Source organism: Notamacropus eugenii, chromosome 5 (assembly GCF_028372415.1).
Source record: "Notamacropus eugenii isolate mMacEug1 chromosome 5, mMacEug1.pri_v2, whole genome shotgun sequence".
In the NCBI taxonomy this organism is placed as follows: Eukaryota; Metazoa; Chordata; class Mammalia; order Diprotodontia; family Macropodidae; genus Notamacropus; species Notamacropus eugenii.
The window spans coordinates 420,305,043-420,553,590 of record NC_092876.1 but is presented as its reverse complement, the minus strand read 5'-3'; the positions used below and the strand labels follow the sequence as shown (position 1 = coordinate 420,553,590).

At 36.6% G+C, this 248,548-nt stretch overlaps 3 protein-coding genes and 1 pseudogene across 18 annotated transcripts; 2 read left to right on the top strand and 2 right to left on the bottom strand.

Annotated features, from left to right (window-relative positions):
* Positions 1–30,336: 30,336 nt before the first annotated feature.
* On the bottom strand, positions 30,337–180,274 carry TTC3 (tetratricopeptide repeat domain 3). 11 transcript variants are annotated; one of them, XM_072614952.1, is made up of 46 exons: positions 180,169–180,274; positions 178,661–178,746; positions 174,391–174,436; positions 173,940–174,090; positions 172,716–172,800; positions 166,065–166,118; positions 162,750–162,870; positions 150,091–150,176; positions 131,543–131,637; positions 128,186–128,248; positions 124,608–124,662; positions 120,093–120,255; positions 119,397–119,445; positions 118,667–118,799; positions 115,183–115,240; positions 111,973–112,033; positions 111,073–111,151; positions 107,474–107,608; positions 106,352–106,432; positions 105,625–105,737; positions 104,662–104,782; positions 101,819–101,941; positions 100,594–100,695; positions 97,531–97,623; positions 95,184–95,248; positions 94,837–94,973; positions 92,019–92,336; positions 89,627–89,893; positions 87,695–87,741; positions 82,975–83,031; positions 78,829–78,902; positions 78,002–78,160; positions 72,231–73,122; positions 70,247–70,312; positions 68,622–68,771; positions 66,544–66,683; positions 60,101–60,169; positions 59,490–59,586; positions 55,230–55,330; positions 49,652–49,742; positions 49,091–49,192; positions 46,695–47,095; positions 42,512–42,638; positions 42,151–42,342; positions 41,762–41,854; positions 30,337–30,526 (listed from the first exon to the last, which is right to left on the bottom strand). In XM_072614952.1, exons 2-46 carry the CDS (start codon positions 178,733–178,735, stop codon positions 30,434–30,436), a joined length of 5,880 nt encoding a protein of 1,959 aa, XP_072471053.1. In that variant the 5' UTR covers positions 178,736–178,746; positions 180,169–180,274; the 3' UTR covers positions 30,337–30,433. The 11 variants fall into 11 exon arrangements, with proteins under 11 accessions (XP_072471053.1, XP_072471057.1, XP_072471055.1 ...); XM_072614954.1 differs by having other exon boundaries at positions 30,394–30,522; XM_072614953.1 differs by lacking the exon at positions 30,337–30,526 and adding an exon at positions 38,164–38,291.
* On the top strand, positions 60,266–60,939 carry LOC140504061 (U2 small nuclear ribonucleoprotein B'' pseudogene; annotated as a pseudogene).
* On the top strand, positions 180,220–193,473 carry PIGP (phosphatidylinositol glycan anchor biosynthesis class P). 3 transcript variants are annotated; one of them, XM_072614966.1, is made up of 5 exons: positions 180,220–180,308; positions 180,882–180,985; positions 190,019–190,091; positions 190,328–190,446; positions 192,880–193,473. In XM_072614966.1, the coding sequence occupies exons 2-5, from the start codon at positions 180,904–180,906 to the stop codon at positions 193,008–193,010; spliced, it is 405 nt and encodes a 134-aa protein (XP_072471067.1). In that variant the 5' UTR covers positions 180,220–180,308; positions 180,882–180,903; the 3' UTR covers positions 193,011–193,473. The 3 variants fall into 3 exon arrangements, with proteins under 3 accessions (XP_072471067.1, XP_072471069.1, XP_072471068.1); XM_072614968.1 differs by lacking the exon at positions 180,220–180,308 and adding an exon at positions 180,355–180,522; XM_072614967.1 differs by lacking the exon at positions 180,220–180,308 and having other exon boundaries at positions 180,671–180,985.
* A 16,360-nt stretch (positions 193,474–209,833) lies between these two features.
* On the bottom strand, positions 209,834–238,434 carry C5H21orf91 (chromosome 5 C21orf91 homolog). 4 transcript variants are annotated; one of them, XM_072614965.1, is made up of 6 exons: positions 238,113–238,152; positions 236,245–236,349; positions 236,002–236,133; positions 215,349–215,882; positions 214,298–214,360; positions 209,834–210,863 (listed from the first exon to the last, which is right to left on the bottom strand). In XM_072614965.1, exons 3-6 carry the CDS (start codon positions 236,123–236,125, stop codon positions 210,697–210,699), a joined length of 888 nt encoding a protein of 295 aa, XP_072471066.1. In that variant the 5' UTR covers positions 236,126–236,133; positions 236,245–236,349; positions 238,113–238,152; the 3' UTR covers positions 209,834–210,696. The 4 variants fall into 4 exon arrangements, with proteins under 4 accessions (XP_072471066.1, XP_072471065.1, XP_072471064.1 ...); XM_072614964.1 differs by lacking the exons at positions 236,245–236,349; positions 238,113–238,152 and adding an exon at positions 238,239–238,434; XM_072614963.1 differs by lacking the exon at positions 236,245–236,349 and having other exon boundaries at positions 238,113–238,177.
* Positions 238,435–248,548: the final 10,114 nt, after the last annotated feature.

The following is a 248,548-nucleotide window of genomic DNA, read 5'->3' as shown; positions in this document are numbered from 1 at the left end:
AGTATGAGAATAACCAACTATCCTTAATGAGCTCCAGTAACCAGATCTTTGTGTGATCTTTAAAAAATCCTGGAGAATTAGGGAAGTTCCTCAGTGTGAAGATAATTTTGATACCCCCTACTCAATTTAATCAGTATTAACTCAGTTTATTGTGTTTTACTAAGTATCAGTGATTGCTTCAGTGAGTCAGGGAGGATAGAATCAAGTTTGAGTTAGATAATAATATCAGAATGGGAGTCCTTTGGTTTGAATTAATTAACCCATTATGTATTGATGATTATATTACTTATATTTGGATTAAGGAATAGATTTATACAGTTATCCCTTCCACATTGTGGGGGGCTAGGGGCATAGTGCCCATACAATCTGGAAAATCTGCATAAAATTTTTGTCCCTCCCTTTGTATCAGAGAAGTCTGATTTTTTTCTTTTTCTTTTATGGGGTGCTTATAGTACCTTATTATAAAATGTGGGTATATTCATGGTATTAAAAGATAAAATATGTTGATATTGTAGGATACTATACATATATTTTATGCATTTCTGAGTTTTTAAGCTTTGTGTTGTCTCTTGGCCTTGGTATGTCATCTGTGGGTCCTGCAAAATTCCCATTTAATTTCTTACTCTGACCCACCTATCAAAACTGCAATGAAGAAAGTTGCCATGTAGAAGGGATACATGTACTTTATAGATTTATACTTTGCTAGTTAGGCCTATATTAACTTGTATGAGAAATAGAGGCAGAGATCTGTTGCAGAGATCTATACCTTCATTTCTATGAATGTACTATGGGAACGGTGCTCAAAAGTTTCTCTGTGTTTCTCTATTCTAATGTTCATAACTGCTTGTGGAAAGTCCCAGAGTTCTGTCAACTAAACACTTGTGATTGATGGCAGGTGGAAAGCCTGATGATCAAACCGATAATTATACACATTTCCCTGAGCCAACCATAACATTTCTCCACTTCTGGGAACTGACCAATCAAGAACTTGTAATCCTATTAGTATCCTTTGAAAATCAATAAAACTCCACAGAGAATGAGCAGAGTCTTGAATTCAATTAATTGGGGACCACTCTTCTCTTTTACCAATTAATATGTGCTTGGAGCTCTGCCTCAGCTGCATTTCTTTTTATTCATTTATTCACTCATTTATTTATTTGTTCATTTATTTATTTTCAGTGTTCCACAATCACTACCATGCAACCTGAGGCCTTTATCACAGACAGTAGTTGCAAAAGTCTCAGTTGCATTTCTTGCACATTGGATTTTTTGGTTCCGCATTGTTTGTGACCACCCAGGTGGGGACTCAGGGTGTAGATCTCAGCCTTCTTTTCCTGCCCTCCCTTGAGGGGTCCCAAAACGAATGCTCTGGGGAAGAATCTTTTCACTGCTGGCTCTTCTGAGGAAGACAGCCCTGGGAGGCTGGACTCTTACTCAATCTTCATACCCAAATTCTCTGAGCTACTGGTCTTTCCAAAATGCATTTGGTGAGTCTGCCTTCATTTATAAATTCATGGGTTTTTTTTACCTTCATTTTGAAATGTGTCCCTAATTGGGCTTGAAAAAGGGACTGGCAGACATTTAAAAATCAAATTCAGTGTTTCTATGCTAGATACTTCTAGTTAGATAGACTTCAGAGCAGTCAAATTAATTTTAAAATCAGGGAAAATTAAAACTGATAAAGGTGGTGTAGTGGATGGAGTGATGGTCCTGCAGTCAGAAGACTTGTTTTTATGAGTTCAAATCTGGTCTCAGATACTAGCTTTGTGCTGAGCAAGTCACTTAACACTGTTTGCCTCAGTTTGCTCATCTGTAAAATGAGCTGGAGAGGGAAATGACAAACTACTCCATTAACTTTTCTAGGAAAAACCCAAATGGGGAAACAAAGAGTCAGACATGATTGACTTAACCACAACTGATAAAACTGGCAGTAAATTTTAAAATGTGCACAAACTGCATTTTTTTCTCTTCTCTATTTGAAGAGAGTGTCAAATCCTGAGATAAATCAAACAGGGCAAAGATATTCTTAGGATTCTCTAAAAGAAGGATTTTCTTTTACTGTCAGGATAGCCTTTTGATAGAGAAGGGAAAATTACATTTGATATTAACAATATTAAAATTAGTTTTCCTGTCACTAGTTTAAAAAAAAACGGCTGGTTTTGCAGCTTTCCCTTTCTGTCAGCTAAACTGAGTATTCCCTAAGGCCAGTCTGGTCTGGGAAGACTGCCAACTAAGACTCTCCACAGAACTTCATGTTTTTCTTTAGTCTTAGTGTTTTTAAGCGTAAAGTAAGGTTCCTGAATGTAAAACTGATTTTCAATGGACCTAATTTTTAGATTTAGATTTTTCCAAATCTAAACTGTTTCTCAGTTAGGAATCTCTCAATTTGGGTCTCTTTCTATGTACATAAAAGTGGAGGAGAGTTCCCAGAAACCATCAAATAAAACTCCAAGCAGTTCTAGTGTCTTTTGAAAGGGAGAACCTCAATAAGCCAGAGGAAACATTTTTGTTTTATGTACTGTTAACAGTTCGTTAGACAAATGGGAGAAGTGCTAGCGTAAATTAGATTACTCTTTTAGATAAAGGGTAAAGGGCTTTCTTTTCAGCTATTGAGAGCCTTTCTCTCTCTTAAAAGTAGAGTAACATCTCTTCTACCTAGAAAATACCTTGAGGACTGGAGAAAAATACTATACTAATAAGGATGAATGAACATTAGACTTATTGACTGAGAAAAAACTGAGAAAATTACATTAAGAACAAATCCCTAAATAACTGAGCTGTAGAAAAGTACTGATAGTGAAGGATGGATAGTTGGATGTTTCCAGACATCTTTAGTGGAAGTTCTCAGATGATATTTGGCATTCAGGAATTTATAGTGGCAGGGTGTTCTTGGAGAAATTTTTTTCAAGAGTTACTGGACCAAAATTCTTTGCTGGGGATGTCTGGGAAGAGAATGGGGCTGAGATAGAGCAATCCTACAGGATCCCCTTTCGGCAAATTTCTAACATCATGGGAAAAGGGTAAGCTCGCTACCCAGTCAGTGATGACAAAAGAAGAGTCGTGAGGCTATATAGGGTACGGTATGAAAATATCAGGGATTTAAGTGATTTGCTTTGGCAAATATTTGGAACTTGTGATCATTCTACCCTCAGAAAATTAAAACTTTTTCTTGAACTCTACATAGACCAAACAGATTTTTAATATTGCTGGGAAACTGTCTGAGTTAGGCCTCCCTTCCTCACTGGCCCACTTCTGATTATTTTTATCTTGATTATACCCTCCCCTCTTACTGCTCCACCCTATTCCTCCTTCACTAAAAGTGGTTTTCCCATGCATATCCTTTGACCTAGCAATACCACTACTAGGTCTGTATCTCAAAGGAGATAAAAAACAAAAGGAAAAGGATCTAGCAACTCTTTTCTAGTGGCAAAGAATGGCTGAACAAATTGTGGATGTGACTGTGATGGAACAGCACTGTGCTATAAGAAATGATGAGCAGGATGTTCTCAGAAAAACCTGGAAAAACTTACATGAACTGATGCAAAGTGAAACGTACTATGTATAAAGTAACAGCGATATTGTAGGATGATCAGCTGTGAATAACTTGGCTGTTTTCAGCAATAAAACAGTCCAGAGAACTCTGAAGGACTTATGATGAAAAATGCTATCCATCCCCAGAAAGAGAACAAATGATGTCTGAATACAAATTTAAGCATTTTTTTTATTTTGTTTTTTTCTGGAGTTTTTTCCCCCTGTTTTCTTTCACAACATCACTATTATGGCAATGTTTTGTATGACTACATGTGTATAATCTGTATTGAGACAATGGGGGGTGGGGAGGGAGGAAGAGAATTTGGAACCCAAAGTTTTAAAAATGAATGTTAAAAATTGTTTTTGCATGTAACTGGGGAAAAACAAAATACTAAATAAGAAAGGAAAAAGAAAAAAAAGGCAGTGACACGCTATGTGAGGAAATGTAAAATAAATGTTTAACTGAAGCATTAAAAAGACCTCATTAATAATGGTTCTCCCACTAATAGTGGGAGAGTTGGAAGTGTATGTCTTATCTATGCTGTTTTATCTGTGTCTCATGCTAATCCATGCTGTCAAAAGTTTCTGTTTTGTTTCATGTCCTGATAATTCAACCTAGCTTCTTCAGTTGGAAGAAGGTTGTAAAAGCATGAGAAACTTTAAGAAATCATCAGATAAAGGCAAGTTTCACTTCTCTCTTTATATTTTAAAACACTGGACATGTTAGAGACTGCTGAAGTGAATGAGAGATATAAAAACCAATGAGACTAAATTTGTGAAAATGAAAAGTAATTTCTCTGCTGAAGGTTTCTAAAATTATGGTTTGAATGTGTTTATGAATGCTTTGATGAGTTTTTAGGGTACCAGCCTGTAGAAACTGTTTAGATAAGAAAACTTTGAAAATCTTGGTGAAAACAAAATTGGCAAAGCTATGTCTTATCAAGTTACTTTATAAAAGAGGAATATTAAAATAACTTTAAAAGTTGCAGTTTGAATTTTAAGAATTGTCTTATTAATCATGAAATTCATTAAAATGCAGAAAAGTATCATGTTAAGATAAGAATAATTTAGGAAAATAGTACAGGAGAAATTACAATAAAACTCTTGTGAGTTTCAATAATTCTACAATACAGAATTTAAACTTTAACTCTCCAACACATCACTTTTAAAATTCTCTGAAGCAGTATTTTATTTTTTCCAATCACATGTAAAGACAATTTTTAACATTCACTTAAAAAAATTTGAGTTCCAAATTTTTCTCCCTCACTCCCTTTGCCCCTCCACAAAATGCTAAGCAATTGTAGTTTATATATGTACAATCATATAAAATATAATTCTGTATTAGTCATATTGTGAAAGAAGAAACAGATCAAAAGGCAAAACCACAATCTGTCAGTTTTTTCTCTAGAGGTGAAAAGCATTTTCCATCATGAGTCCTTTGAAATTGTCTTGGATCAATTTATTGTTGGGAAGAGTGAAGTCATTCATAACTGATTGCTGTGTAACGTTGCTGTTACTGTGCATAATGTTCTCTTCTGCTTATTTCCCTTTGCATCAGTTCATGCAAGTCTTTTCAGATTTTTCTGAAACCAGCCTGCCTCTCATTTCTTATAGTACAATAGCATTCCATTACATTCATATGTCACAACTTCCAACATATTACTTTTAATGTTAAGTAGCAGGGGTGATGGGCTGGGGAATTAGAGGTCGAGATTGATTTCTTTTTAAATACTTTTTCTAATTTATAGAATAAAACAGTATTCCATTACATAGGACAATAAAAAAAAGATGACTGTACATAAAACTGCAAATCTACTATGCATAACTTGCTATTCCCTTCAAATATACAACAAAATTATCATGTACATTTATTTTTTATTTTTTCTCCCTCCCCTACCCTAAAGAGATGGCTACCATATGTGTGTATATATATATATATGTATATATATACACACACACACCTATTTATATAAATTATGTATGTAAAATTATTATATACATACTTCTATTTATCAGTTCTTTCTCTGGATGCACATAGCATCTTTCTTCACATGTCCTTTACAATTAATTTGGGTTTTTATAATAGACAACATAACTTATTTGCTTCAAGTTGTTCTTAAAATAATATTGCTGTTACTGTATTCTCTTGTTCTGCTCATTTTGTTCTTTATTACTTCATGCAAGTCTTCCCATGTTTTCCTAAAATCATTAAGCTCATCATTTCTTATAGCAGAGTAATATTCCATCACAATCATATACCACAACTTGTTTATCATTCCCCAATTGATGGGAATCCCTGCAATTTCCAGGGTTTTTTTTTTTGCCACCACAAAGAGAGCTGCTATAAACATCTCATATAGGCTCTTTTTTCCTTTTCCCTAATCATTTTTGTAAACAGACCAAATAGTGGTACCGCTGGGTCAAAGGGTATAGGTAGTTTAATAACATTTTGGGCATAATTCCAGATTCCTCTCCAAAATGGTGGAATCATTTCACAATTCTACCAACAATGAATGTGTCCCAATTTTTCCATATCTTCTCCAACATTTGTCACCTCCGCCTTCTGTCATTTTAGCCAAACTGGTAGGTGTAAAATGATACCTCAAGGTTGTTTTAATCTGCATTTCACTAATCAATAATGATTTAGAGCATTTTTTCATATGACTATAAATTATTTTGATTTCTTTATTGGAAAATTGCCTGTTCATATTCTTTAGCCATTTATCAGTTGTGGGGAATGAGTCATATTCTTATAGATTTGACAAAATTCTTTATATATTTTAGATGAGACCTTTATCTGATAAACTATCCATAAATTTTTTCTTTCCTTCTGATCTTGGCTATATTGATTTTATTTGTACAAAACCTTTTTAATGTAATTGAAATTATCCATTTTACACCTAATTTTGCTATCTCATGTTTATTTATAAATTGTTCACCTTTCCATAAATCTGCATTTTCTGGTAAAATCTCTCTTTATATCTTGGTCATGTATCCATTTTGACCTTATCTTGGTAAAAGTATATTGGTCCATACCCAGTGTCTGCCATACTGTTTTCTAGTTTTCCCAAAAATTTTTACCCAATAAGGAATGCTTATCCCCAAATCTTAAGTCTTCACACTTGCCAAATTTGTTTCTATAAATTGTTTCTATAAATTGCATATCTACTCGATTCCATTGATCCATCTATTTCTTAGCCGGTATCAGATAGTTTTGATAATTACTCCCTTATAATACAATTATCTGGTGCTACTTAACCTCCTTCCTTTATCCTTTTTTCATTATTTCCTTTGATATTCTTGACTTTTTGTTTTTCCAAATGAATTTTGTTTTTATTTTTTCTAATTCAGTAAAAATGTTTTTGGTAATTCAATTGGGACTGTGTTGAATTTATAAATTAGTTTGGAGAAAATTGTCATTTTTATTACATTGGCTCTGCTTACCAATGAACAAGTAATATCTCTAAAATTATTTAAATCTGATTTTATTTGTATAAAGAGTTTTTTATAATTTTGTTTATATAGTTCCTGGGTTTGTTTTGGCAGTTATATTCCCAAGTATTTCATACTGTCTAGAGTTATTTTCAGTGGTGTATTTTTCCTTATCTCTTCTTGCAGTTTTGTTTGTGATATATAGGAATGCTGATGATTTATGTGAATTTACTTTACATCCTGGTACTTTGCTAAAATTATTGTTTCTCCTAACTTTTTAGTTGTCTTTGAGATTTTCCTAGAATATCATCATCTTGTCTGCAAAAAGAGATAGTTTTATCACCTCATTCCATATTTAGATTCCTTTAATTTTTTCTTCTTATCACTGTTACGAGGATTTCCAATACACTATTACATAACATTGGGGACAATGAACATCCTTGTTTTACACATGATCTTATCCCCATTACAAATAATGCTTGCAGATGGTTTCAGATAGATATTTTATCAATTTAATAAATAAATATTTTATCAATTTAAGGAAAAAAAAATTTATACCAATACTTGCAAGTGTTTTTTTTTTTTTATTTAACTTTTAACATTTATTTTCACAACATTTTGGGTTACAAATTTTCTCCCCTTTTGTCCCCTCCCCCCCCCAAACCCAAGCATTCTAGTTGCCCCTGTGACCAATCTGCTCTCTCCTCTATCCTCCCTCCCTGCCCTTGTCTCCGTCTTCTCTTTTGTCCTGTAGGGCCAGATAGCTTTCTTAACCCCTTAACCTGTATTTCTTATTTCCCAGTGGTAAGAACATTACATTTGATCCTAACACTTTGAGTTCCAACTTCTTTAGCTCCCTCCCTCTCCACCCCTTCCCCTTGGAAGACAAGCAATTCAATATAGGCCAAATTTGTGTAGTTTTGCAAATGATTTCCCTACTAGTTGTGTTGTATAGGACTAACTATATTTTCCTCCCTCCTATCCTGTCCCCCATTACTTCTATTCTCTTATGATCCTTTCCCTCCCCATGAGTGTTGACCTCGGATTGCATTCTCCTCCCCATGCCCTCCCCTCCATCCTCCCCCCCACCCTGCTTGTGCCCCTGTCCCCCACTCTCCTGTATTGTAAGATAGGTTTTCCTATCAAAATGAGTGTGCATTTTATTCTTTCCTTTCATGGAATGTGATGAGAGTAGACCTCATGTTTTTCTCTTGCCTCCCCTCTTTATCCCTCCACTAATAAGTCTTTTTCTTGCCTCTTTTATGAGAGATAATTTGCCCCATTCAACTTCTCCCTTTCTCCTCCCAATATTTCTCTCTCACTGCTTGATTTCATTTGTTTTTTTAAGATATGATCCCATCCTCTTCAATTCACTCTGTGCACTCTGTCTCTATGTATGTGTGTGTGTGTGCATGTGTGTGTATGTACTCCCACCCAGTACCCAGATACTGAAATGTTTCAAGAGTTACAAATATTGTCTTTCCATGTAGGAATGTAAACAGATCAACTTTAGTAAGTCCCTTATGACTTCTCTTTGTTGTTCACCTTTTCACGGTTCTCTTCATTCTTGTGTTTGAAAGTCAAATTTTCTTTTCAGCTCTGGTCTTTTCATCAAGAATACTTGAAAATCCTCTATTTCATTGAAAGACCAATTTTTCCCCTGAAGTATTATACTCAGTTTTGCTGGGTAGGTGATTCTTGGTTTTAGTCCTAGTTCCTTTGACTTCTGGAATATCCTATTCCATGCCCTTTGATCCCTTAATGTAGAGGGTGCTAGATCTTGTGTTATCCTGATTGTATTTCCACAATACTTGAATTGTTTCTTTCTAGCTGCTTGCAATATTTTCTCTTTCACCTGGGAATTCTGGAATTTGGCCACAATGTTCCTGGGAGTTTCTCTTTTTGGATCTCTTTCAGGCGGTGTTCTGCGGATTCCTTGAATATTTATTTTGCCCTCTGGTTCTAGAATCTCAGGGCAGTTTTCCTTGACAATTTCATGGAAGATGATGTCTAGGCTCTTCTTTTGATCATGGTTTTCAGGTAGTCCCAGAATTTTTACATTGTCTCTCCTGATTCTATTTTCCAGGTCTGTTGTTTTTCCAATAAGATATTTTACATTATCTTCCATTTTTCGAATCGTCTCGCTATGTTCTGTGATATCTGTCTTTCTCATAAAGTCCTTAGCGTCCATCTGTGCCATTCCAGTTTTGAAAGATCTATTTTCTTCAGTGAGCTTTTGAATCTCCTTTTCCATTTGGCTAATTCTGCTTTTGAAAGCATTCTTCTCCTCATTGGCCTTTTGAACCTCTTTTGCCAATTGAGTTAGGCTAGTTTTCAAGGTGTTAATTTCTTCAACATTTTTTTGGGTCTCCTTTAGCAGGGAGCTGATCTGCTTTTCATGCTTCTCTTTCATCCCTCTCATTTCTCTTCGCAGTTTTTCCTCCACCTCTCTAACTTGATTTTCAAAAATCTTTTTGAGCTCTTCCATGGCCTGAGCCCATTGGGTGGGCTGGGGCACAGAATCCTTGATTTCTGTGTCTTTGCCTGATGGTAAGCATTGTTCTTCCTCATCAGAAAGGAAGGGAGGAAGTGTCTTTTCTCTGAGAAAGTACCCTTCAATAGTTTTATTTCTTTTCCCTTTTCTGGGCATTCTCCCCAGCCAGTGACTTGACCTCTGAATATTCTCCTCACACCCACCTCACCTCCTGATCCTCCCAGCCAGTGTTTGGGGACTGAGATTCAAATGCTGCTTCCAGCCTTAGGGCTTTTGGCAGGGGCAGGGCTGCTATTCAGTGTGAGAATTAAGTTCAGAGGGTCAGGTCAGGGCAGGGCTGCCTCTCAGGCACAGTTCCCTCAGGGGGTTTATGCACAGACCTTCCACAATGGATCCAGGTTCCAGCCCGCTTGGGGAGCCCCTGTCTGCAGCCGCCTCTCAGCTTCTATCTCCCGGGGGGGGGGGGGGCCCGAGCCATGGGGGCACCCCACTCCCCTCTCGACCCGCCAAAGAGACTCTCTCACCGACCCTTGTCACCTGTGGGTGGGGGGGCTTGTGCCGCCACTGGAGATCCCGTCCCTGAAGCCTGCTCGGATCTGTACCTCTTGGAGCCCCAGCCACCGCAGGTCTGGGCTGGGCTCCGCGTCTGCAGCGCGACAGACCTTTTGTGAGAGGTTTGCAGGTCCCTCTGTGGGTGGAGGGACCCGCGTGGCCTCAGGATATCCCATCTCCGTAACCCGCTCGGATCTTTTCCTCACGGTGTCGCAGCCGCTGCAGGGCTGCACTCAGCTCCCAGTCCCGGCGCCCAGTCCGCAGCGCGAAGGATCCCCCGCGAGAGGTTTGCAGGTCTCTCCAGACCAGAAATCTCCCTCGCTCCAATATTCCGTGGCCTCTGGGTGCAGAATTCACGGTGAGTTGGTCCCCTCTAGCCGTTCTGTGGGTTGTGGGTTTGGAGCTATGTGTATGTGCGTCTTTCTACTCAGCCATCTTGGCTCCGCCCCCCTGCAAGTGTTTTTAATAGAAATGAGTGTTGAACTTTATCAAAAGCTTTTTCTGCATATTAATATAATCATATGGGCTGTGTTTTTTTTGAACTTTTACTATTGATGTAATCAATTATGTCAATATTTTCCCTATGTTACACCATTCCTTCATTCCTGGTATAAATCCCACTTGGTCATAATGTAAAATCTTTCTAATATATTATTGGAATCTTTATTAGTATTTTATTTAGGATTTTAAAAATCTGTATTTGTTAATGAAATTGGTCTATAAATTTCTTTACTCTTCTTGGTTTAGGTATCAGTATCATAGTTGTTTTATAAAATGAGTTTGGTAGGATCTCTTCTTTGCCTATTATTTTAAATACTTTATTTAATACTGGAATTAGTTGGTCTTTGAGCCAAATCAGATGACAGTAAGGTTCAAACAATGTTCACCTTCTCCCTTCTTTCCCTCTACTGTCATAGGTCTTTTGCACTTCTTCATGTGATGTAATTTACCTTATTTGGCCTCTTCCTTTCCTCTTCTTCAAGTCAATCCTTTCTTTCACCCCTTTTTTTATATCATCACATCAAAGTCAATTTATACTCATACTCTCTATGTATATACTCCTCCTAACTGCCATAATAGAGTTATAGTTCTCAAGAGTTACAAGTATCATCTTCCCAGGTAGGGAAAACTTTAAATCTTATTGAATAACATGGTTTTTTTTTTTTCTTTCCTGTTTACTTTTTTATGCTTCTCTTTAGTCTTGTATTATTTGGTCTTTAAATGTTTGATAGAATTCACTTGTAAATTCATCTGGTCACGTTGCTTTTTTTTCTTAGGAAGCTAATTTATGGGCTGTTCAATTTCCTTTTCTGAAATAGGTCTTTTTAGATATTCTATTTCTTTTTCTGCTAATCTAGGCAGTTTATATTTTTGTAAATATTCTTCATTTCACTTAAGTGGTTAAATTTATTGGCATATAATTGGGCAAAATAACTCCCTATAACTGCTTTAATTTCGTCTTCATTGGTGAAATATTCACCCTTTTCATTTTTAATACTAGTGATTTTTCTTTTTTTAAAATCAAATTAACCAATTGCTAGTGTATTTTATTTGTTTTTTTCATAAAAACAACTCCTAGTTTTATTAATTCAATACATTTTTACTATGTTTTATTAATTTCACCTTTAGTTTTTTGAATTTCCAATTTAGCATTTAATTGAAGGTTTTTAATTTGTTCTTTCTCTATTTTATTGATGTCAACATTTAGAGACATAAATTTTCCTCTAATCAATGATTTTTCTGTGTCCCATAGGTTTTGATATGTTGTCTCAATAGTGTCATTCTCTTCAATGAAATTATTACTTGTTTCTGTGATTTGTTCTTTAACCTGATTATTCTTTAAGATTAGACAAGATGGCGGAGTAGAAAGAGACATATATGCAGGCCCTCCCCACACAGCCCGTAAAATACCTGTAGAGAGGGACTCTCAACAAATTCTGGAGCAGCAGAAGTGGAGAACAACAGAGTGGAGGAGATTTCCAGCCCAGGGTGACCTGAAAGGCCCACAGAAATGTCTGTTGCACTGAACGTGGAGTGGAGCCCAGCCTAGCCTTGGCTGAGCAGGCACAGCTGGTGAACAGCCCTTGGGTACAGAATCTCCAGTAGGGAAATCCCCAGTCCCAGTAGCAGCGGGTTCACAGATCCCTCAACCCACAGGTGCCAAAGGTCAGTGACAGGGTTTTTTCAGCTGGCCAAGAAGGCAGAAGGGCCTTCCTATAGCTCTAGCCTCAGGCAGCCACCACAGAGGCCATACTGGGCAGGCAGCAGCAGTTAACCACAGCAGCCCACATCCACTGGTGGATTGTGAAACCCCTGGGGGCACTGAGCAGCTGATTCTTACCTCAGCCCTATGTAGAGGCCCTGAGGGAGCTGATCTTTATCTCACACTGAATGGTGGCCCTGCCCCCACAGCTTATCTGAGAATCAGCCCTCAGTGCTGGCTTGGCAGAACTGGAGGCCAGGTGGCTGTGGAGAGGAAACTGCTAAGATTCTAGGCACAAAAATCTCTTTCTGTTCCCAGACCAGTGTACACACTTGACTGTAACACCTTGGAGGAACTGAGATCTTACATATTCCCAGAGTATACCCTACTCTTGACAAAGGACCCAAAAGTCAAGTAACTGGTTGGGAAAATGCCCCAAAAAGGGAAAAAAAATAAGACTATAGAAGGTTACTTTCTTGGTGAACAGATATCTTCTCCCATCCTTTTGGATGAGGAAGAACAATGCTTACCATCAGGGAAAGACATAAAAGTCCAGGCTTCTGTATCCCAAACATCCAAAATAAATATTCAATGGTCTCAGGCCATGGAAGAGCTCAAAAAGGATTTTGAAAATCAAGTAAGAGAGGTGGAGGAAAAACTGGGAAGAGAAATGAGAGAGATGCAAGAAAAGCATGAAAAGGGGGTCAACACCTTGCTAAAGGAGACCCAAAAAAATGGTGAAGAAAATAACACTTCGAAAAATAGGCTAACTCAACTGGCAAAAGAGGTTCAAAAAGCCAATGAAGAGAAGAATGCTTTAAAAAGCAGAATTAGCCAAATGGAAAAGGAGGTTCAAAAGCTCACTGAAGAAAATAGTTCTTTCACAATTAGAATGGAACAGATGGAGGCTAATGACTTTATAAGAAACCAAGAAATCACAAAACAAAACCAAAAGAATGAAAAAATGGAAGATAATGTGAAATATCTCATTGGAAAAACAACTGACCTGGAAAATAGATCCAGGAGAGACCATTTAAAAATTAGGGACTACCTGAAAGCCATGATAAAAAAAAAAGAGCCTAGACATCATCTTTCATGAAATTATCAAGGAAAAAATAAATATTGAAAGAATCCACTGATCACTTCCTGAAAGAGATCCAAAAAAAGAAACTCCTAGGAACATTGTGGCCGAATTCCAGAGTTCCCTAGTCAAGGAGAAAATATTGCAAGCAGCTAGAAAGAAACAATTCAAGTATTGTGGAAATACAATCAGGATAACACAAGATCTAGCAGCTTCTACATTAAGGGATCGAAGGGTGTGGAATATGATATTCCAGAAGTCAAAGGAACTAGGACTAAAATCAAGAATCACCTCCCCAGAAAAACTGAGTATAATACTTCAGGGGAAAAAATAGTCTTTCAATGAAATAGAGGACTTTCAAACATTCTTGATGAAAAGACCAGAGCTGAAAAGAAAATTTGACTTTCAAACACAACAATTACGAGAAGCATGAAAAGCTTGTTGAAACCATTGGACAAAGAAGCAGGATTGGTGGAGATGAGACCTGGTGATTGTCTCTACAGGAGCAGTCATTCCTGCCCAGCCACCCCTTCCACAGCCACAGCATCCCCTCAAATCCCCCCTGGACCTGGCTCTAGCCCCAAGCAGGGGGTGACCTCTGGGCTCTTCTCTCCCTTCACTCCAAAGAAAACAAGATCCTTGAACCAGGCTGATAGGTGCTATAGCAGCAACCATGAATGATCTATGGATTTAGGGACCAGGGCCTGACCCAGAATTCTCTCAGGTCTCTGCTGCTGCTCCCAAGACCCCTCCTTGCCGAACCTATCAGTCAGATTGAAAGCAAACAAAAAACATCCCTCTCTAGGATACCAGGGTCAATCTGGGTATCTTGCCAACCAACTTGCTGCTGGCTCCATCTCTTCACCTGGAACAGCCACCCTTCAGACCTGGGACCCAAGTCTAAGAACAATATCCCTCTTCCATTGGGATGGTGGACATTTACTATAGACTAATTTCTACCACCACAAGACCTTTGCATATGGTGGATGGCACTGAAATACACGTATCATGTTTCTCACCAAACACAGCCAAATGCTTCACTTTCTCCATTTGTCTTCATGAGGTGTCTTTTTCAGCTATAAAAGCCATTCAGACCAAACATCAAAATAAACTGACCTTAGTCAAGTCAGGTCAAGTCAACAAGAATTTGAGTGCCTACCATGGCAGCTGTGCTAAGCACTGGAGAATTTAGATCAAACATCTTCTCTAGAGCAAAGCAGTAAGCCAAGATTTTAAAAAATAATAATGAAGGACATCTAATCACATGGCTTTCGCTAAAAATATTGTATTTATTTTGGTGAGAGCAAAAAGGTTTTTTGTACCATTAATATACAAAACAAAGAATATTTAAAATACTGTTTTATTTCATCTTCATTGATCCTTTTTTTGTTATTTTTTTATTTTAAACTTAATACAAAATGCCAAAAGAAAAAAAATGCTATGTATGCAGCAGACTGATCTTTTTTCATTTCTATTTTTGTGTATGTTTCACAATGTATGTTAACACAATAGTTTATGCATATGATTTATTTATAATTAAATACAGACATATTGGGATAAATAAATTTAAAATAATGAATAAATATATTTAATAAATTTATAACAACATCAATAATTAATAGTAATATTTAATAAATATTTATTGTATAAATAATATTTAATAAATATTTATTGTATAAATAATATTTAATAAATAAAATGAAAATAAATTAAAAAGATTAGGTTGTCTAATCTCCAATTAGTTTTTAATATATGTTTCCTTGGTCCCTTATTAAATGTAATTTTTATTGCAGTATGATCTGAAAAGGATACTTTTAATATTTTCACTTTTCTGCCTTGGTTATAAAATTTTTATGGACTTAATATGGTCAGTCTTTGTAAAGATACCATGAACCACTGAGAAAAAAGCATATTCCTTCCTATTTCCATTAAATTCTCTCCAATAAATATAAAATAATAAACATAAGATACTAGATTTATTTTTAACTGTTCCAGTCTCAGCAGGAGCAGTTACTTTGCCTTTGGGGTTAGCAAAATATTCCAATGCGTTTCAGCTTGTTAGTCTCCAATTCTGAAATTTTCAGGTGTGTTCTGTGGGAATAGTTTTAATTTCCATGCTGATAACAAATACTTTAAAAGGGTATAAAAACTGCACTTAAAAGAAATAGCAAATTTATTGTGGGACAAAAATGTGAATTTTAAAAAATTAGACCACTTCCAGTCTCCAAAAGGATAGAAGTAAAGTTAGGATTTGTTTATCTTTGGTTGTTTACTGCTTTTAAACAGCTAACCTGAAGACACCAACCAAGTTCTGTTAACATTGGGACCTAGGTTGAAAGTGAATTCTTAAGAGCTACCAGGAAAAAACTTGTTTTAAAACTATGAAGCTACTAAAAAGTAAGTAAAACTTAATGCTTTCTGTGAGGGCTATGATTAGTTAGGGCAAGAGTTACTTAGGACAGAATTTAACCAGAACGTAGACATAGGTTAGGTTAAGAAAACAAAAGAAAAGGACTTAGCCTTTGTGTAATTTTAAAAGAAATAGGTAAAAAATTAGACTTGCAGTCTCCATCAGACACTTTTTTTTTTAGCAGTTCAAGCCCTATTAGCTCTAATTAATATTTGCTAGTGTTTTCAATAAAGGCAGATACTTTGAATCAAGAAATTATTATGCTACAAATCAAAAAATCTTTTCAATGCAAGTCATTGTTGACCATTTGAAAATCAGGCAAATTTTATGATAAATCATAAAGAATAAAAATATGCTTTAGTATCAAAGAGATCATGGAATTGATATAACAGTCCTAAGAATACTAGTTTTTGTCAGTTTAACGTACATTTTATTAGACCACTGCGGAGTTCACAATTACATCCCAACGTTTCTAGTCTCATCATCATTTCTCAATATGAGTTAATTTTGAAAAGTTAAAGTAGAAACTCATTGATAAAGTGTGCCCTGACATTGAAATCCTGGCAGCTGATGGCTCTTGTGATTATTAATATTAGTGACAATACAGCTATATTTGATTTAATAAAAAAAAATGAACTCATGTACAAAGGATTTCTGTTAATTTAAAATCATTAGAAAAATAAATTCCTCTTTGATGAGAAACAAGTTTGTCTCTCCTGACAGAGCAGATACAATAATAACCTACAGTACTGAAAAATAACAAATCTTGGAAAGGAAGGAAATAATTAGGAACAAAGCCAAAGTGAAAGGTATCTCCATACAATAGACTATAAATTGAAATTGTATAGAAGCTATATTCATTTTGGTGAAATTTGATATACTGTACTAAGAAAACCTAAGAGGAGCTTTAGCCTTTAAGAACCTAATGACATGACAATATTGCAATTAATTGGTGTTGTATTATGAAAACTTGTAGTAAAGTGTAAATGAAAATTCACTAGAATGAAGATCGTTAAGAAAAGAAGAATTAGGCAAATAGAAGGAAATAAAAGGTTTTGACTGCACTGCAATAAAAAGAGAGGGTTGAAAGAATTTTTAGAGAAGTGTCTCTTTGGTATGTCTCCCTTCCCCAACAGTATAAGGTCACAAAGGACACTTAAGACTTTGTGAAGGGTTAGATGGAAGTTTGGTGAATATATATGAACAGGCTGATTGATAGGGAAAGGATTATTTTTTTTAGACTGATTCAAATAGTTACGCTAAAGATCTTTAAGTTTAGAAAGTTAAGAAAATAAAAGGAATTGATTTGGCTCTTTGGATGATTCAAGGAAATAAACAGCTGTGGAGAACTGGGGCTGAGACCACTAATTTAAAAAAAAATAAGCCAACAAAAACAGTGACCCTTGGGGAAATCAGATCTAGATATTGCCATTAAAAATTATAAATCATGTCAAAATCTTGTCAAAATTTTATTTTGAAGCCACATTATAATTGTGGTATATTAGAGAATTTAATCAGTCTCTTTTACATGTAAAGGGGATAATAAATGAAGGAATAAACTGATTCTAAAATGCTTAGCATAGAAGTCACCACTTTGATGTTAACTACCATTGTTGGGATTTGGATTAAAATAATATATTGAAGGTAAAAATAAGGACATTTTTTCTGAGAGATAAGTTAAAGTTTTACACAAATAAAACTTGGAAACTTTAAAAACTCATGGTATGTTTAGGCTTCTATCATTATGTGAATTTTTTCCCCTAAATTTCCTAAATTATTATAAAATATTATTAGAGAGGCCACTTCCCCACTGTGTAACTAAAATAAGTGGGATAACCATTTTTGAAGAAAGAAGTTCTGGGCCATTGCCAGCTGTCTTGACTTATGTCTTGCCACTGGACTAGATGACTGGAGGAGAGAATGAGGCTGATGACTTTGCACAGCTCTGCCTCACTTAAATCCAATTCAATTGCAAGTCAAGAAATCATCCTCCTAATGTCATTTGTCCTCTTTGAGAATGAAAGCTGAATAACAAGAATGAAAATCTATTAAGTATTTGATGGGTTATCTTTTCCTTTAAACTAGCCTTCAAAGTGAAGACTGAGAGAAGCTATTAAGAAAAGTTACTCCCTCTTTTAATCTTAATGCTATCATGTTATAAACATATCTGCTATATAATATTACTATATGTTTGAAAAGTCCTAATTGTTTAATAAGTTATATTTTGTTTTTAAATTAAAATAATAATAATAATAACTCTCTGTTGGAAGAAAAGAGGTGCTATTGGTCCTTCATTTTCAAAGACCACCAATGACATCATGGAGGGATGTCTTAATTTGCACATGAATTGCAGTTAAGTGAGGCAGAGTTGGACAAAATCATCAGCCTCACTGTTTTCCAGAGTCACTGACAAGACAAAAGTCACAAGGACTGGTGATGGCCGGGGATGAAGTGGATGAACTTGGTCAAAGATAACTGACCAAGCTCTAAACTCCACAGCCTATTTCATGGTATTAGAACAAATTGTTCTCATCTACCCATTACTCTAGGGAAAGTCTTCACATGCTTGGAACAGCCATTTCCCTAACTCAGTGAATTTGAGCATTGTCGATTTTTCTCAATCTGGTTTAGTCTGTCTAGTGAGATGGTTATACAGGGGTGTGGCCAATAAACATGCTACTGCTTCTTGGAGCCACAGTTGAGAGTTGGATGAAAGATGGACAACCAAAGTGGATGAGAAGTCCTGAAAAGGGCTCAGCAAGCCTTCATACCGGAGGAGCAAAGATTCTAGCAAGCAAACAAGGGGGGCATATTCAAGTTAAACTCCCTGAGGAGTTGTTTGGGAATGGGGAGAGCACTCGCTTAGGGTGTGGAACAGACTTTGGGAGGGATGTTTTGTACCAACTGTAACATCTTAGTATAGTCTCCTTTCTAAAAGCTAATTTAGCCTAGCTGACTAAATGATATCTTGTGATAATCAAAGTAGGAAGAAGACCAGTAAGGGGCTTGTGAGCTATACTGCACTATAAATTCACTGCACTAGTGTTCTGAGTGATTGTAGCAGCTATGCCTTGGGAACCCAAGTTATCAGAGATCTTTGTGCGGTTCTTTGCCTACTCAGACTACTCCTGAGATCTCACCAGCCTGTTGACGATGTACTGTGAAACTCTGAAGCACTGCAACTTGAGCGACAAGAAACTCACCCAGCCAAAGTGGAAAAAACTTGCAGGTTAAACTTTAAATAATGGGTGAATTTCATTTAAGGCCATTGAGCCAATTATTGCTACTAAAGGAGACCTAACTCAATCACTATTCTACCCTGTGGCTTATTATTCAACTAAACTGGATAATGTACCCTCAGGTGCTCTAGCTTGTCCAAGAGCAGTAGCTGCCTACTTTTTAGTGGAGAATGCCTGTGATCTGGTCCCAGGATTTCCTTTAAAAGTAGAGTGCCCCCTGATGGAGGAGGCTTTATTGCTTTGCCACCATAACCACGCCTTTTCTGACCAAAGACTTGCAAGGTACGAGTTACTTTCCTAGGGAAAGAGACTATCACTTTGAAATGGTGTTTTGTTCTCAATCTCGCCGTACTCCTTCCTGATCAATGGTGTTTTGTTCTCAGTCTCGCAGTACTCCTTCCTGATCTACCTTTCTTTGGCAAGCCTTTACAAAATTGTAGCTCAGCTGTTAAAGATGGTGAACACTGCACTAGAACCTCCATGGTCTCTGACCATGACACCTTTTGGGCTGCTTCACTGCCCTCTCCCCCAAGTACTTGCTCAGGCTGCTGAGCTCATCACCCTCCTTCAAGCCTGTCATCTAATTACTGACAAGAGTGCTACCATTCAGCTGCACTCTCTATACCTTTTTTCTCAATGACTCTTTATCATTTAATGACCACTCTCTTTTCTCCAAAGGCTCCAATATCTGTTCCCTACAACGATGTTGAGGTTGAAAGTGGAAGCAGCAACACAAGGCTAAACAGGACTGTGGAGTCTGAGTGACTGAGGAAGTTAAGCTACATCTCCCCCAGAGTTTAACACTGCTGTTCATAAGAGGGCCAGTGTGGCACACAAGGGTTATTAGATTCAATTAGGTGAGAATGAGTCACTCCAGGCATCACCCCAGTGATAACTTGCATAAGTCACTTGTCCAATTTGCTGAGCTTGCAGTCAGCACGCATAGTCACAGCCTTTTGTGGCCATCCCTTAGCTTACACCCCTTTTGAACACTTACAAATTAATTTTGTCATTATCAATACTATCTTGTCATTGTTAACTAACTTCAGCGGTGGGTGGAGGCATTCCGTCGTTCTAAAGCCAGAGTATAATTTACCAACCATAGTTTCAAGTTCACATATTCAACTTTACCAGAACTTTGGGGATGGTATAGGTTAAGGAACTTAGGAGTGATGCCAAGATTAGAATACACTTGTGGGAAACAAAAAAAAGGATTCTGTTTCCATAGGGTTAAAACTGCCCCTAGCTTTAAGTGATAACAATTAATCAGGGTTGTGATCTAGGTAAAAGGTAAAAGGTCAGAAACCTGTGTGCAGGCTTGACAAGCTGTTTGAGAGGAAGCCTACCAGAGTGGAGAATATGAAGTGAGGTATTCAGGAGGCCTCATTTAGCCAATAGATGGTGAGGTGGGAGATTCAAATTGGGAACAGTATAACAAGGCTTGCATTGGTCTGGCACTCCTCTAGGAGCTACCTGTTCATTCAGAAAGAATGAACATAAAAGCTAATAAAAACTTTCCAGATTTCACAAGTATTGTTTTTTATTTAAGGTGAGCACATTTCTCAGAGCTGGGGGCTCATTTCTCACAGTAACTGTGAGAGATATGAAATAGTTAAGTTTCCACACTGTTAAAATCATCGAACTTCCGTCTTGGGGGGAAACAGAAGTTGCTCAGATAAGATAAAAGTCAGCAGCCAATCAGCAGCAAACTGAGAGGCTCAGAAATCAGAAAGTCAGGGGCCCTGGGCAAACTGGCAAACAAGCCCGTTGGGAGTCATGAACGGTCAGCTGTTCTCTTACTACAATGTGTGCTTAATTAACCTCTTGCACATAATGGGAAACTCCCCCCATAAAATCAGAGACTCATTAGAGGAAAATGCAACGCATGATGAGGGAGTACATGGGAAGGGGAATGCACTTCATCTCTTCCAATAAAGAAACTTTGAGACACTAGTTTTGGGAATTGAGTGTGGGGTCTTCTTTATAACATACTTGAAACAGTAAATGGTACCCTCTATCAGAGTCTATGTGGGCAGGTGGGCTATACCTGGACATAATTTCTTTTTTGATAATTTTGGTAATAAAAGCAGCTATGGCTTTAGAACTAGGAAATGCCTTCACCTACCACTAAGGGATGGCCACCAAAGGCTGTGGCTCAAAATGCATGCTGACTAAAAGCTAAGCAAGTTGGACAAGTGGCTGTTGTGCCAGTTTTCACTGGGGTAATGCCTGGAGTAACTGATCCTCACCTAGCTGAATCTAATACCTAATACCCCTTGTGTGCCACATTATACCTCATTAACCTCATTCCTTTTTTTTTTTTTAAAGGGATTACTAATCATTTCCTATCCATTAAAACACAATCAGTTTCATTTTCTTTTATGTGATGTAATTCAATACTTGCCATGTTCAGTGTCTAACTCTTCTCACAGTATCTGTGATGTATAATTATGAGGCTTACATATAGGAAGAAAAGAAGGAAACAAGCAATATTTATTAAGTGTTTACTATATGATAGGCATGCTGTGCTAATAACTGGAGATACAAATACAAGCAAAAGGAGAGTCTCTGCTTTCAAGAAGCTTACATCCAAATTGGGGACAAAAGGGAGCTGAAAAGAGGTGGGGAAGGTAGGAGGGCAAGAGATGTCAGGAAGGGAATGGAGACTGACCTGAGTCCCTACACAATATAAGAGACTCCGAGAGGAATTCACCAATGGGAAGAGACAGGTCTTAGATGCTTCACATTGACAGTCACAGGAGTGGTTGGATGTTATGGGGAGAGGAAACCCTTGGTTCTGAGGGAAGGTCAGGATGAGAAAGCATGGTTTGGAAGTTCAGGAGCCAGGACGAGGACTAGGAGGGTAATGGAGGCCAATCTAAGCCCCCCCACAAAATGAAGGCCTCAGGACAAATTCACCAATAGGAGAAGAGGCAAGTCTTACAGAGGGATGTTCCATATTAAGAAGGTTGTAGGGGTAACTGAATGATCTCCAGTGAAAAGGAAGAACTGAGGGGAGTTCAGGATAAGAAAGTATGGTTTAGAAGCCAAGAACAAGGCTGGGAGGAGAATGCAGTCCTCAAATCTTTGGCTTCTCGCCTTATCGTCCTTATTTGCTAATATTTTTCCTCTGGTTTTTGTTTGTTTGTTTTTTACCTATTCTCACTTTTGAGATTTGAGAAAGTATTCTCAGTTCTGTCACCAAGTATTGATTTAATTTGGAAGCTCTTACTGAGTTCTTCATAGAATTTTTCTACTTCTTCATTCTCTGCAACTTATATTGGTACATAATCTGCAAATTACCTTTGAGTGGAATAGGTTTAGTGAAGACTTCTTAGATTGTAATTCTTCTCCCAGGGGTGAGGTAAGACCGAGAGGCTCAAGGTTACAATGTTTTTAGAGTGGAATAATTCCATATAAGGATATAAAACTGTGTAGTACATTAGGGTCTCAATGATTGGATAAAACTTACATAATTCTTCAATGTCTTCATTTCAAAAAGGATTGGTTAGATTTCGCGTCTAGAATGTAAGATCATATTCTCAGCTAATGAGAATAATGGTCAGTGGTGGGGGGAGGGACTTGCTTTAGGGTCTATATAAATCACTGCCTTTTCTTTGTCTTCGGCTTTCCTACTCCAGGTGAACTGGTATAGGATTGTCCTGCTTCTCAAGAATCGAATAAATAAGCTTTCTGTCATCACTTTGAGAGGCCTCTGAGTAATTAATTTAAGTAGGGATCTGAGCCATCCCACACACCTTCATTATGGTTTGGGTGGAAAACCAGATGCAGAGCAGATAGGGCACCAGTACACCAGGATGCCCAGAGATTCACTCTCCAAATCTTTCAGAACTCACAAGGGCATAATATCCAATCCCTTCATCTAAAACAAAAAATAACAAATGCAGAGACAAAGGCCTTACCCCTCATAGCATTATTTCTCACCAGACACTATTAATACAGGAGTCAAACTAAAAGTGAACAGCCAAAGAGAAAAGTGACCAAGACTCTAGTCATAGTGCTTGAAAGAAAAGTTTTATTGAAGTTTCATTTTTACAGTATAAACTTTTACAGACAACGCCTACTTCACAAAAGTTCTCTTAAAACAAAGTAAAACAGTTTAGTACAACTAATAATACAGCGACTTCATCGGAAAGTGCATGCAACATTTCACATCTATAGTAACTCCATTTTTGTTTAAGAAAAAAAATTAAATCTATTTTCTCTCCCTCCCCAAATCACTCCATTGGGGGATAAAAAAGAAAAAAAATTTCTTGTAACAAATAGACAGTTAAGCAAATCCAATTCCCTCCATGGCTGTAAAGAAAAACATACACCATATTCTGTACCCTACACTCATCACATCTCATAGGTCTTCTGGAATCATGAATGGTCACAGTATTCCTCACGATTTTGTCAGTGCCATTAATGCTACTGTTGTATGTTTCATTCTTCATCAGTTTCTAAGAGTCCTCAAACTTGTTAATTTCAGTAGTACTGATGTTATATACAATGTATCTTTTTGGCACCACTCTGCATCAGTTCACATAGGTCTTCCCATTTCTTTTTGAAGTCATCGACTTCCTTATTTCCAACAGCACAATAGTATTCCTTCGCATTCCTGTGTATCATGACTTATTCAGTCATTCTTCAAGGACATCTCATTAGTTTCCAGCTTGTTTTTTTTTTTTTTTACCAAAACAAAAAGAACTGCTATAAATATTTTTGTACATAAAGGATCTTTTCCTCTTTCCTTGTCTTTTTTGGTTATTGACCTAACAGTGAGTCAAAAGGAATGCACCATTTACTAACTTCCGTGTAAACTTCCAATTGCTTTACAAAACGGTTGTAGCCGTTCACAGGCTCACCAACAGTGCATCAATTTGATTGTTTTCTCATAATTCCTCCAGCAGTGATCATATTCCTTTTTTTTTTTTTTGGCCACTTTGATGTGTACGAGATAGAATCTCAGAATTACTTTAAGTTGTATTACTCTAAGTGCTAGTGACTTAGAATATTTTTTTCATATTGCTTTAGGTAGCCTGGGTTTTCACCTTTGAGAACTGCCTTTTCATATCATTAGATCATTTATCAACTGAGGAGTGTCTCTTATTCATTTTAGTCAGTTCCATATACATCTTTACATAAAAACACACATATACATACACATCTATAGCTATCTTAGAAATGAGGCTTTTATCAGAGAAGCTTGTTGAAAATTTTCCAGTTGTTTTAGCCTTAGCTTTCTTAGATTTGTTTATGCAAAAACTTTCAAATTTTAAGTCATCAAAATGATCCATTACATCTTCTGCAATACTTTCCATTCCTGGCATGAACTTTTCTCCTAGCCATAGATGTGACAGGTATTTTTTTTCCTATGGTTCTCTAAATGTATTGATTTGGAGTTTATCTTTTATAAGGTATGAGATATTAGTCTAAGTCTAACTTTTCCCATACTAGTCCAATATTTCCAACAGTTTTTGTCAAATAAATACAAATAAAAGAACAAATAAATCTTTATACAGTACTTTGAGTCTTTGGGCTTATCAAGTACCAGGGCATTTGACACCTTAATCTATTCTATTTATTAACAATTAAAATTTTTAAACTAGCACTAAATTGTTTGAATAATTACTGCTTTGTTGTATAGTTTGAGATCTAATACTGTTGGGTCCCTTTTGCTCCCTTTTCTTATTATTTTTCTTGAAAATCTTGACTATTTTTTCTTCCATATGAATTTCCTCATTATTAAATTTTTTAGTTCTTTAAAGTAATTTTTCGTTTGGTATGGCACTGAATAAATAAATTTAGATAGTTTTGCCATTTTATTATGTTGGCTCAGTTTACACATGAACAATTAATATTTTTTCCAACTATTTGGGTCTATATTTCTTTGTAAACAGTTGTTTGTAGTTGTGTTCATATAGTTCTTGTATCTTGAAAGGTAGACTACCAAGTATTTATACATTCTGTAGTTACTTAAATTCAATTTCCATTTCCAGCTTTTCCTGCTGGGTTTTATTGGAATTATATAGAAATTTTGGTGATTTGTGCGGATTTATTTATATTATTTATTTAAAAGCAATAATTTTTTTCTTTACCAAAATAATTCTTTCCATTTCTTTGTTGTTGTTGTTTTGTTTTGTTACTACAGATACCAACTCAAGAAGTGTAGCAATGGACATCTTTGTTTCAGACTGAATTAACTGGAAAGTATTAATTTACCTCTTCTAAATAATGGTAGCTCTTGGTTATATATATGAATCATTTAAAGCAAAGGTCTTTTTATTTCTCTGTTAATTCCAATGTGATCATAGTATATAATCTTTCTGGTATATTATTTTAGCCTTTTTTGTTTTTGGCTAATTACGCCTTTAGGGATATTGGTTTACAGTTTTCTTTTTCCTGTTTTGAATGTCCTTGTGGTATGTCAAGGTCATATCTGTGTCATGAAAATAATTTGGCAGGATTCTTTTTGTGAATGATTTATATAATTTTGGAATTAATTATTTTTGAAAGTCTCATAGATTTCACTTTTGAGTCCATCTAATCCTGGCTTTTTTCTTTTGGAAGTTCACTTATGATCTGTCCAATTTCTATCAAACTGTGTTGTTTAAATTTTCTGCTTCTTGTTCTGTTAATTTGAGTATTTTATACTTTTGTAAATATTAATTTACTTTATCTAAGTTGTCAGTTTTATTATATAGTTGGGAAAAAGTTCCTAATAACATCCTTTATTTCTTCTTCATTTGTTGTGAATATTCCTTTTTTTATACTAGTAACTTGATTCTCCTCTTCTTTTTAATCAGATTAGCTAATGATTTAACTATTTTACTGCTTTTTGCTGGGGAGAAAGTAGTTTCTAGTTTTATTCATTAAATCAATTTTTTTCTATTTTGTTAATTTCTTTTTAAATGTTTGAAGTTATAACCATTACCCCTGTTTTTTTGTGTTCAGATGAGGTGTAACAGAATTTTGCTCTGACCCCTTATTTTACACAACCCCTGTGCGAGTCTTATTTTCAGGTATGTTTCTTTTAAACAATTTATTTCTGGATTTTGCTTTTTTCCATTCTACTGACCTATTCTGTTTATCACACTCATATTCATAGTTATGATATCTCTCTATTCCACTTTTACATTTTCCTTCTCTATATTCCTTACTTCCTACCTGAAGTTACTACTTTTTCTTTTTATTCCTCTTTTCTTCATTATCTCCTTTCCAAGCTTGGAGTTTGTTTTGCTTATGAATCTGTTCTTCCTCCTATATTCCTTTTTTCCCAACCCTACTTTTTCTTGTTGAGTTAGATGCGTTTCACATCTGTGGTGTGCATGCGTGTGCGTCTGTGCGCGCACGCGTGTATGTGTGTGTGTGGGGTATGGGTGTGGGTGTACACCTTCTGCCCTCTTTAGAACAGTTTAAATGAAAGTGAAGTTCAAGGGATCTGTTTCCTCATACTTCTTCTATGTTTGTATATAGTTCTACTTGGACAATCTGATTATGTATCTTAAGTTCCCCTATATTTTCTCCCATCTTTCCTTAATTTATCCTTGCCCTCTCTTTTCTTCTTACATCTTCAAAATATTAAAAAAAACTATTATAGATCTTTTATCCCAATTCATTCTCTATGATCTTTTGTAACATTAGAATTAAAAAAAAAAACTTTTTAACATTCTCCCTCTCCATTAGGTTGTAAATAAGTCCCTTCTGATTGTTCATTTCAACTTATTTTTTCTTGATTTCTGAATTTATATTTCAGAATTCCTTTTCAATTCTTTTTTAAATTCATCAGAAATATTTGCTAGTCCTCTATTTCACTGAAGACATAACTTTTTTTTTTGTAGGATTATGCTCATTTTTCTTGGATAAGGTGTTATTATTGGTTTTAGGTCTCCATCTTCTGCATAATCTTATTCCATGTTCTCTGTTCTTATAAATGACAGCTGCTAAATCTTGTACAATGCTGAGTATGGTTCCTTGATACTTGGAAGTATATCAGGAATGCTGAGTTCATTCAGTAATAGGAAACTTTCAACATAATAGGCATAATCAATAACAAGAACAACAAAAATCAAATGATTACATCAGCAGACGTAGAAAATTTTTTTGACTAGATACCCATTCTAAAACACACTTAGAAAGCAAGGATATGTATGTATGTATGCATGTATGCATGTATGTATGTATGTATGTGTGTGTGTGTATATATATATATGCCCTTGGTATGATAACTAGTATCTATCTAAAAGTAAGAGCCATCATTATATGTAATGGCAATAAATGAGAGGTGTTTCCATTAAGATCAGCAAGTAAAGTAAGGATATCCATGATTACCATTATTATTTGATATAATGCTAGAAAAGGTAGTGTTAGCAATACTGTGAGAAAAAGAAAACAGGGAATAAGCATAGACATAAAGGAAACAAAATTAATTGCTTTTTGTGGATAAAATGATGGCTTAATTAGAGCCAACTAAAAATTAATTGGAAAAAGTAATGACTTTAGCAAAGTTATAGGATATAAAACAAATCCACGTAAAACAACAGTATTCCTGTATGTTACTACAAAACCCATCAAGAAAAAGTAGAAAAAGAAATTCCATTTAAAATAACTATGGAATATATACAATACTTGGTAATCTACCTATCAAAATACATAGGAACTATATAAAAACAACTAAAAACACTCATAGAAATAAGGACAGACCTAAATAACTGGAGAAATATTGATTATTCATTGGTAGGGCTGAGACCATACAATAAAAATGACAATAAATACTATCTAAATTCACTGACTTGTTAGCAAAGGATTCCTTTATAGAAATAGAAAAAATAAAAATTCTTCTGGACAATAAAAGGTCAAGAATGTCCAATAATAGGAAAAAAAGAGTTGAAAAGAAAAGCCCTTCACAGTATCATATCTTAAACTATATTACAAAGCAGTATTCACCAAAATAATGAGACTGGTTAAGAAATAGAGAGGTCAATCAGAACAGATTAGGAACAAAAGCAAAACAGCACAGTCTAATATTTGAAAAACCCTAAATATTCCAGCTGTTGGACCAAGGACTCATTATCTGACAAAAGCTGTTGGGAACACTGGAAAGGAATCTAACAGAAAATAGGTCTAGAGTCATACTCTCTACTGTTTACCAAGATAAGTTCTCAGTGGGTACATGATTTAGACATAAAAGTTAACCTCGTAAGCAAATTGAAGGAGCAAGAAAGAAACTGTCAGATCTATAGCTAGGACAAGAGTTCATGCCAAATAAGAGATAGAAAAGATCACAGAAAGAAAACGGATAATTTTGATTACATAAAGTTAAAAAGTTTTTGTACAAATAAATACAATGCAGCTAAAATTGTAAGGGAAAAAAGTAATCTGAGGGGGGAAAATCTGATAATGGTCTTACTTCCAAGACATACAAAGGTCTATTTCAAATTTATACGACAAAACCACTAGGCAGTATAAAAATGGGAAAAGGGTATAAATAGGCAGTTTTTAGAAGAAATTTTTTAATATACATGTGAAAAATGTTCTAAATTTGCACAGAAATACAAATTAAAACAACCAAGTTTGGGTTATACCTCACACCCATCAGAATGGCAAAGACAATGGAAAATGATGTTTGAGGGATTGCAGGAAAACACGTACGTTAATATACTTTTGGTGGAGCCAATTACTGAGCTAGCTGTTCTGGAAATCCATTTGGGATTATTTGTGCCTGACCTTTGGTCCAGAAATACCACTACTAGACTTATACTCTCAAGAGATCAAAGAAAGGTGGAAAGGACCTATATGTATAATAATATTTATTATAACTTTTTGTGGTAGTAAAGAACTAGAAATGGAGAGGATGACTATTAATTGAGGAATGACTGAACAAACTGTGGTCTATGGATGGAGCAGAATACAACTGTTCCATAACATACACACACACACACACACACACACACACACACACACATATACACACATACATTATATATAAAATATAGTACCACCTATATATTTCATTCACTTGTGTGAATGAAATATATGTGAATATATATGAATGAAATATATAAATGGTGCTAGAAAAGACATACAAACAGTTGCATAGGGCAGAATCAGGAGAACAATTTATATAATAAATATATAAAGACAAAGACTTAGAAATGCAATGTAATGACCAACTCTATGGTTCCAGAGGTTTGATCATAAAGCATGCTACCAATGCAGGTGTGGTAATGCATGCCTATAATTCTTGCTACCACAGATCTTAAAAGAGTTCTGAGTCATAGTGGGTTAAAGCTGATCAGGTGTTTGCTCTGTCTGGTACCATCATAGTGATGCCCCTAGGGACAGGGGGCCACCAGGCTGACTCAGGAGGGGCAAAGTGGCCCAGGTCAGAAAAGTAGCAGGTCAAGGCTTCTGTGCTGATCAGGGCTGTGAGTGTCCACTGCACCTCCAGCATGGGGAAGATAAAGAAATCCAGTTTTAAAAAAATTAAGCATGCTTATGCACCTGTTTAGAGAGAGGTGATATGCTCAGGGTACGGAATGAAGACATTTTTCAGACATACTCAATTTGGGATTTTGCTTTGCTTGACTATGCGTATTACAAAACAAAATGTTTTTCTTTCTTCAATGGGGGAAGGAGGTGGGAGAACATAGATTTTTGTTAAAAAAAAAAACTGAAGAGTTTCAGTAGTATAGGGGATAAAAACTATATTTTATGGAGCTGAAAAATTGGTTGGTGAGAAAATGGATATCTTTCTAAGATGAGTTTGGCAGCAAAAAGGCATTGATATGTGTGATGATAACCAGGGAAGGTCAACTGTAGATTTTTTTTTTTAAGGATGAGAGAAACAGAACATGTTTGAGGGAAGGAAGATGATAATACAGAGGGGAGAGGTTGAAGAGAGAGAATAATGGATGGGTCAAATGTCACATGTAGTTTTGTATGCTAGTTGGTATCGCACAAGGGAGAATATTTATTTTTCTCCTTTACAATGAGATGTCACCATTTTAGTGTGACTGATGATTTCAAACTGGAAATGGAAAATGAGAAAAGAGGTCAGGTGGCAGATGAAGTACCAATCCAAAGCTGTAACCATACTAATGCTGGGGAAAGATCTAGTGTCTGGAATAACCATGCGGCTATTCACTTGCTCGATTTTTCCTGCTATTAGCTCTGTTAGTGTCCTGGGGCATTTCAGGAAACTGCTTGGATTTGTACACAGGTTTCTTGGAATCAGTGGCAGGAAAGTGTAAATCAAGACCGTTATATTACATCAAATAAACAGAGATTGGTCAGAGGAATGGGAGGAAGGGTGGAATAATTAATCAAAATGATGATATAAATCTTTTCAAATAGATAAAAAAATTAAAAAAAACATAATTCAGGTGTGATGGTTCATGATCACTTGGATTACTTGAGCTTGGGCGTTGATTTGGTAGGTCTTCACTAAGTCAGGCGAAACCCCTGGGATGGGGTAGCATCACGATGCCTAAGGAGGGGTAAACTGGCCCGAGTCAGAAAGAGAGTAGGTCAGATCTTCTGTGCTGATCAGCAGTGGGATGGAGTGGTGAGGAGCTGCTGCCTAAGCAGGATAGGGAGAGAGAGAGGGGAAGGAAGAAAGGAAAAAAGGAAGGGATAAAAGACAAAAGGTAAGAAAGGGGAAAAAGGAGAAAAGATAACTTCTAAATTATTTGTTATTTATTGGAAACAATTATGCTTGTTTTTCCACAAAAGTGCATGCTGAAGCAGAAATAGCTTTGTTTCTTTGTGAAGAACTCTGAAGCACAAATGCTGATCAAAACTAACCACTCATTTTGAAGGATCCATGGACGAGAACAAGAAGCTGGTCTGATTTCAATTTTATTTTTTGGCAGAGAGAGTGAGAATTAACAAACATTTAGGCTGGAGTTATCCCTGTTACTCACTCATTTCTCCTGAAATATACTTGTTTCTGAATTATGTTTCCTACTAAGGGGAGTCAGAAAAAGCATTTTCTTCTTCCTGGGGTCAGAAAAAGCATTTGCTTAAGTTCTGTGGATGCCAAAGGCAGCCCGATAATTGGGAAGGTTTATGCAGTTGCTGCTGTGGCTCAAAATATTATTTCTCAGCAATGAAATCAGTCATTTTGTTTGCTGGATTTCAAACTTTCTCCAGGAGAGTCTAGTAGGAGACATCCTGAGAGACCAATGCCCAGGAGAAAGCAAGAGATGCTGAAAGTAGAAATCACTAAAATCCATTAAGACTCACAGTCTATAAATCATTTCATAAAGGTTTCTTAAAGCCCTAGATCCACCATTAACCCCAAGTACTTTCTGTTGATTTTATGGACTTTGGTAAGAATGGATTTCATTTTTGTCTCCAGCACTTAGCACAGAAGCTGTGTTCTTAATAAATACTTGTTGATTGCCTAAGTCCTAAAGTCCTCATCCTCTGGCCATCATCTTGCACTCTATTTCTACTTCAGACCTGGCACTCCAGCTCCCATGCTGGAGACTTGGGCTCTTGAGTGATGGATAGGACAGTGTGCTGGACTTGGAATTAGGAAGATCCAAGTTCAAACCTTGTTTCACACACATACTAGCTGTGTGACCCTAGGTATAAGTCGCTTAACCTCTCACAGCTTGTTTCTTCCTTTGTAAAATGAGGATAGTAGCAACTAAAGAACTACATACATTATGGTTATTATTGTTATATCTAGTCAATGAATCAATCAGTATTTATTAAGTGCATACTATGTGTTAGGCACCAGCTAAGGGCACTGATACAAAAAAAAGTTGTAGTCCTGGACCTCAAGGAGCTTATAATCTAATAAGGGAGACAACACGCAAACAGACATACACAAAGCAAGCTATATGTAAGATAAACAGGAAATAATTAACAGAGCAAGGGCACTGGAATTAAGAGGGGTTAGGGAAGGCTTCCTATAGAAGGTGGGATTCTAACTGGGACTTAAAGGAAGCTAGGGAGGTCAGCAGTCAGAGCAGAAGAACACTCCAGGCATGGGGGATAGTCAGAGAAAATGCCTGAAGTGAAGAAATGGAGCATCATTTGTAAAATAGCCCAGAAGCAAGTACCTGGCCCCAAATTTAACATGTTGCATCCCAGCCATCTTCCTGCCATGCCACCTTGGTGTACCCATGACTGCCTACCCCTTCTCTCTTCCCACTTCCTGCACAGAGAATATTAATCAAATAATCACCCCTAGAAAGGATATGTTAATCAATTGCCCTGAACTTCTACTTCACATCACATTGACTTCTCAAAAACAAAAAAACCCACCCTGGCTACCACTTCCCTGTATATGTTGTCTTCCTCTATTAGAACATGCTTCAGAGAAGGAACTGTCTTCTTGTATTTGTTCCTCTAGAATCTAGTGTTTGGCATAATGCCTGGAACATAATAAATGCTTAATAAACATCCATTCATTTGTTCATTTTTCAAGTCTGTAAAGTCTGAAAGAAGAAAGACTATTTATAGTTGTAACCTGGAGCTTAAGTTTAGATGTCCATATAATACTCTCCTCCTGAAGTGTGGTGAAAATTTGAAGAGTTCCTCTGGCTTTGATGGAGCACACATTTGGTTCCAGGCTTTCTTCAGGAATAGGTTCTTGATGGGAGAGAAAGATTCTAGGAATCTGACATGTAGAGGAGCTAGAATACTGAACTTGTCCTTATTCCCAGTTTGCCACACTGGAAACTTCAGGAAATCTCTTTAGGGTACAGCTAAGATACAGAAGAGTTCCTTTACTCTGTGTATTGTTTGGTGTGTTCTCATCTGTATAACTTCTCTGATTTCTGTTTACTATTAGCTTGGATAAATGGATTAACTCACTCTGCTCCATTACTGTGGTCTTGGAGGAGAGACAAGCTTTGAAATTCTCCTTACCTGTTAAGGAACTTCAAAGAGGAAAGGCAGTATGAACCCCAAAACTCATTCCTCTAGACTAGCAATAGAGGAGGTAGATAGATCTAATCCTAGTCTGGCATCCACACTCTGAGGAGAGAACAGAAAGAGTACCCCTCCTAGTAGGAATCAAAGTCTCCCTTGAAGAAGGGTGGATGAGATTCTGTAAATATCAGTTCAGGACCCTCTGGGAAGAGCAACCTTTAGGTAGACACAGTGTGTACATATAACCTATATGGGACACATACACACACACCCACCCACCCCACCCCTCTTTATAGTCATCCTCAACTAGATTTTATGTTAATCTTTAGAGGTAAAATGGCCCATTCATGGATATTCACAAATGACAACTGAGAAAAGTAACATGGACTTTAGAGTTAGAAGAATTATTTTAAGTCCTTGCTTTGAGACTACAAGTGATAGGAGAGGGAAAAAAGAAGAAATTCAATCAATTATTAAGCAACTACTGTGTATTAAGCACTAGGCAGAAAGGACCACTGGTTCACTTAACAATGTATTTCCTTTAACAGAGGCTGTTTTGAAGCAATTTAACAATTTCTAAATTTCATTCCAAACTGTGAGAAAATTTTAATCACTCTTTAAAAGAAAGTTCTAGAGATGGAGATACACTGATCTTCAGTTTCAGAAAAATAACTCATTTTCTAGGTCAATTTTTTGAAATGAAAAAGTGCATATTATTTGGTAAGCACTAGATTTTTTTGAGATATCTTTTGTTTTCATATTGCCAAAATTTCTGCCTGTGTCTTTCATAGTGACATTCTTACTGATAGAAACAAGGAAAATTTAGTGTTTCATATCTGTGGATCCCCATCCTACTACACTGCAAATGCCTTTACATCTTTTTCTATGTAATTTTGCAAAAGTCACTGTGTATAGTTTTCTTGACTCTGCTTACCTCATTTTGTATCAGTTTATATAAATCTTTTCATGCTTCTCCATATTTATCATTCTTTTTTTCATAATCACAGCATTATGCTTTTACATTCATGCACCACAACTTTGTTTAGCCATTTCCCCAACACAATGAACTTTTATTTTGCAGTTTTTTCACTACCACAGAAAGTGCTGCTACAAATATATTGACATATATGGAGGCTTTCTTTTTGTCAATAATCTCCTTGAGGTGTATGTCTAACAATGGAATCCCTAAGTCAAAGGGGATGATCATTTTAGCTACTTTATTTGCATAATTCTCAATTTCTATGAAAATGGATGTCAAACTTACAACTCAATTAATAATCAATTTTGCTCTTCCTGTCTTTCTATAACCCGTCCTTTCTTTGGCCATCTTTTGTCATCTTTACCAATTTGCAGGGCGCGAGGTGAAACCTCAAGGTTGTTTATGTTTTAGAGCTCTCTCATTATCAGAGATTTAGAGCATTCTTTCATGTTAATACCTTGCAATTCTTCTTTATAGAAGTATGTGCTCATTTTCCTTAACCATACCTACCTTTACTTCTTTATCTTGTTTTACTGATAGCATTTCTGGAACCATACACAATAATAGGGAGGAGAGTAGGCATCTTTGCTTTATTCTGTTTCTATTGGGAAAGTTTCTACTCTATCACCATGGCATATGATGTGTTTTTGGGAAATATTTTTCATGATGCTAAAAAATGTCCCTGAATGGCTACACTTTGTGACAGATTTTTTTTTTTTAAAGCATGAATGATTTGTGTTTTATTAAAGGCTTTTTTTTATATCGAATGAGAACAGCATGTGGTTGTGGATGTTTTTGTTTTTAACATGATTATATTGTTTTCCTAATATTTAACTACCCCAACTCCTTGAAATAAATCCAACTTGGTCGTAACGACTTATTGGATGAACTGTGATAGTCTGAGAAGATATTTTTAAAGAATTTTTGAATCACATTCATTCAATGATGTTGGTCTATGGATTTCCTTTGCTTTAGTATTCCTGGTTTAGGCATTGAACTACATTTCTTTCATAAAAGGAGTCTGGCAGGGTGTCCTTTCTCAGTTTCTGAAAAAAAAATTGTGTAGTATTTATTATTCTTAAAAAAAAAATTGATAGAATTCTTCTGCAAATTCATCAGTACCATGAGTTTTTTCCTTTGGTAGTTCCTTTATTGGTCATTTCTATCTTCTTTTCTGAGATTGAATTATTTAATACCTTTGAAGGCACTTCTGGATTTTGTGTTCTAAGTTTTGTTGGCATATACCTGCAGTATAGGTTTTGATAATTTTTAAAAAATTTCTTCAGGTTTTGTTACCATTTCACCATGTTCATTTTGCTGATTTGATTTTCTAACCTCTTCTTTTTAATCAGGTTGGTCAGATTTATCAACTTTATTAGTCTTTTAAAATAATCAGCTTTTAGTTTATCAATTGTTCAGTAGCTGTTCCATTTTGCCAGTTTATTTCTCTTGATTTTTAAGATTTCCCATTTTTTTCCTTTTGCTTATTTTGGGTTTCTGATTTTTTGAAAAATACATTCAGTTCATTAATCCTCTTTTAAAATTGTGCATTATAATGTATGTATATCTCTATACACACATGTGCATGTTTGTATCTTAATTATCTCTATCCTCTCCAACCCCTCCTCCACACCCCAGCACTGCTTCATGTCCATCTCAGAAATGTGGTATGTTATCTTTGTCTTTCACATAATCATTAATTACTTCTTTGACTTATTCCTTGATCCTCTAGTTATAAGAGATTACATCATTGTCTCCATTTAGATTTTGTGTGTGTGTGTACTTTGTTAATATGTTTACTGTGTCATGGTATATAAAGAATAAGTTAATTAATATTCCTGCATTTTTATATTTATTTGTAATTTCTATCCCAGTATGTCAATTTTTGTAAAAGTACCATGTGGTGATAAGAAATATGTTAAAAAACTCCTTAGCTGTCTCATTCAGAAGGTATCACGGAGTCTTTTACCTCTCATGCCGTCAGCAACTCTTTCAATTCTCTAATTTCCCTTATATTTGCTTACTGTATTGGGCCAGCTCTGAGAGAGGAGCATTAGAGTCTCCTCCTTTTATTGCATTGCTGTCTTTGTGCATGTCAGTTAATTCTTCAGTTGATCTCTTTTTCTGCATTCTGAACTTTTACATGTTTATTCATGGTCTGCATACTTATTTATTCCTTCTTTAGCTTTGTGTTCCACATCAGTTTGAGTTTCTTCTTCTTAACAACTCAGTTACTGACCGTAGACCTTGTCCTTTTACCTTTTTTGTGTGCTTCTGCCTCACTTTTAGAAGTATCAATTCATGAGGTAAAGAGGGTATAAATGATGCCTAATGACATGAATTTTCCTGTGTCATATTGTGCAGGTTAATTCTGTACCCTGCCTTACCACGATCATTTTCTTTCTCATTTGCCACACCATTTCTTCTCTGGGCCCATGTGCTGCCACCCTTCTGGGTGCTGGCTGCCCCAGGGGAAGTCTGATTTCCCTCATCCTAAGAAAGATTACAGTTCAGGGAGGTACAAGACTATAAAAGGAAGCAGTCTCCAGTGCACCAAATGCTTGGAGATGAGACCATTTTCAGATCCATACCAATCCCATACAAATGACATCTCTCCTCCCATGGAAATGCTCTTCAGTAGAATCTCCTCTCACTTGGGATGGAATGAAACAAGCATCTACTAAGGGCCTACTATGCACCACGCACTGCGCTAAGTGCTTTGCAAATATTATCTCATTTGATCTTCATGGCAACATTGAGGGGCAGGTGCTGTTACTATTCTTACATCTAAGGAAACTGAGGCAGACAGAAGTTAAGTGACTTGTCCAGGGTTACAGCAAGGAAAGGTGTGAGAGCTGATCTGAACGGAGGTCTTCCTGACTCCAGTTCAGTGCTCTATCCACCGTGCCATCTTATGACTCAGGTGAACACTGTGTCAAGATCTTGTACTTTCCCAGCTTCAATCCCTTCTTTTGCCATGTGTTCTCCTGCAGCCCTTCCTGCATTAAGGATATAGGAGTTATCTTCCCTTTGTTGTTTACCCATGGACTTGACTAGGGCACATCATTCTAACAGGAGTGTGGCTGTGAGGCAGGGGTATTTTGGCTTGGGAAGTTACAGTGGAGCCATAGAGAAATACCTGAACACAAACTTTCTAGTAGCAATATCAGTATTGGTTTCATTATAGCTGCAGAATGAGGAAGCTCAGATAGGGTGGAGGGTATGGTAAGGGAAGCATGGCTGGAGCTGGTCTAGATACAATGGGCCATTGACAAATGAAGACGGGAGCCAGAGGAGCCATAACCTGTCTTCTTTTTTTACTAATATATTGCATTTAAGTAGTCTGAATGTTAAAAAAAAATCACTTTATAAACTTTTTAATGTAGAGTAGCTCACTTTGTGTTAAAAAAAAAAAGCTCAGGAATATCATAAATTAATTCCATAAAAGCTGAGAATTACATAAATGATATTACAGGGTCAGTTTAATAGGAAATGAGTGAGTGGAGGGGGACCTTCTAGCAGGGATGATATTTAAATGACAGAGAAGTTAGATGTACCAGGGAATGGAAGCTCAAGTTCAAACTGAGTTAGTCTAATCTGGAGATACTGGCCAAGAGATGCTACCAAAAAGCTTGAGATGCTGGTTACAATACCTTAATATTTTAATAAAATATCATTGCATGAATGCAACATGAGTGCAATGAATTGTTGCATGTTGCAAATATCGGTGCAGGAATTTTAAGTTACACTGTACTGATTTTTGAGCTCTTTGATGAATATGGCAACGGTAGGCATTTCTTGAGACAATTTCTACTTCGTGTCAGGTTACCTGTACTGCAGCTTAAATAATCTGATCAGAAAAATTATGACCAGTCTTTGAAGAAATTATGAATTAATAGCAGAATAAGGACACTTTCAAGATGCTGTCTATTGCAGACAGAATGCTAATCTTGGAATCAGGAAGGCCTGGGTTCAAATCCTCATATACTTATTGTGTGAATTTCAGCAAGTCACTTAACCTCACTGGGCCTTAGTCTCCTCTTTTGTAAAATGAGAATAAGAGCACTTACCACAGAGTTATCTATAAGCATAAGCTATTATTATCATGCTTATTTATATTCACCTCAGTAGACAAAAATTCAATATTTAATGAACAGAGATGCCCAAGTTGTTTTAACAATAAAAAAATGGCTGAAATTTTGCATTTTTAAAAAGTGAATACTGAATGATGCAACAAGATAGTTATTTTAACATCTTCCATTTAGCCATGAGAAATTAGCCTAGAAAAGCTATACTTTTTCCATTGTCCTTTATGTAAAAGATATATTGATCAACTGAATAAAATTATGAGGAACATTAAAAAAGTTTCAAAATCTTACAATGTAAATAAACTTGTATTTAGAAGTAAAATTTTGGTGTACTGGAGCTCTTAAATCCATGTAATCCAAGTCACTGAATCCCTCCTACATGAATCACAGATCTGAGAAGAAATAAATTTTTTTTAAAAACTTCTTTAATGTATTACCAAATCTCCTAGAATCCTAGGATTTTAAGATTGGGACCATTATTATGTGATCAAGAAGATAAGATGATTTAAAATATCGGAGTAGGAAAGTAAAACATTAACTACTAAATGCAAAAACATTAAGGTGGTATTTATTTGAAAGGTTACTGGGTCAACAATAACTACAAAGCACATTACAAGATTTCACTGAAATAAGAAGAATCTTTAAAATAGGTGCCCAATAAGTATTAGAGAAACCCACCAACTTCAAAAACAATGCAGACCACATTTAAAATGTTTCTTTTTTCCCCAACCATTCCAGTTTTAGAGAAATGGAATTTATTCAGGATTAACTGATAGAGTAGTTAAACTTTCTGTCTATATATCATTAAATTCAAGATTTATTTCTTACCAGTTTTTGAAACTTGCTTAGGAGTAAAATCTTTGAGTTGATTAATACATTAAGCTAAACATAGGCTGAACTCTTCCCTTCACCCAATACCGTGGTTGAGAGTAAAATGTGAGTGCAATCACATTTTTTCCTTTTAGAGATATCTCATTTTAAGCTGAAGTCTATATTTGGGAACAAATTTGGAAAGAGGATGATGGTGATGTTATTCAACCTTTGTTTTCTTCATAATGTGGTGAGCATGGAGAGTAAACTTAATAAATAATCGTGTGTGTGTGAACAAATTCTACTTTTACTATTAAAGAATGAATTCCAAGTTCAGGGTTTCTGGTAGCCTATATAGTAACATTTATAGTCTATACCATTTAGAGAACTAAGTAATTTTACTAATATTGAATAAAATCTACTTCCAATAAAAATACAGGGGGAAGGAACATTAGACAGATTATAAACTTATGCATAAAATCACATTAGAATAGACTCATGAAATAAAAAGCAAAGCTAAGCCTGGCATATCTGAGAGAGGGTTAGATTGGAATACTTCAATCAAAATCAAGACCAATGCTTAAATATCTGGTACAGATTATAAAACCATGGCTTCCTCAAATTTACTTTTAATGGAGATTACAGTAAAGGAACAAAGCAGATAATCATTTTCAAACAACCACATTTTCCCAAGCATTAAGGGGAAAATGAGACGGTTTAACAGGTCAAGCTAAAAGCTGTAACTCAAAATACATTTCTTAATGGAACCTCTCAATCTCTGAGTGTCTCTCTCTCCAATAAAAACTCTGACACTAAATTTAGTCACTTTGCTATACGTAAAGATGTGATCAAAGAGTCATAGATGTTGGAAGTGAAAAATCCTTAGGGATCATGGGTACATTTTACAGATGAGGAAACCTTATTTTATTTGCAGACATCTGATTTCTTGTCCAAATTAGCAGTAAAAAAAAAATCTTATTCATATGTTAAGCAATAATCACCCATTTTATGACTATGTACTATTATGTAGTAGAGTAATAGTTTTTCTTCAAATATATGTATAGGCTTCACATATTCATGTGTATTTTGTGTTTGCAATATAGTTACTTATGCTCAACATTAATATTTAAGGAACTTTTGGCTAAGTGGAATAGCAGTAAGGCAGTTGTTAAATTTTAAGTAGGCCGGCCTGATCCAGAAAGTGCAGGAAATTCTTCTGCTAACAGGACATATTCACGGCATGTTGGGCATGTACTTTGTTCTTTAAGCCACTGCTCAATACACTGAAAATAAGGGGAAAAATCCATAAATATCTGCCCATAACATTGTTCTCTCAATACTGTTGGAGTGGGCATTTCTATTCACATTTAGGGACAATGTTCTCACAGCCCAATTAGTTGATGTCACTTCTGAGCTCACACCTAATGTAGGGGGCCCAATGCTCCCTATACTCTATAAGCCATTTCTGTCCAGGCAGGAAGCACACAAGAAGTTCTGAGAAGAGTTTCTGCCTCACAATTAGGTTACTTTATCAGCTGCTGACACTCTGAGTTACTTCTTAAGGCTTCCTTGACTTCTGGCCTTACTTTGACTACACACTCTCCCTGTGTGCCTGACTGCTCTGTTTCTCCCTATCACTCGTGATTCTCTGGTCTAAACACCACTTATAAGGATGCACCTGTTTCATAATTTCCATAAGTAAACATTTTGGCCTCTGGCCCTGATTCCATAAATTCTTAATTCCTCTGCCTAAGGAATGGTTTCGTTCTTTCTACTTATACCCTAATCTTAGCACATTAATACTTGGGCACCTAAAATAATTGCTGATAAACTAATTTGTGCCGAGGCTGTCTTTACCTTGGCTCTTTTCAGACTCTGAACTGTCAGACAGTTCTAACTTATTCTCATATTTCTATTTTATTTCTATCCAGGTCTCTGTATAATAGTATTAACTAGAAGTTACTTATGTATTATTATATTATAAACTAATGAATATCAACATTTCCATGTATAAAGGAAAACAAAGACTGTATTTTCTTTTCTTTTTTAAAAGGTAAGTAAAAGAATTGATTAGGGACCCTGTTTAACCTAGTAGTACAAGAGTTAGATTAATGCTAAATAATAATCATTAACTACAACATGTGAAAAATTATGTATAAACCTCAATGGTACTATTGCTCAAAAAGCCTCTTGATCTGAGGTAGTCAGTCTGACCAAGTCTAAGAACCAAGATTCCCCAGCTTCCACAACGAGGAAGCACAAGGCAGCACAGAGCTGGAGGGAGCAGGTCCTTCATTACATACGTGGCCTTTTCAAGTCTTAGTTTTTTCATTTCTAAGATGAGGGAGCTGGACTTTTCCTTCCAAGTCTAAATCTCTTTGCCCAATATGTAATTTACTACACAAACTAAAACAAATGCATGCTTTAAAATCTATTTACAAACATTTAAATTTGTAACTGTAATTTTTAATTACAGAGTTGATAAAATTTATAATGGAAAGGTGGGCATTTGTTTTGCTTAACTATGCTATTTATAAAAAGAGTTTTATTTTTCTTGCGTTCTCATTGGTAAGGGGGAGAAGGCAGACTTTTGTTGAGCGAAAAAAATTAATTAAAAAATCTAATGGTACTTTCTGTTCTAAGCTTCCTTAACACAGCCTCATGTGAAATTTATCAGTCATAGAATTTTGGAATTAAAGAGGAACTCAGAATAGCATCTGGTCCAAGTATCTTGTTTTAGGGCTCAGGAAATAGGCTGAGCAAGCTGACATGACTTGCCTGAAGAACCACATGTTGCAGACCAGCCATTCCTGCTGTAGTTCCTAATGTCCTGAACACAGACAGAAGCATTTTGATATCTGGGAGGTTTATAAAGAAGACTGTTTTTTGAAAGACATATATGCAAATAAAATGAAAATTAGTTTTTAAAAAGTTTAGTATACTCAGATGCAAAGATGCATGCATGAATGCACACCTCCCAAAAATCGCCTCCATTAAAGGAAATGAGACCTAGAATGTTAACAGTTGCTCTTCAATGAAATAGAAATCATACCCATTTGTGAAACTGGTGCCCACAATCCATCTCACAGACATGTTCCTGGTTTAGGTCTTCGTAGCATATTATACAGGGATCATCACTGGAGGCCTGTGGAAACAAAGACACTCAAACACTGAAAAATAACTATCACACGCATTTCTTGTCAGGAACTTCTTTCAAGCTTCTAACGAAATAAAATGACGTTCATTTTTCAATAAAAGCTTAAGGGCTGAATCGACCAGGCCTAGAAGTGAAAGTATATAGTTGGGCTGAAGATGCTCTGCTTAAAAAAAAAGCCATCCAAAAAACCCCCAACAAAACCCAGCAACAACAAACAAAGGGAGCTATGTCTGCTTGTTAGAAAACCATGGAGTTGCATGGGAGGAAATGAAAGTGAAACTCACAGGGGAATCATTGGATTTTTGCCACTCTGACTTGGAGGGTCCTCCAACAGCTACCCAAGGTCTGTTGGCAGCTGTGTGGGACGCTGGGACTATGGAGGGACTAGATACTGATACATTTTCTGCTGAATTTCTAAGACCAGAAGATTCAGCAGCAGCACTTGATACAGTCTCCATGTCATTTTCTTGAACTGCCTAAAAAAATTTAGGAACAAAAACACCACCAAAGCATCAATACAACAAAAAATATTTTCCAGCCGAGTTTATGGCTTCTTATGTTGTAAATTGGAGCAGTGTTAGTTATATTACAAAAATCCATGTGAATAAAATAAGAAGCACTTACTGCATCTGTTTAAATACTAACCGTTTTTTTATTTTGCTCGTCTAGAATGAGTTCTGTTACACTTCTGACAATTTCCTCAGACTCCAAACTTGTATGTGTGGTTCTGTCTTGATTTTGCACTTTTTGGATGAAATCCAGAAGTTCACCACTGAGGGGGAAAGAAGAGGGGACGCAGGAGTGGTAGTCAGTGCTCTGAATTATTAAGGCAGTAGTCATCCAACAAACATTTAAAAAACTACCTCTTCTGTACACCCTGGCCACCTCTGCTTCACGGGGTCCCTCTCTTCCTTCAAGATGCAGCATGAGCACTCCATTTTAGCTGAAGCCTTTTCTGACTGTCCAAACAGGCGGTTTCCTCTTTACCTTATATTGACTTACTTTCTACTTCTTTGTATTTGTCCTCATTAGGTTCTGCATACACTTACATATGGCTGCCAGGTTAGAATGTAAACTTCTGGAGAGTAACAATTGTTTCCTTCTTTATATCTTTTCCCAGCACAGAGTCTTGACATATAAATACAAGATGATTTTGGAGGAAAGACACTCGTAGTCGGGGCACTAAAGAAAAGCCTCACTGAGTACTATGATACTGGTACTTTATAGTTAGTAGGTGGCAGCTGATCTGGGCCTGGGAGAATAGGTATGAGAAGGGAAGAGATTCTCCAAATGGGGCAGTCAGCTGTAGCAAAGGTGTGTAGGAAGGAAATGAAGTGCTTTGCATGAAGAATAACAAGAAGGCTAGTTGGCCTAGATCACAGGGTGTCTATTCAGTCAATAAACTACGTGCTAAGGCACTGTGCTAGGCGCTCTGGAGACAAAGAGGTGAGACAGTCTCTGCCCTTGAGGACTTGACAATCCAATGAGGGAGATACTATGCAAATTACGATGGACAAATAAGCTACAGGATAAATTAAAAAGATAATTAAAATAAAGAAGGCACTGGAATGAAGAGGATTTGGGAGAGGCTTCTTGTGGAAGCCAGGGAAGCCAAAAGCCAGAGATTAGGAGGACGGCATTCCAGGGATGGGGGACAGCCAGAGATAATGTCCAGGGTTAAGAGATGGAGTGTCTGGTTCCTGGAACAGTAAGGAGGCCAGTGCCACTCAGTCAAAGAGTAAATGTTAAAGAGTAAGGTGTAAGAAGACTAGAAAGGTGGGGGGTGCAGGGGACTAAGTTATGAAGAGCTTTGAACTCCAAACAGAGGATTCTGCATTTGATTCTAAAGGTGATAGAAAGCCACTAGAGTTTTTTGAGTAGGAGTGCGTCACATGGTTGGTCCTGTGCTTTAGGAAAGTCACTCTGATGGCTGGATGGAGGACAGGTCAGAGGGAGGGGAGACTTGGGGAAGACAGACCTATCTGCGCATCACTGCAGTCATTCAAGCTTGCAGTTGGAAGGGTCTGCACCAGCGTGGTGATTGTATCAGAATAAGAAGAAGGCATGTTTGAAAGATGATCGCAGATGAAATTGGTGAGTCTTGGCAATAACTGGATGGGGGGAGGGGATGACAGATAGTGAGAAGTTGAGGATGACACCTAGGTTGCAGGGGGGGCCTAGGGATGGTGTTGCCCTCATCAGTAATAAGGAGCACAGGGAGAGGAGAGGAGGGCTCAGGGGAAACCCATCCTTTTTGGATGAGTTGTATTCAAGATATCTATGTAACATCCAGTTCAAGGTGTCTGAAATGCAGCTGGAAATGTGACACTGAAAGGGCAAGATTTGCATATTGGAGAACCATCATTACTGTCACAGGGAAGATGATTGTATCCATGGGAAGTGATGAGACCAAGTCAGAGAATCTAGAAAAGCGGGTCCTGGACAGAACACTGTGGGATCCCTACAACTACAGGGCATGCTCTAGATCAGGGCTTCTTAAACCATGGAGGTTGTGACTGGAAAAAGTTGAAGAAGCCCTAATCTAGATGAGGATCTAGCAAAGGACACTGAAAAGGAATGGTCTGAAGGTAGAAGTTGGAATGTAAGAAGACTGAGAGGAGAGGACATGGAGTCTTCCTCTGGTAGATGACCCTTCTAAAAAGTTTAGCCACAAAGGCGGAAGAACTATAAGACAATAGTTAGTGGGGATAGAAGCATCAGAAAAGGTTTTCTGAGGATGGGGGAGACACGGGCATGTTTAGTCAGTAGAGGAGGAGGTAGAAGAGAGGGAGGGTTTGAAGAGAAGTTAAGAGCACAGATGATGTGGGATCGCAGAATGAAGCAGACCATTTTCTCCTGTGTTGTTTTATTTTTCACTTTCTCCCATTCACTTTAATTCTTCTATGCAAAATGACTAAGGTGAAAATGTATTTAATAGGAACGTATGTGTAGAACCTCTATAAGACTGTACACCATCTTGGGGAGGGAGGAGGTAAGGAGAGGAAAAAATCTAAGATATATGGAAGTGATTGTAGAAAACTGAAAACAAATGAAATAATTTAAAAAATGAGCAGAGATGATGAAGGGAGGGGAGATGTAATCATTTGGGAAGCAGAGGGGTACGCCTTAGTAATAAGTGACACAGGGATGAAGGAGGAGATAGTGGTAGAGGCACATGAATGAGATGAGATGAGGAACAGGAAACTTAAGGTGAAAGGACTCAAGTTTTTCTATTAAGTATGAAGCAAGATTCTCAGCTGATAGGGTAGGGGAGTCTGAGGAGAGACACAAAGATTTGGAAGAGCCACTGTGGAAAGTGGGAGGAAGGGAGGGCCACACTGAGGGTGAGTAACATAAATCTGTGATGGGCCCAGGCACAACTATTGTATGATTTCTTCCCTCCCCCAATTTTCAGTAATGATCTCTGTTAACAGGAAACCTAGCTTCACATAGATACTATACTGCCTAAGTCTCAGCTCCAAGTAGGATGGGTTGTGGCTAATTGTCTTATTTAGATTTTTAGGAGAATGGTGTCTATTTTGAAGGAAATTATCCTATTATAGAATTTGGAGCTAGAATAGACCTTGGAGATTCCTCTAATCCCATTCCTTCATTTTACAGTTAAAAAAAAAAACAAAATAAAACAGGGGTCCAGAGTGGTGAAGTGAATCCGACCTAGTAAACATACAACCATTGCCTATGAGGTAAAATCTCTCCCAGAAAAGATAACACAATCATTAATACAAGGAAGCCAGCCTTGAATTAATCAGAGAAAGAAAAATTATAAAGAGAGAGAGCAACGGAAATGCCCTGGCACCTAGGCAGGCACTTCAAACCTGTGCCTAGCACTAAAGTACCTGAAGTTACAAGGTGGGGCAGACACCAGCCCTGGGAGAAAATGGAGGTCACAAGACATCAAGAAGCTACTTCTGGGGAAAGAGTTCACCCACCCCCTAGAGGACTGGGGGGCGGGAGGAGGCAGTACAACAGAGCCCTGAATTTCATGGACAGACTGCTAAAAGCTAGATATGAAGAGATCCCAAAGTGGTATCAGAATGAGGACTCGAGTTAAGGCTTTGAGCCGGATTGCTGCACCCGGTTTGCCAATCTTAGGGGTGTAGGACATTACATTAACTCATTTTTAGCTACTACTCTCCATGACCCAATCTTTGAGGAAGTAAGTTTTTCTTATTTAATGAGATAAGGATGACTCTGTTTAAAAAATATGCTTTCCCCTCCACCCCCCAGATTTATTAATTGAAGTATCACGCCAGACCAGCATATTCCATATTTATTCATCTCTCTAGAAGGTAGTTTAATTAGGGATAAACTTTCCAACTATACATTTCTGCAAAAACAAGTCATGCCTCTTAAGGCAGAGCTCATAAACTGTAAGTAGCTACTGACCCTCACATTATTTGTAATATAGTATTCCTTAAATAAGAAGCAAATCAGGGGAACTTAACAGCATGTAATTCATTCACTAATTCAGATGTAAATACACAAAAACATTCTGATTCAACAACAACATTTTTTATTATACCAGCCTCCATGAGTTTTCAAAATCTCAGCAAATCAGCTAGGGCAGTGCTAACTCAATTAGGATTTAAAGTTTGTATTTTAGTAAGAATGTTTTGTTAGAATAGTATGAAATTATCTGTAAATTCATTTCATATTTCAAAAAAAAAGGGGGGATTTATTTAGTAAAACTTTTTAGCAAAGGAGTAATGGAACACCAACATTTCCCTTTAGGGAAGCAGACCCTCATTGGGAAACTAAGGCCTGCTTGGAAAATGATTCAATTAAATCCCACTTTTTATATGAATACCTGCTGTAGTTTGGGAATATGGCTGCCAGATGCTCAATCACACTGTTAAGAGGTTTCTCCTGTGGCTGGTTTGGAGTACTGGCATATGTCTGTGTAGCACCTTTGGAGCTTTGATTAAACTGAGTATCATTTTCAATCAATGACGGTTGGGTGACCTGACATGGATCAGTATAAGATGCTTGTAAAAGCAGAGAAGGTATCTCCATTGAGCAGTCACTGACAGAATGCAGACTGGTGTTCTCAAGTGCCAGAGCTTGGTTTCCAGTTAATAAGTCAGTTGGGGTAATCACTGGACTTTCATCATCAGAACATGAAAATTCAGGAAGTAATTTAGAATGAACTTGTGTAGAATATGTCATAATAGCCGGATCATTAATATGAGCAGACTTGCCTTGAATTAACTAGGAAACAAAATTATAAGGAGACAGATCAATTGACAAATTAATTTTTCCAACATATAAAAGACTGGCTACTACTAGGTATTTTAAGCAAAACGAAGAGCTACAAGGAAAGTTTACATTATCAAATTGCAATTAATGAAAAATTTCCACCTGAAACATTCAAAAATTTTATTTTCTTTTAAATAATTTTTGGCTATAATGCAGCCAACGCTAGGATTCTGATTTCAGTCAACCTTCTATGCTTTATTTATTCTATAAGTTTGTAAAATTCTTTTACCATTTTAAGGAAGATTAGATAATAGTAAAGCATTAACCTTCTTTTGGAGAACAAGCTAATTTCAAAGGCAGTCTAAACAATATCATACTGACTGAAATAATTCATGAAATCTCCTAGAATTTAGGATTACTCATTGTTTTTGAGGTCTCTAGTAATATTAAATATATAAAGTATGCTAGAAGTATAAGTCAAAAAAAGGAAATTCATATTCAAAGCTAATACTGGTTCCCTTTTCTTCTAACCCTTGTCAGGATGACTCTTCATTTATAATATACAAATATATAAACAAATAAGTATAAATAATACTCCAGTTTTTTATTCAGTTTAAGGCAATTATGAACTTTCAAATATTTTTCTAAGTGCCAGCTACTATATGGAGCTTCTTTTGCTAAATATTCTAGTGTGTTTCTTGGAAATAATATGTTATGGAACCAATTTCCTTATTTATTGAGTCTCTACTACACTCACAGCACTGCAATTACAATAGCAGTGTGTGTGAATATTTGAAGGACAATTAGTAAGTCTAAGTCTGGCTAGGTAGAATAATATTACTCCAGCAATTTCTAAATCCAATTTGAAGAATATCCTGTTCACATTTCTATGGTCTAATTATTTTATTTCTCAATTAAAACAAATATCTAGTCAGTGACATGCTTAAGTCCACATGACGTGTCTGTAACACAGAACAAAAGCTGGCATTGTATGAATATCTGACAAAATCCACTAATGGTTATTCTTCACTGTTCCACAAGTTTTAAAACAGCCAGAAGCTTTTGTTGTCTTCTCTCAACTGTTAGTGTCTAAATATACCTCTTCTCCTCTCCTATCTATCGTATATAAGACATCCCTTATAACAAAGACTAAAGAAAAAATATTTCTGATAATGTTGGCTCAGTAAAACCAACCAACACATCTCCAAGTCTGAGAGTATATGCATATTCCACACCCACCGTTCCCTGCTTCTGCAAAAAAGCGAGGGAAGTGCATTTTCTTTTGTTTTTACATCACTTACATTTCCCAATGGAACTCTCTCTCTTTCCCCACTAAAACAAAACCATTTTCATAACAACAAAAAAAAGGGGGCTGGGGTGGGGTGAGTGGGTGTAAAAGTTCAGCAAAATTAACCCACATATCAGTTCTATATTGCTCCCCCCTCTAAAAAGAGGGGAGGGGAAGTATTTTCTCAGCTCTTCTCAGGTATAACCCTTTCCAGAAATTATAAATTACAAAATCCATTTTGTCAGGCCAAATGAAATATTTCAAATTGAGGGCAAGAACATTATTCTACATTCTAGTCCAATAAAACTGCACCCTTTATGTTCATTTTTATTCAGTCAGTAAGGAAATGGGTTCTGATTTCTTGACTTTGGTCTCTGTCCCCAAATATTTAAAGCCAATAACATTACCCAAAAGGGCTAACCAACGATTGTGGTGACAGCTGCTCAAGAATCATCAGGATTTAAAAATAGTACCTTTCTATGAAAGAATATTTCAGGGTGTGGTAAAAAAAAAAATGTTGCCCTCACAAAATGTTTTCAGATATGTTACCCAAATTACAGGTAAACAGTTTTAACAGTTCAATAGGAACAGAATTAAAGTAATTTGTTAAAGAACGAAGCAAATTTTCACCTAGGAACTTTGCCAACTAGAACTGGAGATTTCATTTTCAGTGTCTCCCCCTCCTCCAACCTACCATATTATACTTTGGAAATACTTACTAAATTATTTGCAGGCAATGGAAATTCAGGAACTTTTACTTTAGAAAGTTTATCAAGTTGAGAACCAGTTTTAACTTTCTGAATTCGGTCTTCAAACTCCAACTATATTTAAAAGGCAAAATAATTAAGTCAGTTTAGACTTCAAATGTCAGTTATTCCTTTTCTGTACTGTGTACAAAAATACCTTGGAATACCAATTAAAGTGAATATAGCAAATCCTATAGCTCATACAGAAAAACAATATTTCTTATATGCTCTTCACTAAAAACCAAAGCTTAAAGTTGCTACTGAATAATAACATGAACTCAATGCCAAGAGACATTTGCCTTGCATGCACTATGTGCAGGACTCCTTTGCTAGGTACTACAAGAACACAATGAACAAATTTATGCCTTTTTTTAATACTTTCAATAAAACACAAAAACCTTTGAAGTAATGAAAATGTTTTAATAATAAATCTTAAACATGTACAATTTACCAATGTCAACTTGAGAAATTGGAGAAAGTTTTAAAAATTTAAATTTAAATTTTTAAAAATGTAAAACATTATATAAGGCTTACCTCTGCCTTCTCAATTTCATTTTTTATTTTTGAAAGAAATGACTCCCAGTGATCAATCTCAGATTCCAAATTAAGATATGATGCAGAACCACTGAAAAAGTTTCAAAATTTAGAATTAATATTCATTTTAGAAATTTGGAAACAACACAGGTATCTGAATATACATAGCATCTAATTTCAATTCATAAGCTAGATCAATCTGATCCAAAAATAACAATAATTTTAACAAAATTTAAAGACATCAATCACTTAAGAGACCTAAAAAATAATTTGTTGGTAATGCTATCTAAAAAAGGAATTAAAAATTGCTAAATATCCTTGCAACAATGCTTTACTGTATTTATTTTCCAGGAAATGCAGTATTGTGGTCAGACCTACACTTTAGGAAGATCAAGTTGATTGATGATTGGAGTATGGACTAGAGTAGGGAGAGATTGTGGCAGGGAGACCAACCAGAAGGCCACCGTAATAGCTCAAGTATGAGGTGATGCAGTGGGGTAGTGGCAATGTTGATGGAGAAAAGGAGGTGGTACCTTCAACAGTTAACAGAAAAGTTACGATGAAGGGAAGGGTGAGGGAGTTCTTGAAAATCAAAGTGGAAATCTGAGATGCTGTGACTTGTTGATGGCAACATCAAGGGTATGAGCATCTCTATGTGTAGCTGAGATGAGGAAGAGGGGTAGGGCACAAGAAGTGAGTAAATGGAGGAACTGGGAGGGTAGGGCCATTGGAGAAACATCAATATGTATGTTGAAACACTTAGTGTGAGGGCAAAAGGCAGGAAGAACAGAAATACTTTGAGCCAGCTATTGAATTCATTAAAAAAAGAAGCAGTGTCCTGGAGGCCGGGAGATGAATAAGGTGCCAGAATCTTGACTGGATGGTAAATATGGACTAAGTGAACTTCAAAGGAGGAGAGGTTGCTGAGTGATGATGATAGTGGGAGAGTGTGGAAGGTGCAGTGGAGAGAGGAGTATTCTAAGTCCTCCACCTTGGCCAGTAAGGCTGTATGAGTGAAAGTGCAATGGTACTGGAAAGGGTGGCCAGGGACACCGTGTCATCAGAAAGGAGCCAGATCTTAATGAGAGCCAGAAGATGGAATGAAAATGAAAGGAAACGATTGTAGATGAAAGCAATTTTCTTAACTATGAAGTAGGCCTTCCAGAGGTCATTCTGGAGTACAAGGTGTGGGTAGCTTTAGAGTGGGGCATTCGAGGTTTGGGTTGATGGGATAAGAATGAGTGAGCAGACAATGGGGGACGGAGAACAGGGTTTAAATAAGTAATTCTCTAGAGATGCTACCATTAAGAATGGCAAAGGACTGAGGACCTTACTTTCTGCAAACAGAAAGCGGGGATAATTTTACAGAGACTATACAATGTTTGTATTTCTGCCACAACCAAATAACTGCTATCTATATTCAAACTGCAGATTGTTCTCCCCACCTAGAAGAGAAGGTGGCAGTGAGACTTAAGGAATTCTTATCCGATCATCAGGGAGAATGATGTGATTCTTAAACATCAAGAAAACAGAAAGATTTCAGTGTGAAAATATTTTTTAAGTCTTGAAGTGGCCAAAAAGAATCTTGACATGCATCAGGCTGATACTGAAAGAATTTCACACATAGGAAGGGCAAAAAAACATGACTGCACACTTGGAATTACTATTAGCTCCTCCTGAAGGAGGGGGAACCAGATGATCTTTAGAAAAAGCAGCCCATGTTCAAAAAGGAAAGTAAATAGATATACAGATGTGGAAGATCATCTAGTAATGGTTTAAAAGGAAGAAAAGGTGAGCAGTTGTGGGTGGTGACTTTCTTCCTTGGGGTTATGGCAGGGATACTGAGGTGACTATCAACCTGTAGAGATATACCAGTATTCATGAGGAAAAATGTAAGAAAAGAAACAGCAATAAAATCAATGGCCTTGGGTATCTATACACCAATGCACAAAGTATGAAGAATAAATATCTTAAAATAACGCAAGGTAGCAATTTTTACTTCCAAGTATCAGTGAAACTTGGTGGGATGAGAGCCTTGATTAGAGTATAGAAAGCAAAGGGCAACTTTATTCAAAAGATAAGAGTAGACAAAACACATGGTAGCTATGGTTACAATACTCTCTTATCAATGTTCCTTCTACTATTAGTGTTTAAAATTTTGATTAATTAATTTAATGAAGCTATTCAGAGTTAAAAAGTTGGAAATAGAAAAATCAACGGTTGTGTGTGGAGCACGGTAGAAGGACAAGGCTGAATTATGCGGCTGAATTATTGTCTAAATAATAACAATGAGACTAATGGAAACTCACCACATTTTTAAAAATGTAGTGACCACACTCCTCCCCAGATCACATCACCTTGGAAGAACTAAAAACACACTCCCAGATCTAGATCTGAGAACAGTATCACAAAAAAGTTCAAAGCTTGGGATAATGCCTTACCACACCCAATTTTAACATAAAGTTCAAAGTCAAGATATGGGCTGGAAAAAATGAGCAAACAACAACAAAAAATAACTTAACCATAAAATGCTACTACAAAGACAGGGCAGACTAAGACAAGCGCAGAATAAGGCAACAATGTAAAACAACAATAAGCAAAACCTCAAAGAAATATGTTAATTAGACCCAAGCCCAACAAGAACTCTTAGAAGAGTTAAAGACTGTGATGCCAGATAATTATGAAAAGGTATATAACAGCTTGCTATAATAGGTACAAAAAATACTGAAGAAAATAAACACGTTAAAAAACCAGAATTGGTCTAATGGCATAAAAGAAGTACAAAAGTTCACTGATGAAAATAACTCCTCAAAAGAACTGGTCAAAAGAAAAATGAAGTTCAAAAGCTCAATGAAAAAATAATTACTTAAAAATCAGAATTGGGCAAACAGAAGATAATAACTCCACAAGACATCAGGAAATAATAAAATAGAATCAAAAGAATGAAAAAAAGTAAAAGAAAATCATCAGAAAAACCACTGGCCTGGAAAACAGATTGAGGAGAGATAATTTTTATTGAGCTGCCTGAAAGTCATGATCAAAGACAGAACCTTGACATCATTTTTCAAGAAATTATCAAGGAAAGCTACCCTGATACCTTAGTTCCACCAGGTAAAATGGAAAAGGTGAAAGTATCCACCAAGCACCTCTTAAAAAAGATCCCAACATGAAAACTCCCAGGAATATGACAGCCAAATTCCACAGTTTTTAGGTTAAAAAGAAAATACTTCAAGTAACTGGAAAGAAATAATTCAAATACTGTGGAGCCACAGTCAGAATCACACAAGATTTAGCAGCTTCAATGTTTAAGGAGCTGTGGGCTTGAAATATGATATTGTGAAAGGCAAAAGAGCTTGGATTACAATCAAGAATGACTTACCCAGCAAAACTGAGTATTATCCTTCAGGAGCAAAAATGGACATTTAATGAATAGAGGACTTTAAAGCTTCCTGATGAAAAAATCAGAGCTAAATAGAAAATCTGACATTCAAACACAAGCCTCAAGAGAAGAATAAAAAGGCAAATATGAACAAGAGACTCACAAGAGACTCAATATATTCCCATAAGGGAAGAGGATATATGTAACTTCTAAAAACTTTATCATTATTAGGGCAGTTAGAGTCCACGTAGACTGAGAGCATGTGTGTGAAACAATTACGTTGGGTTGATCACAAAAAAAAAAAGGTGGGGGTGTGTGTGTGATAAAGAGGGATGAACTGGGAGAAAGGGAAAGGGAGAGGTAGAACCAAGAAAATTTTCTCACATAAAAAAGGTTTGTAAATAAGAGGAGGAAAAATGGAGGGGTTGAAAGCAGAGATTGAATTTCATTCTTATTAGAATTGATTCAAAGTGAGAAGAATAAATATATATGTGCGTGTGTGTGTATGTGTATAAATATATCACACACACTCAGACGGGCATACAAATTTCTTACCCAACAGAGAAATTAAAGGGGAAGGGGGCAAGAGATATTGAAGGGAGAGGGGAAGCTGACAAAGGGAGGCAGTAGCTAGAAGCCAAAGAGACTTCTGAGGAGTCACAGGATAAAAGGAGAAAGAGAAGGACAAGCAGAATAAAATAGTAATCACTACTGTGAATGTGAATAGAATGAACTTACCCACAAAATAGAAGCAGATAACAGAACCCAACAACATGTTGTTTACAAAAGGCATACTTGAAACAGAAAGACACACTAAAAGGCTGGAGCATAATCTATTATGCTTCAACTGAAGTTAAAAAAGCCAACATGATCTCAGACAAAAAAAAAAAACCAAAAACAAAAAGCAGACCTAATTAAGAGATAATTAGTGAAACTACATTTTGCTAAAGGGGACCACAGATGAGGGAGTAATATAAAAAATTTTTTACAGCAAGGTTCTCTGAAAAAGGTCTCATTTCTCAAATATACAGGGAACTGAGTCAAATTTATAAAAATAAGCATTGTTCCCCAATTAATAAATGGTCAAATGATATGAACAGGCACTTTTCAGAAGATGACATCAAAGTTATTATAGCCATGCTTTAAATCCCTATTGATTAGAGAAACACAAACTGAAATAACTTTGAGGTGTCATTTTATATCTATCAGAAATGACACATGCTGAGGAAAAATAAGTACACTAACAAACTGCTGGTGGAGTTCTCAAGTGATCCAGCCACTCTGAAGAACAATTTGGAAGTAAGCCCAGAGGGCTACAAAATTCTGTATACTCTTTGATTTAGCAATACCACCATTAGGTCTACACCTCAGAGAGATAAAAGAAAAAGAAAAAGGACCTATATATACAAAAATATTTACAGCAGTTCTTTTTGTGGTGTTAAAGAATTGGAAATTGTGGGGATGCTCATCAATTGTACCAGTTGTGGCATATGTTGTGATGGAGTACTGCTGTGCTACAAGAAATGACAAGGGTGGTGGCTTCTGAAAAAATATGGCAATACCTCTATAAACTGATGCAAAGTGAAGTGAGAGGAACTGGTAGGTCATTATGCACAGTAACAGCAATGTTATGAGGATGATCAATTGTGAAAGACTTTGTTACTCTGATCAATCTAATCCAAGATAATTCCAAAGGACTCATGATGTTTTGCCATCCACTTCCGGAGAGAGAAGTGATGAACTCTGAGCGCAAACTGGAGTACAATTTAAAGATTTTCTTTTTTCTTTTCATAATGTGGCTAATATGGAAATCTGATTTGTATGATTTCAAATACATATTTAATTGATATCATTTTGTTTGCCTTAATGGGTAGGGGAAGTGTAGGAGGATGGGAGACAATTTGGAACTCAAAATTTAAACAGAAAAGAATGCAAAAAATAATAAGTTTTATAAAAGGATGATTACATTAGCATCTCATTGATGGCTTTATTGTTACTAGTCTAGACACATAAGGGTCATATTTGTAGTTGTAGTACATCCGTGTCACATTTAGTAAGTTGAAGGACAATTAAATCTTTCCCCAAAGTGTCAAAAATAAAATAAAATAAAATGGCTTGAATGTTTTAAATCTACAATTTATCAATTTTGTTTCCACTTACTAAATGACATGCAAAGAAAGCTAAAAAGTCACATAGTACCTGTTCACTGACTTTAGGTTCTTAACATACATTTCTGCTTTTGATGCATTGATCTGCAATTTATTCACATCAGTATTCTTCCAGTTTTCAAGTACGGATACCTAAAATTGGAGAAATTTTAAACATCTTAAAAATAAAATGTGGCAAAATTTTTCATAGATTTCTTTTTTAAAATGCTTTAGGTTCATAGTTCTTAACTCTATTACAACTTCAGTCAGATAAATACTCAGTGGAATTTATAAAGCTGAATACAGGAATAAAGAAACTTAGTGAGACTAACGTATCTAAAATTTAGACAGACATGGAAATAACCACTTTCTGTCAATAAATCTAGAATTGCTAAGTGTGTTGTAGTAGAGCCCTGGGGAGAATGAAAAAGCTATTTTCTTTATTAAAGGATTCTAGTGGGCCAGAGAGATTGCTTTCTCCCTGCTGGTAGTATAATCATGTACTATGGAGAGGTTGAGTTTCAGGAAAAGGTACTTTATAAACTCCTCTAACTTTTCTGGTTGGTGATTCCAAGAGCTATCCCAGGTTAGGGTAATGTGTGGAAGTAGCCATGAGTGGGAACAAGTGAGTGAACTTGGGATATAGTAGGTTTTTTTTTAAGGACCATGTTTTCCCAGCTTTTTTTTTTTTTAAATTTTTATTTATTTGACATTCATTTTAACAAAATTTTAGGTTCCAAATTTTCTCCCCTTTTATCCCCTCCCCCCCCCCAAATACCAAGCATTCTAATTGCCCCTATGACCAATCTGCTCTCTCTTCTATCATCCCTCTCTGCCCTTGTCTCCATCTTCTCTTTTGTCCTGTAGGGCCAGATAACTTTCTATACCCCTTTACCTGTATTTCTTATTTCCTAGTGGCAAGAACGTTACTCGACAGTTGTTCCTAACACTTTGAGTTCCAACTTCTTTACCTCCCTCCCTCTCCACCCCTTCCCTTTGGAAGGCAAGCAATTCAATATAGGCCAAATCTGTGTAGTTTTGCAAATGACTTCCATAATAGTTGTGTTGTATAAGACTAACTATATTTCCCTCTATCCTATCCTGTCCCCCATTACTTCTATTCTCTTTTGATCCTGTCCCTCCCCATGAGTGTCGACCTCAAATTGCTCCCTCCACCCCATGCCCTCCCTTCCATCCTCCCCCCCACCCTGCTTATCCCCTTATCCCCCACTTTCCTGTATTGTAAGATAGGTTTTCATACCGAAATGAGTGCGCATTTTATTCCTTCCTTTAGTGGAATGTGATGAGAGTAAACTTCATGTTTTTCTCTCACCTCCCCTCTTTATCTCTCCACTAATAAGTCTTTTGCTTGCCTCTTTTATGAGAGATAATTTGCCCCATTCCATTTCTTCCTTTTTCCTCCCAATATGTTTCTCTCTCACTGCTTGATTTCATTTTTTAAAGATATGATCCCATCCTCTTCAATTCACTCTGTGCACTGTCTCTATGTGTGTGTGCGTGTGTGCATGTGTGTGTGTGTAATCCCACCCAGTACCCAGATAGTGAAAAGTTTCAAGAGTTACAAATATTGTCTTTCCATGTAGGAATGTAAACAGTTCAACTTTAGTAAGTCCCTTATGATTTCTCTTTGCTGTTCACCTTTTCATGCTTCTCTTGATTCTTGTGTTTGAAAGTCAAATTTTCTTTTCAGCTCTGGTCTTTTAATCAAGAATGCTTGAAAGTCCTCTATTTCATTGAAAGACCAATTTTTCCCCTGAAGTATTATACTCAGTTTTGCTGGGTAGGTGATTCTTGGTTTTAGTCCTAGTTCCTTTGACTTCTGGAATATCCTATTCCACGCCCTTCGATCCCTTAATGTAGAAGCTGCTAGATTTTGTGTTATCCTGATTGTATTTCCACAATACTTGAATTGTTTCTTTCTAGCTGCTTGCAATATTTTCTCCTTGACCTGGGAATTCTGGAATTTGGCCACAATGTTCCTAGGAGTTTCTCTTTTTGGATCTCTTTCAGGCGGTGTTCTGTGGATTCCTTGAATATTTATTTTGCCCCCTGGTTCTAGAATCTCAGGGCAGTTTTCCTTGATAATTTCATGAAAGATGATGTCTAGGCTCTTTTTTTGATCATGGCTTTCAGGTAGGCCCATAATTTTTAAATTGTCTCTCCTGGATCTATTTTCCAGGTCAGTTGTTTTTCCAATGAGATATTTCACATTATCTTCCATTTTTTCATTCTTTTGGTTTTGTTTTGTGATTTCTTGGTTTCTCATAAAGTCATTAGCCTCCATCTGTTCCATTCTAATTTTGAAAGAACTCTTTTCTTCAGTAAGCTTTTGAATCTCCTTTTCCATTTGGCTAATTCTGCTTTTGAAAGCATTCTTCTCCTCATTGGCTTTTTGAACCTCCTTTGCCAATTGAGTTAGCCTATTTTTCAAGGTGTTATTTTCTTCGGCATTTTTTTGGGTCTCCTTTAGCAGGGTGCTGACCTGCTGTTCATGCTTTGACTGCATGTCTCTCATTTCTCTTCCCAGCTTTTCCTCCACCTCTCTAACTTGATTTTCAAAATTTTTTTTGAGCTCTTCCATGGCCTGAGCCCACTGAGTGGGCTGGGATACAGAAGCCTTGACTTCTGTGTCTTTGCCTGATGGTAAGCATTGTTCTTCCTCATCAGAAAGGAAGGGAGGAAATGCCTGTTCACCAAGAAAGTAACCTTCTATAGTCTTATTTCTTTTCCCTTTTCTGGGCTTTTTCCCAGCCAGTGACTTGACCTCTGAATATTCTCCTCACACCCACCTTGCCTCCTGATCCTCCCAGCCAGCGCTTGGGATCTGAGATTCAAATGCTGCTTCCCAGCCTCAGGGCTTTTGGTGGGGGCGGGGCTGCTATTCAGTGTGAGATTAAGTTCAGGTGCTCAGGTGGGGGCAGGGCCACCTTACGGGTTCAGTTCCCTCAGGGGGTTTATGCACAGACCTTCAACAATGGATCCAGGCTCCTGCCTGCTTGGGGAGCCCTGGTCTGCCGCTGCTGCAGCTGCTGCCTCCTGAGGGGGCCTGAGTTATGGGGGCACCCCACTCCCCTCTCAACCCGCCAAAGAGACCCTCTCACCGACCCCCATCACCTGTGGGTGGAGGGACCTGCGTGGTAGCTGGAGATCCCATCCCTGAAGCCTGCTCGGATCTGCTCCTCTTGGTGCCGTGGGAGCGGCAGAGCTGTACTCGGCTCCCAGTCCGTGGTGCGAAGGACCTTTTGCGAGAAGTTTGCAGGTCCCTCTGGAACAGAAATCTCCTTCGCTCCACTGTTCTGTGGCCTCTACTGCTCCAGAATTCGCAGTGAGTTTCTTTTTACAGATGTTCTATGGGTTGTGGGTTCGGAGCTAGGTGTATGTGCGTCTTTCTACTCCGCCATCTTGGCTCCGCCCCCCAGCTTTTTAATGTAGGAAAAAAACTTGTCCTGCATAAAATCTACCATGCATGTATAAAACATATATATCCATATGTATACCCTCCTATTCACATAAATTCATACAAATGTGTGTGTGTGTGTTTAACATTAAAATTTCCTTCTCCCTCTCTCTTATTTTTTTTAAACAAGTGGATAACTGGAAATCAATGAAATGAGGGGAAAAAGGTTTATGTCATTCCTACTTGGTATTTTATGCCATCTCTAAATGGGGTTGAGGATACAGGTTTGGAGGTATTTAATATGATGAATTGCTAAGTTTTATTTGCTGTTTTGAAATTCTAGAATGTAGCAAATTCAAATTTAACAGGTCCAATCTAATCTTTAGCAGAAATCTGTTTCCATCATAAAGTAATCATCAGCCCCAACAGTGAAAAGTTATAAAGTGGAGTCATGATCAAATATAAAGAGGTAAAATCTTTATAGACTTAGGGATGGACATTCCCCTCATTTTATAGATGAAGAAACAGGCCCAGAGAGAAGTAGCATGATCAAAGTCATGTAGGCAATGAAATGGCAGAGGTAGAGTTTGAACATAGGTCTTCTGACTCCAAATCCTGAGTTTTTTCCATTGTGCCACAATGCCTTCAATTCAGAGAAATCAGATGCAAACAAAATGCTGCCAACCTTCCATTGTTTAACAGTTTGATTTTAAGTGCTGTGAAATGTCCCAGTTTGAACTCATTTGAGTTACTCTACACTAAAAAAGTATATATACCTTCAATAAATAAAGCCAATATACCACAAAGCATCTCTTGAATTGTCACACATTTCTGAAATGCATACACTCTATCCATCTCAAAATGCCATGAAAAAACCAATATCATTAGACTCACCTCCGCAGCCACAGCTCTTTTAATAGTTTCCTGGTAATTCTCTTTTCCCTTCTTTATAAGTTCCTCCATTTTCAATTTTTCATTTGCAAATTTATTACTATGAACATTAAAAAAAAACTTGAAATATTTTAAGACAGTGAGATACTGCATGCAGGTTTATTTTTATTATAAAGAAATTAATTACATCTCTTACAACAGCATATATTTAAATGCATTGTTATACAACAACCAGAGTGTGAATTTTATAGGATGACAGGCAACAGTTCAGTGGGTTTGGGGGGTGGGTATAGAGTAGGGATGTTTGTATCTTAGTAAATAAGTATTTATTAAGTACTTAACACATGTAATAGGAATACAAAGACATGTACAAACAGTCCCTCTTTTCAAGGAACTCATACTCTTATGAGGAAGACAAACATGAAAATACACTAGGTATGTATAACATACACGCACATGCTTACATATGTATTTGTGTGTATGTATGTATGTAAGCATGTATGTATATATAGGACAGAAGGTAATCTCAGGAGGAAAGTACTTAATGAAGTCCTAGGTGTCCAAGTGAAAAACAGATATTACTCTATGTACACAAATATCTTTACAAAACTGACCTGATTTTGAGAAATTCATCCAAGTGTGATGCATACTGTTGATCCTTTTCCTCATTATTCCTTGCATAGCTATGAAAAACAATCAGGAAATTAGGTTTGAGCCTTGAGGGATTTCAGCTCAGAGGAGACCAAGAAAAGAGACAGAGGACTCTATTTTTCTAAAATTTAACCGAAAGCACAGATATCAGATCAAATCATATAATCTCTATCAACAATATGAATAAAATCACAAAAGAAGAGATCGATGTACGTGCTCTCTTCTTCATTGGTCTTGTGGTGACTACTGTGGCTTTAATAAAGACCATAAAGATGAGAGGACAAGTATTTGCTACATTTAAAAACTTGGCTCATTCATAAATGCTTGAAGATGGAAGGAATTCCATTTTATGGTTAACTCCTGAGAATTCAACAAACGAAAACAGATCCTAATTTAGTCTATAAAATGTGCAGTACTTTTGCTGATAAAAAACCAAAAAACTTAGTCAGAGAATACCAAGTACAGTTAATAGTCAAGGAAATTCAACACCAAATCCTAAGGCGCCTGACTGTCCACCAAATTATAATTCACTCCTCAACAGTTTACCAAACAACTCTAATGAGATGATGTTTTCTATGCCATTTAATTATTTTTTTGGTTTCAAAGAAGTACAGTTGGTAACTGGGATATATAACATTGCTCTTTTGGAGTTTGAAAATGATGGATAGGGCTGGCTCTACTTGAAAGGCCCGACAAGGTTTTAAGATCACAATTCCCCACTCATGCCATGAAGATTACTTATGCCAAGAAATTGACTTTTCTTATGTTCAAAGTCTCCCCCACCCCTTCTTTCAGTTTTTAATGATGGGGATGGAAGAAGCAATAGCGATGCTCCCCAAAAGGAACACCATCTAAAAAAATGTACAGTAGAATCATAAAGAGATCAAAGAAAGAAGAAAACATGTTATATGTATAAAGTATTTAAGGCATCTGTTTTTGTAGTAATAAAGAACTGGAAACGAAGGGAATATCCATCAATTGTGGAATGGCTAAACAAATTATGATCTGTGAATGCAAAGGAATACTATTGTGCTGTAAGAAATGATGAAACACATGGTTTCTAAGAAACCTGGCCAGACTTGTAGGAACTGATGCCAAGTAAAGTGAGCAGAACCATGAAAACGATTTATACCATAATCATATTGTTTAAAAAAATATTTTTAAAAGATGTAAGAACTCCTCTCACGATCACCATGATTCCAGAGGCTCTATCACGGAGAATGCTACTCATTTCCTGACAGAAGTATGAAATAAATAAGCAGAATGATAGTCCATTCTTAGACAGGACTATGGGATTTATTTTGCTTGATTATGTATGTTTTGAGAGTATTTCTTTTTCTCATTTTTCAGTGAGAGAAAGTAGGCGAGAGAATAAAAATAAATGCTCAAAACTAAAACTAAAAACTAACTAAAAAATAATTTAAAATGTACAGAGGATAACAGAAAGAACTTCAGAAGAATCACATACAAGTAGGATAGTAAGGAGAGTGATGTGGTAAAGTATTTCTTTTTTTAAAACGTGGTAAGAAGTGAAGATCCAATTTTATGTGAAATTCTCTTTTTCTGTTCTGCTGTATGTATGCACATGTTCTTTTTCAGAAAAAATTTTTAAAAAGTTATTGATATGTACCCTGAAATACTGCAACCAATTAATGAAAAAAGTGACATATGGGGGCACTTGTAATATTTTGAGAAAAGATGAAATGGATATTTTAAAATGTATAGTAACTTTTTACTAGTAAATGCCACAAAGCTCATTTGAAAGATTAAAAAAAGTAAAGCATGATGAATTCATAGCTAAGGAAGTCAGTAGCAGTAAAGTAAACTTGCAATTCCTCATCTTTTTCTAAAAAATGAATGAACATTTTCTCATTAACTTTCCATACTTTCATACAAATACACAGTTCTGGGATAAAAGCAAAAATAATTTTGATACAGGCAATAAAAAACAGATAATCATAGAAATTAATGTAACATTCCACTGAAAACATACACTGATTAAGTACTTAAAGTATTAATATTGACATTCAGTCACAACAGAGTGAAAAATTTAATGTAAAGAAATCAGGCAAGACCACAAAACACAAAATGATTTTAAAATTATTAATTCAACTGGGTCTAATTCAACCCACTTCAATTCAAACCAAGAAGCATTTCTGAAGCACTTAGGAACCACTGTCTTAGGGATGACAGTTTTGAAGGTTTATGAACTAATGAATGGTTCCAAAGATCATTCCATATCAGCATAATAATTAGCTCCTATGAGAACTGCTAGGTGGTCCACTGGATAGAGCTCTGGGTCTGGAATCAGAAAGATCTGAGTTCAAATATGGTCCCAGACACTGTACTAGCTGTGTTATGTTGGGCAAGTCATTTACTCTGTTTGCCTCAGTTTCCTCACCTGTAAAATGGACTGGAGAAAGAAATGATAAACCACTTCATTATCTTTCCAAGAAAAGTGCAAAAAGGGGTCACAGAGTTGGATCTGACTGAAAAACGATTGAACAGCAACAACCACAACAAAGAAGAACTGAACAGTCTGGCTGCTGAAAGAGGCAGAAAATTTACTTTTGCATAAATAAAAAAACATGGTGGATGAAAGTTGGTAGAAAGAACTTTTGTTTAATAAAAAATGCTAAAAATATATGTGTAAAAAATTCAGTTTCAAATAATATGTGGGCAGTGTGGCTGCCCAAAGGGGAAGAATATGGACTTAGATAAATAAAAAGGTTCGAATTACTTTCTAAAGAATGTAAAGTGATGGTCGTTTCCTAAGTGAATAACTGATGGCTGAAAGGAGCAGAAAAAAAAAGGAACGTGTATGTACTAAGAACTTATAAAATGTAATTATGAAGGTACATAAAATGTTAAGTGGATCAGCTTGAGGACTGAGAAAAGGCTTACTAGCTGAGGACACAGGGCTTTGTGGTCCCTCCTCATTTTAATGTAAGTATTTTTCAGGTTTAAGAGATTCAGATTCATAGAAGGATAAATGCTTGAAGACTATGGAATGTTAATTTGATAACTAACAGAAAACGGGATTTCATAGGTTTTCACTTTATAAAGGAAAGCTGAATCCCTGAACACCAGGCAGCTCTGGTGTGAACCACAGAACCACAGTGACAAACCCAGCTGCTTGTGGTTTTTCTCCTTCATTCTCCAAGAGGACCATGACATCAGGAAGATGATGCCATGACTTAAAAGTGAACTGGATTTAAGTGAGGGAGCACTGTGCAAAGTCACAGCCTCACTTTCTCCTGCAGAGCCATCTGGGTCTAGTGGCCAGATACGGATCAGGACAACTGGAGATGACCCAGGATGCAGTGGAAGGCTATGTCCTTTTTAAGCTAAGAACACAGCTGCAGTGAAGAAATGAGCAGGAAGGCAAAGACTAGGCAGGGGGTGGAAAATCCTGATCTGACACAGCAACTGTGACTGTACCAGCAGCAGAGGAGCAGCCTTGGCTGCTAGTTCCCCCCACACCCCCTCCAGTGTGAGAGGGAAAAGGAGAAAGGAAAGAGGTTCTGCTAGACTGGCCAACCATCCACTGTATGATATAGAATCCTAACGAGGGAAGAGCTGGCTGTTTTTTTCCTTCATTTCCAAGAGAAAGCTTGACTATTAAGCCCTGGAATTCTTTGGCTTAAAGGAAGGGAGTTAACACTCTCAATTTTATATTACTTTTTAAAAGCAGATGTGAGTAAAAAGAGCTTGTTAATGCTTCATCAGTTTGAGACCGGAAGAGGATTTGCTCAGGAGAGCAGCGAGACATGTAAGAGCAGTCAGCTGAGAAGCAGCTTCATGTGGTGCAGATATTCCTGAATGGATCACTTACATGAAGGCCTATGGCTTAAAGTTGGGTGTTACCCTGAACACACAGTTTTTCTCACTCATGTGATTCCCTGCAAAGTTTATAAATTTGTGTCCCTACTAAGTGCTCTGTTGGGAGAGTATGAATCAGGTTTATGTTTGGACTGTGATGCACTGATTATTCCTGAATTTATTTACACTGAGTACCTGGGATATTATAATTATTGCTTCCGCTTCAAGTAAATGGTTATGTTTAAGATCTAATGGTGTCATTATTAAGTGCTGTGAAAGCCGGAATTACACTGATGAAGTGTTGAGTAAGGGAGTGTGTTCCATCATAAGTCACTCCTAGGACCATGTAGCTACATGATGGTCATTTTTCTCTGCCAACTAAGACTTGCCAGTGGTTAGGGCAAGTTGAGCTGACTGAGCCAGAGGGGTGAGAGACAGAGAGAGAGAGAAAGAATTGATGGTCAAGGGGTAATACTTTCTTAAATAGACACAATACATTTGTGGGGGAGGCAGAGTGGAGAGCTTACAAGTTTCTCTTGGACACTTCCTAAACATAATATAAATAACTGCTCCATATTCATGCAAAAACAATATTTCTAATTTCTGAATATAGAAAATTTATTTAATAATGATGGTGACAGAAACAACAAAAATTTTTGATTCCTATATATCTTTAAAAGAAACATGCTTTTCATAGAAAAAAAGAACCAACGGTCTACTTTTGAGTGTAAGTAAACAAATTTAAGAATGCAGTTTTAAATAATTTGTTTGGAAGTATGTAAACATGATACAAAAGAGAAGCTTATAATTTTTTTCTGAATTGTTACAGATAAAAACAATAATGAATTATAGTATAAAAATGGAATTGTAATTAAGGTAATCTGTTCTTTAGTATAAATGATAATTTCATTCTGGCAAATTTCTGTACAAAACATTACCATCCTGTTTCAGTATGGCTCTTAGAAACAGATCTCAGTCAGTTAGCCAATAATTTAGGCACACTGTGCCAAGTGCTGGGGATTCAGAGAAAGGCAAAAATAGTCCCTTCCCTCAAGGAGGTGATTCCCTCCCTGAATAAGGGAGACAATAACTTACAAGAAAGATATTGGGGGGAGTACAATGCCCTTCAAAGATGAGAACAATGTATACCCAGAAGGTCTTAGAATAGTGGCTTCTAATCGCTTCTGAATCTTTGAGATCCTCTGAGAATGACTCAGGCCATCTTACTGGATGTAATCAAATAGAGAAAACCAAACTGTGTATTGGCCCAGAGCCTGGGGATTCACCAGCATGCTACATTGTGGCACATATCCTGACTGGGTACCTGAATGGTTATTAAATGATATTAATACAGACAGTGCAGGGCCAACCTTACATCTAACTGTAATAGAATGGAAGAGGTGCAGGTAAGTTCTGCCCGTCCTTAACATATATCCCCTATCAGATCATTAAACATCCATTCCTTTGCACTTCTTTGTTTGAAAACTCTCTCTGATGGATAACTCAGCCAGCTAGGTGTTTGTCCAGGAGTCAGGAGGACCTAAGTTCAAGTCTGGCCTCAGACACTTATTAGCTGTGTGAACCTGGGCAAGTTACTTTAAACTTGTTTGCCTTAGTCTCCTCATCTATAAAATAAGCTGGAGTAGGAAATGGCAAATCACTCCAGTATCTTTGCCCAGGAAAACCCCAAATGGGATCACAAAGAGCTGGACATGACTGAAACAACTAAACAATAAAACCATTAATATCTATCAAGAATTAGTTTATCAGCTCCTTTCCATCATGACATGGATAGCATACATACATGCCAAATCCTGATAATAGAGAAATAGGGTGTGTTGGAGAGAGGAAGCTTGGAGGTGGGTGGAAACATAAGTCACAGGAAGGAAGGGTAGACAGAATTCTGAAGATAAACAACCTGCTTCACAATTTTGTTTAGGGGTGATCTAGGATGTACTGTGTTCCTCACATTATAGTACACAATTTTAGTAATTTTGGGGACATTAAGAGAAAAGTAATAAATGTGTAATACATGTATATAAATATATGTTTAGGAAAAGATATAGATAATAGATTTTAAACTGGAGGAAGATCTCAGTGGTCATTTTGATCAGCTCTTCATTTTCCAGATAAGGAAACTAAGATTTAGAGAGAAGTTAAGTAACTTGCCCAAGGTCACACACATAAGTGGCAGAACCAGGATGGGGAAACTGAGATCCAGAATGGATAACTGACTTGTACAAAGGTGCACAGCTGGGATTAGAACCCAGGTCTCCAGATTCCCAGTCCGTTGTTCCTGTGTTACACCTAACTTTCTTTTTGGAAATGTTGTCAAGTTCATTCCTTTCCAGACTCAGTTAATGTTTGAATTAGATATAAAATTATTTTAAAAATTTTCAAAATATTACAAAGAAATGATTATGAAATGAAATTAAATAGTGCTAGGGAAAATAAGTCTACATAAAATCTATAGATCTCATTCATCTCAATCTACAAATTATCATTAGAATTGTTAAAATAGGTAAGTACTTTTCTTTTAAATAATATCAGTAATACATGGTCACTTTTTAGCTTTGCAACTTACATTTCACTGGTATCTGTAAGCTTTTTAACTTTATTTTTTAGAGTTTTTAATTTTTCTTGATTTTCCTTTTTTTCCTGTTGCCATTTTTTCATTTCTACTTCCAAATCTTGATGAAACCAATTTAATTCAGTCTTGGAAATCTACGATCAAGGATTAAATTAGTGATAAAGTTGATTTAAACAATACTTGACAACAATAAATAAAAAAGACATTTGACTTTCATAAACTTGAAAACTGACATGTATAACTCGCTTTTACTATATACTATAAAACCTCATTAATTTGGACTATCCCATTAAGGAAAGGATGACCATTTTAAGAGGATGAGTTGAATATTCCTTTTATTTGGAAAACACCTTTATAAATGTAAATTAATTTAAAAGGATTGCAGGGAAATATATACTTATATACTTAAACATTTTGGAAGAAAGCACTTACACATGAACAACTGACACAGAATTACAGATCATTCTTATCTATCACTAGAGAGATATCTGACAAGCAATACTGTTGAATAAAAAGTCTCACAAAGAGAAATTTTTGCCAATGGGATTCTTTAAGATGCTGCTACCAGATGAAGCTTACACAGGTGCCCCATGGAAAGGCAAAGGACACAAATTCAAATTTTCCTTTTAAAAAATGTAACTATCAACATAAGTAAAACAAACATTTCACTCACAAATGGACTGCATTCCAAAATTTTCATTTATAAGTTGGGTATTTAGGACTTGAAACACATGATCCCATATAAATAGTGTTATACATATGATTAAGCCCCCAGGATACAAATTATGATCTCAAATTTTAGTTCCTGGGAAAGGGGGAGCAAGGTTGTTATCTGTGGCAAGACAGAGAAATGGGAGGGAGAAGTTATCTTTCCCTTTGCCGTCCCTAGGTAAAATGTTCAAATAGACGTTTATATCTGGCATTCTCCTGCTTTTTTTCCCTTTCTTTTAAAAATATTTCCTTTGTATCTCCTGCTACCTTTTTTTCCTCTGGCTCCTAGAACCCACTATTTCAGTCTGCACAAGTCCCATGTTGTAGAACTCTTACTCTGGCTTGGACTTGCTCTATCCTTAATGATACTAAATACCCCAATATTACTTACTTACGCTTTCCCCTCAATTAAAACTTCCATTCATACAGCATTCCATTAATATCAGCTAGATGTGAGTAAGAAAGTTTCCTAATTAAATGGCTTCATACTAAGGTACATACTATTATTTGTTACTATTTTAAGGAGAACCTTAAACTTTATCTTAAGTATTACTAAAATTCCCTATGACTTTTGGTACCATATGGAACTAAAATTTCCTTTGGACCTTTGTTCCCAGCAGGCAAATGAGTGACTGAGGCTGTGAAGACAAGAACATTCCTTATTATGGCTTTTCTTTTAGACATAGATAGATTCCTTGATAGATAAGTATGACAATTCATTTGTCAGAGACCTGAGTTAACTCAAGCAAATAAAAGCTCTTTAATGCTTACTAAATTCTAGCCAGAAACACAGCTGACTCGATAGCTGGATGCCAGGCCTCAGTCAGCAAGAAAATCAGATGGTGAAAGCTTTCCAGGAGCTCCCTTTGCTGCTTCTACTGATCTGGCTTTATCTCTGTCTTTAGCATTATTCCATCAGTGGTGATGTGGTACTTGTTTGTTTTTCCTTTTAAATAATTGTCATTAATATGTTATTTTTACATCACTCTCAATTCTGAAAACATCCCTCCCTCCCTTACCCTATGAGCCTATTCCCTTTTAAAGTGGGGGAGGAGGGGGGCAGGAAAGCAGTCCAGTAAAACTAATCAACACATTAACTGATTTGACAGTATGTATAATGTTCCATACCTATAGTCTCTGACCTCTGCAAACAAAGGAGAAAGATCTACTTTCTCAACTTCTTTAGGGCAAAAACTCATGCTTTTAAACTGCTATTGGTTAAAGATATTATTATAACATTATAGAAGAAAACATATGGGAACTATTGAGAGATTTAAAAAAAATCAATATTCTAAAAACTTTACGGAGACTTGAACAACTACAGTTGTCTTGTTTTATAATGTCTTAGATAGCAAAATTACCTTATTTTCTTCCATTGTTCTTTTCAGTTTTTCTTCCAGCTCTCTGGTCTCTTCTGTACTTCTATATTTTAACTGTTCATATTTTTCACTTGCTTCTTTAAGTTGCTCTTGTAATACTTGATGTTCCTTTTCCATTCGTAAAATATCACCCTACAATTAAATCATAAAATTACATACTTAAGCCATGCCCCCAGGAGGATGAATTCAACAGTTCTATAGTTAAAGAATGCCTCTTCCAAGCTGGTTAAGCCTCATAATTGATGTTAACTTAGCTAGTAAAATTGAGGTAAATTTAGCTAACCAGAGCTTTGGCAACTAGTTTTCAGGAAATTGTTCTGCTAGCACAGAATTGGCCTAGGATTACTTTATTCTGCCGATTCCTACAGGTAAGTATATTCAGTTTACTTACAAATGCTTTCAAATAACCTGAGGGACAGAAATATGTGGACTATGATCCATCAGTGAGTTTTACAGTTTGTTACCTATGGTTTTATAATTTGTATACAAGCAAAGTACATAAAAAAAGAATAATGTAATTTTAGAAAATTCATTGTTGAAATTAACCGGCATTCCTCCAAATCACCAAGCAATGCTACATTTTTTTAATTGCAATTAATTAGAATTGATTTCCTTTAAAAAACAAAAACAAAAACAAAACCCTGGGGCAGCTAGGTGGAACAGTGAATAGAGCACAGGCCCTCAAGTTAGGAGGCTCAGGGTTGAAATCCAGCCTCATACACATGACACATATGACCTATGACTAGCCGTGCGACCTTGGGCAAATCACTTAACCTCAATTATTTTGCCTTCCCCTCTCCAAAAAGAAAACAAGCCCCAAACCCCCAACCAAGGCTTTGGGCTCATCATCTAGAAGTAGGTTTGGTGCCTAAGAAGTTTAGGTTCCTTATGTTTATTAGCTATAGTAAAATATCTATGTCAAACCCCCCACCTCCCCAAGAAATCTGCCCTGTAGAAAGGGTGCTGTAATTTTCATCAAGGCAGCTGCTATGCCTTATCTAAATTTTTTACCTACCTCAAGGTGCATTATACACAGAAAGCATTTAATAAATGTTTGCATAATTATTCAGTTTAATGTTAAATGTAAGAATGGAGGTTACTTGTGGGGTTTATCTTTAAAAAGATGTCATTCAAAAGAAATGTTTTGTATGTGTAAAGATTGTTGTCACCTGTCAAATTCATAAGACAGATGCTTACTAAAAACTCCTATATGCTAACTCAAAAAAACCTCACTTTCCCCACAGCCACTGAGGTACCATTAATGACGAATACCATAGTCATTAAAGGAAAATGCAATACAGACAGAGACAAAATTAAAACACTAACAGAGACCCCTCACTGTTCTGATTAATTTCCATTTCATCTTTTCAAAAGGAAATGTGAAGATTTATAAATACTTTATCAACATACTTATATCTGATATTTCCCATGCAAAATAAGATTGTATAAATCTTTTTAATTCAAAATCACCTTCCTGTTATGTAATGAAGTTTAATAATAATATAATTATTAATAATGAATATCTAGATCAATACAATAATATCGAGCACCTCTTTTTCTTTTTAAACAAACACAAAATGTTTTATTTTAACACAGTTTGGACTTACTTGTTGTGTTTCAAATGGACCAAAAGGCACTGTGTTAACCTCCTGATGCATTAAGTCTTTTTTCACCTGTTGCACACAAACATCAGTTATTTAAAAGCTGTTCAAAATGAGATTATTTACCTCAAATTAACAAGGTATAATAAATTAATTTCCAAAATAAGAATAAATTTCCCCTGAATTAGTCTTTGTAGTAGTGGATGGAAAAGAAGAAGCATAACAGAAAAAGAAACTTGGATTTTGATCTAGGTCTTTACGTGGGTTACTTCAGGTTTCATGATCTAAATCTAACCTTTGGGTAGAAATTTGATTTGAGGTGCCTTTCGAAGTCGTCCTTAGGGAATGCTTAACTTGTAGCACTAATTATTTTTGTATGTTCTCCATAGCTTAATGTTTCTTATTAATGCAATTTAAACAATGTAAGTAGCAAAAGAGAGGCAACAAGGTGTAAAAGAGAGATCCTGCTTGCGAGGTAGAGAGCACTGGACTCAGGTATAGCCTTTGACACTGGTCATATGGCTTTGGGGAAGACAATTACCCTCAGGGCTCTGGACATGTCTCTAAGAATGGTTTTTCTTTTTTAAACATTTTGTATTTATGTCACAAACCCTTTCTCAAATGTTTCTAAATGCATAAAATAAAATACACACACTTAACAACGAAACCAACTATATGAAATAATTACCAAAATATTAAAAACTAACATAGACTCCAAATTAAGAATACATACTCTAAGACTATATGTTGCAGAGAAGATACTAACTTGCCTTTGTAGAGAGATTCCTTACCAGGGAGGTCATTATGCCATAGATCAAAACCTTATCCACATCTTAATAAGCAGTTTACAGTGGAGGAAACAGGCAAATGGAAGCTGAATGAATTAGACAACTTTACCTCAAAGGTCAGTGGCAAAATTCATAATTCAACCTTCAGTCAATTGTGTGGGGTACTGAGCTATATTTCTCAAGGTTTTCTTACTTTAGAAATGTATGCATTTTAGTAAAATAATGTGAATGTTTCTCTTTTTTCTAAAACATTTTAGTAACAGAGTTGCAACCAGGAGAGTTTTTTTAAATAAAGATTTCCAAATATACCTAATATGGAAATTTTACATATTTAACAATACTGAATTTAAATCCATGAAAATTAACTAACTGGGAAACTTAGATATAACAAATAAAATAATGGTGACTAATAAGATAAATAGATACTGATATCAATTTATCTTTCAGTTACTTATATGTCTAAACGTTTAGTTTTTTAAACTTTTGATTCAATCCATAGCACTAAAAATGTTCATTTCAAAATTTGCAAGCTTATTATTTTTCTTGGAAAAGTTTTTCTCCTCAATACAAGACCAGCGATAACTTAAGTGTTTCTTTTTTAAATCAGATTAAGCCCAACTTCTACACCTATAAAAATTATTTATGTCTGTGAATTGAGAGTGACTGTTTGTGACTACTAACAGAAAACTCAGAAAAACAGTTTTAGATCTAAGATTTGATAAAGTTCAGTAGTTCACCACATCTCATTAAACAGATTATTTCAAGGGTTTATTCTGGCCAAAACAATTCATTCCATGGTAGCCAGTTTCCTGGAGATCAGTTTCTCTAGACTTAGGCAGGCTGGTACTAAAACAATAATCACAAAACACATTGCCTTTCATTAACTGTTAGAAAATTAAAAAAAAAAAAATCTAACAAAGTAACCTTAATGGTAGCATCCTTTCAAACAATTAAAGGTCTTGAGGGAAACTGCAGATACTGACTGACTCATCCCCCTTTCTTTTGGCAGAACCTTTAAGGCATCCTAAAGAAGTTATTTTGATTATTCTTAAATATTCTAAGGCAGATAATACTAATCACCAATATGGCTTCACAAACCCTAAACAGATCATTCTAAGGAGTTTATCCAAGAAAAACTGACAGGATACAAATTTAATATGTTTAATATTACCAAAAGACTCTTTACTAATTTAATGTCTTACCTGTATGGCAACCATTCGTACACATGGAGTATTTTTAACGACAGCAGTGTTATTCATTTCTGTTTCCAGTTTACTAGTACCATCACAATGATCATTAATGCTGATGTATGTATCTTTGGCATTATCTTTATCTGACTTCATAATTGTTTTCTGAGTGTTCTGATCAATCTGTTTTTCACAAGTAAGTTTACCAGAGGAATCTTCTTTTTCAAGCGTTGGACTTTCAGTATTCACATTAGTCTCATAAGTGGCAGGGATGTAATTATCTTTTCTTTCAGTGTCTGTGATGGGAAGTGTAGTTGCCACCAAGGGTACTTTTCCTTTTGTTTGACAGTCAGAAGATATATCAGATACAGTTGTACATAAACTAATGCACTGAGATGACTGTGGCAACATATTTGCATAAGATACTGATGTGTTATTGGAGTCGAATCCTTGATTAGAAAAAACTGTATTAAAAGGAATATATGGCATATATCCTGGGGTGACATACTTTGCAGCTTTATTTATTTTTTTATTTTTAGATCCTGGTATGAAAGAATTAGATGATACTGGTTTAAATTCCTTAGCTGCTGGATTCAACTGTAGTTTGAGCTGGGAAGCATTTTTCCGAAAGCATGGAGATAACATTGAGTCTTGCTCATCCAAACTAGTACTTTCTTCCACTTCAGCTCCAGTGGTCTTATTTTTCTTAAGTTGAACAGCATCTTTCATCAATCCAATATAATTGTCAATCATAACAAAATGAAGAGAATCCAAGAGAAAAGATTTTAAGCCTCCTGCCTCCTCCACAATCTTCCTAGTTTCTTCAGGAAAATGTTCATATTCTCCAACCAATAACTTGTCATCAATTTCCAAAGGGCCGTGTTCTTCCAGAATCTGAGAAAAATAGCTTTAAAAATATTTCACAGTTATTATAGAAAGTACTTTCCATTTATAAGCTTTATTTACATGTCTGAAAGAAGCAGTATTTCTTCAACCATTCCTACAAACACAAAAAATTCTCCCTCCTGTGGAATATCTTCTAGAGTCACATAATCACTTTTTTATGAGAATTGAGAACGAAGTGAAAATATATAAACAATAATACAAACAGAATTCTGTGTCATCCAGTTTTAGACTTCAGAAAACAAATTTCTCAATTTCTCTGCTTGGAAGAGTAAACGTTGCAGGAAAATTAAACTATCATATGTAATCAGCTCAACTGTCCTTGAAATATAAAAAGGTACTAATAAAAGAAGGAAAATTCACTCAGGTAAAGAAAAGGTAAGACAATAGTCACAAACTTCAATCACAGGGATACTGAATTGCCAGTTGCCTAAGAAGAAACTTAGTACCGTCCTCTTGCTACTCTCAGTTCCTACCCTCATACAAGGGCAATCCAATATCCATTCTGATGCTGCCTTCACCACACATATCTTCCAGTTTCTAGTCTACTAAGATCTATAATCTACTCCTCTTCAGTTCAGCTACATACCAGGATGGTTATGCTCTTGATCTTACCCACAAGTGTTCCATGATCAAGAATTCTGAAATTCCTTTACCTGATCATAACCTATCATTCCATCTTTGTTTCTTTGTGGCTTCCAATCCTTCCACCCTGAAGTACTTTCCTAAGTCATCATCCCTGCTTTGTGGCTTCACCTTCCTCCCTTTCCAGTCGCCACCCTTTAGTTGACTGGTTCAACTCTATATGATGCTCTGCTTTTACATTCCAGGCTCCCTTGTGCCTGGAGTGATAACCTGCTTATACACTACTGAACAGAGTTTGAGGTAGTCATGACACAACGGTGCTGACTGGGCTCCCTACAAATGAATGTCATATAATCTAAACTGGGCCCTTATTGTGTACTCCTGCTGAATTGATTATCAGTTCTATTCCCCATAGCACTGACTGTACTACACCTCTAGAACACAGTCCTTCCTCATGTCCAACTCTAAGAAATTCTGGTTTCCTTTAAGACTCACCTTAAATGCCATCTTCTACACAAGGCCTTTCTGATCTCCTCAGCTGCTGTTTTACCACAAATCATGCTGTCTTCCCTGGCTAAGGTGTAAGTGCCTTTATAGCAGGGACAGTTTTCCCTTCTGCAATTTTTTCCCCAGTGCTCAGCACCGGGCTTGTCACAAAGGAGACAACAAAAAAATTTAGGCTTACTGACAAGACTCCATTGGTGGAGAATGTATAGGATTCAAACATTCTGGATGAAATTATCTACAAATTATGAAATAATTTAGAACCACTAGAGCTAAATAATTCTCAGCTCTGACCATTCAAACCTGCCTCCTTTCCTCTGTCTAGTTTCCTAACCTGTTTCAGACTAAGACATAACCTCCTTCCCTCTCTGTTTGCTTCAAGCTCCATGGGGTTCTGTTTCTCATGCTGTACTTTCAATCTAGAAAAGTGACATATCTGTAAAACAGGATGTCATTCAGAAGGGTTTCTTTAGGAAAAAATTCATCAGGAAGTACTTTGAAAGCAACTTAACAGTAATAACAGCTGACATTTATATAATACTTAAAGGGTAATGAAGAGCTTTTGTTGCAGGTATTACTATCTTCATTTTACATATGAGGAAACTGAGGCTCAGAGAAGTCAGGTGACTTACTTTAGTTAGTGTCTGAGAAAAGATCTGAACCCAGGTCCTCTGTACCCTCGACCCAGCATATGATCTATTACAAACTAGGGAAATACTCTTCCAAGGGTGAAGAACAAGAAATGTTTTTAAGCAGTTAGGAAGTGACTGTGATGCAGCTAGTATTGGGAATTTTTTTTAAGATGATGTATTAATTACAAATGAATTACATTCAAAGCTTTCAGGACTGTATTACACAAAACCTGGCTTCCTTTTCTTCTACCCTTTTCCTAAAGTGTCAATGTGAACTTAAAAGAAAACAAACAAGCCACCATAGGACACTAAGGCAAAAGAATAAAGGTCTTAGGGACACTATAACATTGAGTATCTTGGTTAAAAAATGCCAAATAAAGGTTAGTCCCCTGTCTCAAGTCTCTCCCTCCTCTAGTCTATCTTTCAGAAACAGTTACCAAATTACAAAAAAAAAATCAGATATAACCATGTTACTCTCCCACTCAAAAATATTTAGTGGCTCCCTTTTGGCTCTAGAATAGCACAAAACTCCCTGGCTTGGTTTTTAAATGACTTCATGATGTGGTTCCAACCTACCTTTCCAGGCTTATGGCATATACCTCTTCTTTCTGTTCTTTATTTCATTTACATTCCATTTTCCATCTCTATGCCAGGATACTCCCTAGGCTTGGAAAGCATTCTTCCTTCATTATTCCTATCTTCCATAGTCCATAACCAAGCATGCTAGAGGAGCATATCCTACCAGAAGACTATTTTGATTCTTTCAGTTCCCAATGCCCTATGTCCAGAAATTACTCTACTGCTACTGTAAGTGTAGGTATATAAAATTTAATTTTCTGTGTATATGCTGGTTTTCTCCATTGAATATTGTCTCCTTGAAAGTTGAGAATTTCCTATTTTTGTCTCAGCATCCCCAGGGTCCACCACAGTGCCTAAAATATAGTAAGTATTTAATAATTGTTGAATGTTCAATTATGAATAAAGCCTTAGATAGTCTGACAAATTATTCTTTAAGATGTACATTAAGCCAAAGCTCAGGTGCAGGAATATTATACTACAGGAGAAGAGCTAATAGAAACTATAATAAAGGATTAATTCTTCTTTTTGGTCAACTTTATGCATTTCCTGATTTTTTAAATAGTATAATCACATGAAATAAACTATTACTAATGCAAAATGAAAGCAGATATGACCTTTCCTTTTCCAAAAGAAAACTGCAATCTTTACAGAATCATTGAGTGTTAGCACTGTAAGGAGACCTCAGAGATCATCTAATCCTTATTTTATAGATAAGGAAACAAGGGAAGAGAAGAGAATACACTACGTTAGATGCCAGGGGTATACATATACAAATGGTACAGTTCCTGTCTTCAACGAAGTCACTGGAATGATATAACTTGATAACAGGGGGTGGTGTGGTGTGGTGTGGTGTGGTGTGGTGTGGTGTGTGTGTGTGTGAATGACACACCATTTGGAGGCAGGGGAGCAAAAATAACTGGGATAACCAAGCCAATAAAAAAAAGCCTCTTGACAAAGCAGCACTTGAAGCCTAACTGGAAGTTAGGAGCTCCATGACACAAAGCTAAGGAGGGCGGACATCCTGTTCAAAGGCCTACAGATGGGAGATGCAATGTCATATGCAGGATTGCTTAGGGGGAACCTTTAAAGCAGAAAAAGTACACTGATACATAAATCTAACAAGGCAAACTGTAGAGACAGATGAACCTTAGGAATCAAACAGAAGTTTCTGTATTTTACTCTAATGTAGCTACTGAAGTTTTCAGAGCAGAAGAGTGATATAGTCAGACTTGTGATTTGGGGATAGCAATGTGGCATTTGTGTGGACAATGCAAAAGAAGGGGGAGACGAGGGCTAGGGAGACTAATTTGGAAGCCTTTGCAATAGTCAGACTAAGGGTGATTAGAAGAGAGAAGGAGAGAAACATAACAAAGTTTGAGAACAATGAACCTTGGCTAGAGTGTGTATGTGTATGTATGGAGAGAGGTGGATGTAGGATTAGCAGACATGGATGTGAGGGAGTTAGTCACAGGAACAAACTAAGAGAAGGTAGGCCAGATTCTTATCTTCAGAGCTTTTCTGGATAAGAAGTTAACATTTCTGGGTTATGTATTCTGTTTGTATCCCTTCTTTAGGAAATGCTAAAGAAAATGAAGTTTTTTTAGGACTAATAATTAACTAAAATGTTTCTTTCCCCTTCAGTATTTGAAAGATGTAAATTTTGAGCAACCCTTTAAGAATCCAGGATCATTTTCACATCATGAATAGACACTGGCAAATTCTCTCCCTAATATAAATTTTCCTTGATCTCATAAAGTATAAATGAACTAGAATACATAAGTTGGAAAGACCTAGATCACTAAGAATTCCCTAATAAATAGTCATTCAAGTCCTCTGCTTTAATAAGTAGATGAGATTCTATCACCTCTTAAGGCAGCCTATTCCCCTTTTAGGCAGCTCTATTTTTTTTTTTTTACAATTTTTTCATAACAAAATCTACTTCTCTTCAATATCCATCTACTGTTCCTGGTTCAACTCTCTGGGGCCAACCAGAACAATCCTAATTCCTTTTCCACATGACTGTCCTTCAAATACCTGAAAACTTCTACTTTTTCCATAAGTATTTTCTTTTCCAGGAAAATCAAGCACATCTCTCACATTTCCTGACCATCTTGCTTGCCTCTTTCTGGATATAATGTAAACTGCTTATGGCATTCTTGAAATGTGGCACCCAGCATCACTTTAGGTTAGTGAACTCCTTTTCTAAGAAAAAGTTACTCAGCTGTCTTTTCCACTAGAATTATGCGATATGGCTAAAGGGTTGTATACAGTACCATTTCATTCACGTTTGCTTGGTGTTCAGCATATCATGAATGAAATTGGTCTACTGGTCCGTACATTCCTCAGGTTTCACAACTGGAAATATTTATTAGCAGACCCAGCTAACACTACTAACAAACATTAAGAGAAAATCTTCAAGAAACACTTGACAATACCTGAATAAAGGGATGGAATGTATTTTGCATTCATGGTCACTGTAGGAAAATGACTCAGTTGTAAACACTCAAATTTTGAAAAGTCAATGAACTAACTGACTAATGGAACCACTGGAGCTCCCAATTTCTGAACAATTAAAGCACTTACTCATATAACGGTTCATATTTTGGATCGAGGTTACTGTCCAACAACTTCTGATGACTGCAATTATTTGAACTGTTTTTTTCATATAGAGCTTCAAATTCTTCTACTTCATCTCGAAGGTAATCGGGTACCACAAATGGGTCATAAGAATTTGAATGAAGTCTGTAGAGAAAAAGGCAGATTTTCTGAATATCAATTTATTTAATGAATCTGAAGTACGCAAACTCTTAGGAGGACAAATCTAAAAACACAAAAATCAGTCATATGAGCAAACAAAAAATCCTGCCAAAGATGAAAGTCAACATGAAAACTCAGGTTACTTTTTTCACATTTTGATATAAAGACATTCCTGACCTTATTCAAATTAATCTCTAAAAAATCTGATATTCTGTGGGAAGGCTTTAACTTTTTCAGTTTCCCAGGGTAAGTTTTAAAAATTGGTTAATATGCTATACTACATAACTTTAAAATTGGTTAATCTTTGATACAAAGGTTAAGGAGTCATAGATTTTAGATTCAATAATTAAATAAGAAGTAGATTGGTATGACAGAAAACCATCCTTAAAGCCAGAAGATCTAGTTCCCACTGCTGACAGGTATAGGCTGTGATTTGCCCTGAGCAAGCCACTTAACCCGCTGGTGCCACAGGGAACTTTTAAAAACTCTAAACTACATAAGAATTGCTAACCTTTATTATTAATGAGAATTTCCTCATGAGAGGGCCCCTCATCCCACTGAAAATAAAGATCTGAACAGGTTTTTACTTTTTACTTATAGGAGTTACATACTTTTAAATAAAAACAAGATTTAAAAATGAAAGATATACTTACAAACTACTTTCATCTGTACCAGTTTTATCATCATTTTGTGCTACTCCACCAACTCCAGAGAGTATAAAAACAGGCTAGATTGGGAGAGGGGGAGGTGGGTAAAAGAAAAAAAGCGGGGGAAGAGAGAAAAGAATAGGCAATGGTTTCTTATTAAAAAGTAATATGAAAAAACTGATTTAAAAAATAATCACTAGTGGAATAAAGGATTTACATATTTAACCATATAAACTGAATACCTGAATTAAACTCTGCACAAAGAGGTACAGTAATAGGAATAAATGTCAGCAACCACAAATAACAAAAAATCCTGACAAAATTAACATGGTTGTTTTTCCTGTTACAGGAAAAACACAAGTCCACTCCAAACTGGTTAAAGAACATCCAGGAAGTGTGGGTGGGAAGTGGGAACAAGCATTTACAGAGGGCCTGAAGTGTTTTTACAAATATTACCTCACTTAATCCTTACAACAACCCTGAGAGAGAGATATTAGTGTTATACCCATTTTACAGTTGAGGAAACTGAGGAAAACAAGGGCTAAGTGACTTGCCTAGTTAAGACACACAGCTAATAAGTGCCTGAGGTTTCATCTGAACTCAAGCCTTCCTGACTCTAGGCCTGGCATGCCACCCACTACGTCACCAGCTGCCCTGCCTCTGTATAGATCACAGTCCCTACAAAGAATCTTGGATGACTGGTTTGACTGAATATAGAGATGAAGCAAAGAAAAAATAAAAGTCCAGGTAGTGAGAGAGTAGGAGAATCATGTTGGTTCCTCAAATAAATTAGTATGCCTCAAGGATCTAAACTTAAAGATATTCTGACAATCTGGATAATTTCAGTGCCACTTTTATTTGCAAAACTTCACTCTGTAACTACACTACCATCCTTGTAGTAACCCAGATTCATGACCCTGATGTTACCCTTGACTTGTCCAATTCCCTCATCTACATATCTAATCTGTTGCCAAATCTTGCCATTTCTACTTATACAGCATGACTCTCATCTGGCCTCTTTTTTCTACTCACATAGCTACCTCCCTAATTCAGACAATCAGTACCTCTCAGACTATTGAGATATCCTCCTTAATTTTTCTTTCTTTGTTTCAATTCTCTTCCTTCTCTTATCTCATTTTTCACAGATGCCAAAGATTAAAACACAGGTCTGATCATGTCACACTCACTTAGCACAGTGCTGGCACACAGGAGATGCTTAATAAATGTTTACTGACTAATCAATTAAGAACCCCAATGGTTCCCTATTAACTCCAAAATCAAATATTATTCATCCTTATCTCATTATTTAAAAATTTCTATTTGTAAGTTTTAAAATGAATGTAATTATTAGCACAGCAGTACACGCATGAATTTGAGGTTGTATCTACTGCTAATTCTTCTTATCTTGTAGCTGTGCTCTATGTTATCTAGCTTGGTGGACATACAGAAGCAGTTTTATTCCTTCCCCTTCCTTCTCTATTTAAAGTCTTTTTGACAATAGTTGACTAAAGTAATGTCCATTTAAAATGTAAACAGCTTAGTAGTTGAAAGGGGCAGAAAAAGAACATCTGTGCAGGAAAAAATTATAAAATCCATTTAGGTAAAAAAGCTTTGCCATCAAAACATTTCAAAAGAAATAGGTTATTAGGAAGACCAGACAGAGAACTTCTCAGATGACTGGACAGTTTGAGGGGTAGAGAAATGATTGAAGCTATATAGGCTATCACAATATCCTTAGGTCATTTGCATATGACTATTTTAGAGTTCAGAAGGCTAGCTCACAAAGGAGTCTATCAAACAAGTGTTTGGAGACTATGGGGTGATTAAATAAAGACAATGGTTTTTTCCTAGCTGACAGAAAGGTGTATTTTGTGAGGGGAAAAGATGCTTCACAGACCACCAAAAATCTTGTCTGATGAATTAAGAGTCAAGAAAAAGTGGGCTGAAATACCCACTGCGACACAGCTGAGTGAAGTAGCCAGAAAGAGCAGTAAAAATAACACCACAGGAGAGTTAGCTGATAAAAACCTTTAAATGCTGTGCTTAGAGTTTTGTAGTTTGAAGAGAGCTGAACCCTGCTGCAATTTGCATAACTGCTCTACTTTTCTTCAGGTAAGAGAGGGAGAAACACAGGAAGGAGAAAGAGGCTTTGCATCTTCACAGCTCTAACTGCACGATGCAGAATACCACTGAGTAAGAAGCTTGTTGGGTGACTCACACAGACCAGCAAGCCAAGCTGAGGACCTTCGTAGTTGTCTGGATGAAGGCAAGTTCTTGTCACTACAGCTTAGAACGCTTGTAAACCACTGAAAGAACTTAGCTTCATCAGTTTGGGAGAAGAGTAGTAGATCTGCCAGCAGGAGCAACGTGAAGGCCGCAAGAGGAACAGCCACACAGAAGGGGTTTCCATGAGGACATCAGGTCTTGCCATTCAGACTTGGGAGATTCCTCAAGCACATGGCCTTTCCCTACTAGGTTTCCGTATGTGCCCACTCCCCCTCAATGAACACTGCGTATGTGCAGGAGATTGTGACCCCGGTGACACAGCACGACATTCTTATTATTACTGAGTAAATATGATGTTATAATTAGCTTTGCTTTAGCCTCATCAGGAAGTCACCAATCGCTACTCATTTCTTGTTCCTCTGACCCTGGCTGGGTAATCTTTTACTTATGAACACACAGCACCATTCCTTGGAGTAGAAGAAGCTACTTCTACACAATGTTTAGTTTCCTACTTTTTAAGAAAAATCTCCTGTTTCTGTGGTCACTGTTCTTCCCTTCAATTTAGTAAGTATTTTTTAAAGCATGTGCTATGTCCAGGTGGTATAATATGTTTGGAGATGAAAATGCATCTTTCCAAGAAGGTCTATTTTTCTCTTCTCTTTCCCATTTCTTACCAACTTCCTTTCTTTCCTTAAGTTTTTTATGTCTTCCTCCTTTGACTCTCTTTTCCCTGCTTCTATTCCTGTTCCTTGTCCTCATATCTTTGGGGGCAAACCTCTCTCTCTTTCTGCTTCTCATGTTTTTCCAGATTTCCTTTTCCCAATTCAGTCCCTAGGCTTCTTCACTAACTCTGAAGTTAATAAAGTCACCTTCATAGTTTCTTGTTGTTTACCCCAAGCACTGGGGCAAAAACACTACCACATTACACTCTTGTCTGCTTTTATTGATGAAAAGCTGCCAACTCAAAGAGAGACAACAGAGAAACCTAGACCTAAAGATCTGCTTTGCCTCCATTATTTTTAGTTACATTTACTGATTTTTTTTGGTCAGTCTTTCCTAGTAATTCCAGCATTTGGAATATTTCAAATTTTTCCATCAATCTCTATTTTATATACTTTAGATAATGTATCCTTATATAACTTGATAGATTTTAATCTTTCAGACGTTAAGACTACTACTACTTCTTTTCTCAAAGAAATATTATTATAAACATATTCTACCATTAGTTTTGTTGTTCTATACTACCAAATTATTTTTTTAAAATGTAAAGTCCAAGAGGCAAAGCCAAGATGGTACAATGACCTCCTCTCCAAAAATGTATTAGACCGAATTTTGAGGAAGAAATTCAGAAAAGTGAAGTGAATAAACTGCATAGTACAGGCCAGCACTGAAGACTATGTCAAGACTTCTAGTTTGGAGAGAAGACTCACGAGGGATATGACAGTTATATTCAAGTATTTGAGGTGTTTTCATATAGAAGAGGAATTAGACTTACTCTGTTTAACCTCCAAAGGGCAAAATCAGGAGAAATGTGTTAAAGTTGCCAAAAAACAAATTTAGAACCGAAAAACTTTCTAATAGAGGTGTCTAAAAGTGGAATGGGCTGCCTTAGGAAGACCTCTTTGAGGTCTCCAAGCTGGGTGACTACTTATGTAGGTTACAGTGGGGATTTCTTTTCAGGTGCAGGTTGGACAACTCCCTTCTAACTCTCAAATTCTGTGAGTCTGTGAAATTAGTAGAGGAACACATATAGAAGAAGAGCTGGTCACCAAGCTAACTAAAAATTGTCATTTATGAAAACAGTATGTTATGTTGGAAATTCTGAGGGGTTTTCCAACCAAATATTTTTAAATGACCACATGAATCAGCCAGTCTCTAACCCAGAAGTCTTAGTTTAATAGAACACACACAGAAAAGACTGATTACCTTGGATTCCTTATGCTTCTTTTTTCTGGTTTTGTTTTTTATCTTAATACCATTAGTCTAGAGAAAGAAAAAAAAATCAGTTGATATACATTAGGGAATACCATTGTGGAGCCCTGGATCCAATAATATTATAATAAACTCCTCCCCAAAGTAATAAAAATAGAGATATAGCTTAATTATTAGCATATATAGTTAATATATATAGCTTAATTATTCTGTGTAAAACAGGATGTTCAGTCCTTATAATCACTGCATTTTATGTATTCCACGAAGTCTATTTTTTTGAAGTGAAATTTTATACACACCAGACTCTGGATGCTAGATCAAACATCAGTGGAAGTGGATTATGGGTGAGCCTGGTACAGTGGGAAAAGCCTTGACTTAGAAGACTTGGATTCAAGTAAAAACTCCTCTACTAATTGGCTATCTGACCTTGGCCAAATTATTTCGCCTCTCTTGATATTTGTTTCTTCATCTATAAAATAGGGGTGATGATACTTATACCTCACAGTATTACTGTGAGGAAATACTCTGTAAAATGAATTTTAGAGGGAAGGTATTTTATGATTTAAAAAAGGAGAACAGCATTCAGTTTCACCTTAAATCCTTTAGTAGCTAATTAACAGTAATAAAAATAATTTCAAAAAGTTGCTAAAATCATTCTTCTAAAATTAAAATATACACTATTGTGCCCTCATCAGCAAGACTAGGGGTTATATTATGAACACAAAATTTTACTACTTCACAAGTTCAGGTCTTATGTAATTTCAAGTATAATAACTGAATAATAGTCATTAGATAACTGGCTATATGATTAATATATTTTACATTCTTTTATGATCTCATGAATAATGCCACATTTATAACTTAAAATGTTCCTGTGGTTTTTCTCCTTGAAAACTCCATTCAGAAAACATTCTCTTCATTTATTTATATAAATAATTAAAATAGCTCTCAGAGCCACCAAAAAACACAATTCTGAAGTGAGCATTCCAGACCCAACCCTGTCAACTAAACTGCAAGGGCAACTAAGAAGAAACCCACTTTGTTTATCAAAATCCTCCTAAGGCAAAACAACAGAACTTACATGTTTTAAGAAAAACAAACATCATCTACACTCTCATCGTCATGCAGCAAAATGTTAATTATGCATTTCCAGCTAAAGTTAAAAGTGCTGAGATCCTGAAGGCCCTACTCAGAAAACCCCCCAAGAATGGGTATTTTATATAAGTATTATTGTTGATTATCTGTTCTAAGTTCAACGGAAAAGTAAAGCTGTTTTCTACAACAGAAAGGGAAAAGGGAAGGATTATACACAATGGATGACACAAAAATAATTTTAATTTGGTTTTGGAATAAAACTCCAGTGAAAAGCATTCAAAAATGTATGTCCTGTCCTTTATTCTATCCTAATTTTCTCCTGATCTCACCACTGTCTGAGGCCTGGTTTGGCAGAAAAGAAATGCCATCAATCATCATTATATAACTAAAAAACCAAAACTCAAACTCAACAATAGTAACAATAACAAAACAGCCACATAGAAGGCAACTGCAGAAAATAATAATTGACAACACTCTGCACCTCCTTGTGGGGAGGTGAAGTGACCTATGATTTTAATGGTATAGAGAACTCCCTCCACTGAGGAAGAATGGCTCTTAACTGCAATTTAAAGTCTTAAAGCTGGGGTTCTTTACCTTTGTTTTGTATCATGGACCTCTTTGATAGTCTGGTGAAGCCTACTGACCCCCTTTCTCAGAATATTTTAATATGCTTAAAATAAAATGCATAGAATCATAAAGGAAATTAATCATACTAAATTAAATTATTAAAATATTTTTCCCATCCAAGTTCAAAAACTCCTGAAATCTATCCATGTACCACTTGAGAATCCCTCTCTTTGAAAGTTACTTGGAGGATGGGGAGAGGTTAGATGAAAGGTCACACAGATCACACATATCAGATATAAGACTTCAATCCAAGTAAGCTTCACTCCAAGGCTAATCTTCAAGTCACTAAACCACATTGCCTCTCAAATATACATTTAAGATAGGTAACTGTAAAGGATCTTTTTCATCGAAAAATTCATGAAAATTAGCACATATTATCAACAACATGAAAGATTACTCTAACTCATTAAAAGAAGAAATGCAAATAAAAGGAATTCTGAGATTTTACTTCACACCTAGAAAATTGGAATAGTCAACACTAAAAGGGTTGTGGAAGAAAGGATATAAATATGCTGTACATGGAGTTCTGAACTGATACAACTATTCTGGAAAGCAGTTTGGAATTATGGTAAGAGCATGACTTCCAACCCTTTATCCAGAGATTCTACTGCTAGCCATATAGTCCAAAGATGTAAAAAAAAGAACAATTGCATATATACCAAAATATACATAGCACCTCTTCCTATAGGAGCAAAAAAGTAGTAACAAGGTAGACTTCTCAAGATTAGGAATGACTAAAGAAATTATGATACTTGAATGTGAAATAATAAATGATGAATATGACGAATTCAGAGAAGCACAGAAAGGCTTATATAAACCGAAACAGAGTGAAGCAGAACCAGGGAAACAGTTCACAAAATAACTAAGACAATGTAAATGGAAAGAACAACCAAAACAGAAAAACAGCCTTGAGGAGCATTTAATGGCTCACTGTCAGTGTGGCAGCCAGTCTCGAGGACAGCACCCCAGAGAGCTAGACTTGGCCTTGGGTGTTTAACAATGACTTGGATAAAGGAACAGGGGGCAAGTCCATCAAATCTGCAGATGATACAAAGCTGAGAGGGACAGCAAACACAATGGATGACAAAGTCGGAACCAAAAAGATCATGAGAAACTACAGCACTGGATTTAATACAAGAAGATGAAATTCAATAGTGATAAATATAAAATTATAATTGAATATAAAAAGATCTGTATGTTTCAGTGGACTGAAAACAATTTGATTCAAAAGTGTTATGTGGCAGACAAAAAAAAAATACGAATGGGCTCTTGACAAAGATACTAGAGTGGTTTGCCACTTCCCTTCTCCAACTCATTTTACAGATGAGGAAACTTAAGTGACTTGCCCATGGTCACACAGCTAGTGACTGTATGAGGCCAGATTTGAACTCATGAAATCTTCTGCTTCCCGGTCTGGTAATCTACCTATTGCATCACCAAACTGTTCCAAGAAAAACCACAACTGGAGTCCTGAACAGTTGAACATGACTGAAAAAAATAAACCTAATGGGATCTTGTGCAGCTAGAGGACACAGTGGATGGAGCACCTGGACTTGGAATCAGTAAGAATCCTCTTCATGAGTTCAAATCTGGCCTTAGACACTTATTAGCTACGTGACCCTGGGCAAGTCACTTAGACCTGTTTGACTTGATTTCCTCATTTTTAAAATGAGGCAGAGAAGGAAATGGCAAACCATTCCAGTATCTTTGCCAAGAAAACCCCAAAACGGCATTAAGAAGAGTCAGACATAATTGAAACAACCAAAAAACAACAATGGGAACTTAATTTTCATTAAGACAGACAGAGCTTCCAGGAATGGCTAAGTTATAGTCCTACTGTACTCCTCCCTGGAGTATTAGATTTGGTCTCTAGGATGCCATAGTTTACAGAACTGATGAGCTAAAGAGCACCCAGAGGAAGGTATCTAGTACATATCATGGAAGACTGATTAAAGGAAATAGCCATTTTAAAGCTGGAGAAGACTTAAGAGGGTCAAGTAGAGCAGAGATTTTATACACAAAGCCCAGCCCAAGATAAAAAACCAGATTAAAAAGTAGTTTGCATATATTTAACAGAAGACAACAGAACATAAATAATATTAATTCTACGTGGTTTTTAAAGTAAATTTGTAGCCTACAGGGAGACTTTTGTATGGTTGCCTGGTTTCCATTTCAATAAGATACCTTCAAGCAGAGGAGGAAATAAGCTTGTTCTCTTTGGCCAAGAGAATAGAACTAGGAGAAATGATCAGAAATTGCAGAGAAGAAAATTCAGGGTAGATGTTGGAAAAACTAACAATTAGAACAGTCCACTCTGGAGCTGTCTCAAGATATGATCAGTTCCTAATTAGAGGTCTTTAAGTAGAGGCTGGATGACCATTTATCAGGCACGTTATAGTGGCATGGGCTAGACCAGATGGCTACTTAAGTTTCTTCCAATTATAAAATTCTGTAATTCTTTTACAATGTAATAGCAAAGAAAAAGAGACAAAGTACATGCCTATGGATTAAGAAATGGCTAAACAAAAAATCATGGTACCTGAATTCAGAGTAGTAGCATGGGAAGACATATAAACTGATGCAAAGTGAAGCAGGCAGGGCTAGAAGAATGAATGGAAAGAACCACAATAACAAAAACAAATGGTGTATAAACGATGACTAAACTTTACTCTACAGAAGAGAAGACAAAATTTATCGCACTCTCGCCTACAGAGGTAGGAGACTATAGGTGGAACACTGCATAAAGTCAGTTTCAGTCACCAATGTGTGGATTAGTTTTGAAGAGTCATTTCTTTTTTTGGTTTTTAAATTCTGTTACCAGGAATTGCTTGCTAGGGAGGGAGTTGGGAATGGATACAATCAGAAATGAAGGTGAAGTAAAAAGAAAAGATATTAATAAAAATTTAAAACTAAAAAACTCTTTTCATTGTGATATTAGGGAATTAGGATACATTATAAAATGAAATGTGAATATAGCAAAATAATAACTTACTGAAGTCTCTTCAGTTTCTTGTTTCCTTAATATAGTGCAAGGGCCATCTATTGAAAGATAAATAATTACATAAGAAAATCCCAAGTATACGTTTTTACAAAACATACTGAAATCACTGGGGAAATTATCCCAAATGTTCAATGAAGGAACAAAATATTATACTACCTAACAGTCTTTGGTTCTTGGATCAAGAACCAAAAGCAAAATTGCTAGAGCAAAATGTGATTAAAGAGCAAATTAAATACAGCAGAAAACATTTATGACAGAACCACTGAAGACACTATTTTGGTTCTTCTGGACAACTGTTAAAATAGAATTTGAAAAAATACTTTCCTGGTCAATTACTATTTGACTGGTGTTTCTTGGAGTCAAAAAAAAACCAGCCACAGCCAAAAGTACTCCATTTTTTATTCCAGATGATGCTACAGAGGGTGACTTATTGGGGCTAAATTCAACCCATCTGAGATTGTTCTTTTGTGACAACCATCTGCTTTCACTTGGATAGAAATTTATGATATTAGCAGTCCAACTTAGGCTATATATTTTGAGTATCAATTTGAAAATTATTTCCCATGCACTAAATAACTGCTTTAGAAGCATAAAGCCACTTTACTTTGTGTGAGACTCTTTATTAATGAGAAGTCTACTCACCAATGGAGTCCAACAACATATGATTTGTGAATCACTTTGTAGCTTCCTTTCCCCTATCCTTCTCTAATTTTTGCCTCTATAGCAAGAAAAAGTTTAGTTTCTGAGGCACATGTGCATGTGTACACACATACACACGCACATAATTACATATAAACAGGAATGAAAGAATGAAGAAACTGAAGCACAGAAGAATTTGTTGACTTACTCAGTATTAAGACAGCTGGTTAGTGGCAGAGCTTGGACTAAAACCCAGGCCTCCTGTTTTCCAAGTTAATATATTTTTGAATACATCAATGTCACTCATTTAATTGGCTTAAATTAAAACAAATACCATGTGGCAATTATTATACTATTCTTATGCTATAAAGTTCCATACTGACTTTGACACGTATTAACTGATACCAAAGCAGTCAAGTATTTTCTTGAATTTTATACATTATACATTTTTTGAACAGGTTCTGCCTTTTTCATCTTAATATACAGATGTATGTAACAAATATCAATCTGAGTGACTACATTAACTTATTCCTACAAAAAGGCCTTTAAAATGGCCAAACTTAATGTCCTAACCAACCAAATTGATCTAAATACTAAGTACTAAAAAGCTTTGACGCTTAACTCCCATTAATATTGGACTCATGCTACCACTTACTGATGAAGGATGTAACCGCTCTGTAACTGAGTAAAGTTTTTGAGATTTGCTGTAGCTTAAACATTCATCATTTTGGAGGGGGGGAGGGAGACAAATCCTAAGGATGAGCCTCTCCAAACTTTGCTAGGCTGGTCTTCAGACAACAAATAAAGCCTTCTCTCAGAGTCTCTTTAGCCTGGTAGGACTTGCCCGAGCTTGCGCTCTCATACCAAAGCCTTCATCCCATAAGGCATATGTGGGAACACTTTAGTAAAAAGTCGTTAAGATACACATATATTTAAAAGTATAATTTCACTATTTTTTTCTGGGCAAATAAGAATAAGGCAAGGTCAGTAATTAAAGTGAATTTTCATTTTTCATCGACTTTATTTACCTATAACAACAGTACACTGTGAACAAAACCTCACTGTTTCTATTATTCTATCTGAATATATGTACATAGTTCCTCCAACATAAAGTTGATAACCTTTTTATTCCTATTTCTGCAATAAAAGATGAAATTCATTACAGCTGGAAAATCCAAGCTCACATTTGAAAATTCAGTCTTCTTAGCTTCCAACAATTCCCTAAGGTCAGGCAGAATAAAAGTTTAGGTGAGACTGTGTTATACTGTTGCTGCAGTTACCTACCCATTATATCAAAGAATTCATCTAAAGCGTTATGCAGTGCTGGAAACTTCTCTCTATTGTCCTCTAACAGCCATATTATATAGCGAGCTTCTTTCAATGATCCTGGATTATTGCAATATTCAACTATCCTTCTCTCTTCACAACTGGTAATTATGTGGTCTAGTTTATGACCATATTTCTCACTCCAGAGAAGAGTTACGAGTTTAAAATCAAGCTTTTTAATACAATCACCATAACGAGAAAAAAACATTCTTGTAGCATCCAAACCTGAAATAAAAAAATCCTTGATCAAAACATAATTATTTCTCATTAAGGAGTTAAACAAGGAATGAATGTACTTCTCTTAAATTTCCACTAATATAAAAAAAAATCCATTTTACCTTTTCTGTGAAGTTATCTTTGCTTAACAAAGCGAAATAGAAATAAATAATATAAATAATATTTTAAAAGAAAGTATTTAAATTTGTTGTTCAATCATTTCATTCATGTCCTACTCTGTGATCCCATTCTGGGTTTTATTGGCAAAGATACTGGAGTGATTTTCCATTTTGTTCTCCAGCTCACTTTACAGATGAGGAAATGGAGGCAAACAGGGCTAAGTGACTTGCCCAGGTTATACAGCTAATAAATACCTGAGGCCACATTGGAACTGAGGAAAATGAGTTGTCTTGGTTCTAGGCCTGGCACTCTCCACTGTGCTTGACTCAACAATAACAAAAAATAAAATTTTAAGGGAAAGCATTTAAATACTTTGTACATATTTTAAAAAAATATTTCAAGTGCATTATCTAATTTACCGATTAACTGGTTGGTATGATAATTTTTATCTAGTCATTCAAGTAAGTAGCTTAGGATCACAGTGTAGTTTTAGCTCCTATCCCAAAGTACTGAAATTTAAGCATTTCATACTTTAACTGTATACAAAACCAAAATGAACTCTGTAGAACCCAAACAGTATAAACTAGTAAGATTTTACCGTACTTTTATAATATATACAGCACATTACATTGTTAGGGAAATCAGAAAGACAGAGTTTGGCAACATATAGCCAATATACTAAAGATGGCATTCTGGCCAACTGTTTCTGTTTCTCTGCTACTTTCAAGATCTGATGGTTGCTATTAAAAGCTCTCTCCCCATCAATGGCTCAAGCTCATCACCATATCCCACCCAGACAGTCAGCAAATCAAGACAGCAGTCAGCAGCTTGGCATACCAAACAATCAATAAGTACTGATTAAGCAATTATTATATGACAGGAACTGTTCAGGGCTTAATATAAATTAAAAAAAAATTTAAATGAACCTTACTTTAAAAGAGATTATATTCCACTGGGGGAAATACCAGTTACATATCTAAGTATATAGAGAATAAATACAGAGCACTAGCAGTATGGGCTGGGGTAGAGGAAAAAGAGGCTCAAGAAAGCCTTCAGGCATAAAGCAGTAACAACTTTAGAAAGGCGGTATATCTTTTTATCTAAAACATGCCTTCCCTTTTCTATTCTGGTGGTTATACTGAATTACTATATTTGACTAGGCACTTAGGTGGCATAGTCACCCTAGTCAAGTCACTTAACCTCTGTTTGCTTCAATTTTCTCATTTGTAAAAATAGGTAAAATAATAGCACCTATCTACCAGGGTTGTTGTAAATATCAAATGAGACAGTATTTGTAAAGCACTTTGCAAACCTTAAAAGGGCTATATAAATACTGGCCATTATTTTCATAGCTATAGCTAGGAGGAATCTAAAAGATTCACCAGACTGCTAAAGGGACCCATGAGACAAAATACCATACTGCTAAATACCATGACACAAAAAAGGTTAAGAAACCCTAACATAGTCTCCCCTTATGTTTTAAATAAACTGCACAGCATTTTTCTTTTATTCAGGATCAGAATTTACTTTCAAGGTAATTCTAGCTCTTTTAAAACTCCTCTTCTTTCCTAGTTTTAGCAACTGAACTGATTATAAAGCTGTATCTGTTTTTAACAATTTAAAAGTTTACTTGCAAGTTTAAAAAAAACTACAACCATAAAACACAATCATAACTTTACAGTTAAAAAAAGGCATTGGAGGTCATCTAGTTCTACTCCCTCAGATGTTCTGCGGATAAGGAAATCGAGTATTAAACACGTCTGGTGATTAGCTCAAGGTCACATAGGTGACCTTGACAGATCTGGGATTCAAAGCGAGGGCTTCAACCTCTAAAAACCATGCTCTTTCCTGTGTACCATGTTGTCTCTCTACAGTATAATTTTCTCCTGAGGCTATTACAGCTCTTCACTTAAAAACCTCTACACATTATAAATGGCAAAGAAAATTTTTTTAAAAAAATCAGATTGATCATTCAATATACAAAATTAAGTTTCTTTAGAAGGAAGTGACATACCTAAACTATTGAGTTTCTGGATCCAGTCACGTAGTTTGGGATTAATGTCTTCAATCTCACTCAATACATGCAGAAAAATCCTTGTGTTTACTCTATTGTTTTTCCGTATCAAATGCTCGATGAGATGATCTACTGTTTCGCTTAAAAAATTGCTATCCAAAAAAGAATCTGAATAATCCTCTGTGTTTATTACCTTCCAAGAAAGCAATTCTCTGACAAGTTTGGAAGTGTCCTGAATGCCAGATTTAATTTGATCAGCATTTTGTTTTATACACTGCAAAATCCTATCATCAGGAGTTTGGCAACTTTGTACAAATCCTAAAATAGAATTAGCATATACAGCAAGATTACTCAAGTGAAATAATGAGATCAATCATTAAACAAGTTGAGGAAGACCAAATATAAACACCACATTATGTAGTGTGCTGCATGTGTACACATATAGCTTTTTTGTGTGTGTTGCTTATTTTTAATTTAATAGACTTAGGGTTGAAAGAAATCTTAAAGATCATTTAGTCTGATGTCCCCCTAGGTCAAAAATATTTTCAAAGAAATACATCTCTCTTCCCTTCTGTATTATTGGCTTCATTTTATATATCACTTAATAAACTACTATAAATATTAGGTAAAAAAATGAACTTTTAAATATAGGACAACAAATAAGTCAAATGGGAATAACTACTCAAAGTACCATAGATGTAGATGTAGATTCAGAGGCATTGGCAGAAAACTTTTATCAAAATAAAAGTGACAGATGAAAATGGTAATTTAGAACTTCATTTTCAATAATTTTTTTTTCTAATTGTGTTTTTACATAAAAAGGCAAAAATTTTAAACAAATATTTTCAGGGACACAATCATATTATCAAAAATGAGCTTAAAAATAAATGACTAGAAAAATTTACCTAAGTGAATTCTGAGGTGCAGAATGTTTCCATTTTTAAAAATAAGTCTTAATTTACTCTTCAGGCTGTGTACCAGAATAAGAGGATGGCATTCTAATTGGCATTAGTATATATTTTATACTTGAGAAAGCTAACAATAAATAGATATCTGATGACTAGCTAATGCTGAACATGGCAAAATCAGTAAGATGTTATTTTCTCTTTTCTTAAAACATAAGGCCAACTATGAAGTAATAAAGTTCACAGTACAATACCTGCAAAAGTAAAGTAATCACAGTATATGGGATGTTTTATCTCTAACATAGGGCAGATATCTTTAATGGAGTGCCTGTCTATTTGAACCCTGAATTTTGCCAAACTAATGCTTTCTCTCTTCTGCAGTACTTCTTAACAAATGTTCTTTATTGGCTTGCTTGTGTAGATGACGGCACTAGAATAGTCAACCAATCATCTACTTTGTGGCATGCTAAGCACTAGGTACACAGAAAGAGCTGAAAGACAATCCCTGCCCTCAAGGAGTTCACAATCTAAAGAGGAGACAACAAGCAAACAATTATGTACAAGCCAAAGATAAACTGGATAAACAGGAAAAGAAGAAGAGAGGGAAGGCACTAGAATTAAGATGGACTGGAAAAGTCTTCTTGCAGAAGATGAAATTTAAATTGTAACTTAAAAACAAGCCAAAAGCAGAGATGAGGAAAGCATTCCAGGCTTGGGGGACAGTCAGAGAACGTGCCCAAAGATGAAAGATGGAGTATGTTGTTAATGGAACAACAAATAGCAGGGAATATGAGTTAAGAAGACTGGACAGGTAGGAGGAGGATAGGCTATGATGGGCTTTGAATTCCAAAAAGAGAATTTTGCATTTGATCCTGGAAGAAATAGAGAGACACTGAAGTTTAATGATGAGGAGTGATATGGATGGATCCGCACTTTCGGAAAAGAACTCTGACAGCTGAATGAAGTGTGGGTTGGAGTGAGGAGAGACTGGAAGCAAACAGACCCATCAGCAGGCTATTACAATAGTGCAGGCATGAGATGATGAGGAGTTATACCAGAATGGCGGCAATGTTAGAGGAGAGAAGGGGATATATTGAAGAGATGTTGCAAAGGTGAAATTGACAGACCTTGGCAATTTGGATTTGGGGAGTGGATATGGATTGGATATGAGAGGTGAGAGAGAATGAAAAGTCAAGGACAACTCTTAGGCTGCAAGTCTGAGAGAATGGGAGTATGGTGTGACCAAGAAAAACAATATATGGTGGAAGAAATAGGGCTAAGGACAGAACCTTATAAAACACTCCAAGTTAGCAGGCAAGATCTAGATGAGGATCAAGCTAAAGGAATAGTAAAAAGCAGTAGGATAGGTAGTATAACTAGCAGATTGCAGCATCATAAGAATCTAGAGATTTCTCTCTAGAATATCTAAGAGAAGAGGTTGATCATCAGTGCCAAAGGCTGCCAAGAGGTTGATAAGGATAAGAATTGAGAAAAGACCATAAGATTTGGCAATTAAAAGATTACTGGTAATTTTGGAGAGAGTACTTTTAGTTGAATGAGAAGGCCAGAAGCCAGACTGTAGTAGAAGAGGTTAGAAGACAGGAGAAGAAAAGAAGTGGAGGCACCAATTACAGATGGGCTGAACTGGATGGGATTAAGGAAGCCAAGAGTAGGGAATGGAAAGAATATGATGAAGTGAAGATTATGCTAACCACCGAGGAATGAGCCCAGAGTATGAGTGGTTGGGCAGAGGTCTGTTCAAAGAGACAAAAGCTTCTTGATTGGTTAGTACATTGTTACGGATCACTGTCTGAACTAAAAATCAATATAATCACCAAAGACATACCTAATTACATAAAACTATCTGATATGTAAATATATTATTCAAACAAATACCGTAAACGTCTGCATACCTTTATGGTCACCATGCTTAGATGAGCTGCTTTCTCTAGTTTTTTCTTCCATTCTCTCTTTAGCTAATTTTCTTGCTTCTTTTTTTTGAATTTTTCTTTTTACTTTTCTTTCTTCTTTAACTTTTAATTTCTCTAGGCTAATAAACATTACCAGTTAATGAAACCTGGTTGATGCATAAACAATAGGCATATTTATTTCTAGGATGATCCTCTTGAAGTTTTAAATTTCTTAGAGACTTGTCAAAAGTTCTTTCTTAAACATTTTTGAAATGTAGAAAACTGAAATTAACATAATTATATTCAAATTCTAGTCTCTCATCTACTGATAATTCAGTTAGAATTCTTACCTAGAACATTTCTGCTTCATGACAGGTCTTGGTGGATCCCTTTCTTTTGTGACTCTATGTTCAAACTTTAAATAAAGGAAAGATAATATCTAGAATTTGATTCACATTTCCATAAAAAGCAAAAGACATGTCAGAAAACATTAAGCACTTTGGAAATTCACAAAATAAATAATAAAAACGTGTAATGATTAATCAATGAAAAACCCTGAAAAGTTAAATGAAGGTACATCATAATCAATTAACTGTAAAGATAAAAAATAAAAGAACAGCCTACCAACTTCTTAAGTTATGAGTAAGTAACACGTTTTTAAAGATAAATTCTAGTTGAGGAAAATTATTTCTGCGAAAATTATCTTCTAAAGAGAATAAAGTTGGAAGGGTTACTCTTCCATTCTTAAGAACAAAATGATTATAAAAACAAAGTTGACGGTAAGAACAAAATAAAAACAGAAAAAAGCCTTTTCCTCTGTAAAAAATGAAAACATGCACAAAACAAAAACACCCCACATTCTTTAAAGGTGTTATTGATAAAGGTATAACTTAAATTTTTAAAAACCAAGAATTCTTTATGTCTCCCCAAGAGCCCACTGCCTGCCAGGCACTGTGCAGAAAGCTTTAACAAACATCATCTCACTTAATCCTCACAACAATCTCATGGGGTAGATGCTACTATTATTATCCTCATTTTGCAGTCAAAGGTTAAGTGATTTGCTTAGACACACAGTAAGTGCCTCAGGTGAGACCTCAACTCAGATCCTGCTGACCCCAAGTCCAGTGCCCTACCTGCTGTTCTACCTAGCCGCCTCAACTCTTGCCTCTACTGCTGCAGAGCTACTGGTATCTGCTGAAGGTATCATCAAGTTAACTTATTATAAATAGTGCTCTTGTTCTCGGCTGTTTGATGGTGGGCATCCCGTCTCCCCTATGGGTCATTGTCAGGATCACTTAATAACATCCTGTCCAAATTTCACCAGGAATGTTGTGGTTAGTAAGCTTTTCTCCTGTGGGGAGGACTACAGCCCTTTCAGCCTCCAATGAGGCATCATGTTCTCTGTTCAGTAGGGGTTGGTACTGAAGACTACTACGGCTATCCTCAGTGAGTTCTCTTAGTCAGTGGCTTTGAAACTCTATCTCCTTTAGTTCAGATGCTCAAAGAAGATAACAAATGCCCAGGCTGAAATCATGTTTTACATCTGAAATTTGCTTTTAACTACTCACTCTTATATTATCTCCTTTGAGTCCCTCATTTTCACTCTTACTGTCATGAACTTATTTTAGTTCTTCAAGTCTTATCATATCATGACTGAGAAAACTATCCCCAGAATTCTATTTCCTTAATCAAAAAACAAAACAAAACAAAACTGAATGAAATTGTTGTGAAGAAACTCTTCCAATATATTCCTCTGTTCCATGCAAATTACAAAGGCTTGATTAGTTACATTAGGCAGGAAAAGCTGGTGATTTCTCTCTCCAATTCCCCCAGCAACAAATCATAATTTATTCTCTCTACACAGCAGGGAGGTAAGTAGTTAAGAGATCAAAGAGCAGAAGTGATTCTGGCTTGGTCACCTGCTCTCTTCTGTGAATGGCCTAGGTAAAAGGAACCCTCTCTCAAGCACTGGTTGAGCTTTATAATCACTAGCTGAGGACTAAGTGAGGGGAGCTAGGGTGCTCCCCTGTAGAAGAGATGTCGTCTACTACAGCATCCCTTGGAGGATAGTGGGGAGGGCAGCAGAAGATCCGAATGTTGCACCTCAGTATAAGACTTTATTACTTTGGTTCAGCTGAGGTCCAGTGGGACGCAAGAGTGCCGGCTCAAAGAGAGAGGTTTATTAACTACAGCATTACCAGAGATGGTAGAAATGTCTGAAAAAGCTACAATTTTTTTTTGTTACTGTATGGTGGAAAGAACATTAAGTGACTGAAAACAGCGGAAGATCTGTTAAAGCAATGAAGCCTACTGAGAAACAGCGAACGTGAAGACTGGTGGGGAACATCTGAGAGGTGAAGCCTGTCCAGGAGTAAGTCTCCCAGCGGACAATGGAGGCATGAAGGAGCCTTCAGTGTGTGTGCCCTGACCACAAGAATGTCCTGGGCATGTCCTCTCTTCTCACTGAGGGTGTCTACTGTGAGAGAACCAGTTCAAAGAAGGGAGGAATTCTCTAGCGTTATTTTATTACTATGTTATTTCATTAAATACTACTGCTTTGAAATAGGTCATTTTCTTCCTGATCTTCTACGTATAAATGGAGGTAACTTGGGGAGAGGGGTCGTAAGCAAGTGAGTCACAGGGGCTGCATGTAAATACCATCAATCTACTAAGATCTTGCTTTTAGGAAATACTTACTTCACATTTAATATGACCAGTTGCACCAAAGATAACAATCTTAGAAATAATACCTCTACAGTCAGGAGTAAGACATGTTCCTTGGAGAAAATCCTGTAAAATGGAAACAGGAAATATAACAACAAAGTGAAATGATGTTAAATTATATCTTTTGAACTAAAAAACAGAACATAAAAGTAAAGGAAATAAAGACAGCATGTATTCCTTTTTTCCTATTTTATAGAACCTAAGTTTAAAGGTACATGACAAAATATGGCTGACATACTGTGGGAATTTTTCTCACACAGGTTTTAATAGGCTGAATCTCTGAACAACTCAGAGTCACACGGTGTCAGTGTTTCCGGGAAGTGAGCAGCCTCTACTTTTGGAGCACACTGCTCCCTACAGTTAGTGGTTAGTACTTGGAACTGAAAATGGTTTTTTTTTTCCCCCCAAGGATTCTGCTCTATGTGGACTGGGTGAAAAGTCTCCATATCTTATGTTCCCTCATCCTGTCTGCTTTGTAGACTTCTGGTAATTCATAAATCAATGAATGAATGTCTGGTGATAGGTATAATGAGAAGTGAATTCAATTTCAATTTTGAACTACTGAATAACAAAATTTACACATTTCTCCAGAAACAACTGAAACAAACACTCTGAAATAAAAGAATTCTTCTGAGGGAAGCCAAGTTTATATTAATTATTCTCACATACTTGCATCAAATTCCAAACAGATTTGTTTTATTTATCAAAACATCCTGTTACAAATCATAAATGACATGAACATAATTCAGTTTATTCCTTTTTAAAAAATGGAGAAACTGAATATTGTAATTATTATATATAGCCTTCTAATAGATGCCTTAACTATGCTTAATCTCAAATCAATATTCTAATATTTTCATACAAACAAGGTGATGATTTACATGAACTAATGCAAAGTGAAGCAAACTAAACCGGGATAAGAATTTACACAATGACTACAATACAAAGGAAACACTGCTGAGAAACATCAGAATTCTGATCAATGCAGTAAGCAAGTATCAGTTCAGGGGACTGATGCATACCTTTTTCCTGCATTTTAAAAAATATCAATAATGATTTTTATTTTTTTAAAAAACAAATTCATTTTTAGACATGTTAAATTTGAAATATTAGTGCAACATCCAGATGAAGCTGTCTTATGGAAAGTAGGAAAGGGATCTGGCACTCAAAAGAGGGGTCCCAGATACAGTTACAGATCTGGTCACTGAAGTGGATCGAGAAAAAGAAGGGCCTCAAGGAGAGAATCTTGGGAAAATTTAATTCTAAGAGAATAAGAAGAGAATGGGAAGTCAGCGAAGGAGAGAAGCTGTCAGAAAGGCAGGAGGACCCAGGAAAGTATGAAGTCAAAGAAACAGAGAGAGGAGAAAGATCAACAGTGTGATTACTAAAATAGAGGCCAAATAGGTTATGACACAAAATCTGTTTATTGGATTATGTGCTAAGGCAGTTAGTAGTGAATTTAGTGGGAGAAATTTTATTAGAAATGTGAGAACAGAAGAGGCTAAAGACAGTGAGTGATGAGGAAGTGGAAACATCATGTGCATTTAATATATAGTGGGTATATAAAATTGTCTTTTATCACCAGAAGCATATTGAGATAACAAAGTGTCAGTGTAAAATGCAACTTTACTTTTCACTTTTTTTCACCACTCATAAACTCATTGGTAAATGTTTTAAATGTTAATAAGACTATACATTTAGAGCTGGAAGGGACTGGAAGAACTGGGAGGTTATCTGGTCTAGTTCTTTCATTTTAGAGATAAGGAAACGAAAACCCAGAGAGGAAATGACTTGTTCAAAGAGTTTTTTCAACATGACAGATAAGATACTAATTTTTTTTTTTTTTACAAATCTTATATTAAAACCAAAATAAACACAAAGCAAGTTGGGGTCCTTAGCAAAATATATTTTCTTTGAGATCCTCTGTTTTAAAACTAGTGTTGGCTAATGAAATTTGAAGTAAATTCTTATTTGTTTTTATATATTAAAAAATCTAACTAAAAAAATCTTGAATGCAAAAGTACTTAAAGACCTAGGTGTTCAGTATGCTCTTTTAAGAAATCTGTTTTCTGTTTTATTGTTAAACTTCTTTCAGCTTAATTAATGATGAAAATGACCTAATCTACAGCAGAGATGTCAAATAAGTGGCCTATCAGCCACAATTCCCGAGTATGGCCTGAACCAGATTAAAATGTAAATAAGATATTTTTAACAAAATAAATTACAATATAATAAAACTCAATGTTACATTTTAAAACTAAGTCAATATGTAGCTTAAAGTGATCCTTATGTACAGATTACTGGTCCCCGTTTCTATTTGAGTTTAACACTACTAATCTATAGGATATTATTTTAATAGGGATAAATGTAAAGCCTTACATTTGGGTTAACAAAACCAACTTCCAAGTGTAACAAACAGACATAGCTAAACAGCATTTCATCTAAAAATGATTTGGAGGTTTTAGTGAATTGCAAGCTCAACTTGAGCCATGTGAAATGGCAACAAGAAAGCTGATGCAAACTTAGGTTGCATTAAAAGAGGCACAGCATTTAAAGTGACAATTCACTCACTCTTCCCTCAGTTTGGAACATTATGCCCAGTTCTACGTACCACTTTTTAAGGTCACTGATAAGCTAAAGAACATTCAGAGAAAAAAAAGGCAGAATTGTGACGGGAGTCAAGTTCTTGCAATATGAGGAAGGGTTATAGGACACAGGTGTTTAACATGGATGACAAAAAACACAAGGGAACATAACAGTTGTCTTCAGATATTTGAAGAAAAAACTAACATCCTGAGTTATCAAAGAGTGGAATGGCTTATCTCAGAGGTGGTATGTAACCACGCATGAGGAGTCTCCAAGCCAAAGTTAGATGGCCCCATGCTGGGAAGAAGTCTCTTCCATGTGTAAGATTCTTTAAGTGTTAACAAAACCTCAAAGTACACAGTTAAGAAAAGAACTCAGAATTTCTTTCCTTTAGAAAGTCATTAAGTATGTACAACAAGAATATTAAAAACATTCGGAAAATTGTCTTACCTTGTCATTTTTATCATTGAAAATTGTTGTTTTTAATTTTTTCCAACAGCTAATGTGAAATTCTACTCTACAAAATTGGCAGCAGTTAATTCGTATAAAACCCTGAAATCCAAAAGAATGGACATTAATTCATATTTCAATATACGGGTTATTGGATATTGTATGCATCTAGTGAGAAAACCTAAAAGTATCTATTTAGATATTTCCAAAATTCCATTGTGGTATCATAAAGAAGTTTCTTACTCAATAATCAGATAAACTGTAAATTTCTTGTGTTCAAGGACCATGTTATTAGAATTAACTTGTATTTCAATAAACGCCTGGCAGATATACACTATGTATTCCAATATAAACCTTTTCTTTGGCATCTATGGCAGAAGCATTAACAGAAGCAGAATGCACAGTACAAGGGAGGCAATAGTCCCACCTGACCATGTAAGAAACATTAAATATTATGTCTAATTTTTCAGTGCATTTTAGAAAGGACATTAAGAAGCTAGAGGGTGCACAGAAAACAGTGACTAAGATAAGGAGATTTGCAATGATGCCGATGACCTGGTAAAATAACCAGGGACATTTAGTCTAAGAAGAAAAGTTGCAAGTATGGAGAAAGATATGCTATTGGTTTTCAAATATCTGAATATTTATTACATGGAAGAGGGATTAAACTTAATCTACTTGGGTCTAGATGGGAGAATTAGGGAAACATATTTTTGGCTTATTATTATAAAAACTTTTCTAAGAAAATTATAGTTCTCTTTCACTGAAGGTCTTAAAAAAGAAGATATGTTGAGTTATTACCAAGAATATTAATGGTTCAGGTAAAGCTTACTAAGCAACTGCTAATGTTCCTTTCAAATGTGAAATTTTATATTGTTCTTATAAATCTGATATAAAATAGATCCCACTGCTGTCATCCATAATTAACATACCCATGCAAATGAGTCACCAATAAAAGTATCATTTCGTTTTTTAGGTTCTAATTAGAAATAAAATTTTTTATGAGATATGATATAGGAGAATAAGTTGGATTAGAGACTTATTCCCCCAGAAAAGTTGTAGGCATCAATGTGAGAAGAAAGGAAGTAATGAATTTCCAAGATTCAAAGAGGCAGGCAATTATATTTCCTTCAAATTTGAGGTCCTAGGTTATAGCATTACTTAGATTTCTTTTTAATGAATAAGTTTCATTACTGAACTTCCCTTTCAAAGTTTTATTTCTTACCTTGAAGTCTGGATCATTTAAATATATCTGGATTTTAGAATATCCATGGCACTTCTGATAACAACAAACCGCATCAGGATCTGGTGGGAATTTGCATTCTTCAATATGATTTTCTAATATCAACTAAAACCAGAATAAAAACCAGATATTATGCTACTTTTCCCAAAGCACACTGATTTATAAACAATCTAGGTTTCCTATTCCAAAAATATTTTAGCCTAGAAATGATCAATTTTAAGCCAAAGACATGAACGCAAAAATTTTTAAGCTATTACTTTAAAACTGACGAAAAGAGAGATGTGTAACTGTGATTTGGGAGGAAAGAAGGGGGAAAAATAATTCTGAAATCTTTTTCTAGGTTAAAGATTTGAAAAACATTGCTGGCTTCAACTACTTAAAGTGTGTCAATAAATACATATACAAACAAGCATTTATTAAATAAAAGCAAACTATGGTAAACACTAAGGAAAAAAAATGAAAAAAGTCCTTGCTCTGGAAGAGCTAACATCCTAACAGGAAAGAAATCATATATAAATAGGTACATAAATAAGATACAAACAATTTAAATACAAGGTAACCTTAAAAAGAGAAAAGCACTAGTAGCAGAAGTTATATATACATACCCACACCCTTATGTACACACACACACACATGCCTTCTAAATTATTTGGACTGGTTTGCAATTTTGACAATTTATTAGACTCTTCCTTTTCCCACAGCTCCATTTCTTGCTATTTTTGCCATTCTAATGGGTTAAGTGGTAATGTAAGATTATCTTTGTTTGAATTTATCTTATTACTAGGGAATTAAGCTACTTATTCATGAGGCTATTAGCAATTTGAGTTTTGTTCTTTTTTTTTTTGTCCTTCAGGAATTATCTGTTAATTTCTTTTGACCACTGGGGATTATATGTAAGTCTTGTAGACTCCCTATGTTCGATATATTTACTGTAAAGTTTTTCCTAATCTGTTTCTTTTTCATTTTAGAGATACCTTTTAAGTGTATAAAATCCTTTTTTTTCCTATAATCAAACCTATAAATTGTCTTCAATAATTTTTCCTTATGTTGATTTTTAAAAGTCTTTCTCTGTATTTAATAAATATATTGCTCTTTTGTCTTCCAGTTTCAAAATGATTTTTAAAGATATTTACATTCATGATCCAGTAAGTTACTGTACTGTATAGTTTCTTCTATGGGAACATAGCAATCCTGAGACTATTGCTTTGTGATCTTTGCATCAGTAATCTTAGAGATAAAGCCACCTAATTCTGTACATTTTCCAATTCTTTGGATGATTCAGAGATTTTTTCCAAATTTATATTTATAGCTGCTATCAGCTGTGTACAATTCCATTTTCCACTGAAATAAGTTTGTTACTAGTTGATTCTCCCAAGTTTTCTATTATAATCTCTATTTGTCATTTTCTCCATTTTTTCCTCTTAATTCTAGACTCTTATTTGTTCTCCAGATTTCTACCAGTTAATTATTGCTTAATTGCTTTAACTGTGTCATTTATTCATTTCCGCATCTCATAACCTGCATTAAGTGTCAGTCTAGTGCCAGATATGGCACTAGATGGAGCATTTACAAAGACAAAAATGAGCTCTGTACCCTCAGTGAGTATATGCTTGACTGGGAAAAGAGAGCATATGCAGAAGTAAATAACAAAATTTATACAAAGTAAATACAAGGTAATTTCAGAGTGGGAAGGCACTGGAAGTTTGAGGGATTAGGAAACCTTATTTTAGAGGTGGAACATGTACTAAGGATGTGAAGGATTATATAAGGTGGGGGTAAGAAAGTAGTGAAGTCCAAACCTGTGGGAATATCCAAAGACACCAAGTCAAGTGGTGGACTGGAATATATGAGAAACATTGTAGGCCTGCTTCACTTATTATGAACTATTTTTAATTATTATTTAATTGGTACTTCATTAATTTTCTATTCTGCAGATGCTTACGTTCTTCTGTAGATTTTTAGTAATATTTCCTTTCGTTGGCATTTCTATTTGCTATTTTCTGAGGCATATGGGACTGAGTTCTGCTTAACTCATACTCTTCCACCTTGAGTAGAAAGCCTATTCTAATATTTTTAGCAGATGCTGTAAAATTTCCATTAGATATGCTGAGGGGAGACAAGGAAAGCAATTCGCTTTGGTCTATCAGCTGCGGGTCCCTCTTCTCGTCCTCTTTTGTTAGTGCTACCACTGCCCAGAATGCCTACCACTTTCTTCAACCAAACCTCTGTATTCTTGATGCTCTTTCTTGACTTTCCCCTCCTAGAATTTGTTCTCATTGCTATCTCAGTGCGATATAACAGGACATGCTTCCAGGGTTAAGGTGCATCTAACCACTACCCAAAATGCAATTTCACATACCATCAGCTTAGCCAGGAGAGGAAAATGATGATATTCATATTTTAATAACTTAAGGCTATATCATCGACTTAAAGACACGTACCTTCAAATTCACTCTGGGAATGTTGAGCTTCAGCATATCAAATCCTAAAATAACTATGATGTGGCATGCCTAAGCCCACAGAGAATGGAACTGGAAGAGACAGAATGAAGCTCACCTTTCCCAGGCCTCTGAGCCTTAGCCACTACCTCAAAGATCAACAAGAAAACTTTGTTACAGTATACTATCTGAGTATAAACTGTGTATTATTGAACACAGTAGCCGGGAAAATGGGAACAAGAAGTGAGGAAAAAAATAGTACTTAATTATCTCTCCACTGTCCTATATAGGAAAAAACATTTAACAGTAGTCACACTGATAAAAGTAGTTTGATTGGATTATTTTATTTCCTATGAAACAGAAATCTCACTATAAAGAAATATTTACCTGCAATTTCTCAGCTTGAGATTCTTCAATAATCACATTAGTTGTAGGCCAAGTCAATACTCCAGGAATAAGTTTAATCATAGTCTTAGATTTTTCAAAATGACCAAGTGCATCTGAAAATCTAAAGTAAGAATGAAGACCAGGGCTATTAAGGGATATAATTTAGTCTGCCATTCCGATTTATTCATTCTATTCTCTTCTCTGAACAATTTCATTATAGTAAGTAATACATAGTTGAGCACTACATCGCTCTCTAATTGTTTCATATGTATTCCTCTTGTCTTTGCAGCTAGGTTCTAAGCTCTTTCATATCACAGATTTAGAGCAGGAAAAGAACCCTCATGACTATTTAGCATAGTTCCCTCATTTTTCAGATGAGAAAACTGAAGCCCAGACAAGCTACAAGAGACAAGACTGGAGAGCTGGCAAATAATGACTAGGAAAATATTTTCTGAAGTTTATCGTTTCAGCTATAGATCTTACAACTTCTAACTTCTGAAGATTCACCAGAAAGAAGCCAGAAGTTTGGGTTTCCTAGCCTTTCTCCTTCTCTGCCCTACTAAATTCTTGCCTAGAGCCAACATTCCCTAATTCCTCAATGAGTTTTCAGCAGAGTATGGGGGGAAGGGAAGAAGAGGCAAGAAATAAATAAAATACTCTATTATAGCAATATTACATGATAACTTCATTAGAAAGCTACACAATAAAGTGCTATGTGAAGGCCAAATGGGCAAGAATCAGGGAAGCTCATGGGAAGACGTAGAATACCCATACTGGCAATGAAAGGAAAGTTCTTAAAGTGATTTGCAATACTGGTGCTTTATGAATATTAATGTTAGAACTTTTCCAAAATTATCACTTGTAATAAATATTTAGTCATTACAGGCACTGGGCATATTCTAGAACTGGCTATTCAGTCATGATAGTATTGACATCAGCTCAAAAATATTGTGTTATACTCACCTATTCTTTTTCAAATATACTTTTCCAATTCCAAAATATGCTAAGCAGTCAACTCCTTCATTGGGGTATTGCTCAATAATTCTCTTAAACTGATATTCTGCTTCCGATAATTCCTTCAATAGCAACAAAAATGATGGTCACATAAACATAAAGAAGAAAAAAGCTAGGGAAAGCAGAAGGATTCTGGCTTCTAGAAGTGGCCAAGAAAACCTATGTGAGGGTGAATTAAAGTGAATTAAAGAAATTAAAGTGAATTAAAATGAATGTACTTTATAGAATAGTTATGTATATACACAAACATACTCATCAACCCACCCGTATATGTATTCTATTACATGAAGGTTTAATTTTAGATGTTTTATTGCTATTATCTAGCTGAAGAATTTCTTCAGTATATACCAATATATGTACAAGTTTTTTTCCATTAGGATATAGGCAACTAAAGAGTAGGGATTATTATATTACTTCTAATGTGCAAGTACCTACCACAAAGGTGCTTAATAAATACTTGTTGATTACTACATATAACATTTAATAATAGACTCTAATGGAGTGTTTTTTTTAAAGGATAGATTAAAAGCAGAAATCTATCCCTGTCACAGGATCTTTTCTGACTTCCTCTAACAAGGAAACAAAGCAAATATGTTAAGAAAAAAAAAAAAGGAAAATCATATGTTTCTTAATAATGTCAAAATTTTAACTAATTTAGAACTCTTCTAAAACTTACCTCAGGCATTCCTATTCCAAGAAGAGAGATGGCATAACCATAGATTACTAGGACATAGTTAATAAGGGCAAGGTTCAGTTGCTGTCAATGAAAAAAGAATTAAAAAATGGAATTGAATTACTGAATTTTAAAGCTTCAAAGAATCATCTAGACAATCTCACTGATTTTAAAAATAAACTGGGGTACAGAGACTAAATGGTTCACCAAGATCATAAGATATTGTGAAAAAAATGCCAATACTAGAATCTAAGTCTTCTCTTGATGCTCACTGTTCTTTCAAATTTAATTATGATGTTTTAAAAAGACAAAACACTCTGACTGTATGTTTCATGTACATTCTGAAACATGAAGTAGCCTACCTTGTCTAGCAGCAATGCCTTAGATCTCTAGCGAATAAGAATGATTTGTATGCAACATATTAATCTTTAACATAAATAAGTGCTCAGGAAGTACTCTCCTGAATAGGTTTTATAAGTTTGTTTTAGCTTTCTGTTCAACTAATTCCTTTTTTCCAGTTACCATCACCCAATAACAAGTGAACATAGTCCTTGTCAAACTATCACAAATTTCAAATAGGAGTCCAAATTAATTAGATTTTATTGTATTGAAAAGTACAGAGAAAAAGATCACAGATTAAAATCTAGAATTGGCTAGAAAAACCCGTAAGATAACCTGAAAAGACTTAATACTTTCTCTTCTACTATTTTTTTCCTCCAAAATATGCCTATTTGTTTCTGAATGGAGGATATGACCAGAGTTATTGCAAGTTTAGAAGTAGCAATAACAGTAATTTTAGCTTATGTTCATATCATATTTTAAAGTTTATACCTTACATTTATATGTTTTCATTTAATTTCCCCTCCAAGTATTTCAAGAAAGAACAAGGAAATTAATATGAACTGAAGAACTTCAACAGGTTCACAGAAGGAATGGTGACTATCATACTAAAGCAGAATGGGAAAGGGTTACCTTCTCCTCATGGCTCTAAATTTTAGTTTTCAGTGGTCTTAACAAAGACTTATACTTGCTTTAAGTCTACTATAACCATAAAGTTGTGGTTTTTATCTACTATTCAACATATGTGCTACTGTCAATAAGTGTGATGTTACTTATCAATTTTACCTTTAATTTATTGGGATCTAAGTCACTTAACAAACGTGAAAAGGCTTTTGCTGCACTGCGACAATGTTGGTCCATCAAGGCTGTGCAACCTTCTTCTATGAGGGACTGCAGCATTTTTATCAATATAGCAAAATCCTGAGAAATTTAAGGAAACAATTATAAATTTCCTCATTTAAGTTGTAACAAAGTGATAAATGCCCTACAATTTATAACTAGTTATATTTAAAGATATTCTGAACAAATATCTTCACATAACAAGATTATATTAAAGACATTCCTTCACAACTAATAAAATGTATTTATAGAATTTATAGTAACAAAATAAATTCCCTCTAAGGAACAGTATCTTCCAAACTTATAATGTTAATAATTCAAGTGCCAATTTTGTTTCCAATATCCCTGACCCTGTCACAAGTTAGCACACGTGTTTCTTCTACCACTTTGTAGCAATTCAGTGTTATCTAGTTTTACTGGGCTAAACATATGCTGCCCTGATGTATTTTAGGGAACCAATTAAAGTATTTCAAGTAAGAACAGACATCAGTTAACTATCTATTTAGTTAGAAGTGATACAGGTACATCTATTAAATTTCAAGTCAATTTCTGACAATGGTACTAGTATTTAGTATTCGTCAAGAACTCTGCCACTTTAAAAGGACCTGGCATCTCATTAATGAATATACCAACCAATCGGGAAGGAAATCATGAAGTCCTAGCCTTGTGCTGCTTGATTAAATGGTTGACAGTAAGTAGCCTGGGGAAACTAGAAAAAGGGACAATTTTGCCATCAAAGGGAGAGCTAGCCACTACAATTGGGCCAAAAGGATTTGCTTTAGTTAGACCCAGAAAGTGAGAAGAAGCTTGAGGGCAAGAAAGAATGAAGAATTTCTGCATCAAATATTGAGATTTCCTGATAGTGAGGGAGGCATGGGGTCTGAAGCTCAGTGGGGAATGACATAACAACAAGGTCAAGAGCTAATAGAAGCAGGTCAATTAAGAAAATTAGTTCAAATAGAAATATGGCCAAATTTCTTAGAGCATATAGGATTCACCTTTAAATCTCCCATAAAATGCGTTATTATATCTTTGCTGAAAAGTGTAATATTTATGTACTGTATATCAGTAACCCCTTAAATTAACATGTTAAAAAAAAGAGAATTTTGTGCTATTTTCAAAGAGCAGGGCAAGAGAGAAAGAAAAAAAAAATCTTGTATCTTCTCTTAAAGCCTGAGCAGGGTGTTTAGGAAATTAGTTCAGCCAAGGGAGATGGCGGGATGGGAAAAAAAATGGCAAGGCATGCCACGGGCAAGTTGCAGGATTTGCTGGATGCTTAAGAAAAAAAATGATGTGCCATGGTTTATCCTGAGTGACACGGTACCATAGTGCCTAAGATGGCAATTGTTACCAAATGATAATCTCAGAAGTTCTTTGTAAATATCACAGTAAACACCCTCAAAAGAAAGATTAGGCAAATTTTTATACTACATTAATAATCTCTGGTGCAATGTTTTATTTTTTTATTTCCATGGTTCCCCAGGAGATTTCAAATGATATCCATATGTACCAAAAGTTAAAAAGCATATTAAATATAGGGGAACCCTATTAACATTGTAGGTATTTAACTACTAAAACTTAGAATATGTTTTAAAAATAAATGAAAAATACAAGCAGAGGCCTAGATTTTTTTATTATTAATTAATTTTATTTATTTTCAGTGTCCTACAATAACTACCATATAACTTAGATTATTATTTTCCTCTCCCTCCCCCCTACTTCCCCCTCTCTCCCCGAGACGGCATACAATTTTGTATAGGTTCTACACATACATTCCTTTAAATACATTTTCACTATAGTCATGCTGTGTTGAAGAATTAATATGAGTGGGAGAAATCATCTAACAAACCAAAACGCAACACACACACACACACACACACACAGATCTGCTACATTCTGCGATTGAATTCCATAGTTCTTTCTCTGCATGTGGAAGGCATTTTGCCTTAGAAGACCATAGGGAATTTTTTTTTAAGTCCTTGCACTGCAATGAAGTTCCAAGTCTACCAGAAAAAACTCTCGCACACTGTGGTTGTTGCTGCGCACAAAGCTCTCCTGGTTCTGCTCCTTTCGCTCAGTATCAGATCATATAAGTCTTGCCAGGCAGAGGCCTAGATTTTTAGAACTAAAATGAATCTTGAAAATCATTCACTCTATTTTACAGATGAAGAAACCGGCAAGAAACAAGCATCCTTGTAGGGACAAGTCTACAAATTCTCAGCATTTTTCACTGTCCCACACTGCTGAATCCTATGACCACAGAGTAAGAGTTGGAATGTAGTACAGAGGTCACCTCACCCAACACCCTCATTTGGTCCAAAAGTGCACACTGGTAAAGGAATACAGATGGGATTCTAACTCAAGCCTTCTTTCTACTCTATCACATTGCATTCTATTTCCCTCATCCATCTATCCATCCATGCATCCATACATGCATCCATCCATCCATCCACTTATTTTTGCCATACAGAAAATATATACTCACATATATGAACCCATTATTTTTCTTCAATCTAGTATAGCAAGAATACTACACCAATTTTTCTATCATACTTCCAAAAATGATTTAATTTACACAGAGTAGTTTTTTCCTAACTTGGGAATCTTGAAATCTATTAACTTCTCTATTACAAACAATCAACAAAGGAATTTATTTTAAAAGTCTGAAGTTAGACTGTCTTTAAAACCTCAGTAAAATGTAGCCCATCCTACCTACTGAACTATTCAAAAAGCATATGTGATTTCTGGCACATCTTTGTAAAAGAGAAATGCAGTTTCACAGTAGAAATATCTAATCTACATTTGCTCAAAATAAAGAACTAAATTTCAATTTATCTCATAGTTTTTAAAGTTTTTTTTAACCAAAAGTGACCAAAGATTTTCTTAATCACATATTGCATACAAAAAGTACATCAGCTACAGAGAGTTGTGGTAAATATCTTTCAAAAAATAGGCAATCTTTCCCTGTTAATTGCTCTTAGATCTCACACACTTGAAGTATAAACAACTTCTGCTCTATAATAGTGCTAATTGGCTTTAAGGATTTTTTTACAAATTTATTTCCTCTATTACACTTTAGTTTTCAGACTACCACTAAGATGATGAAATGATTACTGGCATTGACTTTAATTTGGAATTTTAGCCATAACACATTTAATAAGTTTTATATGTAAAAATGAGTAAATGAAATGCAAAATCAATAATCAGAAATATATATTTAGCAAAGAATAAATGAAAAATCTGCCAGTATGTTTTGATCATAATAATATCTTCTTCTGAAAATATTTATTGCAATTAAGTAAATAGCAGTGGAAGGACATGGAAAGTACACTTGATTAGGGGTCAAGAGACCTGAGTTCCTATCCGGGATGATACTTATGTGATATGTAAACCTGAGCAAGTCTCTCATCTTCTGGGAGCCTGGTTCCTTATCTATAACTTAAGTGTAATAGATAATACTTTCACCATCAACCTCACAAGATTGTGGAGAAGCAAGCATGATAGAAATGTGAATTATTGTTATTGTTGTCAACAAAAATAATTACCTGTTGTACAGCTCTGGAAGATTTACTGAATTGTTTGTCCAACAAGCTTTGCAAATCTATTTGTAGATTCAGTTGCAGGCTAGAATTTTAAAAAGATATGTTCAAAAGTTAAGTTAATCTAGTCAATCTGATAAAGTGGCAACTGGTCCCAATTAATCAAGAAGCATTTAGCACCCATGATTCCTGGTATCATGTTAAGCTCTAGGAATATAAAAACAAAAAAATGAAATAGTCCCTGATCTTAAGAAACATTTATTCTAGCAGGAAAAATAACATTCATAGAAGTAAATATAATCAAAATAAGTACGAGAGAATTTTATTTTGAAGGGGAGAGCCACTAACAGTTAGGGTAGGCAAAGATAAGGAATAGCTTCATGCTGAAGTTGCTTGAACGGAGTTTTGAAAAACAAAGATGATTACAAGGTAGAGGTGAAGTGGAAACACCTTCGAGGCATGGGGGACAGCCAATACAGAGAAGGGAGATGCAGTGCTGCCCATGAGAAATAGCAAATGGCTAGTTTGGCTAAACTGTAGAGTATGGGAAGAGGAGTAATGTATTAGGTTGGAAAGGTAGATTGGGGCCAGGTTCTGCAAGACTTTAAAGCTAAACAGAGGGGCTTATATATGATGCCAGAGTCAATACAGTACAACTATAATTTAGGAGAATGAATACTGAATAGGAGAGTGATATGATTAGCCTTGCACTTCAGGAAAATCACAGAAAATACAAAAGCAAACAGATATTCTAAAAAAGGAATTTTAAGGGGATTTATAGTAATACAGTATAGTACCATATTATGAATGTGGATATTAAATGCTATATGACATAATACTACAATACACATAAAAACATACATTAACTTATAATTTGATTTTTTAACACATTAGAAAAATTCTTACCTTGGTTTCACCACATCATCACTTTTGTTCTTTGATTTTCCTTTGTATTTAGGGGTATGACCTGTGGAGAGAAAAAATTTTATTGTTTGTGGATATGTGTAAATGCTTGAACAGGGATATACAAATATGAGAGGAAAGCATTTGAATTAATATAATAAAGAGAGAGAAGTTATCTTGTTGCTGGAGTATACCAAAGAATATGTAATCAGATCAAGGTTAAAGATGATTTCACAATAGAGACTTTTAGCACACTGGCAAGCTATATTAATATTAGAGCATATCGATTATTATGGCTTCTAAAAGAAGTCTAGTTTTCCAAAGGAAGAGGGCCTAATGAATTCTCTACTTTATTGGACAATCCCATCTTTCATAAAACACAGAAATTTGTGAGAAATTGACCATTTCATTGTGCAGATAGTAGGTAACACTGAACATAGTCAAATTTGTACTCTAGAAAAACAGATTTCAAAGAGGTCAAGGAAAATAGAGACAGCTTTTTTTCCTTCTCCCTTGTAAGCTCTGCTTATGTTTCTGGAGGAGCAGGCAGAGAGCAGAACAACCTGGAAAGGCTTACATGAACTGATGCTAGGTGAAGGGAGCAGAACCAGGAGAACACCGTACACAGTAACAGTAACACTGTGCGATAACCAGCTTTGATAGACTTAACTCTTCTCAGTAAGACAAAGATCTAAGACAATTCCACATTCATGATGGAAAACGCTATCCACATCCAGAGAAAGAACTATGGAGTCTGAATGCAGATCAAAGCATCCTGTTTTCTCTCTCTCTTGTTTCTTCTTTCTCATGGTTTTCAATTCTTCTTCACAACATGACAAATGTGGAAATATGTTTAATATGATTGTACATGTATAGCCTGTATATCAGATTGCACACTGTCTTGGGGAGGGGGGGAGCAGAGGAAGGGAGAGAAAATTTGGAACGCAAAATCTCATAAGAGTGAAGGTTGAAAACTAAAAACAAATAAATAAAATTAAAAAATAAAAAGCATGTGAGCAAGCACACAAAAAAAGAAAGAGAGAAAGAAATATTTCTAGAGATGCAGGACAACTTGGTTCTCTATTGTTCTCTCTCTACTCTTCCTCTTATTCTGGCAAGTTCTGCCACATAGATAACTTTTACGTGGATAAATCCAACAGCTACATAATAACAAAAAATGATATTTATGTAGCTTCTTAATATCAACGCCTTCTCTCTGAGATTATTCCTAATTTGTCCTGTTTGGTTTGTACATAGTTGTTTGCATGTTTCACACCCATTAGTGAGCTCCATGAGAACAGTGACCATTTTCTGCCTTTCTTGGTATCGCCAGTGCTTAATACAACATCTAGCACATTTAACAAATGCCAGTACGTTGACTTGCTTGAGTCTCACAACAACTTTGTTAGGGATGTATTCCAGATAATATTATCCTCAATTTACAGATAAGGAAATTGAGGCTTGGAGAGGTTAAGTGACTCACTAATGATTATACAGGTACTAGGTAATGAAACAGGGCTTGAACTCAAGTCTTCCCAAATTTAAGTTCATCAATCTTTCCACTAATTTATACTATACATCAAAACTCTGATGTCTCCAGTATCATGTCTAAGTGCCTACCAGAAAGTCCTATTTAGGAGTCCCAGCTTCACCTTAAATTCAGCATGTTTAAAACTAAACTATTCAACTTCCCTTTAAAGCTAGCTTTCTGTTCTGAATCCTCTACTTCTGTTAGCTGCATTACTGTTGGACTTAACATCTTGAACCACATTTGCCATTTCTCTCTCTATCCCACGTATACAATCACCGAGTCCTTTGGCCTTTTCTTTTTTATCCATACCTTCCTCTTCTTTTTCACTTTCAATACCCTATTCCAAGGCTATTACCATTTAAAATGGATAAGAACTGAACTTCTTATTCTAGTGATCCAGGGAAATCTAAGATGAAGAAACCCCCTATATCAGCATAAGTCAGCATTTTCTCTTTAACTTGGCCTTAGAGAATTGTCTAGAAATCTGAGTTGTCCAAGATCACATATCCAGCATGTCTGACCTTGAACTCAGACTTTTCTTGGTTCTGAGGTCAAGTCTCTGATAATTACTTAGGTAACAAAAATTTCCCAAATGATTTCTATATTCTCTTTGCAAAACAACTCACATAACACTACCTTCCGTACCTGGACATTTTTGAAGCTTTTTTTTTTCTAAGTGAACTTGTGACTTCATTAAAACACCCACAAGTGTTCCACTTTTACGTTCAAGAACTCTGAAATTTCCTGATGATCTCTTGCCGCTCCACCTATCCCTCTGTCTGGTGTCCCCCAACTCTGCTCTTTGTCTTCACTGTGACTTCCAGTCTCTCAGCTCTCTCTCAGGTAATCGTCCTGCACTGGTTACACTTTCCATCCTTCACCATCTTAACCTTTGGTAAACCAGCTGAACTCTATGTTGTTCTCATCTCTTGTCCCTTATCCTATGGACAATCTTACCCTGCCTAGCCTCAGCCTTTGGTTTCTTCTACTATCTACTGCCTCTACTCATATTCTGCTGAATGAAGCAAGAGAAAGACATCTTAAACTCAACATGGAAAAACAATTAACTACCTCTCCCCCAAAGTGTTCCTGACTTCCTAACATTTCTAGTACTGCTGAGGGCAGCAGCACCTCCCCTTCACCTAGGCTTACAATCAAGGTGTGTCAACCTCTCCTCTTCACTTTCTCATCCCCCAGTTCTAATTAGTTACCATGTCCTTAACATGTCTAGGATAAGCTCCCTTCTCTTCTTTGACAGTACTATTACCCTGGTATAGGCTCTGCTGGTTGGCTTCCCTGCCCTATGTCTCTCCAAACTCCAGTCCATCCTCCACTCTGTTATCAAAGTGAACTTCCTAACGCATAGGTCTGACCCTGTCACCCCTCCCCTCCCCACTTAATAAACTGCAGGGAATCTCTATTAATTCCAGGTTCAATATAAAATCCTCTGTTTGGCTTTTAAAGTTCATTACAATTTGGTCTCTTCTTTCTTTTCAAGTCTTTTTATACCTAATTCCCTCTCCACGTACCACATAATCTAGAGACACAGGCTTCCTTTCTTTTCCTCAAATAAGATACTCCATCCACCTGATTCTATATCTTTCACAGCAGGATGGCGTATGTAGCATAACACTATTTAACTTAGCATCAGATTTACACATGAAATAAAAAAATTAACTTACCTGGTGGGAACTCCAGAGAGTAGTCTTTATTTTCTAATTTCAAAATTTCACGAGATACCTACCCACAACAATAAAATAAATGAGATCATTAAGAAAAATACACTATGAAAAAAAATCTATCATGCACCCGAAACAGCCATTTTTCACACTCATATGTACGTTACCATTGCCACCCCTCATAAATTCTCTTCTTTAGTTTGAATAAATCTATTTTTTTATAATTCTATTTTTCTGGCCTTTTCATCTTTGCTGCGACTTTTCTCTGTACCCCTTTTAAGTACTCCATATCTCTAAAATTGCCAAGATAAGGACAAAATTCTCTAGTAAGGGTCTGACTACTACTGTGCAAAGACCATTTAATGGATCCTATACACTTCTGTTCCTATAAGTCAGCATGTTTTCATTCTAAACATCCTTAAAATTCTACCACTTCCTCTAATTTCCAACCACACCTGCTCTCACTTCCTGGGTAAGAACAAGATCCATAAGAGGTAAGGGTTGTGATCAGTTATGTTTTTTCCCATTGATTTACAGACTAAAATCTGGTTAATGGATCATTACAAGATTTAGATCTGGAAGGAATCTTACCATTTAGTACAAACCCATTATTTTACAGGTAAGGAAATTAAAGCTGAGTAGAGTAGAAATTATTTGAGCAGGGTCACACAAATAATAAGCAGTCAGAATTCAAACCCAAGTCTTCAGAATCCAACCTAGCATTCTTTATACTGTACCACGGTATCTCCCACTGCTAGGATGCATTAAAGAATGTTGCCAAGAATCTTTCAATTGCATTTCCCATGGAATGAGTTTCTATAATTAGAAGCATTTTAAATTATTGGAAATAATTTTCAAAGAAAACAAATATAATAAGATATATAGGATTGTGAAATAAATTTGTGCTCATTATCTGTATACATGTACAAGTACATATACACGCACGCACACACACACACACACACACACACACACACACACAGATGCATAGACTAATTGATCCACTTAATAGCATTAAAAATTTCCCAATTTCTTAAGAGGCTTTGAAATCTAACATGGGAAAAAAGTCTAAAGCCTCCAGGAGGTCAAAGAACTAGAACACAACAAACAACATAGATGATTTTCTTTGCAGATATTTCATAAAAGTAAATTGCATAAAAAAAAAAAAGATTCCTCTCCTATCAACCTACTAATTCTGACTAGTCAGTCAGTATCTTAGCTGAGACCACTCCCTTTTTTCAGACTTAGTTTTATTTTTATGCTATGACTTTTTGGCTTCCATACCTTTGCCCTTTCTTGAAAGTGGACAAAACTTGTCTTCTGCATAATTTCCTGTTCTGTGAATAAATGTAACTTGCCTCACTAGTCTATCTACTAATCTTTCAATTAAGGCACATGATTTTACCAAAAAATGCTTGAATGCCTATAGGGGAATGGTATGGGCTAGGTCCTATATATACATGTATTTTCTGTCATTTAGAAAGAGCATTGGAGTTGGATTCAGAGGATGTGGGTTAATTTGGTTAATCATCATTTACAGTCCTCTAAGCCTCAAATTCCTCACCTGTAAAAGGAAGGGGTTGAACTAGATGACCTCTGAAGTTCCAGTCAAAAATCTGATTAAAACTGTTTTCTTGCATACCCTCAAACACACCAAATCTGATGTTAACTTGGAGACTTGTACACAGCTTAAAAGTTTTCTTGTTTTACAACTTTCTAAACAAACTTTGCTACTCTAGAATCAATAATAGAGAAATAAAAGATCAATGCAGATCTAAACATTCAAATTAACTCCATCATTAAAGTAACAACGAGGGAAGTCATCCTTAGAGAGGTATGGGACCTGGAACAAATCATTCTCTCTCAGAAAAAATCTATCTAAAGCTAAATCTATCTATCTAAATATAGCATACAGGTATATAACTAAAATGAACATTAAGGATCACTTTGAAGTGAAAAGAAGTCACCAAGAGCAATGTGAATGTTGTATAGGAAGTGAGAAGCCAAGAGAAGAGTAGAGGTGAAAGACACTTTGCCTTGGGAATGGAAATAATGTTTACAATGTGATCATATGAAATAGAAGCAACTTTTTTAGAAGCAGATGGTAGCGCTGCTTCCTTACCTGCCCAGGCAACAGTGGTTCAGTTCCTTTAAATAAAAGAGTTTCACTCCAGTTCACCATATCCTAGGAACAGCTCTGGGCAGTGTGACTGCTGTATTCTAGTCTTTATATGTTTTCTGGTTTCTCAACATTTTTGCTGACAATTTAAGTTTGTATTATATGGAAATAAACTTTTTATATTCAGTTTCATTTCTCTGTACACATTCCATCTAAATGAAGTATAAATAAGATTGATGTAAGATCTTGAAACACCATCTTACAAAAGAACTAACACTAGGGACAATGGAATTTAATTCTGAAGTCTTAACTCTTTCCTCACAACTCATTTTCTTTACTGAACATCATCCTAAGAAAGTAAGAAAAAAAAATATGAGGTGGGAGAAGAACCCCATAAAAATGATACAAATATGACAGAATACATGTATCTCAATTTACAGATTAAATTTTAAGTGAAATCTTTAAAAGGCAACAATATTTTAATTTGGAAGATAAATTTAAAGTAAAAGGAGCTTTCTTTCTTCTATCTTTCCCTCTAGATGCAGCATATCTATAACAATATATAGATATATATGTTAGCATATAGCATATATATAGTAGTACATAGCATATATACTTTTACTACTAGTTTCTAGAGGTCCCTGTGAGCAACGGCAAAAGGGAAAGAAAAGCCCAGTCAGCCACTTATGAATCGCCAATCATAAATTAAAACAAACAAAAGCAGGGCTTATAAATCCTATACTCTTTAATTAGGGGAGGTGACCTCAATCACCTTTAAGGTTCCTGCCAGCTCTAAATTTATAATATCAAGATCCTAAATCAGTAGCAAATGACTTAAGTAGCAGGCATCATTGTAGAAGAAACAGCATTGCCTCTGGCGTCAGAGGAACTTTGTGGAAATTCCACTTCTTACTCTTACTATCCATGTGACCTTGGCCAAGTCACTTAAATTCTCTGGGACTCAGTTCTCTCAGATTTAAAATGAGGGTGGGAGACTAGAGAATCCCTGAGGTTCCATCTGGCTCTGATTCTTTATAAAACTTAACAGCATTCATTTATTGCATTACTGTTATAGAAATCTGTTACTTTTCAAAGATCTGATATTCTGATAACATCTCAACAAATGATAAGCAGCCCCATGTACACTACAAAGCAATAATTTTGAGATCCCTGGTCTAAAATGTTATTTGGAAAGAGTTCTTTGAAATTGCATGTTTATGAAGTTGTAAGAGACTGACTATTCATAAAAAATGGAAACTCTCCATATCAATATGCAGGAAGGGATGAAATTTCCCAGATTTCTAGGTTCCACTATTACCAAAACCACCAATGTGCTTAGAAAGAAATGACCATTTTGAGTGAGTTTACCTTCAAATTCTGATATTGATAATAGTCACGATATTTTGGTGCTGATCTCAATACCTTGTTTTCTTCATTGGTTTCCATAAAATTAAGAAAACCATAATGTAAAGGTCTTGGAGAATTATGACCTGAGGATAACCTAGGAGAAAAAATAACTAATGTTATAATGCTGCTGATTATGATATATTATATTTAAAACCTTCCAAATAAACACATGACAGCAGAGACAGATACTGAATTTTAGAACATAAAACACTGTAAATGCTAATGTGGGCTTGAAGGAATGATAATTAGTTTTAAATCCACAGACTGTATCTTTTTATAGGCAAACTGTGTGACACTTGATATTAAACTCATAACACACGTTAAGAAAAAAAGTTCAAGAAAAGTTTTTTGTTTGTTGGTGTTTTATTTCCCTGACTAGGCAGTCAGCAACTTGAAGGAAAGGACAATCTTACATCTCTCCATTACACTTATCACAGTGTTCAGCTCACAGCAGGTGCTTAAAAGATGTTTGATGATTTACTTAGTTGAAATGAGCTGGGAATTTTCAAAGTAAACAATTTTTTAAAGAGACAGAAAAATATAAATTAAAAAAATGATTTAAATAAAGAAATAAAAGAAACCTGTACGACTGGATCATCCTTGTTTCTAGTTACTAAAAGTTACTAGTGGTTCTTGGAGTAACTGACCGCAGTAACTCTGTACAATTACGAATGATCTAGTATCAACTTACCTTTTTCCATAAAATGATTTCCTTACTTGATGATTACCGTGTTTTGAACCTTGGAAAATTAATGACAAAATTCATCAATGTAATAATACTACTTATTGTTTATTTTAATTGCCAAAATTAACATACATCATCCTTTATTTTAACTGTTATATTAGCAATTTCAGGTTAATGAAAGATTTTAAATAGAAAACTAACATATTTTGTATGATTGGTAGGTAGCTAGATGACAGTCATATAAGCTAAGTCTATTTTCCACAATAATTATACTGCAAAAGGCAATTCAGGTTTATAAAAGTCTTGAAATAGAAAATTAACATACTTATCATAATAGGTAGCTAAATGAAACACAGTCATACAACCTAGCTCTATTTGGTACAAGAAACATACTGGGTCTCTACCAGCAAAGAGAATTCCACCAATGTAAATCACAGTCCTCTATAACTATAAGTATCAGTAAATTGTCTGAGGCACAGAGAAGAGACTTGACTTGCCCAGGGTCACATAGCTGTTAAGTGTCAGAGGTAAGATTTGAACATTTATTCCAAGTCCAACATTCTACACGCTATATACAACAGGGGTGGGGAACCTGCAACCATATGGCAGGTTCCCCACTCTTGCCCTACACTATGTTCCCTCTTACTGTAAATATCTGAAGCAAAAAAAAAGAAAATATTGCATTACATTACTTAAAAGTACCTCGTAATTCTTCCACTTGCTTTTGTAATTTTACATTCTGTTGAGTAAGATCTTTCATTCCATCAGGGTAGTTTCTGCAAAGATGTTGAGCTCTCTCATTTGCTTCCAGTGCCCAGGCATGCTCCCCCAACATTGACAGAGCATCACAGAAACGATAATGGCCCTGTTATGTAAAGACAAATTCTATTTTTTTTAAATGCCCAAGTTAAAGAAAATAGACAAGAAAAAAAATCTTTCTTAAAAAATTTAAAAATGCTTTAAATGTTTTAACTATTTTATCAATAAAAATAGATGAGATTAATTTTTTTCAAGAAATAAAATTACTTAATGAATTAAGTAAAAAGCATGAAAAATAAGCAAACTAATAAGTAACAGAATCAGCCAATTAACTGTCAAAACACTTACTGGACTGTTTAGTCATGAAGAATATAATTTGGGGATTTTGTTTTTAGATTTTTTTTAATACTAAAATATAGAAATAATTCAATAGTTTTAAAGAACAGTAAAGATCACACAGGTAAAAATGAATTTTAAAACTCACATAATAAACTAGGGGAAAAGTTATTTTGTTCCAAGAAATGATAGACTTTGTCAACAATATAGGATGGCCCTACAAAGAATCTTTTAACAAGTTCTTTGGTGGGGTGGGGGTGGGGCTCTGTCACACAATGTCAAGTCTAAAAATATTACTAATGAATTTAGTGAGATCAACTTTATCAATTCAACAATAATTTAACCAAAATTTCTACGACATACGTATACTGGGAGTACAAAGACAAAAATGAAAGTCTTTACCTTCAAGAAGCTTACATTCTGTTTAACAGGGTATATTTTATATACATATAGGTAAAAACAAAGTAACTTCAGGAAACAGAGCCCTACATTGCGGTGCTGACACTGGGGATCAAGAAAGGCTTCTGGCAGAAGGTAAAAATTTAATTCACCTTTGAAGGAAGTCATGGATTCTAAAAGGTAGAAACAAGGAAGGAGTATGCTGAAGGCACAAAAGTACTAGGATGAAGGGAACAGCTAGCTAGGTCAGTGTGACTTGAATACACATTACATATAGGGGAATAAAATCAATCTGGCATCAGTAAGCAAGAGCCTGAATGTAAAGGACTTTAAATGCCAGGCTGAAGACATTTGCTTTTATGCCAGGAGCAATGAGAAGAAGGAATTACCAAGGACTAAAGTCTTAACCAAACAAGGATAAAACTGCTAATTTCAATTATGAAAAATGGAAAAGTTTTCATTGCTAAGGTAAGCAGGGAAATGGTTATTTGGGGAAAATAGTTTTGTACCAAATACCTGTGATAAAAGTTTAATATCGAAGACAACTAACAAAAATATCAATGACCAAAAGGGCTTGCAGCAACGAGCCCTGGGGAAGGGGGTGAGGGGTTAGGGCCTATATAATCTGCGGAGCTAAACACAGCCCTGCTCTCTTCAGTTGGTGCCATCTTTTGGGCACTCTGAGGGAGCCCTTTCTTGAGAAAGTCAATAAACAAACTATTCTTTTGCTGATAGTTCCTGATTTTTTTCCCTATTCAAACACTTTCCTTCTTAACCTAAACACATTAACTTTGTCTATGTAGAAGTTTTTCAATTTCATGCTACTAATTCATCAGGCTATTACTTCCTTAGACTTCTTGTTGTCTTGGCCTGCAGAGAGAGAAGCAGTTACTTTACCTTTTATGCATAATTTTTAGCTGGGGAATTCTTAGTTGGGAAAGATTAAGGAAAATGTCTAGTCTTCCATCTTACTTCCTGTCACTCACTTCATGAGTTGCTACCCCTTTGATAGCAAGTACTCCTCGAGAGCTAGACTATAACACTGCCTCAGCCTCTTCCCATATTGTAGGATTAACTTTTCACTGACCTTGCTCCCTGCCATAAGTAGCTTCTGAGGAGACAATACTGGTCCCAGAGAGTTTTCAATTCTCTTTCCTTAAGGTCTACTGCAACCACTCTCATTATCTCTGTCCCAGTTCTCTGTCTAGCTCTTGTACTTTACTTCTCTGGTTAATCAGCTGCTGATGCATTTTGTTGTGGGAAGGTGGAGTGGGTGTTCTGAACACAGTATCTGCAAACTTACTATTTTCTAACTTATTGGCCACAGGCTGAAAAATGTCTGATTCCCTTTCTCTGACTCCTGACATGGGGCTGTAGAATCAATGATCTCATGCCAGCAAAGCCTCTTTAGCAAGAGGAAAATATTTGTGTGGGCACCCATGAGGTGATTTGTGCCTCCCTGTCACAGCATAGAGGGAGGTAAAAAGTTACTGATTGACCACATTAAGGCTTATAATTATCATCATGAGATTATACTCTTTTAGATGAACAGGTGATTTGAATTCTCTAACAGATTTCTTTAGAAATCCTACTCTTTAGAGCAGAGTAGGAGTCTCTATTATGGATCTAATACCTTCAAGAACCAGACATTCTAATAATCTTTTATTTTAGGAGCTGATTTGAGAAACAACATGAAATCTGAGTTTTCTTATCAGAAAACCAGAAACTAGTCACTCACAGGTGAATGAACATTGTAATCTGCACAGCTCATCTACCTGGCAGCATGCTTCCTTTACGTGGTCTCTATTTTGTTTTATCCTTAAAGCATCATACAAAGTAATGTATTTAGGATACTTTACATCATTTTGGAAGTGGACAATGATATATCAATGTTATTTTTAGAAACTGATAGAGCAGGCAGATATAGTAGAGTTGGTGAGGGAGATAAAAATCCCATAGAATAAAAATTATCTTTTCTCCATAACAGGTCTCCAAGACGAACATGTAGTAATATAGAGAAGGGAATTCAGCATGCCAGATTCGTTATTAAAGGCTAAGCCAGATGGCCTGAGACTCAAGGGTATGAGTTATGATTGGCCACCAATACTTCCCTCTTCCTCCTCCCTTCCATTTTCCCTTCACCCTTCCCTGTGAATGGTTGGATCAGGGTCTAGGAGAGAAAGGTGATAAAACAACATAGAAGGACATTTCTTACTACATACTCGATCTAAAGCATATTCTCACTGAATGGAATAGCAAATAGAATTATTTGCACTATTTAAACTCTTATTTCTTCCCTTACCTCCATTTTTTTTTGAAAACCAATCCCTACTATACTTGAATTTAAGTTAAATGTAAGTAGGATTCTACAACAAAGGGTGAAACTAACTTCCCAGAGCATCATCAAGTCTACATGCTGACATCACAATACTGCCTGTTTTTATTTTCCTAGCCAGTAAGAACCTAAGGTCTAATCAACTAACAGATTTGAACATTGTCCTAATGTAGAAAGAAACATTTCTTCTTATAAAGTGTTGTGCTGAAACCCACATCATAGACATATTGGAAGATAACTCTTACTACAAATGACATTATGTTTTACATTTATTTTGTAGCCCTCTCACGGTATGAAACATAGAGTATGCACACAGGAAGTGCTTTATGAATAGCTGCTGACTGATTAATATCACAATTACTCCCTTTCTGTAAGAATAAGAAGACATCATGTAAAGCCTAAACCAGTGGCAACAAATCCCAAAGGGGAAAAGAACAAAAAAAAGTTCCCATAAATTGCAGGCCTCCTATAACAGTTTCAAATCATAATCAATCTCATCATGGATTCTTTTTTACCTGTGAGTAAAACTTAAAGAAAGAATTATACATGGTCAATTTTAAAGTTTAAAATGGTTTTCAGTGAAACTTCTCCTTTGGGGGGAAAAAATTTTTCTGATCAAATGTAATATAATTGATCATAATTACTTACTCAGTACCAACTACAGTTAATACCAACTATATCTCAAATGTCTATTTTTAATAGCAAATTATCTATGCAAATGTTATTAAATCATTAAAGTATACCACAGAACCTTCTTATAAGGTAGAAAAACAATGCTAACTTTTTTTGTCCTAAAACTGTGATTTAATAGCTGTAGGGAACTTCAGGTGAGTAAGTAGTTCTAGCTTTTACAAAAGTAAAATGTCTAATTTACAGTCTTAAAACACTGACTGTGGGCACTGAGATTCTGGGTAACAGAGTTAGTATACGTCGGGGGTGGGGGATTTCAATCTATGTCCTCTTGACTCCAGAGTCAATTCACTCTCCAGCATTTCATGCTGCCTCTTCTTGTAGAGAAGAACCAAAATGTGATCGCAAACAAGCTGCATAAGTGACAAGGGATCAGGAAAGGACAGCTACTCTTTTATGGATTAATAGTAGATATTATTAAAATACTAATGATAATAAGAATGAAAATCTATATTTTATATCCTAACATCTAGTCCTAGGTTTTAACTCACTGTCTCTTAAGACTATACTGTTCCAAATACAAGAGTAAAGCAAAGTATAAACAATTACAAAATTTAATTTAAATACCTGCCAAGTCAAACAAAACCATGAAGCAATACACACACACGCACACATGTGTACACATACAGCAGGTTAGTTTTCATAAAGCGATTCTGCACAGGCTGCTTACTAAAGGAAGCAACACAGAAGACACTAACCTTGGGCCAATTGTATTTCAGAATAGTGGCCCTCTTTCCATCACCAAGTGCACTCCTAAAGAAAAAAGACGTCAGAAACATGCTTTATAACATCTGCTGTGAAGTGTAAACTGTTTCAGACGCACTGCCTGCTGCCGTCTAATTCATTAGTAATACTTTCTGCTGTGAAATCATTCATTTTTTATCTTTAATGCAACATAAAAATATCAATCACATAATTCACACACATACGCTCTCTCTCCTTAAATAAAGATATTTTTCTGCTAAAAACAATGCTCACAGCACTGTTTTGAGGTCATCTCTACATTCATTTTGACTAAGTTAAAAAATCACAAATAGTAAGGTACTAAGGACACAAAGCTGAAAAACAATTAAGAATCTGAGAAGTCACAGACTATGATAAAATACAAGCACACAACTGTTGGGTGGGGGGGGAGGTGGAGGAGAGGATGGAGGCCTGGGTAGTTTGCAGTGACTACTGCTCCAGTAATCCTCAAGTGAAGAACCTATGATATTGAGAAAAGAATTGGAGAGTGATGAATAGTGATTAAACAATTTACTCTTTTTTGTTTCCCGTTACATGGTTATCCTACTACAACAAAACTAGAAGCAAATCATAATTTTCTTAGGTGGGAGAGGGATAACCTGCAACAATTAAAAAAAAGGTAAATTCCCAAAATGCCCTTTAAACACTACAAAACGCTCATGTTAATATTAACTACAGCTGATTCCAACCCTAATCATAACAGACCCTAACCCTAATATCACAGGACAAACTAATAATTTAATCAGCTATAAAAACTGAACCTTTAAAATTTCAAAGTGAACTTCTAATAACTAGTAACTACATTATTTTTTTTTCACATATACCTCAAACCCGTAAAATTCCCAGGGGAAAACAGACTTTAATTCAATAATGAACTCTGAACATATGCTGGGCAAGTTTTAAAAATTTCTACTAAATTAATGTCAGTTTACCTGGAACACAAAATTGAGTTGGTTGGCTACTCTGGTCTCAAAGAGCAAGGTGGAAAAAAGAGCTAAGTCAATTCAAATCTATTCTAATGCTGCTTTCTGTTGTTAAGTTGTTTTTCAATCATGTTCAACTCTTTGTGACACCACTTGGGGCTTTCTTGGCAGAGATTCTGAAGTGGTTTGACATTTCTTTCTCCAGTTCAATTTACAGTTGAGGAATTGAGGTTAAGTGACTTGTCCAGGGTAACACAGCAAGTAAGTGTCTGAGGCTGAATTTGAACTCATAAAGATGAGTTCAAGCCCAGTGCTCTATATCGACTGTGCCATCTAACTGTCTATTGCTGCTTACCAGTTGGAAAAATGTCATATGTCAAGTGGGAAATTATGTAAGGGAATATTTCATATATATATATACATATATATGTATATATTACACACACATATGTATGTATACATATATGAAAATCAAATAAATACAGAAAGGCTGCAATTAGAGTTAGTAAAAAATTTTGTAGTGATTTCCAAAGTATATCTACCTGACATTCTGATCTACAATTTTTATTTTCTCTGAAATAGTATAACATCACACAGGAAAAAAAAAACAAAACAAAACCCCAAACCTTCACTATTATAAAGGATATACAGGATGTATTCAACTGTGGTAGAAAGTGACTGTGAATACTGCATAAACCACTATCATGGGATTTATATTTAACTGTTTTCATAAACAGATCACATACTAATATAATCCAAAGTCCAAACTGAGAATTTTAGAAGTTAGTTGAACAAATGGTCCAATTCACCCATGATGGTTCTGAAATATATACATCTCTATGCATATGGAGATATATATATATATATATATATATATATATATATATAAATATAAGCACAATGGACAACAAGCAACTTTGCCAATCATTAACATATTTTAACCCAATTATGCCTACCTTTGGCAATTCTGTTTTTATTTTTTCATAAGTTTGCCTAAGGAGGTCAAAATTTCGGGGGACCTTTCTTTCTCTTCATAGTACAACAATATCGTAGATCACTTAGCTGTCCACCAGTCTCTGTCATCCTTCACCCTTGCCAGGCAAATAATCTATTTTCTTTTTTTCTATCCTACATTTCCCTGATGAAGATTCTTCTTTAAAGTTCCTCACTGGCTACTTATTTAAGCCTGATCGATAAATCAATCATTAAGTACTTATTAAGTACCTGCTGTTTGGCAGACTCAGTGTGAAGTGCTAAATATATACATACACATACACAATAAATGAAACAATCCCTATTTTCTCTCAAAGAGCTTAAATTCAAATGGGACACTATAAGTAATAATAGCTAACATTTATATATTTAGCTTACTATGTGTCAGGCACTGTGCTAAGTGTTTTACAATTATCTTATTTGATTATCACAACATAGGTGGGTGCTATCATTATCTCCATTTAACAGGTGAGGAAACTGAGGAAATCAGGCAAGTGATTTGCCCAAGGTCACACAGACAGGAACTATCAGAGGCTGGATTTGAACTCAGATCTTTCTGACTCCAGTCCCATCTTGAGAAAGGGGGCATAGCTGAGGGGTTTAAGAAAGTCTTTATGTAGAACTATATTAGGAACTATACCCTGAAGGAATAGAGAAATTCTCACAGAGATGAGGTACACTATTTCAGTGCAAAGGCATGGAGAAGCAAGACGGAGCATCATATGTGAGGAAAAGAAAGAAGATAGTTTGGCTGGTTGGCAGAGTGTGGGAGAGAGAGAAAAAATATTCACTGAGGGTAGAAAAATAGGCTTATGACAGGTGGTGAAGGATTTTTACCACAGAGGACTTTATATTTGATTACAGATTTAACAGTTATATAATATAATATTATATAACCTACCAGTGGAGGTTGGAGTGGGGAAGTGACATGGTCAGACGCACTTAAGGACATTCATTTTGGCAGCAGGATGGAGAACTGACTAAAGCAGGGACAAGCTTAAGGCCAGTGAGGAGGTTGTTGAAATAATCTGGCCAGGAGGTGATAAAGGCCTGAACCAAGATGGTGGCTGTGTGAGTAGACAGAAGGTGTCAGGTGTGAGATGTTGTGGAGATAAAAATAGTCAGGATGTTGCAAGTGAAAGGATATGTGGCATTTGGAAGACTGAAGAGAAAAGGATAATACCAAGACTGAAATAAATAGGGAAGTTTGGAAAAGGGCAAGGTGGAAGGAAAAAACAAACTTAAGTTGTCAATATATTGAATCTGGGTGGGTGAAAAGTACAATCTATTAAGTATAAATGAAAGGGGTGGGGCAGGGGGAGCTGGCGTTAGATGAACCTCACTCAATTTGAAATGGACCAAGCAGGACTAAATATACATTTATACACTCTGGCTACCATTTATTCACTTAGCAACAACTAAATTCAGTGTTGTTGACTATGATGTTTCTAAGGCTCTTTTTGCCTTCTTATGGTCCTCACACAGCCACCATCTTGGTTCAGGCCTTCATCACCTCTTGAAGTTTCAATCAGATTTTTCTATGTGTCTATAATATACAAGTCAGCATAGATATGTTACTGTTTTAGGGATCGTAACAAACCTCTAAGAATACTTACTTGAATTGACCAGTACGAAGGAAACAAAGAGCTCGATTACTATAAAGTAGGTGATTTTCAGGTCTTTAAAAAAAATACAAATAGTATCAGTCAAGTATGTTACATGGAAATAACAAACATACAACAAAGTGTGTAATAAAGCCTTTTAAAGAGCTTTATATTTGATGATGACATTTTCTTCTTTTTTCAACTCAACTCTGATCACTACTTGAACCAAACAAGGGAGACTGGGGTTTTCAATTGTGATTGACAAATGTGAACATACTATTTCTGTTACAGAAAGAAAGTCAACTTCACAAGAACACATTACACAATTTCATAATTATTTCCATTCAGTTACAAGTACTAAGAGAACTGACAAATTGGCCAGAAAGTGTCAAATTCTATTTTTCCATTGACTCTGATGATATTAGAGATGTAGTTGTTCTTGTGAAAAAATGTCCCCACAATGTAACATAAAACTTCAGAAAATAGGAAGCTTATAAAAGTCATTTGTTCACAGAAAAATGTTTTCCCTGGGGTCACTATTAGTAATATTCAATATGCAATTATATTTTGTGATAAAATATTTAAAGATAATTTAAAATTTTTCTATAACAGCTTAAGGGTCTTGAAAAAAACTCAAGTTAAAGAATTGTGTATTTTATTTTTAAAGTTTTATCTTGTAACCAGCCTTCTTCTAAATGTACTGTTAGTGAGGAAATACAACATTATATTTTTTACGCAGACCTGGTTTTAGAACCATCTAATTTTAGTGCAGGTTGCTACATTTCACAAATAAATAAGGAAGGTTAACCTGAAGAAGGGAAAACATAAATTATTTTCCCTCCTTTCTTTTTCTTTTTAAATAAAATGTCTTATTTGAAACTTCAATCATTCCCTCTAAGTCACCAAGAGGAACTCTGTCCATTAATTCTTACTCACTTTTTCTCAAATGACTATAGTTAGTGTGCCTATATTATTCTTTTTGTTGGTTTTTTTGTTTGCATTGTGTTATTTCATAAAGGTCTTCCCAGATTTTTCTGTGTTCTTTTGTATCTGTCAGTCTTAACTGAAGTCTTAGTATTCCATTACATTAATGTACCACAATTTAACCACTTGCTTACTGTTGGACACTGATACTATTTCCAATTTTTTTTTTATAATTATGGTAAATATGACGTCAAAAATCTCTGAACAGATAGCACTTTATTTTAAAAAATGTTTGTGATCACAGTACCAGGGTATATTTCCAACATTACTGGTCCAAGAACAGAAGTAGGGACTTAAACCACAATTTTACTGGTAATAAGAAAATCCAGATAAGGAAACTCTCTTGAACCAATACAAACAGGCATCTTTTCTACTATTTAAATTCCTAAGAGAGTTGCCTAGGGCACTGAGAGGATAGATGACTTGCCCAAATTCAAATAACCAGTGTGCATCAGAGACAAGGCCAGAAGGCAGATTTTTTTTGGCTCCAAGATCAGCTCTCTATTTATCATAACATACTAACTCTCATGATTTAAGGATACAATTTTTTTTTAATTTTTAAAAATTTTATTTTTTCCAATCTAAAGCATTTATTTATTTTCATTCTCTTCCACTCCCAAATGAATAACAAAGAAAATCAAAATCCTTGTAACAAATATACATAGTCAAGAAAAGCAAATTCCTACACCATTAATTTTGTAACTCCATATTGCTAGAATGCTCTTCAAAAAGTCTCAAATTTGCAATTCTACCAACAATAAAAAAGTGAAACTATTTCTTCATCACCCTACAGCACTGGATTCTGTTGCTTCTACTTATTTTTACAATATGAGTTGTTTTAATTGGATGTCTGATTATTTTGTTGGGTTGTTATTTAGTCATTTTTCAATTATAACTGACTCTTCAAGACCCTTTTTGGGATTCTCCTGGAAAAGTACTAGAGTGGTTTGCCATTTCCTTCTACAGTTCATTTGACAGATGAGTTAACTGAGGCAAGCAGGATTAAATGACTTGCCCAGGATCACACAGATAGAAATGTCTGAGGCCAGAATTGAACTCAAGATGAGATTTTCTGACTCCAGGTCTAGCCCTTTAACCACTATGCTACCTAGCTGTTCCTCTGATTATTAGTAAAGCATTTTTTCAAGAGATTATTAATACTAATATTTCCACTTTTGAAAACTGTTTATATTCTTTGGTCATTTATCTACTATAGACTGGAAGGTACCATTGTGACTTTGTAACATCACTAAATATATTTTAAATATTAAATTTTAAAGCTGCTATATTTTTTCCAATTTACTTTTCTTTTTTCCTTATTTTTTTTTTACTGTCCAGAAACTTTTTTTTTAATATAGTTAAGTGTATCTTTCTTGTCCCCATACATTTCTTCTAACTGAACTAAAAAAATCCATCTCTCTTCATTAAGTAAATATTTTATTTTTCTCCCATTTTTTTTCTAGAATTAAAGTCTCTCATCCAACTGGAATTCAATGGAGTATATGGTGTAAGATAGCAATTCAAATGCCTTTTCCACCTTTCCCAAAGGCATTTGTTAAAGAATGAATTCTTTTTTTTTCCAATTCTTGGTTTCTAAAGGTTTGCTTGGAATGCTGGTGTAACTATTTTATTTCTTTTCTCTATTTAAAAAAAAACAACCAGTTTTTTTTATGATAACTGCTTCAAAATAAATTTTAAAGCCTAGGATTTCAATGATCCTCTTCAACAGCTTTTCTATACAGTAAAACCCTTAACTGTAATACTGCCTGCTTATTTTTTCAAATAAATTCCTTATGATTTTGCTTAGTTAACATATAAAAGTCCTTCAGTATTCTGAAAGGTTTTATCGATAACATTTTAACTTCTAGACAACTTTAAGAAGAATACCAACTTGTGAATATGGCCTAAGCTTAAGGGATGAGTCGTATCTCATTCCTCACCTTCTCTCCCCTAGAATCTTTTAACTAAAGTAGAAATAAATAAGCAACCTTTCAGATTTGCCAATATCATCATTTTTATTCCCCTTGCCTTAGGTAATGGGGAACCACTGTCCACAACTCCAAAGGCTGATCTTAAAAGTGTGATCTTTTAAAAATGCAAATACCATTAGTAGATGCAAAAGACCAATCTCATACAATTAACAATTTTACCTAAGCTAGTCTTAACTGTATCACTCAAAATCAACTTCAACGCATGTCATATATTATCAATCCCTACTCTAAGGCTGAAGTAGCAAGAGGGTTTATTCTATGCAGACAGATTTGAAGACATATCAAACAATTTCATTTGACTTTTCATCAAACTTGTGTTTCATCATTTATCCAAATCAAAATGTATGTCTTTCAATTGAGTCATAAAATGTACGTCTTTCAATTTATTCCTTACCTAAATTCAATTGCTCTGGTATAATATGTGATAGCCGTATCAAACCTCTCTTCCGAGAATTCTTCATTTCCTCTTGTTTTCATAATTTCACCTTCCTGCAAGATCAAAAAGAAAACATACTCAAAAATAAATATGAAGTTTAAAGAGGGACCAGAACATTAATATACATCTTCCATTTTTACTTTCTTATAAATATACCAGACCCCTGACTAGATTTTTAAATATGTGGATAAAAAAGTCCTCGATGTTACAGTTTCATAAATGCGAGGCAGACAGGTTCAGCCAAGATGGAAAGTGTAAGAGTATGGTCCCAGCAAAAGTCTGCATCTGTGGTCTAACCAAATACAAAGAGACATCAATGATGGTTCACCACAAAATAATGAAAACTTTGGCCATAGCAATTCATGAAACTGCTGTTCATGAAAATGGGGCAGCTAGGTGGCACAGAGGATAGAGTGCCAGAACTGGAGTCAAGAAGACTTGAGTTCAAACCTGCACTCAGATTCGAGCTGTGTGGCCTGGGCAAGCCATTTAACCGTGTTTGCTTCAGTTTCCTCATCTGTCAAATGAATTGGAGAAGGAAATAGCAAGCCACTTTGTCAAGAAAACTCCAGATGGGGTCATGAAGAGTTGGACACAGCTAATACACATACACATACACATACACACACACACACGCATACTCGTGAAATGAAAAATATAAAGCTGACTTCAATTCCTTTGCTTCTAAAAGAAAAGAATGATGAAATGAAAGAAAAATAAGCAAAAAATACTAAAAATAAGGTTTTTGGACCATCTACAAACATTAACCTAAAATAGTTGGGAGTAGCAGGATGGGAAATAGATCCGTAATTTTAAGGATACAAAGAACTCCTGAATAAAGAAACTTTTCTCTACCTTTGTAGCAAAGAAGAACCTTCTCTGCAACTTACTCTTAGAGAGTAGTGTAGAACATTGAGAGGATAAGTGACTGGACAAGAGGTATATAAACCAGTATGTTTTGGAAGTGGAACTTGAATGCAGATCGTCCTAGTTGAAAGGCCAGTTATGCCATGCTGCTTCTCACCCTAACTATAAATACTCTAAAAATGGTACAACTTAGTTATCCAATGATCAAAGTACTGGAAAAGATGAACCATATTCAATGATATGTAATGTTCCAGACTCATAGTCTCCTACTGCTACAAAGAAGGGAAAGAGATATATTGTCATAGCTTTCCTTAGGGAACAACGATGGTCCCATAATATCACAGCATTAAGTTTTAATTTAAAGCCAAACAGGAAAGCAGTCTGATAGATATTAGACTTAAACCAACACCTTACATCATATTTCATAGTATATTCTAAGTGGATACATATCTTTAATGTTAAATAAATATCATACCATTAAAAAATGAAGAGAAGCAAATCATACCGTTATTGGTAGGAAGTTCATTCTTAGCCAAAAAAGGGAAAGGGGGAGTAACAAAAGATAAAAAAACTTGGATTACATGCTTCTGCATGCACAAAAAAATAATGTACCTAGGATAAAAAGGGAAGTGGTCGAATGGGAACAAATTTTGTGCAAAATTTCTCAGAAAAGAGTATGCTATCCAAGATATATAAGCAAATGTTACATATGTGTCTATATATATAGATGTAGTCACATATGCATATATAAATATACATAATAGATAAATCTATTTTTAAAAGCCCTTTTCCAAATAGATATAAAGAGTATGAACAAACAGTTCTTTAAAAAAGAACTGTGAACTATTAATAACTATCTGAAAGAATGCTCCAAATTACTAATGAGAGAACTGTGAATCAAAATTAACTCTGAGTTTCCTCTTATACTCTGTAAATAGTCAAAGATGACAAAAGATGAAAACATTCAATGTTGGAGAGATTCAGGGAAGATAACCACACCAGCGCCTTGTTAGTGGAGCTGTGACTTAGCACAACCATTTAGGAAAATCATTGGGAATTATAAAAATGAATATGATGAATTCAGAAAATTATGGAGAACATGAAAACTTAATTTTCATAACAGTGAATGGACTACACAATCCAATAAAATGAAAGAGAATCAGAACTGATAAGAAAATAAAACTTCACAAGTACTGTTTACAAGAAACCCATTAAAAAACACACACACACAATCAAAACATCTAGAAAAAATTTAATGTTCAACAGATGAAACCAAGAGCATTTTCCTCTAATTTTCAATCTTTTGATTTTTTTCTAGTATTTCCTATTATTTCATGAAGTCATCTTTGTCTCCTAGGTTTTTTGTCTTTCTAGTTTTCCAAGGTAAAGCGTAATACTTTTTCTTCCAAATCATTCATTTTACTTGCAGTTCTTTCCTTCAGAGTCTTTATTTCATTTTTTATCTCCCTTTCATTTCTTCACATAATCCTGTTGGAAATTCATTTTTCCTTTGAGCTTTTGCTTGCAATTTTTATGGAGGTAGTCACTGTTTTTAGAGATTTCTATATTTATAATTTCTTTGTACTGGATGGGATAAATAGGAAGTAATTTTAGGAAGAAGGCACAATCAGCAGTGAATGGGAAAAAAAGAAAGGCCTTCTGCAGAAGGTAGGATTGAAGCTAAAGCTTAAATGAAGTAAACAAACCTAAGAGGCAGAGATGGAGAATAGCTAGTGAAAAGACAGTCAAGAGTTACAGTGTTATGACTGAGAAAAATCAAGTCAGCCAGTGAAATTGGACTGCAGATTGCATGGAGGGAAGTAAAGTGTAAGGTCACTGTAAAGGTAAGAAGAGGTCAGGTAAAGGACTTTAGAGGTCAAATACAATTTGGGGGATTCAATGCTTGATCCTAGATGCAGTGGGAGCCACTGGAGTGTACTGAGGGTGATAAGGGAGTAACATACTCACAATCTTCCTAAGTAGGAAGATCACTTTTGGCAAATGAGTGGAAACATGAGAAATAGGGAACATGAGAGAAAAAACAGGAAGACCAAATGAGAGGTGATATACTAGGTTGGTGACCGTGTAAGTCTGAAAATGAGGGGAACAGAGATGTTGTGAAGGAAGACATTACAAGATCTAGTAACATTCTGGCTACATGGGATAGCTGTGTGAGGAGTAGAGGAAGGAGATGAGATTGTGAAGCTCTGTAACTAGGAGGAGGACGATGCTCTTGAGCTCACAGGAATAAGCTTTTCTGGGAACATGCTGAGTTTGAGATATTTATGGGTCACTACAACCAGTTTGACATATCCAAAAGGCAGTTGGTGATGTAAAACTGGAGCGAAGGAGGATTGATTAAATTAATGGGAGCCAACAAGATCACCAATGAGCCAGCACAGAGTAAGAAGAGATGATGATGATCCAAGACAGAGGCTGGTAGGAAACTCACAATCAGGCAAGACTTGGATGAAGATCTAGCAAAAAAAAACAAGAAAGAAGAAACCAAGAGAGAGCAATGATACAAAGATCTAGAGAGTAGAGATTATCAAGAAGACTGACAAAGACAGAAGAGAGGCCAAGAAGTATGAGGATTGATAAAAGTTCATTATTTTTCGCAATTAAGAGATCATTAGCAATTTTGGAGAGGGCAGTTTCAATTGAATTATGAGGTCGGAAGCCAGACCATACAAGATTTAGAATTTAGTAATAAGGAAGCGGAGGCACCAACTGTAGATGCTTTTCTTAAATAGTTTCTCCAAGAAGGGGAGGAGATAAAAGAGGATATTAGCCAGGATGGTTGGAACAAATGAAGCTTTTTAAGGATAAGTAAGGCATGGAATATGTTTGTAGGAAGCAGAGGTTTCAATAAATAGAGACAGACTGAAGGTAAGTGAGAAAATGAGGATGAGTCAATATACACTGGGAGTGTGATCACAGAGGGGCATGGGGCCTTGCTGGCTGTGGTCACTCACATAGCAGGAAAGCAGAGTCCCTGGTTTTAGTTTCAGGGAAGAGGGGTCAAATGAAGCTTGCAGCCACTGGAGGGAGGGCAGACAGCAAAAGCGTTTGTGGTGACAGTATTTCTGGGGGCCCTGGTCACAATTCAGAAGTCCACCTGAAGTCACTCACAGACCAAGGCGTAAGCCAGAGGAGCAGTGATCACACCTGGCCTTGGATCAGAGAATACTGGAAGAATTAAGATGTCAAAGGCCCCCACAGAGAGCTCAGAAAACAAAAGCATGAAAACCTGCAGCCTGAGACTTTATCTGCTACATCTCAGGACTAGAACCCAATTCTTAACATAAACTAACAGTCAAGAAATAGGCCACTAAAATATGAGTAAGCAAAGAGAAAGAATACAGCCATAGATAGTTACTATGGTGATAGAGATCAGGGTTTAAGCTCAGAAAAAGGCAGTGAAGTCAAGACAGCTACTTCTAAAGCTTAAAAGAAATATGTAAAATGCTCACAATCCCAAAGAGAGCTCTTGGAAGAATTTTAAAAATTTAAAAATCAAATGAGAGAGGTTAAGGAAAAATTAGGAAGAGTAATGCAAGAAAATCAAGAAAATTATGAAAAGAAGATTAATCAATTGGAAAAAGAGATCCAAAAACTTACTGAAGAAAATAATTCCTTAAAAATTAGAATTGCAAAAGGGGCTTGTAATGACTTCACAAGACATCAAGAAATAATTTTTAAAAAGTCAAAAGAATGAAAAAATAGAAGAAAACATGAAATATCTCATTAGAAAAACAACTGATCTGGAAAACAGACAGAGGAGAAACAATACAAAAATTGTCAGATTACCTGAAAATTATGGTCAAATAGAGTCTAGATACTACACTTCAAGAAAATATTAAGGAAAACTGCCCAGAACTTTCAGAACTAGAAGGTAATGTAGAAATAGAAAACATTCACTGATCAACACTGAAAAGTGTTTTCAAGATGAAAACTTACAGGAACATTATAGTTAAGTTTTGAAGATCCCAGATCAAGGAGACAATACTACAAGCAACTAGAAAGAAACAATTCAGTCAGGGTAACACAAGATTTAGCTGCTTCTATATTAAAAGACCAAAGGGCATGGAAGATAATATTCCAAAGAGAAAAAAAAAAACTGGGTTTGCAACCAAAAATAATTCATACAGCAAAACTGAGTACAATCCTGCAAGGAAAAAAAGTGAGCAGTTAATAAATTAAAGGATTTTCAGGTATTCTTGAAGAAAAGAATGGAAAATTTCACCTACAAGAATCAGAAGACACATAAGAAGATAAATAAGAAAGACCAATTATAAGGAATTTAATAAATCAAACTGTTTACTTCTTATATGGGAAAACATTATCTGTAACTCTTAGGAATGTTACCATTGCTTGAGTAGTTTAAAAGAGCATACATAAATAAAAGGCTTAGGGTTAAACTGAGTATGATGGGATGATCCTAAAAAGTAAAACTGGGTAGGGAGAGGTAAAATGGAGCGATTATCTCATACAGATGAGGCACAAATGGAAGAACTGTTACAGAGGAAGGTAATGCTAGAACTTTATCATCAGAAGTGATTTAAAGTGAGAATAACATACACATCTAGAAGGGCATAAAAGTCTTCTTAACTTATACAAAGGAGCGCAAGGGGACAGGACAAGGAAGAGACGTTAGAAGGGCTGGCAGAATAAGGAATAGTAGGGCAAGGGGACAGTATAAAGGAGGGACACAGATTAGGCAGGTAAATCAGATGTCTGAGGTGGGACAGGATAAAAAGGGAGGGTGAGAAGGATCAATAGTGAGGAAAAATAGGATGGAGGGAAATACACAACTAGTAATTATAACTCTGAAGATGAATGGGATGAATTTACCCATACAATGAAAATGGATAGCAGAAAGAATCAAAAACCAGAAACTGACATTACACTGTTTACAAGAAACATTTAAAAATGAGAGACAGACACAGAGTAAAAATAAAGTGCTTAAGTAGAATTTATTATGCTTCAGCTGATGCAAAAAAAGCAGGAACAGCAATCATTAACTTTGTCTAACTACAAGAAATAAACAGTAAAACTAAATTATGTTAAAAGGTATCACAGATAATGAAATAATGCCAAACCTACATGCACCAAATGCTATAAGTATCTAAATTTTTAAAGGAAAAGCTAAGTGAATTAGAGGTGGGAACAGATAGCAAAATTATAATAGTGGAAAATTTCAACCTGTCATCTCAGAACTAAATAAATCTAACCAAAAAATAATTAAGAGAGAAGTCAAGGAGATAAATAGAAACTTAGATAAGCTAGATATGACACATATCTGAGAGAACTGAATAGGAATATAAAGAAATACACTTTTTTCTGAGTGGTACATAGCCTTTAGAAAAGCTGACCATAAATTAAGGCATAAAAACCGTAGAGTTAAATGCATTCTTTTAAGATCATAATACAATAAAAATATATTACATAAGGAAACATGGGAACAAAGACTAAAAATTGGAGACTAAATAACCTAATAGTAAAGAATGAGTAAATTAAAGAACAAGTCATAGAAACAACAAATAATTTTAGTAAAGAGAATGATAATAGTGAGACAACCAAAATCGATGGGATGTAGCAAAAGCAGTAATCAAAGAAAAACTTTTATCTCTAAATGCTTATATTAATAAAATCAAGACCAGGATATGAAATATTAAAAAAAAAACCTAGAAAAAGAACAAGTTAAAAATCTTCAAACACCAAACTGGAAATCCTAAAAATGAAAAGTAAAATTAAAAAACAATAAAATCGATAAGCCATTGGTTAATGAAAAAAAAAAAAAGAAAACCAAATCACTAGTATCGAAAATGAAAAGGGTGAATATACAACTAATGAAGATAGAATTTACAAATGAATTCTACCAAACATTTACAGATGAACTCACTCCAATATTAAATAAATTATTTGGAGTAACAGGAAAAGGAGTCCTACCAAACTCCTTGTATAAAACAAATATGCTGCTAATACCTAAAGCAGGAAGGGCAAAAACAGAGAAAGAAAATTACAGACCAATTTCACTAATGAATACAGATGTAGAAATCCTAAATAAAATACTAACCTGGAGACTACAACAATATATCACAAAGATCATTCATTGCGATCAAGTGAGAGTTATACCAGGAAGGTAGGAACGATTTAATATAAGGAAAAATATTAACATAATTGATTATATCAATAACAAAAATAACAAAAATCATGATTATATCAATAGCTGCAGAAAATGCTTTTGACAAAATACAACACTCATTCCTATAAAAACACTTAAAAGCATAAGAATAAACTTAATTTTCCTTAAAATGATAAGAAGCATCTACCTAAAATCATCAGCAAGCATTATTTCTAATGGGTAAGTCAGAGCCTTCCCAGTAAGGAGAGGAGTGAAACAAGGACATTCATTACCACCAATATTATTGAATGTTATACTAGAAATGGTAGCAATAGCAATAAGAAAAAGAAATTAAAGAAATCAGAATGGGTAATGAAGTAATAAAAAGATCTCTTTTTGGAGATGATGATATATTTGGAAAATTCTAGAGCTTCAACTAAAAAGTTGAAACAACTAATAATTTTAGCAAAGTATCAGGATATAAAATAAACTCACATAAATCATTAGCATTTCTATATATCACCAACAAAATCCTGAAACAAGAAAATGAGAGATACCTCATTTAATATAACCATGGACAGCATAAAATACCTGGGAGTATACTTGCCAAGACAAACTAAATGAACATAATTATAAAACACTGTTTATTCAAATAAAGTCAAATTTAAATAATCAGAGAAATAATATTAATTGTTCATGGGCAGGCAGAGCCAACATAATAAAAATGTCAATTCTACCTAAACTAATCTTATTCACTGCCACCCCAATTACCAAAAACTTATTGTACTGAACTAGAGAAAAACAATAAAATTCATTTGAAAAAACAAAAGTAAAGAATATCAAAAGAATCAATGAAAAACATGTAAAGGAAGGAGGCTTAGCAATACCTGATGTTAAAACTATATTTAAAGGCAGTAATTATCAAAACTGTCAGGGACTGGAAAAGAAATAGAATGGCAGAGAAGTGGAACAGAGAAGACGTACAATACAGAGTAGTAAATGATTATAGTAGCCTTGTCTTTGACAAATGTAAAGTTTTAAGCTAGACTGCCCCCTGTCTTAGTGTGTGTGTGGTGAATTTAGAATTCTAAATCTTATGGAAGCGAACTAAAAATAAATAAATAAATTTAGAAAAAAAAGACAAGTTTAGTAAAAAAAAAAAAAATGTAGGGAATATTGGAAAGCAGTTTAGTCAAAATTAGGTATAGGCCAATATCTTACACCAATTACAAAGACAAGATCACAAAAAGATTGTAAGAATATGGAACGTATTATCTTTCAGACTTATGAATAGAGAATTTATGAATAATTAAGCGAGAGTGAGAGCATTGTGAGATGCAAAATGGATAATTTTGACTATATCAAATTTAAAAGTTTTTATACAAATAAAACTAAGGTAGTCAGGAAAAGCAGAAAATTGGGGGGAAATTTTATAGATAATTTCTCAGCTAAAGGTCTCACATCTCAAATATGTAGAGAACATGTTCAAATTTATAAGAAAATTAATAATTCCCTAAGTAATCAATGGTAAAAAAACATGCACAGGCAGTTTTTGGAGGAAAAAAAATCAAAGCTATGTACAGTTTTATGAAAAAATGCTCTAAATCATTATTGATTTGACAAATGCAAATTTAAACAACTCTGACGTATTATCTCACACTCATCAGACTGGCTAACATGATAGAAGGAGAAAATGACCAATGCTGGAGGTGATGTCGAAAAACTGGGATACTAATCCACTACTGAATTGAAATTATGCCCAAAGAGTTATAAAATTGGATATACCCTTTGACACAGCAATAAAGCTACAGGTCTGCTTCCCAAATTAATAAGGGAAAAAGGAAAAGAACCTATATTTCTAAAATATTTATAGCAGTTCTTTTTGTGGTGGGAAAGAACAGGAAATTATAAGGATGCCTGTCAATTGGGGAATGGCTAAACAAGTTGTGGTACGTGATCATGATGGAATATCATTGTGCTTTAAGAAATGAAGAACAGGTTGATTTTAGAAAAACATGGAAAAATTTTCATGAAATAATGAAGTGTGAAATGAGCAAAACCAAGAGAACATTATATGTAGTAACAGCAATATTGTTTGAAGAGTAACTGTGAACAATTAAGCTATTTTGAGTATTATAATATTAAAATCAATTACAAAGTAGTTGTACCTATGAAGGAAGGTACTATCTTCCGAAAAAGAACTGATAAACAGAAATGTGCATTGGTTTTGCATTGGTTTTACATATCTATTAGCTATCATCTATCTGATACAACTGGAAGCCTTCTCCAGTGAGGGTTGGGAAGGGAGAAAGTTCAGAAATTAAAATGTAACAAAAAATGTAACAAAAAAAACAACAACATAGAACTCCATGACATATCAAGAAACAAGAAACAAGTCAAAAGAATCAAAAAATAGAATAGAATGCAAAATATCTTGTCAGAAAAAGAGCAGACCTGGAAAACAGATTGAGTAGAGATAATTTAAGAATTATTAGACTACCTGAAAGTCACAATTAAAAAAGTCTAGATATAATATTTCAAGAAATTATATAGAAAAACAGCCCAAATATCATAGAACCAAAGGACATAGAAGAAATGGAAAAGAATTCACTGGTCACCACATGAAAGCTATCTCAAAATGAAAACTCCCAAGAATATTATAGCCAAACTCCAGAGCTCCCAGGTTAAGATGAAAATAGAAAACTGCAAAGAAACTACTCAAATAACATGCAGCCACAATTAGGATCACACAAAGGAGCTAGGATTATTACCAAAAATAGCCTACTCAGCAACATTTAGTATAATCTGTATTTCAGGGGGAAAAATGGACATCAGATCAAATAGAGGACTTTCAAGCATTCTTGATGAAAAGATAAGAGCTGCACAGAAAATCTGACATTCAAATACAAGACTAAAAAAAAGCATAAAGGTAAATGGGAAAGAGAAATGATAAGAGATTTGATGTCAAAATATTTACACTCTAACACGGGAAGATGATACATGCAACTCCCAAGAATTTTATTGTTAGTTCAATAAAAAAGGAGTCTTTGTGGACAGAGGGCATGGATGTGAATGTAATTTAGATGAGATGATCTCAAAAAAAGAATGAAAGGGTGAAAAGGGGGGAAATGAGATGAAGAATGGAGAAAATTATCTCACATAAAAGAAGTACACTTGAAAGATTTTACAATAAAGTAGAACATTTGGATGGGGGAAGGAGAGGAACAGGAAATGCCTGAACCTCACTTTCACCTTCAAATGATTCAAAGAAAAAAATTATATGGATGTATGTACACACACACACACACACACACACACACACACACACACACACACACACAGAAAAGTTCACCTCACCCAGTGGACTTGTAGGAGGGAAATGGGGTAAGACAAAGGCGAGTGGGTAGTGCTAAGTGAGAGAGGGTAGATTAAGGGAGGAAGTGTATGTGTGTTCGTCCTTTGTGCCGTAGAAGACCTTGTCATCAGAGAAATGATGACATGACTTGTTCTTGACTTTGTTTTGAGTGAGGGAGGGCTAAGGGAGGAAGTAATCAAAAACTAAAGGAGGTGACAGGGTAGAAAAAGAGGAGAAATAAAAGAGAATAGAATGGAGGGAAATACACAGCAATCAAAACCATGACTCTAAAAGGGACGTACTCATAAAACTGAAGCCAATAGCAGAATGGATTAGGAAAGAGAACCCAACCATATGTTGGGGGCTGAAGTAGAATATATTATGCTTCAGCTGAAGAACACAAGATTAGGAATCAGCATCTCAGACAAAGCAAAAGCAAATAGTAGATCTAATTAAAAGAGATATTCAGGGCAACTACATTTTGCTAAAAGGTACCAGAGACAATGGAGTAATATCAATACTAAACATATGGCACAACATCCAAGTTCTTGAGAGAAAAGTTAAATGAATTACAACATAAAGACATTAAGACATAAAGACAAGAGGAATAAAGACAGTACAACTATACCAGCAGGGGACCTCAACTTTCCCCTTTTGTAGATACTTCTAACCATAAAATGAAGAAAGACACTAAGAAAATGGATAGAATTTTAGAATAGATATGACAGATCTTGAGAATACTGAATAGGAACAGGAAGGAGTATACTCTTTTCTTCCCAATTGTACAAAGCACCTTCCCCAAAAAACCCCAAAAACAAACAAACAAAAAAACCTGACCATATATTGGAACATAAAAACCTTAGTAATAAATGAAGAAAAGCAGAAAGATCAAATGCACGCTTTCTAAACCATAATGCAATAAAAATTACATTCAAAAATGGTGTCTGCAGCACAGATGAAAACTTAATTGGAATCTAAATAATCTAATCCCAAAAAATGAGTGGACTCGAAGAACAAATCATAGAAACATTCAAAAATCTGATTAAAGATGACAACAATGTGATGACATAACAAAATTTGTGGGATGCAGTCAAAGCAGTACATAAAGAAAAATGTGTATCTCTAAACACTTTTACAAATAAAACAGAGAAAGAGCATATCAACAAATTAGGCAAGCAAATTAAAAAAAAATGGAAAAGAAGAAATTCAAAATCCCCAACTGACAAAATAGAAATCCTGAAAAATCAAAGTAGAGATTAATAAAGCTGAAAGTTAAAAAAAAGAACTAATAAATAAAACCAGGAGTTGGTTTTATGAAAATAAAAATAGATAAACCACTGGCTACATTGATTCTTTGAAAAAAAAACCAAATTGCTTACCTCTGAAAAGTGAATATAGAATCGATGAAGATAAAATTAAACTAATCATTAGAAGTTTGCTGCCAAACTTCATAGCAGTAAAACTAATGATCTAAATAAAATGATTAAATATATTTTTTAAAATAAAATTGCCCAGATTAACAGGAGAAATAAACTATTTAAATAACTCTACCTTAGAGAAAGAAATTGAACCCATAAATGAATTCCCTAAGGAAAAAACCCAGAACCAGATGGATTTACAAGGAAATTCTGGGAAACATTTAAAGAACAATTAATTACAAAATTACATAACTGTCAAACTGCAGCTTGGTGGCACACTGGATAGAGCATTAGGTTTAGAATCAGGAAGACTCCTTTTCATGAGTTCAAATCTGGCTGTATGACCGGGCAAGTCACTTAACCCTGTTTACCTCAGTTCCTCGCATGTAAAAATGAGCTGGAGAATGAAATGGCAAACTAATCTACTATCTTTACCAAGAAAATCCCAAAATGGGTTCACAAATGAGTGGAATAGATTCAGTGAAGACTTCTCAGATTGTAATTCTTCTCCCAGGGGTAAAGGAGACCGAGAGGCTCAGGTTACAATGCCTTCAGAGTGGAATAATTCCCATATAAGGATATAGACTATGTAGTGCATTAGGGTCTCAATGATTGGATAAAACTTACATAATTTTTCGATGCCTTCATTTCAAAGGGGATTGGCTAGATTTCGTGTCTAGAATGTAAGATCATATTCTCAGCTAATGAGAATAACGGTCAGTGGTGGGAGGAGGGTTTTGCGTTACAGTCTCTATATATATATCACTGCTTTGCCTTTGTCTTTCCCTGCTCCAGACCACCTGGTGAAGGGATTGCCCTGCTTCTCACTTCTTGAGAATCGAATAAATAAACTTTCTGTCACCACTCTGAGAAGCCTCTGAGTAGTCAATTTGAGTAGGGGATCTTGCCATCCCATACACAAAGAATAGGATGCAACTGAAATGACTTAACAACAACACCAAATTGGGTCTATGACAGAAATAAGATTTTGATACCTAAACCAAGGAGAGCAAAAGCCAAGAAAATTATAGGACAATTTCCTAATGAATACTGATGCAAAAGTTGTACATAAAATACCAGCAAGGAGATTATAGCAATATGTCACAAAGATCATACACTATGACCAGGATGGATGTATATCAGGACTGTAGGGCCGGTTTAATATGAGGAAAACCGTAAGTATAGTTGTCCATATCAATAACAAAAACAACAAAAATTATGTGACCATCACAATAGATGTGAGAATAGTTTGGACAAATTATAACACCCAATTCTATTAAAAACACTAGAAATCACAGGGATAAATGGAGTAGTTTTTTTTAAATGATAAGAACTATCTAAACCCAAGAGAAAGTACTACATATGATAGGATTACACTAAAAGAAGCATTTCCAGTAAGATCAGAGGTGAAACCTTGTCACCATTACTAGTTAATATTGTATCAGAAATGCTACTAGCAGCAGAAGGAAATAAATGAAAACTGAAGAAATAAGCATAAGCAATAAGGAAGTAAAACTATAACTCTTTGCAGGTGATGTGTTGGTATATTTGGAGAACTGTAGAAAATCAACTACAACAAAATTGAAACAATTAAACCCATGTAAGTCATCAGCATTTCCATATACTACCAACAAAGCCCAGAAGGAAGAGATAGGAAGAGAAATTCCATTTAAAATAAGTACAGACAATATAAAATACTTGCCAAGACAAACCCAGGGGACTATATAAACACAATTACAAAACAATCCTCTCACAAATAAAAACAGATTCAAACAATTAGAAAAGCATTAGTTGCTTATGGGTAGTCTGAGCCAATATAATAAAAATGACAATTATACCTAAGTTAATTTACTTATTCAGAGCCATGCCAATCGAACTACCAAAGAATTATTTCATAGGGCTAGAAAAAAAAATAAAATTCATCTGGATCAAGAATATCAAGGAAAACAATGAAAAAAAATGTAAAGGAAGGTAGCCGAGCAGTACCAGACTCCAAACTATTTTAATAATTCTGGTACTGCATAAGAAATAAAAGTGGTCAATTGGTGGAACAGTGCATGTGCACAACACGCAGAAGGAAATGACCTCACGTCTATCAGATTGGGTACCATGAAAGAAAAACAAAATGACAAATGTTGAAGGGAAGGTAGAAAAATAGGTACACTAATCCCTGTCAGTGGAGTTGTGAACTAGTTCTACCATTCTGGAGAACAATTGGGAACTATGCCAAAAGGGCTATAAACTGTGAGTGCTTTGACCCAATAATACCACTGCCCAAAAGTGAGACCCTTAAGAGATCAAAGAAAAGAGATCTATTTGTACAAAAACAGCTATGGCAGCTCTTTTTTCACTGTCAAAGAACTGGAAATTGAGAGGATGCCCATCAACTGGGGGAATGGCTGATCAAGTTGTGATATATGAATGTATTATAAGAAATGACAAGTAGGATGGTTAAAAAAAACTACTGGGATGGCTTACATGAACTGATGTGAACTGAGCAGAACCAGGACAGCACTGTAGAGTACAGTAATAGTAACACCATGATCAACTGTGAATGATTGGCTGTTCCCAAAAATATAATGATCCAAAACAGTTCCAAAGTACTCATTTTGAAAAAATGTGATCAACCTCCAGAGAAAGAACTGATGAACTCTGAGTGCAAACTGAAGTATAATTTCCTCACTTTCTCTTTTCTTTTTTGCAATATGGCTTACTTGGAAATTTACATAATTTCACATATAATTGATATATTGCTTTCCTCGTTGGTGGGGTAGGAGTGGGAGACAGGGAGAGAATCTGGAACTTAAAATTGAACAAGAAAAGAATTTCTAAAAAAACCCACCAAAATAAGAATAGTAGAGTAAAATGGGAAAAGAAATTAGAGCTAGGGAAGAAAGATTATCAAAAGATAATTAACTGCTGGGAACAAGAGGTACAAAACCTCACCAATAACTTGAAAGTCATTGACAAAATAGAATCTAATGAGACTTCAAGAAATAATGAAATAAAGTCAAAACATCAAAAAAAAAAAAAAGGATGAAAATGTAAACTCATAGGCAAAACAAGTGATCTAGAAAACAGATCAATTCGAGATAATTCAAGAATCATTGAACTACCTGATACTATGAATAAAAAAAGGCTAGATATCAAATTTCAAGAAATCACCGCAAAAAAGCTGCCTGAATATCTTCAAACCAGAGGTTAAAGCATAAATTAAAAGAATCCACCTATCACCTTGTGAAAGAAATATGCTATATCACTTAGTGATCTCATCAGCACTCATGGATTAAATTATAATTTCTATGCTGATGATTTTCAGATCTACCTATTTAGCCCTAATCTCTCTTATCTGCCTATCAGACATTTAAACTGGATGTCCAATAGACATGCTAAACTCAGCATGTCCAAAACTGAACTCATCTTTCCCTCCAAACCCTTCACTCTTCCTAACTTTCCATAATTGAGAGTATCAATTATTCTCCTGGTTATCCACGCTGTAAATCTAGATGTCATCCTTGATTCCTCACTCTCTTTCACACCCCCTTCCCAACAATGATCTGTTGCCAAACTCATTCATTTAATCTTCATAACATCTCTGGAATAAAACCCCTTCTGTCTTCCAATACTATCACTACCCTGGTATAGGCCTTCATCATCTTATGCCTGGACTACTGCAACAGTCTGTTAGTTGGTCTCCCTTGCATAAGTCTCTCCCCACTGCAATCCATCCTCCACTCGGTTATCAAAGAGATCATCAAAAATGTATGTCTGACCATGGCACCTTCCTCCCACTCAATAAACTACAGTGGCTCCCTGTCACCTTCAGAATCATACATAAGAATCCTCTGGCATTCGAAATCCTTCATATCCTTCCTCTTTCCCACCTTTCCAGTTTTCTTACACCTTATACTTATAAGGTGGATAGTCATGCTTCCTTGCTGTTCCTTGAACAAGACAGTTCATCTCCCAACTCCAAGCATTTTCTCTGGTTCTCCCCTTGCATGGAATACTCTCCTCCTCCTCATTGCTGCATCACGGTTTCCTTCAAGTCCCAGCTGAAATCCTACCTTCTATAAGAAGCCTTTCTAAAACTCTCTCAATTTTAGTGCCTTCCTTTTGTTGATTATTTTGAATCTATTCTGACTATAGCTTATTTATATACATTGTTGTTTGTATGTTGTCTTTCCCCATTAAACTGTGAGCTCCTTGAGAGTAGGAACTGTCTTTTACTTTTCTTTGTATCTTCAGTGTTTAGTAAAGTGTCTGGCTCATTTTAAATGATTATTGACTACAGTAAATTGACTAACCGGTAACTACTCCAGAAGACTCATGATGACATAGATTACTCCTACTCACAAAGATGTGACAGATTCAAAGAACAGAATGAGACATATGTTTTTGGATGTGGCAAATGTATTTTGCTTAACTATGTTTATTTGTACAAGGATTAAGTTTTCATTTTTCTCATGGGGCCAAGGGATCCGGGGGAGAGAGGAGATAGCAACAGTACTGCCCCTCAACAAAAGAAAAGAGTCATTGACATGACAAAATTTACAAAGAAATTTAGAAAGAAAAAAGAAATGAGACAATTTTAAGAGCAACATGTTGAGTTTATTATATATATATTACACACACACACACACACACACACACACACACACACGTATTATCCACAATATATACTTTTAAGAAAAGCTGTACATTAAGAAACTAGGTTTAATCCTTTTCTTCTGTTCCATTTCATATGGACATTTCTTTTTGGTGGGTGGGAGTGGGGAGAAAATCTGTTAAACTCAGAATAAAAAGACAAAACTACCTATACCCATATCCCCTTCTTCCTCTTTTCTAAAACCTCTGAAATCTGATTTCTGATATTATCACTGAAATAAAACTGCTCTCTCAAAAGTTACCAATGATGGTTTTAATTAAAAAATCTAATGGTCAATTCTCAATACTCACTTTTCTTAACCTCACTGTAGTATCTGACAATGTCACCTACCCTGTCTTCTAGATCTTCTCCTCTCTGAGTTTTCAAGACATTTTTCTTCTTGATTCTCCTTCTACCTGACTTCTTCTCTGTCTCCTTTGCTGAATCATCTTCTATATTGGATCCCCTGACCATGCATATACCCCAAGGCTCTATCCAGGATCCTGATCTTCCTCCATACTATTTCATATGATGACCCTATCATCTCAATGCAGATGATCAATCTATATATCCAGTCCTGGTCTCTCTCCTGAATTTCATTTCCTAATAACCAATCACCTCATGAATAAATAGAATAAGATGTTAAGATGGGTAAGGTAATACACACTATAATTCCTATTTAGGAAATACCTGTAATTTCTATTCAGAGTCATGAGGGTAAATTGCTTGAGCTTGTGAGTTCTGAGTTACAACAGGACTCAACTATTTAGACCTTATTGTCAGCAATCAGCTGATTAGTCCTGCACCCCAATAGTAAAGGGACCACCACCAAGATGCCTAATGAGCACCGTTTAAGGTCAGAAAGGGCATAGATCAAAAATTCTAATCTGCCTTTCAATAGTATCAGACCATGAGTGGCTACTGCATTTACAGCCTGATGAGGCAGGAAGATTCAGTCTCAATAGACAGAGAGACAAACAGACAGCTAGATAAAAGTACTGGAACTTTTCCACAGGCATCTCAAACAGAACTCATTGTCTTTTTCTTCAAATTTATCCCATTCCAATTTTCCCTACTTCTGTCTAGGGCAGAAATGGCAAATCCAGGGCCCAACCAGATTGCAATGCAATTGGGAAATAACAAATAAAAATACAATAAAACATAAATGATATTATTTTGTGGTTTTCCAAGTCAATATGAGACTCAGTTTGTATTTGAGTTAGACTGATCTGGGACACAACTTCAGTGTCACCGCTGAATTCTTACTCTCACAAATTCCACATACCCAATCAGTTGCCAAGTCTTGTTTCTACCTCTCCTGGCATCTCTTACATATATCTTCTTCTTTCCACTCCTAGTCACCAGCCTAAATTAAGGCCCCTGTCACCTCTGGCCTGGACATTTGCAATAGTCTCTTAACTGGCCACCCTGCCTTAAGTTTCTCCTCATTGTAATCCATTCTCCAAAGAGCTCCCAAAGAGATTTTATTAAAATTTAAGTCTAAACACATCAACTTATTCAATAAACTCCAATGTCTTTCTACTGCCTCTAGAATAAAATATGAACTTCTGTTTGGTATCTAAAGCTTTTTACAACCTAGCCCAAATTACTTTTCTAGACTTATACATTACTCCCCTCTAAACATATGGTAGTCCAGGAAAACTGGACTTCCTAAAACTGTTTTTCAAACACAACAATCAATCCCATCTCCATGCCTCTGTAGAGGCTGTTCCTCCAGGCCAGGAATGCACCTCAACTCTGATTCTTGGAATTCTGGTTTCCTTCAAGATTCAGATCAATCCAGCATCTATCTGCATGAAGGCTTTCCAAGACTCCAGAAATGATGGCACCTTACCCCCAACTCCGAGGTTATCTTGCATTTATTTTGTACATACTTCTATTTAACTACGTTTTTTTCATCACTAGACCAAACTCCTTAAGGGTAGAGATTGTTTGTCTTTGTATCCACCTTGAATAATGGACGATTAATAAGTACTTACTGCTTGAGTGATAAGTCCATCTGGGTGTCACACATTCTACCAAGAAAATTAAAAAAAAAACAAAACATCAAGAAGTAAATATTATTCCTACCTTTATACAAGCAGCACAGTTCTGATATTCAAATTCTTCAACTAAATTGCAGTCTTCCAGAACAACTTTGGTTATATGGTACTTGTCTATTTAGAGATCAAAAAAAAAAAAATGTAAAAAATCAAATGGAAAACAGGATTGTGAAGATACAACAAAATTCCTTTCATTGTTGGTAGAAAGTAGTGGATTACTTTTCTTTTTAACAAAGAAACCTAATTATACCTAAATCAAAATGGGAAAAAATGAGTCTGTATTTTAGTAATATCCAAACACTTTTATTTTAAGTCTGAATTCACATAGTAAGTTAAACAGTATGAAATCACTCTTCACACCATAAAATAACAATATCATGATAAACTGAAAAAAGCCTTTATTCACAGATTTCTTCTATGAAAAGAAAACCTTAAAGGCAGATATTAATAACAATTCTTTTTTTAAAATTTAAGTTTTCAACATTCATCTCCACAAAATTTTGAGTTCCAAATTTTCTCCCCATATCTCCCCTTCCCACAGCCCAAAACGCCAAGCATTCTAATTACCTCTATTACCAATCTGCCCTCTCTTCCCTTCTCTTTTGTCCTGTAGGGCAAGATAACTTTCTATACTCCATTATCTGTATTTCTCATTTACTAGTTGCATGCAAGAACAATACTCAACAGTTATTCCTAAAACTTTGTGTTCCAACTTTTCTTCCTCTCTCCTTCCCCACCCATCCCCACTGGGAAGGCAAGAAATTCAATACAGGCCATATCTGTGTAGTTTTGCAAATGACTTCCATAATAGTCATGTTGTGAACAACTAACTATATTTCCCTCCATCCTATCCTGCCCCCCATTTCTTCTGCTCTTTTGACCCTGTCCCTCACCAAGAGTGTTGACTTCTAATTGCTCCCTCCTCCCATTGCCCTCCCTCCCATCATGCCCCCCACCCTGCTTATCCCCTTCTCCCCCACTTTCCTGTATTGTAAGATAGGCTTTCATACCAAAATGCGTGTGCATTTTATTCCTACCTTTAGTCAAATGTGATGAGAGTAAGCTTCATGTTTTTTCTCTCACCTCCCCTCTTTTTCCCTCCACTGAAAAGTCTTTAACTTGCCTCTTTTATGAGAGATAACTTGCCCCATTCCATTTCTCCCTTTCTCCTCCCAATACATTCCTCTCTCATCTCTTAATTTCATTTTTAAAGATATGATCCCATCCTATTCAACTCACCCTGTACTCTGTGTGTGTGTGTGTGTGTGTGTGTGTGTGTGTAATCCCACCCACTACCCAGTTACTGAAAAGTTTCAAGAGTTACAAATATTGTCTTTCCATGTAGGAATATAAACAGTTCAACTTTAGTAAGTCCTTTATGATTTCTCTTTGCTGTTTACCTTTTCATGCTTCTCTTGATTCTTATGTTTGAAAGTCAAATTTTCTTTTCAGCTCTGGTCTTTTCATCAAGAATGCTTGAAAGTCCTCTATTTCATTGAAAGACCATTATTTTCCCCTGAAGTATTACACTCAGTTTTGCTGGGTAGGTGATTCTTGGTTTTAGTCCTAATTCCTTTGACTTCTGAAATATCATATTCCATGCCCTTAGATCCCTTAATGTAGAAGCTGCTAGATCTTGTGTTATCCTGATTGTATTTCCACAATACTTGAATTGCTTCTTTCTAGCTACTTGCAATATTTTCTCCTTGACCAGGGAACTCTGGAATTTGGCCACAATGTTCCTAGGAGTTTCTCTTTTTGGATCTCTTTCAGGAGGTGATTGGTGGATTCTTTCAATATTTATTTTGTCCCCTGGTTCTAGAATATCAGGGCAGTTTTCCTTGATAACTTCATGGATGATGATGTCTAGGCTCTTGTCTTGATCATGGCTTTCAGGTAGGCCCATAATTTTTAAATTGTCTCTCCTGGATCTATTTTCCAGGTCAGTTGTTTTTCCAATGAGATATTTCACATTATCTTCCATTTTTTCATTCTCTTGGTTTTGTTTTGTGACTTCTTGATTTCTCACAAAGTCATTAGCCTCCATCTGTTCCATTCTAATTTTTAAAGAATTATTTTCTTTAGTGAGCTTTTGAACCTCCTTTTCCATTTGGCTAATTCTGCTTTTTAAAGCATTCTTCTCCTCATTGGCTTTTTGAACCTCTTTTGCCAATTGAGTTAGCCTATTTTTAAAGGTGTTATTTTCTTCAGCATTTCTTTGGGTCTCCTTTAGCAAGGTGCTGACCCGCTTTTCAAGATTTTCTTGCATCTCTCTCATTTCTCTTCCCAATTGTTCCTCCACCTCTTACTTGATTTTCAAAATCCTTTTTGAGCTCTTCCATGGCCTGAGACCATTGAATATTTATTTTGGATGTTTGGGATACAGAAGCCTTAACTTTTATGTCTTTCCCTGATGGTAAGCATTGTTCTTCCTCCGAAAGGATGGGAGAAGATATCTGTTCATCAAGAAAGTAACCTTCTATAGTCTTATTTTTTTTTTCCCTTTTTTGGGCATTTTCCCAACCAGTTACTTGACTTTTGGGTCCTTTGTCAAAAGTAGGGTATACTCTGGGAATCTGTAAGATCTCAGTTCCTCCAAGGTGGCACAACGAAGTATGTACACTGGTCTGGGAGCAGTTAGAGATTTTTGTGCCCAGAATCTTAGCAGTTTCCTCTCCATAGCCACCTGGCCTCCAGTTCTGTCAAGCCAGCACTGGGGGCTGAGATTCAGATAAGCCGTATGGGCAGCACTGCCATTCACTGTGAGATACAGATCAGATGCCGCAGGGCCTCTACACAGGGCTGAGGTAAGAATGGGCTGCTCAGTGCCCCCAGGGTTTTTACGATCCAACAATGGATGTGGGCTACTGTAGGGGCTGCTGTGGGAACTGCTGCCACCTGCCTGATGTGGCCTCTGTGGCTGCTACCTAAATCCAGAGCTATGGGAAGGCCCTTCTCCCTTCTTGGCCAGCTGAAAAAACCCTGTCACTGCCCTTTGGCACCTGTGGGTTGAGGGATCTGTGAACCGCTGATACTGGGACTGGAGATTCCGCCCCTGAGGGCTGTTCTCGAGCCTCATGCCCCCACTGCCAAGGCTCGGCTGGGCTCCGCTCCGAGTCCAGTGCAACAGATGTTTCCCGCTGGCCTTTCAGGTCACCCTGGGCTGGAAATCTCCTCCACTCTGTTGTTTTTCACTTCTGCTGATCCAGAATTTGTTGACAGTTCCTCTCTACAGGTATTTTATGGGCTGTGTGGGGAGAGTCAGCATATGTGTATCTTTCTACTCTGCCATCTTGGCTCTGCCCTCCAATAACAATTCTTGAACAAAATTTAGTAACATAAAGAAATATCAGTTCAGTAAAATGAACTAGTTAACACCCCCAACCAAAAGCTGAAAGTCTTCAGTCTGTTTTCGTCAATCAGCTATCACCATCAAAAGTATAATGTACTTTTCTTTGTCCCCAGTGAAGACAGAAAATCACTGGTCATGGTTTATTTTAAAAATGAAAAACGTGTCCTTAACCAAGGTTCCACAGATCAATTACACAACAAAAAGGAAGGTAACATTTAGAAGAGCTCTACCTACAGTGGAAAGTACTTCATGATTTGGACATAATTCCATCTAATATCATTAACCTAGTTGCATAAAAACATAAAGTTACCCACAACTGTGCAAAGAGCAACCTACTAGTACTAATCCAGTTGGGACACATGACAGTACGTCCCATTTCATAGCTAAAAATTCAAATGCCTAGCCTAAGAAAACTGCTAAGTCCTTGTCACGCAGGCTAATTTTTTCCTTAAAACACCAATGAAGCCTTTCCCGACACTTAACTGGTCTAAGAGACTAAGGTTCAAACCAGTTACATAGCTTTACAGTCATGTAGAGCATAAAAATCCAGCTGATGAATACTTGGGGCTTTTTGAGCTTGATGGAAATGTTGAAATACCCTTCTGACTGGGTGCTTCACCATCACAAATATGGAGGGGGAGAGGAGCTGCTCCCAAATGAACCAACGCTGTACTTGTACGGAATATCCTTTTCATGTCACTGGAAACTTCCTTTTGTTAAATGTGATATGTAATATGTTTCATTTAGTTCCAATACTAAACTTGAACCTCTGGAGCAGCCTGAGGTAAAGCCCAGCCCAGAACACTTGTGGCAGAACAGGTCTGGAATGCCCTTGTAGGTGAAGCAGGGAAAGGGCAACAAGGAGCCTTGGGTAAAGATTGGGTGATGTATTTGATTAAGAAACGAAGTATCCCACTGCTACATACAATAAGGTCAGAAGAAGCTTCTGGCTAATTGGGTTTAAGGAATTTGATGTAGAGAATAAAAGTACTATGTCATCAGGGTTAACATTTCCTGACTATTGCTAATAGCTATAGAAAAAGCTAGGTTGCTACCATAAGGAAAATGAAAATTAAATTATCTGCAGGCATACGCTGAGGTCAAGGAAATACAGTATAAGGAAAGAGAATAAGAGTAGGGGTGAGGATGAGAACTAGGAACCCAGCCCAATGATAAGACTGTCTTGGGCTTACTCTATTATTACCCTGGGGTAAATTTCTTTCACAAAGTAGCTGTCAGGCAGCAGATCAACTCTTATTACCAACAAATACAGATGTCACAGAAGTGTAAACAACAACTTGAGAAATTATGGGAAAAATGGTTGGAGAGGGCATGGTCTGATGGGGCCAATATGAAGTTCTTCTCAGTCACAGAATTCCATCCCCGGGGCCACCTCAAATAACACTCACCTTTACAAAATCATTTAACTAAGTTAGGTCGATGTTACGGACTGCTCTTTCTCCTTTTTAGGTAATACAAATAATATAGAGCATCTACTATGTGCCAAGAACTATACTAAGTGCTTTTCAAATAGGATCTCATTTTATCCTCATAACAACCCAACCCAGAGAGGTAGGTGCTATTATTTATCCCTATTGTGCAACTGAAGAAATTGAGGCAAACATGGGTTAAATGACTTCCCAGGGTCACAGAGCTAGTAAGTATCTGTGTCTGAATTGGAACTAATGTCTTCCTGATTCCAGGCCTAGCGCTCTATTCACTTGGCCACCAAGCTTCTTCGGATACCTAAGATGGAGAGCTGTGTATACTTGTGTGACAAGTGAAAGTTAAAATGACTGAGGAAACAAAAATTCCATCTTCTGAGCATATTGATTTATTAAGTAATGCATGCCAATTTCCTAAGAAAGCAGGACCAGATCCCTTCCTCAGTTTAGGCTGGATCCCAAATACAGGGGGAGACAGATATTTTTTACATTAAAACAATAAAATAAGGCCAATTAATTAAAAGGAAACAATACAACATTAGGTAATCTGACTTCTAATTTGGGGAAAGATTAGGGACTTTCCAAGTTGGGAGGAGAAGAGTGAACAGGTGCATTTCCTGAATTCAGAAAAAAAGGTATCCCATTCCCCCCTTCCCTAAGTGTCTGTAAATAATCAAAGGAACATGAAAATAATAATGACTAATCAGTATGGAGTCATTTTTCAGAGAAGGCATATGTTGCTTAAGATGTACAATTGTAAAAATCCCTTGCGTCAATGTTTGAATTAAATGAGTTTCTGGTAGCATAACCTAGGAGGTCATTGGTTAAGGGTCTCTAAGCAGCAGGGAGAGGTGCTCCAGTTTCCCAGACACACAGGGTTAGGTTCAAACAAGGTTTTCTCTCAACAGAATTGAATTAAGTTTTTTGAATAAATAATTAAATAAAGTTTTCTCAAGACAGAAATTTGACAAGACCCATAATTGAATGGAAAGAGTTAGCTCCAGAATTGAGACACGATGATGCAGTCAGTTCACTCAATTCCCACAATTAACCACTTGCTGTCCTAACCCCCCCAATTCTCTCATTTGGTACAACAAAGCACAATGGGCCCTATATCCACTATAGTCAATTTTCCTGGAAGAGATGAGCAATGGAGAGGGTAAGATTCCTAAAGAGATGGGTTTGGTGATGGCTCTACACCATTCACCTATGGCTCCTGTCACCCTAAAACCAAGCATCTCTCCATGCAAATAGATTCTGGAGACAGAATGAGCCATCTGTCTCAGGGGGTAGGGCATGACAATACCTTTAACTGAGAAATTTTAGTTGTGGCATCTGAAACATGAAGTAAAGGAAAAAATCAACGACCAAACTATGGGAGTACTTGCAATACTGTATTGTGACATCTGTTGCTAGGACAGTAAGGGACTTCCAACCACACTCAAGCCTAAATTATTCTCCTAAGGTCCCATTTATATATAAGGGGCTGTTGGACAGAAGTGACCACATTACTACCACAAAAGACGACACTCAAAAAGTTCATCAGGACATAAGAGTTTCCATGGAAAGTAGAATAGTCAATCAGTCAACAAGAATTTATTAAGTGCTTAAACAGTGTGGGGTTAAAGAAGAAAACATGTGGTCCCTGCCTTCAATGAGCTTACGTTCTGACATGAGAGAAAACACGCAAATAACTACATAAATATTTTACTGATATAAAAATATCAATAGACAAGAGGGAGAGTTGGTCTCTACACAATGCTATGTGCCTGGTACTGTGCCAAGCACTTTACAAATGTTATTGTAATTGATCTTCATAATAACCCTGCGAGGAAGTTATTATCATCCCCATTTTACAGTTGAGGAAACCGAGGAGATAGTGGTTAAATGACTTGCCTAGGGTTGTATAGCTACTAAGTCTCTGAGGCTGGATTTAAACTCAGGTCTTCCTGACTTCAGATCCAGTACTCTTATCCATTGACCCCCTAACTGCTCTACTTCAGAGGGAATCTCAAAGGGAAGAAACAAGCAGTGGAAAGAGGGGGAGGTGGAAGAAACATTACTCCAAGCATGGAAGACATCTATTGAAAAGGCATGGAGTGTTTATACCTTTTGACTGAGCAATCCACTATTAGGTCTATTTCCCAAGGTGATCAGGGAAAAAAGGAAAAGAACCTATATGTTCTAAAATATTTATAGCAACTCTCTTTGTGGTGGCAAAGAAATGGAAATGAGGAGATTCCTATAAAATGGGGAATGGCTGAATAAGTTGCGGTACATGATTATGATAGAATACTGCTGTGCTGTAAGAGATGACAAGCAGGCTGATTTTAGAAAGACAAAGAAAGACTAGCATGAAATAATGAAGAGTGAAATGAGCCGAACCAAGATAACATTGTATGCAGTGACAGCACTAATGTTTGAAGAGTAACTGTGAACCACTAAGCTATTCTGAATAAGATGAATATTCAAATCAACTACAAAAGACTTATGAAGGAAGATACTATCTACCTTCAGAGAAAGAACTGATACATGGAAGTATGTATTACATCTGTGTCAAATGTTGGCCTTCTCTAGTGTGGTGTCTGGAGGGAGGAAAGGAGGCAGCCTGGAACTCAAAATGTAAGAAAAAATAAAAATTTTTAAAAAGAAAAGGCATGGAGATGGATGATGGTGTGCTACCTATGAGGAACTGTAAGCAGTTCGGCAGAGCCAGATCACAGAGTATGTGGGAGCAATTAAAGTGTACAGACTTCAAAGTTATGTAGGGGCCAGGTGTGAAGACTTTAAATGCCTAACATGTTTTTATATTTGATACTAGAGTTATGAGGACCTAATATACTTTATTGACTGGGGAGACAACACTAGGAAAATCCCTATAAGAGTTGTGTGGAGAATGGATTACAATGAGAAAAGACTTGTGTCAAAGAGATCAGTCAGGTTGGGGCTGGGCATGGTAAAATATAAGGGGATAAAGGATTTGAGTGTGAAGTTGAACTGATTCACCAAGGGATCAAGAGAAGGAAGAGAAGAAAGCATATAACCAGTACAGAGGTCATCACCCCAGGAAAGAGGAGAGGGGAACAGGGGTTATGGTGAGGATAAAGAAAAAAATTAGTGGTTGGAAGAGATAGCAAAAGATGGGATAATAAAAGATTATGATGAGATAAAGGAATTTCAGAGTTCATTAATAAGGAAGTGTAATACTTGCAGGTGATGGTAAGGTCAAACTTATGATTATCTCTGTGTAGCTGAAGTAGAATGTTCTAAGAATTGAACAGACTGAGAACTTAGAAATTAGGGTATGTGAAGGAGTATCAGTATATATGTTGAAGTCTCCTAGTATGAGGGCAAGACTTGTGGTGGACTTTTAAGCCACTTCACCCTTCACTGATGAAGGAAGGAGAATACACTGGGGGTTGATAGAGAACAGCCACCAGGATCTATATGGGTAACCAGATTTAAACAGCATGGACCTCAAAGGAGAAGGGATTGCTGAGTATAATCATAGAGGAAAATCTAGAGGTAGCAGTGCAAGAAAGAAGAATTCTAAGTCCTCCTCCTTAACCAGTGAATTGAGGGATATGGATAAAAGAGCAAACAGTATTAGAAAGGGAAGTGGCCAGGGATGCAGTGTCATCAGAAGGTCTCAGTGAATATCAGAAAATGGAGGAAATGGAAAAGAAAAGGTTTAATATGAAAGCAAGTTTGTTAATTTAGAGGCACAGCAGAAGGACAGATTTGGAAAGAAACACTGTTTGAAGGGGTGGGAATAAGACAGTTGGAAATGGGGAATGAAGTTTGTACACTGGTAACCTGGGATTCAGATCTTCTGGTACAGGGAACATGACAGGATGGGAGTAAACTAATCATTGAAGAATGAGTCCAGGAAAAATATCTATGGAATATCTGAGGAAGACAGGTGATTGTTCAAGGAATTCTCTCTCAAACTCTAGGCAAGTAGTGATACTGTGATCTGTTGAAGTCGAAAAGGCCGATCTCACAGCAGACAGAAGTAGATGAAGGTAGTTTGAAGAGAAGGCTATTGGCAGCAGTCTGGGGATAGGCTACATATAAAGCAACGGGGGTGAGGGGGGTCTGAGGTAAAGACTGGATACCAGGTTGACATAAGAGCTTGAAGAATTCCCTGGGAAGAGCATGGAGGGAAACCAGAAACCAGGAGGGAGTGGCCAGATAACAAGAAACTGAAGGAAGCTATGTGAATCTCATCCTACTGGGAACAGGTATTCACATAGTAGCTTATGACCACCTTGAGGCCAAATGGGAATCCTCTGGGTCTAGGGAGGGACGAACATCAGCTTCTTCCTAGTGTGGGAGGTCAGAGTATTTTTCAACAAAAACTTTCTTTGCCCTAAGTGGCTGATGAGGAAAGAGGATGGCACCTGGTAGTTTACAGTAGAATACAGGGAGTTGAACAAAATTGTTAATGCTAATTGCCATGGTCATTCTTGTCCTCATCAATGTGGTGAACAAGCCCCAGGTGAATGGCATGGGGCTGGTGACCTTGCTAAAGCTTTTTTATACTGTTCCTATGGCTGAAACTAGTCAGGAGCAGTATACCTTCACCTGGAAAAGAGTTCAATATTCTATCATCTTTCCTCAGAGCTGCCTAAATTCTCCCCTTGCTACTGCCCCATTCTGATAAGACTCTATTTATGAGGACAATGAAGTTCACCAACACACTAAAGACAAAACTGAACATAGTAAATGAGGCCAGAATCAAGAAGCCCTTGGTGGTATGAGCCATAATCTTTCCTGGTGCAAAATCCAGGGTCCAGCTCAAGATGGAACTTTGGGGAATAAAGTAGATGAAGAGAACCCAGATAATTCTAGATCTAATACAGGTTGTATCCCAGCCCTAATGCCCAATAGCCAAATTCCTACCCCTAATTCCTAGGAACTTGGCTCTTGCAGACTACCAATTTGTCTGCTTCGTTGCTAGCTTTGTCCAATACAAAAAAGGTATGTGCAGCTGGATCTAGCCATCATTAATCCAGTAAGAGGAAAATTTATGAGAGAAGGGTCTTCTGGCAAATCTTCCCCATGGGTTGAGCTATAAGACTAAGAAGAGAAGATCATCATCTACAGTGATTCCTGGGTAGTGGCCATGCCAGGTGGTCTGGAGCCTGAAGAATCTGGATGATCAAAGGCTTTCCTCTTTGGCATCAGGACCAATGAAGGAATTCTGCATATCCTTCCCCTTGCATGTAGCATACACCACAGATATATATTCTTTGCTGAACTGACCAACCAGGTTGATACACTTGCTAGAATGTCAGAAACTGGGGAATGGCTTCACTTCCAATCAGGATAGTGGGACAATGTTGTCATACTGCAGTGGACACAGGACTATATGATCTCCCTCAAGATGAGACAGTTAATTCTGCCCAACAGTATTCCTTATACCAATCCAAGCTACTACCTCTGAAAGATCAATATAGTATGATTCCATCTGATTCTTAACGTGCCTCCAACTGGCAAATTGATTACACTGACCCTTTTCCTCCGTCTCAGGGCAAGAGGTTTATTTACCCTTACTTCAACTGATACCTACTTAGGATATGGCACTACCATGCTAGTCAAAAGTACTAACATAGCAGTCATCAGAATTTTTGTGGAACATATCTTTCCTTATAAGCCCCTTTCCACCACTGCTGGGTACCCATTTCACTGCAAAGGAGGTCCAAATTTAGATCTGCTACCATCACTTCTAGTGGTTTTCCATTTCCTATATCATGCTCAGGCAGGTGAAATTGTTGAACACTGGACTGGACTCTTCGGACAACAACTTCATCAACATGATTCCCAGGCACAGGTGTCTTGACTGAGAAGCTGTGTCCATGGTCAACTAGTACCATCCTAGAAGGAAGCAGAGCTCTCCTATCCAACAGTTTCCTTAATCCACTCTTCAGAAAAAGTTACCTGATAAGGACAGACTGCTTTTAGATACAGTTCTAGTGGACTCTCTCCAGCCCTTCCTTATTCCATTTCCTGTTCAGTTACTTGGGTCTTAAGGTCTCTACCTCCTCAGAGGACTCTATATAGCTTAATCAATGGCTTAGGTCCTTTCAACTGGCAGGTCTCCAGTTGAAAGGTCAGATACCTCCTCACTAGGGAAACCATGGAAACAAGAAGTAGAACTGTTGGAAGGGGACAACATGATGAGGATCGATGACTGTGCCACATATGTCTTCATCTGCATTGTGGTCTTGATGTTCCAGATACTGCTCCCGATCTTCATCTCCAATTTACACAGGATGATCCACTGTGAACTGCCTGATGTCAACTCTACCATGGACCTAACTGTTAAGATTCTGAAGGGGGAAGCAAAGTCTGGGATTTCTGGTCTTGTTTCCTTCAGGAGTCATTTTTTTCCCTTCTGTAGTATTATCTATACCAGGTTTTTCTCCATCTTTGAAGAGAGGATTGGTCAGTATTGGCGACTAACCAGGTTATTAAAGAGGTGTAAAGTGCCCTAGAAAATTTTTTGCAACTTTTCCACCCAGTGATGATATATGGTAGAAGCAGTATCTACTACTAATGTAGTGAGCACTCAAGGCAACAGGTTCTATTGCTCAGCTAGAAATTCACTAATCATGGTCTGAGAAGACTTGAAGGTCTCTTTCAAATAGGCTAGTTTTCCCTAAAAAGGAATGAAATCATCCTTGAGACTAAATTGGTTCAAGAATCTACTAAAACCTTGAAGTACTGATGTAGCTTCCCAGTAGTCAAAGCCCACCTTATCAATAGGATGCATTCCTCAAGCTTGACGAATTTTCCACTGCCATGTTAGTCAACATGCCCTTCTCATCACCAGTATGACTACTGTAGAGGCAAGAGGAGCTGTGCCCAACTAAACCAATGCTGTATCTTTGCTAAATATCCTTTCCATGCTATTATTGAAGACATTTCTTTCTGTTAAATTTTATTTAAATTTGGTCTCATTGTGAAACATTCAGTCTCTATCAGTTCCAATTCAAAGCCTTAATTTCCAGACTGGAATGAGCCAGGTCGAGTCAATGACAATTAGAGGGGCAGTTAATCTCATAGGAATACTGTTATAAATGAGTAACTGAATAACAATGTTACCATGGGATTTAGTACTATTATAGTATGGCTGAATTATATTCTATTAATAGCACTACAAAATAATGGTAAAAGACATAATTTTATACAGGACATGCCCAGTGGTATGCTAGTAAATAGTTAACAGCTAGCATTTTGGGGGGAGGTGCTTATGTTTTTTAAGTTTAATTAGTATTATTAACATTTTCTCATTAATTATTTTCCTAAGTCTAGACAATCAACAAAACAATAAACTACGATTTGTGGCATTTGCCAGTTTCTGAGGTAGGAATGCTCATTGCAAATTTAACAAGTGCCTGTCACGAGCCAGTCAGAGCTGGTTCCATTACATCTCTAGATGAGAGATACAGAGAGTAGTTGCATCATATATGAAAATTCCAGGTTCTTCAGAAAAACCTTTTTTGGCTTGAGGAAGTTACTCTGACTTGCTTTCTGTTGGCATTCCTTTGTTCCTGTGTACAAGAAGACCTATCAACTTTAGTTTCTCTTTTTTATCACATATAAAATAGTTTATGAAACTCATTTGGCAGAATCAGAAAAAATTGTATGCTCAGAAAAATTAAAGTATAGAATAATAAACACAGAAAGATATCAACTAAAATTAAAAACTGCAGTCACATATGGTCACTCTGATAAACTGTGAGAAAAAATAAATCACCAAAAATTTATAAGGTATGAATAATGAATGAGTACTAAAAATAAACCAAAACACAAATAGAAACATTTTCCCCCAAATACTATTTTAAAAAACAAAAAGTAACAGTTTGAAATATGCATACTTACATTCAGTAAAGAATATACTGAGCATAGGCCAACAATTCTCAGCCCTCTCCAATTTACGTAGAACTCTGAATTCTCCTGTATATTTCACCCAGTTGAAAGCCTCCTCAATTGCCAAGATTTTCTGTTACAAATATAAGAAAATTTTTTTAAATAAATCTTTCCAACATCTGATGAATCAATTAATCCATTAAGCATTTATTAAGTACTTACTATGTTCCCAGCACTGTGCTAAGTGCTAGGGAAACAAAAAAATAAAATAAAATACAAAAGGGATAACTTGTCTCAGCCTTCACGGATGTTATAATCAAATAGGGGAAAAGTCATTAGAGACAATAAGTATGAACCTATATGTAGGTATATGCAAAACACAAACAAAATAGAAAGAAGATAACTTTAGAGGAGAAGGCAGGCACCAGTAACTATGGTAACGAGGATGAAGAATGACATATTAATGTTTTCCTATATAGCACTTTGCCATTCATTCAATCGGTGTTTATTAAGTACCCCACCAACAAACTGAACTGTGTGTTTTCATTTTACGGTATTTATTCTTTGACAAAAAGGCCATAAAAAAATTACAATGCCTGCAGAGACAGGGACATCAGGAGCTGCCAAGTCCAGCCACAGGGACTGCATGAATAGACAGGTGATAGACCTTCATCATAGTCCATGCTCGTAAAATTCAAAAGGACTCATTCCAAGAGAAAAATGACAAAAACCAAGCCAGACCAAGCATTTCTGGTCTGATATCTGAATTGGATTGGTGACTAGGTTACTATGTGGCTGGTCTGGTCATAGGAATCTTTGGGTTTCAAATTTTCTTGCAATAACAAGAGGAAAACAGAAGAGTTAGTAGTGATGGAAAGAGGGAGGATGATCTAAATTCTCATATGAACCACTACTTCCAGACTAAGGACCAACCCAGAATCTAGGAGTCTGAATGGACTTTATTAGAAATATTATATATTTTATAGTTCAATATCTACAGGTTATAGAATTCAGTTTCTTCTAGTCATTGTAAAATGCCAGAGCCAGAGAATAAGGAACAAGGAGAGAAATGGCTGGATAAACAAATTCAGTATCTCTGACTTTGCTAAAATTTACATGGTCTAGAGATATAAATGATTATGACTTTGAGAAGCACTGTAGTATAGAAAGAATGCTGGATTTTGAGCAGAATAGACTCAAATGCCAGCTGAGCCTCATTACCTGTATGACTAGGCCACTGCGATTATCAGTTTCCCCATCAGTAAAATAAGGAGAGGGAAAAGGTTGAAATAATTGACTTTATTAAAGGTCCTTCCCAGCTTGAAAACTATGATCCTATGACAGTAGAAATAACTCTAGGAGTGAAAATTTCAAGTTTCCTGTACTAACTAACCAACATAAGGCTATTACTTACTATTGAAATTATGATAAATATATAAATATGTGCATTTTAAAATATTATATAAGAGAATATATGCTAGGATAAAACAGAATGAGCACTGGACTTGAAATAAGGAATATCTGGATTTAAATCCTGCCCCTTACTAGCCTTGGGACAATGAACAAGTCACTTCACCTCTTAGCGAGACTCCTCTGTAAAAAAGGGGCAATTATATGCTAACTACCTCACAGGGTTGTTGTGAGGCTCAAACAAGATAGGTAAGCATTCTGCAAACCTTAAAAGCTACATAAATATTAGCTTTTTTGAAAGCACTTTTCATGGTAAAAACTTGAAAAGAAATTGGTAAAAGTGGGTGCCCATCAACCAGAAAATGAACAAAGTATGGTATGTGAATGCAATATTGCAATGCCATAAGAAGTTATGCATATGAGGACTTCAAAGAAATATGAGAAGGCTTTTATGAACTGATATAGAGAAAGCAAAATAAGGAAAACAATAGATACAACTACAATAGTATAAGTAGAAATACTGAAGGACAGCTCAATTCAGCAATCAACAAACACTGATTACATGGGAGAAATGATGAAATATTATTCTTTCCTTGAGGAAGAAAAAGGAAGTGGAGAAGAAAAGGACACTATGGATGCTAAATGCTGTATATTCTGACAGACAAGGGTGCTATGATGCTAGTTTTGCTTAACTGCATTTCTTTTTTACAAGGCCTCTCCAAGGGTTTTGGAGAGGGAGAGGGTTATATTGGAAAATTACTAGGGTATAAAAGACAAAAGGCAGTAAGTCAATTGTTATTACTGTGGCATTAAATTATAAAAAGGAACTGTGATTTCTTTTGCTTTGGTCCTTACTCTCTGAATGAATGCAGACAGATCAAATGAATTAAGACATTCAACAAAATAATTAACTCCTCAGTGGCAAGGTATTTTGAGTTATTTCTGATAGTCAAGTTGGTAAAGTTCAGAGTTAGATATCAGGTGGGACTACAATAAATTCAAGTTGGGTAAACTAGGGGGGGAAACAGAGGAAGAAGGGGTGCAGTCACTTTTATCAAGGTGGCAACACGATACTGTGGTTTTAAAGTTTGAAAAAAAGCACTTTATAACATTTGAACCTTACAACAATCCTATAGGGTAAGCATTATAAGCCATTATTCTCATTTACAGGTGAAGAAACTAAAGCATCAAAAGGTTAAAGAAATTGTTCACAGTGGTGCAGTATCAGTCCCTCCAGGCCAGGTCCAGCACTCTGTCCACTGCCCTCATCACACCAGAAGAAAGGAAATGAGTTCAAACACCCAGCACTTCTAAGTTGGGCCCCCATGTATGAGGGCAAAAGAATTCTGGGAAACGAGAAAAGAAAAACCAAAAGGAACTTCGATACTTCTATATGCAATATACAGGGGGGCTTTTTAAGTGTCTGAAAGTATATCAGTGAAGGGTGTAAGAATATTTTTCAGGAAGGAACAAACCAACTCCTAGAAGTATACTCAATAAACAATAAAGATTTTTGCTTCTTTCTTTGCCTTTTTATTTCATCATTTGCCAGAATCAGATTTTTTAGCTGCTTGTACACTTTATTACATGCCGACTTATTAATCATAAAAAAATCAACTGTAAATTGTCAGACTTCATGTCAAGGAAAAACTACTACCTGTGCTATATTTATCTGCTTAATGTTAGTGAACAAACAAACTATACAACCAACATACCCTTACTTGATGGAAAAAGAACTGTTGTAAACAGTATCATACTACTGAAGGTGAATGGGCCTATCCAAAGATTTGTTTTCCTCATTAAATAACAACTTTCCTGAAATGAGGACAGTGATCTTGTTAATAAACCACAATCCATGGAGAGATTAGTACTACAATACAGAAATAAGCAGGTAAATGATGTAATGTTAACACTTACATTTTCTATCTTATAACCAATTCTCAATATACCACCGATGAAGAACTGATCGTCCTGAAAAATAAAAAATTAAAATCATAAGTGGAAGGTTTTCCATTTAACTAAAGTTATTTTCATTTTCTAAAGGAAAAAAACTCTTTAACATTTTGAATTAAGCTAGTAATCTCACAGAGCCAGAGATTATTAGTAAATCATGCAAAATACCTTCACGCCCAAGCAACCACAAAATTACCAAGAAGAATTTATCTTAAAGTGTTTTAATGACAAAATCAATCAGTTTTAACAAAAAAACCCACAAAACTTTTTAAATGAGTACTTTTCCTTAATCCCTCACTAAGATCACAGAAAATTATTCTCTGCAATTCATCATCTTCTGGACTCTCCTTAAGAATACTGTGGCTGATCTAAAATATTGTAAAGGATTATCAGAAGATATTATGAGGAACTATACCATGGAACCTTCCTAGATTTAAAACAAAAATTGAAATTGTTTGTAAGGCTTTAACTGCTGGTCTTCAGTTAGCTCAACTGTGTTCAGCTCTTTATGACTTCATTTGGGTATTTTTTGTTTTTTTTGGCAGATACTGGTGTGGTTTGCTATTTCCTTCTCCAGCTCATTGGACAGACAAGAAAACTGAGGCAAACAGTTAAGTGACTTCTCCACGGTCACAAAACTAATAAAGTGTCTGAGTTCACATTTGACCTCAGGAACATGAGTCTTCCTGACTTCAGGTGCAGCACTCTATCCAGGGCACCACCTAGCTGTATGAGCTTTAATTACATTAACCTATATGAATGGTGTCAAATTTGAAAATTAAATTAAAAATTAGAAAATCAAAAGTTAACATTATATATCTTGTATTGTATTTTTATTTACTTTCTTAAACATTTCCCAAATACATTTTAATCTAGCCCAAGCCACAATCAGGAGTTTTAACACCTCCTACAACAAGGATGTTTATAAACAAACTACTCTGGGGTAGGAAAGGAGATACCACTATAATGTTTTGGGAACAGATCCAGAAACACCTCCGTGTCATGGATGTTGATGGAAAAGACTATGAGCAATGCTTTTTTATACCCTTTGGTTCTTAATCCTCTAGTTTCTTTCCCAAACGCTTCAAACAATAAGCTTACAATCATGTGACAACACTAATTCTCAGGATGACAGAAATATAATTATATATAAACTTTTGTAATTCTGAAGGAAAGGGGCTGGATTTGATATCCTCTTGAAATGTCTTCTTGCTCTGTGATACAACATTTGGTGTAAATTATTAAACATATTCAAATACTCTTTTTCTGTACATTTAAAAAATTTTAAATCTAAATACCCTCTTCATAACATTAATATAATCAAAGAATTTTTGAGTTGAAAGAGACCTTAAGCAAAACTTAATTCAATCACTTATGTTATGAGATGGACCTTCCCAAGGGTACAAGAATAGTGGCAGGTCTACTCCAAATTACAACATAGATGGAAGGAATCTTAAAAATGAAAGAAACAGGTATCTTGGGGAAGAAAATCGCCAATTTATCCACCTAAGTAGGACCAATGAATAGGCATTAACCAAGCAGCTATGTGGATACAGTGCTACATCTGAAGTAAGGTAGATTCATCTTCATGAGTTCAAATCTAGCCCCAGACACTTACTAGCTGTGTGACCCTGGGCAAGTCACTTAACCCTCTTTGCCTCAGTTTCCTCATCTATCAAATGAGATGGAGAAGGAAATGGCAAACCACTCCAGTATCTTTGCCAAGAAAATCCCAAATGGGGTTACAAAGAATAAGATTAAGTACCTACTATTTGTAAAACACTGTGTCATGCTAGCTACAAAAGAGGGTCTTACCCTAAAGTTAGGCTTATAAATTTATCGAGGAAAAAAATGTATAAATAAATACAGGCATATAGGAAATAGGTGATTTTGAAGGAAAGGAACAAGTAGCTGGAATTACCATAAAAGACCCTGTGTTGAATATAGCACTTAAGCCGAGCCTCGAATTAAACTAGGGATTTACAGGAAATCAGGATGGAGTACATATAGGTATTGATATCAGCCATTGCAAATGCAGAGTATCATGTGTAAAAAATTGAACAGTTTAAAAATAAGAACAGTTCATTCACCAATAGGGTGCATGGAAAAGAGTAACTTGCAACAAGGTTGAAAAGATAGGCTGACCCCAGGTCACAATAGGCTTTAAATAACAAAGAAATAAATTTATATTTGATCCTCAAATTAACAGGGAACTAGTGAAGTTTAATGAATAGGGAAGTGACATGGTCAAATCTGTGCTTTGGGAAATTAATTTGGCAGTTGTTTGAAAGATGCATTGGAGAAGGAAAATACTCAGGGCAAGAAAACTAATTAGGAGTCTATTGTAATAGTCCAGGTGGGAGATGATAAAGGCCTAAATTAGGCCAGGTAGCTCTATGAGGGAAGTTAAGGAGATGAAAGCAAGAGATATTGCAGAAGTAGAAACAACAAGATTGACAGTTAATTGGTGAAGATAAGTGAGAAGTTTGGGATAATTCTGAGGTTATGAACCTCACAGACTGGAAGGATGGTAGTGCCCTATACATTTGGTATAAGTCAGGATTTAAGAGAAAAGATGAGTTCTGTTTAGAATCTGAGACATGTTAAATTTTACACGTCTCCAGGACATTCATTCAATTTTAAATGTCCAAAGGCAGGTGATGACATGGAATTGAACTATGAGAGAATGGGGTGAAAATATAGATGTAGGAATTACCAGCACAGAAATGATCATTAAATTCACATGTGAATATATGAGGTTACCATTGGAAAAAAGGGAGAGTCCAGGACTGAACCTTGGGGTACAACTAGAGACTGGAGTTTGTTTTAGAAATGGTGATCCAAAAAAAGAGAATGAGAAGGGGAAAGCAGACAAGTGGCAAGGGGAAAGCCAAGACAGCAGTGCCATGAAAACTGAGAAAAGTGTGTCCAGAAGGAATGCATGGTCAATCAACAAGTACCATGTGCCAGGTGCTATATTAGATATTGAACACAATGAATGAAATAATTCCTTCTCAAAAGTACATAAAATGCTGAAGAAAGATCAAGAGGTAAGGACTTAAAAAAGGCAGTCAGATAAAGCAATTAAAAGATTCGGGGGTGCCTTTAGAGAAAACAGTTTCAGTAAAGCGATGAGGTTGGAAGACACATTGTAGAAGGTTTAGTAAAAGTGAGAAAGGGAGGTAACAAATATAGATGGCTTTTTCATACTTAGTTGAGAAGAGGAGAAAGATAAGATAATAGCTGACAGAGTAAGATCTAGTGAGGGTTATGAGTATAAATAACACAAGCCAATTTATCTTACTCAAAATTATCTTTCAAAGTAAGATATTCCCTGCTCCTGCATGCTGAGAAGCAGGGCCAGGACATATCATCTCCTGCCTCCTGGCTAGGCTTTCACCTTGCTCATGATTGCTACAAAGCGGGCTTCAAGACTCCCGTAGACATACTAACTCCTGCTTAAGCATAGGTAGGTGAGGTGAGTCCAAAATACACTGGGTAATTAAGGGCCATGCTCACACCTTAAGGGCTTGGGCCCAAGGCAGACTCAGTCTTTTAATCCCTTGATTTCATCAAAGGACCTCTTTCTTTTTTTTTTTTTTTATTAATTTTTTTATTTTTTTTTAATGTTTAACAATCACTGCCATACAATTGCGATTTTATCCCTCCCCACCCACCCCCCACTTCCTCCCTCCCTCCCCACGACTGCATACAATTCTGTATAGATTCTACATATACTTTCCTATTGAGTATATTTTCACTATCGTCATGCTGTGTAGTCAGACTAAGATAAATGAAAGAATCCGTATAACAAATCAGAAAGGACCTCTTTCTATTCATTAATGCTCTGAATGGACTCAATACCTAAGGATTAGCATACTCCCAACCCCTTTATATTCATCTTATCTCTGTGATACAGAACTGCCAAAACCCAAACCTAACCAGGTCTCCAAATTTGCATTCCTCTCAACCCTGTTCCTCCCACTCTCAATCACATCCACACATACACCTACACCCTCACCCTCCATATCAGTTCAATTCTTCCACTAAACCTTCTGGAATTCCCACTCCATAATAAACAAATTTATTTTCATTTTAGACCTCTTCCTCTCTTGTTCCTTCCATCCTCTGACACTCATTAAAAGTTAGTTCCCCGCAATGACACTCCATCCTTGGTTATCCTTTTCAATACCTATGCACTTTCCTGCACACCTACCCAACATACTGGTTTTGATGGAAGACTCAAAATATTCTGGGCTCTCTGTTGCCATGTCCTAAGTCTGTCTCTATCAACATGTCTCAGCCACCTTTCTCCTCTGATCATTCAAGTCAAATTTATCACTTAATAACAGGTTTGGGTAGTTATTATCTACTAAACCTCAGGACATTCTCTCTACTTTCTCAGTGAATTCAGTGCCTAAATCCTGCTCTCATCCTAGCGAACTTCAATATACATGCTGGTGTTGCCTCAAATACTCAAACTGCTCCTAACTCCTCAATTTATTCAACTCCATGACCTACTTCTCCACTCCTTCTCAGCTACCAATGGAGCTGGTTCCTTGTTCAAAAACTGCAAAATAGCTTCGCCTATTTAAAATGACTAATTTAACTTTTTAAAGATTTATTCCAAAATATTTTATCATTTTATCTCTCACTTTGCCATGCATCTAACACTAACCTTTGTCCCCTCTGAATGTGACTGCTCAGGGACCTAAGTCTAAAGTAGACCTGACCTTAGGCCTGAGTTTCAATTTCTTGGGAATCAAGTGACATGGGGCAACTTGAAATTGTGAAACCACCTTACCATCGCTCTCCCCTTGTTTGCTTAATTCCATTTCCTTACTCCTTGTATCTGGAGCAAATTTCTGAGAATAAGTTGCTTGCTCAAGCTCTTGAACGCTAAGCTAAAGGGCAGGGTAAGGGGGGGATGGGTTTGTAGTTTTCAGCTATATAACCATGCTTCTGCACTGTGCCTTTCTTCTCTAGATTGCCTAGTGAAGGTGACACCCCCTTCTCTTGAGAAATGAATAAAGGGCTTTCTGTTTGTACCTTGAGAGGCCTCTGAGTAATCAATTTGAGTAGGAGTCTGGCCATCCCACACACCTCCATGACCACTAATCCTTGTGATATTAAATACTTTCCTAGGCCATCACCCCAGCTCTAGTTCCACTTTCTTCTCTTCCCAATATGAACACCTTGATGAACAGGTTCTGTTCTGCACTATCCTTTATTCTTAGACCTCTTGTTCCCTTATCCCACTACACCTTAACAAACCCCAAAACTGAGTTACTCCTACTCACTCAATGCTGACTTGAGCTAGAAGTGACAATGAGTCACAACACATTTATCAAGTGGCTACCCTATACCTATCTCAGCTACTGTTAAAGCCTGGAAATGCAAAGGCAAAAACCTAGTCCCTGATCTCAAAGAACTAGCTTACATTCAAATGGGGAAGACTACATGCAAATAATTATGTAGAGACAAAATATATACACTATACATAAGAGGTAATCTTTTAGGAAAGACATTAGAATTAAGGGGGAACTGGGAAAAAACATGTGAAAAAGATGGGATTTGAGTTGAGACCTGAAGAATCCAGAGAAGCCAGAGAGAAGAAAGAGCAGACACACCGAAGGGAAACCATTCCAGAAAGCCACTGGGGACAACCAGTGAAAAGGCATGGGAGCAGAGAGGTCAGTGTCACTGAATATTACAATATGTGTAGAAGAGTTGTGTTAAGAATGAAAGATACAAACAGGCTAAGTCATAAAGGGTTTTAAAAGCTAAACAGATGACATTTTATTTCATCTTGGAGGTATTAGGAAGCTACTGGAGTTTATTGAATTGGCAGGTAACACTGTTAGACCTGTGTTTTAAGAAGATGAATTTGACAGCTGAGTAGAGGATACACTAGAGGAGAGGTGGGAACCCTGCAGCCTCGAGGCCACATGTCACCTAAGTTTTCAAATGTGGCCCTTTGCTCTGTGAGATTTGGATTCAGTCAAAGGGCAGCACTTGAGGACCCAGAGGACCACATGTGGTCTCAAGGCTGAAGGTCTCCCACCCCTGGACTAGAGGGAGGAGAAATTTGAAATAGGAAGACCAAAAAAGAAAGCTAAATGCAATAGTCCTGACAGGAAGTGATGAAGGCCTGAACCAGGGTGGAAGTTGTGTCAGAGAAGAGATGGGGGTATATCCAAAATGTTGCAAAGGGAAAATCAACAGGGTTGGGTCGGTGCCATGGTATGAGGTGAGAGATAGTCAAGGATGACACCTAGGTTGTAAGCCTGGGAGATTAGAACATCAGTGTTGCTCTCAATAATAAGAGAGAAATTTGGAACAAAGGAGGAAAGATAATAAGTTCAAGATATCTGTGTGAAATCCAGTTTGAGATGTTTGAGACAGAGATGTGAGACTGGAGGTCAGCAGAGACATTAGGGCTGGATAAGCATATCTGAGAATCACCTACATAGAGATGATAAGGAGGCATAACTTGGTTAAAAATAAAAGGAGATTGATGTTACTGTCAGAGACACACTAGGTTGTAAAGACCTAGGCCTAACAAAGCTCACTGAGTTAAGCATCCTTGCAGTGGACCCCCAAAGTGCCACTTACCACAACTTTCTTTGCCAAATCCACGATATCCTCCAGTAATTCAATATGCTGCAGTCTCTTCAAACTTAATTCACAAGTACTAGAGCTATTTAAAGAAAAAAAATTGTTTTAGAAATGGGTAAGGTTTTATATTGCCTGATTCTGAAGATTTGTATTAAAATTCAATTGTATATAATAATAGCTAACATTTACATAACATTTAAGGTTTACAAAGTGATTCATAGAGTTTATCTCATTTGATTCTCATAACTGAGCAAACTATTGGACACCCTCCTCTCCATTCTACACAGTACTGATGATTAATTATTATAATAATCCTCAATCTTATTTTTTTTTATGACTGAGGAACTGTAAGTTTCAAATATTTGGAACTATAGGTTAGAAATCAACCTTTAAGAGATTAACAGTTTGTATCTAATGACTGAAGTAGAAGAATATGAAATAAGCAGGGACAGGGAACCTTTGGCCTCAAGGTCACATGTGGCTTTCTAGGTCCTTGGATGTGGCCTTTTGACTGAGTTCAAATTTTACGGAACAAAAATTCCCCCTTTTCCTAAGGGGATTTGTTCTGTGAAGTTTGGATTCAGTCAAAGCACTGCACCTGAGGACCTAGAGGGCCCCATGGGGCCTTGAGGCCACAGGCGCCCCACCCCTGAGTCCAAATACAATCCTTCTGCCATACTTGGCACTGGTGATGTCTTTTATTGGTTACGAATGCAGCTTTGGTCTTCTTTTAAGAAATATGTGAATAAACTGTCAAGGCCAGATCACAAAAATGATTAAAATGACAGAATAGCTAAGGAGGTAGAATTGAATAAATCACCACTGCATTCAAGGAAGGGAAGGATTAAGAAAAAACAGGATGCTAAACAGTTGATAGAGTTTTTAAATGGCATTAAGGTACAATAAGGATTTTAACCATAAAAGAAGAAATACAAGACTGTGACAGTTACTAAGTAACATATGAATGAGTTACATAATCTCTGTCCTTAATTCTATGTAGATATTTAAATATATTTTGTTTAATGTGTTTAAATTTAAATGCGTAAATTTATTTAACTACTGAAATGGAGCAGATATCTAACTGTACCTGGAAATAAGTAAATGAAACACATTATCTCAAGCTTTTTTTCTACTTTTAGGAATCATTTTTCAGGAAAACATAATATTCTCTTAAAAGACAAATAAAGCAACAAAACCACATAAATAACAAGACTTGTTTACCTGATGTCTATACAAGGATGTAATTGAGATACTACAGGATTCTGTTCACGTTGAAAAAGAAGTGGCCAGAAGATGTATATTTTAATGACATCACAGTAATCTCGAAGAATATGAAGTGGCTTACTACACCAGATTTTGCAGATATCCAGTTCTTTATTTAAAAAAAAAAATTAAATTAATATTGCTAGGCGTTTTCAGTAGAAAAAAGCATGGGTAATGAGAACATAAAGCATAGATTAGAAAATGACAAGGAAATCAATATGCTAGAAGTACTAATGGTTGTTTAAGATTTTTTGGCAAGTTATTTTTAAAAAATTCTGAAATTCAAAGTAATTACAGGAGCAAAATTTTTAAAGAAACATAACACCACACATGAACATGAATAGATTTTGTTAATTCTTCTATTATACCATCAGTGAAAAAATAAAGGTTCAAGTGCTAAATTGCTCACCTAGATTTGCCTTAACTTGTGAAAATTTTCTAGGATATGCACCACCCTGAAAAAGAAAACATGTTTTGTTGCTCTTTGGTAAAAACATAGTAGCATATTCAATTGGACTGGTAAGCTATAAATATAATATATGTAAATAAATAAATACAAATATAAAAAGCTACACAAAACAGTATAACATGTGCTGTTTTAATCTGTAAACTTCTGGGTAAGGTCACTTCTTTCAATCTACCAGTCACCAAGTTCTTTTCCAGTAGCTATCATGCTCCCTTCTACAATTTTAAATTACCCAATTTTGGTTAAAAATATAACTATGACCTGTCACGTAAATGAGTTAAACTCAAATTCATTTGTCTCTATTCTGATTACATATATATCTTAATCTTTAATCTATCACATTATTGTCTTCTGAGAAATAGAAATGCAACAAAGTTAGCTACAGCCAACATAGTACATTTCTTGTCCTACTTAAAAATTATTATTGCATTATTATGGAATTTTTTATTCTGAACTTAAAACACCAAAAAATAGGGATTTGTCTTCTCCTAGCTCAGCTCATGATACCCAGGATTCATGGCAGTTGTCTCTTTAACCATGTCTTATGGTAGAATAACATGTCAATACATTCATATACCACAATTTGTTAAGATATTCCCCAATTGCTGGGTACCCCATCAGATTCTAATTCTTTTTTTTTTTTTAATCAGGAAGTCTGTTTTGCTCGCAATTCTTTCTTCTCTTTTACTCTCACTTTTTTTTCCTTTCTTTCAGAGCCAATCCACCTCCAAGATCTGTTTTCTTACTTTATTTCCTCAGTACCTTATGAAGAAATTAAGGCACTTTCTTATGAAGAAACAGACACTTGCTTCTTCTCCCATCAATATGTTAGTACTATGTCATCATACAACCCTTTGCAACTGCTCAAATAAATTTACTTTCTAGGTTTCACTGGACATAAATTTATATGTCAAAGTTCCTACTCAGCTCTGTTTTTTTCATCAGAAATGCTTGGAACTAAGTCTTCTAGTCAAGGGATCAGCAAATTATCAAAACCTTTTTGTATGTCTAGTGAGCTAAGAATAGTTTTTTACACTTTTAAACAGTTTTACTATAACATAAACATGCTCATTTAATTACATATTGTCTATGAATGCCATTGAATTATAAAACACCATAGTCAAGTAGTGGTAACAGAGATCCTATATGGCACTTTCATTACATCTCACAGGGACTCAGATCACAACAAACTGTTGTGACGTAGTTATAATTTGACATTGCTTCAAGTGTCACCTGTATTACCATATTTCAACATTTTTTCATTACCATTGTATGCCTATTATGTCAAAACAGAAAAAAAGAAAAATGTTTTATTATAATTTTTTGAGCTCAGGGTTGAGACTGAAGTTTTTCTGAACAAGAAACCATTGTTATCAAACACTGAATGGCTGTGGAAATTAATTTTTGCTGCAGACTTGACAATGTTTCTTAATGAATTCGACCTAAAATTTCAAGGCAAAAGAGTGCTTATATACAAAACTTATAATCAAGTCAATTTAATAACAATATTTTTAAATCACAAGTAATGTTAAGTTACTTCATATACTTTCCACACTGTTTAAAATTAAGAGACAAGATTTCCATTCTAATACAAATTTGCAGTGAATGTATTTCCTGAGCTCAAACTACAGTTCCATCATTGGAACTTGATACAAATACAAAAGAAATTTCAATATGTTCATTTAAATGTGCAAATGAAGAACTTTTACCAACCTTCAATTGGAAGTGATTAATATGCAACGTAATGACTTGCTAAAAGGCAACTATCAAGAATCTAACAGGATTACATAAATGTCTTCCAAGAGCCAAATATGTTAAACAGTATATATTCATAGGCTGATATCAGTATTTGGCAGTACCTATCTGTGTGAAAAGCCATTTTCAAAGATGAAATACATAAAATACCATTACAGATCAGCAATAACAAATAAACATCTGCAACTGATTCTGATGACAGGGAGTAATAGCTTTGAATTCCAATTATGTGAAATATCATCTCCCCTAGAAAAGAATTTCACTCTTCTCACTAGTTGATCTGTATTACAAAATAAACTAACTGTACATGTTATTATATTTTGAATTTCATCCATTAAAACTGTTTGTAAATTTGTTTTCTCATTATATAAATATCTACAGAATACTCTCAATTTGGCTATTGGCCCACAAAGTCAAAAATATTTACTATCTGGTCCTTTATAGAAAAAGTTTGTCAACTCTGATCTAGTCCACTGAAGCTTCATTTTTTTCCTCTATAGAATTATGCTGAGTTATGCCAGCTAAGTCATTTGTGGTTCTAAGTCTGATTTGGGGGCATCTCTAGAACAGGAACTTTTTTAATATTAATTTTACATTAGCTTCTTTGGGTTATCACTCTAGCTTTGTGCTAGGACCAGGGTTCTCCCCCCGCTGTACTCTTGGGTAGGCTCATTGACCTTCCTTGGTTTTATCCTTGTTCCTGAGTTAGTGTTAAATATCTATTTTCCAAGACTGGGACTGTCCCTCTTTGTCCCAGATCTTTGATGTTCAGACACTGGATCTTCAAGGCCCTCTACTGCTCCTCAGAACAGAATGTTATGAATCTTGGAGCCCACCTGGGGACTTTCTTGGGTGACCTCACTGCTTTCCCTGCTTCCAGACCAAGAGTCAAGCGGACTACATGTGACTGTGGCCCGGGTCTGGTTATTCTGGGAAGCTACTAACTTGTGGATGAGTTTTTTGGCTTTGTTAGTATCCTTTATTCCTATTGCCCTTGGGCTTCTGGCTGAATTTTTGTGCAGTTCTGGGATGAAAGAAATCACTCTAGTTTCTCATTGGATTTGATTATTTGGGGGTCTGATGTAAATTTTAGGCTTTTATTAGACAAGGTCAAGCATCCATCTTAGCTGGAATCCATTATTAATTTTTTTTTTAACAAAGATCTCTTTTATATTCACTGCTCCTCTACTGAACTCTTATAGAAGTGGCGCAGGGCTTTCACATGCTAACACATATAAGGCTAACACATCACAGACTCTACCTTCCCACCAAATAAAAGACATCTGCAGTCTGACATTTAGCTTAAGTTTGGAGAGCTTAAAACCAGGTTTTTAGCTAAAAAATCACCTTTCAGAGATTGTCCAAGAGAAATCAAAAAGCTGCAATATGAATCAGAGAATGAAGTATCAACCACAAAGAGAAAAAAAATTATAGATCCTATAAGTAGTGAAGTAAGCCTTCAGAGATCCAAATTCCACACTGAAAAGTGTTAAATAAGAACCTCTGGAAGTTCTTATGCTCCTGCAATAGTTCTGTAAATCCTGCAGCAACAGAATGCAAGTCCACAATAAGAGATCGCTGGAATCATTGCTTGAATATAGCTATCAAAAAAGTCAAGTACCAATCAAACACACAGTAATTTATCTCAGGGCTTAGATACAAGGGTAAAAAATACAAAGATAAAAATGAAGTAGTCCATACCATCAAATAACTTACAATTCTATCAAGGGAGATTGCAACAAAGTATATATGGGATGGGCCCCACCACAGCTGGGGAGGATCAGGAAAAACAAGCTAGGAAGTAGAACATGTCACTTGTCCTTTCTTCCTCTCACTCTTTTCTCCTATTGGGAATTTCTTATTTTGATCATTTCATCTGTTCTCATCAGAGAGGATCAATGATTTTAATAACTGGCTGATAAAAGGAAAAATGTGATTTCTTATAATGATTTGCCATATGAACCAAACTTCTCTTCTACATAAAGCTACTTTTAATTTCTACCCTCAACATACACCCTCACCAATAATGAGGTGAAGTAGACAAAATGTAGAAATTAGAACCAAGAAGACTTGGATTCCAATCTCACCATAGGCATTTAATAGCCTTGTGACCCTGGACATGTTAAACTTTTCTCAGCCCTGATTTCCTTATCTATAAAATGGCACTATAAAATGGCAATAATAACAGCACCTACCTGCAAAGGTTGTTGTGAGGACCAAACGAAACAATATAGGTTCAGTGTAAAGGACTATATAAATCCTACCTATTATTATCACCATCATCCTCCTCCCTTTTTAGTTTCCATCATCTCACACACTTGTTCTTTTTGGGCAGCTCCTTCCCTTTTTCAGCTTTCTCTTCAAAAGCACAGATGGCATCACAAATCACTCTGAATGACTTACACATTGGCTTTGAATATGAACTTTAAAATGCATTTGATTTTTTAAAAAAACTCACCTGTTCACAGCAAAGTTTAGTAATGCGAACATAACTGCTGCCAATTAAATCTGCCTCAGAGATGGAATTCTCCATTGCGCATGATCCTAAAGGCCAATAAAAACAAACTCCAAATCAGTAAACAATACAAATTATGAAAGTGAATCTTATCTTTGTCACAATCAAAACAACAATAGAAACAGCCACTCATTTTTACAGTTCCTGAAGTGGGTGGAGGGGAGTTTCAGTGAAAAAAAAACACTGGCTCTGGAGGCAGAAGATCCATGCTCAAATCTCAGCTCTGGGCTTCCAGTGAAACGAAAATATGAGAAATTGTAAAGGAAACCAGATTTTCCATATACACTCCAGTTAAGATCCAAAGAGCACCAGACTAAGAGAAATGCAGATCAAAATAACCTTCATCCTAATTCTTATCAAACTGGCAAAGATGACAAAGGACAGTCCATGCTGGAGGGACTGCAGAAACACCAAAATGCGTTGTTGGTGGAGCTGTGAACGGGTACTATTCTAGAAAGCTATTGAAAGTATCTGAAGAAAGTGATAAAAAAAGTTCACACCCTGGAATCCAGACACTTCACACCGGGCACCGCCCCCCGCCCCCCCCCCCCCCCCCCCCCCCCCCGATAAAGTCAAAGACGGAAAGAAGGGATCCATACAGGTCAACCACACAAATGTAATGGAAAACCACTTGGTTGTAGGATAAAGCGAAAACGTAAAGAAGCTCGCTCTGACGCAGAACACGACAGGAGCTCGATCAGGACCAGGAACTACCCGGGGCAGTCCTGCCCACCAAACAACTCCTCCGGGCACGTCCACAGGTGTGGAAGGGGGTCAGCTCGGCGCCTTAATCCCTTTTCCTTCCTAGGACACGGTGGTGGCAACGGCTCTCTGGAGGGGCAGGAGGGGCCCGGGAGGAGCCCAGGTGACGGACACCCAGGACGCAGTCACAGACCCGAGGGCCGGGGCCCAGGCGGGCCGGAGCCGGGCTGCAGGAGCGGGAGCCGCGGAGCCCAGCCCTCCCATCCCGCGGCCGGCCCCGGGGGGCTCCCGAGAGGGGCCCGGACGCGCCGGGAAAGGCCCTGCCGGGTCTCTCAGTATTCACCTGGGGGGAGCGGAGGTGGACGGGGAAGGGAGGGAGGCGAGCGGGGCCGGGGTGGAAATGGCAGCCGGGCTGGCCGCAGGCTTATTTCCTGTCAGCAGACGACCGGCCGGGGCACACAATAACAAGTGGCTGGGGAACACGGCGCTGGCAGCCTCCGATGGGGGGCGCGGATGACGGGCACGACGACGGAAAGAGCAGGTAGAAAGAACGCGCGTGCCACACACAAAGACATGCCGGACACACACACGCAGGGCACCTATCCACGCACGAAGGGTGTGTGCAGACACGCAAGTCAGACAACACTGGCTGCGGGAAGGCCACGGGCTGGCAGAGGCGAGAGACGCGCAGATGTACACGCATCCTTACACGGACACACGGACACACAGACACACGGACACACACTCACCGGACACGCCACGAGCGAGCTTTAATCCGCGTCCACGTCCAGAAGCAGGTCTCAGTCCGGAGGCAACCGTCAGGACCACGTCACTGACCTCCAGAGCGGGGAGGGAGAGCCGCGGACGGAGGAAGGAGGCCGGCCGTCACGTGAGCAGCGCGCAGGCGCGCCTGGCCCCGCCCCAGCGCCCGCTCTTCCTTCTCCCCCCTTCCTCCCCGCCCCCTCTGCCGCAATCCGCCCCGCCCCAGAATCCCGGCGCCCGGAGCAGAAAAGCCCCCCTCCCTCTCCTCCCCGGCCTCCTGGGTGGCACCTGCGCACACAGGTTTGGCCTAGAGCTTCCGAAGCCGGCAGGCAGGAAAACTGGTGCGTCACAGTGCAGAGAAAAGGGGCCCCCTGCTGTGATCTCGCCTCTCCCCCTCCGCGGCGGCGCCCCCGAACCCCCCCAGCCCCAACCCTGGAAGGAAAGGCAGGGTCCCCGGGAGAAAATGAAACGTGCCCTGGGCCCCCGTGTCCCTGCAGGTGCCCCAAAGAGGCGCAACCCCGGGGGAGCCCGGCTCCAGCCGCGGAGCCTCGCCCGAGATCCCCGCCGTACGTGGTCTGCGACGGGAGGACGAGCGGGGCGAGCCGAGGCGGTCCGGGGGAGGGGAAGGGCCGAGGGCGCACCCACGCTCTGCACGGGGTCAGTGGCGAGTGACCCGCTGTCTGGTGCTTCCCGCCCTCAGGTTCCCCAACGCTCCGGAGGCTATGGTGGAGAATTCCCCGTCCCCGCTGCCGGAGAGGGCCATCTACGGCTTCGTCCTGTTCCTGAGCTCCCAGTGCGGGTTCAGTAAGTACGGTTCCGACGGAGCGCCGGGTCCAGACCGGCCGGGAGGCTCCTCGGGGTGATACCGCGAGCTGGTGACACCCCGGGGTAGGGTCCAGCCTGCTGCACCTTGGTGTCACCTTAGGGTCTGTGGGGCACGGAGAGGGACGTGGAGATTGTGCCGTGCGGTGCTACCTGCGTGAGCCGCAGCCCCTGACCTCCGGGCCCCTTGTGTGGAGTGGGCTTGGGAACGTCTCATTTAGGGCATTCCCCTTCCCTGCGCATACCCGCCGCACCTAGCTGAGGCACTCACAGGAAGGCCAACGTGGATGGCCGGAGGATGCCCAGCCAACGTGGGGTGAACAGGCCCCTTCCTCCCTCCCTCCCTCCTCCTCCTCCCTCCCTCCCTCCTCCTCCCTCCCTCCCTCCTCCTCCCTCCCTCCCTCCTCCTCCCTCCCTCCCTCCCTCCTCCCTCCCTCCCTCCTCCTCCCTCCCTCCCTCCCTCCTCCCTCCCTCCCTCCTCCTCCCTCCCTCCCTCCTCCTCCTCCCTCCTCCTCCCTCCCTCCTCCTCCCTCCCTCCCTCCCTCCTCCCTCCCTCCCTCCTCCTCCCTCCCTCCCTCCCTCCCTCCTCCTCCCTCCCTCCCTCCCTCCTTCTCCCTTCCTCCCTCCCTCCTTCCTCCCTCCTTCCTCCTTCCTCCCTCCTCCCTCCCTCCCTCCCTCCCCCTCCCTTCCTCCTCCCTCCCTCCTCCTCCCTCCCTCCTCCCTCCCTCCTCCTCCTCCCTCCCTCCTCCTCCTCCCTCCCTCCTCCTCCTCCCTCCCTCCCTCCTCCTCCTCCCTCTCTCCCTCCTCCCTCCCTCCCTCCTCCTCCTCCCTCCCTCCCTCCTCCTCCCTCCCTCTCTCTCCCTCCTCCCTCCCTCTCTCCCTCCTCCCTCCCTCCCTCCCTCCCTTCCTCCCGTCCCTCCCCCCTCCCTTCCTCCCTCCCTCCCTCCTCCTCCCTCCCTCCCTCCCTCCTCCCTCCCTCCCTCCTCCTCCTCCCTCCTCCCTCCTCCTCCCTCCCTCCCTCCCTCCTCCCTCCCTCCCTCCTCCTCCTCCCTCCCTCCCTCCTCCTCCCTCCCTCTCTCCCTCCTCCCTCCCTCTCTCCCTCCTCCCTCCCTCCCTCCCTCCCTTCCTCCGTCCCTTCCTCCCTCCCTCCTTCCTCCTCCCTCCTTCCTCCCTCCCTCCTTCCTCCCCCCCTCCCCTCCCTCCCTTCCTCCCTTCCTCCCTTCCTCTCTTCCTTCCTCTCTTCCTTCCTCCCTCCCTCCCTTCCTTCCTTCCTCCTCCCTTCCTCCCTTCCTCCCTTCCTCTCTTCCTCCTTCCCTCCCTCCCTTCCTTCCTTCCTTTCTTCCTTCCTTTCTCTTTCTCTCTCCCTCTCTCCCTCCCTCTCTCCCCTCTCTCCCTCTCTCCCTCTCTCTGTCTCACTGTGTCTCTGTGTCTCTGTCTCTCTGTCTCTCTCTCTCTGTCTCTATCTCTGTCTCTGTGTCTCTGTCTCTGTGTGTGTGTGTCTCTCTCTCTCTGTCTCTCTGTCTCTGACTCTGTGTCTCTCTCTCCCTCTCTCTCCCTCTCTCTGTGTCTCTGTCTCTGTGTCTCTCTCTGTCTCTGTCTCTGTGTGTGTGTGTCTCTCTCTCTCTGTCTCTGTCTCTCTGTCTCTCTCTCTGTCTCTGACTCTGTCTCTCTCTCTCTCTCTCTCTCTCTCTGTCTCTCTCTCTGTCTCTGTCTCTGTCTCTCTCTCTCTCCTGGACCCTCCTGGCTTCAGAGTGATGATCAATAGTCATTGTTGCTCTGTGCAGCCCTCGCTCAAAACAAGTCATGTCATCATTTCTCTGATGACATGCTCTTTGAAAACGAAGGACGAACACAAACAAAACCTACCATGAGACATTTTGCATTACTGCTTAGAGGATTGATCCTGCCTCTCATGCATATTAGTTGAGGAAGCGGGTAAGTCACCTGCCTTCAGATTACCCCAGCAGCTTGCTGAGATCAACTACTGCTGATTTACTGATTTGCGGTAGTGCATTATGGCTAATTTCTAAACAGGGAGTTCCACACAGTGATGAAATCACATCTGGACCTGATAATATTTACAAAAACTAAATTGCAGACCTTTTCAGAAACATGTCAGTTCTGCAAAGTGAACCATAACTCTTTATAGACAGTGTTTGAAATCTGGGGTTATGGAGATCTCTAGTCTACAATCGAAAGTTTGCAATTTGAGCAGTTGCACAGCATTGACTAGTTGCTGTCCACAGTGGGATCTGGGCCTCACTTGTGAGATTGCTTAAATGTCCCATTCCAGAGGAATACAATTCTTTTGACCTTTTAGGCCATTATCATTTTGGTTGACCATCTCACCGGAATACTGTTAGAAGTAGAATGCTTTAAGTCCTTCTGAAGTTTTAGAGTTATAAGATAAAGCTGCTTAGGGAATCTAATTAATTTGGTGAGTTCTTCATTTAACTTAATGAGATGATAGGGAGTAGAGAAATTGAAAGGGCACTTTCCATTTAGAATCCACAGGGATCTTGCAGATAGGAAATTGGGAGCTTTGGATGACTGAAGTTCATGGGGATGAAATTTTATTAGAAAACCAAAGATTTTCTTTCATCAGAAAACAAGAGTAAGATAATAGACCAATGCATGTTCTTGATCTTCAGCACTGTTCTTCTTCTTTCAGAGTGTAGGAAGGGGAATGGAAGGAATTTCTCCCTTTTTCCACCTCTCCTTTCCACCCTCAACCCACCAGAGTAGTTGATGGCAACTTGCAGCTGAAGCACATAGCTTAGATAGATCTTTTTGCACACAGATACAGAAGGTAGTTCATGAACCCCAACTAGCAGTGTTTCTTTTGCAGTCCTTTGTATTTTATTTTAAGTATTTAAAAACATTTATCTCAGAAGTGGTCCAGAGGCTTTATCAGGTTGCCAAAAGGGACACAAAACAGGTTAGGAACCCTAGTTCTAGGAAAAAAGTTTTCCTGGTAAAGAATTATTCATGGAAAAGGGAAGAACATTCATCTTCTTTCTTTTCCTTTTACATTTGTTTGTTTTAATTTTTGCTTTCCTAATTGTTACCCACAATGCAACTTTCAAAGCTGGTGTTCCCCAAGATCATAGAATCATAGATGTAGGCCATCTATTTCATCACCTTCATTTTAGAGATGAAATGAGCCTGAGAGAGGTTAAGTGACTTTCCCAAGATCACACAGGTAATAAGCACCAGGATGTGAACCTAGTACTTTGACTCCAGGCAACTGTTGTTGTCTTATTTGTCCTTTGTTTTCAAAGAGGACCATGACATCAGGGAAATGTTGACATGACTTACATTTGACTTTGACTTCAGTGATGGAGGGCTGTGCAACGTCACCAGCCTCATTTTCTCCTCCAGAGCCATCTGGGTCCAGTGGCCAGATATTCATCAGGACAACTGGAGATGGCCCAGAATGCAATGGTTAAGGCCTTTTCAGGTTCTCACCTTGAATGAGGTAATGCCCATTAGGTGAATAGGCCTCTTTAAGAAATGAATCAAGGGATGGCCCCTTTAATTAGAAAGAAAAAAAATCAAGCTGTGAGAGGAAGACCCTTAGGATTGCTGTTCCAAAGAGAAACAGTTGCCATTGACATTGATGCTGAACCAGGAAGGCCCAATACAGCTGTTATGTGGAGGTTGGGTGGGGACCTATTGTGGTCCAATCTGTGAACTTCAGAGTGACCCTCACTCAAATCAAAGTCAACTGTAAGTCATGTCATCATTTCCCTGATGTCATGGTCCTCTTTGAAAGCGAAGGACAAACACAACCTGTGAGTAGACTGAGCTGCCTAAATGGGGACCCAGCCAATTGGGCAACTCAGCTCGTCCTCATCCTCTCCCTCTCCTTCTCCCCTCCAAAGGAAGGTAAATTTTGATGGCCAGAAGCTGCCCAGCTAACTTGGGGTTTACTGGCCAGATTTCTCCCCTGTACTAGCTAGTCTTTTCTTCTCTTTATCTTGAATCCATGGTGAACCATTTCAACACTACACTCCCCTCCTCTCTTGAATCCCTACCCTCTGTGTCATATCACTGATTACTCCCAGCCAAGCTTTAGCCTTGGACCACTCCCGTCATTTGTAGCCTTTGCTGCTACACGTGTTGCCCAACAAAGCTGGAGAAAATTGGACAACCATTCTGATTAGGTCCCCTAGAAATCTGTTACACAACCTCAGTTGTGACTTACTGCTGCTAGCCGGTCCTTCTATGCCTACATTATGAACTCAGTATCCCACTCTCCAGAGCAGTTCTTTAAACCTTTTCATGTCTTCTCAAGCCTCCCATGGTTCCCCTCCCTCCACCTTCTCATATAAGAATCTTGCCTCATTTTCAGAAAAATTGAAGCCATTTGCTATGGCTTCACTCCTCTTCATTTCATATCTCTCATACGCATTCTGGCACTATCTTTTCCTTCACTCTTGACTCACATGATGAAATAACCTTACTCTTTACCAAAGCTAACTGCTCTATTTGCTCAAGTAATCCCTTCTTATCTCCTCCAACAGATTTCTCCTGACATCATCACTGAATCACTTATTTTCAGTCTTTTCCTGTCTACTATCTAAACACACCTATGTCTCCCCCATATTGAAAAAAACTCTCACTTGATCCTTTCCTATCTTCTGCCCTTTGTAGCCTGCTGGTGAGTTAGCCTCCCTCAAGTATCCTCCTAGTTCAGACTGTCTTCCATTCAGCCATCAAAGTGATTTTCCTAAAGCACAGGTCCAACAAATCACCCTCTCCCCACTCCATAAACTCCAGTGGCTCTGGATCAAATACAGAATTCTCTGTTGGTCTTTCAAAGCCCTTTATAACCTACTCCCTCCCCTTCCTCCAGTTTTCCTACACCTAGTCCCAGCCACATGCTCTTCCATGCAGTTCTGTTGGGCTGTTCCCCAAACAAGACACTCCGTCTCTGCTCCAGGCATTTCCTCTGGTTGTCCCTCATGCCTGGAATTCTCTCCCTCCTCGTCTTCTCCTGCTGGCTTCCCCAGATGCCTTTTAAGCCCCAGCTAGAGTAAAAGCCCCTCCCAATTCCAGTGCCTTCCTTCTCTTAGTTACTTCCTGTTCACCTGTGTGTAGCTTATATGTGTATATTTATTGGTTTGCTGTCTCTCTTTAGACTGTGAACTCCTTGAGGTCAGGGACTGTCTTTCATCTCTCTCTTTATCCCCAGTTTCCAGCACGGTGCCTAATACATACTGGCTGCTCAATAAATGTTTGTTGATTGACTGCAGCACAGGTTCTCCATATCCCTAATGGAAAATCAGTCTGGTAGCAAGATGTGAAAGTTGCCTTGTGCTGGCACAGATAGCAGCCTGACTTCAGGGGAAATCAGAGCAGAAAATGGCATGGGGCCAGAGGAAGGGCTGGATCCTTCTCTTACCTGAGGCTGTAGATCAGACTGTTGTAGCAGAAGTTGGAGTCTCTTCATGAAGGGAGATGTCACTTTGAGGCAGATGGTAGTCACACTCTCTAACCTCTTGCTGCCTTCCCTCAGGAGAAATGACCAGCTGGAGATGGAGGACCGTCTCACTATACTATAGTGGCTTCCTTAGGAAAGCCCCCTTCTGTGGCTGAAAAGTTAGATTCTAGTATCACATTAGTATAAGGGTAAGAAAAACATATTAGGAAAGGCTGCCAGAGTAATGGTTATTGTTTTAGGGGACTACAGTGACTTCTTTCCCCTGACCCTATTTCTTTTTTTTTTTTTTTTAAGATAATTCTATAGCTCTCAACTTCTCTACCACCAAAGTTACATTTTTTTCCTATGGTGCACATAGCCTGTATCTGGTGATCTCTTCCATTCTTAAAACAGAAGGAATATCTCTTTCTTCTGATGGTGATGTTCATTTATCAGACCAGCTTATATTCCTTTCCCTTGCCTCATTACTTTTCCAGGCAGGACAGATTTGTCCTTGGTTCTGTCTTTGTCTATAGTTCCTGAGTGTTCTTTCAGCTGAGTTGGCAGCCAAAGCATCTTCACTCATTTAGTCCCACGGTACCATGAATAGGTCTAATCAGCCACAGTCCGACACACTGAAACTTCACTTTATCATGGTGATGTCCTTTTGATCCTCTTCGGGAATGAAGGACAACAACCAACCAACCAACCAACCATGAATAGGTAAATAGCATCAAGATAATTGGAGTTGAGTATTTGTCCTATACTTTTTTTGACTCATTAGTTAGGTCAATATTAGTTTCAGCATTTTGACAGACTTGATAAACCCTTTTAGGTCAGGCTAGCCCTTGACCTTATCCTTCGGCTACTTGGAGCATTCTAATCAAGTCTCTGCTTCTCACCATTAGTCTAGATAAGTGGTTGTTCACCTGGATAAGAACTGGAATGTCAATTCCCGTCTTTGCTGCTGCCAGCAACTTCAGTCAGTGCTTCTGCTACCATTTGTCCAAGACTAATGTCTGCATTCTCAAATCAGTCCGGGGTTTATGCAATCACATTATCTCTCACAACCATTCCCTTTTCTCCCCTAATGTGGCCACCACTCTATTTTAAGCCCTTGAGGATTACAGTAGCACCTCTCCCCCTACACAGCTGCCAAACTGATTTTACAAAAGTAGTCTGACCATCTCACTCTTCTACTGAGTAAACTGGAATGGCACCTCTGTTTCCTCTAGGAAATAAGTTGTGTCTCTTTAGTGTTTAAAGTCCTTCACAGCCCAACCTTTTCCATGCTTATTACACATTATACATTCCAAACTGATCTTCTTTCTGCTTCTCCCATGATGCTCTGTCTCCTTTACACTTTTGCACCCACCGTCCTCTAGGCCTTGAAGGCTCTTGTACTTTCCCATGGCCTCTTAGAATCTTTTGTTTCCTTCAAAACTCTGCCCAAGAGACACTTCTCAATTAACTCTTTCCTGATCCTTCTAGCTGCTGATTTCTTACTCCACAAAACATTTACCTGCATTTGTCATTTACATATTTTATGTTTGCTTATTTATTTACATATTATCTCCCCCAGAAGAATGTAAGCTACTCCAAAACAGGGACTGTGTCCTTTTTGTCTTTTTTCTCTTTTGTCAGTCCACTGCCTGGCTCATTGTAGAAGCTTAATGTTTTTTGATTGATTGACCATATGGCCATTTGTGACTTAACCTCTCAGTATCCTAGGCAACTCTGTAAGATTATAAATTACAGATAAATTGTTGACCTGTATCAGTGGAAGGAGTTCCCACGGGGGAATTTGCTTTGCATCACAGGTCCTAACCGATAAAATATCTAGAAGTTGCCCATAGACAGGTAAGTAGTGAAATATATAAGGAGCATATGCCTGTAAAGAAGCTCACTTTCCACAGACAGAAACAATGACATCTATTTCAGAGTTATCTAAATACTAATCAGAGGAGCTTAAAGGGAAATCAGTGCAACTGTTGGCAGTTTCACTGTTTAGTAAAACTACTTAAACCCTATCTAAAGTTGTTAATTGGCTCTGCAAAGAAAAAAAGTTGCAAAAAACATTACAGTGGGCAGTTAGAAATAGTATTTCATGTATACATATATATGTGTATATATATATGTAATTAATAAAATTGTGATCGTTGCCTGTGTTAGGGCAACCTTCTCAAATATTTAATGTGTTTTTCATTCAATTCGGCCGATAGTAATAATATTTATACATATTTTTAAACTATACATTTGTAGTAGAAAAAACATTCTGGACAAACTTTACACAATAACTGAGAATAGAAAAGAATCCAGAAGACAATGCCAGTATCTTAGCAGTATAAAGAAATTTAAAACATCTTAAATAATTTCCAGATTTGTTACTGCCTTAAACATTTTATTTGGTCCATTCAGCCCCTGTTGTTATACTAATAAATGTTGGATCTATTGAGTTCTGAAAAATTACAGCAATTGTGTTTTCCATTTTTATTAAATAGAATAAATTTTGTTATTTTCCCATTTAGACCATATCTAAGTTATTTCAGGCATTAGACTTCCATTTACCTGGTTATACTAAATTCAAATCTTTCCAGTGCTGTTTTACAGATTTTGCTGTTTTTTCCCTCCTTTATCACTGGAAGGCTGAACATGAGGTGATTGGTGTTCAAGAAGCAGATGCTTATTTAGAAGATGGATCCTAAGACAGAGAGGGGTTTCCATTTAACCTGATGAATGGAATTTTGTTGTTGTTTAGTAGTTCAGTTGTGTCCAACTCTTCATGACCCCATTTGGGGTTTTTTTCTTGGCAAAGATACTGGAGTGGTTTGCCATTTCCTTCTCCAGTTCATTTGACAGATGAGGAAACTGAGGCAAATAAGGTTGAGTGACTTGCCCAGGGTGTCACAGATAGTAAGTGTCTGAGGCTGGATTTGAATTCATAAAAATGAGTCTTCCTGCCTCCTGGCCAGGCCCTCTACCCACTGCACCCCCGAGCTGCCCCTGGCTGAATGGAGCACTCATACCTTATATCTTTGAAAGCTTTGAACTATTTTTTTTCAGTGACTGGTTTGGAATTAGCCTCAGAAGTTTTCTGGAACCTTAAGTCACTTTCTGCAATTCTTCATCATCATTAATTCATGCAAAAAACACTTATTAAGTATTCACAGTGTGTAGTACAACTAGGCTATGAACCCCATCATACACCATTAATTTAGGTCAGATATCTCAAAGAGAAACCTTTTATGGGCATAATGCCAAAATTTAGATTCTTCTCTTTATGGCAGCAGATGTTTATACCTTTTACGAGTCACTGTGGGTTATACCATGATGAATAATATATAGTCCCTGAAGCTAATCAACTAGTGGAGGAAAATACATAAGCTTAAATAACTATAATTCAAGACTTTTTGGTAAAAGTACCAAGAAGACAAGGATCCACCCAGTACAAAGTCTTCCTCCTTTCCTGTAAGAGTTCAGAAGATGGAAAGATTATTTTTAGCTGTCATGATAAAAGAAAACTTTCTGGTTAAGGTCTTAGAATATGTCCTTTATTTATGATATTTAAAAATTTTTTTTCTTTTGCACAGTACTCTATCTTGTGTGGGCATTTATTCCTGAGACTTGGTTAAACTCCATAGGACTAACATATTGGCCTCAAAAGTAAGTTGAAAATATACCCTTAATAAAATTATGAAGTTCATTTTACTGTCATCATGAGGGGTTATGTATTTTCTTTAGAAATCTAAACACTGGCTTTTTCTTTTTCATGCCTCTGTAGCATGGAAATTTTATCAAAAATGGCTTCAGAGCCAGGGGTCAATGAGGTGGCTTTTGGGACTTTGAGAATTGTGACTTTTAAAAATATGTATAATTGACTTAACTATTCTGTTCTACAGGTACTGGGCAGTTGCTTTGCCAGTCTACCTCCTTATTACTGTAGTAATTACTTACATATTGATATTTGGAATTAATATGGTGAATACTTCTCCACTGGACTCTATTCATACAGTCACAGGTAAATTGACATAGTGATTGGATCAGATCATCTTTTTAAAGTTCAACAAAAAATTGAAAAATATTAAGATAATAAGGTATACAGGCAATATACAGTATGTAAGAATCCTGGACTTGGAGTCAGGAAGACCTGAGTTCAAATCTCTCCTCATATGCTTACTAGCTATGTGACTAAACAACTCTTTCAACTTCAATTCCTTCATCTGTAAAATGGAAGTTAATAATAAGAGCACCTACTTCACAAGGTTGTTGTATAGATCAAATGAGATAACATATATGCAGTACTCTGCAAATCTTAAAAATATGGAAATGGTGACTATTATTATACCTTGACTTTGATATAAGCTACTATATTGTGGAAGATAATTGATTTCATATATTGACATTAGTACAGTCATATTTTTATAATTTTGCTCTAATAACAGTAATTATACCTGTTTTATATTTTAACAACTTTGTATAGTTTTACAGTGTGCTTTCTCATCATTATTTCATATGATCTTGATGAATAACCCTGTGGAGCAAATAGGACACAATTTATTATCCCTCTATTCTAGATTAGGAAACTGAGGCTAAGACATATTAAATTATTAGCACAGAATCTCAGATTTGATAGGGACCTCTGGGCATGTAGTCTCACCCGGCTTGGGGGCGGGCGTTTAGGATGAAGCTGGATTTGAACTCATGAAAATGAGTCTTTTTTCCTCAGCCCTTAATAAAAGGATTTGTTCTGTAAAACTTGGACTCAATCAGAAGGCTGCACCCAAGGACCTAGAAGGCCACATGTGGCCCAGTTCCCCACCCCTGGGTCTTACCCATACCTGAACAAGAATCCATACCACAAAATACTCAAGGGTCATTCAACTGAGAGTTTCAATAGAGGTCTAATTTCTCCTGGAGGCGGACTATTCTGCTTTAATTATTTGTGAGTTTTTCTTAAAATCAAGCCTAACTTCAGCCTTTTCAGCTCCTTGTTCTTATCCCTGCCTTGTGGGGATTAATCTCTTTCCATGATAGTCCTTCAGTTACTATCATGCTAAATCTCAAACCCAGGCCTACTGACTCCAATTCCAGTGTTCTTTGTACTTATATCACATAAATCTAAAAAACCATTTTCATCCACATTTAGGAATTAGGTTGGGAAAAAAAAAAGGTTTCCTGCTTTTGTTTGGAGAGTTGATTATCATTCTTTCTCATGAGAATATATTTTTGGTTGCTGTTGTTTAGTCATTTCCAATTAGATCTTGACTCTTCATGACCCTATTTGGGGTTTTCTTAGCCAAGATACTGGAGTGGTTTGCCTTCTCTAGCTCATTTTACAGATAAGGAAACTAAAGCAAACAGGGTTAAGTGACTTGGCCCAGTCACACAGCAAGTGTCTGTGAGGCTAGATTTGAACTTAGGAAAATGGGTCTTCCTGCCTCCAGGCCAGGCACTCTATCCATTGTGACACCTACCTGCCCTATGAAAACATAGACTTTTTTTGAAATAATGAGTTTTTTTTAAGATGAATTTGAATTTTAGTCATAAAATATCTTCCATGACCACCTCCCAGGGCATGTTCCCTATGCTCCCATATCTTTAATGGCTATGAGACAAAATTGGTTCTAAAGATTTGCATAAATAATAGTAACAAAACCATAATTTGGGCTCCATTAACGTCAGTAAATATAGCACTTCCATGCAGTTGTGCTCTGTGAGAAGTGTGCTTTTCCTGAGGGAAAAGCTAACTTTAAAAAAATCATTCCTACACTTCTGGCAAAATGTTAGTATCTGCTGCAAACCAGCTATGGGAAAATGAATGTGTATTTACTGTCTCATAAATTTTTTTCACGTTTTTTTGTGTGTTTAAAGAGAATTTTAAGCCTTTATTACTAAATATGTCAAAGTGTTTGTTATCACTTTATGATTTGCAGTGAGGAAAATTGTTTTCCTTTTGCCTGTTGAAATAGGTTGTTGGTCTTGATAAATATCTGAAACTATGACCTAGATCACTGATTTTCAGCTTTTTCAAGGTACAAGAACTCCTTTTAATTTCAAAAAAACATTTTCAGATCATTTTATGATGGTATATATGCTAACATATATTAGTTGGAAAAATAGATAATGACAAAAAGATTGCTTTGAATTGGTAACACTTCTAGATTAATTTGTATTTTATTATGAGAGCTTCTACATACACTTAAAAGTAGAAATAAAGCTATTTGCATATTTGCCTACTCTGTATAAGTTATATTTACTTATTTGTTCCATTAAGGCACATCGCATATGTCATTGGTGCAAAATGAAGACCCAAATGAGAATGCTTGGTGCCTACATTCATTGTTGGACTTCTTCCCATAACTCTGCAGTCCTCTAGAGGTCTCTAGTTCACCGATACTGATTGACTGAACAAGATCATTAGCTTTAAGCAATGTTTTGTTTTTTTTTCCAGATAACTATGCCAAAAATCAGACACAGAAGAAATTTCAAGAAAAAGCTGTTCCAGCCTTAAAGGACATACCTATTAGTGAAGTAAACCAGATGTTCTTTATTGCTGCCAGAGGACTTCACACTAAAAGCTGAATTATACAGAGAACATCTCAATCACAAACATTCATTTAAGAATTTCTTGAATAGGATGATTTTGACTATGACCTTCTACTTCCCTCAAACACCTCATATTAATTGAGAAGGGGAAAAGATCCAAGTTGAATGGATAGAGATTTGGTCTTGAAGCAAGGAAAACTTTGATTCAAGTTTCACTTCTGAGACAGGAGCTGTATGACCCTGGGCAAATCACTTAACTTCTCAATGCTCTATTTAACTGTCTAAAACTCTTGTCACAAAGAAGGTGCAAACAGACTCTTGTGGGGGTAACCTACATCAGTTTAATAATGGGTCCAGTCCCTCTCCCTACCAGATTTTTCTGGGAAGGTACTCCACATATTAATTGATAAATGGAAGAAATGAAATACTGTATGTCATGTACTAACCAAGAAACTCCAATTAGTCTAATTAATGTTTGATTAAAACTGTAGTTAATGAACAAGAAGAGTTAGCCCCTTTTTCACTTGCTTTTAGTGGGCTAAGTATTCAAACTGCTTGCCACAGAAAAGATTGCATCTGATTCAATTCAGCAAATACTTATGAAGTACCTAGTATATGCAAGACACTGTGCTAGATTCTGATACTATGAAGACAAAAACAAAAACTGCCCTCAAGGAGCTTACATTCTATTGAGAGGCTATGACATATACATATAAATATAGTTAATATCTGAAAAGAGGGTGTTAAATAAGGAGGGATTACAAATGTTTCCCATAGGAGGTGACCTACCTGTAAGAAGCTAAGAATTTCAAGGTGAGGGAGTACATCGTTAGCATGGGGACAACTTGTACAAAGGCATGGTGGGTGATAAGAGCTAGAATTCTGAATATAGCAAGCAAGTAGTAAGACTGTGACTGAATAAAAAAACACACAAAAGGGGAATGATATGAAATAAGCATGTAGAGTAGAGGACTTTAAATGCCTGGCTAAGGAGTTTGTATTCCTAGCAGTCATATGGAGTCACCGAAGGTTCTTGAGCCGGGGAATAAGAGATCTGTGCCTTAGGAAGATAAATGTGGCATTAAGTGGAGGCTACATTGGAGGAGGAAGAGATTGGTAGCCAAGACTATATTTACGGAGCTGTTAAATTGGTACAAATGAGAGATGATGAAGGTGAAAAGGGATATGTGAAAAGTCTAAGAAAACTAAAGGTGGTAAGAGGATAAGTTTTTAAAGTCTGAATTCCAGGCAGGAATTTCTGTTTGATCCTGAAGGTGATAAGGAGCTACTGGAGTTTACTGAGCAGGGATGGGGTAGGAGAGTGGCGTGTGATATGGTCAGACCTACACTTTAAGAAGATAACTGCAGCTGAATGGAGGATGGATCAGAGTGGGGACAGACATGGGGCAAGGAGAACAATCAGCAGGTTATTGTAGTAGTCTAGGTGCGAGAAGAAGAAGTCCTACACCAGGGTGGTAGCAATAGCAGAGGAGAGAAGAAAACATTTAATATGAAAGATATTACAAAGGTAAAACTGATAGACTTTGACAACAGATTGAATATAGAGTTGAGAGGAGAATCATTGAGGAAGATGCCTATATTGTGAATCTGGGGGACTTGGAGGATGGTGGTGCCCTATTTTGATAGGAAAAGGAAAATTTGGAGAGGGTTTGGGGAGAAAGTTTTAGACATGTTGAGTTTAAGATGTGTTTGGACATCTGGTTTGAGATTTCTGATAGGCAGTTGGAGATGAGAGACTAACAGAAAGGTTAGGGTTCAACAGAGGGATGATGATTGTATCCACAGGAGCTGAAGAGATCACCAAGTAAAATGGTTTAGAGGGAAAAGAGATGAGGCCCAGGTATGGCCTGGGTGAAAATCCACTGAAGGAGACTGAGAAAGAATAGTCAGGAAGGGAACCAGGAGAGAATAGTGTCCTGAAAATCTAGAGAAAAAAGAGTATCAAGAAGAAAAGAATGACCAGCAGTGTCACAATCTGAAGAGAAGTCAAGGAGGATGAGGATTGGGCAATGGCCATTAGGTTTGGCAATCGGATAATTAGTTACTTCATAGAAAGCATTTCAATTGAATGAGATTAGAAGCCAGATTGCAGAGAACTAAGAAGAGACTGAGAGGGTAGAGGCACCTTTTGAAGACCTCAAGGAGTTGATCCACAAAAGGAAGGAGAGAAATGAGACAACTGTTGGATTGAATGGATGGATCAAAGGAGGATTTTTTGAGGATGTGAGAGACATGGGCATGATTGTAGGCAATAGAGAAACAGCCAGGGAATAGAGAAGAAACTGAAGATGAATTAGTGAATCTGATGGAAAATCTATTATCTATCCCATAAACGCACCATCTCCATATTTGTGAATGCATGCCTGTTTAAGGATTGGCCTGGGAAAGAAGTACCTCTTCAGAAAAAGGCATTGGGGATGGGAGATGAAGTGGAGAACAGAGGAAGCTCTTGGCAAATGGTCTCAGATTTTTCTGTAAAATATGACACAAGGTTCTCAACTGAGAGGCTGAAGAGGAGAAGAGACAAAAAGGTTTGAAAGAATTACTGTAGTGAGTGGGATAATGAATTAATTAGGGAGGAGTAAAAGGTTAGCTAAGCAGTGGTGAGGACCCAGTTACAGTTATTAATGTAAATTTGTAGTGCATGCAGTCAGGATAGTTGCATTCTTTTCTCCACTTTCATTCAATTGCACATGTGTAGGAGCAACGATAGCAAATGGTAGAAGTGATTCAAGGCTGAAGCTTGGCAGGGCACAAACAGTTATGTGAAGGGGGCAACGGACTCGAGGGGTAAGGAGTGGAGTTAAACTGGTTCACTTAGGGGTCACATGGGGGAAAGGAGAATGTGGTGTACAGAGCATGAGTGACAGGAGGAGAGAACTAGGGGGTGAAGTGATTGGAGATGACAGTTGGTGAAGACTAGGGTTTGGTTCGGGTAAAGCAGTGGGAGAAGTGGAAATAAAATGCATTGTCATCAGATAAGAGAATTAAATTTTTCATTAATAGGGAGCTGGTGCATATGGGTGATGGCAAGATCAAGGGTTGTTAGATGTGTATTTTTCATCACGAGTCCTTTGGAATTGTGGATCATTGTATTGATCAAAACAGCTGATCTTCATTACAATATTACTATTACTGTGTACAGTGTTCTAGTTTTGCCTACTTCATTTTGCATCTTTTTATATGTCATGCCAGATTTTTTCTGAAACCATTCCCTTCATCATTTCTTATAGTACAATAGTATTCCACCACAATCATATGCCACAGCTTATTTAGCCAGCTCCAACTGATAGGCATCCCTTGAATTTCACATTTTTTGCTACCACAAGAATTGCTATATTTTTGCAGATGTAAGTCCTTTTTCTCTGATCTCTTGGGATATAGACCTAGTAGTGGTATTGCTGGATCAAGCCCTTTGGGCATAGTTGCAAAATGTTCTCCAGAATAGTTGGACCAGCTCACAGACCTGCTAACAGTACAATAGTGTTTATATTTTCATGAATTTTTAAAAAATGTTGATAGCTCAAAATAACTATTTCTTTGAAATTATATGTATTTTATTTTTTATATTTTAAAAACGTAGGTTTCACCTGACTGTGAAAGACCAGACAGTCCAGGATACAGAGAAGGTTAAATTTAGAAAGGAAAAAAAACAAATTCAGTATAATTCTATAAGGATGTTGACTCAATAGCCAGTGGAGAGTTCCAGTTCATGTTAGATTGTTGCCTTTTGAGGGCTCTAGAAAACCCCGCAGAAAAAAATATAATAATCTTTAGGATCCTGATTCATTCTTTGAGTAAAATAGTCTACAGACCAACAGATTTGCTCTGGTTGGGATTGTTTTGCTTTCAGTTAATAGGATAATTCTATCTAAGGTAATTAAATTTTCCAGTCTTATATCCAGTAGAGTTCTTCCAGAGCGGGCTCCTTTAAGTACTTCAAGAAAAACTTAGTATGTATGTGGGAGGGGTTGAGAAGGGGAGGGGACTATCCAATGAGCTCAGTTTTTAAGAGCATGTATAGCATGCTCTGCTGATATAACTCTCTATTCTTATGATATAATCTCCAAAGACTGTCCACCCCTAATGGGGAAAGTGGCTTGGGGTCTTGTATTCCATATAAAATTCTGAATATTCTCATCCCAACTGATAGACTAACAAATCAGGTCCCCAGGCAAGGCTCCATCTTCCCCTCAGGGTTCTAGGGATTACTTGAGGGGGTGGAATGATTCTTTTCTAATTCTATCAAGCCCCCATTCCAGTGTGTTCTCTTTAATATCAATTGTCAGTGATTAGTACCCCAAGTATCATTTAGCCAATTAACATGAATCAGCTATGAAAGAGATTTACTGGAAAGATACAGTAAAAAGTACAGACATTTCCTCACAGAACCTATCATCTCTTGGCTCTTTACATGTGACCAATCCATCTTCTTTTCCAATCAGACAATTCTCTGATGACATTTCACTTCGCTGAAGTTCCTGGGTTGTTGAAATCTGTTCAAGTTCTATTCCAATTCTTTATAGCATGGAGGTCACCAAATTCTCAAAAACTTCTCAAATTCTCAATGGAGTAAATTTCTATAAGGAAGCTTTGTGAGTTTCTACCACACTGAAAATCAGGCCTTGAGTATGGCCCTGACAACAAAAGGGTTCTGTTTTCTGAGAACCAGTCTAGCTTAGTATAGAGAGATACTTCACCTGTAGGTGGGCCACTTTGTGCTGAATGTTTTGGCTATACCTATAATGGGTAAAATACATACATTACATACACCCACCCACCCACCCTCACACACACTTAAAAATAAGTAAAAATAGCCCTGAGTCTTGTGGAACACACTTCTTCAGTGACAGGGAGAAGAGTGATGGGAAAGGGGGCAGAAGGGACTCCAAAACATTAGATGGAGCCTTTCAAGTAAACTTATAGGTGGATACGGATCATCTTACTTGTCCCCTGAGGAACCTGTAGGAAGGCCAGGAAGCAACAGTTAGAACCAAACAGGGAACTGATTGGTTTAAGATTGAAAGAGGAATACAAGGCTGTATACTGTCACCTTATTTAACTTATATGCAGGGTACATCATGTAAAATGGCAGGCTAGGTGAATTAAAAGCCTGAATTAAAGTTGCCAGTAGAAATGTCAACAATTTCAGATATCCAGATAATACTACTCAGATGGCAGAAAAGAAGAGGAATTAAGAGGCCTCTTGAGGAGTGAGAAGGAGAAGAATGTAAAAGCTGGCTTGAAGCTTAATATTAAAAAACTAAGCAACAAAAATCATGTGATTTTCTCAGTAGATGCAGAAAAAGCTTTTGACAAAATACAAGACTCATTCCTATTAAAAACACTTGAAAGCATGGGTATAAATGGATTTTTTTTCTTAAAATTATAAGAGCACCTACCTATCTGTAATAGGGATAATAAGCTGGACAGAAGCTTTCTCAGTGAGATCAGAAGTAAAACAAGGATGCCCATTATCACCAATGTTATTCAGCATTGTACTAGAAATGCTAGCAACACCAGTAAGAAAAAGAAAGTGAAGGAATCAGAATGGGCAACAAGGAAATAAAACTCTTTTTGCAGATGACACAATGGCATTGGAAAATCCTAGAGAATCAACTAAAATAGCTGAAACAATTATTTTAGCAAAGTAGCAGGAAATAAAATAAACCCATATAAATCATCAGCATTTCCATATATCCACCAACAAAGCCCTGCAAGAAAAGATAGTATGAGATATTTAATTTAAAATAACCATAGATAGCATGAAATATCTGGGAGTATACCTGCCAAGACAAATCCAGAAACCAATTATAAAACACTTTTTATATAAAGTCAGATTTAAGTAACTGGAGAAGCATTAATTTTTTTATGGGTAAGCCAAGCCAATATAATAAAAATGATTGTACCTAAACTGACTTATTCAGTGCCACCTCAAACTATGAAAAATTATTTTATTGAGCTAGAAAAAAATAATAATTCATTTTGTGTGGGATGCCTCAGGTCCCTACATAAATCAATTACTCAGAGGCCTCTCAAAGTGATGACAGAAAAGAGATTTATTCGATTCTCGAGAATCTGGACAATCCTACAGCAGTTCACCTGGAGTAGGAGAGCCGAAGACAAAGAAAGGGCAGTGATTTATATAGACTCTAACGCAAGTCCCTCCCCCCCCACTGACCATTATTCTCATTAGCTGAGAATATGATCTTACATTCTAGACACAAAATCTAACCAATCCCTTTTGAAATGAAGACATTGAAGAATTAGGTAAACTTTATCCAATCATTGAGACCCTAATGTACTACACAGTTTTATATCCTTATATGGAATTATTCTGTTCTAAAAATATAGTAACCTTGAGCCTCTCAGTCTTACCTCACCCCTGGGAGAAGAACTACAATCTGAGAAGTCTTCACTAAACCTATCCCACTCAATTTGAAAGAACAAAAGGTCAAGAATATCAAAGGAATTAATAAAAATAAATAAAAAATAATAAAAAATATAAGGGAAGATGTAGTAGTACCAGTTCTTAAACTGTCCTATCAAAACTATGTGGCTAAGAAACAGAAGGGTCTATCAGCGAAAGAGAGTAGGGTATGCAATACATCGTAGTAAATCATTATAGTGACTTTGCATTTGATAAAAGTAAAGATTTAAGCTTTGGGGATAAAAACTCACTATTTGGTAAAAATTGTTAGGAAAACTGGAAAGCAGTGTGGCAGAAACTAAATACAGAACTATATTTTACAACATTTACAAAGATAAGGTTAAAATATATATACATGGCCTAGACATAAAGGGAGATACTGTAAGTAAATTAGAAGAACATAGAGCATATTATGTCAGATTTATGGATAACAGAATTCATGAATAAACAAGAGAGAACATTTTGGGATGTAAAACGGATAATTTTGATGACATTAATTAAAAAGGTTTTGTACACATAAAACCAATGTAGCCCAGCCTAGAAGGAAAGTACAAAATCAGGGGAAATTTTTCATACTTTCTTGGATAAAGGCCTCATAATCTCAAATTATGAATCAAATGTTTAAGACTGAGCCATTCCCCAATTGATAAATTGTCAAAGGACAGAAGAGGCAGTTTTTGGAAGAAGAAATCAAAATTATATACAGTCTTGTGAAAAAATGCTCTAAATCATTATCATTACAGAAATGCAAATTAAAACAACATTCTCACACCTATCAGATTGGCCAAAATGATAGAAAGGGGAAATAACAGATGTTGGAAGGCATATGGAAAACTTGGGACACTAATACAGCGTTGGTAGAACTGACCCAATCATTTGAGAACAATCTGGAATTATGCCTGAAGAGTTATACCCTTTGACCCAGCAACACCATTGTTAGGTTTGTTCCCTAAGGAGATTAGGAAAAGAGGAAAAGAACTTTTATGTTCTAAAATACTTATAGCAGTTCTTTTTGTGGTGGCAAAGAAATGGAAATTGCAGAGATGCTTGTCAATTGGGGAGTGGCTGAACAAGTTGTGATATATGACAGTGATGGAATACTACTGTACTGTAAAAATGATAAGCAGGTTGATTTTAGAAAAACGTAGAAAAACTTGCATGAAATAATGAAGAATGAAATGTGCAGAAGCAAGAGAACATTGTATAAAGTAACAGCAATATTGTTTGAAGGATAACTGAACAATTAAGCTATTTTGAGAAATAGGAATATTCAAATCAATTACAAAGGACTTCGGAAGGAAGATGCTGTGCAATTCCAGAGGAAAAAGAATTGGTATATAAGTATATACTGCATGGTTTCACTTACTTATGTGTCAAATGTTGACCTTCGCTAGTGCAGGGTTGGCAGGGAGGGAAACAACTTAGAACTCAAAATGTAACAAAAATAAATAAAAATTTAAAAAAATTATTTGAGGTCAATAGAGAAAGCACACTCTGTATGTAGGTCATAGGAGCTGGAAAGGACAAGAGTATTATTAGCTAAAGCTCCCATTTTACAGATAAGAAAACTGAGATCCAGAGAAATAAGTGATTTGTCTGCAGTGACACACCAAATAGCAGAACTGGTATTCAAACTCAGATCCTCTTTAACAAGTGCCTTCCAATACACCTGTTAAGTAAGTTGAGCAAAATAAGAAAAATGTGAATTTTAAAATACGTATTTTTAGGTCCCAATTAGTGCTGACAAATCTTGTGAAGTGGCCACATGTATCTGAGTTTGCAGCATTCAAGGATAAAATTATATAAAATATAGCTATTGGTTTCAGCCCAATAGTAATATGCCCTGCAAATGCAAATGGGATCACTTAACAAGATTCAGTATTCTTACTAAGACCTCTTATTTTAGAGGTATATTACATTATATTAATATATAAGCATCTTCCTATCAGAATATAAATATTGGTTTACAGTGTTAACACCAATTAAAATGAATTTCAATGTTAAAATTTTATGTTTCTCTTCTAAATATTGTAATGATGTACAGGCAAAGATAGATTAGGTTTTCTAAATTCCAAGCCAAAATTAACATGCAATTTTGATTGTACTAAGTTTTGCTAGTTTTTGCACATTACTATAAGTTCAATCTAAAAAAAATTTTGGAAGATACTTAGAAATCTGAATTTTAAAAGACACTTGGGCTTATAATACTGCGTACAAATTCCTGGGAAATAAAGTTTACAGTTTAAAGCTTAGTTTTATGTCTCTAAAGAATTTAAATATACACATATATTTTGGACTCAGGACAATAGGATTCTAATCTAGACTTTTAAAAACTAAGTTTATTTTAAACGAATTTATAATCTATCCCTTCCACTGTGCCCCCACTGCGTAAATTTTTTAAAAAAAAAATGAAAGAAAGCAGAAAGTTGTCATTACAAAAATGCATAGTCCAGTGATGTAAATTCCCAAATTGGCCACATCTGAAAACGTATGTTTCTCTCTCTGCTTTTAAAGTTCATTACCTCTCTGGAAGGTGCTTCATATTCTATCTGGTAGGATTTTCATGTTCATCTGATGTGTTTCATCTTCAGTTTTCTGGATTTTTGGCACTGATGGGAACTCTAGTCTTTTAAAGTTAATTTTCTCTTCAATGTTAACATCATTATATACATAATTCTCTTCATATTGCTCCAAATCAATTTATAAAGATCTTCTGTTTCCTCTAAAACCACTGTCCGTTGTGGCACAATGGTATTCTAATGCATTTATGTACCACAATTTGTTTAACCATTTCCCAAGAGCTGGGTACCCCTTCTGCTTCCTGTGTTTTCTTTTATTAGTATGAAATGAGCTGCTATAAATGTTATACATAAGTTTATTTTTTCTTTCATTGACCTTTTTAGGGTAGAGTGCTAGAGGCCAAAGTCAAAGATTATGCATCTTTTGTTAACTTTCTGAGTAGTTACAAATTGTTTTCCAAAGGTGCTCTTAGTGTGCCTGCTTTCCCTTCCATCTCTCCAACGGTTGTTTTTTGAGGTAGAACCTCAAAGGTGCTTTGATTTGCATTTCTCTATTAATGATTTAGAGCACTTTTCAAGATTGTTGACAATTTGGGATTCCTTCCTTTGAAATGATGAATTGACTTGTTCCAACATCTACTTAGGTTACTATTTATTTCCTGGCCCTCCCTGGGGCCCAATTGTGAGAATGGAAATACAAAATCCTTGCCCCATGAGAAGCCATTGAAGTCTTCTTCTGTAGAAGACTAGAAACTTTCACCTCTCCCACCCTCCTGGTCCTCCCAAGCGCTCCTTGAGAAGCAGTTGTGTAATTTTAAGTGGCAATTGTATATTGTCAGCGAAGCAAAGGGGCCCGTGTTACATTATAGTGAGCAGTGGGCTAAAAGGGGTCTGCCTTTTACTCACATATGTCACTACTCACTCATTCTACTGATAGAGCTGATTTCTTGTTTTATACTCCTGGGGTTCATGCCTGGGCCCCCTGGGGCCAGCACCTGTGCCTGCTGGCCTTTTTGCAAGGGTTAACTGTTACTTCCTGATGCAGGGACAGGATAACTACCACTACTGAATTCTGAGCTCTTCATTGTTGGGACTATGTGTTTGCTGAAGATGTAAGAATTATTGAATTACTATTGTTGTGGCCCAACTCTGTCCTACTATGGTAGTTGTGACTGACCAGAAGGTTGTTTAGACCTATGTTATCACTGGCCTTCCAAATTCACAGAGACACCATGGATGGTTCTCTCAGTGGGACCTGACTTTGCCTTTCTATGGTCAAGGAAAGACAGAGAGGGGGAAGACAGCAGTCCTTGGGCTCCTGAAAAAAAAATTAGCACTATTAAGTGCTTCCCAAACAATTACATAAAAATCTATTTAGTAAAACAGAGGTTGGTCTCTTAAACTCCAAATTAAAAAACAGAACTGAGTTTCTTCAGCACAAAAACAAGGCAATCATAAAATTCCAGGAATCTCCCTTGGTTTATATCTCTCACTGCTGGGATTCCTCATGCCACCCCTTAATTGGTTATATCCTTACAAAATTATAGGACTCAGAACTGCAGATTCAGTTGCACACATTTCCAAAAAGCCATTCAGAATCAAGTAGTTTACAAAAAAATACTCCCCTAAAGCTGGTGTTTCCTTTCAGCAGATCTTTTTGAGGCAATACAATGATGATGACTTGGCAATATAAAGGCCACTAACTTCAACAAGGGCAGACCTCAACTAGCTCTGAATTCAATCCCTTTAGGCTGCTTTAAAGATAGTGAGTTCTGAAAAGATCCCTTGGTGAGACTTGGAGGAGGCTTAAATTATCAGCTTGCAAGGTCTAGCAAAACTGGACTGGAGGGCCTAAAATAGTTTATTACAATTTTCTTCATGACATAATGGCTCACACTCACTGTTGTTCACTTCTTGTTGAATGGACAAGCAATTCATTGTCTAATCTTCAGTGAGTGGGAGGTACCTCACAGTAAACCACCACTTCTAGAGGCATCCCCAAAAGCACCAAGAAAAGGATGAATGGAACTCACCTTTCTCTGCACTGGAACCCCATTTAGATGAGCTCATTACATTCCAATCCTGCAAGATCGTGCGCTGGTCAGTTGTCTGGTAGTTTAGGTTTGAAATTGGAACGAAGTGAGAAATGTAGGCCATTCAACAGTTCCCAAAAAGAGATTTACTTGGCCATAGCAGAGTATTCAACAAGATACGCTTTTGAAAACCCCTTGAGTTGATTCAGTTAAAGCAAAGGATCTAAGAGCTCTTGGAGCTCTCTTCTCCAGTCTGCTTTATCAGGAGATGAGGAAATAGTCAATAGTCCTCAGTGTCTGAACCAACAAAGTCTTTAGGAAGATCTCAATTCCTTTTAAGGAAAAACTAGGCTAACTTGCATGGGGGTAGTTCCTACTACATATGGCATAAACAGGAACCTAAGCACCAGTAGAACTGATAAGGCTGTCAGCAAACACTTTTTTATAGCTATCTCCTTTTGTTAGAAGATACTCAATCATTCTATGTACAAAACTTCCAGTCAGCATTATACAGTACTGCCTATAATCTGTAAATTTGTAGAATCTTTCAGAAACATTGGATATTTAATAAACAGAAACCAAAACTTATAATGATGAAATTTTTATTTCCTGAAAAATTAAGAATATATAAGTGTATACAGAGTTCAAAAGCTGAGTGGTATAAAATTAACATGTGATGTGTAAATAAGCATTTATGAAGTCAATTTGGTTTTTACAACAGAAGTTCTATTATAATTTCATAAAATAGTTCAAAGTACAGTTTTATAGAATTAAAAACCTCTAAGATAAGATGGAGATAGCTAAATGGCCATTGTATTACTCATAATTTGGACAGCTAGGTGGCTCAGTGGATATGGCAATGGGCCTAGAGCCAGGAAGATTTTATCTTCATGAGTTCAAATCCAGCCTCAGACACTTACTAGTGATGTGACTTTGGACAAGTCACTTAACCCTGTTTGCCTCAGTTTTCTCATCTGTTAAATGAATGCCAGAGAAGGAAATAGGTTTACTACTCCAATAGCTTTGCCAAGAAAACCCCAGATGGGGTTGGAAAAGAATCGGACATGACTGAGAAACAAGTGAACAACTACTCATAATTTAAAACAAGTTTAATTTTTGTTTTTTGAAAAGTGACTTGGGATGTCATTTTACAGAAGTCATTTATTATTACATATTTTCTAAATGGTCAAGGGTAACAGCTTACAAATAATCATTATTCCTAAACATGCTGAAGAGAAGAAAACTATTTGCCCCCAAACACTTATATGTTAATGGGATAAAAATTCAATCCACTTTAATTTTTCCTTCCCAAATGCTACTGCAAGGATTTTTAAGAGTTTTGCTCAAGTCAAACTGAAATGATAAGATAATTCAAAACTGAGAGTCAAGGATGATATCCCTGTCTAAGAACCGTAAATACAAACAGCAACTCTTTAAGTAGAGAAAGTACATATAAAAATATATATTTTGTTTAAAATGCAATTAGTTATGTTGGTTACCTAGTAAATAAGAAAAATAGAGAAATTATTAAAATTACACATCAATTATTCCAATTATTGCTAGACAGCCAAAACCAAGTTAATACACTAGAAACTGCCATAAGTTGGTACAAATGAAAGATCCACAATGAGAAACTGCTTTAACAGATAACACTTCTTTGAAAAATGGTCACTTCTGAAAGGATAATCTGAAATTAGAATCTTGAGGTACAAGGTAAAGCTACATCATGTGAGATTCTGAATTATTATGGTTACAAGGTGCATTACTCTTTGTGTAATCCAAGTGCTCAATGAAAAGATCTCATTAAGAAATCTCATTTATATTTTTCAAAAAAGACAACTGAATAGAGCAAGAAAAAAATCATAAAAAATTGAGTTTTTGTCCCTTTGTGACAATATCTTAATTTTTCAAAACAAAAACAAAAAGAGAAACTAATCTTTCCACCAAGTTAGAGTTACAAATTTAATTAAGCATCTGTAAAAAGCACTTTACTTTGTATGGCCACATCTATACAAAAGATTAAACAATCTTTCCGGACAATATTACTTAATATTATAGTCAGTAGAAAAAAAAACAACCTCAACACTGTATAATATTTTTCATGATACAAAATTTCATGATGTCAATAACCTCTCAATATTGTCATATAAATTATTAGACTTGATAAAAATACCAATTCAATTTTAGACTGTTTTGAGTTCTAAACTCTTTAACTTTAATCATGGGTTTCCTAATAACTTAAAAATAGATTAGAGGAAACATGTAAAACAGCTGCCTGAGTTTTAAAAACATATGTGAACCAAAGGAAAACAAAACGTAAGTAAACAAACAAAACAAAACAAACAAGTAAAATAACTTCCAATGTAAACACTGAAAATATAGCTCAAAACAAACAAAAAATGGAAAACTAAATAATTTTCATTACGTTAGACAAAATTAAAAATAGGGATATCTTAAAATCTGTTTTAACTAGATTATGTTTCAGCATCAGAATATACTTTCTGGCTAAGTCATTTTACACTTCAATTCATATGCTATAAAACTGCGTGTACACATAGTATGTGTATAAGAGAGAGAGTGTGTGTGTTTTAAACTGCATTCTGTAAAGTCAATGTGCAGTTTAAAAAGCACTAAGGTCCCCTTTTTGTATTCCAATACTGTATGTGACTTCCTGGATAAAGAAAAAGTACTGTTTTGATGCCCTGAATCACTGATTAATGGCTTTAGGAAAGTGAGTAGTATGTACATTTTCTAACAATCAAATAGCAGACATAATTAAACTGCAAACATGAGATTTTATTCTATATATAAATCTTGCCAAGAAAATTATCCATTTTAATCACAGGGATTGAGGCCTGCCTTGTGATTTCAGTGTTATAGGGAAATCCAAGGTGAGAAAACTTCCTCTACCAATGAAGGCTAGGACCTTTTCTGTCACTCAGAGTTGCCTAGAGCACTGAGAGGTTAAGTGACTTGTCCAGAGTTTACACAGTGGGAAACAAGACTTAAAATGGGGTCAAGGCTTTGAGGCCTGCTCTCTATCTATTATGCTATGCTGCTTCTCATTTTAATTCAAAAAAGTTTTTAGACTGCAAGATAATAAACCAGTATTTTCCATAATTACATTTTCCCCCAAACTCTAAATTCAGTTCAATATTGATTAAGTGCCTGTGTACTACACACTGGGGAAGCGAAGGCAAAGATGAACAGTACCTCAAAACAGCTCTTCTGCTGAGAGAGATATAAAAACAAATACAAGTTAGAGAGTGATTGGGAACACACAAGTGCTCCAGGACTATCTGAGAAGACAGGAAGAGGAACCTATCGGCTATGGGTTCCAGGAAGTACAAAACAAAGCACCTTGCTATAGCCTTGAAGAAAAGTTAAGGAATATAGGATGAGTAGGGTGTGCACTGCAGGACTGAGAGATGGCAGTCACAGTGAATGCACACAACTGGAGATTATATACATGAAGAGCATGGCAGTCTGGTATGAGCAGAACATGTGGCTGTATGTGAAGGTGAATAAAGCTAACAACTGAAATTCAGATTTTTCTTTTTGAATGTCACCAAAAAAAGTTATTGATACAATACTTTGACAGCCAATCAATGGTTCCCTCAAATTATAACAAGATCCAAATACATTCACTTTTATACAAGAATTGCATATGCACATCCAAGTGAACAAAAAATAGGCATATTTAACAAACTGCAGGCACAATGACCTGTGATTTCCTGGATGTAGGATTCCCTCCATCAAATCTAAATATTGCATATGGTTTAGAGCTGGAGGTTCAGAAAGGTTAACATCAGAAGGACAAGGTGGATCAAGTGATGGAAATTTTAAATTTTTACCATAATTTATCATAATTTCTCTTACCTCTGCAAATTTACTTTAAATACAAGTAATTCTAAGAAGATACTCTAATTCTACTATGAAAAAAATTTTCATTCCATTATTTGTTTTCTTTGCCTTAGGGATAAAAAAAATGCACCGTGTCAGTTGATACAGTTTGATTCTTCAAGGCATTCTTAAATTCCAGTCCTTCTATAAATCACTTGCCTATAGTCATATACATAGTAAGAGATCAGGTAGGATTTGAACTTGGGTCTTCTGAACTCCAAGTTTGGCATCCTATCCATTATGTTACATTGTGCTATCCTAAGCCTATCACATATTCAGATAAATTTTTGTGAAAAATTTTAAAACACTGAAATGGAAGTGTCATCCACTCAGTATCTTATACCACTGCCACATATTTGCATGGCCTTTTCCTTTGAAGAGCTCAAACTAAATGGAACAAACTGGAATTTTTTTAAAAGATCTGGGCACACTTCTATTTCCTTTCATGTTTCACAGAGCTGGAAGAACATGTGGTCTAAAGAAGCTCTAAATGAGATAGGGATTTGGATTGGACCTGTGATTTCTAAGGCTACAAAGTGCAGAGCAGTCTTCACTGGTAGAGGAAATTCCTCACCAGGAGCTCCCAAAACCAGTGAAATCACAGGAACATAATTATATACAAATGTAAACATTTATATAAAGCTATTCAAATGCATATTTATAAAGATAATTGGAAAGGTACCTAAAATAGCATTTTTATATAAAATTTCCATATTAAAATATTGCTCATAATAAATAAGAGGTGAATTCATGAATTTTTCCCCTCTTAAAATTCAATTTAGTAGCTTAGTCTGACCTAAGGCTTTAGTCAACATTTTTCTATTGATATGGCAGATATTCACACAAACAATAATGATTATAATAAACTCACACTGTAATGGTACAACAGTAAGCAAAACATTAAAGAGTGAGTGTAAGATGGAGGATAAGAGGGCAAAGGAGAACATATGCAATTGTAGGGAAATTGTAAAAAAAAAAGAAAAAAATAGCTTTAAAAATGAACCAAAATCATCGCCTACTAACTTAAAATCATCAAGACCTGACATTTAAAATAGATTGAATGAAAAAACCTTTGACAAAATACAACACCCATTTCTATTAATAACACTAGAGAGCAGAGGAATAAATGGTGCTTACATTTAAATGGTAAGTACTACCTACCTAAAACCATCAGTAAACATCTGTAATGGGCATAAACTAGAAGCTTTCCCAATAAAATCAGGGGTGAAGCAAGGATGCCCATTTTCCACCACTACTATTCAGTAGTATACTAGAAATGCTAACTATAACAGTAAAAAAAGAAAAAGAAACTGAAGGAATTGGATTAGGCAATGGGGAAACAAAACTATCACTCTTTATAGATGATATAATGTTATATGTTATACTTGGAGAATGCTAGAGAATCAACTAAAGAAACTTGAAACTATTAACAACTTTAGCAAAGTTGTAGGATACAAAATAAATCCATATAAATCATCAGCATTTCTATATGTTACCAATAATGCTCAGTGGCAAGAAATAGAAAAAAATTTCATTTAAAAAAACTCTGGCAATATAAAATACCTGGGAGTCTACCTGCCAAGACAAACCCAGGGACTATAAGAACACAATTACAAACACTTTTCACACAAGTAAAGAGAGATCTAAAAAACTGGAAAAATATTAATTGCTCATGGACAGGATGAGCCAATATAACTAAGCTGACAATTTTAACTAAATTAACTTACATATTCAGTGTCATACCAATCAAACTAACAAAAAATTATTCTATAGAGCTAGAGAAAAAATCATAACAAAATTCAACTAGAAGAAAAAAAGATCAAGAATATCAAGGGAATTAATGAAAAAACATGCAAAGGAAGGTGGTCTAGCTGTACCAGATCTCAGACTGTACTATAAGCAATAATTATGTATCAGCAGAATAGATTAGGTACACAATACACTACAGTAAATAGCCACAGTAATCTAATGTTTACTAAACCTAAAGATCCAAGCTTTTGGGACAAATAATCATTATTCAATAAAAACTGCAGGGAAAACGGGAAAACAGTATGACAGAAACTAGGTCTAGAGAACATTTCAAACCATATACCAAGATAAGGTCAAAATGGGCACATGATTTACACATAAAAGCATGATACAGCAAATTAGGAGAGCATGGAATAGTTCACTTTTCAGATCTATGGATGGCATATAAATGTAATGGAATATTATTGTGCTCTAAGAAATGAAAAGCAGGAAAATCTCAGAAAAATCTGCAATTCTTACATGAACGGATACAAAGTGACAGAACCATGAGAACATTGCCCATTATAACAGCAATACTGTATGATGAAGAACTGTGAATGACTTAGCTATTTCTCAGAAATACAATGAACCAAGACAATCCCAAAAGCTTCATGATGAAAAATGCTATCCACCTCCAGAGAAAGAACGGATGCTATCTGAACACAGACTGAAGTACACTATTTTTCACTTTTTTTGTTTGCTCAAGTCTTTTTGCACAAAATGATTAATATGGAAATGTCTTACATGATTGCCCATGTATAACCTATATCAGAATGCTTACTGTCTCAGGTGGAGGAGGGTTGGATAGAATTTGGAACTTTAAACTTAAAAAAACCACAACAAATGTTAAAAATTGTTTTTACATGTAAATAAAATATTTTAAAAATTGTACTTAAAATAGATCAGATGCCATTGAAAAGATTCCAAATGTTTTCAAAAGGATGCCACAACTTTCCAACATACTTATTGGAAGTCTGTCTGCACAACTGACAAATGAATCAATAAAATTAATTAAGTATAAGTCCTGTTCAGTTACTTATGGGAAGGTTGCACTTCATTCCTTGTTTCCCTGCTTGAAGACATGGCAATTTGGAATGATTCTTAAGTAGTTGTTCGATGGCAATATGTCGGACATGGAGTTCTGAAGCCAAAGAATCCTTTTCTTGTACTTGGTGTGCCAGCTGCTCAAATATTTCTAAAAGAATGCAAGTAAGTTTTATTTTTAGTATCTAAAAAGTTCATGATTCACAGTTCATAGTGATTCACTTTCCAAATAATTTAAATTGAATGCATTATCCAAATTTTTCTATTAAAAATAATCTCTATCCCTAAAAAAACCCCAGAACTCTAGATACTCAATGAAATTAATTACATTAATATCATATTGAAATTAAGTTGTAGTAGTTTCAACTGCCCCACACTTCTCTTTCCTTAACATGAAGATCTTTACTTGTTTTACTGAGAAATGGGGCCATTAAGAGACAGGCTCCCTTTTTTCTCCTTCTCTTCATCTCAAAATCCCTTGATGTTGTTCAATCATATCTGACGCTTCATGATCCCCTCTGAAGTCTTCTTTGCAAAGATACTAGAGTAGTTTAACATTTCCTTCTCCAGCTCATTTTACAGAAGAGGAAACTGAGGCATACAGGGTTAAGTAACTTGCCCAGGGGAAGGAACACAGATACTATCTGAGGCCAGATTTGAACTCATGAAGATGAATCTTCCTGGCTCCAGGCCCAGCCCTCTATCCAATGCGTCACCTAGCTGCTCCCCTTAAATACTTTGATATCACCCCCCCCCCCCCCATTGTCTTCTCCTTTTCCGGAGTCTCAATAACAAGGCATGTCTTTCCTCTGCCGTGGCTACCTCTCCTATACCTGTGATTCATCTCCTTCCATCTTCAACTTCTCCCTACGTACTGGTTCTTTTCTTACTAATAATGCCTTCAAACATATCTAAGTTTTCCCCATTCTGAAAGAAAAATAACTTAAACCCTATTATATGAAACTGTACCTGCTCTTAAGGAGCTTATATTCTAACAGCTGCTTAGAGGTACAGTAGATAGAATGCTGGACCTGGAGTCAGAAAGACTGCCTCAGACAGCTGTGTAATCCTGAGCAAGTTGCTTACCCTCTATATGCCTTAATTTTCTTTATTGTAAAATGGTGGTAATAATCTGCCTCCCAGTGGTGTTGTTAGGACAACGGATATTTGTGAAAGTGACTTGCAAACCTTAAAAATGTTACGAGGTGCTATTATTATTATAATGGGGAGACATGATATACAAGTCTAAGCATGGTATACAAAAGAATACAAAGTAATTCTGAGAGGTAGTGCAGCAAGGTGGGGTGGGAAGTGAGGAGAGGTTAGGAAAGGCTTTACATAGGAGGCCACTCTTGAGTTATACCTTGAAAGGAAAGAGGAATTTTGTGAGACAGGTGAAACTTATGTTCTAGGCATGGATGACTGTCAATGCAAGAGCACAGTGATAAAAAATGCATTTTCTGTGTGAGGAACAGAAAGCAGGCAAGCAAAGTGGGAGCAGGGATAATATAAGAGAGTGGGGGAAAATAGGCAAGGGCTTTAAAATCTTCAAAGAGGAGAATACGTTTGATTCTAGAGGTAATAAAGAGCCACTGGAACTGAGGAGGGGAGTGATGTAATCAAATCTGGACTTAAAAATCACTTTGGCTGTGGTGATGTCAGATGCCTTAGAGCAGGGAGAGGCGAAGTGGAGACCAAACCTTAGTTCTGAAACACCAACTGCCTGCTGAATAGTTCAGAGTCCATGTTCCAGGCACATCTCAAACTCTCCATATCCAACAGAGAATTGATCTGTAACGCCATCCTTCCCCCAAACTTTCCTATTTCTGTTATCACTCCTTCTGCACTCTTGGATCCTGCCAAACTGGCTTTCATTCTGTTCCTCACACATAAGACTCTTCTCCCATCTCTGTGCTTTCACACTGGCTGTCTCCTGTGCTGGAAAGTACTTCTTCCTCACCTTGTTGTTGTTCATCCTGTGTTTTGGGAGCAGTTCAATGACATCATGGGATGATGTCCTCACTCATGTGGGAATTGGATGTAAGCAAGGCAGAGTTGTACCAAGCTGTCAGCCTAACTTTCTCTTCCAGAGTCACTGAACTACCTTGTGTTTCTTTTGCACACAGTCTTCCCCACTAGAATGCTAAAGGTCCTCAAGGGCAGGGATAGTTTTATTTTTGAGTTTGTAGGTCCAGTGCTTAGCACGGTGCCTGGTATGTCAGGTGTTCAACAAATGCATGTTCATTGATAATTCCAAATTACTTTCCAGAATGGCTGGACCAACTCAGGGCTCCACCAAGAGCATATCATTTGCCTCTCTTCCAACAGCTAATACTAATTGGTTTTTTTTTTTTGCTCAGTGAGAAATGAAAACTAAGAATTGATGTGATTTATAATTCTCCTATTAATTATGATTTGCAGCAATTTTTCATATGGCTCAATGATTTGCAATGCTTCATATACTTTAACCACTTTACCCACTGGGGAATAATTCTTCGTCTTATGTATTATTAAATCTCTACACAACTTGGATTTCAGATCTTGATCAGATATATGATATAAACTGATGCCTTCTCTTTTTATCTTAGAGTGCCATTGAGTTTGTCTGTCACATAATCAATCTTATTTTTTTTTGTAATCATACCTATTTCCTTATTTGGTTAAGAATTCTTCCCCTTGTTTGAGTTGTGGAAGTTACCCAGTTGTATTTTCTTCTAATTTTTTGTTGTTATGTCTTAATATAATCAGTCTGCACTTACGTTGTTTTAAGCTTATTGTTGTAGACAATACAATTTCAATTTCAGATATGTTGTTGTCAGCAGTTCTTGTCAAAAAGGTAGCCCTTCCCTCCCAATCATTTTTATGTTCTCAGGTTTGCTGAATACTACCTTTAGTTCATGTCTTAATTATTCCTTAAATAGGCTGTTCCACTGATGTACTTTTGTCTTTTTAACCAGTGATACCAAATAATTTAACGATAACTCTTTTATAATATAATTTTTAGTCTGAAAGAGCCATTCCCCCTTAATTTCCACTTTTTTTCATTATTCCTCTTGAGATTCTAGACCTTATGTTTCTCCATCAAATGCATTTTTTAACGACTCCAAATTTAAAGGCTGTATATATGAATGTATACATGTATGTATGTGTATGTGTGTTCATCCTTCATTGCCGAAGAAGACCATGCCATCAGAGAATAATGACATGACTTGCACTTGACTTTGTTTTGAGTGAGGGAGGATATGTATATATGCATGCATGTATGCATAAATCCCCCCTTGTGTGCTGTTCCCCTGTCACCAATCTTCTGGAAAAAACAACGAAATATATCTTCCAAATTATAACCAACATGACAGGAGGGTGTTAAGTAAATGATCTTCTAGTAAAGTAGCAACTCCAGAGATATTTTCTATTTTCACACCTTCCTTTATAAAATATTTTTTTTTAATCCCTGTGCTCTGAAATTCCAACAGTGTTTTAATTTCCAAATTAAAATGTAACTATAGAAATCCTTTAATTCCTTTTAAAATGAGATTATTTTCTACACTATGAAATTTTTCGTAAGTGTTGAAAATGATTCCTTACCTTGTATTTGTTGGTGAAGCTTCTCATTCAACTGCTCTACCTCACTAAGACTCATGGAACTCACTGCAACATGAAAATACATTCATTATTACTATAAAAACTAGGAAAAATAAAACACATTCACATTAACAAAAAGCACACTCTTTCCTGAGATACTTTTGGTTGCCCTAAGCTGAACCGTGGAATGTAGCTACAAGTTGTAACTTTAGTAAAAAAATTCAGTGCCCTCATATATACTAAAAATCATGTTATTTAGACCATAGCTGAAAAGATAAAAGAAAATTATAACAAATACAAACTGTCAAGTCAATATAAACCTCAACTATGCATGTTTCTCCAATTCTTGTTTGGGGCAGTGATAAATTAATATCACTGTTTCTATGTTTAAAAAGGAACTTTTTTTTTTTTTTTTTGCTACTTGTCATGTTACAATTAATGTCAGGGTTGTCATTCCATCCCAATTCAAAGAGTTAAGACTCTTGTGAAAATATGCAGAAAGCACAATAGTCAATAGTTGGTCTTCTGTATATAACTATGGGAAAATCACCCTTGACTGATAATATTTAATTTAGAAACTTAAGATGAAACAGAAGGCATCATAAAATACTATTTTCAAACACATCAAGGCTACATCTAACTCTTAAATAACATTACGGAAGCTAATATCTCCTTTGGGTCTGAACTAGCAACAAACCAGTTGTAAAACAGTCACACAATATTTTGAGTTGAGGTCAAAAAAAAAATTTTTTTTAATCACGTGGAAATCAGTATTCTCACAATAAGCCTCTTTAGTCCGTGGAAGACAGGCATCAGGACAATACCTGCACCTTTTCTAGTTTAACTGAACCTGCCAGAATGGTGCTTTTTGGCACAGACTCATAAATCTGTGATAACTGATACACGATGATACAAGATCAGAATACAGCAATAGTCGAGAGAAGAATCATCCAATCAGTTAATTATGAAGCACATATAAAATTCTACACAGCTGACATATTACAAATTACAAAAACATAAAAACTTTCTCTCTCTCTGGCACTGCTTCACTTACATTGTTCTCTTGTATAATAAGTGTGTTGTCTCTGGTCACCAATGTCTGAAACAGAAGCTTTCTTCTCTTTTTTCTGAGTTTGCTGGCGATGAGACCACGAAACACTATTATAGCAGAAAGGGGCACTTGGATCTTGCAACATATCAAGTCCAAAACTAGCAGATTCGCTCTGCTCCAAAATTCTTTGTGCATGATTTGATATGTTCACTGTCGCTCCATCTATCCATTTTGCAGAATACTTTGGTACTTGGGAATCAAACTGCGGTAATAATTTTCTATCTGTTTTAGGTCTAAAATTTAAAAGTGGGTGCTCAGAAGTTTTCGAACATTCAGGATCAGACTCTACATCCTTATTCTGGGCATGCCGTATAATCCAATTTATCTTTTTACTAAATAAAGTTTTGACTTCTTCATAAGTGCTTTTGGACAGTTTAGATCGAGGACAATCCTGGTTAGCTATCAAATGGAATTTTTCAAAGCACTCTTTGTGGCCCCTTAATGATCTGGTATGCAAGAGGTTAGATTTTGGTACTCCTGTAAAGAAAAACAAAAGAATTAACATTGTAAAGATTGATTACTTAAGTTTCAAAAGCATAAATCTTAGGAAAAAAGTATTTATGCATTCGGAGAAAAACAATTAAAAATAATTTTTAGGTGGGCTCTGGATGGGGTGTGAGCAATTTCAGGTAAGGAAATACTCTCTTAACACTATAAAGTGGCAACTGTTCTGCCATTTATATCTTTTTAGAGAATTGCCTGCAGCCCTAAAGAGGTTAGAGGTTTAGACAGGGCCATACAGCCAAGATTGGTGTTAATCTTTTTTATCACAGATTCCTCTGGCAGTCTGGTAAAACCGATGGACTCCTTCTCAGAATAATGTTTTTAAGTAACTGAAGAAAATGCCAAATTTCAGTTAGAGGCAAGTAAAAATAAAGACAGGTGTACATGCGGGTATATATACATATATGTACATGTGTCTGTGTGCATATAAATTCAAATTCACAGACTGATCCCCTGAAATCTATCCATGGACCCCTTTGTAAAAACCTCTGTGTTAAGAGGCAGCTTTGAAACACCAGGATATTCTCTGAGGCCAGTCCTCTGTCCATGACAACACTGCCTCCTCACTAAGGAAGGATATTAACACTATTAAAAATAAGCATTAAGAAGAAATTATAAGCAGAGTTGAAGTCAATGTTAAATAATAATCAAATCTTTTTTTAAATAATTTTTTCTTTTATTACCCTTGCAAATCATAATCAAATCTTATGATTTTCTGAAAATATTCTAAGTCAATTTTTACCTTATACCTGGTATAAGCTATTTTGCATATACGAACTTTTACAATTTTAGTAATATCTTTTACAATTTTCAGTCTTAACTTTGTGGTATTTTTCCTGGATTGGAGGTGTAAGCACATAGTTTAGAATATACATCCTTCTGATTTACACATAGGTACAAGCATTTTTTATAATTAGGCAAAATGAAGAGAAGATTTTTATTACTTTTCAGAACATAAACATGGTAGAACTATTTAATCTAAAAGATATCTTCCCATCCCACCCCCCAACTCTGTAATCACTGGAACCCAAAGAATATGGCATCAGAACCAGAAAAAAAATTTTAATTGTTAAAAAGATGTTATTTTAAAATAATTATATTACACCTTTAGATCTTCTAACTTAAGTAGAGCTTAATGCTTCCCTACCTTAACTGTGAAAAAAACCAAACATACATAAATTAATAATTTCCATTATGATCAAATCTTCCTAAATCAAATAATTTTTTATACACCAAAACCAGGGATACTGAGCTCAAGAATACTTCCTGGTCATATAAAGCAGATGAATATGCTTAATTCTGAGAAATTACAACAAATGGAGAGTTAAATTGACATTCATCATTAGGAAACTATTACATTTCTATATTTATTGTTGTCTACCTTAATCTCTCTCCTTTCCTCCCTACCTCATTAATTCTAAAGCTATATTTAATCATCTAAAGAATACTAATGGATAAGGTAGATATGATAGATCTTTGGAGAAAATTAAATGGAAATAGAAAGGAATATACCTTTTTCTCAGCGATACATGGAACATTTACAAAAATTGACCATGTACTAGGACATAAAAATCTCACAATCCAGTGCAGAAAGGTAGAGATAATCAATGCATCCTTTTCAGATCATAATGCATTAAAAATTACATGTAATAAAAGGCCATGGAAAGAGAAATCAAAAATCAATTGGAAACTAAATAATCTAATTCTAAAGAAGGGTTGGGTTAAAGAAGAAATCATAGAAACAATCAACAATTTCATTCAAGAGAATGACAATAGTGAGACAACATACCAAAACTTATGGGACACTGCAAAAGCAGTTATTAGGGGAAGTTTTATATCTTTGAATGCTTACATAAATAAAATAGAGAAAGAGGAGATCAATGACTTAGCCTTGCAGTTGAAAAAGCCAGAAAAAGAACAAATTGAAAATCCCCAAGTAAATACCAAATTAGAAATACTGAAAACCAAAGAAGAGATTAATAAAATTGAAATTAAGAAAACTATTGAATTAATAAATAAAACCAATAGTTGGTTTTATGAAAAAACTAATAAAATTGATAAACCTTTGGTCAATCTGATTAAAAAAAAGAAAGAAGAAAATCAAATTACTAATATTAAAAATGAAAGGGGTGAACTCACCTCCAATGAGGAGGAAATTAAAACAATAATTAGAAACTACTTTGCCCAACTTTATGCCCACAAATTCGATAATCTAAATGAGATGGATGAATATTTTAAAAAATACAAATTGCCCAGATTAACAGAAGAGGAAGTTGAATACTTAAACAACCCCATCTCAGAAAAAGAAATTGAACAAGCCATCAATGAACTTCCTAGGAAAAAATCTCCAGGGCCAGATGGATTCACAAGTGAATTCTATCAAACATTTAAAGAACAGTTAATTCCAATACTATATAGACTATTTTTGAAAATTGGGGAAGAAGGAGTCCTCCCAAATTCTTTCTATGATACAAATATGGTTTTGATACCCAAACCAGGAAGAGACAAAACAGAGAAAGAAAATTATAGACCAATTTCCCTAATGAATATAGATGCAAAAATTTTAAATAAGATTTTAGCAAAACGAATACAGCATCTTATCACGAGATTAATACATTATGATCAGGTAGGATTCATACCAGGATTACAGGGCTGGTTCAATATTAGGAAAACTATTAGCATTATCGATCACATCAACAACAAAGCTAACAAAAACCACATGATTATCTCAATAGATGCAGAAAAAGCTTTTGACAAAATACAACACCCATTCCTACTAAAAACACTGGAGAACGTAGGAATAAAGGGAACTTTCCATAAAATAATAAGCAGTATCTATCTAAAACCTTCAGCAAGCATTATATGCAATGGGGATAAGCTAGATGCATTCCCAATAAGATCAGGGGTGAAACAAGGTTGTCCATTATCACCACTATTATTCAATATGGTACTAGAAATGTTAGCTGTAGCAATTAGACAAGATAAAGATATCCAAGGAATTAAAATAGCCAAAGAAGAAACTAAGTTATCACTCTTTGCAGATGATATGATGATTTACCTAGAGAATCCCAGAGATTCAAGTAAAAAATTACTTGAATTAATAAACAACTTTGGCAAAGTTGCGGGTTACAAAATAAACCCACACAAATCTTCTGCGTTCCTATATATTAGCAACAAAGTCCAACAGCAAGAGATAGAAAGAGAAATCCCATTTAAAGCTAGGGTAGACAGTATAAAATACTTAGGAGTCTACCTGCCAAAACAAACCCAGGGATTATATGAACACAATTACAAGACACTTTTTGCACAAATAAAGTCAGATTTAAGTAAGTGGAAAAACATTAGTTGCTCATGGGTAGGCCGTGCTAATATAATAAAAATGACAATTCTACCTAAATTAATATACTTATTTAGTGCCATACCAATTAAACTAAAATTTAGTTTCTTGCACATTTTGGCAGTTCTGACTTGCAGCATAATCTTACAATCTATCTCCTAGCAACATTTAATATAAAATATTTTTGTGCAAAACCACAAGTAATTATGTATGTTAAGCTAAATTAGTATTTACATATAAAGGTTCACAAATTTAATAAAAACTAGTTTGTTGCAATAAAAACATTTTTAAAAAGTCTATTATATTTTTTGAAGTGTTAAAAAATTAGCTAAAATCAAATTATATTAGAAAACCAATTTAGCAAAGCCCTTTTCTAATAATTTGTATACAAGTTCTAGTAAGGTAAGCAGCATGTAATTAGAAAAGACAGTAAAGGGAAATTTACTTGAAGTTCATACATCTATTTAAAAATAATTATGGAATTAGCTCTCCTACTTTAGAGAACCCTTTTTAGGGCCCCATTTCCCTGGACAGTTACCACAGATGGATAGCATGAAAAAGGAAAACGACAACTCACATTTACATGCCTTTTGGTTTACAAAACATTTTTATTTACCATGTAAGGTATGCACTAGCTGTGTCTATTTCAGAATAATACCAGACTGCTAAAAAAGGTTTAAAAAATTTAACTAAAAGGACGTTAATCTGAATATCTGAAATCACTGATTTCTGCCCTTTGAGCCTGAATGAAAAAAAGCATTTGACTTATTTGTTTTCTTATTTTTATCCTCTTACTATTAAAAAGATAAATAAAATTAAAGACTTAAATGGTATTCGATTTAGGAATACCTTTGAAACATTAACTTTTATTTTGTCAGAAATAAAATTTTAAAAAGTTTCTAAGTCACAATTAATGATGATATTAGATTTAGACTGAAAATATAAAACAATATTTATACTAAATGGAATTTTAAAATATCTTCTCAACATTCCATTACAATGAATTCTTACTCATGTTAGCTATTTATCTAAACTTTGAGAAAAGAAGATCTTGGATAGTTCCATTTGGATACTCACATGAATTCAAAGCAGTTCACAGAATATGGGCATCCTAGTAGAATTCTCACCTTTGTCTTACATCATTCTACCTCAGTTAAACCTTTGACCATAGTCTTATTTCTTTACTGTTTTTGTACAACCATATTCATGTTCATTTTACTTGCCTCTAAAACAACTAACAATCCTTGTTCATCTTCTCTCAGAATATTAAATTTCTTGAAGACAGGGGCTATTTTGCATCTTTACTTGTCTATATTACACCAGAACCTCTTGCACAGGGCATGCATTTAATACATTCCTGTTTAATTGAATTCAATTTCTTCGTCATTTTGGCTTAGTGAGCTAGAGTTGTAGTTCAAAAATTTCTCAAAATACCATCTATTAAGTAAGGTTCACAAGTAAAAAAAACCTTGCTCAGAAATGAAAGGGGCTTTGGAGTTAAGGTTAGAAATGTGGGAACGAGAAGAAATATTCTAAAAGAAAAATGAAAGACTGTCAGTTGTTTAAGGGAGAGAAAAAACAGAAATGAATAATGCTGTAGCAAAACAATATTTTGATACCAAAGAAATAGACTACATTTAAAACAATGGGGACTAAACTTAAATAGGAGAATGTAAGACAAAAGGGTAGGAATGAGAGGCCTTGAAATATATTCAGATGTCAGAATTTCTTTTTGCAGAAGAAGTTTGGGGATTTATTCTCATGCATGTGTGTTTGTCTGTTGCTGAAGAAACCATGCCATCAGAGAAATGATGACATGACTTGCACCTGACTTTGTTCTGAGTAAGGGAGGGCTGTGCAGGTCACACTTTTCTCCTTTTTCCCAGTCTCTGCTAGAAAATGAATGCAAAGATCACTATTCTAGCTGTCAGCATTCCAATCTGAAAGATGTTATTGCTAGGGGTTGGAAGGACTATCATAAGAAATAAAGATGACAAATTCAAACCAATGCGAGGAGACATGAAATGATACAGAAACCAAGAGAGCAAAACCACAGAATAACATTCATGCCGACTATGGTTATGTTAAAAAAATAACAACAAAAACCAGTAACAAATACATTTTAAATACACAGAAAAGTTCCCTGGATTATTGAAATAAACAACAAAAAAATAAATTGGTTAGTACAGGAGTAACGTTAACATACGTTTTCTGTTTTGAGGAAGACAATCAGTAAATAGTACAAATTTAGGTACGAGTATAATAATTTACAGAATCTTGGTTTTTTGATTTGGCAGTTTTTTCCCTTAAGTTCCTGTTCTATAAAGTTTAATAACAATAATAATGGCTAAAATTTATGTAGCATTTGCTACGTGCCTGGCAAGCACTTTACAATCATTATCTTACAACATGATCCTTAAAACAATCTTAGGAGGTAGGTGCTGTTATTTACTCCCATTTTCCAGATGAGGAAACTGAAGAAGACAGAGGCTAAGTAACTTGAGGGGAAAAGGAGGGTGTCACACAGTAAGTGTTTAAGGCTGGATTTGAACTCAGATCTTCCTGACTCCAGGCCCACTGCAATACCCACTGAGCCACCTACTGCACCATAGAGATGATAATTTTTACATTACTGGGTTATTGTGAGGATCAAATGAGATAATATATGTGAAGTGCTATAAAAATGTTAGCTACTAAATAACTGTACTTGGTAATGAAAGTAAAAATAAAATTTATTTTAAAAACAGGATAAAGATTGGGAGAAACAGTATGGTATAAGAGAAAGAGTAAAAGGTTTGGCATCAGAAACCCAGGTTTCAAAACCTGGATCTGCCCCTTACTGTCTGTATTATGGGGGCAGCTAAGTGGTGCAGTGGATAGAGCACCAGTGCAGGAGTCAGCAAGACCTGAGTTCAAATCTCACCTCAGACACTTGACACTCGCTAGCTGTGTGTCTTTGGACAAGTCACTTAACCCCAACTGCTTCATCCTGGGTGATCTCCAGTCATCCTGATGAATATCTGGTCACTGGATTCAGATGGCTCTGGAGGAAAAGTGAAGTTGGTGACCTGCACAGCCTGCCCTCCCTCCCTCAAAACAAAGTCAAGTGCAAGTCATATCATCATTTCTCTGATGGCATGGTTTTCTTCAGCAATGAAGGACGAACACACACTACGGACAAGTTGGGTTTTCAGTTTCCTTGACTGAATGAGGGGAACTAGATAGCCTCAAAGGTCCCTTCTGGTTCTACTTCTATGATCCCAACGTAAGCTTCTTGAGGACTGTTTATTTTGTCTTTGTCTTTTCAGTGAGTGGCATACAGGGCTTGTTGATTGATCCCCTAACCCTTTTTTGGATACTGCCTTTTCACTCAGAGAACAAGAGAGTTGTTGTGGACAAGAGGCAACATTTAGCAAATAAGAACCTGTGGAAAACCAGGATGAAGAATATTTTCTTAAAAATGATAAAAAAGCTGATCTGGTCATGTGGTCAAAGTATAAACAGACATAATGTCTCACTAAAAAGGAGCCAGCAGGTTAGGGCAAAGTCCTGTGGCAAACTTAGGGGAAGACACAGACAAGAGTTACATTGGGCTGGCAGGCGTAGATACGTTGTGATCGATTTCAGGGCAAAGAACAACCATATTGAAAAGATCACAAATCCATGGATAAAAGTTCTTTGCAAACTTTGTGTATGAAATGGAAATGTGAGAAGCTTATCTTTCTGTAAACAGGTCCATCTGGAGAACGCTACCATCTCTGGAGGATATAGCTTCTCCATTTGAGATTTGTGTGAGATTTTGTTTGCGGGGGACATGTTCATTACATTGAGAGGTAAAATATGACTTCCTCAAGGAGATTAAATGCTACTCAAAAAAGATCAGTCTAGCAAGCCACAAAAAAAACCAACAAGAAGGAAATGAAGAATGTATATTATTCAGATCATGATTCTCAATTCAAAGTATTAAACTCCTTCCAAGTTAGGGACTGCTTTTTATATTTCTTTTTATGTAGTTAGCACCTCATATAATGTTCTTCCATAGAGCAGGCACTTAATAAACTTGGTTTAGTCAACTAGAGTACTAACTCAAAAGCTTCTAAAATCAATTAGTGATTAAAACTTTTGGGGGGGGGGGGGTGAAGTGGATGCTTGAGGGTGGATCTGGCCTTGTTCAATGATTCAACTATTCTACTTATTGATTTTTCCAAACCTTTTTATCTCTCCTCCAATCTCCCATGGCTCCCCCCTCATCTCACCCTTTCAGCAGAAAACCTTGTCTCAAAATGATCTCATTTTATTAAAAAATTGAGGCCATTCATCAAAAGCTTCCTCTTCTCACCTCCTCATGTCATTATCACCCAGGTAATTTCTTCCAGTATCTCCTTCTTCACCCTTGTTTCACAAAAAGAACTGGCCCTTCTCCTTGCCCAGGCAAACCATTCTATATGCACAAGTGATCCTTTCCATGCCATTTCTCCAGCAGTTTGCTACCTCCATCATCCCCACTCTCTCACCTACCTTCAAACTCTCCCTTATCCACTGCTTCCCTGATGTCTTTAAATATGCCCATGTCTCCCTCACACTCAGAAAATCCTCTCTTGATCCATTCATCCTTACTAGCTTTTGGGGCTAAATTCCTTGAGAAAGCCATCTACAACAGGTGCCTCTACTGCTTTCCTCTCACTCTCTTGTAAACTCTCTACAGTCTGATCTCCAGCCTCATTCAAATGAAATTGCTCTCTTCAAAAGGGCAAATCCAAAGGCCTTTTATCAACTGTCATCCTTCTTAACTTCTTTGCAGCCTTTGACACTGCCTCTTCTTCTAGGTTTTCGTAACCATTCTGTCTTGATTCTCCTACAGTCTGATTGCTCCTTCTCAGTGTCCTTTGCTGGATCTTCTAAGTCACATCTGCTTACCATGAGTGTCCCATAGGGCTCTGTCCAGGGTCCTTTTCTCTTTTCCCCCTGTATTATTTCATTTGGTGATCTCATCAGCTCCCATGGATTCAATTATCATTTCTATGCAGAAGATTCTCACATCTATTTGGCCAACTCCATCCTCTGTCTTGACCTGTCTCCTATCTCCAGCTACCTATTGGACATCGACAACTGGTTACCTTACAGAAATCTTAAACTTAAAATCTTAAACATCTCAAAGTGAACTATCTCCTTTCCTCAAACCCTTACTCTCCTGTAGCTTTCCTATTGCACCTAAGGGCACCACCATCCTGCCAGTCAATCACGATAGCAATCAAGATGTTATCATTTACTCCTCACTCTTAAACATACTCCTCCCTTGCTCATATCTAATTTGCTAACAAATCCTCTCAATTCTACCTTTGAAATATCTTTGGTACACATACCTTTCTGTCCTCTGATACTGTCACCACCTTGCTGCCGGTCAGCCATCACCTTAGATGTGGACTACTGGTTAGTTTCCTTGACTCAAACTTCTCCCCACTCTAGTCCATCCTCCTACTCAGCTATCAAATGTATCATCCTAAAGAACAGATCTGACTGTGTCATCTCCCTACTACATAAAAAGGCTCTCTATTATCTCCAAGATCAAATCTGAAGCTTTTAAAGACATTCATAACCTTCCTGATTAAAAACAAACAAAAAAACATGCAAATTACCATTTTTCTAAATATTTACGTACCAGAAGATATTTCACTAGGTATTCAGAATTTGGGAACAAAGTTTTCCATTGTTTGCTATTTTGTGGTGAAGGGGATCTGAAACTGATTTCACTATCCATTTAAATGACCTCGATGTGACTAACATGAATTGCTTTTTTTAAAAAAATAATCTATGGTCTATCCCCAAAGAAATCAAAGTTTCCTCTATACGTACAAAAATATTTACAGCAACTCTTGTTGTAGCAGCCAAAAATGGTCAAAAGAAAAAATACTACAAACAGTTACAAAGAAAGAATTCAAGCACTGGAGAGTTACAGTTCACACACAATTTAGCAGCCATCACTATGAAGGGGCAGAGAGCTTGGAATTCAATATTCCAGAAAGCAAAGTATGTAGGCTTAAAGCCAAGATTAACTTACCCAATAAAACTGAGTAATCCTACAGTGGGGAAAATGGACCTTTGATGAAAGAGGCTTTCCAAGAATTCCTAACGAAAAGACCAGGGTTGTACAGAAACGTTGAAGTGCAAACACAGGAATTAAGAGAAACACAAAAAGATAAACGTGAAGGAACAATTATAAAAGGGTAAAGATAACCTGATTAAATTCTAAGATGGGAAAATGATACATGTGAACCTTCTGAACCCTAACTTCAGCATCAGGGGTCATAAATGGAGTCTAACAGACAGAGGACCTTGGAATGGTTCTGTTATAGCTTGATGATCTTAAGAATGGAAAAAGAGGGGAAGAGTGAAACATTGGAAAGGGTAGAGGGAAAGGAAAGTGTGCAAGTAGGCTTCTATACAAACAAGGAGGAAAGAGTGGAGGGAGTGGCTGACACTTAAAATCCATTCTCATCTGAATTTATCAAAGAAAATACACATAAACCTTACTGGGTACAGAAATATGTTTCATTTCATGCAGCAGGCAAATAGGAGGGAAAGGTGAAAAGGTAAAATAAGAGGAAAAGAAGGCAACAGCAATAATCAGCCTTAAACAAAACAAACTAAGGATGTGCAGAAGTTAGCTTTCATTGAGGTGACAAAGAAGGGGAATCTGAAGAATGACCATCAACTAGTGAATGGCAGTTATGACACATTAATATGATGGCACACTATTCTGCTGTAAGACACAATTATGGGGACAGTTTCAGAGAAACCTAAGAAGACTTATATGAACTGATGTAAAGTGAACAGAACCAAGAAAACAACACAAGGACAACAAACATGACAGAGACAAACTACTTTGAAAGAGTGAGATTCTGTTCAGTATAATGAACAACCTCTATATTAAAGGTCTAAGAAACATGCTACTCAAGGTATCTTTTTTAAAAATATGGTCAGTTTGGAAAATGGTTTCACTTGATAGAAGTTTTGTTTTTCTTTCATTCTCAATTGGGGATAGAGGGGTACTTGCAGTTCGAGAAAGGGAAAAAAGATTTTGCTGACTGAAAAAATACATACTTTAAAAAAAAAAAAAGGAATGAAGATGAAACACAAAATCCACCTCCTAACAATTAAAATGCAGAAAGAAACATGTTTTTGGACACTGCAAATGTGGGAACTTGTTTTGTCATACTATGCAGCTCTGTATTGAGGGAATTTTTTTTTTTTTAATTTGCCCAATCAGGGCTGGGGGAGGAGGTTACTGGAAGAGACAGAATAACTGAAAATGCTTGTTAACTGAAAAAATAAAAACTTTTAAAAATAAAAAATAAGTCTGTGATCAGTAATTCAGACTCCATACCATATGAAAAAAATTCACATTGTCAAATGAATAAGATTTTACTGTTTTATTTCCTTGTTTTAATAAGCAAAAATCTATTTCTTTCTCTTCCATCCATCACCCAAGGAGAAAGAAAATCAAAACCCTTGTAACAAATATGCATCATCAAGCAAAATACATTCCTGCCATTGGCCATATCATCAAAAACATTTCACTCTGCACTGAGTCCATAAACTTTGTCAGGAAGTAGGTAGTTTGCTTCATCATGGGTTCTATGGAATCATAGTTGGTCAATGACTCGATCAAAGTTAAAAGTACTCTGATCACGGCAAAGAACAATATGTAATGTTGTTATTACTGTATAAATGGCTGTCCTGATTCTACTCACTTCATGGTATATCAGTTCATACAAATCTTCCTAGGTTTCTCTGAAATGTTATTTTTTTTTATTATCTTACAGCTCAATAGTATTCTGTTATACTTATATACCATAGTTTAGCCATTCCCCAACTGATAGGTACCCCCTTAGTTTCCTGTTCTTTGTCACTACAAAATAAGCTGCTAAATATTTTTATACATAAGGGTTATTTCCCTTTCTTTGATTTCTTTGGGAGCACAGATCTAGAAGTGTTATCACTGGGTCAAAGAGTATGCACAGTTTAGTTCTTTTATAACAACCTGATTTCTAGAATTAAATAAAATTATTTACAGCTCAGATGTTCTATTTATTTCTAATTAACTTCAATGCTTCATCATCTTTTGAAATCTATTTCAAACTAGCAAGGTAAAATGGAAAGCAACTTTTGTAGAAAAGAAGTAAAAAGCAGAAGTCTGTTCTTATTCACCAAAGACTTGCCTTTCTTTCTATTAAATGGACAGTGGTAGATATGTTAGAGAAACAAATTGGTAAAGACAGTTGGAAGAAGCAGAAATGAAAAATAAGTGATGGCAGACACTATGGCTAAGCACTCTAAATAACTATTCTGAATTTTTAAAATCCAATACTGAATTTAAAAGAATTTTTGGCCTCACAGTCAAAATCTGTCTTGCATCATAACCTGAGGTATTAAATATGTCAGAGTAACCACAAAGTCTACTGGATAACACAAACCTTTTCTAGTTTTTTTAATATCAACTGGGAAGATCAGAAAGCATGAAGAGGTGTGTGTGTGTGTGTGTGTGTGTGTGTGTGTTTTTAAATGTTTTAAAAACAATACTTTAGCTAAAGAAGAACAAAACCAAACAAAATACAAGACTGTTCTTGGTCTTCTTCTGAAATAACTGCTCAGAATTCTAGTAAGATGTCCATTTCAAAGGCTGATAATTAACTTGGGTTAAGGTAAGGGGAGGTGAACATGGTGAATTACACCAGAGGACAGCTGGGTATTTTCTTAGAGTGTGGCAAAGTAGAAACTAGAAACTGCTTGACATTACATGGATTTGCTAGACCTTGTGAAAAAACAATTCTGGATAATGGAAAAGAAGAGCCTATTAACAGAAAAGTAATTAGTTAAACTTTTAATTTAGTTAACACTTTTGTCATTCCTAAAAAATCTACTTTGTTTTGCATAAAATGAAAAAGGGTTGCATAAAAGCTTAGCAGCATCAAGAATCAGATCAAGGTTCTGTTGTCTGACTACACATACCACAGTTCTGCTTAAAGATAGAATCCCATGTCCTAAGTTCTACAGATCATTTCCCCCACTAGCAGCCTGCTCAGTTCCAATTAGCCTGAAAGTTATAGTAAGTTTGGTAAAAGTAGATTTTTCAGCAGTATGGAGCTAGGTATTTATATGGGTGTGACTATGACGGGGAAGCAGCTGTCAAATAATAGAAATGAAAAGCTTCTACTGCTGCCTGAGCTCTATTTCTTATCCATTCTCAGGATTCAGCACCGTATCTTTAATGAGAACCTTTTAAAATTAAGTAATTTTAGATTCAGAAGCGTTTTATGTCAACGTTAAAAAGCCTCCAATCTTGAACCTCCTGTGCTCCTTGATGACACAGACTTCACTGTCAACAGTGTCAAGACTATACTGCTTATGGTGCTAGGATTTCTGAAGATTAACTTGTGTGAATATTCACACACCCTGATCTTTTCCCTATTTGTCATAAAACACAAGGCACCTTGTCTCTTTCCCATTTATTATAAAGGACAAAGCAAAGAAAATTTGGAATCTTCCAAAAGAATATCCATGGGGCTATGAAAATTAAAAAATCATAATTTTTTCTACTTTATTTACACATACTAAAAAAGAATCATAAGAACCATACATTCAGCTTTTTAGCAAGAAGTACTATGTCAGTGATTCAATGACCAGTTCTGATGATATTATAGAGAAAGTGTTATATATTGACAGAGTACTAGACTTGGAATCAGAAAGACCTTGGTACAAATTCTGTCTAGTATAGTCACTAATTGTGTAAACCTAGCCAAGCCACGAAGCCTCAGTTTCTTCAATTATAAAATGAGGATGATAACACTGGACCACAACAAAGAAAGCTTGTTGGATGCTGACTTCAAATATGGCTTCAGGTTTCACCATTTTTATGGGAATCAGCTTTGTTTTTAAAACTCATGCTTAAATAAACAAAAATTGTGCTTAACTCACCTAGAATTTGGTCACTGGTGATTTCCTGCTATATTTATCCAATATTTAGTCAGCCAGCACAGACCTGGACTCTACTTGTTCTAGTACTTTTTTTCCACTGAGATTCCTTGATAGAAACATTCTTTTTGTTTGTGAGACTGATATATCACTGAGTTTTCTGGGAAGAAGTCCAAATGTAAATCCAAGAAACAGATCTTGATGCCATGTTCCATTTAAAGGCTTTGAGGGTTTTACTTTGGACAATTTCTTGGTAATTTTCTGCTTTGTAGTTTCCCCAAAAGTTTTGGTCAATTTTAAAAATTACTTCTATGCAGCTTCTTCACCTTCATTCAATTGTTCTTGAAGATATTTGTCTTCCAAACCTCTCCTTATTTGAGGATCCATAAATATCCTCTTTGATTGGGGAGTCATTGAAGCTTTTTAAAAAAAAAATTATTTTTCCCAATTGCATGTAAAAATCAATATTTAACATTCATTTTACAAAATTTTGAGTTCCAAATTTTCTCTCTCACGCTCTCCTCCCCCAACCCTGGCATAGATATATCTACATATAACATAGATTATACATATGCAATCATGCAAAACATATTTCCATGTTAGTCATGTTGCAAAAGGAAACACAGACAAAAAATGAAAAAAAGTGAAAAAAGTGCTTCAATCTGCATTCAGACTTCATCAGTTCTTTCTCTGGAGGTGGATAGCAGTTTTCATCATAAGTCCTTTGGAATTGTCTTGCTTATTGTTGAGAATAGCTAAGTTATTTATAGTTAATCATAGTGCAATATTGCTGTTACTGTGTACAATCCTCCTGGTCTTGCTCACTTCACTTTGTACCAGTTCACTTAAGTCTTGCAAGTTTTTCTGAAATCATCCTGCTTGCCATTTCTTATAGTACAATCGTATTCCATTACAATCATATGTCATAACTTGTTCAGCCATTCCCCAATTAACGGGCATTACCTCAATTTCCAATTCCTTGCCAAAGAACCAAAGAACTCCTACAAATATTTTTGTATAAATAGATCCTTTCCCCTTTTTTATGATCTCTTTGGGATACAAAGAGGTGGCATTGCTGGATTAAAGAGTATGCAGTTTGGTTGCCCTTTGGGCATAGTTCCAAATTGCTCTGCAGAATGGGTGGATCATTTCGCAACTCCATCAACAACGCTTTAGTGTCCTAATTTTCCCACATTCTTTCCAATATATACATAATTTTCCTCTCCTGTCACATCAGCCAATCTGATAGGTATGAGGTGGTACCTCAGAGTTGTTTTAATTCACATTTCTCTAATCAAAAGTGATTTAGAGTATTTCTTCATGTGACTGTAGATAGCTTTGATTTCTTCATCTGAAAACTACCTATTCATATCCTGTGACCATTTATCAATTGGGCAATGGCTTGTAATCTTACAGATTTGACTCAGTTCTCTATATATATTTGAGAAATGAGTGGACTCACTGACTCTTGAAAATTTGTTTTTCATATAAAGAAAATGACCATTTTGATCCCTCACCTTGACAAATGTTTTTCTATAAGCCAAAACTATTCCAGGATTCACCAGTGATTAACATATACTTTCTTCCAAAGAATTGGTTTTCCTCTGAGGCCAGCAGCTTTTAAGAAAATTTTTTTTTATGGTTTTTGTGTTACTGCTGTCCTATTCACAAAGCAGTAATATTTAGTATATACAAGTTATAATTCTAATGAGCCACACAGATATGCCAAGAATATTTATACACTTAAAAGTTTCTTACGTATTCTTATGAACGTATTTTGGGCCACTTATGGGAGATTATGTTATTTTGGTACAGGAGCTAAAAATTCAACTTCATGGCTAGATAAGTTGAGATCAAAATTACAGTCATTTAAACCTATTTAGATAATTAAGAATTATTAAATGAGGCTCTGAAGAGAAAAAGCATTCTTTAAATAGGTAAATCACTGCCTTGCTGGCCCTCCCATTTTATCATTAATGTCAAATCCATTAAAATCTGAATCACTAGTTCAATTTCTTCATCCAAATTCAGATTTCCAGTGATTTCTGTGCAAGTAGTTTTTCTCAACGCAAACAAGTAAACAGCTGACAGTAAATTTGGATAGTAGATATGGTATGTTTAGACTTGGAAATAATTCCAGATATATTTGTTAAACAAATGATGCTTTTGCTCTGTCCCAATCATAGGAATTCAGATCACACATGACGAAACCATTCATCTATCCAGTGAGTAGTTTAAAATAATTGAAACAGCACAAGTGAGGGAGGGGCTCATGCCTTATCCTGATTCCCTATTTTGTAAGCAAAAGAAAGTTCTTATGCTTTAACAAGCGGAATAAAATGCTGACTCAGATATAAAAGTTTAGTTCAATGCATACATAAAAATGATTCAGTTGACTAACATACTTATTAGATATTTTAATTCAGAATCCAAAAACAGATAAAACAATGAAAAATCATCATGTGACAAAATGCATTTTTAAAAATAAATGCCCACCTCATAGGGCTGCTGTAGGGATCAAGCCAAGTGAAGTCAACAAACACTTATTAAGCACCTATTATTATGCCAGGCACTGTATTAAGTTCTGGGGATACAAAGAAAGGCCCAAAATCATCCTTGCTCTTAAGGACTGCCATGGAGGAAACAACACACAAACAAGAATATATGGAGGATAATTTGAAGATAATCTCAGAGGAAAGGCACTAAGATTAGAAAAGACTGATACCTACTACAAAAAACCTGAAATCCATACCAGATGACATTTAATGAGAAATTGCAGTGATTTCCTACACCACAGAATTGCGCAAAAAGTCAGTCAAAAGTCCATGACTAATGAAAAAAGGAGCCACCAACCGTCAGTCTAGTTAACCAAGCTAGTAGACTTAGTGCAACCTGAGTCATTGTGTACTGCAAGGCTTTGTGTGTAGATGCAGCAAGAGCAGATAGCTCCCTTCAGAAGGCCCCAAGGAAACGGCAGCAGCCAGTATAGCTTGGTAGCACTCAGACCTGAACACCCCAAGCCCAGGGGTTTCAAGATTCTTAGCACTCAATCTTGAGAAACCATGAAGGTCCCTGCACTCTGATCCCAGGGGACCTAACCCTAAGAGGAGGAGATCCATGCAGGAACACAAATGAGGCAGATCAAGACCAAATACAACCAACTGTCCACCCAGAAGTGAATCCTGGCCTTGGCACAAATCCCCAGTTTTAGAACTAAAACTGGAGAAATGAGTAAAGCAAATTAAGACTCAGTATAAAAAAAGACTGTAGATTTAAATATCCCCCAAAAGAAAAATAAATCTGCAGTCACTGTAAGCAGAGACTTCACTAAAATATAAGAAGACCAGAAAGGCTGTATGATTTGTCCTTTGTTTTCCAAAGAGGACCATGACATCAGGGAGACAATCACGATTTGCAACTGACTTTGATTTGAGTGAGGGAAGGCTGTGCAAAGTCACCAGCCTCACTTTCTCCTCCAGACCATGGTAATGTAAGATATAAGATCTTCCTCACCCATTTAATAGGCCCCATGGAGCTCAGGTGCAGAGCTAATAAGGCTCCAGGCCACAAGGATTCCTACACCTTCCCAATTAGGTGCTGATTTCAAAGCTTCTGAGCACTAAATCAATCAAGTGTTGGGTCACTGATTGGAAACAGTATACAAATTGTACTACTTGGAGGGAAAGGTGTGGGTGGAGAGAGAAGCAGGCAGAGAAAACAAGCTGAGGACAGGAGAGGTTAAGGGAAGAACTTGCCTAGAGGAACTTGGTCCAGGAGGCTTGAAAGAGAAATGTTCGTGCTCTCTGGGTCTTACTAAGTCTCACCTTCTGGTATCCCAATAGGGATGTTTCAAATAAATATTTTGATTCTGTCTTGGAGAAGGTGAGTTTGTTATATTTTGCAAACCAGTCATGGAGATAGTATATTCATAGCAGTTGACACTGGCATTACAGCCATCTGGGTCCCATGGCCTGATATTGATCAGGATGACTGGAGATGGCCCAGGATGCAGTGGGAGAGCTTAGTCCTTTTATGCTAAGTCTTTTCAAGTGCTCAGTTTGAGTGAGACAAGGCCCATTCAGTGAATAGGTCTCTTTAAGAAGTGAATGGAAGGATGGCCCTTTTAATTAAAAACAAAAACAAAAAATCAAACCGGGTGGGGGGCTAGGTAATAAACAGTTTTAAAAGATAAACATAGATTTTCATATTTGATCCTGGAGCCCCACTGGATTTTTTGAGTTTTTTTGATTTGAAGGTAGAGAAGTGATATGGTCAGACTTGCATTTCAGGTAAATGAATTTGACAGCCTAAGACTTGAGACAGAGACCAACCAGCAGGCATTAGTCCAGGAGTGAGGTGATGAAGGCTTACACCAGGTTGTTATTATCAATGACATGCTTCAGCATGTTAAAATACTTCCTAAATCTTAAAGTACTGTATACATTTCAACTGTTATTATTATATGTAGTACAGTTAAAAGTTATTTAGAAAGATCTACAAATATGAAGCTCAAAATATTCTCTACTATGTTATTCCTAGGCTGAGTTTATATTACGTTGTCTTTTCAAAAGAGGGAAAAAGACTGATAAAGTAGGATGCTGTTGCATCAATTAAACTAGGAAGCCAAAAAGATAATCACCGTATAAAATGGAAAAATTGTCAACTAAAAACATTTAAAGTCATGCTTTTAGACTCTATTTCAAAGAATATTTAAAAGACAATGAAACTAATAATCAGAACATATATAATATTCTCTGCACGGTATTTGGCGATATCCCTGCTCCCTTGAGTTATGATTTTATGTTGATATAATTTTAAAGTTAAAGGTGACTCAGGTTACCTGATTTCCTGCTTCTGTTATGCTAAGACTCAGCTTAAGGGTAATGAGGTAGTAAAATCAAAAAACAAAGCCACGAATGAGAACACAGTTATAGGACTTGTGCATTAGCACCATAAAACCTAGTAGAAAGCTAAATTTGAATGCTTTTCTTAGCAAAAATAGTAAATTGGCAGGACTTCTTTAAGAACAAATTTCACAGTTCAGAAATAGCACTAAGTAAAATGTTATTTCCAACTTCAATTTTGAGTTTAAAAAAGTGATATTTCTTTATATTCAAGATGATCTTGTTTCAACAACACAAAGGACTTATGCTTATTATATATTCAACAGACATATGTTCACATTAAAATTTCCTCAGTAGTTGTAGGCTAGACTACATGCTACAAAATACTGAACAAAGTAAAATAATTTAAATTATCCTTATCAGTATAGGATATATAAATCTGGGCTGTTAATTTTAAGTGTCAGAGAAGCATTCTATTTTTGTGGAACTGCTCTCTCCTCTAATCTGCCAGACACTCAAATGCTGGGTTCCAAACTGGATTGCTATTTTAGAGAAGCTTCATGTGGTATGACTGCACATACATTATTAGCTTGATACCTTTGATTGATTAATTCAGTAAAGATGTTCTCACTTGATAAAGTTATCAAGGTTAGAGTGTTTTATTAGTTACTTTAAGTGATATAGTGATTGATGACTCAATTGACCCCCTCCTTATATCAGTAATCATCAAAAATTCTTTGTTCCTAGCTGAAAAACTGAAAGCAACTTAAGTTCCAGAAGAAAAGAACACATTAGCATAACATCAGACAATCCTAAAAATACTATTGGGGTAAAGACTTACTGTTTCACAAAAACTGCTAAGAAATAGGAAGGTAGTCTGTTACAAATTGGTTTGGACTACCATTCACATCATGAACCAAAATAAACTGTCAAGATATGACTTAGATATAAAGTGTTACATCATAAGGAAATTATAAAAATAGAGGAACACCTTTCTAACTATACACAGGGAACAAGTTCTTGATCAAACAAACGATCATGAGAGGAAACATACAATTTTGATTATATAAATTTGAAAAGCTGCAGCACAAACACCAATCAATGAAACAAAACAGTTAGCTGAGGAAAAGCCTTTGCAGCAACTTATTCTGATAAAGGCATAATACTCAAGATACATATGGGGCTCATTAAGGTATATAAGAACAAAAGCCATTCCTTAATAAAGAATAGGGACAGACAATTCTCAAAAGGACAGAAGTAAATTATCAACAATTATATGTGAAAAATGCTTCAAATCACCAACAAGAGAAATGTACATTAAAACAACTCTAATGTTCTGCCTCAGACTGATTAGGTTGGCAACAATAACAAAAAGGAAAACTATAATTGTTAGAATGGCTGTGGGAGGGCAGATATACTAATGCATTTTTAGTGACATTTCTGGAAAGTAATGTGGAATCATATCCTAAAAGTTACTGAACTGTGACCATCTTTTGATCTAGTGATATTACTAGGCTTTTACTCCAAAGGGATTAAAAAAAAGAGGAAAATAATCAAATGAACAAAAATATTCCCAACTAAAATCCCATTTTCCAAAGAAGTCTTTCCTAATCCTTCTTAATTCTAATGCCTTCCCACTTTCAATGATTTCCTATTTATCCTGAATAATAGCTTGTCTGCATATACTTGTTTGCTTATTAGACTGTTAGCTCCTTGAGGGCTTCTTTTTATATCTCTAGTACTTAGCACAGTGCCTGGCACACAGTAGGTGCTTCATAAATGTCTACTGACTGACTGATTCCCTGATCCCTAGTTACACATCTTTCCATTTTATACTAGGATATGACTTTTGGTTTCAGTGTATAACTGTGTTACCCCAAGACACAGGAAAGTTGGTTTTATATGGATTTTGTGCTATTAAACTATACAGTGTACTTACCTTCAATATTGAGCTCAAAACAAAGGTGGCAGAAGGAAAGCGTTTCTTTTTCTGTTCCCAGTTTACAAATACTGCAAATGTTGTCATCATTTAAGTCAATGTTTACAAAGTGCTCTTCATTCATAATTGCCCCTATTAGGGAAAAGAAGACAACATTCCAATTTCACTTTATTTACATTTTATTTGTATTTTTAAAACATTTATTTAAAACAATAACATGACTTAGAGGAAGGCCCCTAGTACCTTGGGTGGATCCTCTAAGAGTTACAAAGGATAAGAAGGCATGGATGGGTTGAAATCTGCATTAATGGAAGGAATTCCCACACATGGATAAAGGCAAAGATCCACCTAAATGTTAAAGTAATACATTAGTCAGAAATAGAGACATCTACCTTTCTCTAATATACTTCCAGATAAACTTCAGTCTCAATAGGATCACAGACTTAGAACTAGACATCATCTTAGAAAATACCTAGTTAACCCCCTCTCATTTCACTGATGAGAAAATGGAGGACCTTGGAAGTCAAATAATTTGAAAACTATCCCTTGAATCTAACCTAGGTTTTAAAAGAATATATTATACAATGTATCCAAACAATAGAGGTTATTTAATATCTTTCAATTTAGTTTAGGAAACTAGGCAAATTTCTGGGAATTACATTCTAATGCTTCTTTTAAACATTGTATCTGAAATATTAGAGCAACTAAAATGATCTTTAGGTCTTTTCTAGCACTTAATCAGTAACATGGGAGGTGAGTGGGTAAGACTAAATATAATTCACAGCACTTTCATTCAACACTCAACAGTTAATTTCTTGTCATTTCTAGCAACCAGAAGGGGACAGTATATTCTAAGGTGGCAGTGAAATATGCACCGTGAAGAGTCAATAAACATTAAATTCCTACTATAAGCCAGAGACTGGAAAAGAAACTTAAAAAAAAAAAAAGACAATTCGTGCCCTCAAGGACCTTACAATATAAAGGAGGAGACAACCTGAAAATGAAAGCAGAAAACCCAGGGACTAGGGGAGCAAAGTACTTAGAGGGGATGGAGGGGTCAAAGAAATTGAAAATGAACTTGTTTTAAATGAGAGATCTGAGGATCTGTCTCTCTAGTCTTCTTTCTTTATATGGTCTCGGTGAAAAAACACTACTCTGCAGAGAGAGGGGCAGAACACACTGATGAGGAGAGGGCAGGAAAACTAACTCTTATCTTGCAAGATGCTGAGATTTCCCAGTGCAGAGTTGGATACTGTGGAGAAATAAAAAAAAAATCGAAAACGAGAACAGCTAGGTAGGAAAAGAGAAGAAATCTGACACTGTCATAGAAGCAAAGAAAGGAGAAAGCACCTAGAAATCAGATGTTGAATCATCATGGAAGGTAGGAGGAGAAAAAAGAAAGAGGTAAATGCTGAGAAATCATGGGTCCCACAAATTCGGGGAGGGGCCTCCAAAAATGTCCACCTCGATGAGCAAAATCTATCAACTTATCAAGCATCTACAATATAACCAGCCTGGGAATAGAAAGAAAAATTAATGTTCCTGTCTTCAAGCAGCTTACTGTCTATCAGGAGAAAAAAAAACGTGTACGTAAACACAAACAAAATAAGTATATCCCTAATAATTACGAGGAAATGGGGGGGGGGGTTAGAGGAGTGGGATGCAGAAGAATCAATGAACAAATATTTTTAAGCGCCTCCTACGTGCCAGACACCGAGGGCAGAGATACAAGGAATAAAATAATCCCTAATTTCAAATCGCTCACGTTTTCCCGGAGCAGTTTAGGGGCACAGACACCCATTCACTACGGTGCTTATCCTCTACTTTAGGAGGTAAAAAGAGAATTTTTAAAGCCCCTGCTAAAGGCCGAGAAAAAAAGAAAAAAAGCACCGGGGGCACTCCGGGAAAAGGAGCCTCCAACTACAAAGCTTCCCGCCCCCCCCCGGGGGGGGTCCTTGCCCGGGGTGCCCAGGGACCTCCCTCCCCCACTGGCTGAAGGCCAAGCAAGCGCTCAGTCTGCTGGGACCCCGGGAAAAGGGCAGAGCTAGAAACTGAGGGGATAAAAAGGGTCGGGAGAGGGTACAGAAGATGGTTACCCGAGCCGCGCTCACCTCGGCCACCTCCACCGCTCTGGGGCAGCCTCGCGGGGAGGCCCCGCCCCGCAGCGGCCGCCGCCATTCCGAGGGGCCGGGGAAGCCGGGGGGGTGAGGGGGAAGAAAGGAAGCAAGCCTGCCCACCTGGCTCTCCAACTGTTCTTTGTCCTCAAGTGCGGCACATGCCTCCCGACTCACAAGCAGGTTTCTTCGATTATTCTCGACTGTCTTTCTTCAGGACTGCCGCCATTTGTGGAGAAATGCACTTCTCCCCACCCCAGGGAAGTCTTGACTTAGACTGTGCCGCTTCCCCGCTCAGCCCCGCCCGCGGCAAAGCGGAAACGGCGGCCTGGGGGCGGGGCCAGAAGAGGGACCTGGAAGAGTCCATTCCTGAGGCTAAAAATGAGAATAGCTTTACAGTACCATTTGGGAACAGCTGACGTTACATAAGAATTTTTTGTAAGAAGAGTCTATCTGTTAAGTGACGTAAATTTTGAGTTGTTTGGAAGAAGACTCTTGAATAATTGAGAGAAAGAATGTTCCTCACCCCCACAACTTGGCTCTCTAGAATGGTACGTTCCCCCCGCCCCCCTCAGTCTCGCCTGGCCCCTTCCGGGATTTTGCTTTTACGAGCTTTAATCCTGTTTTTTGTTTTGGAAAGATGGAGATCGTGGGAGAGCACGTAGTCCGTGCCAGGGCTGTGTCCACCAGTGTTCACTTATAACACGTAAGAGAAGGACCCTGTAGGTAGCTTTAGCTTTTTTTCTCTCCAGAGTTTTGGTAGAGATGATTTTTGTCCACGTGAGCTTCCCTGATTATTTCGTGTTTATCCCAAATGCTGCCGAGTGAGGGGTGTGGAAAGATTCCACGCCGCGTGTCCGAATTGCGGGAGATGAGCGCTTAGTCTGGTCCCCAGAAAACAGCTCCAAGTGCCTGTGGTGATACCGGAAGCCTTTCCTTCCAGGTAGGACCTACCAGGATCCTACAAGGATCCAGTGGAACGGTCCCAGGACTCTGGAGAGTAAAAAAGATAATAAAGTCGATGTTAAGTCATATACAGTTAGAATAAGTTTGCAAAAGTAAGCTCAGTGCTGCTAGAATCAGAAGAGGTGAATTAGAATTACTCATTTTACTGTTCAGTGTGTAGGACTCTGCCCCTCTTTGGATTGGGTTTTTTTTTTGGAAAGTTACTGTATTGGTTTGCCATTTCCTTCTCCAGCTCATTTTACAGATGAGGAAACTGAGGCAAAGAGGCATAAGTGACTTGCCCTGGGTTACACAGCTGAGGTCAGATTTGAACTCAGGTGTTCATGACTCCAGGCAAGGCACCCTATCCACTGTGCCACCAAAATATCTGATTAAAAAGTCTGGCATGCAACATTTACGGCAGGAATTCTTATTCTTTTTTTGTGTTGTAGACTCTTAGCCCTCTGAAGAAGACTATGGAATCTTTCTCTGATAGGTGTAAAGTAATAATGATACATAAAATACATAGTATCACAAAGGAAATGGTTATATTGAAATAGTCATCAAAAGATTTTAAAATTTCAGGACCTATGAGAAATGGGCAATATATAAAGTTAACATCTATTTCTGCCAAGATGTAGTCATGAGCAGTTATTAAAAAAAAATCTAGTACATTCCAAGTACTGTTGGTGTTTGTTCTTCCCTTTGAAAAGGGTCAATGACATGAGGCCTTGAACCTGTTGGTGAGTTATGGGGAGGTCTACCCCAAGCATGTGAAAACTATCTGGCAGAATGTGCTTGATGAGAACAATTTGTTCGAATAACAATGAAGGCAGTTGAAAGCAGGCAGTGTGGAGCCCCTAGAGCTTGGTGGGATGATGAAGACTCCAAGGTGCATAGAGGGCCTTAGCTAGTTGTACTGGCTTTGATGACTTAGGAAGAGAGAGAGAGAGAGAGAGAGTCCAACTCTGCCTCACTTAAATCTAATTCTAAGTCAGTCCACCACCCTATGATGCCATTGGTCTTCTTAGAAAGGAAGGACTAACAACATGTCAGCTAGCCTGAATAAAATGGCCATCACACATTCACTAACCCGTCAGGTATATATGAGTACCAATCAAAAAGACTTTTGTCCTTAACGTTGCTTACTTCTGTATTTAAAAAGTATTGGGTAGATTGATCCAAAGCCAGCAGTACTCCAACTGCAGGCTGCCTTGGTGTGCTAATACATTTTTGTCTTATTTCCTGAGTTTGCTTTATTTTGATTAGGGTGGTGTCTGAACCAAGATTTTCTTTTAACAACTCTGAAAGTAAATTTTCATGTCCCAGGGGACAGATTTTGGTCAGGTAAAGTGAATATTAACAAACATTTGCTGGAAGATTGGCCCAGAATCCCAAATAATAAAAGCAAAAAATTTAAAATCCAATAATACCACCAAAGAACTTTCTCTCTTACAATAGAAATCCAAACCAAAACCTGATGAATCCTAAGAGAATGGCTCCCAGGGTCATAGACTAATGTTGCCAGCATTGAATCTCTGACTTGGGTGACTTTCTAAGGACTTACTTTTACAGAGACTAATTAGATATTTCCTACTGAGACCAGCCTTTTTAGGTGGTTGAGATGGGGAGTTATTTGTATCTGGCAAAATGATGGTGAATTCCTGTTGTAACTAACCCCTTTTGAATCTTCAAGGGAGGGAGTATGCAAAAGGAATGGATTTGAAAGACTGGATTTATGCAGCTTCTCCAAGAGTTTTCTACATCCTATAACCAGCCTGAAGCAGGGACAATTAGATACCACCTTCTGGGCAGAGCTCCACACAGATGGGTTGTTCTGATCTCTATCTGACCACTGAACCCAGATGGCTCTGGAGTAGAAAGAGAGGCTGGTGACTTTGTACAGTTCTTTACTTAAATCCAGTTCTCTTGCACATCATAGCATCACCTCCTTGATGTTATGATCCTCTTCAAGAACAAAGGGCAAACAGCAAACAACCAAATGGTGGCAGGCTTTAAAGTGTGGGACCATCAAGAAGTGAAATTTGAGTGGGACATTAAGATGTTAGTGACTGTCGGAGCAAATATAGATGTGGGTGTGAATGAGTGCTCTGAAGTTGGTGGAGGTGTTGTGGTATGGGGTTGGTTGGTTGGTTGCTGTCCTTTGTTCTCGAAGAGGCACTAAATGATGTCACCATGATGAAGTGAAATTTCAGGGTGTCCAACTGTGGCTGATGACCAATATGAGCTCAGAATGCTCTACCACGGGTTGGGCACAGATAGTCTGTGTGAATATTTGGGTGGATACTCCAAATTTGTGCATCCTACATTTACTTTGTGCTGTCTCAATTCTGCTTTGCTCATAGAGCACAACACCCTTTCTGATGTGGGCTTGCCATGCTGAGTGGTCCTGTGCCAGTGTCTCCCACGTTGCACAGTCAAATCCGAAGTTCTAGAGAGAGACCTTGAGAGTATCCTTGTATTGTTTCTTCTGATCACCATGTGATTGCCTGCCCCATGTGAGTTCTCCAGAAAATAGTCTTTTTGGCAAGCATATATTTTGCATTCGAACAGTGTGGCCAGCACATTGGAGTTGCACTCTCTGAAGCATAGTCTGAATGCTTGGCAATTCATCTCAAGGGAGGACTTCAGTGTCTGGTAACTTATCCTGCCAGGTGATCCTCAGAATCTTCCTAAGACAGTTCAAATGGAGGCGATTAAGTTTCCTGGCATGGCACTGTTAGACTGTCCATGTTTCACAGGCATTCAACAATGAGGTGAGCTCAATGGCTCTGTAGACCTTCAGCTTGGTAGTCAGTCTAATACCTCTTCTCTTTCAAACTGTTCTTTGGAGTCTCCCAAACACTAGCCCTGGTAATGCATGCATCAACCTCATTGTCTACGTGTACATCCCTGGAAAGTACACTACCAAGGTAAGTGAACTTATCCACAGCATTCAAAACTTCTCCATTTGTTGTAACCTATGGTTCCACATATGGATGGTGTGATGGTGGCTGATGGAGCACCTGTATTTTCTTGGTGTTAATTATTAGGCCAAAATTAGTACAGGCAGCAGAGAACTGATTCATACTTTGTTGCATCTCAGCTGCAGAGATTGCATTGAGTGCACAATCATCTGCAAACAGAAAATCATGCACCAGCACTCCCTCCACTTTGGTCTTGGCTTGTAGCCTTTTCAAATTGAAGAACTTGCCATCAGTACAATAGTTGACCTTGACGCCATGTTCATCCTCATTGAAAGCACTTGTCAACATGACTGAAAACATCATGCTAAAAAGCATAGGAGTAAGCACACACTGTTTCACTCCATGGTAACTGGAAAGGCACGAGACCATTGTCCACTATCCAGAATATGGCAAACATGCCGTCATGAAATTGGCATACAATACTCATGAACTTCTCCGGGCAATCAAATTTTGACATAATTTTTCATAAGCCCTCATGACCAGCAGTGTCAAAGGCCTTGGTCAGATTTACAAACATTGTGTACAGACCTCTGTTCTGCTCCTGTTATTTCTCCTGGAGTTGTCAGGCAGCAAACACCGTATTGACTGTTCCTTGGCCCTTTCTGAAGCCACGCTGGCTCTTGGGTATATGACCATCTTCTAGGTGAAAGATCAGCCTATTAAGGAGGACTCTAGCAAGAATCTTGCTAGCAGTGATTAAGAGAGAGATCTCCCTGTGATCATCACAGGACAATCTATTTCCTTCACCTTTATAGAGATGGATAGTGGAGGCATCCTTGAACTTAAGGGGGCTAACCTCCTCTTGCCATATAAACTGGAAAGTTTCAGTCAGTTTTGTATGAGCAATGGTCCCCCTACCTTGTAAATCTCAACTAGAATAGAATCAGCACCAGGTGCTTTGCCACATGAAAGAAGCTAATGGCCCTCAAAACCTCTTCTTCAGTTGGAAGTACAGCTAAGGAGGGAATTTCATGTGCCTTCTTACTGAACCAGAAATCCTGTATCTCTAAGCTTTGCTTGTTCTTTACTTTTTAGAGGTGGATGGACTATCCTGCTAGTATATCCCATGGAGTTCTCATTTTTCCTTTAGCAGCTTCTGAATTTCCCCATCATGGTGTTTATAAGTGTTCTGACCCAGATGGCAAATGTAGTGCTATATACCAAATATATGCACAAGTCTTCAGCAGTAAATGACCATTGCTGTTGCTGTTTCCAAATCCTTTCCTCCCTAGGCCTTCCTGCCAAGTCTGATAGTCTGAGCCTACTCTAGAATTAAAGTCACCCAGAATTATAAGCTTGACCTCTTTTGGCACATTGATGATAAGAGTCTCTAGATCTTCATAAAATTTTTCTTTGACCTTATCAGGGTTTGTCATGGTGGGAGCATAGGCACTGATGATGGTGGCATGACATTTTCCTGTAAGTGGCAATCGCATTGTCTTGAACCTGTCATTCACTTCTTTTGGCAGGCATACCAGCTTGCTGACTAGATTAGTTTTGATTGCAAAACCCACATCAGCTTCCCGGCACTCCCCTTCATTGTACCCACTCTAGAAAAATGTGTATCCAGCTCCAGCTTCAGTAAGCTGGCCTTCAATTGCCAAACTTGTTTCACTCAAGGCTGCTATTTGGATGTGATACCTATTGAGTTTTCTTGCAACAAGTCGTCTTTCAGGTCTACTGGATTTCGTGTTGTTTATAAGTGTGCACACATTCCATGTGCTGATGGTGAGTGGAATCATCTTTGCAGATGTTTTTGTACATTTTGTACATTTTTTTGTGTTTCAACCACATAGTGGGATTCCCTGCCTGCCAAGTCCAGGATTGGGCAAGCAGACAATGTTTAGGGTACCTTTTCTAACTCCTTTCCTTACACCATGAGGTGAGCAGTGTGATCCTTAAAAGGTGTAGGGTGTAGGGTGTGTTCAGGGAGGATCAGTACCTTTGGTGTGATGGCTGTTGTGCCCTTTTTGGGGCTCTTTCCACCTTTGGTGTCCACTTGTTCCACCCAACTCTCACCTGTGGCTCCAAGAAGCTACAGCATACACAGTGGCCACACTCTGGTAAACTGTGTTGGCAGACAGGCCATGCCAGGTTGAGGGTAACCAAGGGGTCTCAAACCCATTGGTGAGTTGGGGTAGGGGTGTCTTCTCCAAACATGTGAAGACCTCTGGTGGAATAGGTGGATGAGAACAATTTGTTTCAACAGCCATGAAGGCAGCTGAAGCAGGCGATGTGGAGCGCTTAGAGCTTAGACACTGAAGATGCCAAGGTCATTCACTGCATCCTGAGCCACTGCCAGCCGTCTTGACTCTGTCCTGCCACTGGACTGTAATGACTCTGGAGGAGAGAGTGAGGCTGATGACTTTGTGCAACTCAGCTTCCCTTAAATCCAATTTATGCATGAATCAAAAGACATCACCCATACCATGTTACTATTGGGCTTCAAAATCCTGTGGCGACAGGCAAGTGATGAAGCATCAGGTGTGTATATACTGGGAGTTGTAGTCACAACCTTGCACACAGATAGCCTTGGCCATAGGGTCATTTCTCATTGGAAGCAGCAGTGGGACTTGGCAGCCCCCTGGGTGTCTGAGCAGCCTTTAAGGTTTGGGGTAATGGGAACCTGAAAATGTAAGGGTCTGCCTGGAAAGTGAGCACTCAAACCTTCTTTCAGTCAAAATAGAGAGGTGTATTAGAATGCCAATAGGAGCAAGTGAGATTCCTAGTAAATCTGCAATATGATGAGGATGGTGCTGATGCTTATATACAGAAAGGACAGTGAAAGGAACTGGATGGGATTAAGGAGTAGTAATATTAAATAGACTAATTAGGTGATCTAGATGGGATTAAGGAGTGGTCCGTATTTGCAAGTAGTCTGGGGTAGGCCAAGAGGACAGGGAAAGGACTGTCAAGTAAGCTAAGTAAGTGATCTAAGTGGACTGGTAAATTGAATATATTGAGCCTTTTCCACTGTCTCAGGAAGTCTGCCTTTCCTTCAGTTGATACCTATTCATGTTATGGCATTACAGTGCCAGTTGAATGTGCCGCCATCAACATGTTCACAAAACATAGTCTTCTTCATTCCAGGCCTAGGAGACAGTCAGAGAAAATGATAGGGGCTGAGCAATGGAGTATCTCATTCGTGACACATCAGACAGGCCAGTGATACTGTATTGAAGAGTATTTGGCAGAAAATTTGGTGTGAGAAGACCAAAAAGGCAGGAGGGGTCGAGGACATAGAGGACTTTGAATGCCAAGCAGAGGACTTTGTATTGATCCTGGAGACACTATGGGAGTGGGGGCGGGGTTGATATGTTCAAACTTGTTATTTAGGAAAGTCACTTTGGTGGTTGAATGGAATATTGCAGTGGAGAGAGATGAGGCAGGTAGAACACTTCCAGCATGTTGTTGCAGTAGTGTAGGCATAAAGTGAGGAAAGCCTGCCCCAGAGTGGCAGTGTCAGAGAAAAGATGGGGATGTATTTAAGAGACTTTGAAAAGGTGAAATCAACAGGGCTTGGGAACAGATTGGATATGGGAGATGAGAGTAAGGTGTCAAGGATGATACCTAGGTTGCCAACGAAAGGGAGGATAGTGTTGCCCTTTATAGTAATAGGGAAGACAAGAAGGGATTAGGGTTTAGGGGGAGAGAGAAGGACATGTTGAGTTTAAGATGTCTATTGTACATCCAGTTTGACATCCATCAAATGATGAGGCTTGTGTTATCATGTCCTGGCCCCCCATCCCCCATCTTTATATGGAAACATGTCTAGTTAGCAAGGTAGGGTGTGGTGACTTGCACAGTCTTGGGACATCTGCCAAGTTTGAAGGGCCCCAACCTCATCTGGGGTGGGGAGTAAGAAGATAGAGGAGAATTTGTGATGTGCCCTAGTCAAATCAAAAGTTAATAGTGGGGGGGAAATGGCTTCTGTAGTGTCTTTGGAAGAGGAAGACTTTCAGGTGAATGGGTGAGGAGGAGAAAGGAGGGATTGAAATGGGCAAAAGAAAGGGAGAATTTTGAATAACTCAACTCATAACAGACAACTCTGGACAAAGTTCTTGGTATTTTAGACCAGTGGTGACAAGCTCAAATATAAGATCCCTGTAGTATGCATGTTGATTTAGAAAACTACAAATTATTGTTGTCTATGTTTCATTATATTTTTACATGTTTCATTAAACATTTCCCAATTACATCTTGATTTGGTTGGGTCCACATTTGGAGGTTTGGTAGACTGCTGTTGAGTTTGACATCTTCGTCTTATGGAGACAGCTGAAATTACTTTATCTCTTGTGTATAAATTCTATTTTCAAGAAGTTTGAGTGGCTGTGAGGATCAGAGAAAGTGTCAAGTTCTCTATTGTATTGGTCATATGACCTGGAAGTAGGAGGGAAGGCATCTAAAACTGAGGTCCGTGATGGTGTAATAATGCCAAACCAGGGCATCTATTGTGACATTTATAACACAGAGTATAGAGAAGTAAAGAATGGAGAGAAAGCACGTGATAGGTTGGACTGGGTTGGTCTGGGATTTCCTTCTCATTCCCCTGTTTGTTGTTGTATAAAGTTATTTATTCTTTGAGAAAGATAACCAGGAACTGTTGTGGCATGCTGTGTCTTGGGTGTCTGTGTTTGAGACTGGAATCATTGCTGCTCAAGAGCCAGGATCATAGTGTAATGGAGGTGATACATGTCCAGATCATCATCTATATGGAAGATGCTAAGGAACGGTAACCAGGATATTAGAGCACCAAAGAATACATGGTCAGTCTGTGGTAGCCTACCATCTGTTTGAGAGGAGCCATTTTTCATTAGCTGTATCATCATGGACAGCAAGGTGGTACAGTAGGTGGAGTGCTGGACTTGGAATATTAGGAAGACCTGAGTTCAAATTCGGTCTCAGACACTTACTAGCTGTGTGATCCTGGGCAAGTCACTTAACCCTGTTTGCCTCAGTTTCATCATATGTAAAATGAACTGGAGAAGGAAATGGCAGATCACTATAGTATCTTTGCCAAGAAAACCCCAAATGAGTCACAAAAAGTCAGAAATGACTGAACAGCAAAGAGTGTAGTCAGAGTTGTTGCTGTCTTCAAAGGGCCTGAGTCAGCACTGACTGTGGTTTTTGGTGGTACACAATATGAGGCAGCAAGGTGGACTCACTTATAGCCAGTGTGACTATTTGATAAGTGAAGAAAGCTGTATATACCTTATACCATATGACCCCTAATATATGGATCTTTGACTTTTTTTCTCCCCTTTTCCATTCTAAGGGAAGGGAGTGGAGTCTTTGATTAGGGTTGGGAATTCAAGTGAGAAAGATTGACAGATTCAGATTCTAGGCCATGTGTTGAAGCCAGCCCAGTATTGATGCCCTGAGGAGCAAGAGTCCTGGACTCCAGCCCATTAGAATTTGGTAGGACAAGTACCTAAAAACTTAAAGTTAAATTGTGAGCCCAATCTACCCTACTGCAGAGACCATGGGAGGAGATTATGTCTATAGAAATATTTAAGCGGTGTCTCAACACAAAGTTTTCCAGAAGATTGTTTTTTCAAGAATAAATCAATTTTCAGCCAGTCTGCCTTAGCATTTAAGATGATCTTAAGAATAAAATAAATCTTATAAGATTTATAGTTAATTTCTCTTTCAGTATGGGAAAAACCCATTTTGACATAGCATATATAACCACATAATCATACAATTCAATTCTGTAAACATTTATTGAATTCCCATTATGTACAAAGATAAGAGGCAGCTTGTACTGGGGAAAGCACTGGACTTGGGGTCAAAACACTTTGCTTGGAAACTTAGATTCATCCCTTGGGCAGCTCATTTCACCTCTGGACCTTAGTTCCCCCATTTAGACCAGGAATAATAATACTTACACGACATACTTCCTAGAATTGCTGTGAGGCAGGCACTTTATAAACTGTAGAGTACTATAAACCTGTGAGCTATTATTTAATAGACACAGACTTTACCCTGAAGAAGTTTAGAATCTAATCAGTATTTAATAAATATTATATGGAGATGTTTTATGTAAACTTTACATCTCCCCAGCATCTAGCTCAGCATCCTGCATGTAGTATACACTATACAGTCGAGTCAAACTATCCTTGTTTATTGCACACAGTGTTCTGTCTCCTGTCTCTTTTCAGTGTGCCTAAAATGCATGCTTTTCTCACTCCCATCTTTTACAATCACTTGCTTCCTTCGGTTCAACTGAAGCATTGCAATTTAAATAAAGCTTTTCTTGACCTCAAAGACCATTCTCCCCCCTTCCCATTAGCTTCTTTTTATTTTCTATACGTTTTGTATATACTTTTATACATGCTACTTACTACCTCTGATAGAATGCATGGAATTCTGAAATTCCAGTCCTGGAAATCAAGGATTGTTTCATTTTTTCTTTGAGTATCTACTTCCTTTGTTTCCAAGTTACCATGGATTACCATGGTGAAAAACAGTTTTCACCAGATGGTCAGTAAAAGGTGTTAG

What these genes read in the sequence shown, in the direction of transcription:
- C5H21orf91 (XM_072614964.1), bottom strand. Translation starts at nt 236,125, where the DNA reads ATGAATGAAGAGCACTTTGTAAACATTGACTTAAATGATGACAACATT. An exon ending in TTTTGAGCTCAATATTGAAG is followed by an intron (nt 215,883 to 236,001) that starts GTAAGTACACTG and finishes TTTTCTTTACAG; the next exon opens with GAGTACCAAAATCTAACCTC. An exon ending in GCTTCACCAACAAATACAAG is followed by an intron (nt 210,864 to 214,297) that starts GTAAGGAATCAT and finishes GCATTCTTTTAG; the next exon opens with AAATATTTGAGCAGCTGGCA.
- TTC3 (XM_072614950.1), bottom strand. Translation starts at nt 178,735, where the DNA reads ATGGAGAATTCCATCTCTGAGGCAGATTTAATTGGCAGCAGTTATGTT. An exon ending in CAGTATATTCTTTACTGAAT is followed by an intron (nt 150,177 to 162,749) that starts GTAAGTATGCAT and finishes ATCTCTAAATAG; the next exon opens with ACAAGTACCATATAACCAAA. An exon ending in GGTACAGATGAAAGTAGTTT is followed by an intron (nt 78,161 to 78,828) that starts GTAAGTATATCT and finishes TTTTCTCTACAG; the next exon opens with ACTTCATTCAAATTCTTATG.
- PIGP (XM_072614966.1), top strand. Translation starts at nt 180,904, where the DNA reads ATGGTGGAGAATTCCCCGTCCCCGCTGCCGGAGAGGGCCATCTACGGC. An exon ending in GAGCTCCCAGTGCGGGTTCA is followed by an intron (nt 180,986 to 190,018) that starts GTAAGTACGGTT and finishes TCTTTTGCACAG; the next exon opens with TACTCTATCTTGTGTGGGCA. An exon ending in CTCTATTCATACAGTCACAG is followed by an intron (nt 190,447 to 192,879) that starts GTAAATTGACAT and finishes TTTTTTTTCCAG; the next exon opens with ATAACTATGCCAAAAATCAG.